Source organism: Taudactylus pleione, unplaced genomic scaffold (assembly GCF_031769625.1).
Source record: "Taudactylus pleione unplaced genomic scaffold, aTauple2 ptg000398l, whole genome shotgun sequence".
NCBI lineage: Eukaryota > Metazoa > Chordata > Amphibia > Anura > Myobatrachidae > Taudactylus > Taudactylus pleione.
The window spans coordinates 2575646-2839682 of record NW_028284800.1 but is presented as its reverse complement, the minus strand read 5'-3'; the positions used below and the strand labels follow the sequence as shown (position 1 = coordinate 2839682).

The window sequence follows — 264037 nt, the reverse complement described above, 5'->3', positions numbered from 1 at the left end:
TCTGAGGATGACCTCCAATGTGAGGGATAAGCGCAACCACTTCAGAAACACTGCACGACATAGCACGCCCATAAGGCAGACTATTTGTGGGCGTCTGAATAGCCACCTTCCTCTCACCACCCAGTAACGCCCAACTTATTCCCAATACATTTCTGATATCGTGCTTCTTAATTACAACTGAGGCTCTGCGCATAAACACAATGGAACGCATGTACCGTGCGAGTTTCTAGGCATTGTGACTCAGAATCAGGACCAAAGCTGTGATTTGAATGCAATTGTATGTGATGCACAGCAGAGTATTGTTCTGTATTCTAGAGCAACAAAACCAGTACCTGACTAATACAGTATAAACACATGCAGATATATGTAATAGCTTGTGAGTTGCAGGCACCCTTGAGATTTCATCAGGTAACAAATGGGATGAGGAGAAAGATGGGGGGATAATGTGACCGGGGCAGTGGCACACATGGGTAGTGGAGAGCGAGGCACATATAAAAGTTGAGGTGGAGGCATAGGCGCACATGTAGAGTAGTGAAGCATATACACTGATAATGAGGGAGGCAGAGGCACTAAGGGGGAGATTAGGGGTAAGAGAGACACATGGGAGTTAGAGAAGAGGCACACGTGGAAGGGAGAAGGAAGATGCATAGATTTGGAGTGGAGGTGGGCAATGGCAGACATGGAGTTAAGGGGGTCTCTACACCTACTGCATTCAATGGAGTTTTGAGGTAGAATCGCCCATGTGGATGGGAGTAGCAGAGGCACCCAACTGCAGACCTCCCACCTATTCCGATTTTGGTGGGACAGTCCTTGCTTTTTGGGCTCTGTGTCACCCACAGGCTGCAGTGTCTCGCGGACAGCAGGTGGGATGTCTCCCTCTCATTTGCTCACATCCAGGGCTCAATTCAATTAGGTGAGAGTTGGGTCCTGTGAGCCTGTCTCAAGGTGAACTCGCACTGCAAATTAAATTTTCTATTCAATTCCAAACTCGCATTGATTTTTCAGAGGAAATTTGCTTTTTATTTGTGCACAACCCCCTTAGCTGGAGAAAAGGTAGGGAAAAACTCTATTCTAAAGGGGGGTATCCATTAGGCGACTTTAGAAATCGCTTGCAAATCTGGCATGTTTTGGTCGGAAGCAACCAGCGATGCGAGTGCACGCTGGTCGCTTCAGACATCTATCATCGCCCGTACATGCTGGTCAACCTGACGAACAAGTCAGGTTCAGCATGAGCGGGGATGATGGATGTGCCTGGTCTGAACGAGTGAACGTACAGTTAGGCACATCACTAGATATACAAACGAGAGCATGATTGCAATGTCTTAATCGTGCTCTCGTTTATATATCTAGTAGTGGATACCCGCCTTAAGGTAAAAATGTTAGGACAGTGCAAAACCTGGTACAGCCCTTCCAATTAATAATCATGCATTTGGACGGGTTTAATTAGCATAATTTGGCCAATAAAGACATGTCAGTTTTCAAGTGAATGTTTCTAAAAAAAACAAAAACCCCTCAATAATGGGTTAAATGATACTACAGGTATGTGGAGGTGTAAATGATGAGGGACAGGTTATGTGGAGGTGTACATGATGTGGGACTGGTACGTGGAGATGTAAATAAGGTAGGACAGATATGTGAAGGTGTAAATGATGATGTGCGACTGGTACGTGGAGGTGTAAATAAGGTAGGACAGATATGTGGAGGTGTAAATGATGTGCGACTGGAACGTGGAGGTGTAAATGAGACTGGTACGTGGAGGTGTAAATAAGGTAGGACAGGTATGTGGAGCTGTAAATGAGACGGGTATATGAAGGTGTAAATGATGTGGGACAGGTATGTGGAGCTGTAAATGATGTGGGATAGGTAAGTGGAGCTGTAAATGAGACCGGTATGGGGAGGGGAGTTGTAAAAGATGTGGAGGTATAAATGATGTGGGACAGATGGGGAAGTGTAAATGATGTGGAGCTGTAAATGAGACAGGTACGTGGAGGTGTAAATGATGCGGGCCAGGTACATGGAGGTGTAAATGATGCGGGACCGCTACGTAGAGGTGTAATTTATGCTGGACCATTACGTAGAGGTTTAAATGATGCGGGGCTGTAAATGAGACAGGTATGTGGAGGTGTAAATGATGCGGGGCAGGTACGTGGAGGTGTAATTTATGCAGGACCGGTACGTAGAGGAGTAAATGATGCGGGCCAGGTACGTGGAGGTGTAAATGATGCGGGCCAGGTATGTAGAGGTGTTTTTTTTTTTTTTATGGGATAGGGGTTATTTGAACTTGCAGTTGAGAGGCAAAAGTGTTTATTCCACATTTTTACAAACTTGTATAAAAACACAGAAAATTACCATGCATACATTTTTCTGTACCCCATAATGTTGGAAATACTTTAATTTGATGAAAAACACTTGCTTGCTATCATTTATTTAACCATTAATAAAAAGTTCAAAAATGTCATGCCTTTTTAAGAACCTCCAGTATTTTCCTTATGGCCACTAACCGTCTTCTGCATGGTCCTGCTAGCTCATTTGTCACTTTTTTGGGGTCCAGGTTGGTTTCACCACTTTTTTCATGCACTTCTCCCAGGTCGCTATTTGTAGAAAAGTAGCACAAATACGCCGCGACTACCGCAAATTGCCATTTCTAATTGGATCTTGCATTTCTCGGGTTCACACAATGTATGTGAGTTTTGTGAAACGACCACGCACATGGGTATATGTACTGTATATGAACTGTACAATCTATTAAGTGCTTTTCACCACGCACATATGATCCCACCTGTACAGTCTAAAAAATAATTTCACTATGCACATAGGGATCCTGCTGTACAGTGTACTACTTTCCACCATCCACATGAGGAACCACAACTGTACAATCTCCTGAGTTATATCCACCATACACATGGGGAATTAGCTATACTATGTACAAAGTACTTTTTAACACGCGCATAGGTATCAAGCTGTCAATTACCTGAGTGCTTTCAACTGTGCACATCGGCATCCAGGTATGATAAATTGTGCAGTAAATGTTATTCTACCACCAAGCTCATATCTATCAAAAACCTGTATGCTATTTGTACACAATATACTAATATATAATTAAATCTTATGCACAAAAGACAGTCATAACTGTGTTATTAATATACAGCCATGGCCAAAAGTTTTGAGAATGACACAAGTATTGGATTACACAAAGTTTGTTGCTTCAGTGTTTTTAGACTTTTTGTCTGATGTTACTATGGTATACTGAAGTAAAATTACAAGCATTGCATAAGTGTCAAAGGCTTTTATTGACGATTACATTAAGTTTATGCAAAGAGTCAATATTTGCAGTGTTGACCCTTCTTTTTCAAGACCTCTGCCATTCGCCCTGGCATGCTGTCAATCAACTTCTGGGCCACACACTGACTGATGGCCGCCCATTCTTGCCTAATCAATGCTTGGAGTTTGTCAGAATTTGTGGGTTTTTGTTTGTCCACCCGCCTCTTGAGGATTGACCACAAGTTGGGATTAAAGTCTGGGGAGTTTCCTGGCCATGGACCCAAAATTTTGATGTATTGTTTCCCAAACCACTTAGTTTAACTTTTTCCTTATGGCAAGGTGCTCCATCATGCTCAGGAAAAGGCATTGTTCGTCACCAAACTGTGCTTCGATGGTTGGGAGAAGTTGCTCTTGGAGGATGCTTTGGTACCATTCTTTATTCATGTCTGTGTTCTTAGGCAAAATTGTGAGTGCGGTATAGAGAATCTTTGTGAGTGATCCCACTCCCTTGGCTGAGAAGCAACCCCACACATGAATGGTCTCAGGATGCTTTGCTGTTGGCATGACACAGGACTGATGGTAGCGCTCACCTTTCCTTCTCTGGATAAGCGGTTTTCCAGATGCCCCAAACAATCTGAAGGGGGATTCATCAGAGAAAATAACTTTACCCCAGTCCTCAGCAGTCCAATCCCTGTACCTTTTGCAGAATATCAGTCTGTCCCTGATGTCTTTCCTGGAGAGAAGTGACTTATTTGCTGCCCTTCTTGACACCAGGCCATCCTCCAAAAGTCTTCGTCATGTGTCACTTTTGACCATGGCTGTATGTAAAAGTCACATTTTCAAAATAAACAGTAAATATGCAAGCCGAACATAAATACAAATAAAATTACATTTATTTCTAGCATGTGGTGTTTATCCCTTTAAATATCAAATGGGAATCTTCTTTTCTGCAGCTGTCCTAGTAGAAATGTCAACTAAGGTAAATACATTATTGCAACTTAATTTAATGTAGCCGTGACGATAATGAATTAGGTGATATCAGCTGAAGATGCCAATAATCGGCCAATCAGAAGCGGGTAGACAGTTCTGCTAGCAGCTATCATTATCACTATGTAGAATGGACCTGCCCTCCAGATATGCCCAGGAGTATGGTGCTTCTTGTGAGGCTGCACTTCTTAATTGTCTCTGATCAGCACAATGTTCCTCTTTCAGGTTCTCTGCATTATAATTCAGGCGTAAAAGTAGTTTCTGCAAATCACTTCTGGGGGCCGATGTCCTTTGTTTTACGAATTCAACTTATTATATGTGAAACACACTCACAGTAGCTTACACACAAAAGCATCTAGGTGCAAGGGATCTGTCAGAAACAGGCTTCCCTTCCCTGTACACAAAGCTCAGAATTGCACTTAGCATTAGATACACTCTCACAGCCTTCTCATGACACTCTCACAGCCTTCTCATGACACTCTCACAGCCTTCTCAGGACACTCTCACAAGTCAGGGCGGTCCCATGTGATAGCACTGTCACCACCCAGGCCAGTTCCCACCCCGAAACACCCATATCTGAAACCCATATCCCGCTTGGAGGGGTCACTGGTGTGTAACACCTCCAGGCAGGTTACACTCCGCACCCTAGGCCAGGTCTCGCTAACATCCGATGCTTGTGGACGTGGAGACTGAACATCCAGGCCCCTCGCTTCTGACTCCTTCATTGACCCGGGACCACCACTTCCAGCCCCTCATTAGGGGACTTCAGGACGCTAAACGTGACACCTGGGTTGGATACCTGGGTTGGATTGCTGGGTCACTCGACCCGTGAATCCAACCCTGGCCCCTTTTACACCAAGGAGCTACCTGGGTTATTCCTGCAATAACCAGGGTTTTGGTTCTGGTGTAAAAGGGGTATTAGTCTCCTGTATTGACAGCATATTTCAACTCACTACTATAAGGCAGAAAATGTGATCTCAAGACCACGTCCTCCAGAGTTGTCAGTATACAGAACCCATGCAAGGATACACCTCTTGTGCACCATCCATACACCCATCTCACTCCTCAGCATTTATCTTGCGTTATTTGCAGAAATTCTGGCACAAGTTTGGGCGGATTTATTACTTTGCTTCACTTATGCTGGGTACACACTAAACAGATTAATCTACTGAGTAACTATCATCTGTGTTCAGTGTGTAGGAGGGGGCATGTCCGCCCCCCTCCCCGCGACTGCCACTGCAGACCACCCGTACACATTTGCCGATGGACAGATAGACATGTCTGCAGACATATCTGTCCATCGGCTGTGCAGGACAGCCAATGCGATATGTCTATGAAAGACGTCATTCACAGACATATTGCGGGTACACACTGACCGACGGGCAGCAGATATATTGGCCGATCAATTGAGTAAAAAATAGGTAGCGCTAATAGACAATAGATAAATATAAACAATTTAATAAACGCATAAAAAAAGTTAAAAACAAAAGAGTTAAAATGTTGCAATAATATGCACTTAGCTATAAAGTTGCCAATCTGAATATACAACAGTTGTCAGAAGGTGGAATAATCGGGTAACTTGTTTAGGTACAATCCCATAGTGCAAACAAATAACACACAATGAAATGTATCGGAAAGTAAAGAAGACCCTGCTCAGATAAGCTCCTGAGTCAGAGGTGTGGAGAACACTTGGTACATGAGGTAGCAGAGAAACAATTGTAGTTGCTGGTGGGAAAAAGTGCCATAGCTATTAGGCATCATAAATATCCAAATTCATATAGGATTTGAGGGTAATGTTTTTAAAAGTACTACCTATGAAATCATCCTCTATTCTTCACAGGTCTAAATTCCAAATCCAAAAAGTTTTCAATCTCTGTGAAAGCAGATGCTTAAATGAGCTCATGCTATTGGGGTATTATATATATTCCCCACTTTCTAGAATCCCCCTAACGGCCAATCTTTTTTATCAATTTGTGCATTAAGTCCGGATCGGCGATATTTTACCGCTGATGACGTCATTATCGCCTGTTTTGGTTTTACCCCGTATTCAATTTGAAAGACTTTCCGCCTAGGTGGAAAGTCAATGTATTGTAATAGGCGGTAAAGTATCGCCCATGAATGGCAGGCGGAAAAAGTGCAGAATTGGGGTTTTGGGGTACAACGTTGTGGGAACCCCCGTGCAGCCTTCAGACAGTCCCCCAAAGGTAATCTGTAAAAAAAAAAAAAAAAAAACACTTTTGGACACTCCAAAAAATGACTTTGAATTTGGGGGGTGAAAAAAATTAATTTGGCGGGACAAAGTTAAAAACTAGCGAACTTGACTCTGGGGGGGTCCCCAAGTATGCCCCAGGTGTTTTTTCTCATTGCAGATGCTTGCGGAAGGTGGGTTTTTCACGATTTTTTCAAGTCACTTTAGCAAGTTTAAAATATGCTGAACCCCATTTTAAAGTACCCCAAATTAGATGGGCATAGTTATTTTTCCACCAAAAAACTTCTAAATGCTCTTCTGCAACACCTTCTTCAAAGCCGCATTTATGCACCTGCCGCGGCTATTAGAAACCCCGACTTCCTTCAGGAGATAAAAATGGGGGTACCCTTAGTCATCCCCTATGTCTACACAACTTTAGGAGGGTCCCTAGAATATTTCACGAAAATTCCCGTTTTGTTTAACCTGAAAAAACACGGGATAAAAAAAATGTGGGTACTTTCAGATGGGCACTGTCACGTGCGAACTGTCAGTAGCCGGAGCCAATCAGCGGCCGCTGATTGGCTCACGGTATGTGCAAGCTCGGTGCATGTCCCGTCAGCTGGCATTCGGGAGCTATCAGTATGTGTGGCAACACACATACTGATAGCTGTTGCGTGGTTCGTGTAAAATCGTTTTTTTGTTTTGCCAAGTTCCTGGATTTTTGCGGAGACCAGCGGCAGGATATAGGTGAGTATGATTTTTTTTTTTTTTGCAGAGCCATTCATTAAGGATATTCTACTGGACAAGGGGGGGAAACCTATGTCTTTTTTTTTTATTTTTTTTTACCCCATTTTTTTACAGGTTAAGCAAATTGGGAATTTTCGGGAAATATTCTAGGGACCACCCTAAATATGTGTAGACATAGGGGATCACTATGGGTACCCCCATTTTTAACTCCTGAAGGATGTCAGGGTTTCAGCCGTGCCAGGTGCATTTTTGCAGAGTTTAAAAAAAATGCGTTTAGGGACTTAAAAATATGCTAGTACCCATTTTCATGTACCCCAAATTTGATGGGACCACTTTTAAAAACGAAAAAAAAAAAGCTAAGTGCTCTTCTGCATCACTTCTTCAAAGTCGGGAAAAAAAACACCTGCCGCGGCTATTTCAAAACCCGGCTTTCTTTTGCAGCCAAAAACGGGGGTATCCATAGTGATCCCCGATGTCTGGACATCTTTAGGGGGGTCCTAGGATTATTTCCCGAAAATTCCCATTTTTTTTTACGCCGATCCAAGTATCGCCGGATCCCATTTTCGCCTACTTTCAAATTGGATACGGGGATACGTAGGCACGCGCACAATACTTTAACGCCTACAAAACAGGCGAAGTCGGCATTAAGTCCGGGCCGCATTAAATTATCACGGCTCGGCTCAAATTGAATACGGGCCTAAAGGTGCATACACACACACAACAATAGCGATATCGTTCAATTGTTGAAAAAAATCGTTCACTTTCTGAGTTAAAACGATGAACAATCATCGTTCATGCGCGTTCACGTTTGTAGTTCAGTCAGACTGACCAACTGAACGATTTTGATTAAGTGAATATGCAAAAATCGTTTGTAGTTCAAAAAAATCGTTCATTACACTTTAAAAAATCTGACAGAAAATCGTTGTGTGTGTATGCAGCTTTAAGGTTCGCTCTGACCCATCAGCTCACAGTCTACATAGTCAGCCTTTTTCCTTCTACCTTCAAAGGGCTCATTTTGATCTCTGATGAAATTGGAGGTCACATGGGAACAGGAGATATTGGGGAAGATGTATGAAGCTCTGGAAAGTGATAAAGTGCAGAGTGACAAACGACCAGCCACTCAGCTCCCAACTTTCATGTTACAGGTTGTGTTTGAAAAATGACAGTTGGGAGCTGGTTGGTTGGTTGGTTTATCACTTCCCAGAGCTTCATACATCTGCCCCAGGGAGAGGTGACAGTGGTGTCTCCATTCACCAAAACATATGTAATAGCTGTAGAGTATTTGTATCCAGATTAAATTAAATAGATGCCAGTTATATTAAAGGTGTTACTTGGAACCCTTCATGAGACATGACTTTGTCCCATCTACTGCAGGATTATGTTGGTGCTAATGTGCTCAAATTGGCTTTGTGCCTGATGTCTTAAGGGGGGTATCCACTTGTAGATATACAAACGACAGCACGATTACGACATTGCAATCGTGCTGTCGTTTGTATAGCTAGTGATGTGCCTAGACTGAACGTTCAGTCCCGGCACATCCCTCATCCCCGCACATGCTGAACCTCACGAGATCGTCAGGTTGACCTGCATGTATGGGCGATGTCGGATGTCAGAAGTGACCAGCGGGCACGCGCATCGCTGGTCGCTTCTGACCAAAACATGCCCGATGCATGCGCGATTTGCAAGTGATTGCACGATAACGATGTCGTTATCGTGCAATCGCTTAGCTAAATCGCTGAGTGGATACCCCCCATTAGTACCTAAATATGTGCAATGTGTGAGATTACCCAATGACAAGATCATTTTCTTTTAAGATCTTCTAAAAATAATGAGGAGATATCTGATCTCATGTCTTCAGTTTTATTCATTTTACAGTAAAATATGATAATGCACTGAATTGGTTTAGCTTGTCTAGGACTGGTAGGAGTGAGATTTCTGGATATGAGATCATTATAAATGTTTCATGGCAGGCTTCTTATGATTGGTCAGCTATAGTGATCCCAGATACTTTTTAAATGTTATTGCGGTCGCTAGAGCCTCCGTTTAGTGTACAAATATTATTTATACAGGGGGAGATGTACTAAGCTTTGAAGAAAGAAAGCACCAACCAATCAGCTCCTAACTGTCAATTAGAACACTAAAGCTGGCCACACATCTAAAGATTATCTGTCCAACCAGCCAACTAGTTGATTGGTTGGAATGAAAATCTGGTAAGGTATACAATCAGCAATTTGCTCCCAAACGCTGGAAAAACAGGATTTTGGTACTTACCGATAAATCCCTTTCTCCGATTCCACAGGGGACACTGGAGTTCAAGACAGTGGGGTATAGACGGTGGTAGAGCAGAGCCTGGCACTTTAAATAATTCTGAAGTGTGACTGGCTCCTCCCCCTCTATGCCCCATCAGCCCCAGTTTTAAGAACTGAGCCCGAGAGGAGACGGTAGACAACAGGAAAATGAGGAGAAGGAGAAGACCACAGAACGGAACAATACCGACTGAAGGAGAACAGAGGAACCCACTGCAGGGAACACATGCAGTCACACAACTAGATAAGGACCCAACAAAACGGCAGGAACGCAGCGCTGGGCGGGCGTCCAGTGTCCCCTGTGGAATCGGAGAAAGGGATTTATCGGTAAGTACCAAAATCCTGTTTTCTCCTTCATCCACTAGGGGACACTGGAGTTCAAGACAGTGGGGACGTCCCAAAGCCAACCTCCCGGGTGGGAAGCGCGGAGAACCTGCCGACCTTTCGGCCAACCGAAACAGGGACAGCCCAAGACTGGAGGCATGTCGTAGAGCCAGGAGACAATCAGAGCTCCTTGCTGAACAGTCACAGACATTCCACAATTTACAGCGTAAATTCAATGGAATACGGCTAGAGAGTAGCCGCAGATGAGAAGCATCAGAACACCGTAAGCTCAGCCAAAAACAGACCTAGCAAGACCGCTGGGAGCAGAAAACCACAACTAGAATCCATAGAATGGCAATAACATGAGAACAAAACTCGAGAAAACCGTACCAGCGACAACTACAGGAAGCTGCAACAGTCTCAGACAGCAGAATCCCAGCACTGCGGGACATCAATCATATAGATAAAAGTATAATGATACCAATATACAGAGACGGAGCTGAACCCGTCCACAGACTCTTAACCAAGCAAACAAGGAGGCAAGAGTCACGACCTAACAGTCGCCCTGAACCATTCTCGAGGTCCAACTATAACTACTAAAGGGTTGGTAACCAGTGGAAGGTTTAGACCATAGAAGTTGTCAACGAGTGGCGATCCTACTGGGCATGAGACGGATACGAGAGGATTGAGACTACAATTCCTTCCAGTGGGTCAGACGGCAATACCACCCCTCTTGTCAAACAGCAGACAACTTCCTACATGATGGTAGAGTGTAATCAGTACCAACTACTGGCCTGAACATAGTATGAAAACACCCAGGATACCCTTAGCAGAAAAAGAGCACGGATGCCACCTCCACCCAGGGAGAGTTACCAATATAGGGAAGTATCCCATCCGCAAGGCTAAAGCACTAGGACAACTATGAAGGTACCATTCAGGTACCTGTCAGTGTGCTGAATTTATCAACAGATACTGAACAGGAAACTAACCAGGCCCCCTGTATGGAACATAGAGACTGTCACACTTTATAGTAAAGATGTGCATTAGCCCATAGATGCGCTTCAGTCCATAAACCCAACAGATTCCAGTAGAATAGGGTCACAAATCTCAATGTTACAACTATGCACCTACACACCAGGAAAGCTCTAAAGTGTACAGCCAACTGATTTAAAAGAACTGAAGGCTGCTAGGACAGCAGCTAGGGTGCGTAAGAGAGAATAACAGCTATGTCAGGATGCATGAAAAGGAAGCATCTTCCGAGGCATTAGTGGGGTAAGCCCGCTTACCTGTGAGCAACCAGAAGCCCTCTGGACGCTATGTAGAATGTCACTGACCTTATTCATCTCACAGCAACCCACCACGACAGGTACAGAGAGTAGCCTCAGTGGGCAAAGATCAATGCTCTACAGCACGGACTTCAGTCTGGAGATGCTGCAGAAGAAAATACTGTAGAAACTAGCAAATTGTTAGTGGAGACAAGAAGGCCGTACAACAGGACGCTATACCTGAGCCTGTTCCATTAGGGATATGTATCCATATAGAGATTACACATACCCCAAAAACGGTCTGCTAGTGTATCCTTACATTAACACTTATAATGGTGAAGTGTGTATTACGCCCACAATCTGATACAACCCAGGCCAGACCCTGCCTATATCGGCGGGTGGCCCTAGGCCTCATGTAAATTAACTAAATAAGCCATGAGGATGGAATAGATCCAGGATTCTCTATGTACTGATAGGAAATGTACCCAAGGGACCATCAGATACCCATTTTATTGAGATATGCGACAAGACAATAATATAAAGTACCAGAATCGATGCTGGGAAAGGTACCTGTACATAGACATAGAATGCGTTAATTATCCCAAGTAAGAAGAGATATATATATATGTAGTGATAACGCCAGTCAGGGCCAAAAACAGATTTCTCCAATTATTAGGAAAATTCATACAAGGAACGGGAATATATCAGTATATATACACATACACACACACATAAACATAGCTGCATGAAAAGACAAACTCTTTGAAAGGAAGAGTTAGTACCGACATAGTAAGTCACTTGTCAAACTCCTGCACCAGGAGATCAGCACGCTACATACATATACATATATACACACACACACATATATCCCACAATAGGAGATCAGCATGCTATATCTATATATACACACACTGCATTCCTAGTGTCTTACCAGTTGGTTACTAAGTGTGCCCTAGAGTGTAGTTGTAATGAATAGGTCCCCCGAAGTGGACGCCGTAGATATAGACTGATGGAAACAGGACTATAACCCGAGGCGGGTGTAAGTACATATCCTTATATACATGTGTGGACATACAGGAAGGCCCCAGGACATGTATAGAGTCCATACTAGAAGCAATGCCGTAGGAGCCTCTGACTATCCTATGTAAGCTGCAGAATATGACTCTAGTCTATAGAGCCACCATATAATATGTATGTATATAACAGACAGCTTCTGGTAAACCCTGGCAGCTTTCCAGATGTGGAATAATATGTACCTTAATGATTGTGGAAGTATAGGCATACCTACACATATCCATAATTATATACATATACACACACACCACCCAATCCCTAGGGAGAGATGGTGTAAGCGGAGTTATAGAACAAACTACCGGATCAGGAGAGTCCAGCCTCTCATCGCAGCATCCTCTTTAAATATGCTAGGTATCAGACATAAAACTGAGAAGAACATATCCTACCCCTGCTTTAATGGTAAGGATAAGAAGCAATATATATATATATATTACATACACATATATACATATATATATATATATAATATACATACCACATACACACACAAATCCCCACATGCCTACGCGTACCTACATACAAGATTAGTAGGTGACGATATAATTTGAAAAATATAACAAGGGCAATAATTAGAGCCATGGAAGGAACTGAGCCCCAGGTCTTAACGCCGGGTTTAGTATAAAATACAAGTATATACATACATGTGGCTTACCTCCACGCAGGGAGACTGCTCATGTGCCGCGTGTGGCCGTCATTCTGCTACGGCGTTGGGGCAGGAAATGTTAGCAACGTACTATCCCAGACTGATTGCGATCCTGGGACCCTTCCGTTACCGGTGTACTCGCCTTATCAGGTGTGCCCCAGATGATGGAAATCAAAAGATGACCTCAGTGATGCGAGACAGCAATGTCAACCACCACAACGGCCATATGTTACTACTTCGTGTTGTGTGTGCTGCCGAAGGGAATAAATAAGATATAAATCCATATAGATGCACAGATGCATACCTTCTAAGGTAAGCACCGAAGGCTGTTGAGATTTAACATATGTGCAGCCACATATATGCATGAGAACAGTACGGCTCATTCTTAAGGTGAGCCAATGTGAGGCATAAGCCTGAGGATGGGACACACCCTTTTTGTAACCTTGAGTTAAAGATATTCAATAACCGTAATTTCTGGCAGCAGCCAGAACAGTGGCCCCGACTATGCATACCATACACATTTAGGCAGAGTGATCTCTGGCAGCTATAGATGCAAGAAACACACTGCATTATTCTGTTACACATCAAGCATATTTGCCCCAGATGTTCAATGTAATAAGCCTGCCGCACCTGGTATACCCAGGCGGTCTCCCATCCAAGTACTACCCAGGCCTGGCGCTGTTTAGCGTCCAAGATCAGACGAGATCGGGCGTGTGGCCATAGGCGCTGATAGATATGTGGTGGGCAAAGTGGCATGGACACAACCTCTATGTTCCTCCCTGTGCTTCATTTTTTATTTTTTTATTTTATTTTTTTTTAAAATATAATATTAAACCAGTACACTGCCCAGTTCCGTAGGGGAACTACCGACGTGCAATATAACAGAGATGAGGCAGAGCCAGATCTATATAAAGACTGCAGGTTAAATTACAAACTCCACAGTTGTGTCGTTAAACCTAATAAGACCAGTGCTGTAGGTTTTAGTAAAGAAAAAAACAGGAGAGGCCATATGCAAGCACAGGGAGAACATACAAACTCCCAACAGCTAGGGCCGTTCTGGGAATAAAACCCACAACCCTTTTAAGGGTTGCACCCCCCACAGAACTCCAGAGTGAGGATGCAGGAGATGCTGGCAATAAGCCCCAGCTCCTTTTAAGGCAGGTGAATATTTTAAAATACTCGCTGAAGGTAATGGCGGCATCTGTGCACGCCAGCATGGACTAGACTCCGCCCCTTTTCAATAAGCGGGCGGGGCGCAAACAATGGCTGGTATAGCAGCACGAGTGGGGGAACGGGAACGTAATAGCCAGCGCCGGTGCATCTTCATACAAGCACCGGCGCCGCAACCAGCAGCCGAGAGCGCTGAATAACAGCCTCGCTCTCCGGCGGCTGTGTGCAGAAGCCAGCGCTTCTACAAGTACCAGCGCGGCAGGGAACAGCCGCTCTGAGCAGCTTCCTAAGCCCCGCCATGCGGCCAATTGTAGGCAGCGCCGGTGCAATCTTCATACAAGCACTGGCGCCGCAACCAGCAGCCGAGAGCGCTGTGAATAACAGTCACTCTCCGGCGGCTGTGCTCCTCCCCCTGCAGAAGCCAGCGCCAGTGCTTCTTCAAGCACCAGCGCGGCAGGGAACAGCCGCGCTGCTGCGCAATGTAGACTCCCTTATGGGAGTAGCGGGACGCGCAGGCTCCCTCCCCGTGGGGATAGAGAAGAGGGAGGATTCGGCTCTCGTGAGAGCTGACAAACAGAGCGCTGTCAGCTCTATTAAGTCAGACAGCGCTCAGTAGCAGGATATCAGGGCTCGCTGCTAGGCAGCAACATTACAGACTGTCTGAACAGTCTCCCTGTACATGAATCCGCGCTCTATGCGCGGTAGCTCTGCCCCTTGTAATAACGCTAGCGGCATCTTAACAGGATTCCAGGAGGGGTTATACTACAGTTTATACCACCTGAGCCTGGGAGGGGGCAGAGGGGCCGCAGATTAAACTCCGTTCCCCATAAGGGGAACAGAGCTATACTTACCAGCTGCTGGCATCAGGGCTGCGGCTAGGCATTCGGAAGCACGGACACAGCCTCTATATTAAGCTGTGGCGTGTCCTCCCTGAGCTACTGCCAGGGTGCCTTGGACTCCGACACACACTCTTATTTAGTGGTGGCGGGTCTCCTGATGCCTCCATGTAGCAGGCTGACAGACGCAGCACTCTGTCAGCCTGCCCTCAATGCTTTGTGAAAGCTAGAAATTAAAATAAAGTTGAAATAAAAGAAAAAATACTAAGTGTGGGCTGGAGCTCAGCCCTATGTGACCGGCTCTCTCGGGCACATTCTAAAAACTGGGGCTGATGGGGCATAGAGGGGGAGGAGCCAGTCACACTTCAGAATTATTTAAAGTGCCAGGCTCTGCTCTACCACCGTCTATACCCCACTGTCTTGAACTCCAGTGTCCCCTAGTGGATGAAGGAGAAATGGACCAAAACTGTTTTTTTTAACAAATAGTTTAGATCAAACATTTAACAAACTTGTCTGAACGACCATTTTCCTCTGTTTTCTGGCATTTAGGAGCAATTTGCTTGATTGGTTGGAATGAAAATCTGGTAAGGTATGGGAGTAGATGAAGATCAGCAATTTGCTCCTAAATGCCAGAAAACAGATAAAAATGGTCGTTCAGACAAGTTTGTTAAATGTTTGATCTAAACAATTTGTTCAAACAGTTTTTGTCATTTTCCGGCGTTTGGGAGCAAATTGCTGATTGTCATTTGCTTTCATACCTTACCAGATTTTCATTCCAACCAATCAAATAGTTGGCTGGTTGGACAGATAATCTTTAGATGTGTGGCCAGCTTTAGTTGGTCTAGTGCGTGGCCAGCTTTAGAACCTCAATTACTTATGACTTTAGAGCACGAGTTCCTAAACTCGGTCCTCAGGACCCCAAACAGTGCATGTTTACCAGGTCTCCTCACAGAATCGCAAGTGAAATAATTAGCTCCACCTGTGAATCTTTTGAAATGTGTCAGTGAGTAATGACTACACCTGTGCACCTGCCAGGAGACTTGGAAAACGTGAACTGTGTGGGGGTCCTGAGGACTGAGCTTGAGAACCACTTCTTTACAGATAGGGAAGTCATCAGGGCCGGATTAAGGGGGGGCGACAGGGGCGATCGTCCCTGGGCCCCACACCTGAAGGGCCCCCACACCCATCGGGGTTAATATGAACCGGAGGAGACGGAACCAGTTCCGCCTCCTTCGGCCAACCTAACCCCGGCGACACAGGGAGGCATAATTTGCCAGACGCCCGCTGATTATAACCAGCGGAAGCCCGGCTCCCTCCCCGCAGTGTCAGCAGGAGCCGGAGACTGGAGCTCATTCGTGAGCTCCGGCTTCCGGCTCACGCAGTGCACTATAGGAGATACGTCATGAAGTCTCTCCCATAGTGCAGAGGAGCAGCCAGGCAGAATGGACGTGGATGGCAGCGTGAGCATGGCTTAAGGTAAGTAATAGCTTTTTTTTTTAAATGCAATTGGCTTTTCTACGGGGAGCATTACTCGTGGGGGGGGTTACTACTGGGGGCATTTAAGGATACTGGATTTCAACCTCTATACGCACCTACCTATACCTTCTAAACCAGTGTTGGCTAACCTTGACACTCCAGCTGTTGTGGAACTATATATCCCAGCATGCCCTGCCACAGTTGTAGCATGCCCTAATAGCAAAACTGTAGCAGTGCATGCTGGGTTATGTAGTTCCATAACAGCTGGAGTGTCAAGGTTAGCCAACACTGTTCTAAACCCTGCCTATAAACCTCTAAAATTGACGCTATTTGCGTACACAGTCATACAGTAAAATAAAGACTTTAGACCTTGAACATGTGTTCCAAAGCACAAAGTATTATTCAAGTAAAGTACAGTCAGTTACACGCTGTGATCTAAGTACAATTTGGCGCAAAGAACTATACAGACCCAAGATACAGTCATACATACGCACGCGCTCTGGACCAGATACCGGCATCAGCAAGAAACCTCTGTCAATCAGCAAGAAGACTAGAAACCCAGGGTCAGAGCACACATATTTATACCCCCCCAGAAATAGACAACACAATAGAGGAGTTTGTTGCTGATCCCATTGGTTCCCAGTGCGGGTGCATTTGTTACAGGGCATTTAACAGGTTTATTCAAATGGCCACAGTCCAGCCTCCAACAGCGGCACCTTGACAAAGGGGCTACGGGCTCCGAAACGTTGGATTCATGTTGTGACATTTGTTAAATACACCAGTTTGATTTTTTCAAGACCCTGAGTGCCGCTGTTCTTTTCATCGTTTGGATTATTTTCACAGAGGCCACCTGGGCTTATCTGTTTCAATTACAGGAGTGCCGGACCATTTCCACTTTCTATATATATATATATATATATATATATATATATGTATATATGTTAAGTCCATCATAGATAGAGTCTCATGCATAAACACCGCACATTACGCACAGTTGCGCTGCTAACATGACGCTCAGTAGCGAATGCACAATAACCTGCATGCGAACGCTGTTTATTAGCTGCATCCGTCAATCAGCAATCAGCAGAAGACTGGAAACCCAGGGTCAGAGCACACATATTTATACCCCCCCAGAAATAGACAACACAATAGAGGAGTTTGTTGCTGATATCATTGGTTCCCAGTGCGGGTGCATTTGTTACAGGGCATTTAACAGGTTGATTCAAATGGCCACAGTCCAGCCTCCAACAGTTGGTTGCCTTCGTTTTCCCACCTCATGCAAATCTAGACTGTTGGTTTTACAAAGTACATTTTGGTTCTATATGTCTTTACGGTCCATAAGTTGCGAACGCATGTTCCGATCTTCACACCGATGATACCGGAAAGCTGTGGATCAGTATAATATCAAACACGGCTTACTTATCATGTATTAAACCTTAGATACCAAAATAGTCTTTATTTCACAGCATTTGTAATAAATGAATAAAACTTGGATCTTTTACTTTATAGCTATGGAACCTTTTGTGTAAGTGTGCATTATGTAAGTATTAGGGATATGGGAAAAGATGCTAGTTAGGTTTATCTGATTTGGGGCAGATGTGCACGCATGCAGGATATTGTGCATTTGCTACTGTGCGTAATGTGCAGTGTTTATGCATGAGATTCTATTTATGATGGATTTAACATTATACATATATATATATATATATATATACACACACATCTCATTCCTTACTAACAGTTTCAAACTGCAATGCAAATGTGTTATGGGCAGTGAGTTTCACTTCTCAAACAAGGTGGAGACCCCCAATGTCTGGGTTATATTACAATTGCCATAACTATACTTGTCTATATACAGGGATTCTCAATTTGTATGTAAAACACTCACAGTATTCTGGTGTATTGTCTATTCTATTTACTTTTCTCAGAAGGCTGTTTTTCTAGTAGTTTTGGTATTTCTCTATGCAAGGTTGTCCCCAGAATGGGCCTGTCATGGCTTCTAAAAAGATTATCAAAAACATTGCCATCTGTACTTAGCTTGTGAGTTGTAACTTAAAATAGCGCTGGTCGCAAAATGGCATCTTGCAGATTCTTGTTTCTAAAATGGAGTCTAGCTCCATTCGCAAGATGGCGTCGTGCACGCTAATTTTTATGCTGATTCCGTCTCAGCCACTAATCCAGCTTCGACAGTCCACCCTTTGATAGCGAACAACATGCTATCACATCCTGATGTTAAAATAAATTTTAGGCATACATACATATATTATTTAATGTTATTATGGGATGGCATAAGGTGGTTCTTAATCCATCAATAATGTGTCTCTAGGAGGGGACATAAAACTACCATTATACACACACCGCGGACCTTGGGAGATCATGTGAAAGATGTGGGGATGCACCAGTCCTACAAAGGAAGTTTTGATGGGGAATTAGGGACTTACATTATTTGAGGTGTTTTTAAAATAACATTTTGATAATACTTTTTATGCACATCTAAATATAATACATTATATGATGGTATTTCTAGTTCAGGGTCGTAATGCAGTTCTACATTTACCTCAGTATTCATATGGGTACTACTAACCACCATCATAATTTCGCTCTTCCGATTTACCTTATTTTTACATTTTCCACACTTCAACATATGCCAATTACTATGATGACAACCAATATAAGGATCAGGAGTTTACCTATGCTTGTGATCATTTCCTGGCCCCACTCCCCTAGACCTGAGAACCACTTCACGGGGTTCAACCATGACACCCATTCCTCTACTTCAGCCACTGAAGCGTTATGGTTCTTCCGAAATTCCCATTTTAGCTGCAGAATTTCATTCATCTTCCAGTCTATCACCTCCTTGGGGTCACTGGTGTTATTAGTAATATATGTGCAGCACTTTACTCCAAACTGGGTGGCCAAAGTTACACAATACCCTCCAGTGACAGCTGTTAAATAATTTAGCACTAGTCTGTGTTGCACCAGTTCTTCCTTGTACGCTTGCAATTCGCTACCTGTATACCTGAAGGTGTCATCATACATCTCGGTGATATTATCTATCAATTTAGCAAGATCTTGAATATATCTAAAATTTAGCGTACCCCAAGCGATTCTGGTGGGATCCAATGCGACTAAAACTTGAAAGCCAGTTGCCTCACTAATTAACTGAGTGGCTTTATGCACGTCACCAGGTATCATATTTCTTTGGTCTCTGTGTTCATACTGTGTGTGAAGATATGGTGATGGTGTGTTTTTATGAATACCAAGCATTTCACCATGTGTAAGGGTCATAATTTCTGGAAGGAGTCTTCCCAAATAACATAACAATTACGGTACTAAGATTGGTCAGACACTCCCCTGATTTGGCATAGCACTCCTCCTCCTGACTCCACTCCATCAGCACTGCCATCAGCTCATATCACCTCTATCGGTCCTCCATCACAGAATCTGGGTATCCCCAAACAGATCACCACGACAGAAACTCTGGAAGAAAGAACTACGATGACCGCAGCAAACCACTCCATTGCTGGAAGGACTGAACTACACATTTCTTTAGCTCTCACTGCACCTTTTAACCCTCCCGGAACAGGCTCGCAATCGACAGGCGCACGTTATCTGCCTCGATTCCGCCCCGTTTCACCACCAGTTATTTGACCTTTCTACAGTGAGTGGAATGACCCAGGTATCTCTCTCGGCCACCTTCAGCAACACCTGATTCGGACCTTCCCAACGATCAGTCAAACAACCTGAGGTTTGACATCATGACAGTTTGCATCAGACATGTTGGAAAATAACATTTTCAATTTCAGTTGTTCTTACTCATCTTCGTGAGACACTGCACAGTAACCTCATTATCATATTTTCACATGAGGCTGCCTGTTAAACAGTATCTCAAAGGGGGACAGGTAGACAGATGGTCTGGGATGATCTTGATATTAATACCCATCACCTTACACAGGTTATAAAAGACATTACTTGTGAAATGAGTATCCCTCCTATATTCAATTATTCTAGGGATACTGTATTTGTACACAAATTCCTGCAATTTAAATTCTGTTATCAATATCTACTGCTCTAAATATTGCCTGGGCCCCTGGGTTGGACAGTATTCCAAGTATTTGACCTTAGCTTGGCATGGCTGCCGTTTGTCCTTAGAGACCTTGTGTCCTGTGTGTGAGAGATAAAGCACAACAGTTTAATATCATTTAAACATGACCTAAATCCAACAATAAATTGTCCACATTTTACATTAGAACAGATCCATTGGCAGGTTGAAAAGATTGTAAACAGTCATATAAGGCCTGGGAGAAAATACTGGGGTTGTCTATGAACCCATGGGACACTCATGTCCATGTGTAGTGTACACCTCCCCCTAGGCGGGAAAAGAAAAATACTGACAGTTAGGGTGTTAGGGCACAGGGAAGAAAGCAGAACAGAGATTGGGTATCAGCTACATCAATTACCATTACCAGTTTTTCCCTAGTACTTCCCGTCAACCTGTCTATCTGCAGACCACAAGTATGAGTTGGCTCCCACTCTCCAATAAAGCATTAACGGCCACAATTGGAACTGGTGCCTGTTGGATATTTGCTGGTCTTTGTGCATATCCCTTATGGGGATATCCAGGTACTCCCTGGTTTGGGGGTCCTACCCTCTTTGCAGCTCTTACTTATGTGTCCTGGCTGGTTGCAATTAAAACACTTCCGTGGGAAGGATTGTTGTGTGGGTTGAGCAAGAGAGAAAGGTGGTGGGTATGGGTAAGGATATTGAGGAAAAGGATATTTTGGGAGGTATGGAGCTTGTGGGTAGTATGGGACTTGTGGTTGTGTAGGATAAGTGGGATAAGGCTGTGTTTGCTGTGGTGTAGGATTAGTGAGGGCATATAACTGTTCAAGTGCAGGTGTGGGTGTGGGTGCAGGTGTGTCTACTGGCTGTGATGTTACCATCATTCCTTCCAGAGCTTGAATACTGACAGCCATTAGTTTCTCGCTCTGTGTCTCTCTCTTCTTTGAGATGTTTTTATCATGTTTTATGGCGGATTCTATGAGGGTATCTATTGTGACTCCCCTCCAGCCAGGCTGTGAGGTCTGAACCCGGGTTTTTAGGTTCTCTTTAAGGCCACCCATGAGTATGGTGACAATCATTCCCCTGTGGTGAATGCTATCTTTAATATCCTCTAACCCAGTGTACTGGGTGATAGCCTGCAGAGGCCGGTCGCAATAATCTTCTGCAGATTCACTCTCCTTTTGCTTTATGGTGAAAATTTTGTTCCAGTTAACTACTACTGGAAAATATATACCCAGTTGAGTTATAATACGGGTAATGTTACCTTTGTTTACTTGGTCTGTTAAGGGAACATCACCATCCAATACACAATCCGTGATAAATTTTGTCACGTCGATATTGCGTGGTAGACAGGCCCTTAACACCACCCGCCAATCTTTATTGGTGGGCTCATAAGAACTACCCAAATTTCTCAAAAATCTTTGACATTTGGCTATTTCCTTTTTGGGATCGGGGAAATCATTTATGATGGAATTTAGCTCTGCTCTTGTCCAAGGACAATGCATTACCACATCCCTTGTAGGTACAACTCCGTTCGCGTCCACATTCCCATTCGGAACAGTGATTGTCCGAATGGGATGCAGACCGGCCGCAGTGCTACCTTTGACCTTATTACCTGGCTGGGGGTTGAGTCTGTTGCTGCAACGTATAGTATTAACAACTTCCTCCACGGGCGCAGAGGAGTTTAACACTTCCCGTGCTGTTACAGATGGAGATGGTGGCACCACTTGAGCTTGTCGTGGTGTCGCATCTAACATGTGCACAGCATGGGAAATGGCAGACATAACAATAGGCTCATCATCCACATCATAAACATTTTCTTTATGGTTACTTAAGAGAGGGTACAGGTTGCTTGTTACATTTTTATGAGTTTTTTTCATGACTGTATCTGCACCTCCATCCACATAAGGTGGCGGTGGTGCGCGTGAACTACTGGCAATACGTTCCGCAACGCTACCTTGCCGCACGTGCGCGCCATTTTGTGGCTCGCACGCATTGCAATCCAGCGCCATGGGTGTATTTGCTGGCAATGCGCTCGCAACGCTAATTCGTGTTGCTTGCACATTTTTAAGCCACGCATCCCCTTCATGCTGCCACAATTTTAAACATTCATAATATTTTACTTTTTTCTCTCGAGAACTCATCAGACTGATGTGATCCCGGACATTATTCAATACATCTTTATCAAAACTACCAATCCTGGGAAACGGTCTAACACATCGTTATTTTAAACCATATGTCACAATACCTTATTGCATAAGTACCGTACTTAGTATGCATAATACGACGGGCCGATCCAAACGGCGCTTCCATTAGCAGCACATCATTGTCTAACATTTCTATTGTTTGCGTGGCTCCCATCTTGGGATAACTCCTACGTTTTTCAATAAAAATTTAAACTGGTGAAAGACAATTAAGATACTTTCACTTACCTGCGGACGCCTTTAAAAAAGGATGTATCCGCAAACCCCATGGAGGACTTCTAGATGCTTCCACTCACCTACGGAAGTAAAGGCCGCTTCCGCTCAGCAATCCCATTTTGACTACCTTTCAACTGTTAGGGGGCAGCAAAGCACCCTTTGTGTTCCAGTTGATTTTGTCCACCCTCCCACTAGCTCACAATCATAATCTAACCAAAATTATGCGGTTCAATTATAGTGTTCAATAAGCCTAACAGATCACACACATTGATTACTGAATGCTATAATCACACTGGGAGCCGAACCTTAACAAAAATAACAACCCATACACCTGCTTTGTGTAAAGTAAACGGTAAGCTGCTACCGAGTCACTAGGCCAACTCCTGCACCTAGCACTTAAGGGTCCTACGATACCCTTAACATTTAGGTCCCGTGTTACACCCTAAACAAATACTCACTGATACACACTTTTTTCCTGTGCAGAAAAATACACGTTAACCCAGATATTAGCAACAATTGATAATGTAAACTCAATGGCTTTGTTTAAACATGTGGCAGCACTACCGGAAATACGTATACACTATTGTGCGACTAGTCGCATACACAATGATGCGACCACCACACAACCGTATGATGTACCCTTAGCTGCGTACACAAAAGTGCGTCCCTATTGCGCGCAAAAAATGGAACTTAGCTGCGTGCGCAATACTGCGACACCCCTTTTAAATGCAAAATACTATCAACAAAGGAAAACAAACTTCTTCCTCTCTTGTCCCTGGATTCTAGTCAGCGTCTCTTGGTCACACAATAATGGGTAGCGATCTCTCAGCATCGAATGGTTGCAGGTAAGACTGCTTGTGGCCACTATCCACCCTTTGCTGAGATATAGATATCCGTGTATATATCGTGTGATTAGGTACGTGACTTCACTATGAGCCCCCAACTAAGGATACTGGATTTCAACCTCTATATGCACCTACCTATACCTTCTAAACCCTGCCTATAAACCTCTAAAATTGACACTATTTGCGTACGCAGTCATACAGTAAAATAAAGACTTTAGACCTTGAACATGTGTTCCAAAGCAGAAAGTATTATTCAAGTAAAGTACAGTCAGTTACACGCTGTGATCTAAGTACAATTTAGCGCAAAGAATTATACAGACCCAAGATACAGTCATACATACGCAAGCGCTCTGGGACCAGATACCGGCATCAGCAAGAAACCTCCATCAGTCAGCAATCAGCAAGAAGACTAGAAACCCATTGTCAGAGCACACATATTTGTACCCAGGGCCGGATTAACAATGGGGCGGGTGGAGCTACAGCTCCAGGCCTCCCATTGTAAATAGGCCCACAGGATACACTGACTGCAGTGCAGACAGGAAAAAAAGTATTTTTTCCTGTCAAAACCGACAGCCCAGCTCACTCATCTCTCGTCCGCACGAAGCTGAGGCTGAGCCCATCTTAACCCTCACCACCCCCTTCTCGGTTGGTTGATATAAGCCCCGCCCACCGCTGGGCGCCAAAGCTCCGCCCCTACGTTCCTCAAGCTCCGCCTCCTGGGTCGTCCTGTCTCCTGCCCAGCTCACTCACCTCCCGGCAGCACGAAGCTGAGCCCATCGTAACCCCCCCTCCCCACTCTCGGATAGTCGACCTAAGCCCCGCCCACCACTGTCCGCCGAAGCTCCGCCCCTACATACCTTAAGCTCCGCCTACTGGGCCATCCTACTGCAAAGCTTCTGTGTCCTGTGCCTGTGTGCACCAGACCAATCAGGCTCAGCAGCTAGTTCAGGAGGGAAGGCACTGCAGCCCAGCATGTCACTTCAGCTTAACAGGTCAGTGTAAAGTTTGGCCTGTGTATTATTTATTTATGTATGTATGTATGTGTATATACAATATATATATATATATATATATATATATATATATGTGTCTGTGTTAAATTAGGTTGATACAGGAGCATATATTATACATACGAATATTTATATATACATACACACACATACAGTATGTATGTGTATGTATATATGTGATGGAATACAGACATATCATCCCTGTTGGCCCACTTACATGCTCCTGACGGCTGTGGCAGCTCCAGCGCTGCTTCCAGGTCCCAGCAGTCATGACCTCTGCTGCTCCTGCCTTCTGGTGAGTATTCCCCCCTATCCCTAAACCTAATCCATACCCCTCCCTGTAGTGCCTAACCCACTCCTCCTCCTGCAGCCTAACCCTAACCTTCCCCTAGTGCCTAACCAGGGCCAGCTCCTGGGGTGTTCAACCAGTGCAGTCGAACAGGGGAGCCACCCCATAGAGGGCGCACCCCTCCCCATTATACCAATTTCAGCAGGACAGCACTGTCCCGCTGTTCCACCTGTGCGGCTGTGCCGGACCCTGGAGTCTGAATGGATGCTGTGCGCATGCGCGCGACATCCATTCAGTGCTGGGAGAGGGCTGGGGGAAGCAAAGCTAGTGACAAAGTGCTGGACTTCCCCCAGCCTAGCGTTACACGGGAGGAGTGCCATGCGGGCACGCCTCAAATAACGCATACTTGCCTACTTTTGGAAACTAGTTTCAGGGAGATTCAAGATTGCATGAGAGTTCGCATGGCACACAGCTGAGGGCATGCTCCGTGTCTAGCTCCACCTGTGGGCGTGTCTATTGTCACTCAGTGGGGTGTCCTGCGGTGGCAGGTGGAAAAAAAATTAATAAGTGCAGCACGCTGTCAGGGTGGGTTTGTGTATGGGTGGCATGTGCAGTCACAAATTATCCCTAATTTATGTGATCATTGCCTCAACCAAAATGAGTCCTCCAACAAAGTTTTTTTTTTTTTTTTTATAACCTCCACTGTGCTCACACACAGGACACACACACGGGTCAGTGCCAGTCACCATCCCCCCCCCCCACACACACATACAAAGGGGTTAGTGCCAGCCCCCCTCACCCCACACACACACACATACACAGGGGTTAGTGCCAGCCCCCCTCACCCCACACACACACACACACACACACACATACACAGGGGTTAGTGCCAGCCCCCCTCACCCCACACACAGGGGTCAGTGCCAGCCCCCCTCACCCCACACACACACAGGGGTCAGTGCCAGCCCCCTTCACCCCACACACATACACAGGGGTCAGTGCCAGCCCCCCTCACCCCACACACACCCACACATACACAGGGGTCAGTGCCAGCCCCCCCTCACCCCACACACACACACACACACATGGGTTAGTGCCAAACCCCCTCACCACACACACATACACAGGGGTCAGTGCCAGCCCCCCTCACCCCACACACACCCACACATACACAGGGGTCAGTGCCAGCCCCCCTCACCCCACACACATACAGGACAGTGCCAGACCCCCTTACCCCACACACATACAGGACAATGCCAGCCCCCCTCACCCCACACACATACAGGACAGTGCCAGCCCCCCTCACCCCACACACATACAGGACAGTGCCAGCCCCCCTCACCCCACACACATACAGGACAGTGCCATGGAGCTGCTGGGGAAGAATCACAGACACTCACCTTGGGAACATGCACTTGTCCTCCTCCAGCCACTCCACTGAGCTCCAGGACCCAGCCGCCACTGAACAGGAATCTCCCCGTCAGACAAGAGCTTCTCTCTTCACCCGGCCAGCTCCCCCATCACTCCTCGTCGGGGGAGAGGGTGAGGGATCCGCCCACATGTCTCACTCCCCGCGGCTCCAAACGTGCAGCGGGGGTGGGGAGTGATCCGCCTGCATGTCTCACTCCCCCGCTGCTCCAAACGTGCAGTCGGTAGAGGGGAAGGGATATGCCACCGCCACTGCTGCCACAGGAGACACACTGCTGCCTTACTTGGGCCACCCACAGGTACAGCTGTGCTGGGCGGCCTGCAGGGTGTCTAACTGGGCAGCACGGCAGCAGTGATACTGGTTGCAGGGTGCAACACCCTGCTAGCCAGTAACAAGGGCCATGGGGTAGCGACGGTGCTGCAAACAGAGGGCCTGATTCAGAGCCGGAAGCTATTTGCGGTCGTTCGTTCACAAAAAAGGGGTGGCTATTCAAATGAACCGTTCGCTCTTTGCGGTCTGTTCACGCCTCTAAGTCTGAACGAGCGAACAAAACTTGCGGACGTAATTTTGAAAAAAACGCCCCTTGGCCGCTCGCACCATACGTCATTTCCACTATTTATTAGATTAATCGAGTACATCGAACAGCGTATGAACTGCTCGCTATTCTTGTGGCTGGTTTTTCCTACCGCTATTTTGCGAGCAGTTCTGACTATAAAACAACCAAGTGACGTGGTCAATGACGCTGCTGTATTAATTATGCACACCCTTAAAACCCGTTTTGACCTTTAAGTACGCCTGCGTTCTGATCTCCACTCCCCGTTTTCAAGCACCTTCCCGTGTTACCACCCACATACGCCTCCCTCTGTCACTCAAAATAGCAGTCATTCGCTTTAGCGAACAAACGATTTTTGGCTGCACTGACTGGTTCGCGCATGCGTATTACAAACCGTACGCATGCGCAGATGTGTGAACATCGCTCGGAATGAGCGAACGGCCGCTTACGAGCGGCTCTGAATCAGGCCCAGAGCCCTGCGCTCTGTGCAGCATCACCAGTCGCATACCTGTAGTTATGGCACTGTATACAGTCAAAACACACCCACAATACAGGCCACACCCCCAGTGGCGGAACTCGTGACTGGTGGGCCCATGTGCAGAAATATGTTTTGGGCCCCCCTCCTCTGCCCCACCCCAAGTTCATAGTGCCGTGGGTGGCAGGGAAAGGGAGATGGTGACAGGCAGTGGCTGACAAGGAAAGGGTGACAGGCAGTGTGTGACAGGGACTGGGTGAGAGGGTGACAGGCAGTGTGTGACAGGGAGAGGGTGACAGGCAGTGTGTGACAGGGAGAGGGTGACATGCAGTGTGTGACAGGGACTGGGGTGAGAGGGTGACAGGCAGTGTGTGACAGGGAGAGGGTGACAGGCAGTGTGTGACAGGGAAAGGGTGACAGGCAGTGTGTGACAGGGAGAAGGTGACAGGCAGTGTGTGACAGGGAGAGGGTGACAGGGAGAAGGTGACAGGCAGTGTGTGACAGGCAGTGTGTGACAGGAAGAGGGTGACAGGGAGAAGGTGACAGGCAGTGTGTGACAGGGAAAGGATGACAGGGAGAAGGTGACAGGCAGTGTGTGACAGGGAGAGGGTGACAGGGAGAAGGTGACAGGCAGTGTGTGACAGGGAAAGGGTGACAGGGAGAAGGTGACAGGCAGTGTGTGATAGGGAGAGGGTGACGGAGAGGGTGACTGAAAGGGTAATAGGCAGTGGGTGACAGGGAGAGGGTGACAAATATACTACTTATATTACTATTTACTTACGTGATCCCAGAACTGCAGCTCGTGGATCCTCCTCTCCTCCTTGGGTTTTAACATTGTGACGTCAGATCCCAGGCGCCAGTGGCAAGGACTACTTAAGAGAGGAAGAGCCAGGCCAGTCGGGGAAAAGCAGGACGGGACCGGGAGGAGCAGGTAGGAGAGAGGATATAAGGGGAGGAGAGGGGGGCCCAGCCAACTGCGGCCGAATCACATCCACGACCACAGACAGTGCGTCATTCCATGATGTTACCACTGGGACGGGTTGGCGTCACGCGGTGGTGTATAATGAGTCAATCTGACTCATTATAATGCAGCAGCCAGCTGCGGCCCCTTTATTTGCGGAGGGCCCCAGTGCAATGCACTGGCTGCAATGCTGGTAGTTCTGCCCCTGCACACCCATATGTAAATCACACCTACACCACATTGGTCATGACCCGACATCACCAGTCACACTGCTGCAGTGCTGGTCACACCCCCTGCAGCGGCACACAATAGGCCCTTCATAAATTTCAGCTCCAGGTCCATGTGGACATTAATCTGGCACTGTTTGTACCCCCCCAGAAATAGACAACACAATAGAGGAGTTTGTTGCTGATCCCATTGGTTCCCAGTGCGGGTGCATTTGTTACAGGGCATTTAACAGGTTGATTCAAATGGCCACAGTCCAGCCTCCAACAGCGGCACCTTGACAAAGGGGCTACGGGCTCCGAAACGTTGGATTCATGTTGTGACATTTGTTAAATACACGTTTGATTTTTTCAAGACCCTGAGTGCCGCTGTTCTTTTCGTCGTTTGGATTATTTTCACAGAGGGCACCTGGGCTTATCTGTTTCAATTACAGGAGTGCCGGACCGTTTCCACATATATATATATATATATATATATATATATATATATATAAGTCCATCATAGATAGAGTCTCATGCATAAACACTGCACATTACGCACAGTTGCGCTGCTAACATGACGCTCAGTAGCGAATGCACAATAACCTGCATGCGAACGCTGTTTATTAGCTGCATGCGTGCACATCTGCCCCAAATCAGATAAACCTAACTAGCGTCTTTTCCCATATCCCTAATACTTACATAATGCACACTTACACAAAAGGTTCCATAGCTATAAAGTAAAAGATCCAAGTTTTATTCATTTATTACAAATGCTGTGAAATAAAGACTATTTTGGTATCTAAGGTTTAATACGTGATAAGTAAGCCGTGTTTGATATTATACTGATCCGCACTTTATCCACAGCTTTCCGGTATCATCGGTGTGAAGATCGGAACATGCGTTCGCAACTTATGGACCGTAAAGACATAAAGAACCAAAATGTACTTTGTAAAACCAACAGTCTAGATTTGCATGAGGTGGGAAAACGAAGGCAACCAGCTGTTGGAGGCTGGACTGTGGCCATTTGAATCAACCTGTTAAATGCCCTGTAACAAATGCACCCGCACTGGGAACCAATGATATCAGCAACAAACTCCTCTATTGTGTTGTCTATTTCTGGGGGGGTATAAATATGTGTGCTCTGACCCTGGGTTTCTAGTCTTCTGCTGATTGCTGATTGACGGAGGTCTCTTGCTGATGCCGGAATCTGGTCCCAGAGCGCTTGCGTATGTATGACTGTATCTTGGGTCTGTATAATTCTTTGCGCTAAATTGTACTTAGATCACAGCGTGTAACTGACTGTACTTTACTTGAATAATACTTTGTGCTTTGGAAACATGTTCAAGTTCTAAAGTCTTTATTTTACTGTATGATTGCGTACGCAAATAGTGTCAATTTTAGAGGTTTCTAGGAAGGGTTTAGAAGGTATAGGTAGGTGCGTATAGAGGTTGAAATACAATATCCTTACCAGATTTACTAACCTATGCTAGTACAAGCGGGAAGCCGCACCGGCCACTGTTTCCATCCACAGCCGCCCGCAACTGTCATCATTAGTATCGGCACTTACACCTGCCCCAAGCTTGATGAGACTGCAAGCTCTCATGCCCTTTCCCTCATGTGCTTTTCCTTCCCTCACTTATACCATCATCTCCTCCCCACTGCCTACAATGGCATCAAACCTTTGGGTTCTGCTGCCCTGCTGCTTTTTTGGGAACTATGACTGCGCATGCATTAATTTATATAAACCTTGTCTATGTCCTGCAGTATTCTGTACTGTATGTCACTTTTTCCTTGTTTTGTTTATACGTTTATGTACTGTGTAAGGTGCTGCGGACCCCTTGTAGTGCCATATAAAGGATAATAATTAGAGATGTCAGACACAGACTTCCTTTTGCTGTACATGTGTGACTCAGAATAGCACAGAAGTATAGCTACACACCTATGACACTCCCATGAGACAGATCTCCTGCATGCGGCCACAGTGTTAAAGCCGCAGACATGCCCACTTCATGCCGAGCAGATGTATCAAACCTTTCAGAGAGAATATCGAGAAGCAACCAATTGGCTTCTGTCTTTTCATAGACTGTGCCAGATAAATGACAGAAGCTGATTGGTTGCTATGGACAACTTTCCCACTGTATTTCTCTCAAAGGCTTTATACATATCCCCTAAATAGATTACATCTGTTCTACATAAGGATATTATTCAGTCAATGCATATGAAAAATTGGATAAAACGCACTAGTATTGGCCGGTTTGGCATACTGTTCGTAACAAATGGAAACTAAACGCCTTTTACTCATTGTTTCTCCCACTATTGGGTAATGGAAACTTTCAGAATGGATTGGCTTCTTCTCCTTTTAATTTTTGGAATATTAATGGTTTAAACAATATTTGTCAACTGACAAATCTAGATACATCTAAAGTGTTTACTTTTTCTCAAGTAAATACTAAATTTCCTTTCATACAAGTCCATAATTTAGCCTTTTTGCAAGCACAACATTATGGATCAAAAGTAATTTCCTTTTTGTCGCCCATGGACTGGACGAATCAATTAGACATAGCCCTTCAAGCTCCAGAAAATACGAAAAGAGCAATATCCTTATTTTATAAAATATTGAAAACTCCTCATTACTGTCGTTAATATGAAACTGGTATAACACGCTGGCAGCGACTCTTCCCGGATCTTAGTGAATACAAAATTCTGAAGGCACTTTTATATTCCAATAAAGTTCTTACAGCAATTACATATCAAGAAATGTTCTTTAAATTATTTTACAGGGGATATGTATCACCTTCTCGTAGCCATTTAATTAGTTTATCTTTTTCCTCTAATTGCCCAAAATGCACTAGTCCTGATGCCTCTCTCTATCATTGTCTATGGGACTGTATCTTAATTAAAAAATTCTGGTACCAAATAAAACAATTGGCAATTTCTGAGTTAATACATTTTGTACCATTGACTCCTGAATGGGCTATCTTTGGAATCTTAACAACAGATTCAAAAGTTACATCAGGATGTCGTAAGTTACTTTTGGTGCTCTCGGCCGTAGCGAGGAAATGTATACTCCAACAGTGGATAAAATCTGCCCCCCATCCATACAAATGTTCAAAGACAAACTTTTTCACACTTTTAAGATGGACTGGCTGGAAACATCTCTGCACCAAGAACAACGAATAGAGAATTTGTTTGAAATTTGGGAATCCTTTATTAACACTTTAAATATATCACTTAAGCAACAAATCCACAATTGTTTTCAAACGACTCTATGGTATGAGACTTGAGTGTTTCAATTGGATCCTCCTGTTCAACTTGGTTGACGTATTCATTTGCAACCTGTAGAAAGAAAGCCGCAGACAACTTTTCCCCTTCCCCCAGCTTTTGTATTTTTGCTTTTTCCCTTCTCTTGATTTTTTTATTATTTACTTTTTTTTTTTAATATTTGAAAGATTGTTGAAGAAATAATAATGAATATAATGTAATATGTATCTCTTATATCAATATTGATATATGCTATTTGTATATCGATAAATGTATTTCGGTATTAATATCCAACAGTTGTAATATGTATAACTAAAATGTTTGAAAACCCAAATAAAAAAAAAAAAAGGACTAGTATGTATTTGTGATGTACTTACAATAGGATTAGAAATACACTGATAAATAAAGCAAGACTCTTTGGAGGCAATTCAATTCACAGTGAATGTAACTATTTTTCACCATCGCAGTAATGAGTAAAAGATGTTACATATGTTTTGTTTTCTGCTATGAATTTCATGTGCAATTATTAAGTTCACTTTGCACCTATTACATGAGCAGGATTAGTGCAAGGTCTGAAATAGTCACGCCAAGAAATATTTGTTCACACCTATAGCAAGTTGCCAAAACAACCATTGATAACATCTGGTCAGAGATCTGTAGTTAGTCGCTTCACGACACCTAATTAATCAGTGGCAACTGCAACCTACAACTGCACAAACCATCTACATAGGATTGTTGTCAATTAATATCATTAGTATAGTAATATGTAAATAGGTTACATATTGTTATTATATACTTCTAAGGCATCACAAAAATATGCAGTGCAGTGTTGAAGGTCAACATAGTACCAAAGCGGAATGTAATCATGATGCTGGCGGTCGAAATCCCAACAGTGAAAGCCTGGCATGGGACTAAAGATAAGCGTCTAAATACTGACTCCTATCATTAGCCCCACACCGAAATCCTAACGCCCAGCATACCGAACTAAGGTAAGCCAGGCGTCAGGAGCTCTTAGCCGCTGGGGGGGGGGGGGACGACTTACGGTGTTAGGCACCCCCCCCCCCGGGAGGGTTAGGCTAGGGAAAGGGGGTGTTAGGCACCACCGGGGAGAGGTTAGGGTTCGGCACCCACCACCGGGAGGGTTAGGTTTAGGGTGTGGGGAGGGGGGGTTAAGTTTAGCCACTCCTGGGGGGAGGTTAGGGTTAGGCACCACTTACCCTAGTCTGGATTTCATCCACCGGGCTTAGGTCCGGCGGTACATACAGATTCCTACAAAAGCAAATACATCATGCTGTGCATGACACAAAGTGCAGACTGGAGAGCTTACAATCCAATGTGGAGGAGACATATGTTTATATGTTATTTTTATATATATATATATATATATATACATGTGTTTATGAGAGGAGTTTGCAGGAGTGGGTTTTGAGTACTGGGGTAGGAAGGGGTGTGTGAGATGTTATCTAGGACTATGGTAAGAATGAGGACTGCCAGTGGCCATGGTGTAGCCGAGGGATATTTTCTGTACCTGAAACAAGACAGGCAGAGTGGCTGTCCAGTGACAAACGTCAATCCAGTCCAATATTTTCTGTGGACTTAAAAGGCTAACTATCAGCTGAGTTTAAAGGCAAACTCACTGAAATTGGTCTTCTATCCAGCAAATATTGACCTGTGCCAGGGTATTGCAGCATAAATACCGACACAATTAACTGATTTCAGTGAGAACAGATAGCCTCCCACAAACCCAATCTTGAACTAAGAAACATAAAATTAATACAAGAACCCAGCACAATCACATACATACTAATATTTATATACATACATATGACAGCTTCATCTCCAACTCCTTGAATCTCCTGGCTATCACCAAATCCTCAATTCTCCCATCTGACATCACTTCTCCTGCATGTATATCTCCTTTGGGAGCCTCACATTATCTCACACACCCTGGCCTGGAGGTTGCAATGGTGGTGGTGTTGGGGTCCTTCTATCCTCTGGTCACTCCTACCAACTCTTACTTTCTATACTCTCCATTCATTCTTTTCATTTGACGCTCAGGATATTCGCATCTTCCAACTTCTTTGAGTAACTGCCTATTTTTGACCCACTGTCCTTAGCTCAAAATTCCTCGATAACTTTGCTTCCTGGCTTCTAATCTTCAAATGGGCTCTCAAGACCCATTTCTTCCTCTAAGCTTTCCAGCGCTCATCCTAACCCACTAGTCCATGTTCTTTCCTCACAATCTAGACTAGTGATTCCCAACCTCGGTCCTCAAGGCACACTAACAGTACTGGTTTTAGTTATATCCATGATTGTGCAGATGGTTAAATCAAAATAACTGAGGTACTAATTAAGTCACTTGTGCTCAAGTATGGCTATCCCTAAAACCTGGACTGTTAGTGTGCCTTGAGGACCGTGGTTGGGAACCCCTGATCTAGACCATCTGTGTCGCCCCTGTCTGCCCCTCCCCTTTAGAATGTAAGCTCTCATGAGCAGGGCCCTCTTCCCTCACGTGCTGCTCCTTCCCTTACTTACACTGTCATTTACAACGGCACCTAATGGAGCATACACACGGTCAGATCTGTCAGATGAACGATTGAACAATTTTACCAAAGATTTAAACGATTTTTGACTGCATTAAAATGAATGGAATCGTCCAAGTCTGACTGCAAACACATCAGATGTCAGATATCGTTATCTGACTATTGGGAACGCGCATCGTTCATCTGACAGATATGTCAGATTTTCCTTCAGATATGAACGATTGAATGATTTTTTAAATCGTTATCGTTCAGATCTGAAGAAAAATCTGACTGTGTATATGCACCATAACACTTGGTTGCTGACACCCTGCTGCTTGTTATGCAGCAATGTTTATAAATCATGTCCTTGTCCTGCATTGTTTGTACTGCTAATAACTGTTTTTCTTGTGTGCTCATTGGTTTATGTACTGTGTAAGGCGCTGCGGAACCCTTGTGGCACCATATAAATAAGGATAATAATAATATAAGCAAACATATGTTATAACAACAGTCAGCCACACTGTTTGCAGACACACACCTGTGTGACCACTCACACTTAACGGAATTGGTTGTAATCCCGACAGCGGCAGCCCGTCGGAGGTTAAAACCCCGATCGTCCTTTTGGTAAGTATCGCTAACCTAATTTCCCCCCCTAACCCTCCTGTAGGGGTGCCTAACCCTAACCTCCCCCCCATGTGCCTAACCCCCCTCTAAATGCCTAAACCTAACCCACAACCTAACCCTGTCTTCCGGGGGGGTGCCTAACCCCCGTACCCCTAGCCTAACAATAACCCTCCCGGGGGGTGGGGCGGTGGTGTGCCTAACCCTAAGTCCCACCCGGGAGCTCCTAACCTAATCCTCCCCAACCCCCCCCCCCGTGCGGCTGTCCGCGCCTGGCACCCGGCTTACGCTCGATCGGTCTGCCGGGTGTTGGGCTCCTGGAATAGGTCTAATGACAGGCGTCGGGATTGCGACACCTGTCAGACACTTGCCGGGATTAGATAGTCGGGAAGCAGGCGGTCGGGATTTAGTCCGTCGGCTTCCCCACTTAACATGGATTAAACTATTTTTTATTTTTACACAAAAATACATTTGTAATATAATCTCTATTTTCCACATTAAAATGAACATTTATTTTTACATATCGTCACCTTAGGATGTGCACGCATGTACTGTATGTATGTATATTTTCACACCTGATAAATAAAATGACAACAATACACACATTTGGTATCAGAAATATTTCTTTTTATTGCAGGACATCAGTAATAAACTATTCCACAGATAGAAATCTATATAAAAAGGGGTCAGGAATACAGTAGGATGCATACTAGCAGCTCATGTCATGATGAATGCCTGACAGCAAATGTAATAGACAGAAAGCTGCACTAAGAGACACATAACCTTGCAGTGTCATCCAGCAACCCTGTTACATCTCTGCTCATCTTTACACTGAGAACGTCTATGTCTAGCACTGGTCAGTGTAGTAACCCCCACAAGAGAAGTGATGGGAGTCAAGAAAGAAAGATTAAGACTAGGACATATATACAATGCACTAGGGAATATTGATCTCTAATATAAATGTAAACCTACAGTACAAGTTCCTAATCATGTATGGACCCTCCCTGCAGTATAAAGACCAATGATCCCCTACGTCAAACCCTGTTCACTGTAGGGTGAAAGTAAGCAGAATGTAGACAGTACAAAGTCATTTACATGCACGAGTCCTAAAATGAAAAAAAATCCAAAATAATATAAAAGCTTGATGCTATAATATGCCATTTCCTACAAGACCAACTTTATTCCTTATAACAGTTTTAAAATATTATCTGCCCATTTGTTTAAACCACCATGGGAAAAAAGGGACATTATTAAGTATCCCCACCAAGCCCAAAATACAATAGTATAAAGATGTTGCTTTGTCACTATTCAACTACAAAGAGAAAAAACAGTAATCATACACTTGTGTTATTTTACTAAAAAAAATAAAATAAAAATATCGCCCTTTTGTCAAGGTAGTACATCAGCCACCTTGTCTTTAAGATAAGTTTTTGAATTTCTATTGTAACACGGTTTTAAAAATGATTTACCATGAAATTAAAAACATTAACTATTGGATACTAGTGACTGTAGTTCACTTTTAAGGATATCCAGATTGGTGGTGAACTGGAGTCGGGGGAAGAGAGCAATTAGAAAGGTGGAACGTGAGGGATTCCTGTCTAAAGACGGATTTATTGTTACGCTTAATATACAAGTGTACTTACGGTAAGGGTACTCACTCATTTCTAAAAAAATGTTCATTGTATTATCTGACAAGACCACACTATCAGGCGCTTGTCCCCTCTCCCTTCATATATATATATATATATATATATTCTGAAGTTCCCTACACCTGGGAGAAGATATGAAATGGATGCGATATGTAAATGCAGGGTTTCGGGAGTGAATGCGAGACGTCCTCTACAGCTTAAAATCAGTACTTGCATGTTTTATCCGTGCAGGACCATTCCTGGGTATAGGTGGCAAAGGGGAAATTTTTGTTTTTCTTTAAGGCCATAGAAAGTACAATAATCCTTTAGGTGAAGCACTGTCACACAAACATTTACTATGGGCTGTATGTGACCGATGTGATAAAACTATAGTTATACAGGAAGCCATTCTGCATACAGAATTATTTTATAGTGTATGAATAAATAAAACAAGTATATAACAATACTGTTATTATGATAAGATATTTCATTATATATAGCACTGGTTATCAAAATTAATGTAGTGCAATGATGGATTAAAACTGAGGCAAAGCAGAAAAAAGAACATTATAAAATTAACTGATCGTAAGACTTAAAATCATCAAAATACACATAAAAGCATTATCTAATATTTGCATTGAGAACTGCAAGCTGGAAACACCAATCATCTGTTACCACACTGACTCCACATTGTCCCTTATGTGGGGTACATACTTGGCCGACTGTCCGACGGACCTAGAGATCGATTGTGGTAAGCATACACAGTTATGCCTGCCCAGTTCTGATGTCATTGTCGCTGGTTCCTGTGGCCAGCATATGGGTCGGTTGGTTAGTCATCTGTACACACCTGCAGATGTGAACAATATATCGCATCTGCTGCGCTGCACGGCTGATGCGGTATATCTATCAACATCGTTGTTCACAGATGTATCGTGTGTACGCACGAGCAGGTGCACTAAAGGATACATCGTTTGTCGGCTGTACAAATGATATATAGCGCCTAGTGTGTACCTATCATTAGTTATAATCAATTAAGTCCAAACCCAAAACATGATAGAAGTATTTTTTAACTACTAAACAGAAATACACTTACACCTGGTCAGTTAAAGGTTATTACACACTAAGCGATATATTGGACGATATGTTGACGTGGATCAGAACGATATATTAGCCACTTCGCTCAGTGTGTACAGGTGATTGCACGCTCTCGTGTCGATTGGCACATATTCTGATCTGCTCTGCATGCACGGCCGATCAGAAGATCCAGTGGCCGACACCATGCTTCTGGATGCAACGGGGGAACGATATATCGGGCATTCATACATGTGATCGCGCAGTGTGTACGGACTGGCTGATATATCGTGCCTTCGCAATTGCCGTCGCTGAGTATACACATTGTCTAGTGTGTACCCAGCGTTATGGTCTGATTCAGAGATGGACACAGGGCCGATGTTTATGCAGTTGAGCGAAGTTTTGCTACTGCGAATGCACGAAAAGTTCAGACAACCCCTACAGCGCACGAGCAATCCCAAGTGTCCTATGCCATTCGCAATTGCGTTCGGCATTGTTAACACTTGAGAAGGGGTTTGCAAACCCAGGGCGTTTTAGGGTGGAGACTGGGAGGTGTCCTAAAGTGTTCTAACAAAAGGGGGCCATTTCATGGGCGTGTTATAGGAGTGTCACAGGTGTGTCCGGGAACTGCTGCTTTCCCAATCGTAAAACAGCTTTAGAGGCCATGTTTAGTTGGATTATACATAAAAGGATAGAGGAAATATATTCCGCACAGGTCAATTGTATATAGAAATTATTCCTATGAACCCCTAGTGTTACATATAGACTATTCTCATTTATTCTTAGTAGGGGGTGCTATCATTGACAACAGTTATAGCAAAGTCCAAACAGATAAAGAAATAGTCTAAAAAGACAACTCTTTCTTTATCTGTTTGGACTTAGTTGGATTATAGGAGAGTAGCCAGAGCAGACCCTAGGCTACCACAAATGTCACTGGTGCGACCGATGTTGTGTCAATGTTGGTGTGTTTATAATCTCCACACCGCGGAGCCCAATAGTGGGCACCTCATTGCTCGTACACTTCATTGCTCGGTTGAGCACAAGGGAAGGCCGAGATCAGCGCTTACATATTCCCGTAGTTTATACTATTGGGAGAGCAGCTGCATTACCAACCATCTCTCAGACAACACAGGTGTAACTAAGAACACCCATCAGAATATGGCACAATATTGGTCATATCTCAAAGTGCATATAATGGGGGTGCACCCACTCTCTCAGGATATTGCAGCTGCCACAGCGTTCTGATGGTTCAGGAATGAAGTTGGGGGTTCATTAGATGTTTCACACTACATGGGCAATTATTTATAATCATTCTTTACTGGAGAAAAACTCTGCTGTATAGGGAAATCTGGCATGGGAGAGAGTACACTGTGGTCTGAAGCCTGACTAAGAAACAGAGATAAGCAATGTGAATATAAAGAGTGCAACATGGCTAATGAGGGAACACAGGAATATCGTGCTGTGATAATGAATAGGGGTCGATTCACTTAGGAGCAAGGTGGTGATCCTTGTTAGTGTGTGCATATGTCGCACTTACTGTAGCCAAGCGGATATTCTTCACAGCTCCATAGAGGTGTACAACAATCCGCTATTTTGGGGCAATTTGATGCGCCGTTGCTGTTCCATGAAGCTGTAACAGCACATTACAGACATTGTCAGAGTAAAGGTCTCTGTGTAATACATAATACAGCCATCCCCAAACTAGCGGTATGTTTTCTCTAGCAGTTAAAAGATACAATGAAAATGCTCCGATAACAGAACTAGGCTACTGAAGACGGCTGAGAAGTACCATTGATAACAAAACTACGCTACTGTATATGCAGAGGGCTGAGAGGTACCATTGATAAGAAAACAACGCTACTATATAATATGCAGAGGGATGAGAGGTACCACCAATAACAGAACTACGCTACTATATAATATGCAGAGGGATGAGAGGTACCACCAATAACAGAACTACGCTACTATATAATATGCAGAGGACTGAGAGGTACCACCGATAAGAAAACTACGCTACTATATAATATGCAAGGGGCTGAGAGGTACCACCGATAACAGAACTACGCTACTATATAATATGCAGAGGACTGAGAGGTACCACCGATAAGAAAACTACGCTACTATATAATATGCAAGGGGCTGAGAGGTACCACCGATAACAAAAAGTAACGCTTACATAAATAGTACTATAATCTATTAGTAGAGTCAATAATATATCTGAAATTATGCGAGTATTTGAACCTAGTCTACTATACATCCTATCCCTTTGTGGACAGTTAACACCTTTACGAAGTTGCCTAGTACAGCAAAGTTTCTTTCTTTCTTGAAGTTCAGCAGTTTAGAAGTCCTAAATGCAGTGATGACATTACAGAACAGGCCTATACAGATTAGCGAATATACAGAGGAACATGGGCAATGGTGCCATAGATATGGGTCTCTGACTCATGCTACTGGCCTTCTGGTAATTCAATGGATAGATATTTTTCGGTTTTGCTAAAGAGGCAAGAAAATACTCATTACCTTACGTTTTATCAATTTTATCTAATGGAAAGTCAGAGTAAAACCAGCACCAACGTTTACGTATTTGGGTTTAGTAAATGCCACACAAATTATTATATTCTTCAAATACTATTAAAATATTAAAACTACTTGGAAATAGGACATATACTTCTTTTGAGTCCTTACTAGACTCTTTTTACAATAACACAAACAGGAGGCGATGTATCAAACCTTCAAAAGAGGTAAAGTGGAGAAGTTGCCCATAACAACCAATTAGTTTCTAATTGTAATTGTATAGCTCAAAGCTAATTGGTTGCTACGGGCAACTTCTCCACTTTATCTTCCTAAAAGGTTGATAGATGTCCCCTACAGCCTTTTATCTACGTAAATACTGGTATATCAACTGTAATGACAAGAATCTATAATAGCATCTCTCCCGGAAAATAAGTAGGAACAATAAAGATAAGTAAATAGTTTCTCAAAAGTTCCGGCAACAGTCATGTCTAGTTTACAGGCACTTTAATGCATTGTGCTATTGATATGATTTAGTGCAAATAATTGGCTAGTGTTGCACTATAAGGGTCTGCATGCATTTTCAGTTATAAAAACAATCTTAACTTAAATACTATAATTATTAATACAACAGTTTAAAAAAAATTACCCAACCAAACCCTGAATATTACTTTATAATGTTATTATTTAAAATTGAAAGAAATAAATCAAAACCCTACATAGTGTCTAGATTAAAGAGAATTAAATTTCCAACTCAGTTATCATTCCCTGACAGATTGCTGAGATATGGGTGCAGTAGTGCTACCCTCGAATATATGAGGCTTTTATCACCATTGTAAACAGAAAAAAAAGTTCATATATTTAACTAAAAACTACCAGGATTCGTGCTAATGCTAGTTCCCTGGTGTTATTAAATGCATAGTTTGGCAACATGTATAAAGATATGTAATGTTTTAACGTACGTACTTTGATGAATAGCTGCAGCATATAAAGCTTTAACATATTCAATGACCCCACTACACAGATCCGAGAAGCATAAATAGATCATTAATTAAAATCTATTCTTTGAATAAAAATGCTTAAAGTTCTCTTTAAAATTAAAAAAATAAAATAGAAATTTTAACCATTTTGTGGTAAGCTGTCATGCATTTTGCAATCACTTTGTAGTGGAAAATAGATGAATTCAGCTAAGACTCAAGTTCTCTTGGTTTCTGTTATTCGTTTGTTTCAACATCTTCTTTTGCAGAATCCTCTGTGATGTTTCCGTCTTCTACTGATGAGACAGTATTGTCCACTTCGGCCTGAGGCTCGCATTCTGGAGAGGCTTCAGAAGGGCTGCTCACTAGCTCCTCAAATGAGATTAAAGATTCGTGCCCGGCAAGACTATGATCCAGATCGGAGTGCGACAAGGGGATATCAAACGATGGGGCTTCAGACACTGTGACTTGTTCTGTTGCAAATAAAATACAGAGATGGTTAAATTATTTGAAACTCTTCAAATGACATTATACTAAAAAGTTAGATAAGATTACAGATGTATCCTCATACACTGCGGCTTCAGTCACACCAAATAGCCCCTTCCTGGGCACCAAGTCCTGCACGACTCAACTATAAAACAACTGGAAGCGACGAAACTGCTCTGCTAGATTACACTGATCAACATTTGTACATGTGTGCGGGTGAGTTTGAACCATTATACGAAGTGCTATGATGTGGTCGCATTTTTTTTCTCATGCCAAGTTCAATTCTGCGTGGGTAAAAATAATTCCAGGCTGTGAAAGCCACGGCCTAACTTTTCTGGTATACTGTGAGCGGGTTTTCGTTGCATCTTGTGTCGTGTGGCATATATACGCTAGGTGTACGAGGATACTGTGAATTCTTATCAGTGAGTTATGGTGTCATCACTTCATTGTTCAATAGGAAATCTTGCTTAATGTAAGAAATAAAACACCCCCTACTGGAAATTATTACAGATTTTAGAAGTCATATTGAAGATCCATGACCTACATGTTTAGGTTCAGAATGGATCAAAAGGAACCATAAGGTTTCTGGGACCAAAAAAAGATTTCAGTAAAAACCCAAACCTTTCTGCTTTTCCACGTCTGGAGTAATTACTCCTGCGGACAGAGGGGGCTGAATATCTTCCCTCTGGGCAATACATTTTGTATAAACAGGAATAAGCACCAGGATGGGGACTTCAGGAGATCTATAATGTATCCCGACTGACTAGGTCTATGATAAATTTGAACTACTGGTCCCGAAACAGAAGCAGATAGGGTCCTACCACAGGTGTACCCGGGTGAGCCGCCAACCTGTCATGCCGACTGCTTGACAGAAGTTCGTAGCTGTTCTTATAGTTGTCCAAGCCTGTCTACCTCTCTGCAATCCACCGATGGGAAACACTGGACTGACTCAGGGAGGTCTGAGTACTCGCCTTACCACAAGGACAGAAATAATAAAACTTAGGTTTCTTTGGTATAAGGGAGAAAGAACTCTTGCACTCAAGTGACCTCGGACATAATTGTTTTCAGTTTAGGATGGAACAGGATCTCCAAGACCAGCAAAGCCAAAACCCTGCCTTCTAGTCCCACAAACTGCAGAAAATCTGGTCTATAAGAACCCAACCCAGGCACTTAGCCAATAGTCAAATAAAATTATTTCCAGATAATCCATCACCGGTGATGGATTATCTGGAAATTGTTGTTTTTATAGTGATGTATAATTAAAGGCAATATTACACTATTTCCCGTTTCTTTTCGCCTTTATATGTTTTATACGCGGAGAACACCGGTTGGAAATTTAAACATCTGCCACATTCAAAGAAGGAAGGAGTGTTGAATTATTGAAAGTGGATGAAAACAAGCACTTTTTGACTCTGAGTTACGCCTCATGTTACTTTGAACTGTTTTTGCAAGTCAGTGACTTTTTTTTTTCCGATTTATCCTTGTTCCCTAGGAGGGTTTGCAAAAAAAACCAATTTTTTATGGTGTTTTATTTACAGCATCCATCAAGTTAGAGCACAGGATTTACACTGTTTATTATTTATACCTTAGCCCAGTGGTTCCCAAACTGTGCGCCGTGGCACCCTGGGGTGCCTTGGGACACTTGCAGGGGTGCCTCAGGTTGGTGGTCCAGCACTAAATCAATTTATTTATGGTCAATGTAATGTAAATATGTGTGCAGAAGCGTAAACCTGTCCACTACTACATAACAGAACCTAAGGATGACGGATAAGCACAATTTACTTCACTTTACTACTTTTAATTTTTTTTTCTGAATTTCTCAGTAACAACATTTTGGCTTAGGGGTGCTGTGAAAACAATGCTGATACTCTAGGGTGCCTTGGTTCAAAAAAGTTTGGAAACCACTGCCCTAGCCAATAGTGCCGTACATATCCCAGCAGCCTTATTGATCCAAGTGAAGCTAAGTTCTGGTGAAAACCGTTTAAGAGAAGCCTACATTTTCCTATATATGCTATCTCATAAGGTAGCAGTGTTCGGAATCAGAATGACAGTAGTGGCTTTCGAGAGTTGAGTTTCTCAATTTGCCTTAACCTTAATAGGGAGAGGATAAAGGGGTAATATGACCTGAGCTGTAGAAGGAAAATAAATCTCTTCATTTTTAAGTTAATTAGAAAGTGTCCAAAATATCCATTTCCTAGCTATCTCCGATTTCCCATGTGAGCCAATCGGTACAAACTTGATGGCCCACTCTCTACTTCCCACAGGAACACTCGCCAGGACATAAGGAAACCCCAAGATGCTCCCACCACCTTGCCTTCCTCTTGGGAGGACAAGTCAGAAGCGGACTCCTCCTGTTCTTGCAGAAGTACTGGAAAGGTGTCGTCAATCTTAACTCTATTAAAGGAAGTAGAAGTTTCAAGATACCCTGCACTGTCATCGAATGAAATCCAGTTGGGTCATCAGGTGCTTACAGAGTTCATGCCAAAAGGGAGATCAAGGTCTTGCTTGTATGTCCCATGATACCCAGGCCATCTCTTCCACTGGGCTTGTTGGGCAGTTGCCCAAGGGCCCGAAGCTTGTAGGGGCCCACCAACCGGCCCCCCGGCAGCCAGTTGGTAAATTTGTGATATTTTTATAAGCCGTCCGCCGGTGCACTGTATTCTGATCTAACCTCCTCCACCCCATCCTCCCCCGTTGACGAGTACTCACCTCAGTTCCACTTCATCCGCCGGCTTCAGACCAGTCAGACAGAGTCTCTCTGCATGTGTGGGAGGTCTAATGGGCATGCAGGAGGGTTTAATTTTATTGACCATTTACATTTTTTTCCCGTGAATGGGTGGGTAGGGGCCCCTGTGCATTGCTTTGCCCAGGGCCCACACTGCTCTTAAGACAACCCTGACCCCACCCGGGAGAAAAAAAGAAAGAATGCCAGCTTGACACCCATTAGCATTTGGTGAGTTGCTATAGCTCAATAATAGCCTGGAGCATAAGTATGCCTTCTCTTTGGGCAATACAATGTTGCTGGTCCTCCACCATGCAGACGGAATCTAGAGCAGGAAAAAAATGTCCCTTCTCCAGGCAGATCACCAGACGTACTAACCTTCCTAGACATTGAAATGAAGCAAGAGAAGAAAAGGATACATTCAGTTACAAAATCTAGGATGATGTGTAGCGCTATAAAAGATACAGGCAAAATGTGCCAGCAGAAAAAAAAACAGCATCCATAATCACTACTTCCCGGCAGATGAGACTGCAAACAATAGACTGCTGCTGGGTGCCTATTCTGGAACTTGGCAAATTGGAAGTGACACAAGTGAGGAAGTCTTAAAGGGATGGAACTTTGCCCAAAGTCCCAGAACAGTAGGGAGGAGGCCATCCAAAGGAGAGCCCCCTTATCCATTCTCAATGCTTGACCTTCCCCAGCACAGGATACCTTGCTTCTATCTCCCCTGTGCAGGATATGAAATCCAGCTGCAAACCCGCTCACCATTAAAGAAGGAACCACATAACTTGCCTAGAAACTTCAACCAGGCTTCTGGTGGACACTTCACAAAACGAGGGGGATCAGCATTTTTTTGTCAGTTTTAAAGTGCCCAGGCACTTTGCACCACAGACTATACACATGGTATTTTCTAGTGTTCCCCAATGACTGCTTGAGAAAACAAGTTATTACCCATTGGTGTCACAGCTAAAACTCTAATATGTTATCAAAACAACAAGTTTTTATTGAAATAAATTACAGAGCATGATCAGATTGAGTTCTACACATTGTCATATTTAATATTTAATAATGGAACTTAAAATTCACTGAAAGCTTAATATGAGAATACAAATATAGGGAGGTTCGAGATCACGGTTTGTCCTGACAGCACGACTGGTCTGGTTGTGGAAATGCTCAGCAGAGAATGTCCAAAAACACCCAGAAGGTCAGAATCCTGACAGTCACAATGCCGGCTTTGGAATCCCGACCCATGTTGTTGAGTATTCTAACCCTCTCCCTAACCCACCCTAACCGTCCCCCCCAGCAACTCACCCTAAACCCTCCCCCTAGTGCCTAAACCTAATCTTAATACTCACCGTCAGGATTCTAACTGAAGGGATCCGGACTACAACCCCTCAGCAATGTGCATGCACTATAGTGCAATATCAATTTCTTTGTATGTGTTAACACAACGCAAAGTTGTAAAGCCCAATGTTAACATGGTGGGCAGCACTTTCACTGGCTAATGGTCAAAGTATGGGTGACAGAGATAGAGCAAGGCATGCAGAATGGGATAACAGTACCCTGACTCTCCTATTGTTCTGTCATCTTTGTACAGTAACTACACTACATGACTAGTGATAGAACATTCAGTACGTACCAATGTAAGCATTCAGCTCTTCAGCGCTCAGAATCTTGTCTGTTCCTGTGGGAAGATCCGGTTTCACATGAGGAAAGGCTGGTGATGTCACATCAAGCAGCTTTGTTATGTCTGGAATCTCAGGCACTGGAAGGTCAGAATTGTTTGGAAACCCTAATGTGAAAAAAAAAAAACAAGTACATTTCAGTTTCGATTCCAGATCGATTATGAAGTAAATTTTGCACACATGAAGGACCAAAATGGGCAAATCTAGCCATCCAGGCATGAGATGCAAAATCAGGGGCAAGGGGGCACGTTCTCCCTAGGTCACACCCCTCAGAAGCTCTTGAAGTGGGTATTGGTATGGTCGGGTAATGACTATCACAGCCTCATTATTCACTATTACAACATTGGTTCTACGGGACTGTAATGCTGCAATAGTGAATGACTTGTCCGCATAGACCATGATCACAACTACCTGCCCGGCCTTTTTAGACATTAGCCCGCTAATGGGTGGCTGATCCCCTACTGCAATGATGAAGAAAAAAGATAGAATAGAGAAACACAAAAAGAATGAATTAACATTAACGCTGATCTAGCTAATCGCATGATCAGTATTTTATTTAATGAAAATTACAATTATAAATATATCTCTTTATTTTTGAGGGCTAAAAAATTCCCAGTAATGGATCAACTGCTATTGCAGGGGGAGGAGCAGCTACGGCCGGGCCGCAACTAGGGGGGAAGGGGAGACAATGCCCCGGATGCCGGATTTGAGGGGATGCCAAGAAGATGGTCGGAGACAAGGCCAGACTGGCCATCTGTCATTTCCTTCTTCCCAAGCCTCGTTCTAGGTCTCCACTCCCTGCCTTCCGAACACTGTCCCTCTGCCTCCCTACCCCGTTTATTCCCTCTGACCAAGCATTCTGCGTTCCACTAGAGCACCACTCACTGCCTTTCTCCCAATCACTCTGTCTCCGCCCCCTGCCTGCCTTCAGATCCCTGTCCTCTGCTCCCCCCGCCTTCCTCCTGAGGCCAGCCCCCTGCCTTCCTTTTGAGACCTGTCCTATGTCCCCACCCCCTGCCTTCCTCCTGAGACCTCCTCCTTTTCATGCAACCTGCCTTCTCTCTGTCCCCTCCCCCGCGTTGTGCATTTCACCAATCCCTGCCCCCTGCGTTCAAAGAAAGACACTTCCTATTTGCAGGCCGCACCTTCCCAGCGACTTTTGAGTGAGCTGGGCAAGTAACCAGCAGTAGCAGATGGAGGACATTGCTGTGTCTGGCAGCAGCAGGTAATGAGGTTAGTTTCCTTACTGTTCTGCTGGGGGACACCCCAGTGTCCCTTTACTGTACTGCTGGGGGGACCTTGATGTCACCTTACATGGGGCGCCATATTACTGCCTTGCCCCCGGGTAACAGAAATGCTTATTTCGGACCTGGCTATGGGCCCTGTATGTGAGGGGGGTGCTGTAGACACTGCGCACCCTGTAACAGAAGTAGTTCTGCCACTGCCTGTTAGACCATTGCTCAAGCGCAGAAAAGCTTAGCTGTGGCCGCAGGATAGACTTACAACTCCTATAAATGTTGTCATGAGGTTTGCTGATCTAGTTCCACCCCGCCCACCTTCAGGAAAAAAATAATTAAAATACAGCAAATATCATATAAAATATATTTAACATTTTTTTGTAACTCAAATTTAGTTATTTAAATGATTACTTGTATTTTCTTCTGGTGCTTGACTAAACAAATGCCACTTTGGCTTGCCATAGCTGTATCACTGCTTGACCTGCTATTTTCAAACCTTCGCTGTCTGACTGATATGATGGTTTATTCACTCACTCGAGTTCTAGCAGGGACTTGATCAAGTGGAAGCAGCAGCACAGTGCTGGAGAGATACAGTGGCACCAATGTCATTAGCAAGCAATGCATTACATGAAAAGCGCCCTCTAGTGTAGTAGACTATTTATTTTCTGACAAATTTATATTAATGTATCCTGAGTACAAAATAAAATAATCCAATAAGTCCAACAATTAAAGGAAAGCGATGGAATTGTTGCTCTCTCTAGAACATACTGTAAGACTCGTTCTTCCTGGACCAAGTGAAATATATGAATTTGGATTTTATAAATACATCCTGGATTGGCCACTTGTTTCCCCAAAGGAAGGGGAAGGGGAATAGGACACCGTATAACCTTTATAATTTTATGTTTTTTGTACGTGTGGATTTTTTTTATTTATTATTGGAAATATTTTGTTTACAAATGATTACACTGTGTTTAGCATCCAACTTTCTGTTATTTTATGATCAATGCTGGAGACATAAACCGAGGAGGACCGTATTGGATCCTAGAGAATTATACATATGTTATCTCATTTTCAGCAAGTGTTGCCGTCTACCCCTGCTTCTATTGGTGGGAATCAGTAATCGCAGATAAGCAAGTTTGTCATATTATTTTCTCACAAATACTCTAATTACTACACTAGAGGGCGCTTTTCATTTCAACCCTATAGATCTCTTTACCAAACAATCTTCTGGGAAACAAGGAACAAGCAGCCACCATTATATTAGTACAGAGGTTCCCAAACTTTCTTAAATCTCGACGCACAAGAGTATCAGCATTTTTATTCACGGCGCCCTAGGCCAAAAGTTTCTTTTTGAGAAATTCAGCAAAAATTCTTAAATCAAGTAAATTGTGCTTACCTGCCATCCTTAGGCTCAGTTATGTGGTGGTAGACAGGATTGCACTTATGTTTGTCCATATATTTTATGACTGGCAGCCACAAGCACTTGTTTTGTCAATCATATAGACCATAATTAATTGAATTTAGTCCTGGACCTCCAGCGCGCAGCACCCAGTTTGGGAACCACTGTATTAGGGACTGTGGCCCTGATTCAGAGCCGGACACTCTGACAGAGCACTCGCTCTGAATCAGGGCCATCCCTCTCTTTTATGAGAGCGGCCTCCTGGCCGCTCGCATAGCTGTGGGTGACCACCCACAGCTATAGCGAGCGGCCAAAATGATGGTCGCGATGGTTAAGACCATCACGACCATCGGGCTTGCGACGAGACCCTTGTGGTAGGGTCTCGTTGCCACAAGCCCTGGAGTGCTTTTGGCTCTAACAGAGCCAAAAGCACTCCCACTGACATCACTTGTGATGTCAGTGGGGCCGGCCCTAGACGGTAGGCGTTCCCATGGGAGTAATAGGGGGAGTAATAGAGAGTAATAGGGGGAATTGCAAAAGAGAGGGACTCAAACATAGGTTTGTGCAATATAACATGTACATACGCAGGTCATGAATAACAGGTAAGATTCCGGCAAGCAAGTGACCTTCTTTAGGACTTGGAATGAGCTGGCCAAATCATTGGTACAGAAGTGCTGGACACGTTTGTGGACTAAACATACCTATTCATGAGTATATACATTTACATACTGTGGAACATTTCTTATTCATTTTATTTTTATGATCACCCAAGCTTATGTAATACCTGGATCTACCAGTCTCTGCACAGGTGGTGGGAGAACAAGTGTGTGTTCACCGGGACTGACTTGTGCCTCTTGTGCCTGTGATTCCGCCTGTGCCAGAGCTTCATCCGCTGTGTCAGTTGGTGTTTCTGGCGCCTGCAGGGGAGCCTGATAGCAGAGAGAACAGAAAACATTTACAGCCATAAACTATCAACGTGTTTCCCAATAAACCTAGGACCCATTCACGTACCTCTAGGGTACAGACAGACAAGAACCACACTTGCTTACTACTTCTACTATACGTGACCCTCTTTACAACAAAAACCTCACTACAACACCTGGGCTGGTCTGAGTTTTAAGCTGGTAGATGAAAGAAGTTGCAATTAACTACTATGGTTACTACAGTGTTTTCCCTTTATCTCTGTAGGGGACTGTAATTCCCCTGTGCTAGTGCAGTTTAAAGTGGATAATAAAGATAGGTGTGTGTATAAAGATAATAAAGAAAAAATTAAACGTTGGTATTCTCATTTTATTCACTATAGATAAGAATATGCAAAACAGTCTATTCTTGGCTGCTTTATTGTTCTACTAAGCATCCTAGCATGCTGACTGGGACAGGATAATGGTGTGACTGGACTCTAGCAAGAAAGATCTAGTGAACACCAAGCGATGTACAAGGCACGGTATATTCTCACCGGTTCAAAAATAAAACCCTGATTACAGGACACCACTCGCTCACCAGGTAACAAAACATTTTACTTTTTATGATAATATTTAAGGCAGCCTCATACCTCGCTATATCCATTGGTTGGCGGTACAACTGGCTCTGGGTCAAGTGGCAGCGGTGAAGGGAGTTTAATTTCATTATCTTTCTTTGGCGTAACAGGCTGTAAAGGAATCCGGTGCAAGTAACCATATCCGATACCACAGCCCAAGCTACGAGAGAACACCAAAACATCATCATCATCTCCCATCCTAAGCCAGACAGAGTCACTTACATTGTATGATGTGTTTACAGATACAAGAGAAAGCCAAAAAATCTTCCTAAAATTATATTAAAGTGGAAATTACTTATTTCACACCCAGCATTTGGTAGTGTCAAGTAGTTTACTTTTTTATAGTGTCAACCGTTCAGATTGAACATTGATTAAAATGAAGTGATAAATATTCCTATATTACAAAGCTATATATACCAGTGCTTGATATACTTTATTTATCCTAAATTTGACATATACACATATAGAAACACACACAAGACAAGGTACCTTCCTTCACCGCCCCATGCTCCATTAGGGGTTACAAACACCTCCCTGCAAGAATCTGTATCAGTGTTATAAACCAGCAGCTTCAATGGTTTCCCCTCGTGAGATTCTATCAAGGCGTAGAAATCTTCAGACTAGAACAAGGTAGACAAACAAAACGTACAGGTGTGAGAAATGACAGGTTCTATGCATAGTATAAAATAAAGTCCCTAGTAGGCGTCCGTCTGTTTGTTTGGGCTAATCTCGAGAATCACTGCACGGATTTTGATGCAGTTTTCACTATTCTATAGAGCATTTGTCAAGGTAGGTTTAGGTGTATGAAACATTAATGTAGAGACAAAAGGGAGCCGAGCAGTGACGATCTGAGTAAAGCAAGTCAATGAAAAAAACTGTGCAACACGTGATGCACAATAATAGAGAATAAAGTGCTCAGAGAACCCTTTCCACTGTCCATGTTTATTCTAAACTCAGCCCACCAGCATGCTGACCCTTCGTACAGGCCTGTCCATCAGCCTGTACTTCCCTGTTCCTCTCCAGGCCACAACAATATTTGTGTGTATGTCTCACAATTATGTGTCTCTTTCATGACGCGGATACGCAGAATATTCTCCTTCTAAATACATATCTATACATTACATTCACAAGAGGCTGTAAAATTACTTACCGTATATACTCGAGTATAAGCCGAGTTTTTCAGCACATTTTTTGTGCTGAAAAAGCACCCCCTCGGCTTATACTCGAGTCATGCCCGCATGGTACGCACCCTCTGGGGGCACTACCAGAGGGGGAGTATTACTACTGGGGGCAGTACCAGGGGGGATATTACTACTGGGGGCAGTACCAGGGGGGATATTACTACTGGGGCAGTACCAGGGGGGGATTAATACTGGGGGCACTACCAGGGGGGATATTGCTACTGGGGGCACTACCGGGGGGGGGGGGGATTACTACCAGTAGCTGCTGCATTTCCCACCCTAGGCTTATACTCGAGTCAATAAGTTTTCCCAGTTTTTTGTGGTAAAATTTGGTACCTTGGCTTATATACGGGTCGACTTATACTAGAGTATATACGGTAATTATCCGTTGTTTTTATTAACAAACATATATAACTGTTCAGTTCTATCCTGACCTCAGAATTTAGATTGTAAACTATTAATTCAGTTAGTTCTCAAAATCTAAATTTAGTAAAACCAAATTTCTCTTATGTTGTACAATAAATTCTTATTCTATGTGAATTATAGAACGGCTTGGTATATGGTAAGACATCTCAGGTAAGCGCTATTTTTCAAAAGCTGTCAATTATTTGTATATATGTAAACACGTTCATTTCAAATAGTTATTAAAACTGAAAATAAATAACTAGTTAATAAGTTACGTTTTTATCGCACCGTGTGGCCTACTAATTAATTACCTTATTTTTATTGAATTGTGTTTATTTGGCGCAAGATAAGCACATGGTATGTGTTTATCATTCATGAGAACCCTGGTGAAGTTTCTATAAAGTTTGGCCATTTATAGTTACATCCCTGATGGTACTGCGGGGAGAGCTCTCTCTATCATTTCTACCTACAACTTTTAAAACAGACATATTACTTTTGATTTCACCATATATAAACGCATGCAGCAACTTCCAAATACTATACGTCCCCCCCCCCAAAAAAAAGCACAAACCTCTTGTAAAATCTGGTCTGCCCCTACAATATAATCCGTATGTGGCTGCAGACCGGCCAAAGCTGCAGGAGAATTTGGCTCCACATCCTAAAGAAACGATAATGTGAAATTAATTTAGATCAGCGCAAGTTTACTCAATAGGGGTTGTATGTTCACTTGTCCTATCAAACAATCCCGTAGGCTGAAGTAAATATCTCTATACCACTTACCAGCACGTGCCATACATGTTCATTGGCTCCTTGGAAGCTGCAGAATCGCACACTGGCCCCAAGAAGCCCCTGGCCGCCCCACATGTTACTGGGGGTGACTTCCAGCTCGCGCACTTTCATTGTCTTTGTGTTATACACCTCCAGCTTCACTGGCTTCTCCATGTTGGCTTTCAGGAGATCTTTAAACATACTATTTTCTTTATTCTGAAAATACAGACACACATCACATATTGACCAATGCAATTTGCTAATCACTTATTTCTATTCAAACAAACAATATGGGGAAAACAATACTTTATGTATGCTGCAGAAGAAAAATCAATAACAACAACAAGTTTACCTTCCATTTCAGGAGCAAGGTTACATTTTTATATCTATATCTGCTTAGGGGGATGTACTCTGGAAGCAGACGGTCTAAATGCTGACCGCCGGCTTCCAGACTTTCTAATCCCGGCGTGGTACTAATGACAGGCATACCGAACGAAGGTAAGCCGGACGCGGACAGCAGCGTGTGTGTGTGGGGGGGGGGTTAGGTTTAGGGCCCCAAGGGGGGGGACTTAGGGTTAGGCACCCCCCTGGGAGGGTTAGGTTTAGGCTAGGGGAAGGGGGGGTTAGGGTTAGGCACCCTGGGGGGGAGAGGATGGTTAGGTACCCCCCCAGGGGACTTAGGTTTAGGCTGCGGGGAAGGGGGGGGTTAGGCTTAGGCACTTGGGGGGGGAGGTTAGGGTTAGGCACCCCTACGGGAGGGTTATGTTTAGGGGTGGGAATTAGGTTAGCGATACTTACCTTAGGGACGATCGGGATCTTCACTCATGTCGGGCTGCCGCTGTCGGGATTTGAACCACCTGCCATGCGGCCGGCGGTAATACCTACTACACCCCTGCTTAGTCACTCTCCCCTCTTTGAGTTGTCTAGCACCTTCTTATAGCAGTCATTATACAATATTACTATACTGATAATTACAAAATTCAACAGTTGTGTATAATGAAACAAATAAGGTATACATTACTTCCCCTTTAAATACCTGACATCATTACTACTTATCATAACTCAACAACATTGTCTTATGGCAGGTTGTGCTTACTACCTGATGTTCTGTTCTATACCAATTACCACTGCATTGGCACTTATACTGACTTAGTTTGCTACTTTAAAATGAGAAAAATAAAAAATACTTAACAAGAAAAAAGAATATATACTGATGTGCCCTCATACATCTAGCCCTAATACGCCACGTGGCGCGACATGCCTGGCGTGAGTGAGCCGCCAGGTCCTGTGCTACTCTGCTGGCATTGGGCATCTTTTTTTTGCTGAAAATGCATCTGAGCCACAATGCGATGTGACTAGGACCCGCCCAGGGGCATTTTAAGGGATTAGGGGACCCATGTGCAGCCTCCGTTTGGACCCCCTCCTCTTTGGCAGCGCAGTAGATTCTGGCTTAATGACCAGAATTTACTGCGCATGTGCGGGTCTCCAGAAAAATGGTGCCCACGCTTTCTTCCCGGGGACATCTATTCTGTGCATGCGCGAGTCACTGGTAATATGTCCGCCGCCATTTTCCCTGTGATTTTTGCGGCTACAGCGTAGCACTCTGGAGACTGCAGAAAGGTAAGTATAACTAAATATGGGTGCAGGGTGTGCGGTGTGGATGCCCCTAGACCCAGGGGCCCGTGTGCACCACACACCCTGTACCCATTATAGATACATCCCCGGACTCACCAGCAGGCTGTGCTGATACATTTTATATGTGACACTTGTACATCTGTGTGCACCTGAGTCTGTATATGAAGCACAACGGAACTTGGAATGAAAAAAAGGTGCAGCCGCTACATTGTAGCACATCTTATACAGATTCAGAGACTCAGCCGCATAGAGAAGTGTTACATATCAAATGAATCAACACAGTTTGCTGGTGCGTCCTAATGACATCGCATTGCGACTTAGACACATTTTCGGGAAAAAAAAGATGTCTGGAGCTGCAGAGTCTCACGGGACCTGACGCGCCGAGAGGAGCTTTATAGCGCGACTGCAGCAAAGATGTATAAGGGCACATCTGTACCATGCTTATTTTTTATGTAGAAACAGGTCTGAGTATCTTGATTGAAATAGGAATATAAAAATATGAAAATAAAAATGTAAAAATGTAACATAGGATAGCCTACATTCCCTCTACAATGTAATAGTAACAGCACCATCATGTAATAAGGAAGTTAGGTAGAAGGAAATATAAGCTTCCATGCTCTGATAGGGTAGTGTATTTCATATTCTCTAATCTAGACAGAAGTAATCTGCTGGAACATTATAGACACAACATCAGAGATTGGACAATAACATGATGATAACATTTTAGCACATACTGTATTAATGAGATTCTTGTTTTTCATGGGGTTGTGTCTCTGTATCAGAGTAATACACATAGCACAGTAATGCTTATAAGACGCATAATCAGCAGCTGCCAGATTCAACACGACCAACTCAACAGGGTTTGATGTAAGCCTGCAGTGTGTGCCCAGCAATTAGTCTCTCGGGAGGATTACAGGGACTTTAAAATTAACCTAGCTTGATGTGTCCCTGAAAAAGAGCCTAGTGATGAAATACCACAGATCAGGAATAAATAGTGCTGGACACTACAGACTTCTCCTTTCAGAGATAGGATGCAGAACGTAACTAGGAGGTTTGTGGAGAAGACAAAAACATGAGTTCTTGAGGTACGAGATATTTTCGTGTCTCTGAAAGTGATACAGTCAGGTGCATAAATATTGGGACATTGACAGAATTTCCATATTTTGGCCTCTATTCACCACCACAATGGCTTTGAAATGAAACAAACAAGATGTGCTTTAACTGCAGACTTTCAGATTTAATTTGAGGGTAATTACATCCAAATCAGGTGAACGGTGTTGGAATTACAACGGTTTCTATATGTGCCTCCCACTTTTTAAGGCCAAAAGTAATGGGACAAACTAAACAATCCTAAATCTAATGCTGGGCATACACTCTACAATTATCTGTCAAATCTGTCTGGTGGGAAGGAAAATCTGGTCCATTGTCTAGTGTTTGGGAGCAAATTTCTATTGTCATTTGCTCCCATACATTACCAGATTTTCATTCCAACCAGCCAGATTGGACAGATATCTGACAGATTATTGCATAATGTATGCCCAACATAACTTTCACTTTTTAATACTTTGTTGCAAATCCTTTGCAGACAATTACAGCCTGAAGTCTGGAACGCATAGACATCACCAGACGCTGGGTTTCATCCCTGGTGATGCTCTGTCAGGCCTCTACTGCAATGTCTTCAGTTCCTGCTTGTTCTTGGGGCATTTTCCCTTCAGTTTTGTCTTCATCAAGTGAAATGCATGCTCAATCGGATTCAGGTCAGGGGATTGACTTGGCCATTGTATAACATTCCACTTGTTAGCCTTAAAAAACGCTTTGGTTGCTTTTGCAGTATGCTTTGGGTCATTGTCCATCTGCACTGTGAAGCGCCGTCCAATGAGCTCTGAAGCATTTGACTGAATATGAGCATATAATATTGCCCAAAACACTTCAGAATTCATTCTGCTGCTTTTGTCAGCAGTCACATCATCAATAAATACAAGGGAACCAGTTCCATTGGCAGCCATACATGTCCACGCCATGACACTACCACCACCATGCTTCACTGATGAGGTGGTATGTTTTGGATCATGAGCAGTTCCTTTCCTTCTCCATACTCTTCTCTTCCCATCACTCTGGTACAAGATGATCTTTGTCTCATCTGTCCATAGGATGTTGTTCCAGAACTGTAATGGCTTTTTTAGATGTTGTTTGGCAAACTCTAATCTGGTCTTCCTGTTTTTGAGGCTCACCAATGGTTTACATCTTGTGCTCAACCCTCTATATTCACTCTTGTGAAGTCTTCTCTTGATTGTTGACTTTGACACATATACACCTACCTCCTGGAGAGTATTCTTGATTTGGCCAACTGTTGTGAAGGGGTTTTTCTTCACCAGGGAAATAATTCTTCTGTTATCCACCACAGTTCTTTTCCATGGTCTTCCGGGTCTTTTGGTGTTGCTGAGCTCTCCGGTGCATCCTTTCTTTTTAAGAATGTTCCAAACAGTTGATTTGGCCACACCTAATGTTTTTCTGATGGGTCTGTTTTGATTTTTCAGCCTAATGATGACTTGCTTCACTGATAGTGACAGCTCTTTGGATCTCATATTAAGAGTCGACAGCAACTCATTCCAAATGCAAATGTCACACCTAGAATAAACTCCAGACCTTTTACCTGCTTAATTGATATGAAATAACGAGGGAATAGCCCACACCTGCCCATGAAATAGCTTTTGAGTTGATAGTCCCATTACTTTTGGCCCCTTAAAAAGTGGGAGGCACATATAGAAACCGTTGTAATTCCTACACCGTTCACCTGATTTGGATGTAATTACCCTCAAATTAAATCTGAAAGTCTGCAGTTAAAGCACATCTTGTTTGTTTCATTTCAAAGCCATTGTGGTGGTGAATAGAGGCCAAAATATGAAAATTCTGTCAATGTCCCAATATTTATGCACCTGACTGTATATGGGTAATGGATAATGTATCGCTTCTGTAGTCTGAGCCTTTGCTGCCTGGGAGTTGTCATAAAGGTCTCTTTTAAAGCAGAGAAACCTATACTACATTTTCCCAAGACAAAGACAATGATATGATAGCACTAACATAAAAAAAAAAAAAAAAAAAAAAAAATTATATATAAAGTGAAGTGATTATTGTATTAAACAATTGGCAGCAGCTGCCAAGAAAGCTATTCTATCACAGCAGATTTCCACTTCTACCATTCCTATAAATTTATTTTGCACCAAATTTTCTTTTCTATTTTTTATGGATTGGACAGAGACTTCCTTACGTAATAAAAAAAACTTGGCTTCCGTATTTTCACACGGTTTCAGATGTTTTAAAAGAAGCCTTAAGAAAATGTTTTATTTTAACAACTTGGTACAATTGGAAACCCTGAGTTCAGGAATACCCTTTTAAATGAGAGGATTGGTTGCATTACTAATTTTCTCTTTTGTGGGAAGTATATATACCTAACCTGTGTATTATTTTGTCAGTAACATTTCTGTCATTGTCCACATGTTAAATGTTAAAAGGTGTGTTCATACTTAATTTTATACATGACATTGTAACTTGCTTTTTGTTTTGCATGTTAGTCTATCAATAAAATTGTTTAAAAAAACAAACAAGCAAACAAAAAAAACAAAACACTGGGGTCAATCCAGTTAGGTGCAAATTGCGAGTTGCTATTTTCACTTCGAATTCGCATAGCGAATTCATTTTGCAATCCAATTAGCAGCTCTCGCTGAATCAGTCAGACTGAATTCGCAACTTTCTACTCGCATCTCCCTGAGGGTGAGTTGGGAAGGAAAAACTTTATTTTAAGGTTAAAATGTCGCGACACTGTGCTGAACCCCCTTGGACCCCCCCCCTAATGACTAAGTAGTCATTTGGAAGTTTCCAATTAGCTTAATTAGTCCAATAACAACGTAATTTTTTGGTGGGGTAAAAGAAAATGGTCTTCAAATTACCCCAAAATCAACTTTTTCATTAGGTTAGGCACCCCAAATTTAATTACAATAATGTTTTAGTTGAAATATAATTGTTTTTATGATTTTTCTTTTTCAAGGTGCCCTCAAAGTACCCCAAAATCAGCTTTTTTCCTATTTTTTTCTTTGCATTTTTCGTTTAATTCGTTTGAGATTAAACGAAAAAAGTTTTTTTTTTTTTTATAATTTTTTTGTATTTAAAAAACAAAAAAACACAAATAAGCCATTTGACACCATTTAAAAACCTACAGTACCTTCCTAATGGCCACAAACAGCCTTCTATATAGTCCTGCTAATGAAATTATCCATTTTGGGGGGTCCAGGATGGTCTCCCCATATTTTCATGCATTTCTCTCAAATCTCATTTATCAGTCAATTCGCACCCCTCCGCTGCAAGTAGTGGAAATAGGCATTTTTTATTGGATTGGAGAATTCTCTGAGAAGTCCCTAATAGGGACTGACTCCATTGTTGTTTCTGGTATGATGTCTATAGTCATGAAAGTGACATGGGATGTGAAAGGGACTGGGTCTGGAAGAGGACGGCCATGGAAAGAAGCCAGCATAATAACCCTTTCACAATTTATAATAGTTTTAGGCACAGCACATGGCTCCACGTTGGCACTATGTTCAACAGTGCTGCTTTTCTCAGTTTGAGAGGCAGGATTTTATTACACACACCGATCAGCCATTACATTATAACCCCCTACCTAATACTGTGTAGGTCCCCCCTCGTGCTGCTAAAACTGATCTGACTCATTGAGACATGGACGCCGCAAGCACCTGAAGGTGTCCTGTGATTATTGGCACCAAAATGTTTTCAGCAGATCCTTTAAGTCCTGTAAGTTGCAGGGTGGGGCCCCAATGACTCGGACTTGTTTTTCCAGCACAGCCCACAGATGCTCAATAGGATTTAGATGTGGGGAATTTGGAGGCCAAATCAGCACCTTGAACTCTGTCATGTTCCTCAAACCATTCCTGAGCAATTTTTGAAGTATGACAGGCCACATTATCCTGCTGAAAGAGCCCACTGCCATTAGGGTATACATTTGCCATAAAAGGGTGGACAGGGGTCTGCATGGGCACTCTGACTGGTATGCAGCCCCATAAGCAGCAAGCTGCGAAGCACAGTGTGTTCTGACACCTTTCTATTATAGCCAGCATTTACCTTTTCAGCAATTTGTGCTACAGCAGCTCTTCTGCGGGATAGGACCAGACGGGCTAGCCTTTGCACCCCACACGCATCAATGAGCCTTCGGCGCCCATTATCCTGTCACCGGTTTTCCGGTTGTCCTGCTTTGGACCTCTTTTGGTAGGTATTAACCACTGCATACCGGGAACACCCCACAAGACCTGCTGATTTGGAGATGCTCTGACCCAGTCGCCTAGCCATCACAATTTGGCCCTTGTCAACATTGCTCAGATCCTAATGGGGCCCATCCATCAGCGATGGATTGCCGCGATCCGGCAACCCGGCATCGCAGAAATCCAACATGTTGGATTTTCCCTATTTGATGATCATGAACAAAAAATGATCTCGATTGTCAAATCGCCGACATTCAACATGGAAAATGTCTGCGATCCGGCGACGGATCGCAGAACATCGATGGTGGGAGGTTGGCGTTTCCACCCGGAAACGCCGGCACTTCCCATCGCATCGCCGGATCGCAAACTCCGGTCTCTGATGTATGGCCAACTTAAGGCTGGGTACAAACGTAAAGATTTTCTGTCCAACCATCTAGTTGATTGGTTGGAATGAAAATCTGGTATGGTATGAAAGCAAATGACAATCAGCAATTTGCTCCCAAATGCGGGAAAATGGACAAAAACTGTTGTTTGAACAAATTGTTAGATCAAACATTTAACAAACTTGTCTGAACATCCATTCTCAACTGTTTTCTGGCATTTATGAGCAAATTGCTGATCATCAGTTACTCTCATACATTACCAGATTTTCATTCCAACCAATCAACTAGTTGGATGGTTGGACAGAAAATCTTTACGTGTGTACCCAGCTTTACACTTACATTTTTCCTGCTTCCAACTCATCAACTTCAAGAACTGACTGTTCACTTGCTGCTTAATATTTCCTACCCCTTGACAGGTGCCATTGTAATGAGATAATCAATGTTATTCACTTCACCTGTCAGTGGTTTTAATGTTATGGCTGATCGGTGTATTTGTTCTCCACGTGTGTGTTTGGGTTTGTCCATATTGTTCAGTTTTCTTCCCCAGTACAAATACATACTGATAAATTAAAGTGGCAACACATGTTACACTCTGACTATTCAATCACATTTTCTTTAAATAAAATTGTAATTGTCGAAGAATCAATGTTTTTGGGTGCTTACAGATCTTTCCAATTTTCTCTTCATTATGAGCCCACACTCCAGTGTACTCTAAGTAGGGATACTTGAATTTTAACAGCACTGTATAGCAAGATTCAATTCATCTCTGTTGATGTGTGATAAAAACCAGTGTCGCCCCTCTTATCACTGGCTAATCACATTGTGGGCAGCATGGGCAAATGTTTGTAATTAGCAAATGAAAGTCACGGTCAACAGATTGTTCTCTAGAGGTCCGTACACACGGTACGATTAAACTTGACGATTTGAACAATAACAATATTGTTCATATAGTTAAAATCTTCCAGTTTTTGGCCCCTTCAAATGACCATCGATGCACGGGCACAAATGGTCGATAACGACCATCGCCCGTGCATGCTGGTCAACTTGGTCGATATCGACCAGGTTAACCAGGTTACTATAGGGACCAGCGATCGTTATAGTCGTTTGGGGGTTGGTGCTGTGCTGGATGATCGATATCGATCATCCAGCACGATCAGACGACATCTTTCTCTTTGTCTGATCTGAATGTGTGTATGCACCATTACTCTGCAGCAAGACTGCCTTTACACAACTTTTACCATTTTTAAACTAAATATGTATAATGGACATGGTTCTCATGGACAACATTATACTGGGACCAGCTACAGCCTAGGGGTGTTGGGATAAGCCCCATTTCCACCTTATTCCTCCATAGGGGTTCAAACCCCACGCTGATCAGTCTTAGTCTGGTACCTGCTACAACAAGGGGACCTCGATATGCAGATTTCTCGGTTTATAGTCAGAAGCAGAGGAGGTTTAGCCTGCATTGGTCTCCACTCTAGTAGGATGGCCCCATGTTTGTTGTCCCCCTGCTTGACTGGGAGCCAACAGTCTGTCTAGCCCTAGGGCTGGATGAGGCACTTTTTTAATTTATATATTTACTCAAGATTGGAAATCCCATTGGAGTGACTGGGTTAGTGAAATGAACGGTAAAAACGCCATGCCCTTTAAATCTGTACACACACATCAGAACACATCTAGAGCACTTCAACCATGGGTATACGGTATACCACATATACACTCACTCAGAAACTCAGCGTTTCCATGCGTTTTCACAGTTTGCATTTGTCAGTGAATTACTTAGAGACGTAAACACACACTCCTACACCAGTTAACTGTTAGGGAAATTACAGCTCCGTTTCTGGGCAAGTTATCTGACTTAAAGCAAATGACTATGCTGGTGTTCTATAAACAGCGGTGTATCTAGGGATCCGAGCGCCCCTGGCAGTGTAATGGACAGGCGCCCCCTTCCCCCCATAATTTCTGTGTGTTTGCAACTGTGTAAGGCATACCGCTCTCAGTACGGTCTGCCGTACACTTGTTGGGCCCGGGGCACTAGCAGTGAGTGCGGTGCAAGGCCCGGCCTGATTCTACCCCTTGGCTGCTAGTGGCACTGCCGGATGGTGCCCCCCTTTGGATGGCGCCCCTGGCGAGTGCCATCCTGGCCAATGGATAGATACGCCCCTGTCTATAAATAATAAAAAAGAATTAAAATTATAACAACAATAATAATCTCGTGTAGCAAAAGTTATTTTCAAGATTGGTCTATGAACACATGATCATTGGTATAACATTTGTATTACTTTAACTCTATGAGTGTTACGTTATGATGAATCGCTTACCAGCCTTGCATGTCCAATTGCAATTATAAAATCAAAAAAGGGTTCCAGCCCTGCTTTTTGTGCTGGGGATTTCTCTTGCACCTAAAATGAAGGAAAAGAAAGTTAACTGGAGCATAACATATGTTAGTTATTTCATAATCAGTGTAATATTATTATTATTACCAGTTATTTATATAGCGCACACATATTCCGCAGCACTTTACAGAGAGAGTATTTGGCCATACACATCAGTCCCTGCCCCAGTGGAGCTTACAATCTATATTCCCTACCACATGCGCACACACACTAGGGTTAATTTTTGTGGGGAACCAATTAACCTACCAGTATATTTTTGGAATGTGGGAGGAAACCGGAGAACCCGGAGGAAACCCACGCAAGCACAGGGAGAATATACAAACTCCACACAGTTAGGGCCACGGTGGTAATTGAACCCATGACCTCATTGCTGTGAGGCAGTAACCATTACACCATCTGTACTGCCCCAGTAATATATATCACTTTCTCCCTCTGCTTCTAAAGCTGCTCTGACAACAAAATCTAATACAATGCAAATAGAACAAATATGCTGTAACAATAGTCAACAAGTCAGATAATTTGCTTTCATTAATCTAATTTAATAATGAGCTACAATCATACAGAATGTCCATCCAATTCTTGGGTTCAAAATATGTTATTTGTGATAACATGTGACTGTTGGATCACAAATACTCCACTGAAAAGCATTTGTCTGTATTTGGAGCTTATACTGATACTACAGGACAGGACTTCAATGTGAAGTTTGAACTATTTCAGAATATAATAATATTTTTTGAACCCTATAATTGGATGAGCATTATCTAGGTTTGTAAGTCACTGACACTGGAGTAAAGATATGCTTCTCTTTTTGGTTCTAACACAGATTATCGGTCAACTAAATAATTCCCATTTTAACAAAGATCAAACCATAATCGTGAAAGTTATGAAGGGTTTGTGATGCAAACAGGGCTGCCATCAGAAATTGTGGGGCCCAGGACTGATAAAATAGGAAGGGCCCCCCTGGAGGGGAAGCAGTGGATAATGTGGGTGGAGCTACATTGGAGGTGGAGCATCAATTGGTGCGTAAACCAGTTTTTAAAAAAATTGTCAAAGTTTGGGCTGTGGGGGTAGGTGTTATTATTACCTGTCATTCTATCATATAAATTATTAGGATACCCTTTAAATACACACACAGGGCTTCACTCAGAGCCGCTCGTAAGCGGCCGCTCGTTCGTTCCGAGTGATGTTCGCACATCTGCGCATGCGTACGGATTGTAATACGCATGCGCGAACCAGTCAGTGCGGCCGAAAATCGCGTGCTCGCTAAATAGCGAATGCCTGCTATTTTGAGTGACAGGAGGAGGCGTATGTGGGTGGTAACAGGGGAAGGTGCTTGAAAACGGGGAGTGGAGATCAGAACGCAGGCGTGCCAAAAGGTCAAAACGGGCGTTTTAAGGGTGTGCATAATTAATACAGCAGCGTCATTGACCACGTCACTTGGTTATTTTATAGTCAGAACTGCTCGCAAGATTGCGGTAGGAAAAACCAACCACAAGAATAGCGAGCAGTTCAGACGCCTTTCGATGTACTCGATTAATCTAATAAATAGCGGACATGACGTATGATGCGAGCGGCCAGGGGGCGTTTTTTCCAAAATTACGACAGCAAGTTTTGTTCGCTCGTTCAGACATAGAGGCGTCAACAGACCGCAAAGAGCGAACGGTTAATTTGAATAGCCACCCTGTTTCTGAACGAGCGAGGGCAAATAGCGTCCGGCTCTGAATCAGACCCACACTCCATACTGCATTTATCCTTGAAAAAGTCCAGAAATGCATAAAATGCATTGGTTAGACATTTTTGCTTCTCATCGTCCTGTGTCGTTCTGGGATGTCTATGTTCCATCAACACCATGGTGCGTTCCACCAGATGAAAGTCACGTAAGTGTGGAGGAAGAAAGTGGAGTACACAGATATTCACATGGGGACTAGCCAGGGCGAGAGTGTAGAATAAGAGTGAGTCCCTAAAAGACCATCTTGTTTTATCAGTAGTAACCCGCCTGTGCACATAACATTACCGCATTTCACTGTAAAACTTGTCCACACTTGACGCTTTTTACCAAATGTGATTACATACTTATTAGTTGCCTATTCATTGTGAGAATGATAACAGCACAAATAACAGTAACACCACAGATATTGATTTATTATTGTCATATATTAGCACACTGCAATAAAACTCTGGGCCCGATTCAGAGCCGGACGCTCTGAACGAGCGCCCGCTCTGAATCAGGGAGTGTTTTTTTTTTTTTTTCAAAGCGGCCTTCTGGACGCTCGCATAGCTGTGGGTTACCACCCACAGCTTATGCGAGCGTCCATGATGATGGTCGCGATGGTCAAGACCATCGCGACCATCGGGCTTGCGACAAGACCCTGCGGTAGGGTCTCGGTGACCGCAAGCCCTGGAGTGATTTTGGCTCTATCAGAGCCAAAATCACTCCCACTGACATCACTAGTGATGTCAGTGGGGCCGGACCCAGACGGTAGGCGTTCCCATGGGAACGCCTCCGTCTGGCAGCCACGCCCCTAGCACGGCCACCAAAGGGGGCGTGCTGTCACTCACCATCGACAGCACGCCCCCTTTGGTGCGAGACACCGAGCAACGGCTTCCCCGTCGCTCGCCGGGTCTCGCGCATGCGCACGACGGGGCACCATCGACCCGCTTGCGAGCGTTCAGTGCTCGTGAGCGGGTCAGAATCAGGCCCTCTATTCCCCCCCCCTTCCCACGAGGAGCACATATATTATTGTCCTTTAAAGTGCTGGTTTTGTTTGCTTAAGTGCAGCAGCAACACGAGGAGAGTCTTCGCTTCAGCAATACATTTACTTTCTGAGATTGTGGAAGATTCAGACAGTTCCGGCTTGTTATCAAGGTTAATACACCTGGCAAAGATTCAGCCATGCGCTTTGCAGGTTCCTATCTTATCTGTACCAGTGCTCAGGTCTTTTTCCCACTCTCATGACTTCCCTTATCTTCTTGAAGGTAGTTCCCCCTGGCTTATTCTTGCGGGTGCTGCTCCTCACGCGCAGAGGCTCCTCTGACCTCTCCCAGCGGCGTGACGTCACACGCGCAGACTCAAAAAAAAGACAACTTTATTGCACAAGGAGGCAGGGGGCTCTGTCATTCAATCAGTGTGGTGTGCCGTTTGGAGCAGGACCTTCTCCTTTCACTAAAGGGGGTAGCACGGGCCGACGGGCGTCAGCAGCGGGTCCCCCTTTCACTCAAGGGGGGGGTACTGCACGGGCTGTAGGAGCGGGCCCCCCCTTTCTACCAAGTGTCCGGGCTTGGTACTCCAGACCCGTCAATCCCCCCGATGGTGGCCATCATAACATGACAGTTGGGAGCCGAGTGGCTGGTGGTTTATCACTTTTCAGAGCTTAGTACATCTCTCTCATTATTCCATAAAGAAAGGGAGCACTGTTGCGCAGGAGAAATGCTCTCTCTCTCCCTCACAAGAGGAGCCTTGGTAAAATGGTCACAGGAAAGAAGTAGAGGTTGAAAAACCAACGTCACTGTCCACACACTTTGCAAAACACCATTTAATATATACAGCTGATACATGGCAGAAAATATTGCATTCTGAAAGCAGAGTGGTATGTATGGCAAAATACACCAGCCAAATAGCACTTTCCCTATGGTGGCAGCATAATGTAATGAGTTAACATTTGCAGTTCCTGGCATTGAAGCTGTCTATTCCCTACCTTGGGACCAGCCACCAATCTTCTGATGCCTTTCTGTCAATTCTCCTCCCCGAAGCTCTGCCCCCTCATTCTCCACTATCTGATTTCACCTGTCCCCAGCCAGCTGCTCTGTGAGGTGAACATGAAGAGACTACAGAACCTCCTGCAATATGTGGAGGGATGGGTACTTTATAGTGTTATATGGGGCTTGGGTATATATTAATAGTATTGGGGGTGTAATATTATATATATATATATATATATATATATATATATATTAAAGTTCCCGGTTCCGGGGACTGCCTGTTCGATCAGACTAATCTCTTGGGCCACTGGATAGATTGTCATAGGGTTTTCACTATGCTATACAGCATTGGTTGAGGAAGGTTTAGATGTATGAACCATTCATCGGTGTCAAAAGGAAGCCAAGCAGTGACTATTTTAGTGAAGCAGTCACTTTAAAAAAAATCTAATCGTACACCAAGCTGAAGCAGAGTAGCTGCCCATGGTGCTGAAACAGCAAAGTGAGAACCAATCAGAGATAGCAATGTGCCCTGTTGCTTAGCAGCCTAGAGTGGGGAGGAAGCCAGGAAGTGAGCAGGATCACATCTGAGGCAGACAGAGAGTGAAAGACAGCCTCCAACGAAACCATGAAGATGTCCTGGTGCAGATACATTAGCCAGGAAGGAGACAGGGGAGGAATAGATATCAGGAATTAAAAAAACAACCACGATCAGAACACCATCGAATGATTTCCATTTGATGGTGGCAAACATCGGACCACCACCATCAAATGGTATAAACACTACCATCAGAACAAAAACATTGATGGTTAGTAACCATCAGATTCCGATGTCCATCCCTACACTGAATCAGCAGGCAGACTCCGGCCACCACTCCTCCACCGTTAAGTACTACCTATCCAGTGTGATGTTCCTGCTCAGCCACACGCCCTTGGTGAACAGGAGGCGCCTCCCATAAAAGTCAGCGCTGTTCTCGGCAGGAGGAAGTCCAAAAAATATATGGTACATTGTGCAATGAGGACATTGCTCATCGCTATGTTTGGCAGCTGGGGAGGGGTGCGCATGTAGGCTGCGGAAATATGCACAGGTGCCCCAGCCCCAGGGACATGCTGCTGATAATGCTTACGGTAGCTGCAATACAAATCTCTCATCCATGATCCTTCTGCCATTCCCAGCACGTCCCAGTGGCCGGGTCTCAACCAGCTGGGCAGCAGCAATGGGGGTTGTGGTGACACTGGTGGGATGCAGGGGGCAGCAGTGAGAAGCTGGGTGTTGTGGTGTGATGCAGGGCGCAGGAGTAAGAATCAGGGGGCTGTGGTGAGATGCAGGGGACTGTGGTGACATGGGATAGGTTATGAGATGCGGGGGGCTGTGGCGAGATGAAGTTCCCATTATTACTACAGTCTAGTATGTTCATAATATTTTGTCCAGAAAGTTTTAAAATCCAGTGCTGCTCCCCTTCATAACCTTTCCTCAAAGGTCGAATCTATTTGTGCAAAAAGAGAAACAAGGAGGCGCACCATAGTGTAGTAATTTAAAAGTATAGTAAGGAATAAAAAAAAATAACATAGGTGTATGTGATATTGTATAAAATATCACAACATACGCTCAGTAACACAAAACCGGTCCACAGCAACCGCCGGAGCCCCTGGCGTCCTTTTGTGTTTCCAAGTTTCGTTCTGGACTATGTCGTCATCATGTCCACATCTCAGTTAGTTCCGCCCAAATGCGGCCAGGGCTCGGCCCTAACATACCCACTGACGAAGTCCACCTGTGATGAAACGTGTTAAGGTGCCCACACACATAGCGATCTGCACACAATCCCACGATGTGTGCGATTTCCCCTGAACTCTCCCCCGGCAGCCCCCTGGCAATCCTACACACGATTTGGAGTAAAAAATGTCCAATCTGACTTAAGATCTATCGTGCATCCAGTGCATTGCGTCCCAGATTGGCATGTCTGCCCTACAGCATGGCAGATCTGAAGATGCGATGTGCGACCAGCGGGGACGCGCATCGGCATCGTGAGTGGACACTCACGATTTGGGCATATTTTACACTATTTGTCGAAATCGGGCAAATCGTGTAAAATATCGCTATGTGTGTGGGCACCATTAGTTACTGAGCATTTGTTGTGATATTTTATACAATATCACATACACCTATGAGTTTTTATATTCCTTTGAGTAGAACATTATACTTTTAACTTACTACACTATGGTGTGCCTCGATTTCTCTTTTTCAATAACATTATATATATATATATATATATATACACATATACACACACATATACACACACACACACACACACACACACACACACACACAGCTCCAGGGTGCTTTCTGGGGCTGCCCAGAAAGCACCCTGCCCTCCTGAAACAGCCTGTGGGCTCTGTCCTCCACCCTCAGGCTGCAGTGTCCCACGGGTAGGGAAAACGGCAGAGCACCAGTCTCTGCTGGTGGCATCCATTCACAGTGACCGCAGGGCTTGGGGGCTGCCCGACATGTCCGTAAGTGCCCCAAAGAGTGACGAAAAGGGCACGTGTCATAAAGACATGCCCCCTTTCATTGGCCATGCCCCCTTTTTGGGTGTGCGCGCCTTAGTTGCACACAGAACTGCCCCTGCTCTGGTCCGGCGCCTGGCCTACCTAGAGTTAACACACACATATATATATATATATATATATATATATATAAATCGCCCTGGTGCCATCCGAGGTGTAGTGACCTTGCAAACAGGGGAAAGATAACAGCGGCACTCATGGGACTCTCAAATGAGACTCATGACACATTGGAACTACACTGCTGTGTCAGAAGTCTCATTTGAAAGTCCCGTGAGTGCCACTGTTGTAATTTCTAATTAATAAATAAATTATATATATATATATATATATATATTATATATACACACACACACACACACACACACACACATTATGGGGGGGATTCAATTGACTGCAGAGTTTATCCCGCAGCGACTGCAGAGTTTATCCCGCAGCTACCTGAACGCGCTGCCTGATTCAGTTATTAGCTGCGGGAACATCAAATACTAATTACCAGAGGCAGCATTTTTTCCTAACAGCCACAGGAAAAGCCCCTGTTGAAATGCAGATTGTGCATTTTAACGCACAGGGAAACCAATTGATTCTGTATTGTATGTGGAACCAATGGGTTAGCACGCATTAACCCAGTGTTTTCCATGCGGGGATAAGGCTAATTAATTGAATAACTATTCCTAGCACAGCGCAATCAATTAGCTACAGGGTATATCCTGCAGTTAATTTAATTCCCCCCTATGGACCGGTTCACCCGTTAGGTAACACTACCAAGAAGACTGGGCAAAAAAAAAAATCCTTTATTAAAAAAAAGTTTCATTTTTTTCTTCTTCTTTTCAAAAGAGTTAAATGTTTATTTTTTACATTTTATACAATTAAATCTGCACCTGGGGAAGCCCCAGTGCAGTATGTCTGTGTGACCCAGCTATTCCAGGTCATGCAGGTCAGCAACGTGGTAAGTCTCTTCTTACTGCTGCCTGTCACTTTATCCTATCATTTAGCCTCCCCTCCAAACCATCTAGAAATCTTGCAGCAGCAGCAGTGTATGGACCATCAGACATCAGTATATCTGGACTGCAGCCTCACCAGCCTGAAGCAGGGAAGAATCATTTTTTTCAAAAGTCACTTGTGAGAAGCTGGTAAGTGGGTATTTGAGATAGGAGGGGTGGCAGACTAAAGTTTTGCCTAGGGTGCCGTGACACCTTGTACCAGCCCTGGGTGACACACTTAAGAAACTTAGGGTATTAATTTATTCCTATTGCACAAGCTCTAGACAGAGAATATTTTAAACAACATCTGTGTATTAGTCATTGCTGGCATTGTGCAAAACGAATAGGAGAGGGCAGTCAAAATGTGAAAAAGCTGACGTCCTGGAAACTGCTTCTGCCAAGTCACAAGACCCGGACAGTGTTCACAAGAGAAGAGGGGAGAATGTATGACGAAGTAATAAAGAGAGATGCCCGTCGAGGATTGATGTCTGACCAGAAATGCATTATTCAGCGCAGTCAGATGGAAAAAGAGAAGGAAGAACTGTGTGTACATAATGTTGGGCCTGAAGAATGGCAAAAGGGTGGGGGGGGGGGGGCACAAAATCAAACCTGTCAACGGCTTGAGTAAAGGTCAGAGGTCGATCTAATAGAAGATAGTCCAGCAGTCGACCAGGACAGAAAGGGAAAGGTAGCACGACCTCTGAGTCAGGATTACCCAGCAGAGGGAGAAACAGCAAAGAGGAGGCATTCATCTGCCCATAATGTGTCATTTTAAACCACACTCTCCTAGTGGACATCAGTAAGGTATTACCCAAAAAAAAACAAGGGCGATGGCTCTTTTAGCCATATGCAGAAATGTAGTCAGATGACGGTCCGGAAACAATTTTAATGAAATATAAACACGTTTCCCGATTAGAACTCCTATGAACAATACAAAGAGATATTGTATTACAATAAAAAAAAAAAGAACAGGTTTTAGGGCCTGATTCAGAGCCGGACGCTCTGACCAGAGCGCTCGCTCTGAATCAGGGCCCTCCTCCATTAAAATGGAGCGTCCTCCTGGACGCTCGTATAGCTGTGGGTCACCACCCACAGCACATACGAGCGTCCAACAAGATGGTCGCGATGGTCTTGACCATCGCGACCATCGGACTTGCGAAGGAAACCCTGCGGTCGGGTTTCCCAGCCACAAACCCTGGAGTGATTTTGGCTCTATCAGAGCCAAAATCACTCCCACTGACATCACTAGTGATGTCAGTGGGGCCGGCTTCAGACGGTAGGCGTTCCCATGGGAACGCCTCCGTCTGGCAGGCACGCCCACCAAAGGGGGCGTGCTGTCAATCAACATCGACAGCACGCCCCCTTTGGTGCGAGACCCGGAGCGATGGGAAACCCGTCGCTTGCCGGGTCTCGCGCATGCGCACGACGGAGCTCCCTCCGTCGTGCGCATGCGCAGTGGGGAACACCGGCCCACTTGCGAGCGTACTGCCGCTCGCGAGTGGGTCTGAATGACCCCCTTAATTATAATAATCAAATATAAAATGTTTATATTTTATTATCATCATTAAATCGGTTATACCATACCATCTTATCATTAAAATTGCCAATGTTATAAAACTGTAATAACATTATATACCAAGAGGGTTGAACTAGAACATGTGAACTAATCCACTATCACCAAGATAAGTGGTTTATCACATTATATATTTTCTGGTTCAATTATATTATGTTCTTAGTTTTATCTGGCGCTGAGGGGGGTATCTCTTATTTGTATTTCATTGTGACTTTTCTAGGTGTGAGGGTAACACCCTAAGGCTGTTTCCTATCATAGCTGCCTGGCACAAGTCTTAAGGTGGGTACACACTATACAGATATATCTGTAGATGATGGTTGTTCGTACACACTGAACAACCATCATCTGTGCCTGCCCGCAGGTCCCGGCGACCAGGGGGCGTGTCCCGTCCCCCTACTCGCGGATGCCGCTCTGTGTGTACTGGCGGTCGCACCTGCCGATGGACAGATATGTCTGCAGACATATCTGTCCATCAGCTGTGCAGCACAGCCAATGCGATATGTCGGTGAACGCCGACGTTCACAGACATATCGCAGGTACATTGGCAGATCAATTGATCGGCCAATGTATCTGTCAGTGTGTACCCAGCATTAGGTACTGTACTACTTTGTGATTTTAATACTGTCAACAACAGAGGCAATACTTGTAACGGATACAAAAGCTTTGAGAAGGACACCATCTTTATATAATGAGTCCGACCCAAAAAAGTTTGGGCATAACGGAATCAATTGTCTTGGTTATACTCAATGAATATAACAAGTGGATATTTTTAGGAAGTTAGATACCCAGATAGGAGATACTAACAGGGGCCCAGCTCAAATTTAACGATTGTGCCCAATTGGGGCAAGTCACAGACTTATGAATGTTAACTGTAAATCCCAACAACTGTCCAAATTGGGAAATTCTATCCATAATCTTATTAAAACAATCTTGAGGATTGTAAATAAAGAGACGGTCATCCGTAAACGCCAGCAACTATAGGAAACAACGGGCAATAGGGATGCCTAGGAAGTCGCCAAAGGACTGCAGGATATGCAACAAGGGGTCCAGGGCTAAATTAAACAGAAGCGGGGACAACGGGAAACCCTGTTTTGTGCCCCAAGACATTTTAATAGGGTCACCCTTCAGCTCATTAATAATGACACTTGTAGTAGTGTGAAATAACCATATTAAATGGATGAATAGAGATCCGAAGTCCAGTTCCAGTTGCACCCAAGATATCTTATTGAATACCTTTTCGGCATCAAGGCTCAACAGGATATTATGAGGTGATCCAGATGCTCTGGATGTGGCAATAGCAGACCGAATGCCAAGGTCTGAGTGACGACCAGTAGTAAAACCAAGTTGATGATGAGTTTGGAACGTTTGCAGTTACTGATCGTTTCGGCTGTGAGATTCATAAGTAAGAGTTTTTTTGCTTTATGACATAACACAAACATGTATGTGATCCGTTATCTGGCATAAATGTAAAGGTTTTTCAGATATGTTTATTTTCATTGCTTGGAAAATTTATACTATCCCAAAATGCATATAAACATTGGCTGTTTTTCCCCACAGCCTACTGTACTTCTTGTTTAGCAATGCTCCTCATGGTGCTTGTAAGAGGAAACACGCAGTGATCATTTCTACATGTATGACATTATCATTGAACAGCTGTAGTGATTTACTATTTTCCTTTCTGGTTTTCCTAAGTGTCTGGGAATTGGATTTCTAGATAAGACATACCATAACAGTCTATCCCATGGCAACGGCAAGACACCTGTGACTGTATACACAGCTAGTCGACTCCTGTTATAGTGTGCAATGTATACTGGTGTGTCACATAGAGGTTATCTGTAGCTTTCTTTTACACCAGTCAGGAGGATCAGATAGCCAGGGTGTGGTGACGCCCAACCTGCACATACATGTAGGCTGAGGACTGGGAACAATTCCCTTGCTTCATGCTAGGCCTACTGGTTTATGCATTCAGAAACATAGCACAAACATTTCATGCTGAATGACAGGTGCAAGAAATAATTTTACTGCCATAAATCACACACGCAATGAAAATAAAAGCACCTTAATGTTACTGTTGTACCTGTGAACAGCAGAAGTGTGTAGTGCGGGTAACTGACACCTGCTATTTATGCCAAAGTTTTATAGTAATTAAGGGAACCGTGAGTCAGCAGCAATAAAAATACTACAACTGACCACTGGTTGCTCAATGATCCAATGCCAAAAAGACTTTGCATGTGCACTCATCCGACCATGAGCAGTGTTTAACAGAAGAGGCCGAATTACTACTTTAATTTCATATATGTAAAGTTAACATGTAATCTTCAGATCACTGAATGGCACTGGCCACGGGCGACTATAAGGGCCAATTTGGGTGATAGTTTGTGTTGACTATCTGCCCCCATTACCCCTAGCTATTGCCACACTTGTCATGGGGCGGCGTGGTGTGCACTGCTCACAGAGAGATGTGTGTATCTACTGCTCAGAGCTCTGACCTTGCACCCAGAGTATACCTACAAGGTAATGGCAAGTGGCACACCCTTCTCCATGGCACCATCTTCCTAGTGACATCTTTGGAGAGATGGTGCTGCGCAGAGTAAGCAAAAAGTGTGGAGAGCGATTCCATAGGTACCAGGTAGGAGGTGAAGCAGTGGAGGCAGCTGCTCAGAGGTTGTCGCCTGCTGCACTAGGCCCCCCTGGTGCTTTAATATGCCCCTGCCAACAGAATAATGTTCCCCCTGGCATTGGAGTTTACAGCTAATGCAATGCACATAGGGACTAAGCAGTCTATTCATTAATCGGAGAAAAGCCCTTTCTATAATGTTTTACCAGAGTAAAACTTGTCGCAAATTTATTAACAGATTACAGATTTCTCTAGTGCTCATTAGGTTTGCGTTTCTTAGCTTTATAGGGACAGAGTTACAATGGAGACACAGCGCTCAACCCTTACAGTTGTATAAATAATGTTATTAATGATTATGGTGTTTGAAGGAAAGGGAGATGTTGTACTTGTGTATAGTCAAACATTCAGGTTTACTCATTAAATATGCAAATACATGTATTATACTCAGTACACAAAATATAAAAATCAAATCAAGCTCTTGCTAGAATGAACACTACTAATATAACCCGAGCTAATCTTTCACCTTTCTTTGTTTTTATGGGCCAGCAAAAGGAGTATGTGGCTGTATTACTGGTCGAGTCTCCCATATCCAAAATGCTTGGGACCATGGATATTTTGGATAACGGAATATTCCGTATTTTGGAATAATTGCATATTATAATGAAATATCTTGGGAATGGGACCCAAATATACACACAGAATGCATTTATGTATTATATATACACCTTATAGACACAGCCTGCAAGGTGATTTTATACAATATTTTCAATATTTCTGTGGCTCAAGCAAAGTTTGTGTACATACATGAAATTAATTTATGTTTCATATACACCTTATATACACAGCCTATAGGTCATTTTATACTTTAATTTTAATAATTTGTGCTTTAGACAAAGTTTGTGTACATTGAACCATCAAAAATCAAAGGTTTCATTATCTCAGTCATGCCAAAATTATTCCGTATTTCGGAATATTCCGTATTTCGGAATATTTGGATATGGGAGACTCAACCTGTATTAGACTTTACTTTTCATGTAAAAAAGAGGTCTTGGTTTATTCAGCCCTATTCAAGTTTATATTGATGCTATAGAGCATTGTGGTATATGTTTTTTACAGCACAGTATAATGTATTGAGAAAAATAATCCCTATAAAGTCATAAAGCAGGGTAAGACTTAAAAAGGAACTATGACAACCACAATTTGTTCATGCAACATAGTGCCAGAACCAATGTTATAGCAAGAAAATGTCAAGATTGAGTGTGACTGCACAAAAACACACTGTATTCTGCCTTTGACAACAAGGAAGAGATTAAACTGAATATGAGCAATACAGCTCAGACAACAGCAGCAGGTCACACAGAGAGATAAGAGCAAGAAGAAGAGTTGCAGTATAGGGGCATGTTAGGTGATGTTACCATCTTTTAAGTTGTTCTCTTGTTATACTGCTTTAGGATCACTGTGTGTGCAGGCTGATTGTCTCCACAAGATAAACCCCTGTGCAGTAGTCAGACACAGCAGGGGAAGCTTAGAAACAAGGTGTGGCCGTCAGGGGTCAGAAGAAACAGGAAAAACAACAACTGGACCAAGCAAGGTGTAACTAGTAACTACAATATACATAAAGATAGACTGCAGTCTGAAAGGGTGGAGAGGATGGCAAAGCAAACAATTTGTTAAAGGAAGAATTCATTTTTAAGAAAAGCTGTTAAGTATAGATTACAAGATAACAAAATAAAGTGAACGCAAAACACTAATGTAGGCCTACAGTGCATCCGGAAAGTATTCACAGCGCTCCACTTTTTCCACATTTTGTTATGTTACAGCCTTATTCCAAAATGGAATTAATTCATTTTTGTCCTCAAAATTCTACACACAATACCCCATAATGACGTGTAAAAAGTTTTTTTTTATTTTTATTTTTTTTTAGATTTTTGCAAATTTAATAAAAAAAAAAAAACCAACTAAGAAATCACACGTACATTCACAGCCTTTGCTCAATACTTTGTTGATGCACCTTTGGCAGCAATTACATCCTCAAGTCTTTGTGAATATGATGCCACAAGCTTTGCACACCTATCTTTCGGCAGTTTCGCCCATTCTCTTTGCAGCACCTCTCAAGCTCCATCGGGTTGGATGGGAAGCGTCGGTGCATTTTCAGATATCTCCAGGCTGCCATGTAGGAGTGGCTTCAGTCTGGCCACTCTACCATACAGGCCTTTTTGGTGGATTGCTGCAGAGATGGTTGTCCTTCTGGAAGGTTCTCCTCTCTCCACAGAGGAATGCTGTAGCTCTGACAGAGTGACAATCGGGTTCTTGGTCACCTCCCTGACTAGGGCCCTTCTCCCTCGATTGCTCAGTTTAGACGGCGGGTCAACTCTAGGAAGAGTCCTGGTGGTTACGAACTTCTTCCATTTACGGATGATGGAGGCCACTGTGCTCATTGGGACCTTCAAAGCAGCAGATATTTTTCTGTACCCTTCCCCAGATTTGTGCCTCAAGACAATCCTGTCTCGGAGGTCTACAGACAATTCTTTGGACTTCAGGCTTGGTTTGTGCTCTGACATGCACTGTCAAGTGTGCGACCTTATATAGACAGGTGTATGCCTTTCAGAATCATGTCCAATCAACTGAATTTACCACAGGTGGACTCCAATTAAGCTGTAGGAACATCTCAAGGATGATCAGTGGAAACAGGATGCACCTGAGCTCAATTTTGAGCTTCATGGCAAAGGCTGTGAATACTTATGTACATGTGATTTCTTAGTTTTTGTTTTTTTAATTAAATTTGCAAAAATCGCAAAAAAACTTTTTACACGTTGTCATTATGGGGTATTGTGTGTAGAATTTTGAGGACAAAAATGAATTTATTCCATTTTGGAATAAGGCTGTAACATAACAAAATGTGGAAAAAGTGAAGTGCTGTGAATACTTTCCGGATGCATTGTATTTATGAATTTAGGGCTCATCCAACTAAATGGTTCTTCAACTAGTCTTCCAGGATGAAAGCAACTAGCGATGTAGTAAGGTATAAAGACCTGCTTAGACAGTAACTACAATATGTACAGTGCTATCAGTGTAACTGTTCTTTTATAATGCTTGTGCCCAGGGACGTGCAGTCAGGGTCCCCTGTTATTCTCCTGAGAATTGATATAAAAATGATTAGAATAATACAAAGATATTTATAACTTAAAAATATCTTCTTTGTTTATTGTAATAATTTTTATAGTTAACACTCACCAGCTTTGTGGAGCTCCCTGGGACTGCAGGGAGTCGAGCAGGGCTGCCAAGAGAAATCTTGGGCCCTGGTACAGCAACTTCCCGGGCCCCCCTGTGTAGAGGGTGTAGCAACAGCATGTTTGGAACCTTTCCAGATAATGCCGACTTGCTTTTTGGACACAGATAGCCAATCCCACTTGCTGGCTGGGCAAAAAGATGGCAGCGCTTCCCACATATCGCTCACTTGCTTTTTGGGCACATACAATTTTTAAAAGCGCTGAGATATTAACCAATTGCTCTTTTGGACACAAACACATTTTTTGACAACGCCCAGATACTGCACTGGCTGAAACGCAGAGAGTTTGTCCACTTATATTCCAGCTGCGTTATGTATCTTTCTTTAAGCCGTCTTGAGTGCCACCCGCGTGCTATATTATATATATATATATATATATATATACGGCAAGGGAAGCGGCACTTGAAGATTTAAATAGAATTATTTAATGTGTTCCTCACACATTATATATATACCTGTCTATTTTATATATATGTATCCAATACACTAATTAATGGATGGAATCATTTATTTAGAAATGATTCATATAGAATGTATACATTTGCAGCTTTGAGCAGCAGGCAGCACAACAGTGCCAAAGTAACTCACATTACAGAAGTCAGTGGCACGCACGGCTCTTCCCTGAATTACACCACTCCGAGCCCCGCCAGGTTGCCCCTGATTGCGACTGACAGAATGCATGCGGCGCGCTTGTGCGCTGCAAGACTTGCATACCCCACGACCATTGTCACCTGCTAGCCTGCCTTTTGTTGCCCATCCCAGTCCCCACGCTCAGCCTGGTGAAGTGAGTCTCGTGAGATGAAGACCATTCGCTCCGCAACGGCGCGGCAGCTGGGAGTGAGTCACAGTATGATGGTGATACACACACATTACATAGTCTGGTGACTGTGTAATCATATGGTTTTAAACACTGGAAAACGGACAAAAACAATTGTTCAAATTCGTTAAATTCACGTGTATTAACTAATTTGTCTGAACTACCATTTTTGTCTGTTTTCTATTGTTAGTGAGCAACTAGTCAATTGTCATTTGCTCCCATACATTACCAGATTTACATTCCAACCAGCCAGATTGGACAGATAACTGTATAGTGTATGCCCAGCATAAGCGATATATCTGCAGATGATGGTCGTTCATACACACTGAACAACCATCATCCGCATGCTGCAGCGGGTCCCGGCGGCCGGGGGGCGTGTCCCACCCCACTCCCTGCGGCTGCCGCTGTGACACACCTACCGATGGACAGTATGTCTACAGACATATCTGTCCATAGGCTGTGCAGCGCAGCCAATGCGATATGTATGTGAACGACACTGTTCACAGACAAATCGCTGGTATACACTGACCGACGTGCAGCAGATATATTGGCCGATCAATTGATCGGCCAATATATCTGTCAGTGTGTACCCAGCATTACTCTATTTCCTAATCTGAATCAGGCCCAAAGTTAGAAGTCAGCAAGCAAACATAAAAGCCTAATTCAGGCATGCAATGTTAGTGCCAAAAATGTCAATGTCAGTTTTCAAAGCTGACAGTGATTATTGGGAAACCTACAGTACTGCCAACAGAACGCTGTAACTGTGAACAGTACTTTAGAGGATACAGCAATGCCGGGCCTCCTGTGCAGTAACACGGTCTAGCTTTGTTGTTAAGGATAATGTTTTGCAGTCTCACTTCTTTCAGTGTTACCTTCTCTGCAGTTATCTCAGGGGAGGGCAACACGTGGATCTCCAAAGCCTTCACCAAGGTCCTTGGTCCTTTGTGTTCATGAATGTTTATAGTTTATACAATTATAGCATTTGAATAAAAGGCCTGCTGATATCTTATTATAGAAAAGTGCCTCTTTCATTGATAAAATTTATTAATTTAACTTACTACTAAGATTTAGAATAATGTGTGGCTCTTTTGAATGCCCAACATGGCCGCTGAAGTACATCAAGTTACCCTTACTGGCTTAGCTCTTTGCAGGCAGAATACAGCTACACTAACCGCATTGTGATTATATGTCACAGGCTAAAGGTGCGTACACATGTGACGACTGGACGAAGGTCAGATTACGATCGCTATCTGTTCATTCTGTATGTGTTGGATGATCGTTACCGAACATCCAACACATGCATTAACCTATAACGACCCGCGATTAACGATAGCAGGTCCCTATAGGAAACCGGCTAACATTGTCGATATCGACCATATCTGACGTTTTTTCCGGACGACGTTCGATGGTCGTTAACAACCATTCGTGCCCGCGCATCGACCATCATTACGTTGTTGCAGGGAGCATTAAAGTGAACGATTTGAACGATAACGATAAGATCCTTATCATTTAAATTGTTCACTTTATTTGAACGTGTGTATGCACCTTAAGACGGATACTGTACAGAGCTGAAATGTATCACGTTAGTGTAGTTTTCTACCACAATCTCTATCTATAGAATGGTTCTCTCTCAGCCTGTACTGCATTTTGAAGAAATAATAGACTAAAAACTGCCTCTGGGATCCAAACACGCTCCTATAAAATGTACTTTTGGGTCAAAATAACTAGTCAAGAAAATAGGCAAATTACTTAGCCAAATCTTAACTTTAATACAAATATTATTCCAAGATGGAATTACTCTATAAAGGGAACCTAAAGGAGTGCCCTGCGCCAGGATCTAAGGCCTGACTATTCAGTGAAACGTGTTTCTAGTCCCAGTGTGAGTGTTTAAATAACCTGCAAGTAGCTTATCTATGCAGACAAACAGGTCACAAATGTTTTATGCAATATTTGATTTACAAGAAACATTATGTTTTATATCCTCTACTGAAAATAACACAGCAACATGGCAATATCAAGAGGCCTGGCTCTTTATCTGAAGCCTCCTAAAACCAGGGTTGGCTGGTTTAAACCATGTAAAAGCAAATTTTGGATTCCTTGCGCAGACAAAATGGCGGCAAGAGAAAATTACCAGGAGTTACCTAACCTGGTGGATACACATATATAACATACAATATAATCCCTGCGCTCTGGTTAGGAAGATTAGACTGTACAATAGAAGATCAAACAATAAAATATAATAAAACTATATACAGTGCCTTGCAAACTTATTCAAACCCTTGGCTTTTTACCTTTTTTGTTACATTACAACCTGCAATTTTTTTTTTATCTGAATTTTATGTGATGGATCTGCACAAAATAGTCTAATTTGGTGAAGAGAATGTGCATATGTAATGTAATCACCCCCTTTGCTATGAAGCCCCTCAAAAGGTCTGGTGCAACCAATTACCTTCAGAAGTCACATAATTAGTGAAATCTAAGTGTCACATGATCTGTCAGTATAAGCACACCTTTTCTGAAAGGCCCCAGAGGCTGCAACACCACTAAGCAAGAGGCATCACACCACAAAGACCAAGGAGCTCTCCAAACAAGTCAGGGACAAAGTTGTTGAGAAGTACAATTCTGGGTTGGGTTATAAAAAAATATCCAAATCTTTGATGATCCCCCGGAGCACCACCAAATCCATCATCCTCAAATGGAAAGAACATGGTGCCACAACAAACCTGCCAAGAGAGGGCCACCCACCAAAACTCACAGACCGGGCAAGGAGGGCATTAATCAGAGAGTCAGCACAGAGACCAAAGGTAACCCTGAAGGAGCTGCAGAGTTCCACAGCAGAGACTGGTGTATCTGTGTATGTGACCACATTAAGCCATATACTCCATAAAGCTGTGCTTCATGGAAGAGTGGCCAGAAAAAAGCCATTACTTTGTGATAAAAATAAGAAGACACTATTTGAGTTTGCCAAAAGGCATGTGGGTGACTCCCCAAATGTATGGTTGAAGGTGCTCTGGTCAGATGAGACTAAAATGTAACTTTTCGTCCACCAAGGAAAACGCTATGTCTGGCGCAAACCCAACACATCCCATCACCCCAAGAACACCATCCCCACAGTGAAACATGGTGGTGGCAGCATCATGCTGTGGGGATGTTTTTCAGCAACAGGGACTGGGAAACTGATTTGAGTTGAGGGAAAGATGGATGGTGCTAAATACAGGGATATTCTTGAGCAAAACCTGTTTCAGTCTGCCTGTGATTTGAGACTGGGACGGAGGTTCACCTTCCAGCAGGACAATGACCCGAAGCATACTGCTAAAGCAACACTCGAGTGGTTTAAGGGGAAACATTTAAATGTGTTGGAATGGCCTAGTCAAAGCCCAGATCTCAATCCAATTGAGTATCTGTGGTCAGACTTGAAGATTGCTGTTCACAAGCGGAAACCATCCAACATGAAGGAGCTGGAGCAGTTTTGCCTTGGGCAAAAATCCCAGGGGCAAGATGTGGCAAGCTCATAGAGACTTATCCAATGCGACTTACAGCTGTAATTGCCACAAAAGGTGGCTCGACAAAGTACTGACTTTATGTTGTCCTAAATGTTGTTTGATTCACAGTATAAAAAAAACAAAACACAACTTCACAGTTGTAGGCATGTTCTGTGAATGAAATAATGCACACCTTCAAACAATCCATTTTAATTCCAGGTTGTGAGACAACAAAACATGAAACATGCAAAAAGGGGGGGGGGGGTGAATACTTTTGCAAGGTATTGTATATACAGACAAATCCTCTTCTAGTTCTTGTCTTGGAAAGTCAGTTCAGTTTTCCTTAAAGTTTCTCTCCAGGTGAATCATTCAAGGAGGAGAAAGAAACAAAAAGGGGAATCACCACTGGGATTCAAACAAATCTGCAAAGTGGAGTGAAAAAGTATCTCTGGGAGTACACATCACAAGGCATACAGAGAAACCGTGATGTGCATGAAAAAGCTTCACTTTATGTAAGCATAAATGTAAGCATTGTATTATTATTGCACAAGTGGTGTCTATGGGATCCAGAGGCTAACATGGACGATACTTAAAAGGAACCTATATACCGTTTCTACCTTGCTTCTATATGTAAGCACTTGCTTATATCTTACCTCATACATCACAGGGTGATCCGTCTTAATAATTAGAAGAAGCACCTTTCATTTAGTGGTGTTCTGTGCTCCCTGGACTTTGCAGATTTGGAGAGAAACTTTAAGGAAAACTGAACAGACTTTTCAAGAAAAGAACTAGAAGAGAATTTGTGTATATGTGTGTATATATATATATATATATATATATATATATATATATATGGTTTTATTATATTTTTTTGTTTGATCTTCTAGTGTACATTATAATCTTCCTAACAAGAGTGCAGAGATTATATTGTATGTTATATATGGTATAAACCACATATTTTTTTCTTTTTATTTTAAAGAAAACAACTGGTTTTTTTTTATTATGACTACAGACACAGCGCAGTGACTTCTTAAAAAAAAGCCTATGATAAGGGAATCCCTTGGTATTATTCAACATTCTTGTTTCTTGTAGTCTTCATTGGAGTGAGCTGAAACAATACAGTAAATTCACACACAACAGAGAAATGGGGAGGGGGAAACAGATCAGAGAGGTAGTAAATCTGCCTAGCATCAGCCAAGACTCCACAAACTCCTCCCCTAACAAACCTATAAGACCGGAGAAAACCACAACTAACATTCTCAATCTTAAAAGGTTAAACAACTCAAACACATTAAAGTGGCAATACACAGAGAAACAGCTCATGGTTTAATCCAGGGCTTGACAAATTTTTCTAAAACCTTGGAGTCAGGATGAAAGTGTAGGAGCCAGACCCCCCCTTCCCCCGGAGCAGCATTACTGAGCACCTACGCCCCTGACAACCAACCCCCATAGCCACACCACTAACGGGGTACCCTAGGTAAACCACCCTCCCACAGCCACATTACTGAGCAGCTAACCCCCTCTCCAGGCAACCAACCCCCAGAAAGACCACCCCTCTGCAGCCAAAAAACCCCGGGCAAGCAAAGCCACTGCCGGCAGTGGCCCGAACCATGGAGTGCTGGGCCCAGATGCAAGAATATGCTTTGGGCACCCCTATGCAGTGCCCCCAGTAGTGGTCCCCCTATGCAATGCCCCCTAGTAGTAGTCCCCCCTATGCAGTTCCCCCAGTAGTAATCTCCCTATGCAGTGCCCCCAGTAGTAGTCCCCCTATGCAGTGCCCACTATGCAATGCCCTTAGTAGCGCCCCCCTATACAGTGCCCTAGTAACACCCCCCCTTATACAGTGCCCCCAGTAGCGGTCACCACCCCTATGCATTGCCCCCAGTAGTGGCCACCCCCCCTATGCAGTGCCCCCAGTAGTGGTCCCTATATACAGTGCCCCAGTAGTGGTCCCACAATGTAGTGCCCCTTTAATAAGTGCCCCCAGAAGTGCCCCCCCATGCATTGCCCCCAGTAGGTGTCCCCCCAGTAGTAGCGGCTCCACCCTGTACAGTGCCCCTGTAGTGGCCCCCCCATACAGTGTCCCCAGTAGCGGCCACCCCCACCTATGCAGTGCCCCCACAGTAGTGGCCACCCAAACTATGCAGTGCCCCCACAGTGTCCCTAGTAGTGGCCACCCCCCCTATGCAGTGTCCCTAGTAATGGCCATCCCCCCCTATGCAGTGCCCCCAGTAATGGCCACCCCCCCTTATGCACTGCCCCTTAAAAAAACAAAACAAAAAAACGCAACTTACCTGATCCACACTCCTGCCGACGAACGCCGTTGTCCGCTCCTCCAGGCCAGCTCTATGGGAGGAGACGTCATGACGTCTCCCCCATCACCTGCTCCGGGGTGAGCCGGAAGGTGGAGGGTGAACTCCAGCTGGCTCACTCCGTGAACGATGCAGCAGCCATGAGAGTCTGTCTGTCTGTTACTCTGTAGTGTGGACCTCGCTCACGGTCTGCACTACAGGGGCCCGGGGGTTGCTGAAAATCTGGTCGCCAGACCTGGACCTGGCCCCCGGGTTTGTCGAGCCCTGGTTTAATCTCCTTCATGTTTTTTTCAATTCAAAATCTTTAGTCCTACTGAGGTGAGTGGAAGGAAGAAAGATTTAGCCTGGCTGTCCTTTGAGGAGATAAAAAAGGAGATTTATGTGCTTACCTGGTAAATCATTTTCTTCACATGAATGATCTCAGGATACTTTACTGTTGGCATGGCACAGGATGAAGACTTTTGGAGGATGGCCTGGTGTCAAGAAGGGCAGCAAAGAAGCCACTTCTCTCCAGGAAAAACATCAGGGACAAACTGATATTCTGCAAAAGGTACAGGGATTGGACTGCTGAGGACTGAGGTAAAGTTATTTTCTCTGATGAATCCCCTTTCAGATTGTTTGGGGCATCTGGAAAAACGTTTGTCCAGAGAAGGATAGGTGAGCGCTACCATCAGTCCTGTGTCATGCCAACAGTAAAGCACCCTGAGACCAATCAGGGAGTGGGCTCACTCACAATTTTGCATAAGAACACAGCTATGAATAAAGAATGGTACCAAAACATCCTCCAAGTACAACTTCTCCCAACCAACCAAGTGCAGTTTGGTGACGAACAATGCCTTTTCCAGCATGATGGAGCACCTTGCCATAGGGCAAAAGTAATAACTAAGTGGCTCGAGGAACAACAAAATTTTGATCTCCATGGCCACGAAACACCCCAGACCTTAATCCCATTGAGAGCTTGTGGTCAATCCTCAAGAGGCGAGTGGACAAACAAAAAACCACAAATTCTGATAAACTCCAAGCAGTGATTAGGCAAGAATGGTCATCCATCAGTCAGTATGTGGCCCAGAAGTTGATTGACAGCATAACAGGGGGCGAATTGCAGAGGTCTTGAAAAAGACTCTTTGCATAAACTAAATGTAATTGTCAATAAAAGCACTTAGGAAATGCTTGTAATTTTACTTCAGTATACCATAGTAACATCTGACAAAAAGGTCTAAAAACACTGAAGCAGCAAACTGTAAAAACCAATACTTGTGTCATTCTCAAAACTTTTGGCCATGGCTGTATATGAATAAAAAATTTTATTTTCAAATTGTCAAATGCCACACTGGGGGTTCTGTTTTGCCTTCCTATGTTATTGGGATACATACTCTCCTTGTTGGAACAGACACTATGAATTACTTTTTTGGATAAACTTCCGATTTGCCCAGACAGGTAGATTGCACTTATTTGTAATTAATGTTGAAGTTACCAATAGACTTGAAAGCGGGAAATCGATAATACCATAAAGTAGTAAATTTATGGGGGGAAAAAAAAACAACTTAATATACAGAAAAGCCTATTTATATAAGTAGTGATCCCATATAAAAATTAGGATTTTAAAAAAAATTCTTACATAAAATATGAGATATGGTAAGAACTTACCCTTATCTCTGTTTCTACGAAGTCCATAGGGTTCTACAAGATACCTTGGGGTATAGGCGATGGCGGCAGACATCTGGCACCAGAGTTAATGTTTTCAGCCTCCCAGGATGCACTGGGGTCCCTCTCCTATTCCCCGCCCCCGAGCCAAGGCAAATCAGTTACGTAACAAGCCATAGGCCGGAGGAGGAAAAGAAAGAGAGAGAAGAGAGTCTGGAACACACAAGAATCACATTCTCACCAGAAGGAGATGGAAAAACCGGTGACCAGATCAAAGCCCATCTGCAGTACAGGTGCGACAGGGCGGGAACCCTATGGACTTCATAGAAATAGAGATAACAAGGGTACGTTCTTACCATATCTCATATTTACTACTTCAGGGTCCATAGGGTATCCACAGGATACCTTGGGGATGTCCCAAAGCAGTATCCTTTAGGGGTGGAGACGCTGAAAGGAGAATCGGCCGCCCGAAGGAAGCGTCCCGAGAGGCGAAGGTGTCAAATGCATAATACCTCACAAAAGGTATGGACAGAAGACCACGTGGCTGCCTTGCAAAGTTGAACAGCAGAGGCACCACGGCGAGCTGCCCATGAAGGAATGAGCTTTAACAGAGGATGGTATAGGAAGGCCCTCATGAATGTAAGCCTCAGAAATCGTCATGCGAATCCATCCTGCCAAAGTTTGCTTAGTGGCAGGCCAACCCTTATTACGGAAACCATAGAGGACAAACAAGGAGTCCGACTTCCGAAATGAATGGGTACGGTCAACATAAATCCTTAGAGCCCGTACCACATCCAAGGAGGCCTCACCAGCTGAGAGGTCTGGGAAATTAAAGGCCGGTACTATAATTTCCTCATTAATGTGGAAACTAGATACCACCTTAGCTAGGAAACCAGTGCGAAGCACCGCCCTATCCCTATGAAAAATCAGAAAGGGAGGGCGACATGAGAGAGCCCCCAAATCTGACACCCTTCTGGTCGAAGCAATGGCCAGAAGAAAACACACGTCTTAGCTGTAAGCCATTTTAAATCCACTGAGCCCAGTGGTTCAAATGGCGGTCCTTGGAGAGCCCTCAGGACCACAGCCAAATCACAAGGAGCCACTGGTGGAACAAAGGGAGGCTGAAAGCGAAGTACACCTTGCATAAAGGTGCGGACATCAGGAAGAGTAGCAATCCTACGCTGAAACCACACTGAGAGGGCAGAAACCTGCACCTTCCGGGAAGCAAGGCGAAGACTGTGATCTAAGCCCACCTGTAGGAAAGCCAAAACCCTGGATATCCTAAACACCTGAGGATCATAGCCTCTAGGGTGACAATTCAAAGAAAGTATGCCACACCCTGTGGTAAATTCCTGCAGAGCAGGCTTCCGAGCTCTGAGCATGGTGTTAACTACAGAGCCGGAAAAACCCCTGAACCTTAAGAGGGCAGTCTCAACAGCCACGTCGTCAAAGACAGACGACCCAGGACCGGGTAATAGCAAGGACCTTGAGACAACAAGTCCGGAAGTTGAGGCAGCAGCATCGGAGTGTATATGGAGAGACTCCAAAGATCTGAGTACCAGTGACATTTGGGCCACACTGGAGCCATCAGCAGGAGCGTGCCGCCCTCTTGCTTGAATTTTTGCAGTACTCGAGGAAAAAGGGAGAACGGAGGGAAGAGGTACACAAACTGTTAGGTCCACCGGACCGAAAGAGTGTCTACCAGAAGAGCCTCCACGTCTCTCGTTCTTGACCCATACACCGGCAGTTTGTTGTTGTGTTGGGAGGCCATGAGGTCTATCTCTGGAAGGCCCCACTTGTTCACCAGTAGTTGAAACACCTCCTGGTGAAGAGACCATTCCCCTGGATGCACGTCTTGACGGCTGAGAAAGTCTGCTTCCCAGTTGAGGACTCCTGGTATGAACACTGCCGAGATGGCAGGGAGATTGCCTTCCGCCCAAGCCAGAATGCGGGACACCTTTGTCAGTGCCACCTGACTTCGGGTTCCTCCTTGGCGGTTTATGTAAGCCACCACGGTGGCGTCGTCCGACCGTACCTGCACGGGTTTTCCGTGGAGAACATGCCTTGCCTGCTGGAGCGCTTTGATTTCTGCCCGAAGTTCCAAGATGTTTATTGGAAGCGCAGATTCTGCTTGTGTCCACCTTCCCTGGAACAAGTGTGGGCCAGTCACTGCTCCCCAGCCTCGGAGACTGGCGTCCGTCGTCAGAAGGACCCAGTCCGCAATCCAAAGGGGGCACCCCTTGTTTAGGTGAGCCTTCTGCAGCCACCAGGCCAGAGACAGACGTACCTCCGGGGAAAGCACTATTGTCTGTGTCTTTATCCGATGGGGCAACCCATTCCATCTGGAGAGGATCAATTTCTGCAGAGTTCTGGAGTAAAACGGGGCGTACTCCACCATGTCGAACATCGACACCATGGAACCCAGTAACCCCATTGCCGAGTGAATAGACACTCTGTGACTCTGCAGGCAACTGCGTACCTTTACCTGTAATGCAGAGATCTTTTCTTCCGTCACAAAGACCCTCTGATGTTGGAAGTCCAACAGGACTCCGAGATGGAGCATCCTCTGTGAGGGAACCAGGGAGGACGTCTTCAAGTTTATCAGCCAGCCGTGATTTTGCAACACAGATATTGTCAGTTGCAGGCACTGAAGCATCTCTGGAGACCCTGCCAACAACAGGAGGTCGTCCAGATAGGTTAACAAGCGAACCCCCTGCATCCGCAGGTGGGCTGCCATGACTGCCATAACTTTGGTAAACACTCGAGGCGCTGGGGCCAGACCAAATGGCAGTGCCTGAAACTGGAAATGTTGATCGCCCACTGCAAACCTGAGGAAACGCCGGTGTGCTGATAAAATGGGGATATGCAAGTAAGCATCCTAAATATTATTATTATTACCAGTTATTTATATAGCGCACACATTTTCCACAGCGCTTTACAGAGAATATTTGGCCATTCACATCAGTCCCTGCCCAGTGGAGCTTACACTCTATATTCCCTATCACACACACATACATACTAGGGGTAATTTTGTTAGGAGCCAATTAACCTACTAGTATATTTTTGGAGTGTGGGAGGAAACCGGAGTACCCGGAGGAAACCCACGCAAGCACAGGGAGAATATACAAACTCCACACAGTTAGGGCCGTAGTGGGTATCGAACCAACGACCTCAGTACTGTGAGGCAGTAACGCTAAGCATTACACCGTCTGTGCTGCCCAAATATCCAGCGATACCATAAAATCCCCAGACTCCATTGCCAAAATGATGGAATGCAGGGTCTCCATCCTGAACCCAGGAACCCTCAAGGACTTGTTGAGGGACTTGAGGTTGAGGATGGGCCGGTAAGACCCATTGGGTTTCTGTACCAGAAAGAGATTGGAATGATACCCCGTTGCCCTCTGGGGCAACGGAGCAGCCACTATAACTCCAGCCTGGAGCATACAGTGCAACACTTTCCGGAATTCGAGGGCTTTGTCTTGATCTGACTTAAGGCCTGTGGTGAAAAACCGTCTGGGAGGCCTTCACCGGAAGGATAGGGCGTACCCCCGAGAAACCACTTCTCTTACCCAAGTGTCCGTGGTGGTCAGACACCAGCACTTGGTGAACTGAAGAAGTCGGCCTCCCACTCTGGGGTCCCCCAAGGGGAGGCCCGTCCAGTCTGGCTGATGGCTTATCGTCCGACTTGGGAGTAGGACGTCTTGTACTCCAAGCCTGCTTCTTTGGCTTGGCAGATTTCTTGGCCCCTGATTGTCTCAGAAAGGACTGTAATTTGGACTTACCCTGGGCCCTATAAGGCCGAAAGGACAAAGCCCCAGACCCTGATGGGACTGTAGCCGATGGCAGACACGCAGATTTAGCTGCTGCCAGCGTGGCCACAATTTTGTCCAGATCAGGGCCAAACAGGACCTGTCCATTAAAAGGAAAGCATTCCAAACCCTTTTTGGAATCAGCATCCGCTTTCCAAGAGCGCAACCACAGGGAGCGGCGAGCCGCTACTGCTGATGAGGAGATTCTGGAAGTGAGGAGACCTATATCTAAGGCTGCCTCATTAATGTACGTGGCTGAGTGTCTGAGATTGCCCACTAACTCCATCTGCTCAGCTGAAGAGTCAGTGTCCAGAGACGCCTCCAGATTATCTGCCCAGCGCTCCATGGCTCTGGCCACCCAGCACACGGCCATAGCCGGTCTGGAAGCCCCTCCAGCAAGGGGATAAATGGATTTCAGGCATATTTCCACCTCGCTATCCGTAACATCCTTCAAGGAGGACATAGAGGGCATGGGCAATGTTGTACTCCTCACTAGGCGTGTGACATGAGAATCCACCTGGTTCCCATTTAGAAAAATAATTATCTGCAAAGGGGTATGCAAAGGTCAAGCATTTTTGAGGCTGGAACAGTTTACCCGGATTTTTCCACGCCTCCTCTAAATGATCCACTAACTGACCAGATAGAGGAAATACAGTGGCATCTCCCTTAACATCCTTAAAGAAGGCGTATTTGGATTTGGCCACGGGGGGGGGGATCTTCATTTTCAATAACAAAGCCTGCACAGACTGCCCGTATAAGGCCAGGTATATAGACTTTAGACTTAGACTCCGCCTCCTTAGTACGAAGGGGCTCTTGGTCTGAAAAGTAAAAAATCTCAGAGTCATCAGACGTCATGTCATACTCATCATACTGAGCCGTCTGAGACACTAAAGGCCACAATGGTGACTCCCCTTGTAAAACATTCGTCAGGTGCTGTACCGTACTGGACAATTAATTCACCCACACCGGCTCCTGCAAGACCTGGGGGGCGAAAGCGGGAGAGACACTGGGGTACCTTCAACTGCCTGGGGAACCCCTGCATGAGTGATGAGACCACCGCCTGCTGAGATAACCCCATCTGGGGAAACGCAGGGGGCATCGCCAGCTGGCCCACAAGGGTTGTAAGTGCCATAGCAAAAAAGGGCCCAGGGCAGTTCCTGCACAGGCGCAGTGACAGAAATCGGGCGTGATATGAGATAACATGCCCTACATAATCCCTCAGCGTTCCCATCTTCCTCTGCTAATGGTACATTACATGTGGTACACTTTAGCTGAAGAGGAAAGTCACGTTCACTCTCAGACAAGATGAGTGTAAACAGAGTGTATGTGACTCCCCACACAGAAAAATACTTTTACTGTGAGGCAATAAACACCCTGCAACACCGAACCGCAATGGCTTTAGCAGAGGAAGAACAGGGATAGTAAAATGGCTGACAGTCAGAAGTGAAAGTACAGGCAGACAGCGCTTGCATATAGTCACATAATGTAGAAATAAATCCCTGCACTACCAGCACTATGATCAACTACACAGACAGAGAGCCTGGTAGGAAACAGTGCCACCTATATCAAGCGTACAGCAGCTTTTGCACACTCCTTAAAAATGGCCGCTGAAGAGCTGGGAGGAGGCGGGTCCGGGGAGGAGCCCTCACACAGGCAGCCAGACCTAAAAGGAGAGGCACTGTGCAGCGGGGGAGGCGCTGGCTGCTTAGACAGGGAAGGCGCGCTCCCCTGGCATGTTATTAACCCCTGGGACGCTGGAGTGGATCCTCACCGCTGCAGCCCGCTGTTCCTGGTGGTCTAGTGGAAGGCGCAGGATCAGTACCTGGACCCACGCGCAGCCTGTCCCCAAGGAGCCCCCTGCCTGAGAACAACATGGACTGTGAAACACCCGCCGCTTACCTGACATCCCCTTGCATCCGTTCACAGTCCGGGTATTCCTGGGTTCCCGCTAGCTGGGACCCCGGAGACCCACCAGCATCCCCGAATCAGTACCGGCGTTCTGGTCTGGCTGGGTGAAGGAGCGACAGCATAGATGTCTGTAATGACTGTCTATGCTGTGCAGCTCATCTTGTGCAGCCAAAGCGGCCTTGAAAAGAACTTCAGGGGCCATTACAGCCCCCCTCTGCATATGGTGATCCGACTCCAAGCCGGGCACCTACGAAACGGATTTGCCTTGGCTCGGGGGCGGGGTATAGGAGAGGGACTCCAGTGCATCCTGAGAGGCTGAAAACTTTAACTCTGTGGTGCCCGATGTCTGCCGCCATCGCCTATACCCGAAGGTTTCCTGTGGATACCCTATGGACCCTGAAGTAGAAATCACTGTTGCAGGCTATAAGAAGAATATTGACGTGTACCATTTCTCTCTCCTTGGTTTGTTTTTTTTATTTCATTATTAACAGTTATTTATAAAGCACACACATATTTCACAATGCTTAACAATTAGTCATTCCCTACACATACAGTAAAATATTTTTTTTTATTATTTTTTGTTGGATACCAATTAACCTACTAATATGTTTTTGGAGTGTGGATGCAAACTGGAGTACTCAGAGGAAACCTATTCAAAGCCTTGGAGAACATATAAGCTTCACACAGATAGGCTATAACCAGAAAATTTAACTCAGTGCTGACAAGTAGTAATGCTAACCATTATACCATCTGGTCTGCCCAAGAACTCGACTATTGACAATGCTTCATATTTTCCAGTGTTATTTGACTACCATGGCAACCACAATCAACTGATTTAGTGAGCAGATAAGCTTTGGAACACCTCTTAGAGCTCCGTTTTCACTGTGGCATTCCCCGCCTCCTTTTCAGCCCTTTGCCATCACATGGCATACAGAAAGCTGTGGGCGTGTATCTGTGTAGCAGACTTATTGCATCTGGCAGCCAGGCAAAGTGTTTTGTGTCTCAAGTTGCGACTAAACAGCGCAGCTAATTGAATTCGGCACTGGCTGTGTCTGGCATTCAGACAATGGGCCTGATTCAGACCCGGACACTAAGCTGCGCTCTCTCGGGGCCGGGTATGCAAAGTCCGCGATCGCACTGTGTGGTGTAAGGACGCCCTCTGTCTTAGAAAGCGACGGCAGAGCGAAAGCACGCCAGAGTATAAAGCCGCCCACCTTTCTGTCTTAGCACACGTCATCTCCAGGAAGTGTGTGATTAATCGGTAACATCGAGAGCCATCGACCCTACCCCACCACAAGCACTGCGATCACTGCTGGCTAAAAAACAACGCTTCTTTGCTAATTATGCACACCCATACAACTCCGTTTAGACGCCCAGACATGCCTGCGTTCGCACATCCACTCCCCGTTACCACACACAAGCGGCACATTCTGTCACTCAAATTAGTGTCCAGTCTGTGTACTACGAGCCACAATTCCAGAGCACAATGAGTGACTCGCGCATGCGCATATTAACGCATACGTGCGATTATTGGCCATAGCATGCATTCGCAGCTTAGCGTCCGGGTCTGAATCAGGCCCAATGTGTGTTAGAAAAAGGTCAAAATAAAAAACACATCTATGTGAGGACTGATACTTTATTACTGTTTAAGGAAATATAAATTCATGCATTTTCTCACAACAAAATAAATTAGATGCTTAACACACACATACAGACCAAAGAACCTAAAGTACGTATCCATATTAAAAAGGAGCCTGGTTTAAAAGTTTACAAAAAGTTGCAGGAGCGGTGCAGACTAGTTATAAAATGTATGTCTGGAATGCAGTATTGCACTGATCTGTCAGATCAAAAAGAGTTAAAAACACATCACACCCTGCCCAACCTTTCACAGACTCATTTACAAGGGAGGAAACACAATTTACTGGTCTGGCAAGAGCCACAACAGCAAAGGAGAAACGACACACCCAACATACTGTACTGTAACCTGACATCCCAACTTAGACAACTTCCAGCTCACAGTCTCTGTCCCCAAAGCACTCAAGTCATGAATTTCACCTTAAACATAACATAAGTGGCTATTTTTTCTTTAATGGAAATGCATTACACCACCAGTTTTAAAAGCATGTCCCTGAAACCAGTACTAAGCATTTACAGCAGTGGTAGGTTCTCCAACTCTTTTGGAACTACAAGTCCAGCATGCATGGCCAATTAAGGGCTAAGGCTTGATTTGCATGGAATCCCCAAAAGACTGAACCTATTATTCCGTGGGACCTGAAGCCATATTAAAGTAAAGAAATAAGAGTTTTTACATGTTGAATTTCCCCGATTGCGGGTCGAATTGCGAAACATCCACGGATCAGTGTTTTTGATCGAGGGGTCGTATCAGCAGAACGGGGGAATCGGGGCCGTATATGTATGGCCCACATAACATTTACGCACAGGAAGAATGATAGCACCGGTTAGTATCCAGATTCTAAAAATTATTCATTAACACTGTATTTAAGTGCAAATATGAACTAAACTACAGTAACGATCCAACAGTCCCTGCATTGTTTTACTTGTTCTAGACAGAAAAAAGCTAACTGCTGATTAGCTGGTATGTTTTAGTGCAGTGACGGGCAACAGTCGGCCCTGAGGCTGAATGCTGAGAAGCAAGTCCTCACTTGCGTCCCCCAACTCCACCCCACGTTTTTTGTCACGTTTGTTAAAGTTTTTAAAGTGTGTTTAAAAAGCCTACGGATAGGTTTGTTTAACTTACTACTGAGACTAAAAGTAATGAACGGCCCTGAAGATATGTGGCCCCTGAAGTGTAACAGGTTGTCTATCACTGATTTAGTGCATATTTATCTATAAGCACAGTGTTCGCAAATAACCCTCTCTGCCTCATCTTTTGTAGTACATTTTAGAAAATGAAAGCAGACAATTGGTTGTTAGGTGTTATAACACTTATATCCAGGGCAGTCGTTTTTATTAATATTCCCGCAAGGAGATACTACAGTATACGGCACACAGGACACTTTGTTCCACTTCCTTGGAAGTTTGTAGCATTTGGGAAGCACCAGCAGACAGAGCACGCTGAATACGGCTCTGCCGGAGAGGATAAAGCCACACACGGAGGTCTTAGCCTGCACAGACAGGGGGCCCATTTATTAATGATCGCATTTTGCAATGCGATCAGGGCATCCAGTACCGCCCATGATCGCATTGCAAAATGCGATCATAGCAGCTGAATGTATGTACCAGCACATGCAGGGTGACAGGCTCCGTTCCTGCAATGTGGCCGGAGTGCATGCGGGGCTGCTGCGGACTCCACATGAGCGGCACCCATTGCCGGCGGAGGGATCTGGGAGATCCCTCCGCCGGGTGAAATGCGGTAGGTCTCCATAGACTACAGCGGCTAACACTATCTTCAGATGGCATTAGCTGCTGGGGCCAATATCGGGAATGCTTCGCATTCCCGATATTGATACATTTGGCAGCATCGCATCCCTCATAGAAACCAATGGGGCTGCCGGCGGCAATGAAGGGATCCAAGCAGGTATCAGAGATAGCTGCTGTGGTCCCTCCTTCATACATCCGGGGGATACTTCATATTTGAGGTAAACCCTTGAAAACGTGTGCTTTCGGGGATTTTACCTCAAATTAACTTTGATAAATGGGCCCCAGAGAGAGTTCACCTCCAGCCACACGATAATCAAAAGCGGCTTCCGCTGCCTTGTATGGAATCAGCCACACCAGCGTGGTACGTCCGGTCCCTGTCTGGAACTGATCCCGGCGTATTTACCAGGTATCAGTCTGACCCATAATAAGCGTGACCATTGGCAAATCATACAGGTGACTTCTGTACTTCGATACATGCGGGCTATCAATACATGTTATAGCTGCTGCCCCAAAAGCTACATTATACTAACAGAGGAATATTTGAACATACAGTGGATTTTTACATAGCGTTATTTGTGGCATTTATAGGAAAATAGGTCCTGCGCTTTGTCCCCACATGTCCCTGATTTATTTCTCATATGCATTATATCTGTGTGCATTTATAGATATGCGGTTGTAATTTTATTGTTTTGTAAATACATTTATTTGTGTTAATTAGTGTGGCCACTTGATTGCACTAGCGCTCCGCTCTTTTCCTTAATGGTCTTGATTTTTAGCAGGTGCAGAACCTGTTGTGTGAGCTGCTTGTCGCTTCAAGGTGATATCTTCTGTTTTGTCAGCGCACCTGGTCCTGAGTATATTCCCGGATGAATCTAATACCCCATTTCCACCAAAATTCCGGGTCTGACCCAGAGTTGGAACAGAGTTCCTATCCAGATCATATCCGGAATTTAGCCGGTGCCGACTCGGAATGTTCCCGAGTCGGCGCCGCTCACAACGGAGTCGGGTCTGCATAGACCTGGCTTTCCCGGCGTGAAAGTGGACGCTTGGAGATGATGTCATCTCCAAGCGCCACTGAAGCCGGACCAATCGGCCGGCTTGCAGCGCATTCCAGGTCATCGTGACCCGAAGTGTGCTGTTCTCACAGCAGGGTTTCACGGGCTACGCCCGTGTTAAACCCTCCTATTTACCTGGGTTGGATTGCCAGGTGACTCGACCCGGCGATCCAATCCTCTTCCCTTTTACACCAGGGAGCTGCCCGGGTCAACCCTGCAATAACCCGGGTTTTAGCTCCGGTGTAAAAGGGGTATAACTGACAAGAGTTGTGTTCAGCTCCTAGCTTAAATGTTGGTCACATCATAAATGGTTGTCTATTTTTTATATTTTATACAATTCCACTAGATTAACTATTAGCATTAGAAACATGCCAGTGACACTACCCCATGCTGTTGCTTTCTCCAGCTGCACACGCAAGTTGTGTGGGGGTCATTAAGGTTTCATCCAGATATCTACTTACATGCTTTTCTGGGGCTCATAATAGCAATTCAATTCTAGTAATTACATATATTGGTGTGTTTTTGTTTTGTCATTTTAGCACAAGTGGGTCAGTTTGTTCCTAGATCTACATACATATAGGTCAGCTCCATCAGATACTGCAGAGTATATTGGAAATGTTGCACACTTTGAATAATTTATTATACTGAGTGCATTAATCTGTGAGCTTTATCACAGAAGACTTGTAATCAGGCATGCAGCAATAACACCAGGACTATACGGAAAACAGATGACTGCACTGTTTCACAGTACTTAAAATTAATTTGTTCTGAGGGATGAACAGCACAACAAAAATGTTCTGATGTCGTGCTCCAACACCCAAATAATAAATACAACCATATCTTATTTTCCATCATATTTTTAACAGTAGCCTTAATTAATAATGAGAAGCAGTTTATAGACTTCAGCTATATTTCTCAACTAGCGTTGCCCGCAGCTTTCGCTCATGTGGATGTCTGTTATTGCTCAACGCAACTAATTTTACTAAGACAGTAGTGGCATCTAATATTGTGATGTATATTTTATATTGTAGACATTGATTTGACAATATTTGCCATTTTTCCTTCAGGGTTTAACACAAAAAGATGCTTGGGGCTACTAAGTCGTGAGCAAGCCACGTATAGCTGCCCATGGGAGAAGCAGCTGGTACTGAGATCTACGCCTGAGCCCCGAGTGTTTGTCCCTGCGACTTGTAGATCGTCATAGCGAAGCAGGCGCTTACAGGAAAATACAGACGCGTGAATTAAAAAGGAAAATTGTTGGGGTAAGGGGTAAACGTGGTATAAACACAGTCTCACCTGTGCCAGATCCCGTTAGAATCTGTGCATCAATTAGGTTCCTCTGTAGAGCAGTGACTAAGTCGGGTTCAGTTGCATAACTTGGACGGAGTAGAGTTCTGCAGAAGCATGATCAGAACACCAACTTTCACTGCAATGTTGTATGCTGGAAGTCCAGCTGCACTATCTTGTAGAATCTTATATTTCTAAAGGGCAGAAAGCACCCTGCCCTCCGGCGCGACGCCCCGCTGAAACAGCCTGTTGGTTCTGTCCCCTCCCATGGGCCGCAGTGTCCCGCAGGTGGGTAAAACGGCGGTTCAGCTGTCACCGCCAGTGAATGGATGTTGGGCGTAAGTCCGTAAGTGCCGGGAACGCCCCCAAGCGTGATGAAAGGGGGCCGCGTCAGAAAGACATGTCCCCTTTTCATTGCCCACGTCTCCCTTTTTGGCGCACGCAGAAGTGCCCTTTCTCTAGGTCCTAGAGTGAACACACACATTATATATATATATATATATATATATATATATATATAGTGTTCACTCTGGGTCCGGCGGGAGGCAGGGGCGCGCCCGAAAAGGGGGCATGGCCAAAGAAAAGGGGGCGTGTCTGTATGACGCGTCGCCTTTTCGTCACTCCTGGGGGTGTGTCCGGCACTAACGGACATGCTGGGCAGCCCCCAAGAGCTGCGGTCACTGTGAATGGATGTCGGGCGCATGCGCCCAGCGTCCATTTACCGGCTGTGACTGCTGCGCCGCCGTTTTGACCACCCGTGGGACACAGCAACCCGCGGGTGAAGGCAGAACCCACAGGCTGTCTCAGCGGGCCGCAGCGCTGGAGGGCAGGGCGCGTTCTGCCCTTCAGAAATAGGGCAGGGCGCGTTCCACACTTCAGAAATCGGGCAGGGCGTGGCCCCCCGCTAAAACAGCCTAGCGGGAACACTAATTATATATGTGTATATATATATATATATTAGGGGTGAGCGGGTTCGGATTTCTGAAATCCGAACCCCCCCGATCCGAGTCCGATCCGAGTCAGGCTCGACTTTTCCCGCCTGACTCGGATCTGAAATCGAGGCAAAACGTCATCATCCCGCCTTCCGAGTCTCGCGGGTTTTGGATCCTATATAAGGTACCCGCGTCGGCGCCATTTTCTCACTCGACTGTGGACAGTGAAGAGGGAGGGTGGGAGTTAGGGCTGTGTAGTGTAGTGTAGTGTAGTGCTGCTGTTGTCCACTACTTCAAAGTCCATAGGGGCTGGCTGTGTTGTGCTGTGCTGCTGTTGTTAATAGGGGCTGTGTCCACTACTTCAAAGTCCATAGGGGCTGGCTGGACTGTGTTGTGCAGTCAGTTCTCCATAGGGGCTGTGTCCACTCCAAAGTCCTGTGCAGTGTCCCAGTCCTAAAGGAGTGCTGTAGTGTTGTCCAGGGGGTGCTCTGTCCATCAGGGGTGCTCCCCCCAAGTGCTAAAAAAATAATATATTTTCTGTGTTTGTGAATTGTGTGCGCAGTAGCCGCACGTGCATCAACAAAGTAGTGCCAAGCGTGCGCCTGTGTCATAAGTAAAGGGCCGGCTGGCTTGACCGTTAAAGGGTGCTGTAACCCCCGAAAGTACACTCCAGTCCAAACCAAAAAAAAATAATTTTCTGTGTTTGTGAATTGTGTGCGCAGTAGCCGCACGTGCATCAACAAAGTAGTCCCAAGCGTGCGCCTGTGTCATAAGTAAAGGGCCGGCTGGCTTGACCGTTAAGGGTGCTGTAACCCCCGAAAGTACACTCCAGTCCAAACCAAAAAAAAAATTATTTTCTGTGTTTGTGAATTGTGTGCGCAGTAGCCGCACGTGCATCAACAAAGTAGTGCCAAGCGTGCGCCTGTGTCATAAGTAAAGGGCCGGCTGGCTTGACCGTTAAGGGTGCTGTAACCCCCGAAAGTACACTCCAGTCCAAACCAAAAAAAAAATTATTTTCTGTGTTTGTGAATTGTGTGCGCAGTAGCCGCACGTGCATCAACAAAGTAGTGCCAAGCGTGCACCTGTGTCATAAGTAAAGGGCCGGCTGGCTTGACCGTTAAAGGGTGCTGTAACCCCCAAAGTACACTCCAGTCCAAACCAAAAAAAAAATTATTTTCTGTGTTTGTGAATTGTGTGCGCAGTAGCCGCACGTGCATCAACAAAGTAGTGCCAAGCGTGCGCCTGTGTCATAAGTAAAGGGCCGGCTGGCTTGACCGTTAAAGGGTGCTGTAACCCCCGAAAGTACACTCCAGTCCAAACCAAAAAAAAATTATTTTCTCTGTTTGTGAATTGTGTGCGCAGTAGCCGCACGTGCATCAACAAAGTAGTGCCAAGCGTGCGCCTGTGTCATAAGTAAAGGGCCGGCTGGCTTGACCGTTAAAGGGTGCTGTAACCCCCAAAGTACACTCCAGTCAAAACCAAAAAAAAAATTATTTTCTGTGTTTGTGAATTGTGTGCGCAGTAGCCGCACGTGCATCAACAAAGTAGTGCCAAGCGTGCGCCTGTGTCATAAGTAAAGGGCCGGCTGGCTTGACCGTTAAAGGGTGCTGTAACCCCCGAAAGTACACTCCAGTCCAAACCAAAAAAAAATAATTTTCTGTGTTTGTGAATTGTGTGCGCAGTAGCCGCACGTGCATCAACAAAGTAGTGCCAAGCGTGCGCCTGTGTCATAAGTTAAGGGCCGGCTGGCTTGACCGTTAAAGGGTGCTGTAACCCCCGAAAGTACACTCCAGTCCAAACAAAAAAAAAATTATTTTCTGTGTTTGTGAATTGTGTGCGCAGTAGCCGCACGTGCATCAACAAAGTAGTGCCAAGCGTGCGCCTGTGTCATAAGTAAAGGGCCGGCTGGCTTGACCGTTAAAGGGTGCTGTAACCCCCAAAGTACACTCCAGTCCAAACCAAAAAAAAAATTATTTTCTGTGTTTGTGAATTGTGTGCGCAGTAGCCGCACGTGCATCAACAAAGTAGTGCCAAGCGTGCGCCTGTGTCATAAGTAAAGGGCCGGCTGGCTTGACCGTTAAAGGGTGCTGTAACCCCCGAAAGTACACTCCAGTCCAAACCAAAAAAAAATTATTTTCTGTGTTTGTGAATTGTGTGCGCAGTAGCCGCACGTGCATCAACAAAGTAGTGCCAAGCGTGCGCCTGTGTCATAAGTAAAGGGCCGGCTGGCTTGACCGTTAAGGGTGCTGTAACCCCCGAAAGTACACTCCAGTCCAAACCAAAAAAAAAATTATTTTCTGTGTTTGTGAATTGTGTGCGCAGTAGCCGCACGTGCATCAACAAAGTAGTGCCAAGCGTGCGCCTGTGTCATAAGTAAAGGGCCGGCTGGCTTGACCGTTAAAGGGTGCTGTAACCCCCGAAAGTACACTCCAGTCCAAACCAAAAAAAAATTATTTTCTGTGTTTGTGAATTGTGTGCGCAGTAGCCGCACGTGCATCAACAAAGTAGTGCCAAGCGTGCGCCTGTGTCATAAGTAAAGGGCCGGCTGGCTTGACCGTTAAGGGTGCTGTAACCCCCGAAAGTACACTCCAGTCCAAACCAAAAAAAAATTATTTTCTGTGTTTGTGAATTGTGTGCGCAGTAGCCGCACGTGCATCAACAAAGTAGTGCCAAGAGTGCGCCTGTGTCATAAGTAAAGGGCCGGCTGGCTTGACCGTTAAAGGGTGCTGTAACCCACAAAGTACACTCCAGTCCAAACCAAAAAAAAAATTATTTTCTGTGTTTAGCCGCACGTATATATCAAATCGATATAACATAAATGGAGGACCAAACTTTCTCCGATAAAAATAAAATAGAGAAAGATCAAGAACCACTTCCTCCTAGTGCTGAAGCTGCTGCCACTAGTCATGACATAGACGATAACATGCCATCAACGTCGTCTGCCAAGGCCGATGCCCAATGTCATAGTAGAGGGCACATACAATCCCAAATGGCAAAGTTCAGGAAAATGACCTTGAAAAAGACATTTAAATCAGCTGAAGAGAAACGTAAACTTGCCAATATGCCATTTACGACACGGAGTGGCAAGGAACGGCTAAGGTCGATCCCTAGTATGTTCATGACTAGTGGTTCAGCTTCACATGACGATGGAAGCCCTCCTCCCACTAAAAAAATCAAAAGAGTTAAGCTGGCAAAAGCACAGCGAAGAACTGTGCTTTCTAAGAAGATATCACAAATCCCCAAGGAGAGTCCAAGTGTGGTGGTGGTTGCGATGCCTGACCTTCCCAGCACTGGACGGGAAGAGGTGGCTCTTTCCACCATTTGCACGCCCCCTGCAAGTGCTGAAAGGAGCACCCACAGTCCACTTGCTGATATGCAAATTGAAGATGTCACTGTTGAAGTACAACAGGATGAGGATACTGGTGTAGCTGGCGCTGAGGAGGAAGTTGGCGAGGAGGATTCTGATGGTGATGTGGTTTGTTTAAATCAGGCTCCGGGGGAGACAGTTGTTGTCCGTGGGATGAAAAAGCCCATCACGGTCATGCCTGGGCAGAAGACCAAACATTCCACCTCTTTGGTCTGGCAATATTTCTATCCAAATCCGGACAACAACTGTCTTGCCATATGTACCATATGTAAAGGTGAAATAAGTAGGGGTAGGGACGTCAACCACCTAGGAACATCCTCCCTTATACGGCACCTGCAGCGCGTTCATAAAAAGTTACTGTCAAGTTCAGAAACTTTGGCTAAGACCGTAAGCAGTCCAGGGACACCTAAATCCCGTTGTCCTGTTGTATCCAAGCGCCTGCAAACCACACCGTCAACTCCCTCCTCGTCAATTTCCTCCTTAGTCAGGATCGGAAGTAGTCCTGCAGGCCATGTCACTGGCATGACTGACTCTCCTATCCGGGATTCCTCTGGAGGATCCTGCATTGCTACGCCTACTGCTGCCGCTGCTGCTGTTGCTGCTGCTGGGAGTCGTTCATCATCCCAGAGAGGAAGTAGGAACACCACTACTTTTACTAAACAATTGACCCTCCAACAGTCCTTAGCGAGGAGGATGAAGTACGACATCAGTCATCCTGAAGCAAAACGTATAACTGAGGCCTTGACTGCTATGTTGGTGTTAGACGTGCGTCCGGTATCCGCCATTAGTGCAGTGGGATTTAGACAATTGATGGAGGTAGTGTGTCCCCGGTTCCAAATCCCGTCTAGATTCCACTTCACTAGGCAGGCGATACCGAGACTGTACAGAAACGTCAGAAAAAGTGTCCTCAGTGTCCTGAAAAATGCCGTTGTACACAATGTCCACTTAACCACGGACATGTGGACAAGTGGAACAGGGCAGACTAAGGACTATATGACTGTGACAGCCCACTGGGTAGATGTATCACCTTACGCAGCAACAGCAGCAGCGTCACCAGTAGCAGCATCTCAGAAACGCCAGCTCGTTACAAGGCAGGCTACGCTGTGTATCACCGGTTTCAGTAAGAGGCACACCGCCGACAACCTCTTAGAGAAACTGAGGGAAATCATCGCCCAGTGGCTTACCCCACTTAGACTCTCCTGGGGATTTGTGATATCTGACAACGCCACCAATATTGTGCGGGCATTACATCTGGGCAAATTCCAGCACGTCCCATGTTTTGCTCACACAATAAACTTGGTGGTGCAGAATTTTCTGAAAAGCGACAGGGGCGTGCAGGAGACGCTTTGGGTGGCCCGAAAAATTTCTGGCCACTTTCGCCATTCAGCGACTGCGTGCCGAAGACTGGAGCGCCAGCAAACACTCTTGAACCTGCCCCGCCATCACCTGAAGCAAGAGGTTGTGACGCGGTGGAACTCAACCCTCTATATGCTTCAGAGGATGGAGGAGCAGCAAAAGGCCATACAAGCCTATACATCCACCTATGACATAGGCAAAGGAGGGGGTATGCACCCGACTCAAGCGCAGTGGAGAATGATTTCCGTGTTGTGCAAGGTTCTCCAGCCCTTCGAACTTGCCACACGTGAAGTCAGTTCAGACACAGCCAGCTTGAGTCAGGTCATTCCCCTCATCAGGCTTTTGCAGAAGCAGCTGGAGAAAGTGAAGGAGGAGCTAAGACGGAGCGATTCCGCTCGGCATGTGGGACTTGTGGATGAAGCCCTTCATTCGCTTTGCCAGGATTCCAGGGTGGTCAATCTGTTGAAATCAGACCACTACATTTTGGCCACCGTGCTTGATCTTAGGTTTAAAGCCTATGTGGTGTCTCTCTTTCCGGCCGACACAAGCCTGCAGAGGTGCAAAGACCTGCTGGTGAACACACTGTCAGCTGAAGCGGAACGTGACACGTCAACGGCTCCTTCTTCATTTTCTCCCGCAACTGGGGCTGACAGGAAAAAACTTAGGTATCCTAAGCAACCCGCTGGCGGTGATGCAGGGCAGGCAGGACCAAGTTTGGACATCTGGTCCGGACTGAAGGACCTGGCAACAATTTCTGACATGTCTACTGTCACTGCATATGATACTGTCACCATTGACAGAATGGTGGAGGATTACATCGGTGACAGCATCCAAGTAGGCATGTCAGACAGTCCATACCTGTACTGGCAGGAAAAAGAGGCAATTTGGAGGCCCCTGTACAAGCTGGCTCTATTTTACCTGAGTTGCCGCCCCTCCAGTGTGTACTCCGAAAGAGTGTTTAGTGCAGCCGGGAACCTTGTCAGCGAAAGGCGTAGGAGGTTGCTTCCACAGAATGTGGAGAAGATGATGTTCATCAAAATGAATTATCAGCTCTTCCAGGGAGACCAGCCTCCAGAAGGTACAGAGGGACCTGTGGTGGTGGATTCAAGTGGGGACGAGTTAATACTTTGTGAGGATGAGGATGTACACACTGAAGAGGGTGAGGAATCGGTGGATGAGGAGGATGAGGATGACATCTTGCCTCCGTAGAGCCAGTTTGTGCAGGGACACATTAATTGCCAGCTTGTTTTGTGGGGGCCCAAACGAACCAATCATTTCAGCCACAGTTGTGTGGCAGACCCTGGCGCTGAAATGATTGGTTTGTTAAAGTGTGCATGTCCTGTTTATACAACATAAGGGTGGGTGGGAGGGCCCAAGGACAATTCCATCTTGCACTTCTTTTTTTTCTTTGCATTATGTACAGTTTGGGGCCTAGTTTTTCTAACTGCCATCCTGTCTGCCACTGCAGTGTCACTCCTAGATGGGTCACGTGTTTGTGCCGCCCACTCGTGTCGCTTAGCATAGTCATCCAGCTACCTCGGTGCAACCTTTTGGACATGAAAACACTATTGTGAGGTGTGAGGTGTTCAGAATAGACTGGAAATGAGTGGAAATTAAGGTTATTGAGGTTAATAATAGCATAGGAGCAGAGAAACCAACAAATTCTGTGATTTTAGCTGTTTTTATGCTTTTTAAAAAAAAAATACAGATCCAAAACACAAAACCCAGAACCCAAAACACGGAAGGGTGGTTTTGGCAAAACCAATCCAGATCCAGATCCAAAACCAAAACACGAAAAGTGGCCGGTGCACACCCCTAATATATATATATATATAAATATAAGAGCGGGAGATATACACACACATACTTAGTTTGTGTTTGGGGTGTGCAAAATATATATATATTATACATATAGTCATCAGTGATCGCAAAATACTCGCTACAGGGACTCACTTTTTAAAAAATGTGCGGGTCCTGCAGGACGCGCCATCCATTAACATCTTCAGCGTCCCCCTGCATCCCCAACCAATCACTGCAGCTAACAGCATATCCCCGTCCAATAACCACCCGAGACCTCTGCTCTCAGTCGCATGATGCTGCCGGGCTTGCTCTCATTTATCCCCGAGCCTGGAGACTGTCTGACTGCCCCAGGCTTTCTCTCCCAAGCACTACAACTGCTCCTCTGGGTGCCAGATCAGGGAGTGACTCCAGGATCCGGGCATTAGATCTGCATCCAGAACCAATGCAAGGATGCCGGTAATGAGGGAGATGGGTGTGTGACTTGGATTTGCTGCAGGTTACCAGGGCTTCCAGGTGTGGTGACCGCTCCCTCAGTCCGGCCTCCTCCTTTCAGCCTACATCCCTGTGCACCGGGCTCTGATAATAGCACAGCTGACGAAGCTGCTGTGTGCACAGAGAGGGGGGATGCTGGGCAATAAGTAAGCAGCTGGCACTGCCACAGATGTTAGGTTACACACATCATGGCAAACCTGCAGCACTGACCCCTTCTTCATATATGAGATCCCATGTAACTAGAATTATTATACATATATAATCTGGGGAGGTGTCTCCATGCCATTATACATATATTTTTCCTTGGGTCCGACCATTTAGAGAGTAACAACGGTCTTGGCCAAAGACAAGGAGTATGGTTGACTCCCACTTGCTTGAGGGAGCGTGAAAACCCAGGTGTAAGCGAGACCAAGAGGAAGGGGGAGGGGGAGGTGTGTGTGTTTGCAGGGGTGGGGGGCACTGTGCAGTTCCTGGGCATAGGGGCACTGTTCAGCACCTGAGTGCAGGGAAAGTGTGCAGCCCTGGGTGTAGTGGTACTATTACGGTCTGTTACAAGTCCCCAAGTAGGCCTCAGGTCCACTGCACACATACATACTGCACAGATGCCCACTGCACACATACATACTGACCACATACCCACTGCACACATACATACTGCACAGATGCCCACTGCACACATACATAATGACCACATACATTACTGACCACATACCCACTGCACACATACATACTGCACAGATGCCCACTGCACACATACATACTGACCACATACCCACTGCACACATACATACTGCACAGATGCCCACTGCACACATACATAATGACCACATACATTACTGACCACATACCCACTGCACACATACATACTGCACAGATGCCCACTGCACACATACATACTGACCACATACCCACTGCACACATACATACTGACCACATACCCACTGCACACATACATACTGCACAGATGCCCACTGCACACATACATAATGACCACATACATTACTGACCACATACCCACTGCACACATACATACTGCACAGATGCCCACTGCACACATACATACTGACCACATACCCACTGCACACATACATACTGACCACATACCCACTGCACACATACATACTGCACAGATGCCCACTGCACACATACATAATGACCACATACATTACTGACCACATACCCACTGCACACATACATACTGCACAGATGCCCACTGCACACATACATACTGACCACATACCCACTGCACACATACATACTGACCACATACCCACTGCACACATACATACTGCACAGATGCCCACTGCACACATACATAATGACCACATACATTACTGACCACATACCCACTGCACACATACATACTGCACAGATGCCCACTGCACACATACATACTGAACACATACCCACTGCACACATACATACTGACCACATACCCACTGCACACATACATACTGCACAGATGCCCACTGCACACATACATAATGACCACATACATTACTGACCACATACCCACTGCACACATACATACTGCACAGATGCCCACTGCACACATACATACTGCACAGATGCCCACTGCACACATACATAATGACCACATACATTACTGACCACATACCCACTGCACACATACATACTGCACACATACCCACTGCACACATACATACTGACCACATACCCACTGCACACATACATACTGCACACATACCCACTGCACACATACATACTGCACACATACATACTGCACACATGCCCACTGCACACATGCATAATGACAACATACATTACTGACCACATACCCACTGCACACATACATACTGCACAGATGCCCACTGCACACATACATACTGACCACATACCCACTGCACACATACATACTGCACAGATACCCACTGCACACATACATACTGCACAGATACCCACTGCACACATACATTACTGACCACATACCCACTACACACATACATACTGCCCAGATGCCCACATACCCACTGCATACATACATACACATACTGCATAGATGCCCACTGCACACATACTTGCATCTACCCTTGCCCTCTCTCTACCCCCAGAACTGTCGCAACTACTGTCTGCATTTACCCCGTCCCTACCCCCAGCACTACTTGCCCTTACTCCCATTAACCCAAGCTCTACTCCAAATTATTCCTGTTTTAACCCCCTGCTCTACCCCAACTGCTGCCTGACCTTAACCCCCGACGCTATTCAATTCGTGTTGAATTGAATCGAGACCATTAAGATAATACATACCTCAGTTTCTTTCTAGGCGAGTAAGCTATACAGTATTGAAAACACATTCCAAATTCATCCTGTACATCTTCTATGTACAGACACAACCATTACAACTTTATTGTAAGTATAGAAGATAGGTGTCCACTGTCAAAAATATGCATGATGCTAAATCCAGTAACTGTCGATCCTCAAGTCATTTCAATCATGTGCACAGTGCACCATAGCCAAAACAGCTCAGCAGTTCAAGGGCACTTGTGTCTTATCCATCCAGGGCATAAGAGCACCAGATCGGCTAATTATTACATTACTCACTATTCATTATTTCAAGGGAAGAACTAAACCAAACTGTAAATACAAAGTAAATAAGAGGCATCCAAGTGTGAACCAGCCTTGGATAGTGTTCCCGTGGATTCAAATAAATAAATGGAGCAAATGTGAACTTGCAATTGCCTGAGTTGTGACATCAGAGGTGAATGGTGGACAGTTCACTGTAACTCATCATAATGGAACAGGGGGAAGTAAAAATAGGTAATAGTAATAATCCCTAATGTGTACAGAATATAACAACAGCAGCATATCTGTAAGGAAATGTGGTGATGATAATAGTCCCCCTTTCCTAGGTAACGCTCTTCTATGGCATAAGACATAGGTTTCCAAACTCCGCCATTACAGACCAGGTTTTAAGGCTATCCATGCTTGAGTCCAGATGGTTAAATCAAATTGACTGAGGTACAGTACTGATTAAACACTGGGCGATTTTACTGAGCGACTGCACGATTACGACATCGTAATCGTGCACTATAATATCAGAAACGACCAGCGATGCGTGCTCCCGCTGGTCGTTCCCGACATTGGCCTGCATGTTCAGACGATGGATAGCGACAGATTGGCCATGTTCAGGAATGATGGAGTGTGCCTGCACTGAATGACTGATCGTTCTGTGTAGGCACTACAGGGGAACAGGAACGACGGTACGATGTCGTAATCGTACTGTCTTTCCTTATCGCCCAGTGTGTACGCACCTTTAGTCAACCGGGCTCAAACATGGATATCATTAAAACGTGGACTGTAATGGCGGTGTTTGAGAACCTCTGCCATAAGAGATACTCAGAGCTGCAGGAGGGTGGCTGTAGGTCTATTGCTATTACCTATGTTTACACCTATGTTCCATGGTGAGGAGTCACAGTGAACTCTTTATACACCATACACATTTCACGTTCCATACTGTATTCCAGACTAGGGGGGGAATTTACTAAAGTGCTGTTTTACAAAACTGGAGGTGTTTTAGATCGAATCTGATTGGATGCTAACTATGATTTATCCAATACATTACGAAAAATGATAGCTGGAATCTGATTGGTTGCCATGGATAACACCTCCATTTTTGTAAAACCAAATTTAATTAAATGTACTCCTAGAATGTGACAAACAACAGGTTAAAGAAGGTCTCAAAGGAGTAAAAACATTTATAGTTTATCCAGTATCAGAATTTAAAGTGGAAATATTAAATGCAAAACATGAATGATTTTACATTTATTATTATTGAAATTTTAAGTTCTGATTGCAAAACCTCTGGCAATTGGCGGCTTAGAAGAGTTAATATATTCTGGAGTCTCAAAACACAACACTAAATATCCAGGTAAATGACTTAAAGCTGGTGACATTATTATGATTATCCATACAACATACATAGTTATGTATTAACCAATTTATAACCAGGCAACAAGCATATTATTGCTATGTTCTGACTTTGCAGGAAGGAAGCTATTATTTTTTTGTCCAGTATACCTTCAATGGGTGAAATCTGGCTATTTGTGCAGAATTTAGGTCAGTCATTATAGTGAGCATTCAAATGTACAGGCGCCCGTAGCTTCCATGTAAAGGGATGGGAGTTATTCGATTGTTTGTGCAGTTAGGTGAGAGTGCCGAGGGCACGCATTACTTTTTGTGAGTTTCTGCTCACAGCCTTCTAAGGTACGAGCCTCAATAAAAAATTGAAATTCCCACGTATAATGAAGAAATGGTAATGTCTAAACATCAAAGCTCATTTAGTGTTGATGGAACGGTCATTTTTTTTTTTTGTAAACAGATTATTATTCTCCTTTATTTATATGGCGCCAGAAAATGTCTGCAGTGCATAAACTGTATGAGCAAAACCAGAAAAAGTGACTGACAGTACAGAATACTGGTTTATAAACATTGCTGCATCAGCAGTCATAATACCCATATAAGCATCAGGGCGGCAGAACCAAAGGGTTTGGTGCAGTTGTAGGCAATGGAGAGAAGATAATGGTTTAAGTGAGGAAAGGCAAAGCACTTGAGGAAAGAGGGCCCTGCTCGTGAGAACTTACAGTCTAAAGGGGAGTGGTAGCCAGATGGGTGTAACACAGAGGGAAACGCTAAGCAAGGAGCATGGAGCAATGAGTTACGATGAGATGCATCAATTCCACTTCATGTGGGTTACAAATGATCTCTACACAGTCCTTCCTTGTGATCCTCCTGCTGTCACCCTAATATGATCCCATATATCAACATATGCTTATATTTCTCGTTCTAGTTCAGACATAAGTGAATTGGCGTATCTATAATGGGTGTAGGGGCCCACACCGCACACGTATAATTTGTATACTTACCTCTCCTAAAGTTGCCCATACACGGTGCGATATAGCAGCCGATCCGACGGACTGGTACGATATTGCTGCTATATTGTACCGTGTGTGTGATATATCGGACAGAGTGCACTCCCGTGGGATTGTACGGCGCACCTCCAGACCTTACTGCAGGTTCATTGGATCTGGGGATGTGAAGTACGATCCCATGCAGCACTATGCGGGTGGGTGAGGGGGGTGCCAGCATATCAGGTGGTCAGCCACGTTATCGCACCATGTGTGGTGACAGCCCGATATGTCGGCCGTCGGATCCCCAGTCACGTCGCAAGGTGCATATCGCACCGTATATGGGCGGCTTAAGTCCAGCAGCGGCAGATTCTGCAGACTTTAATCACCGGAAAAATGGCACGGTGGCCATTTTTTCTGTGATTTGCATATACGCATTGATGTCCCCGGGAATAAGACGCGGGCGCCATGTTCCCAGAGACCTACACATACGCAGTAGACACTGCCACAAAGCCAGAGTTTGCTGCGCTGCCGGAGAGGAGGGGGCCCGCAGGGAGGCTGCACATGGCCCACACTTCTCTTAAAACGCTCCTGTGTAAGTATATGGTTACCTTTATTATTTGAGCACAGCTATTTTAGACATAACACCAAAAGATTGGTGCACTATAAGGCAACAGAACATTTCCCTTTACTGAAGTGTTTATGTGTAAATAACTGACAAATACTTATAGAAAGAACATTATGCAAAATATCAGTGAGACTCAATAGTTTCATAGACCTATCTCATTTTCTACATTTTATTCCTGAAAGAAGCCATATTGGCTAATAATTTACTCTTTATTTGCACCATACACTTCCAGTCTTGACATTATTGTGTATGACAATATAAACCTGGTTATAATTACTTTAATAAAACAATACTGTATATAAAATGAAAATATAACAGTGTTCTCTCCAGGCTGTTTTCTGCGGGCGCATCGCCTGACATTAACAGCCTCCCGCCCAGCACTTTCCCCCACCGACCCCTGCTGTGGAGCACTGGCCTCTGAAGTGACCGGAGGCTAAAGAAGCCTCCAATCACTTCAGAGGCAAGCGTTCCCAGTGATGCACTGCGCGGGTGACGTCATCCGCAACGTAAGGAGCCTGCCCCGCGCGCCTGCTGGATCTAGTTAGATCCAATCAAAGCGAGGCAACGGGAGTGGGAGCGCGAGCGGCAAGTAAAGTTAAGTTCTGGACCGGGACCAGGACCAGTCTGGGGGCACTGCCTACGGGGCACTATTTAAGCCTGGGGGCACTACATAAGGGACCAGTCTGGGGGTACTGCATAAGGGCAAAGCTAAACTACAGGGGGCACTGCATAAAGGGCACAAATACAGGGGGCACTGCATAAAGGGAACAAATACAGGGGGCACTGCATAAAGGGCACAAATACAGGGGGCACTGCATAAAGGGCACAAATACAGGGGACACTGCATAAAGGGCACAAATACAGGGGACACTGCATAAAGGGCACTTTTGACTGAGAGCCAGTGGGGGAGCAGCCTGAGACCTGTCGGGCTGGACTGGTAAGGGAGATACCCCTTTTCCCGGCGCGCCCATAATTGCGAAGGCCCCCACCCGGCTACTTTTTGATGCCACCCGGTGTGGCCGGAGGCCGGCCCCACGTGTACAATGGCGGCCGCGGCACTGAAGGGGTTAACCCCAGTGCTGCGGCGCCATTTTTAAATACCCAAATAGGCGCTAGGCGCACTGTATTTAATGTCACCGGCGCTAGGCGCCGAGTGTTTAATGTTTTATGTTGCCACGGCAACGTGTTAACCCCCCGACGTACTGCACCGGGGGTGGGGGCTTTATGTTGGTGCCGCAGCCCCGGATCATCTCCGCCGGCTGCGGCAGAGCGACAGGAGGGCCCAACGCTGGGGACCGGGAGCCTGGCTCCCGGCGCCCCAGCTCCACAGGGATGCCGCTGGTCCCTCTGTGCCGGCTGCTTATGGCGGCCAGGCAGCGGAGGGCAGGGCGGGATGCTGACCGCTGGGGACCGGGAGCAGAGCTCTCGGCGCCCCAGGGCAGCAGGAAGCCGCTGCAGCCAGGACAAGTGTCCAGGACTGCAGGGCTGAACACCGCACGGGGCCAGGTAGCCACACACTGGGAATCAGGAGCGCTTGCTCCCGATACACCGTGCGGAGGGAGAGGCTGTGCACGGGGCCACATGCTGGGATCCGGGCAAGCCGGTTCCCAGTGTAGCAATGCTGGGCTGTCCAGGGAAAAGGCAGCAGCCGCTGGGAGACCGGGGAAGCCGGCTCCCAGGCCGTGAACTAGGGCTGGATGCCGACTGCTGGGGGCTGGGAGCGCAGCTCCCACCGCTCCAGCTACCCGGCAAGGTGGTAGGCGCCGGGGGGGCTGTGTGTTGTGCTACAGCACCCGGGCCACCTCCGGAGATTGCAGGGCTAGGGGAGTCCAGCGCTAGGCAGTGTAAAGTATACAGACAAATCAAGAGTATTTATAAAATGTAATATAAAAGGTGTATGCAGCACTGAGCCAGGAAGAGCAGTCCTGAGCTGCAGTGCTGCTGTGTATAACAGTTAACTGTATTTCAAGTGTGATTGTATGTATTTTAAATGTATAATTTAAGAAAAGTGCACTTACCTGTGGTCTGTGGAGGTCTATGGGGATCCGGAGCTCTCTGTGGGCTGCTAGGTCCCCCAGCCTCCTCCCTAGGGAATAAAATGTTCTCCTGTGCAGCCTCATGCCTGGAAGTGGTATGAGGAGGTGCATAGGTAGCTGGCTAATGCAGCCAGCTAAGTGGGTTTAGGGAGCTTCAAATCGCTTCCCTTCCATGGTCAGGAAACCGTGCCCGGGGACCCTGCTTGCCCACCTCTGGAGCTCAGATTCAGGCAGAAGTAGGAAGCTTGGTCCCTTAGCAGATTCCTGGAAGTAGGGTTTTGGAGGGAAACCTTCCCCCGGCCCTACACGAGCCGACTCCAGGGTGGCGACCAAAACCCCAGGTAGTCTCAGGCTCAGGGGAGTGACTACTCCCCACTGTCCATAGGGGACAATGTTAAATGTGCATGTGGCCAGCACATGCACAGGTCATGCACTTATGATGATTGGTTGGAAACCACAGGGCGGGCTTACCCCCTGCGGAAATGTATTAGAATTACATAAAAAGAGGGCCTGTGAGCCCTGTATGTGGACATCTTTGAAAATCCTGTGTGGAGGAGACCTGCTGTATGATTCCTGTAACATCTTGTATGCTGATTATTCCCCTTCAATCCGAAGGGAGGGTCTTTTTTAAGACTGAGAGCAATAAACACCTTTGCCTTTAAATTCTACTACATCTGTATCCTGCGACCAACAGAATTGCGCAAGACGCTATTCCGTTCTCCAGCTGTTCTGGGTTAAGAGCTCCGTGTCTCCAAGTTCAAGCCCTCTGCCAAGCTACCGTGCAGACCTGGTCCATTGCGAGGGATCAGGTGGGAACAGCCGACACCAAACAGGAGGTGTGTCCGCAGTTAATCAAATGCATACGCAGCAGAAGCGGTTCCAGGTGCCGACGTAGGAGCCTGAGGGTACCTAATAAGCGGTTCCAAACGCCGATGGTAGAGTTTGGTGGTGACAGCATCGATAAACGCCCACGGCGCAGTGGGCGGAGTCAGTGACAGGCGGTCACTGACGGTGAGTGGGAGTCCAAAAGCGCTAACCCGTGACCAGTGACGGCTTAGGCGTCTGCACCAGAACAGCCCAGCCCAGAGGAAAAGACCACAGCGGCTAGACAACTGCCAGCGCAGCTTACCACAGCATCAACCAGCCCAGAGGAAAAGCTTACAGCGGCTAGATCAGCACATCTACCCGGCATGCCTTTTGCCTCTGGTATGCCTACGTCCGCTAGCAACGCAGAGGATGTTGGTTCCGGCTCGTTGGATCCTGTGAGGGTGCCCAGTGATGCTCCTGTCCCTAGTGGTTTGCCAACTCCGGCGGTGAGTATGAATGACTACACTGACTTCCCTTTGACTAACCTTATCCAGACTGAGCCTAGCCATCCCAACCCATATCCCCCTGTAGACTGTTCCTACTTAGAAGGAAGTGAAGGCCCCAGACAGGAGTTCAGGGAAGCTCAGCTTGCTGACCCATATCTGGAAGGCATATCGTGCCAAGCTGGCAGCGGCCTTTCAGGGATAGCGGCAGTGAGTGTTACCTGGCGGGGAGGGTTACAGGGAAGACAGGAAGATAGAAGGGTGATAGGCCAGTGAGGGAGCAAGGTCCCCTGCTTGTGCCAAGTAGATCGGGGAAGACACGCAGCTTACCCGTGGTGGATTCCACACGGAGCTCAGAGGCTGGTGATCTGTCCGCCATCACTACGGAACAGGTAGCGGACGAGGTGGTGAGAAAAGGCCTAGGTGACAGGGTAGGTTCCCCTAGTCATAGGTCGTTGGAGGAGGATGGTAGGGCAGGTCTGACAGGTAGCGCAGACAGATGCCAGGTGGAGATGACAGAGGTGCAGTGCCCAGGGTATAGAGTGGGGGGAGACCGTGGTAGGCCCAGACCAGTGGGGGTGGAGGCAACCAGAGACTGTCCCCATCCCACAGCCCCAAGACAGGTACTGACCTTAGAAACTGTAAGGCCCTACGGACGAGTTGTCCCTGACTGTAGTACTGTAGTGACACCCCTTACAGAGTTGACCAGGGAGGGACTTCCCAAGTCAGTGGACTGGATACCCGCTCATGAGTTGGCATTCCAGTCATTGAAGGAGGCTCTGATACCAGCTCCAGTGCAGTTGGCGCAATTTCAGGACCTGGACATTGCAGTACGAACTAATGCATCATTGCACGGACTGGGAGCAGTACAGAGCCAGGAGGAGCCATATGGGCAGGAGCACCCTTTGGCTTGTTTGAGCAGGATACTGCTACGGTGGGAGGTGGGGTATGCCACAATTGGGACACAGTGGTTGGCAATTGTTTGGGCATTGGACCACCTTCGGCACTATGTGTGCGACCGGCCCCCCAAAAGGGTAACTGACAGACTTTTGTGGTGGAGCCTTGGACCTCAGTGTGGCTATTTGGACATTGTGCACAGACAAGGAAAGGCCCACTGCAATATGGATGAACTGTCAAGGCTGGAGCCAAAGCCCCCCAGGTAGCTTCCCTGAACCCCCCAAGAGACTGCGGGACCAGGAGCCAAATCGTTGGGACATGGCCCTCTGGTGTCCCGCTTGAGGGGGGGGGGGGGGGAGAAGTGTGGCCGGAGGCCAGCCCCACGTGTACAATGGCGGCCGCGGCACTGAAGGGGTTAACCCCAGTGCTGCGGCGCCATTTTTAAATACCCAAATAGGCGCTAGGCGCCCTGTATTTAATGTCACCGGCGCTAGGCGCCGAGTGTTTAATGTTTTATGTTGCCACGGCAACGTGTTAACCCCCCAGCCTACTGCACCGGGGGTGGGGGCTTTATGTTGGTGCCGCAGCCCTGGATCATCTCCGCCGGCTGCGGCAGAGCGGAGGGCCCAACGCTGGGGACCGGGAGCCTGGCTCCCGGCGCCCCAGCTCCACAGGGATGCCGCTGGTCCCTCTTTGCCGGCTGCTTATGGCGGCCAGGCAGCGGAGGGCAGGGCGGGATGCTATTCCGTTCTCCAGCTGTTCTGGGTAAGAGCTCCATGTCTCCAAGTTCAAGCCCTCTGCTACCGTGCAGACCTGGTCCATTGCGAGGGATCAGGTGGGAACAGCCGACACCAAACAGGAGGTGTGTCCGCAGTTAATCAAACGCATACGCAGCAGAAGCGGTTCCAGGTGCCGACGTAGGAGCCTGAGGGTACCTAATAAGCGGTTCCAAACGCCGATGGTAGAGTTTGGTGGTGGCAGCATCGATAAACGCCCACGGCGCAGTGGGCGGAGTCAGTGACAGGCGGTCACTGACGGTGAGTGGGAGTCCAAAAGCGCTAACCCATGACCAGTGACGGCCTAGGCGAAAGGAGTCCGGTCACACCCGGCTGGAGAAAATTTCTGGGGAGAACACTGTATAACATTGCTAATGTCAATAATAAATACTTGTATCTAGACCAGCAGTCCTCAAACTGTGGGTCGCGACCCCAAAGTGGGTCGAGGCAATCTTAGCTCGGGGTCACAACTCACTTGGGTTTTAGGGTGATGACTCCTCGGATCTCTTAGCCAGTTATCCGAGGAGTCTGAAACCAGTTGAGCTGTCTGTTACTTCAGACTCCTTGGATCATTGGCTGAGAGATCCGAGGAGTTATCAGGCAGCTCCACCCCCACCCCAGCGCTCAGCGTCTCCTACCCTCCCTCCCAGCAGCAGTCAGCAGCTCCGCCCCCACCCAAGTGTACAGCATATTCCTGCCCAGCAGCAGTCAGCAGCCCTGCCCCCATCCCAGTGCTCAGCGTCTCCTGCTCTGCCATCCAGCAGCCCCGATCCCACCTCAGTGCTCAGCGTCTCCTGCCCGGCAGCAGCAGAAGCTGACACACAGGCAGCTGCACCCAGCACCAGCAGTGGACAGATTCAGAGGGAGCCAGACTCTCTCTTAAAGGCAGTTGTTCAGTGCAGCCTGGGGGGTGGAAGGGGAGGAGCACCGCGGCTGCCAGGTTGGGTGCGACAGATTGTACGATGATTGTTGTAGAGAGAGAAGAAACCGCAGCAGGGCAGCATGAGGAGGAAGGAGAGGAGCACTCAGTGTGGCATTTGGAGTGGGAGCAAAAAACCCAGATTATTTAGACACCCACTGGTGGTTCTTCTCACCTATTGCCACCACCCTTTCACCCACTGTCACCCCCGTCACCCACTGCTATCCTCTGCTTCTCCCTGCCACCCACAGCCTCTCCGTCACCCAGTGCCACCCTCTGAATCTCCCTGTCACCCTCTGCCTCTCTCTGTCAACTGCTGCCATCTATGTCACCCTTTGCCTCCGACTGCCTCCCTAGTCATTCACTCTCTATCCGGTCACCCCCTGCCTCTCCCTGTCACCCACTGCCTCCTAAGTCACTCTTTGCCTCTCCCTGTCACCCACTGCTTCCCCCGTCACCCTGTTTCTCCTTTCACCCACTGTTTCTCCATGTTACTACGTCACCCTATGCCTTCCCAGTCACTTTCTGTATCTCCTTGCTGGGACAGGGTTTTGAAAGCACCTCGACCCTGCGATGTGCAAGAAATTAAGTGATCCCATTAGCAATCACTTCACTTCTGTTTTGTGCTCCCTCAGTGCTACTGTGCATGCATGGTCTGCATGAATGTGTGGCGGCCATTCTGCAATAACTTGCTGGGGTCCTGTAATCATTTTTATTATTAGACTGGGTCCCAGAGCAAAAAAGTTTGAGAACCCCTGATCTAGACAATACAATATATTAGACTTCCTGACTGTGAAATAGAGGCTACACTAGGACTATAAATAAACTTCTTTATCTCATTATTAGTTTGCATATTGTGAAGCTGATAGGGAGTGAGTACTACACCAGTATACGTGTCCTGCATGGAGTCACTCTGTGCCCACCCTGAAAGTGTCCGTATACATATGCCCCTATCCAGACTTGCATCTTCCTGGCATTACACCGACTCGTCTGCGCCTGGAGAGGTGGAGCATTCTAACATAGGCAGAGTACAGTAAAGGCATGTTTTACCAGCTACAAACACATGCAAATTGGAACACAGGCACATATACATCATATTATTTGCAGGTGCAGATAGAAATTGCGGATTATTACGACCACAGCCCTACCGTAGCGCTTGTGATTGGCTGGTTGCGAATGCTCTGCTGACAGGCACTTTCTTTACTGCTCAAACATTTATTATACTTTGTGTGTGGATTATTCCAATTGGTTTTTCTACACATGAGACAGACAGTTGTTTATGCTGTATTAGAAGTTTTTTTTCTTTATTTTTTTTTTTATTGATGCCGAATAGCAAATAGGTATTCAGTAAGCAAACCAAATGTTTGCTAACTAAAAGTACAGTATGTGGCATAAAATAGGCACCTATGTTACAGATGCTGAGCTATACACATCTCAGTTTATGGGCGGAAATGTTATTTGTGTGTGCGCTTTTTTAACCTTAAGTTATGTTCGTTATGCGACCAATTCTAAATTAGGACCGATAACTCTATGCCAGTGCATGCTGCTCCGTCCCACTGTATGCAGCTATATGCCAAAATATGCCAGTGCATGCTGCTCTGTGCCACAGCTATATACCAGTGCATGCAGCTATATACCAGTATGCCACTCTCAGCTAATGCATGCCAGCCTATGCCAGTGCATGCTGCTCCATGCCACTGTATGCAGCTATATACCAGTATGCCACTCTCAGCCAATGCATGCTGCTATATACCTGTATGCCACTCTCTGCTGCTCTCAGCCAGTGCATGCCACTCTATACCAATGCATGCTGCTCCGTGCCACTGTATGCAGCTATATACCAGTATGTCACTCTCTGCTGCTCTCAGCCAGTGCATGCCACTCTAAACCAATGCATGTTGCCACATTACAGCACCACACTCCTAGATCACATAATTGCATCGGTAAGCAACATTTGTCTCTCCAGTTGTTTGTCAGACTACAAGTCCCAACGTGCCTTTGCCAGCAGGGTAATACAGGGATTTCTAGTCCCACAACAGACAGATAGCTGCTGTACCAGGGGTTCCAGCTGTAACTAAATGAATAGCCCGAGACGCCAGAAAAAGAATAACATGATAACATCTCACCCCGTGCACATGGTAACCCTCGTTGCCACCATCCGAGGGCTCGGAGCTCAGTGACAGTCCCATGTCTGATGTGTGGCAGTCGGAACGGACGCAGCAATGACGGAGCCGGTCAGACACTCGCCAGGATTAGCAATCCACCACCGATGGCAGCAGCCGCCTGCTGGGTGCATAGGTTATCTGGGATGAACTGCTCTGCCTGGCGGGTGGTGACGTCACGTGGAAACAGAGGAAGCGGAACGGTAACCAGGGACGCGGTTAGGAGGAGCGCGCACTGACACTAACATCAGCAGCCCTGGGAACAGAGACGGGATGGGGAATGGTGACATCCCAAAGAGAGAGTCATCTGAGTTGGAGAATAGTCTTATCTCAGTGGAAGAGACAGCTTATGTAGTAATGAGCGAGTGATAGAGACAGGCCGGGAAAGAGAGCTATCAGTAGGAGAGACAGCCTGAGGAATAGGGGAGACAGAGATCTCAGCGGTAGATACCAGGGAGATAGCCTGGGAATATACATTAGGCAAGGGATGCACATATATATGTACAGTGGTTACTTTGGGTGAATAGATTGATGACAAATATATAGACATAAGTAACATTTACAGTTCTAGGTACTTGCACTTTCTTGCTCATGTCCAGAGAGAAGTAAATCTACAGTAGATACATATAAGTATCAGGGAGTGTCTGGGGATCCTCTGTTATCCATATATATCAGACACAGCGGGGACATCATATCACAATGGCTGACACAGATCCTGAATTCATGGTGAGCAAAGTACTTCATTCATAGATGCGATATTATGTTCCTCCTTCTGTGGGGTATATTTACTAAAGGTAGAGTGTTTTTAGAAGTGAAGATGTTGCCCATAGCAACCAGATTCTACTTAACATTAACTAGCACCTTCTAGAAGATAATAGCTAGAATCTAATTGGTTGCTATGGGCAACATCTCCACTTCTAAAAACTCTCACTTTAGTAAAGATACCCTTTAGATCACTGGTGATTTAGCTAGGTAACAGAAAGCCCATGGATTTTAAAAGAAAACAAATAATGAACAAGTCCTTTAATTTGTTTATTTTTCCACAATGTACACCTGTTATTAAGGTGCCATGGCCTTGTATCGGTCTCCTGCGTTTTCTAATGGCATTAATGTATTAGTACAATGCGAATAAAATAACACATTAATGTTGTTGTCTGTTGACATCTTTCTTTCTGTAATAATAGCTGAAAGTTAAGATAACAACTTATAGCAGAGGCACCATAGGCATCCTGTTATTTATATTTACCAGCTGCTGTATAACTACAATTTTCAGTATCCCTACTTGTATATCCATAATAGCTGGGGAGTCACAGGATGTCTACCACCACTGCCTCATTGCCACGGCTAAAAGTAAATACTTATATCTAGTTCCCTGTAAGATAAATGTGTAGATTTAATATAATCCTTTTGTGAACATAAACATTATAAGCCATTGTGGACAGTGAGATAGCTGATACAACCATACTGACATAGCCAGGACAGGCATAGCATGATGGGAACTGTAGCTCATCACTATCCAACAAAACAGTATCGTACGTCACGTGATTAGATGCACCAAAATGTCTTTGAAAATAATTTTAAAGACTGTAATTATATTCTATCATTGTTACATTAAAAAAGGAAACATCTTTTTTATCTTCACTATTGCACATGACATGACTCAGGTTAAAACCCCTGTAACTAAAATATTTTTATTTTCCAGGCTTCTATTATTTTCTACTGTAAATTAAATTATCATCACCACATGCAAAATATAGCAAGAAAAGGACTGCAGAAGTATCATAATGATCCAGTGCTTATATTTTTCAAGGCTTATGGTATCCTTATGGAAGGTAATGTTAAACCATCATCTATTCTTTCAATAAACAATTTTTAATAATGATAAAAAATAAAATCTAAGATGATTAAACTAATATTCTGATATAACACATTTTAAAATACCCTAGCAACCAGTTCTATACTGGTGCTAGTTACCACCATTCTTTATAGCTGCCTGATTATTGCAGCCAATGTTTTCATATGTTGTCTTTGACTGATTGTGTGCCAACCAACTAATATTAATGTTTGCATATTTGTGTATCCATTTATTAAAAAAAAATGTTTTCTTCCTGCTAACAAAATAAATTACACAATAGAGTCATCATATAATAATAACAGGACAAAACATACACAAGTTTCAAAATAGCAAAGTCGTGGAAAGGGAGAGTGGGTTGGATGTGGACAAAAGTTAAAATCATTAGCATTATTATATATTTTTAATAAAAAATATTAGATATAAGCACTGATTTCATAACCTTTTACGTTTATCCTTGTTTCCATTAATTATACCCCTATAACCAGGGGTGGAAAATTCATGAGCCCCAGAGGCAAGCTAGTTCGAGGTACCCCCATTCTTTCTGCTCACATTCACTGTCAACACCCAGTCACACACTCTCATCCCGCTGCCAATACCCCAGTAAGCGCCCAGACACACTCTTTCTTGCATTCACTGCTCACAACCCTGCAGAACCCACCCAACCTCCCCCTGCCTTCACCACTAACACTCTAGCAGCACCCAGACACACTCTCTAGGAGAGGGAGGACCACTGAGCTCCCTGCTTATTCCTGTTCTGGGGCGCATAATGCAGATCCTGGAGCAATGGAGGTTGTCAGTGTGCCCCCTTCAGGGCTAACAGGGCGATCACCCTCCTAAGTCACACATATTTTCCGTACGGGCTGCAGTGAGGCAAACAGGCTAAGCTCTACTTGTTGTGTGCAGCTGCAGCCAGGACTCTGCACACCTACCGACAGGTTCCAGCCTGGCAGGAGCACAACTAGAGAGAGGGAGACGGGAGGGAGGGGGCACCAGCTGGAGAGCTGGGGCTGCAATCTGGCTCCCACATGATTGGAGTAGCCACTGGGGAGATCCCCGGACACTCTGCCTACCTCCTGGCCGCCAGATCGATTTCATGAAGCACACAGAGTGCGCTGCAGCTGTGCTGTTACAGGGTATGATGAGTCTGTCATAGCCAGTGAGTGACTGCTAGAATGCTGATTGGTGGATGTGCTGGCCATTCACCAATCACAGTGGGGGAGGCATTTATAGCATTAAAACACAATAAGTAGTCATACAATTTGTGTAGATGTGTATATATATATATATATATATATATATATGTATTCGTCGTCATGCCGACCACACTTGCTATTTGGATCTCAATTCTGGGATCCCCTATAGGGGAAACTTATGGGGGGCATCCACTAGACGATTTTATCCCTGTCCAACCTCTTAACGATTTTCCCTTGAAGTTTCCCTTGAAATATGATCTTCCACTCTGAACAGTTTGCAAAAGATTTGCAAAAGATCTAACAATAAACTATGTTGTTTTAATCTGTGATTGAGAGCTTTCAGCTATAGTGGGCACACAGTGGTTCATCGTTTGATCGTTCAGCGTGAACGATGTGTAAACGATGTGTAAACGATTTGTAAGCAATCAAGTAAATTGACCTGCATGTTCAGTCGATGGAGGAGACAATCAAATGACCAGTGGGAGCGCGCATCGTACATAGTTAGAAACAATTACTGCACGATTTGCAAACGATGTTTGAACGATTATCGAATGATTTTATCATTATGGTTCAATCGTTCAACTTTATCGTCTAGTGGATACCCCCCTTTACAACATAAGCAGGTATGATCTTGTGTTTTTATCTCACAATCCTAAATTGCCACCAAGTTCAAGAAATTGCGGTATTGATTCCTGAAAGCATTGCTTGTATCAGCGTGATATATGCTACATTTAAGGACAGTTTTGGGGAAGTTTATCAAACCTTCTAAATAGGACAAGTGGAGGTGTTGCCCTTAGCATCCAATCCGATTGTAGCTGTCATTTACTGAGTACATTTTATAAAAAGATAGCTAGAATGTGATTGATTGCTATGGTTACCTCTACATCCTCTTTAGAAGCTTTTATAAATCTCCAAAAAAATGTGTTATAATGAACATTACAACTTTAGGTCTAGGGTAAGTACTAGTAGTGAGTAGCCCATGAAATAGCAGCATCCTATCTAGATCTCACAATAATATCTGATTATGTGAAGGGACGCAGATGCAGCATTCCAGGAAGGGTCCACAGCGCTGTCTATGCTCAGATATAATTGTAATTAGTACTGTTTTCTCTTGTGAATATTTCAGAAAGCCACATATATTCTATATACAGTGATTACACTTACTGCAACAAAATAATAATTGGCTAGGAGGCAGATGCCCTCCTTTCTAGCTTGGCAGGTTTCCCTAAACCCAAATATGTAAACTGTCATTTTTTTTAGTAGACCTAATATTCTCTTAAATTGAACAACAACGATGGGGCCTGATTTAGAGAAGTCGCTAATATTACCGCAGCTGTGATATTGTAGGCAGAGGATTTGCAAAAATATGCTAATTTCGCAGATGCTGGGATTTGTATCGAGACGCCCACAGGCACCATTGCGAATCCAAGCAACACTGTACTAATACGCAGCCGCATATGCAGATCCTACGATAATAACCCTATGGTTGCACAGAATGGCCGACTAAAGTGAGATGCCGGAGCCATGTTTTGTGGGTACGGGATCGCAGACGCAAACAGGGACACACCCCAGAGAACAGTCACAACACGCCTGAGTTTTTTCGCAGCAGACCCCATTACTTCCCCCAAACGGCTCTTAACTGTCACTCTGCGGGTAAACATTCACTGCTTGCGACTATGGTAATGGACTGTGACACGTGTGCTGTGCGACGCAGACGCCTGTGGAGATAGGCAATAATCACTCAGCTGTGAGAACATCGGCATAGCGTACAACTATGAGTCAGGTCCATTGTCTGCAGGAAACATTTCTTTTACAGATATATTTACAAGCATGATCCTATCTTGTAGAAATGTAAACAAAGAGGAAGACACACAAGCGCAAAAACTAGAGTACTGGAAACTGAAAAAGTCCTCACATAGAAATAAATATAGAAAGAACGTCCAACAAAAAGTTCAAATCAGTAGTTCATAGTCAATATTACTGAAAAAAGGAGGGTATAATATGATTCCAGGGTTATTGATCGTGGATCAATCTTCAAATCTCCCATATGCCATATGCGAAAACATGGAAGATAAAGAGAGAAGACCCACTGTAGTGTATTGCCATTTATTAAGGAATCAAAAAATAATCACATGGATAATAACTTTTAAAAACCACCAAACATTAATAAAATAAAGGCTTACCAGATGATGTGGGTGTCCTTGAAAAAGACTAATTTGCCGCTGAAACGCGTTGGATGAGATCCAGAAAGTTTGGGACTGTGACTCTAAGCTGTGGAAGAACGGTGGACTCCTGATCCCAGGAAGTATTGGACTTCCTCACAAGCGTTATAGGTGTACAGTGTCTACACCCACATCATCTGGTACGCCTTTAATTTTATTAATGTTTGGTGGTTTCTAAAAGTTATTATCCATGTGATTATTTTTTGATTCCTTAATAAATGGTAATACACTACAGTGGGTCTTCTCTTTTTATCTTCCATGTTTTCGCATATGGCATATGGGAGATTTGAAGATTGACCTACGATCAATAACCCTGGAATCATATTACACCCTCCTTTTTTCAGTAATATTGACTATGAACTACTGATTTGAACTTTTTGTTGGACGTTCTTTCTATACTTATTTCTATGTGAGGACTTTTTCAGTTTCCAGTACTCTAGTTTTTGCGCTTGTGTGTCTTCCTCTTTGTTTACATTTCAATTTGGGGTATATATAGGGTATACCCTCCGAACAGTGATAGCAGCATACAGTGAAGCGCGGGTTCCTAAAACCTTTTTGTTACATACTATCTTGTAGAAAGTCTGACTAAGTTGTAGGGATCATACCGACATCAACAATTTGTGTCAACATCATTTACAAAAGATCCTTTACACAGAGGAAAAAGAAAGTGCAAAAGAAAATCTCCCTTTCACAAGTGATTGTCAATTTTAAGTATCTTCATTTCCGCCAATGATAAAAAGCATGTACACTTCAGAACATAAGTTATATTATATAGACCCTTTATCACTTGTTTCAGCTGGTAACATTGTGAGGTGATTATTGTATTAAAGTAAATGATTTTATTTTATAGGTGTGCTCACAATTAACGTAATAATTTTTCTTGTATAATGCTAACAGATCGTGTGCAGGAAGCCATTAGAGAGCTGGAGTCCATCAAGGATGTCCCAGAAGTCTCATTATGCGCCATTATGTTACTTATATATGCACAGAAAAAAACGGAAATTATTGGTAAGATCTCTATCTCTTTATAGTTTATAGTAATACCTTAAACAGATGCTTCCTAAGGGGCATATTTTTCACAGATCATATTTTTGATGCAGTTTTGATGTGACACATCGCCATAATTGCAATGCACTAATGTAAATTACCGCTTGCTAGTATCATCTGTCGGGTGCCGAGACAAAGCTGAGTCCTGTCCTGGCAAAAGGCAATAAGCAAAATAATATCTATTGCTATCACTTTGCCTCTAGGTGCAGACCCGGCGAGCGTACTGCATATGTGAGGCCGTAGGGCTGTGCATGGCATGCATCGGTGGGGGCCGGTGGGGAGGCGGAGGATACCTCTCCGAGCTGGAATATAGAAGAGTTGCGCAAAGGCTACTATGGGGCTATTGTCATCTGAAAATCTGAAGATGGCAGTAGCTACAGGGGATAAGATCTGGAATGCTTCACAGAACACCCGTTTTTGGGGGCTACCTGCAAGTTTTAAGGATTCCCCAGGATGTACTGTATGTATCTCTGATGCAGTCCCCCGTAAATACATCCAAAGGGGTTCTTCATACTTGCAGGTTGCCCTCAAAAACGGGAGCTTTCAGGGAATATCCCGCCAGGAATATTTAGTAAATATGAATTTTAGGGGTCTAGTTACTAAGCTTTGTTAGGAGATAAAGTGAACGCTGATAAGGTGCCAGCCAATTAGCTCCTAACTGCCATCTCACAGGCTGTGTTTGAAAAATTACAGTAAGGAAACTGATTGGCTGGTACCTTATCTCCGTTCACTGTATCTCCTAACACAGCTTAGTAAATAAACCCCTTAGTGACTTACGTATAAAACTTGAAGCACCAACTCTCAAATCCCTACCCGCAAAGAGTAGCATGCAATGTAATTTAACAATAATGTATGTAACTATAAGTCTTATCATGAATAAAGCAATTTTGGCAAGATCGGTGAAGGCACTCCGGTGAAACCATTAGTGGTATATGTTATTATTTCTCTCCCATTTGATATGGTTTATGGTATTTTCAGTAGGTTGAATATCTCATATTGGTGCAGTCCACATTTTGAGCAAATACATATTTATGTTAAGAATACATGTTTGTATGTCAGAGATCTGCACATGCGCAGTACAGATCATGCGCAGTACAGATCATGCGCAGTACAGATCATGCGCAGTACAGATCATGCACAGTACAGATCATGCGCAGTACAGATCATGCACTTGTGCAGATCGACAACCATCGGAGATGTATGTAAACAGAATTGGTTTCCTAAAGCTTACACATATTATCTATTTTTCTCTCTCTCTCGCTCACTCTTTGGTGATTTGTATATTATAGAATTTGACATTGTAACTGTCTGGGATGTAGAGATTTGGGACTCCTTAGAATTAAACAGTGATATAGAGGTTTTAACAGTCTCATCATTGTTATGCTAGAAATCTTTAATTGATACCGTATCTATTCTCATTTGCCATGTCTGGATTTACCCTGCCTGGAGCAATGGATCTGTATAGTTTGACAGTTGCCGCCCTGAGTTTCTATATCTGACATTGTAGAAATAATGTTTTGAGTATCTTGAATTATATGCTGTAACACATTGGAGTCCAAGTCCCCATTACCAGGTCTGGTGGTGTCTTCTCAGTCACACTCGCATCATCCTCTCGACTAATCAGTGCAGAGAGCCCTATTTAAACCCTGTCTAGCGATTTGCTCAATGCCAGAACAACACTTTTGTCATAGATATCAGTATCCTGGCTCATGTCCAGTCACCTGTATTGTCAAGTGCATCTTATATCATCCAGTCTGCTGCATTCACCAAACATTACTATTATCTTCCATCAGTACTAGTGTTCCTACACTCCACACCTATTCCAGTGGGTGTCCTACAGCACATAGGTCCATCATCATCATCTGCAGCCTGCTTCCGTTCGTGTGCAGCACTCAGGAGTATATTTACTAAAGTGAGAGTTTTTAGAAGTGCAGATGTTGCCAGTAGCAACTCTACTCTCCTATTAATTAAGAAATCCAAATCTACAAAACCCCAGTGACGTGACACATACAAATCAACATAAACATGTCAGACTGCAATTTTGCAGCTGAATTATTTTGTCTATGTTCGGGATATAAAGTACATAAAACTATATAAATCAGAGGCCTTGGTGTCTAAACCGACAGCTGTTATTATTGCTGAATGATTGAACAGGCTTTTTTCTTTTATATTTCTTACAGATCGTGATGCAATTTCTGAGTTAGAAAGTAAACTAAAAGAAAGTCGGAGATCAGCAGGACCTAAAGCCTTATACTATGCAGGCTTGCTCTTGTGGGTGCTTGGAAGAAGTGACAAGGCCCAGGAGTACATTGACAGGATGTTAAAAATGTCCAATAAATCAAGTGAGGTATGTATTGAAGCAGCTGCTCGCTATTCAGTTAAGCATTGATCCAGTAGTGGTGTCTAGGATCATTATTTCTTGAAGGGGATGAATAGCCCTGGTTGAGTTACATTATTTATGCTTCAGGGACAGTAGGATATACCTGTGCTGGAAAGGGCATCACATGTTTGAATGTGAGTGTAATTGGCTTACTTCCAATCATAAGACAGACATAGTTGAGCCGTGCATGCCCCACTGCTGCCTAGCCTCCTGGCCATTCATGTTCAATAATACAATTAAGCAGGTAGTATCCATCTCACGTAAGCTAGCTGCACAGTGTTCTATAGCAGGATCGATCCTGTTCTTCCATGTGCAGCTTCATCACCTGAGGCCCATTCAAAGCAAATAGATGATAAAAAAACAAATACTCACAATGCTTTAATATATGTTTATCTTTACAAATTAATTATACAGAAATGTAACATGAAGCTAATTACAAAAATACACAAATCTCCATGTAAGAGGCATCTGTTAATACATGTGAAAGCGCTTAGCTTCATGTTAAATTGCTGTATACAGTATCTCTCTATCAACCTATAGGGGAAAGCTGGAACCATGGGGTATAGGAGGCTCAGGCAGATGCTTGGGCACTAGACAAACAGCTACATTTCTCCCCCTCTATAGCCTGCTGTAATCAGTCTTTACTAAATGCCCATTGGAGCAGCATAAGTAATGTACTAATAATGAAATAATTCATTCATTAAAGGTGATAGTACCCTATTAAATAATGGAACATAGTAATAAAATAAGTGCACACACAAAAAAAAACTAACAAAAAAAGCATTTTTCATTACACTTTCCCTCTAAAAAAACCTTAAAGGCTGAATCTGCCTGTGTAAATATGGTGTTAATATTTTAGTCTTTGCTGCACTGACTGGTTGGTTTGCCCGAGGGCAACCTTTTGTATGGTCCACCTGTTATACTCTGGTATGTATGAACCTACCTAGATGAATAATGGGTAAAGCAAAAACATTTTATTGTTCAAGCACAAAATAATTACAGCACTTTACCGAATAATTACCGGTACCAAATAAACTGCACCAAACTTAGAGCCCGATTCATAGGTGGAAGCAGAAGCGCACGCAGCATCGTCTATTGGCGGTCTTCTGTCCGCGACTTTATGCAAATGCCATTCAAACCCCTTCTCTAATGTACTTCTCTGCGGCCAAATGTTCAAGTACTGAGCCCACTTTCAGCGCCTATAAACGCAGTAATAGCGATTGGTGCATTCTTATACGCCACTAGCAGGGGCAGTGTCTCCGCCTGACTATGGTTTCCTATGCCTGCGACTGTACGTCTGTGTATGCAGCCGCTTTCACAGACACGCCCACGACATTGCCGTAAATCCCCCACTGAACAGACCATGCATTCATTCCTATCCACCTCCCAGGAACGCCCATCACTTTTCCACAATATCTCTCATACCGTGTGTCTCCATTGCTACAGGATCTTTGTACAACGCACGCGCCACAGGGGTCTCTAGGAATTTTCGCACACGTGCAGTTGCAATTACTGAACTCCGTGAACATCGGCTTTGCGTGCGGCTCTTAATCAGGCCCTTAGCCGCCATATCTAAAGGAGCCTGCTGCTGAGGTACAGTCCTCACTCGTCTACCAGCAAGGTAGAGACCTGGGGGTAAATTTACTAAGAATCCTGTCTGTACGAGTATTAAACACGCTTGACATCACATAGATAAAAATTATTATTTTTTTAAAGAAACTTTCAAATTTACTAAGAATGCTGTTTGACTGAATCGTACTATCGATGGTGTATGCAATCGTGTTTTTAAGTGTGTGTGTTCACTCGTATTTGGACTGAACACAATACAACTGTCTTTGAGCAGTGTGTTTAGCAGAACCATGCACAGATCAGTGAGATCCATGCATGCTTCTGAGTGTAAATAAGCTATTAAAGTGTTAATTTAAAAAAAAAAAAATTATGTGGGGTCTCAGTGCCGGATTACCAAATAGTCATAGTAGGAACCGACCTGTGGGCCCCACACCTTTTAGGGGCCTCGCGACAACAGATCAAAATAATATTGATTTGATCTTGAAAGAAGATTACAGTCCAGCTTTCTTAAATCAACTCAAAGAAACAAAAACTTTACATTAAATACTCTATAGAGAAAATACCGTATTAATGTAATGTACCCATTAACAACTTAAAGTACATAAACCATAGACATCAGATTACAGTTTGTCTCTTAAAAACTCATCGTCTGTCAGCTGTCCGTTTGTAAAAAATGTCAGTGCAACCTGCATTTGTGTAATGTACAGTAGTGACGGCCATCGCCGCCTAGTGGCCGACATGCACACTACTTAGTTCAATGTTATCCCACTAGAACAGGATAACAGAATGAAAATAATATTGTCTTTTACATTAGGACTACAGGTACCAACAAGCCTCCCCAGCATGATGCCGGTACTTGGAGAACCACAAGTACCACCATGCGGGGCATTAAGGGCCCACTGGTGCCTATATTCCATGTGTAAAATAAATGATAAAATAATGAAAGTACACACACACCAAATGTTTTATACTTTTATTACACTTTTATGTACTCACTGTAGCACTCACACTTATCCCCACTCACACTTATCCCCACTCACACTACATACTTACCTTGTCCCTTGCGCCGGTCAGTCTTCTTTTCCAGTAGCAACTCAGGTGCAGATTAGTCCTCTTCTCCAGTAGCATCTTTGGGTAAGAAAATTACAAACTAAGGGCCTGATTCACTATGGAACTCAACTGCGAATGCAATAGCGATTACGCACACAGTTCAACTGCGATAGTATGCTAATCCATTGCGATAGCAATGCTGCCACTGCACTACATAAGGACACCCACTTTACCTTACACACATCCATAATGTTTAGCAAGACTGCAAAAACATTGGTGCAATCAAGTACCATCACAGCCTCACACACACTTGTTGAAGCCTTGACCTTACTCAGAAAATGCAACTTCAATGCACACTATCAGTCCTCAGGTACGTAGGGCATCGCAGTAGATAATTTATGTACGAGCCTGCAACAGCATTAAAATACACTGGCACACCTGCTTTAGGCCGACCACCCCCACCCGTTACCACTCACAAACGGCACTTTCTGCGATGGGTCTGGGTTCACGCACGCACACTGCGATGCATATGCATGCGCAGTGCGCAACCATCGGCCACTTGCGTACGCATTAGCAACTGCGCTCTTTGCTGAATCAGGCCCTGAATCCTGATCCAGATGGACATAGCAGTGCTATGTCTACATACAGTGCTGCTCCCGAAAGTGACAGGAGCCACGTATGTTCCTTCAGTTGGAGCCCCACCAGCCAATCAGTGGCCGTTATCATGGGAACAGGCCATTGCTTGGCTGTGCATGACTGTCTCTGTCAATCAGCGGCCAGCCCGCTGATTGGATAAGAGCTGGTCACTAGTACCTGCATGCGGGGGACATGTAGTCCTAATGTAAAAACAAATATAACTTTCAATCTATTCTTTACACGTCTGCTTGAGTGCTGTGGCTGGGGGCCCCGTCAAGTGTGTTTCCTGGCTGTGACATTATCCCCCCCACCTAGTGCAGCCCGATGCTGGTTCTAAAAATACCAGCTATCCCTACACAAATGTTTCCCCGTACTTTTAGAACCAGGGCCGGATCATTAAATAAGGGGGACGGCTCAAAGAGCCCGGGACTGGTTATGCTTGGAAGGAAGGACCTCACGTAATTTTTTTTTATTTTAACCATTTAATAACTTTATTACACTCAGAAGCATGCACAGAACACACTGATCTGTGCATAGTTCTGCTAAACACGCTGCTCAGGAGGTGGTCTATTTCAAACTTCTGTTTTGGGACGAATTTGCTTATGCGCATGTTTGCAATCACGATTCTTGGTAATCCCCGGGTTCTATTCCTGTCTATGGAAAGCGCTTGCGAGTTTGGCCAATGGCGTATATACTGCTGTTTGTGCATTCACCCAAGTTTTCCAGAGAGAATCATGATTTTACACCCGTTTAGTAAATCTCCGTGTTTGAAAAACAGGGAAAACACACCCTGAATGGCATCTCGGCCAGACACGATTCTTAGTAAATTTACCCCCTAGTCCAGTGGTTCTCAAACTCGGTCCTCAGGACCCCACAGAGGTCACGTTTTCCAGGTCACCCAGCAAGTGCACAGGTGTATCCATTACTCACTGACACATTTTAAAAGATTCACAAGTAGAGATAATCATTCCACTTGTGATTCTGTGAGGAGATCTGAAAAACATGCACTGGTTGGGGTCCTGAGGACCGAGTTTGAGAACCTGTGTCCTAGTCCAATGACCTAGAACAGGCATACAATAATAGCCCCCATACACCTACACGATTTCTGGATGATTACACGATTTTCCAGCAATCATAAGATGGATCTTGTGAAAATCGTGTCTTTTTTTAGTAACTTACGATCCGATGCGAGCTCCCTCTGTTCGTACAATCGTGTCTTCTGATCATATGTGCAGCACATCTTGCCTGTCGTATCCGTATGAGGATCGTGCCGTTTATTTTGTTCATGCTTTCCATCGTGTGGCATTTCAAGTCATTTCAGTGACTGTTTCCCTGATGAGCCCCTGATGAGCCTGTGAGACAAAGGATCGATCTTACGACAGGGACTGCCAGGGAGCTCCGGGAGAATCGTAGGGAAAACGTATCATTCATCTGATCCTGTGCTGGTCGTTTAGGTGTATGAGCCCTATAACAGTTTACACTTTGCAACATCCACTGTGTTATAACAGAAGCTGTAACCATTAATCAAAATTGTCCAAGCAGAATACTAGTATCAGTAACCTAGTTCCCGTAGTGGTGTGGCTATTGCAGAGCAGGTATTAGATAATCTGGACCAACTGGATTTGTAGCTTCTTATCAGAGGGGCTGTCATCTAGTCTCCCATGTTTCTCCCTTTGCAACAGGTACCCTGCGTTGGACTAGCTTTGAAACAATGGAAACTCATTTGGCCATCTTGAGCCATGCCACAAATTATTATTAGTATTATTATTATTATTTAATTTGTAACTTGCCACAAAATTTCCTGTTAGGAGTACTACAGTATACATAGTAACAGTGTAACCTGATATATCATAAGTACAATATAGTGTAAATTTACATAGCTAGGAACAACTTATGCTGGGTACACACTTAACGATGTGTTGTGCGGGGGTCCCGGCATTGGCAATTGCGTACACACTTACCGATGCCGGGAGCGACGGCACGACAGCGGGGCCATGCTGCATTCGGCTGCATGAAACCCGCTGACGATATCACTCATTGGACCGATGTAGACGATATGTCATCGGATCCACCAGATCGGACGCACAGATCGTCTAGTGTGTACCCGGCTTTACAGCAATAAAATAACAAACTAGGTAGGATGAAGACATGGGGCAAGGGTAGGGAAACCCATTATTGTGTATGGTAAGCTTGTAGGGTGGTTATTAGCAGGAAGGGAATGCAGTTCAGCAAGAGGAAAGACAGCCTTGCCTATGAGAGCTTACATACTTAGGGGAGGGGTGAACAGTTAAAGAGCAAACTGTGCTGACAGACAGGTCAAGGTCGAAGAGTTAAGTGGAGATTTAGGAGAAGGCCTGGTAGGCATTGATAAAAAGGTGTGTTTTGTGCACATTTAAAGCTGGCAAGACTGGCAGAAAGTGTGACTTGGTGAGGGAGGGAGTCTTACAGCAGGGGGTTGTAGTGGGAGAAGTCTTGGGGGCAGGAGAGAGAGAGGAGGTAACCAGGCTGGAGGTGAGGCAGCGATCAGTGGAAGAGCGGACAGTGGGCCTGATTTAGAGATGGACGCTAATGCAATCGCAGCTGTATTTTGTACGCAACGCAGCTGCAGAAATTTGCTAATGGTAGCAAAGATCACCCAAGTATAGGGACGCCCACTGCTGCCTTTTCACGTGCGTACTACATCGCTTACCTGCGTAAATCTCGGTAACATCGACATACATCAAGCTGCCATCTTGCACCTGTGGCAGGTCTGACCAGCTGCAAACTCCGCAGCTCTCCGCGCACACTGAGAGCTCTCACGCTGCGTATGTAATCGCAATGGCTAATTTAATTTATGAAATGGCGTTCAAACGGTCAGACATACCTGCGTTTTTCTGACCACCTCCGTTACCACCCCCAAACACTGACTAACTGTAACTCACTTTGCGAGTGGATCCTCTGTGCATACGTAAACGCAAAGCAATCGTGGCACGTGCGCATTGCGACTTATACGCATGCACACTGGCAAATAATCACTTGATCTGCGTAAATATCGCCAGATGCGTCCATCTCTGAATCAGGCACAGTGATAGGAGAGGTTATGAACAGTTTAAATGTTTCCAAGTGAATTCATGCTCTGGAGTCTTGGATTGTTGCTTCTTTACATGGACATATCAAAGAACTTAGCAGTGCTTAAAGAACACACCTGGCGATATTTAAAAACAGTGTAACCATAATACAAGCTGTAATCATTCCTTGTACATGTATACATGTAATCTATTCTTTCATAGCAACACGGCTACCATTTTTGTTGCGGTGTCCATAGCAGCCTATAATATGTCTCAAGCCAAACATGTTGTCTTTGACACTGAATGTACTCAGTATTATCCAATTAAACTTTTTTTCTTTCCTTGAGTCAAAACTAATATGCTGTAAAACGTAAGTGGCACAAGATTTTTTTTCCTACCATCAAATCCTTCTGAAGATGGGTGCAATCTGTGTTTTCTCTCAGGGATTGGTGCTGAAAGGATGGCTGCATTTATCTTCTGGGACCTCTCTTGCAAAATGTGTGAATTATTTTGATGAAGGAACACAAGACAATAAGAATTTAATTGGAGTTATTGGAAAGGTAAATAAATTACTTACTTCTGGTTTGTCATCTTTTCTAAATTGTCCTACTTGTTACTCTGCTTCTTATTCTCCTGTATCATCTATAGAAAGTAGATTTATTTAAAGAATTGATGAACTTGTAACTAGTATGCTCTGCTCAAAGGAAATTTACATAGAAGAATAATGCTCAACTGCGTCCAACATCGGCAGTGCGTTTGACTCCGAAACAGCCCATAAGTATTCTAGAAAACTAAGGGGCAGAGTTATCAAACCTTGAAGAGAGATAAAGAGGGAGATAAAGAGGGAGATGTATGACGGTGGCTAACACTCTCCGAAGAGGGAGAGTGTTAACTGTCTGGCGAAGCCCACTCTCCCTCTGGCGACTGTTTTGACCGCAGCTTGCAGTGAATCTGCGCATGTGCCGGTCAGTAACCCCCGGCTGCACCCGCGGCTAATTGAAGAAACAAAAATGTTAAATTTTTTTTGTAAACGCCAGTTCCTGGCTGTATATTCCGACAGCCAGGGACAGTGCTGTGTGGGGCATCAATGACAGCTGGAGCTGTCGAATTCGATAGCTGCAGTTGTTGGAACGGTCAGTGTCACTTACTGTTTATGCATTACCACACCAGATCGGCGACCTACTACATGCAGGGAAGTGGTAACTGCAGCACATAACTTCATACTTCTCCCCCAAAGTACCAACCAATCCGCTCCTAACTGTCATTTTTCAAACACAGACTATAAAGTGACAGGAGCTGATTGGTTGGTACTTTATCTATCTCCACTTTATCTATCTCCAAGCTTTGATGCATCTACTCGTAAGAACTTTATGATTTACCGATCCTAAGTACTTTATGATTTACCGATCCTAAGTACTTTATGATTTACCGATGCCTAGTGAACTGTTAGTCTGTATTCTTAAACACTGTGGGCCTGATTTTGATTTGCATACTGCTGTGGCCACTGTAGCGTCTTTTGCCGTAGTTGCGTCTGCAGCTGTATGCTAATGCTAGTGTCAGCCTTTCCCCTGGTGTATAAGATACTTTGAGCATCTGTAGATGCTGTAATACCATTTGGTGCATCTTTAGACTGACCATTTGCACCATCTAAACTTGCACCAACCCTATGGTAGGGGCAGATTTTTCGTCAGAGTATGGCCTCTTATGTGAGCTACGAAGCCTCTGTGTATGCAACCACTTCAGTGACATGCCAATGACTCTCCCATAACGCACCGATTAAGCTGGACCATCTCAGTGCGTCTGCATAGCCACCCCTCAGTCACCACCCAGGAACGCCCAGCACATTCCCAATACCCTTCTGAGACTGTGCGCCTCTGTGTGAACACAGTGTAACAAATGCGCCGTACCAGTTTTTAGTGATTTTCATGCACATGAAATGGCAAAACTAATCGCTCAACATCGACATCGCACACGCCTCAGAATCAGAATTTGTTTTTGATATATTCCTTATTTGTCTAGCTAATTAGGATTTTTTTTTCTTTGCAGGCTGAATGCTTTTTCATGCAAAAGAATTTTTCTGGAGCCCTGGATATAATTAATCAAATAATTGTAAGTTTTCCTAAATTTACAACAGCACTAACTTTAAAGATGAAGTATGTGCTAGCACAGCAAGACTGGGATCAAAGCATTGAAATAGCACAACGGTAAGAAAAACAATTGGCAATTTTATATTTAAAATATAAAATTATATATATATATATATATTAGATACAAAATGAACCCTTATATCGCGCGTACACTGGTTCAGCTGCACCAATTAGGTGGACCTCTGCTAGTAGAGGACCTAAAAATAGAAATGGAAGAGAAGGGGTACCTTTGGTGCGCTACAACTTTGAGTATTAACTGAACAGAAGAAATTTCCACCACTTAGGGGGATTTATTGCAATATTAGCTGTTGGTCAAACACAACCCTCTAGTTAGTCTTCAAATCACCATAAGTTTATACAAATCACCATATATATACAAACATTTATCTACATACATGCGCAGTGGGCCACCCCTCCAATGGCTCCCTCTGCTAGAGCTATGGTACAGTCCCTAGCTGGGGTGGGAAGGATCCAGTGGAAATGGAGGACAGAGCGGAGAACGGGATGGAGCAGAGCTGCGGACAGGGTGGGGGACGGGATGGAGCAGCGCAGTTACCGCAGAGTAGGCACCACACATGTGTGGCCAGCAGACCGCGCATGCACAGTAGCGCTGCGGAGGCACAAAACAGAAGTGAAATGACCGGTAATGCCATAATTTAATTTTTTAAACATTTCTGGGACGAGCTAGATTCAGAACCCCTGTCCCTGCATGTGTTTTTTGATACATTTATGTGAATGATAAGTATATACCCCCTGTGAAGGCTTTGTGGTTGGCAGGCAGAGGCTGACTAGGCAGACAGTGGTTGACTGGGGAGGCAGAGGGTGACAGGATGAGGCAGTGGGAGGCAGAGGTTGACAGGGGGAGGCAGTGGATGACTGGGGAGGCAGAGGCTGACTAGGGAGGCAGTGGATGACTGGGGAGGCAGAGGTTAACAGGATGAGGCAGTTGATGACTGGGGAGGCAGAGGTTTACAGGGGGAGGCAGTGGATGACTGGGGAGGCAGAGGCTGACTAGGGAGGCAGTGGATGACTGGGGAGGCAGAGGTTGACAGGGGGAGGCAGAGGGTGACGGGGAGGCAGTGGATGACTAGGGAGGCAGAGGCTGACTAGGGAGGCAGTGGATTACTGGGGAGGCAGAGGATGACAGGATGAAGCAGTTGATGACTGGGGAGGCAGTGGGAGGCAGAGGTTGACAGGGGAGGCAGTGGATGACTGGGGAGGCAGAGGCTGACTAGGGAGGCAGTGGATGACTGGGGAGGCAGAGGTTAACAGGATGAGGCAGTGGATGACTGGGGAGGCAGTGGGAGACAGAGGTTGACAGGGGGAGGCAGTGGATGACTGGGGAGGCAGACGCTGACTAGGGAGGCAGTGGATGACTGGGGAGGCAGAGGATGACAGGATGAGGCAGTTGATGACTGGGGAGGCAGTGGGAGGCAGAGGTTGACAGGGGGAGGCAGAGAGTGACGGGGAGGCAGTGGATGACTAGGGAGGCAGAGGCTGACTAGGGAGGCAGTGGATTACTGGGGAGGCAGAGGATGACAGGATGAGGCAGTTGATGACTGGGGAGGCAGTGGGAGGCAGAGGTTGACAGGGGGAGGCAGAGGGTGACGGGGAGGCACTGGATCACTAGAGATAAGCAGTTGGTGAGTAGGGAGAGGCAGAGGGTGGCAGGAAGAGGCAGTGGGTGACAGCGGGAGGCAGAGGGTAACAGGGAGAGGCAGAGTGTGGCAGCTTGAGGCAATGGGAAGCAGAGGGTGACGGGGGAGGTAGTGCGTGACAGGGAAAGGCAGAGGTTAGCAGGGAGAGGCAGAGGGTGACAGGGAGGCAAAGGGTGTCAGTGAGTGGCAGAGGATGGCATGGAGAGGCAGAGGGTTACAGGGAGGCAGAGGTTATTGAGGAGGCAGTGGGTGGCAGGGAGAGACAAAGGGTGGCAGTGAGAGGCAGAGGGTGACTGGGAGAGGCAGAGGTTGACAGGGGAGGCAGAGGGTGACAGGGGTAGGCAATGGGTGACAGTAAGAGGCAGAGGATGGCAGGGAGAGGTAGGGGGTGACGGGGAGGCAGAGAATGGCAGGGACAGGCAGAGGGTGATGGGGAGGCAGTGGGTTTCAGAGAGTCAGTGGGTGACTAGGAGAGAGGCAGTGGGTAACTAGCAAGAGGCAGAGGTTGACTAGGGAGAGGCAAAGGGTGGCAGTGAGGGGCAGTGGGTGGCAGGGAGAGGTATAGGTTGTTTAATGTGTGTCACCTGTCTCCTTTTATATTTAATTCATGTGTGCTTTAATTAATTTATGCCATATGCCGCCTTACATGTTTAATTAAACTGTGCCACCTGTCATCCCCTTACATATTTAATTATGTTGTGCCAGCTGCCGCCACATATATATTTGAGTTGTGCCCCATGACTCTCCTTATATATTTAAGAATTGTATAACAGGATATACTACTATGAGCATATGTCTATTATTTTGTAATATGTTCTCTCATGTGGCATTTAGTAACATTTGGCAGATTAAAGGACAAGATGATGTAGATAGATAGATAGATAGATAGATAGATAGATAGATAGATTACAAACTGTAAATCTGATTTTTTTTTTATTTAATTTCTGTAGAATCTTATCAATAGAAAGGAATAACCTTGACGCTCTGCAGATGCTGGTCATTTACTGCCTCACAAGAGAAGGAAATGTGCCCAAGGTTAGTGTGGTTCATTGGCTTGAATTCAATAAAGCCTAGTAAATGCTCTCTGACATGGAGACTATGTAAGTGAATGGACCTCTATACACATTTGTTTTAATCTTTAGTATCAATTTTGAGGTTGCTTGTAACATTGGCAAACCATTTGGTACAATATTATGTGAGCCTATGGAAATATTTACTAAGTGTATAATATGCTGCAGTTACTTCTAATGCAATGTTACAGTGAGGTTTTTCAACACTTTTAATTTGCATTGTTTTTAAGCATCCTTGACAAGACACCAATGTCCTAAATCCTTAAGTAAAATGTGTAGGCTGGCGCAGTGATCATTAGAGAAATATTCCGGTCACAGATGTTGGAGGTTATTGGGCCACCTGAGATACAGATGTAACCACAGACACCTATCTTTATATCGTTACAAATAGCCCCGTTTTGCGCAACCCAGACTTTGCTGCTCAGCCGCGCCAAAACACTAATCCTAAGTACCTAGTGCTCTATAAATGAACTTAGGGCCTGATTCAGAGACGGACGCAATGGCGAGGTTTATGCAGTTGGGCGATTATCGTGATCTGCGCATACATATGAGTCGCACTTCGCATGCGTCAAGTTTCATTACCATTATCGCTTGCAGTGAGGATTTATTTGCAAAGTGATTGACAGGCAGGGACCGATTGACGGCAGCAACAGGGAGGTGGTGACTCAAATGCAGGGGTGTCAGTTTTCAGGGCATCTCGGAGACGTATGCAGTAAAATTGGCTCTGGCGTCTCAGTACCAACGGCCATTTTGAATAACGATAAGGTTATTAAGAACTCCGATAATCGACTGATCTGTGACCTATGCTATATTTTTGTACGCAGTTGTTTGGATTTGTGAAGCCGCCGGTGGGCGTCTCAATACAAATGCCGGGTGGCCGCGACATTTGCGCACAGCCGCTGTGTACATATTCGCAACAGTGAATCTCTGAAACGTACATCTCTGAATCAGGCCCAAAGATGCAATATTGAGGAAAAAGTAGCAAAGTTGAGGAAAAAATAAACAATCTAGATTAAATAGGCAAAAGACAGGTGCGATACGAGTGATCTGCACCATGCGTCATTATACTTATCTGCGTCGTTATACTTTCTAGCAAAACAACGTAATCCTAAATACATAGGACACTATGGGGTTGATCTGAGTTGCTCGTGTCTCTTATCATGGACGCAAACAGCAAGTTTTTGTATACAGCACACAAAAGCGAACTTACGCAGTTTTGTCTATGTCTGATTTATTCTGAGCTGGACGCAACTTGGCCTGATCTGTCTTTCCATGAAATAGGCCGTTCCAGGGTTGGAACTGGGCAGTGGCAAAGCAATCGCACGGAACCGCCCTTACTTGTGGTAGTGTCTGTGGGCGTGTATCAAAAGCTCTGTGCGATTCTTAGTCGTGGGGCTGGTGCAAGTGCAGATACTAATGATGGCGGTCGCGTTGGCCAATGTAAAATCAATGGGCGCCACTGGTTTACGCTTCTACATGCACAATCCCACACATTAGTTGAATGGTTACTTTCATTTACATAAAGTAGTAAAACAGGCTAACATGGCTGCCTGCAGCTACAGCCACTTTGAGTGCGACTCAGAATCATCCCCTATATGCAAAGTAAGATGCAAAATTGAGGAAATAGTATGTAGTACAGGAATCATGCCAAAGGGATACATTTATGAGGTCACATCAGAATTTATTTTCAATCCACACTTTTCTCTGCAGTCACTCTGGAAGACCTGTGTACAAAAGTAGTGCTGGGTACAAATAATGTAGTCACAGTTGCGCCTAAAACCTGATCTGCTTCTTGTCATTGTATTTACTAACATGTGGCATCACCTGACCAATGTACCTAGATAGAAAGTAATCACAACACAACCACTTAAGCGTTGTGGGACCATTGTAAAAATAAAGTGGTTGGGATATCATAGGAGCTTCTCTCCTTGGCCTTACCTGTAGCAATGTGGAGCCAGGGTATAGTATACAAGGCTCCGCAGCAATTCCCTTCTTCTAACATGCTCTACTCCCCAAGGAGGCTAAAGCTGGGTACAGACTAAACGACGTGTGTACTCGGAAATGCGAGTGACAAACACTCCCTGCTGATGTATCAGGCGGCCACTGCATTGGGTCGTCGGCTGCATCATCAGGTTCAGCTGAATTTAGGGCCGACCTGACGATACGGCTGACAACCCCATGGGAGCGAGCACCTCCCGACATAGTGGGTACCCACTTAACGATTTTGAGTATTTGTCGTTCCAATCCATCGGAATTGGGCAATTTGTTCAAAATATCACTAAGTGTGTACTGTACTTTAGGAACAAATACTGTGAACCTCCAGGGTGACATATAATGCCACTGTTTCCTAGCTACATGCAATATTATTATCCTGATATCCCCTATACCAGGGCTTGACAAATCCCGGGGGCCAGGTCGCCATGGCTACCAGATTTTGCTACCTAGCTACTAGATTTTGCAGTGAGGGAGGAAGCAGATCCTCATCAGCTCCAGCGGAGATTTGTGCCTATAGTACTGCGGTGTTCATATCATGCACAGGAGTGCATGTGCTGAGTGCTGCCTGAGGTGACTGCTGTGCCTCTGTCCGTCCCAGCCTGCGCTCTCTATCCTTGCCTGCTCTGATCCCTGTCTGTCCCAGTCTACGCTGATCCTCCTGTATGTCCCGGCTGTCTACTGTCTCCTATCTCCGGCTGCATAGAGCTCTCCGGTAGTAGGATCTATGCGTGGCCAGGGATTGTGGAGTGGCTTCAGAGGGATAGTGGTGTGACCATGAGGGGAGCGGGGTTCTGTTGTACTTTCTGGCACATTATTTTATGTGAAATGTGGACAGTTATTACTGGAGGGTGGGGGGCGGAGCAGGGGAGCTGTGCAGAGCAGTGAGGGGCCTCCATTTTACTGTATCCATTCAACTGCGACCATTTTGTGGACTAGTATAATGTGTATAACAGTTGCATAACACACAGAGCTGTGCTCCTCAATAACTCCTGTAACTTTTTTGGGGGGACTGTGGTCTGGCTCTTACACTTTCATCCTGGTTCCTAGATTTTAGAAAAATTTGTCAAGCCCTGCCCTATACACCCTTGTGGAACCATATAAGAAAAATAGAATTGTAAAAAAAATTTGAAAATAAACCTCCTTTACTTGACTTTAGGGGTGTGCACCGGACACTTTTCGTGTTTTGTGTTTTGGTTTTGGATCTGGATCTTTCTTCGTGTTTTGGATCTGGATTGGTTTTGCCAAAACCACCCTTCCGTGTTTTGGGTTCTGGGTTTTGTGTTTTGGATCTGGATTTTTTCTTAAAAAATAAAAAAAACCCGCTAAAATCACATAAATGGGCCTTTTTTTGTTCCTACGCTATTAATAACCCCAATAACATTAATTTCCACTCATTTCCACTCTATTCTGAACACCTCACACCTCACAATATTGTTTTTAGGCCAAAAGGTTGTACCGAGGAAGCTGGATGACTATGCTAAGCGACACAAGGGGGCGGCACAAACACGTGGCCCATCTAGGAGTGGCACTGCAGTGGCAGACAGGAAGCCAATCAGCGTTATGGTGCCCATTTGCATGTAGCACGAACCCGGGGGATCCGTGCTACATGCATCTGTGTGATTGGCACAGAGCAATGACAGGTCCGTGAGACCCGTCTGTGCTGCTGTGGTAAAAAAAAAAAAAAAAACCTGTGTAAAAAAAGAAAAAAATGGCGTGCACCCCCCCAAAAAAGAGCAACCAGCCCCGGGCATTAGTAACCCAGTGCTGGGTGTGCTTAAATACAGGGGACAAACGACGTAGGGGTCCCCTGTACTTAAGCACAACCAGCACCGGGCTAGTCAGAACCAGCGCTGGTTGCCAAAATACGGGGGACAAACGACGTAGGGGTCCCCTGTATTCTGCGCAACCAGCTCTGGGCTCTGATCCGGTCCTGGTTCTGGAAATATAGGGGACAAAAAATGAGTAGGGTTCCCCTGTATGTTCCAGAACCAGCACTGGACTTTTTCTAGCGGGGGGCTGATGCCACAGCCAGGGGAGCCCTTTCACCGGGCCCCCCAGCCGCAGCATCAACCCTGACCGCTAGTCAGCCCAGGCCGGGGATCCCTGGAGAGCTGGGGACCCCCCCAATAAAGGGGTCACCCTCTCCAGGGCACCCCAGGCCCAGGCTGATAGCCCGGGGCTATCCCCGCCACCCCTGGTGGCGGTGGGTGGCGGGTTGATTGTGTGGTGTGGTGTAAATAAAGAATATCAAACATTGTCTTTACAAGTAGAACTGCAAGTCCCAGCTAGCCTGCCCCGCATGCTGGTACTTGGAGAACCACAAGTACCAGCATGCAGGGCATTAAGGGCCCACTAGTACCTGTAGTTCACCTGTAAAAAAAAATGTTTAAAAAAACACAGGACACACACACCGTGACAGTATAAGTTTATTAAACATACATACACACACACACATGTACACATACTCACCTATGTAACCTGTAGCATCGGTCCACTTGTCCGGTAAAGTATCCCTAGGGGACCTGTGAAAAAAAACATACTCACCATCTCCTATGCGAGGTTCTGTCCTCTTCGTTCCAAAGTAGGCATCCCCGGACTTGGCAAAAAAAAAAAAACGAAAACGCGATCCACGAACTTAGTACCGTTCTATAGAACGGTACTTCCCGAATGAGAGCTTAGCGGCGGGGTATCACCATGGAAACCCCGCTGCTAAGCGTTCATTGGCTGAGAGAGGTCATCTCCCGTGTACTATGCCGCTGCCTGTTAATTATGCACGCCTCTGAAATGGCATTGAAACACTCATGCACGCCTGCGTTCGCAACTCCACTCCCCCGTTACTACAGCCCTGCCCCTGTTACCACCCACAAACGGCCTCTCCTATCATTCATTCCACTGGGCTGTCTTTGCTGGGCGAGCGAATGCTTCCCAATCGCTCAAACTAGTTTGCGCATGGTCTCTGCAAAACATGCGCAAATGCATAACATCGGCCGCGTACGAGTGAACGGCTGCTTGTGAGCGGGTCTGAATGAGCTCCTTAATCAGAAGCTTCGAACAATGAGGAAACATTTTAAATCTTATCCTATATACTGACCTCTACAGCAATGAGCACTTCCTTCACCCTATCAAACTATTCACTCTGATTACTGTCAAAAGCAGCAGTTATTATTTAAATAGAATGCCTTATTCAGAAGTGCCACATCTCTATGTGGGCCTCATTTATCAATGAGTTTTATCACAATGGGGCAGATATATTAAGCTCTAGAAAGTGATACACTGGAGAGTGATAAACTGCCAACCAATCAGCTCCTAACTGTAATTTTTCAAATACAGGGCCGTATTCAATTAGCGGCGAAAACGGACGTTTTTTTTCGCCCAAAATCTGCGCTGTCTTTTTTCGCCAAAGTACGCAACTTACAATTTTTTTTTCTTCGGGTAATTTATCATTACGGGCGGTGTACAAAGGGTTCTGAAAGAAATTCACACATTTTTAGCTAAATATAGGGATTTTAAAAAATAATTTCTCCTGGTCTGGGACGGAGAAAACTTTTCTCCAGTTTTTTTTCGTCTGTTGCCGTTTTCGCCTGTTTTTGATGAAAATTTCGCTGTTTTTCTTTGCAAAAAATGTCAGTTTTCGACAATGGCGAAAAAAAACGTCTGTTTTCGACGCTAATTGAATACGGCCCACAGCCTGTAACATGAGTTAGGAGCTGAGGTCCTGATTCAGAGCCGGACGCTCTGACAGAGCACTCGCTCTGACTCAGGGTCGTCCCTGCTCCTTTTTGGAGCAGCCTCCTGGCCGCTCGCATAGCTGTGGGTGACCACCCACAGCTATAGCGAGCGGCCAAAATGATTGTCGCGATGGTCAAGACCATCGCGACCATCGGGCTTGCGACGAGACCCTGCGGTAGGGTCTCGCTGCCGCAAGCCCAGGAGTGCTTTTGGCTCTCAGAGCCAAAAGCACTCCCACAGACATCACTAGTGATGTCAGTGGGGCCGGCCCCAGACGGTAGGCGTTCCCATGGGAACGTCTCCGTCTGGGCAGCCACGCCCCCAGCACGCCCACCAAAGGGGACGTGCTGTCAATTACCATCGACAGCACGCCCCCTTTGCTGCGAGACCCATAACGACGGCTTGGCCGTCGTTATTTGGGTCTCGTGCATTCGCACGACGGAGTCGGCTCCCTCGTGCGCATGCGGGCAACATCGACCCGCTTGCGAGCGGTCAGCGCTCGCAAGCGGGTCTGAATCAGGCCCTGAGTCTCTGGTCGTTTATCACTTTCCAATTTATTACTTTCCAGAGCTTAATACATCTGCCCAATGAGTGATAAAACTCGTTGGGTATGATAAATGGTACTCCAGCCAAACAGCTCCCAACTTTCATTTTTCAAAGCACCATTATCAAATGCAACCAGTTTTATCACTCCTTGTGAATGATAAAACTTGTTGATAAATAAGTCTCTAATGCTGGGTACACACTGGCCGATATAATGGCCGATCAATTGATATATTGTGCCCCCGTCGGCCAGTGTGTACAGACGATATGTCGTTCAGACATGTCGCATTGGCTGTGCTGCACAGCCAATGAATAGATATGTCTGCAGACATATCTGTCCATTGACAGCCGATCGCCCATACACGGGGGCGCAGAGAGGGGGGGTGCCGCGATCGGGTACTAAGTACCCAGGTATGGCACCGATCCCCTTCCGTCTTAGGTCACAGCAGCCCAGCACATGCTGCTGTGTGCTGGGCTGCACTGGGAGACTGTCCGAGGCTGCTAAAGCAGCAGCCGGAGATTCTCCTATGCCAAAGGGGGGAGCGCGCCCCTCCCCAGTGCGCAGTGCAAATGTTTTTTTCTGTTTTTTGTTTCTCGAAGAGTGCGTGGCCAGGAGTTCTGCGTTTAGGCTATGCCCCCATCCGTCCCCAGGCCGACCAGTGTCCGACCCGCTCCAGCATGCAAATGATGGCTGTTCAGTGTGTACGAACGACCATCATCTGCAGATATATCGCTATAGTGTGTACCCACCTTAAGAAAGATTAATTATTTACCCTGAGGGTATTTCAATACCTATCAAGAGCATTTAAAGTGCACTGTGTCCTACCAGTGCTTACAGCAAATGTTGCTGCATGTGTCACCTGTTTTGGTTTTATTGCAAGTTTCATTTATCAAAGTTTAATTTATAAAAATTTCATTTTATTGCACGTTTCATTTATATCATAATATTATGTCACTATTGAGCATACTGTATTGTATTTTTCATTTGCAAATTAAAGAAGGATTAATATTTTAAAACACTAATATTTTACTTCACCAATTCTAAATAGGCACTTACACATGTGAAAGCATTGATCAGTGCTCTGGAGACTTTGGAACCGCAGAACCCTGTACTACATTTCCAGAAACTCCTTGTAGTTTCTAATTTGGTAAGAATAGTTCTTCTTCATAATATGGGGAATCTGGGATTAAACCTCAAGCAATGAATTTATGTTCACAGATGGTGACTGAAATGAGCTAAACACTGGGTGGCCATTAAGCAGAATATGGTCTACTGTTATTCCAGGCCAAAACTGATCGTGACCAAACAAATGTACTTTAGTTTACAGTGAAAGTTCACTTATTTATAACTTCCTCTTTCCTCCTTGGCCTTACTCACTCCACATGTAGAAAACAAGAGAACCTTAACTAAACATACATTAAAGCTATCTTACATCACACAGGCTAATGTGCACAGTAACATGGCTTTATGCTATTCCTCTTCTACACCAGCTCCCTTCGTCTTGGCTCCCTAGCCATGGAGCCATGGTATTTGGAGGTTATTGACAAACATGAATAATATTAATAGTTGTCCTTTAGGAGGATATAAATGATTATGGGACACAGGGCCTGATTCAGCAGCTGATGCAATGCCTTTGTTTTCGCAGATCAGCAATTGTTTGCTATTGCGCTTGTGTGAACGATGCACTGTGCACGTTCAGCCAGGGGTGTTCGACCAGTGTGGTCGAAGAGGGGCGCCACCCATAGAGGGCGCACCCCTCCCCAACATCCCGATTCCACCGGGACACTACTGTCCCGCTTTTCAACCCTTGGGCCGAAGTGGCCCACGGGTGGTCAAGTCGGGAGGTTGGGGACCCCCACCACCGCAGCTGTGCGGCGGTGCTGGACCCTGGATTCTGAATGGATGCTACGCGCATGCGGGAGAGAGGCTGGGGGAAGCCCAGCTAGTGAGGCCCCCCCTCCCAGCCTGACATTATTTGGAGGCGTGCCATGAGGACACGCCTCCAAATAACATCATGTAGGGGGCATGGCCTATGGTAATTAGACCACACACCCATTTTCAGCACAGGGTGCTCGAACCCCTGGAGCTGGCCCTGCGTGCAGCCATTGCATTGCGATTACGTTCATATCGAGGAGCCATTCGCAAAGTGAGTGACAGGTAGTCAGCGTTTGGGGGTGGTAACGGGGTGGTTAGAAAAACGTAGGCATGTTGGGCCATAAATGCCGTTTCATGGGTGTGCATAAATTAGCCATTGCGATCTATATCACAGAGCTAATTACGTATCAGGAGAGCTGCAGTGTTTGCGGCTGGTCAGACTTCACTTACATGCTGCGTGACTGCCCGATGTGTGTTGATTATACCGATGTATACACTGTTGAAATTTGTCGGACGGATAAGAGTAGGCATTGTGGGCGTCCCTATGCTCAGGTAGCATATTTTAGCAGCTGCGTTCCGTGTGGATTAGCAGCTGTGATTGAATCAGTATCCGCCTCTGAATCAGGCCCACAGACAAAAACAATGGTTATGTACCTTCTAAAGCTGTACTATAGTAACAGCTATAAAGTAGCTAGGACAATGGATTAGTGTACCTTCAATGTTTGTGGTGCATTTGATATGAAGTAACTATATTTGTGTTTAATCTTTATACAAGAAGTAATATTGCTTATTTAAACAAAGAGCCACAGAGTTGGCTGCAATCACAATTCTTTTGTTTTGCACACAAATTGCGCTATTTCCTACTGTGCATGCTCAGCAAAAATTCTTCCACAATGTAATATGCTGAAGCATTAAAGGTAAATCCTAAGAAATCCATCTCTATGGCGGCTGGGACAGATTAGGTGATTACTGCCTCTTGCACTTAGAGAGTCAGAATGGGAGTGTAGGAGGTGTGTAAGTACTAGCCAATGTATAGTAAGAGTGTGTTCACTGAAAATGCATCCCATGCTGACCACAGGAGAGACACCTTTGTGCCTGTTAGGTGGATTACTTGCTAAGTGTGTTCTGATGATGACTATCACCAGGGCCGAAACTAGGATATCCGTCACCCAGTGCAAGGCAGCAATTTTGCGCCCCCTCCCTTCCTGTACCTGGATTTTGTCCTTGCTCCTCCATAAGGCAGTGCACTACTCAGACGTCCCTGGTATAGTGACTTACATTATTCCACACACGATAATGCCCATTACACATTATTCCACACACTAATGCCTATTACCAAAGTGCTACTTACATATTTGCCCGACACCATTTTATATCCCACAATAAGGCTTCTAATTACTTTAAAATTACCTGCTCGTTGCAAGGGGGTTTATGCTCATTGCCAGGGGTTACATGCTTGTTGCCATGGGGGTTTCATGCTCGTTGCCAGGGGGTTTTATGCTCGTTGCCATGGGGTTGGATGCTCGTTGCCATGGGGTTTTATGCTCGTTGTCATGGGGTTTTATGCTCGTTGCCAGGGGTTTTCATGCTCGTTGCCAGGGGTTTTCATGCTCGTTGCCAGGGGATTTATGCTCGTTACCAGGGGTGCCATGCTCGTTGCCAGGGGTTTCATGCTCGTTGCCAGGGGTTACATGCTCGTTTCCAGGGGGGTTTATGCTCGTTTCCAGGGGGTTTATGCTCGTTGCCAGGGGATTTCACGGGAGAAGATGCAGCTTTCAGCATCTTCTCCCGGCAGCGCCAGCAATCCCGGCACTTCCGAGAATGCTGTGTGCATTGCGCTCTGCTAACAGACACTAGAGGTCCAGTAGGACCTCTAGCATCTGTCTCTTCCTTGGCGACGGCCATTTTTGGATGGCCATTTTCAGCAGAGTCCATGCGGACGGCTAGTCCTCATGGAATCTGCTGAAAACGGCCACCCAAAAATGGCCGCCGCCAAGGAGGAGACAGACACTAGAGGTCCAGTAAGGACCTCTAGCATTTGTCTCCTCTTTGGCGGCGGCCATTTTCGGATGGCCGCCGGATGGCTGAGTCAGCTTTTTTCACCCCCGCAATCCCCACCCGGTGCACATGCACCTCTAGCCCCCCCCCCCGAGTTGCGGCCCTGCTATCACCAGCTGTTCTGATTGGTTTAATTCATCTGAATCCCTCCCACTTATCCTATTGCTATTAATATGTGGCTGCTGTCATCTATTGGCTTTATTACAGTAATATTTTAGCAGATTCCTATATGATCTTTTAACCACTTACCTTTTCTTTCCGATTAAACATATTTTTAAAAAACATATTTTTAAAAGTAATTGAAATATTTTTAGATTCTAATGTATTCTGTTTCTGCAAATTCTGTCTAACTCAGCTTGCATCCCATATTCTTCTCCTTAGTGTGGAAGAAGCCAATCAATTCTACAAGAGATCTATGGATTCTGTGAGCGCACATACAGAATATCCCCAGAAAATGCAGAACTCGTCACAGAACTGGGCAATCAGCTGATGCATCAAGGCAATGTGACCCAAGCTGCCAGCTGGTATTCAACAGCTATGAAACTGGATGGGAGTAACATAGATGCTCTCATAGGTATGTAACTATATGCAGCAGGGCTGGCGCCATGCAGTCTGCGGTGTAAGCATTGCAGGGGGCACCGGGCTGGTGAGGTGCCCTCCCCGCTTCGTACTTTCTGAGTGCCTTTACAGCGGCACTTGTTGTGCTGCTGTGCCTGTGACAGGAAGACTGAGGCAGCCAGTGCAGCCGTTTCATGGGTATGCCTTTCACGGCTGAACTAAGGGGTGGTCCGGTGTGGCATGGCGGCCGCGGATGTAAATTGCATTTAATTTCAGCCGGATTGGCGATCTGACCAATACGCCTAGTGAGGAATTGATTTAATTGCCCGCCCCTGAGCGGTAGGCGCTAGTTCAATCCCATGCCTTGTTAAGTTGCTATAAGCAGCATGTAGACTGGCAGTTTACACCCGCAATGTACGCAATGACGGCACACCACACACACACACGCTCTCTCTGTGTGTGCTGTGCCCAAGAAGAGGAGCTGCCTCAGCTGCGAACCCCAATGCCTGGAGGCGGACCCACCGAATAGTGAGAGAGAGAGAGAGAGAGAAACAGCTGGCAGCTGCCAGTCACTGACGGAGGTGAGAAGGGCGCAAATTTATAGTTTGAAGGGGGTGCCGAACACCCTAGCACCTGTCCTGACTGTATGTAGTCTTATAATGAGCAGATGTCCAGGATTTCAAATACATATGTACAGGCTTACTAACTAAATTTAGTAAAGAAATTGCTGTTGATCTTGTTCCTGCCTATATACATATATATATATATATATATATATATATATATACATATATAAACTGTATGCACGTGCAATAGGCCACTCCTCCAATGGCTCCCACTGCTAGAGCTACGGCACAGACCTTAGCCAGGGTGGGGGAGGATCCGATCAAAACGGGGGACAGAGCAGAGGACTCATGGAGGTGAGCAGCAGAGACAGAGGGGAACAGGTGGTACAGGGGTGAAGCAGCGGGCATACCCAGCATTATTCAGAAATTTTGACGAAATATAAACAATTGTTACACAAAAGACATGTTGGTTCCACAGTATCATAGAATATCACATAACAAATTTAAATATTATTATTGATAAATATTTTTTTTATCAGTTTATTGAACTTTCTGAAGATGTAACGTACATCATTCCAGACTCCTGTTATATGATTTTAGATCATTTTTCTTATTACATTATCCTGTTATGATGGCTTTCTTTTTCTCCTCATGCAATTGTAGGAATTATATGGTGCCAGGTGCTGCAAGACAGCTATGAAGAGGCAGAGCAGCAACTAGATTTCCTGCGTGAAGTTCAGCAGTCACTTGGGAGATCAAAGGTAAAGCCTTGTACACTGAGTTTCCCCAACATACACAGAGCATAATATGATCCAAAGCCTCTAGAAATGCAAAGGATGCACATTATCACGACAACCTGAATTACATGCTCCATTGTATGACAGTGGAAGTGAGGTGTGGTTTTAAGGGAACAAGGTCATTGCCCATTGGGAATAACATTAGCACCTGAGTGAAGAAGTGGAGATTCCATGCGAGAGCCTGACTGCTGTTTCCATAGAAATATACTAGGCATCTGCTGGACTGACAGCAATGTAGAAACTTATTACCTTGGATCAGAGGTGTATGTTACAGTCCTGTCTTCTAGGATATAAGTATTTTATAGGAGATGTTTCTGTATCACTCTTAAGGCAGCAATCATTTAATTAGTGAGTTCTGTATGTTACTATAGCAGGTTCTGTATCTTTTTAGCATGCATCAGATCTGTCCTCCAACATTTCATTATATCTTTTTAAAAATCTTTATGGGGGGCAGAAAAGCTCTTGATATAGTTGACATCCTTCACTCTCTTGGTCTTCATAGCACTGTTCTCTCCTGGTTCGCCTCCTACGTTTCTACTATTAACAAAACATCTGATCCACTTCCTCTATCTGTTGGGGTTCCTCAATATTCTGTTCTTGGAACCTCTTCTGTCTGTTAATTCATATAGTCTTTCATCCTCCACTACCACCTCCATGCTAATGACAAATTAATCTACCTCTCCTCCCCTGATCTCTTTCCTTCTCCGTTGTCCCATGTGTCTTACTAGCTCTCTGCAATCTCTATCTGGAAGTCCCACTGCTACCTAAAGCTCAACTTATCCAAAACAGAGCTCATTGACTTCCCCCCCCTTTTAGTGTTACAATCCTTACTCGAGTCTACACACGGTTGATAATATCACTATCTGCTTCCGATGCCATACTGCCTTGGTGTTAACCTTGACGGTGCCCTCAGCTTCACTACACACATACAGTCCCTTGCTCTGTCTAGTGGCCTCCTCCTTCAAAATGTTAAAATATCCTTTTTCATTCTCTCATTGTCTCCCACCTGGACTACTGCAAACTCCTGTTTTCCCTCACCTGTCTTTTCCCTTTACAATACAATCTAAATGCGCAACGCTGTCTCACTACTAACTCACAATAGCCCCTGCTGCTACTCCATCCATATGTTCTGCCAGCTCATGTCCCATGCCCACTCATATCTCACCAACAACTATTGTCTATTGTAACCTCGTCTGTGCTTGTCCCCTATTTATGTGTTATGAAAAAAAGTTGATTTAGTATCAGCACAAGAGCAGTTCAGTTCTTTATATATTATTATATACTGCACCCATACATATGATCTACTTTATATATATTTAATTTCACGTGGGAGGTGCACCCTAGAATAAATATCACATGCAACAAAAAGGGGGTAGTATTCTAATGTAGGGCAGTCAATTTTATGTGGAATTGTATTTTAAACGATTTGTAACTCTGGCTGCCGGGTGCTGCAAAGTTTTGTGGCACCTATAATTACAGTAAATAATAATAATCATAATGATAGGAATGGCCGCATGTATGCTTCAAATGTACTACATGTACTAATTCGGATCTATTAAAATGTATGTTAAATGGTACATCTTAATAGGGAAAACACCAATACTTCTTTGCCCATTTGTCAGTAGCCTCGGCGTCACCGTTTTCTGGTACATATATGTGTATTCTACCTATTAATGTGATATTTTTGTGCTGCTGTTTGCAGGAGTTATTCTATGTGGAGGCAATCCTTGCCTCCAAGAAATTAAAGGAGGAGAAGATAGTGGTGGAGCATCTAAAAGAAGCTATGGAGATGCACTTTGCAGCAATAAATGGCCTGCCTCTCGGGGTGGACTATTTAGAAAAACTCAATCCCACTTTTGTTGTTGATGTTGTGAAAGAATATTTGGCTTTTTGCCCAAAGCAGGTGAGAAGCCGTGTTCTCTGGACTTCATTCACCATGTTACAGGATTACATACATACAATTAATGTTTGTGCTATTCATTCATTGCTGCTAAGGACTATTAGGGTTAATAATAACATTCACAAATATGTTATAAAAAGTCCACAAGCTTATCAGAATTCCGTACACGAGAGATAAGGTTGTTAATGTGAAGATGAGGATATTTTTATACGCAGACATCTTGTCAGTAATTCCATTAGATTCCAGTCTGCAACCAGCATCTTTTAGGCAGCTATTTTTTAGACGATAACTGGTAAATGAGAACAAATACAATGTTAAATATCTCTGTATCTTTTTTTATATGCAGTAGTGTCAGTGGCGTAACTAGGGTATTTGGAGACCAGGGCAAGTTGAAAAAAACCTCATGTAGAACTTATGGGTGTGGTCACATGGTGCAAGGGACGTGGCCACTGGAAAATGGGGGCATGTCAACAGTACACCACCGTTTCTCACCACTTTGGGAACATTCCTTTCCATTCCATATGCACCTTAATGCCCCCAGTAGTAGTGCCCCTCTTGCAATGCCCACTGTAGTAGTGCCCCTTATTCAATGTCCCCAGTAGCAGTGCCCCTTATGTAGTTCCCCCAAGAGTGCACCCTTATACAGTGCCCCCAGTAATGCACCCTTATACAGTGCCCCCAGTAATGCACCCTTATACAGTGCCCCCTGTAGTGCCCCTTATACAGTGCTGCTAGTAGTGGTCCCCGTATGCAGTGTCCCCACTAGTGCGCCTTATGCAGTGCCCCCAGTATTGGTCCTTCCTATGCAGTGCCCCCAGTAGTGGTCCCAAATATGCAGTGCTCCCAGTAGTGCGCCTTATACAGTGCTCGCAGTAGTGGTAGCCTCTATGCAGTTCCCCCAGTAGTAGTCGCCCCTATGCAGTGTCCCCAGTAGTGGTCCCCCCTATGCAGTGCCCCTTATGTAGTGCCCCCAGTAGTAGTCTTCCCTATTCAGTGCCCCAGTAGTAGTCCCCCCTATGCAGTGCCCCCAGTAGTGCCCCTTATATAGTGCCCCCAGTAGTAGCCCCTCCTATGCAGTCCCCCGAGTAGTGCCTCTTATATTGTGCCCCCAGTAGTGGTCCCCCCTATGCAGTGCCCCCAGTAGTGGTCCCCCCTATTCAGTGCCCCTTATATACTGCCCCAAGTAATAGTACCCCCTGTGCAGTGCCCCAGTAATGCCCCTTATATTGTGCCCCCCAGTAGAAGTCCCCCCTGTGCAGTGCCCCCAGTAGTGGTTCCCCCAGTAGTAGTCCCTCCTATGCAGTGCCCCCAGTAGTAGTCCCCCCTTTGCAGTGCTCCAGTAGTAGTCCTCCCTGTGCAATGCCCCCAGTAGTAGTCCCACCTATGCAGTGCCCCCAGTAGTGCCCCCCCCCATGCAGTGCCAGTGCCCCTTAGATATATAGGACACACACAAAAAAACCCCACACACAACACCAGAGCTAGCCAAATCCCGGTCGCCAGGTCGGTCGTCCCCTAACCCCTCCCACCGCAGGGAGGCTCCATTTTACCAGCGGGTGCCCGACTCTCCACAGCGGCAGCCAGAGCTCACTCCTGAGCTCCGGCGTCCGGCTCCCCCCACGGGCACTATGGGAGAGACATCATGACGTCTCTTCCATAGCTCCGAAGAGCGTCGGACGGCAGCGGACGCAGGATCAGGGCTTAAGGTACGTATTCTGGTTTTTTTTTGTGTGTTCGTGTGGCACTATTACAGGGGGCTTACTACTAAGAGCACTTTTACAAGGTGCTTACTACTGGGGGCACTTTTACAAGGGGCTTACTACTGGGGGCACTATTACAGGGGGCTTACTACTGGGGGCACTATTACAGGGGATTTACTATTACAAGGGGCTTACTACTGGGGGCACTTTTACAAGGGGCTTACTACTGGGGGCACTATTACAGCGGGCTTACTACTGGGGGCACTATTACAGGGGGCTTACTACTGGGGGCACTTTTACAAGGGGCTTACTACTGGGGGCACTAAAACAGGGGACTTACTGATGGAGGCACTTTTACAAGGGGCTTACTACTGGGGGCACATTTACAGGGGGCTTACTACTGGGGGCACTCTTACAGGGGGTTTCCTACTGGGGGCACATTTACAAGGGGCTTACTACTGGGGGCACTATTACAGGGGGCTTACTACTGGGGGCACATTTGCAAGGGGCTTACTACTGGGGGCACATTTACAGGGGGCTTACTACTGGGGGCACTATGACAGGGGGTTTACTACTGGGGGCACATTTACAGGGGGCTTACTACTGGGGGCACTCTTACAGGGGGTTTCCTACTGGGGGCACATTTACAAGGGGCTTACTGCTGGGGGCACTATTACAGGGGGCTTACTACTGGGGGCACATTTACAAGGGGCTTACTACTGGGGGCACTATTACAGAGGGCTTACTGCTGGAGGCACTTTTACAAGGGGCTTACTACTGGGGGCACTCTTACAGGGGGGCTTACTGCTGGGGGCACTTTTTCAAGGGGCTTACTACTGGGGGCACTATTACAGGGGGCTTACTACTGGGGGCACTATTACAGGGGGCTTAACCCTCCCCCTATCCCCAGTACTTTTGACAGGTGTCGGGATTTCGGCACCAGCATTGTTAGAACTGGCATCCCGACTGAGGAGACATGAAAAATGTGCACTGTTAGGTTGGTAAACACCTTTATAAGGAAATGTCTAATTTTTAGGTTTAGTGGTCTTTTAGTTACTATATGTTTGCAGTTAAGTGACTGAGGTTGAATCTTATGTTTTGTTTGTTTTAGTTAAACATTTTTATTAATCAAGTCTCCTATTTGTATTCACTTTTCCAGCCCGCCAATGCAGGCCAGTCTGTATCACCTCTTCTGGAAAAGGCTTCTGCCTTTTTGGCACCTGTAATTACAGTAGCACCATCTCTACCAGAACCTCTTTACTTCATGGCTCAAGTCATATATTTAGCAGGTATGTCTCTTTAAGCTGCCCGTACACAGTTCTGGCCAAGTGACCAAATCCCCTGCGGCTCAGTTACTGGGGTCAGCTAACGGTCACATACACTTTCATTATCAAACTATGTTGTGAGCCAGACTTGATTGACATGTGATGCTATTTGTTTTGTACCCACACACCCAGTGATTAGTTCCTACTTTTCTGTCCAAAACACTGTACGCATTAGTTGCCTTATATAAAATGCTGTTTGTATTCTATACCCTTCTAAATGTTGTTTATAGTCCATACAGATATTAGCAAGTAATCCTAAAGCCGGGTACACACTAGACAATATGTCACATATCGTCCACATCAGCCAGTGTGTACCTGCTAGGTTGCTGATGATGCGTGCTCCCGCCTGTCGTCAGCGACATCGCCGTCGGACCTGCATGCAGGACGGATGGGCGATATCATCAGTGGGGGCCATGCTCCCGAATGCAGCATGGTTCCTGCCGTCACTTCGTCGCTGCCGGCATCGGCAAGTGTGTACTTTGCAGCATTTTCTCCGCACCTGCCTAAAACTTTTGTACAGTATTGTGTGTGTGTGTGTGTGTGTGTATATACACATATATATATATATATATATATATATATATATATATATATAAATATACATAGTAAATTATATTGTGCGCACCAAAACCCCTTGTTGGTGTATTTTACAGGAAATTTGGATGGAGCACAGGGGACCTTACAGCGGTGTATACAACTGAACCCTGAGTGGGCTGATGCTCACCTTCTCATGGCGCAGATACATCTGTCACTAGGGCAGTATACTGAGTGCGTGCAGTCCCTGGAGACGGGAGTCAGCCACAATTTTAAGGTACATATGTGTGTAAAGAATTGTATACTATGGCAATATTAGACATAGGGCCTGATTCACTACAGATCACTATTACGATCGCAGCTGCGATTACACACAGAGGTCTGCTGCGAAAATATGCTAATGAATGCAATTGCAGAGACGTCGTACAACCAGCATAGAGATGCCCACTACCGCTATCTCACATCGCAATATCTTGCAGTCCTGCGTATACATCGGGAACATTGAGTAACATCATCCCCTAACGCACATTTACAGCAGGTCTGACCTGCCGCAGAAACTGCAAGTCTTGTTGCACACAGTGAGTACACAAGCTGCGTATGTCGTCTCAGTGACTAATTTATGCACGCCAATGCAACAGAGTTCAAACAGACAGGCACGCCTGCTTTTCTCTGACCTCTCCCACATCACCACCCCCAAACGCGGAGTTCCGTCATTCACTTTGGAATGGCAAATTTGCAATTTGCAGAATGGCAAAAGCTCGCTTGATCTTGATTTTCAGTATGAATTCAGACCATGAAAGCGGGGATTCACGATCCTTCTGACTTTTTGGGTTTTAAGCAGGAGGTGTCAGAAAAGTTACTCCTGCTTGAGTGATCGCAATCCTAACTCGCGCACGCACACTGAGCTGCATGCGCAGTGCACCATCAATCGATCTGCATACGCTGTTGTAATTGCGATCCGTGCTAAATCATGCCCATAGTACACTGTAACCTATTCATATTATAGAATGCATTATATCAGAGCCATAACTAGACTTTTTGGTGCCCTGTGCCAGAAAGAGCATTGGCGCCCCCATTTTTTAAATAGGGACATAAGATATTGCTCCTGAAAAAGGGCCGTGGCCTCATGGGAAAGGGCCAGGGAAGATGTAGGGGAAGCCAGGAGATGCTGGGGATAAAAGAAGAGGAAGCTACAAGTGAGAATGATAATAAACAGGAAAATTCACAGGCCCAAACAGCGCCCCCTGCCCTGCGGTGCCCTGTGCCATGGCACAGGTCGCACAACCCTAGTTTTGGCCCTGTATTATATACACAAATGCTGTACTTGGTTTTGCTCCATTATTTTGTACTTAATGGTAAGAATATTACTGTGGTTATCAGTTATCCTGGTCTATACATTAATATACTAAATGAATGTTGAGAAATACTGTATATAGGTATTTAGTTTTTTTTGGGAAGGTGCTGAAGTAAAGAGAATTTATAAGGATATTACATTGTATGCATTGGTAAATTCCTGTGATTATGGCAGCAGGGCTGAGGTGCTATGGTTAGAGCAGACTGGAGAGGACTTTGTTATACAGTAGAGCTGTGTGGTGGAGAGAGCACATTGAACAGTAGCTATGCAATGGTATCTTCATACACGCATTATACAATGACCTGCAGGCTCTGAAGAAGGCTATTAGAGCATAATGATGTTATTAGCAAATATTACCAGAGAAAATGATAATGAGAGACAATGCTATGTTACAGATGGTTTGTGTATTAAGCTAGGTACACACTGGAGCGATTAGCGATCAACCGTCTTTACTGACGATTTCTCTTGAGCCCAGAATAAGCTATATTGAGCATGCACACACTTCAATCTTGTGAATGACTGATTGATATATTGTATCGTTTGGTCACTAGCAATTTATCGTTCCTCCTGTACACACAAGAACAACCGTCATTAGGATAAAGGCATGAAGTTGACGTTAAATCGGTCCAACATATCATTTGCCATCCGGTTTGCCATACACACTGCAAGATAGGCACAAATTTGCTAGCGATATTGCCAGGTTTGATGTTCAGCACATCAAACCTGGCGACTGCAGGAGCACCCAATCATGCGTTCATACTGAGCGATGTAGGCGATATGTCGTTGCAAAACGGCAAATCGTCCCAATATCGCTCCAGTGTGTACCTAACTTAAGAGCTGATGGAAGACTGATTATGCTGGAGATGTGCGAGAGCAGTAGGGGGCATATTAGAGAAGTTTGGGGATGATAGTAGTGGGTGCTATGTTATACATGTAAATATATAGAAGAGAATATATAAAATAAAACTATAGAAGAGGATATCATATTGGTGACGATGATGATGGATATGGTGCTATGTTACATATGTTTGGACGAGGTATGTCATGTTATAGAGATACAGGAATTATAGAAGAGAATATCATATTAGAGATGTTTGGTGACGATGATGATGGATATGGCGCTATGTTACATATGTTTGGGGACCACAGATGGGTGTTATGTTAGAGAGGTATATGATTGATAGAGAAGGGATCATGTTAGACCTGTATGTGATTTATAGGGAAGGGAGTCATGGTCCATAGACTGTAGGCCCAGGAACTCTTGGCTCATGTTTATAATATTCTATGGGTTATGAGCCCACAGTCAGTACTCTTTTGCCTTATTGTTTATAATGTAACTTTCCATCCCTTCATCGTAATAGTAAATAACTGTATAGATATTATTTGATGTTTGCTTTTTTTTTTGCTCAGGTGCGAGAACATCCACTTTATCATTTGATTAAAGCAAGAGTTCTGAAAAATACAGGGGACCTAGCAGAAGCCACACAGATGCTGAGGATGTGTATGAGTCTCCCTGAAATGAAGAGAGGAGCAGCCATGAGAGGCAAAGCCGACACTCTGAGCATCAGTGACCGAGTCTCCGTATACCTGGAACTTGCAGAACTTCTCCGTCTAAATAAGGAGCAGGTAAAAGCACTACTTTTGTGCAAATGCAGTGCATGGATTTACTGGCCACAATTGCAGCATCTCAAAGGAGAATTCAGGCAGACCGAGGACAGTCCCTGCTTGGGATAGATTAGATGCTTCAATGCTTTGACTTTATTCCCGCCTTAAAAAATAATCTGGAAAAAAAAATGTCAAATACTATGCGTATTGCCGCAGCTGGCCTGGGCCCTTCCAACAGGCCCGGGTATTTACTACCCACTCGCCTCCCCCTGTCTGTTCCCCTGCTAGAGATAAAGGGAGCAGAGGAAGCATTTAGGAGGAAGTTCCCTGCTTTTGTGATGGCACAGAGCCTTTTTATCCCGACAAGGGAACTTTATTTTTCCACAACCACTCTACATTTACAGGAAATCACACCTGTGGGTGCACTTCAACTCATGTAATAAAAACATTCCATTATATAAAAGGGACATATAGTAAAACCATGTTGCGTCCCTCTCATTATTAAACTAAGATGTAAATGGATCTAGAAACAGCAGTATTGAAGTAGATTATGGTTTAAATGAATACAGGTTATGGTCTTAACTGGTAATAGACTGGACTTTAAACAGCATCAACATAATAAAACCATTATAGCAGGCTTAGGCAACCTGTGGCTCTCCAGTGGGGTCTAAGAACTGGCAGGGCATGCTGAGACTAGTGGTTCCACAGCAGCCGGGTAGCCACAGGTTGTTTACCTCTATTCTGAAAGTCATTTTTTAGACCAATCATATCGTTGATAACTGAAAAGTAATTCACATAGCAAGACAGCAAATAGGATGCAATGTTCTTTATTATAGAACATAAACTTCTTTAGTCTGACCATATTAATCAAACATTTGCTATTTTAGCACGAAGCTACAAAGTTAATACAAGACGCCATCTATACATTCCGTGGTACTCCGGAAGAGATTCGGATTATTGTGGCTAATGCAGATATGTCTCTCAGTAAAGGCGATGTCGAAATGGCACTAAGCATGCTGAGGGATGTGACGCCAAACCAGCCATATTACACTGAGGTAAAGAAAAAGATGGCCGACATCTATCTCAGATATCGAAAGGATAAGAAATTATACATTGCTTGTTATAGGTAAGTTTCTAGTAACAATGACTTTACTAACCCTTAACAAATGTATTAAGCACTTTATTGTGGGTGAGACACCTTCGTTCCACAATGCAGATGTCTTCTGTTTGCTGGAGTGTATGACTTTGCTGCCACTCGACAAAAATACATTTCCTTATTGTAAAACTATTAAAGTGCACCTGTTACCATCATGGCCTCAGAATCACTGGGCGGGCCTAGGTACTGGGAGATCATGGAATGCTGGGAAGTGTACATCACTATGTAATGCAATGTGGGCATTGTTATTCCTTCTCTGCACTCCTGGGAACCTATTGTGGTTTGGGTCATTTGTACCCACTACATTGCTCTTGGTGCTACTGGGTAACACAAGATAATAAATGTTACTTTCAGTTTCAATAATAATTTCTCCAGGATTGACTCTTGTGTGGCCTGTAACTTCAATGAGTTCAGCTCTTGTTAGCCATTATGGCTGATTGGCTGTCTATGACAAACTTGGTCTGGCATTGCACAATGTATGGCCTTTCTCAGTGTTTTTCTTGTATGAAAAAAGATACCAGTACTCAGAGGTGCAGGTACGCAACTAAAGTTGTATACCCCTAAAATATAACTTTTAATATTAATTCTAAAAGATTGGGTCACATACAGTATTTCCATATATCACCCAATTAACACGCGTTTCACAATATGTATAGGCATATAAAACACAACAGAAATAATTTTAAAGATGTTGTTTAGCAGAAAGCAATATAAAACGTAATCCGCGCTGTCTCTATATTAATTCAAGGGAACCAATCTAATATTGTAAGAATGGATGGAAGGTACGTGAGTTCACAATAAAAAAGATTTATTTACCACTATGAATAACACATATAATTATATATACTATAACATGAATTTATATAACAATAAAAACACTGACAAAAAATAATAAAATGTTGAATCAAACTGTTACACTATTATACAGTACCAGTCAAAAGTTTGGACACACCTTCTCAATCAATGGTTATTGTTTATTTAAATTATTTTCAACATGGTAGATTAATACTGAAGACATCAAAACTATGAAAGAATATATAGGGAATTATGGTGTAAACAATACTATATTTTAATATATTAAAATATATTATATTATATAATCTAATATATTTTAGATTCCTCAAAGTAGCCCCCTTTTGCTTTGATGATAGCTTTGCACACTCTTGGCATTCTCTCAATCAGCTTCATGAGGTAGTCTCCTGGAATGGTTCTGAATTAACAGGTGTGCCTTGTTAAGAGTCAATCTGTGGAATTACTTGCCTTCTTAATGTGTTTGAGACCATCAGTTGTGTTGTGCAGAGGTATTGTTAGTACACAGTGGACACCACTATTTGACTACTGTTGTAATCCATATTATGGCACCAACCACTCAACTCAGTAAAGAGAAACGACAGTCCATCATTACTTTAAGACATGAAGGTCAGTCGATACGGAAAATTTCAAGAACTTTGAATGTATCCTCAAGTGCAGTTGCAAAAACCATCAAACGCTATGATGAAACTGGCTCTCATGAGGACCGCCCCAGGAAAGGAAGACCAATAGTTACCTCTGCTGCAGAGGATAAGTTCATTACAGTTACCAGCCTCAGAAACCGCTACTTAACAGCACCTCAGATTAGAGACCACATAAAGTCTTCACAGAGTTCAAGTAGCAGACAAATCTCAACATCAACTGTTCAGAGGAGACTGCGTGAATCAGGCCTTCATGGTCGTATTGCTGCGAAGAAACCACTACTGAGGATGAACAACAAGAAGAAGAGAATTGTTTGGGCCAAGAAACACAAGGAATGGACATTAGACCAGTGGAAATCTGTACTTTGGTCTGATGAGTCCAAATTGAGAATTTTGGTTCCAATCGCCATGTCTTTGTGAGACGCAGAGAAGGTGAGCGGATGGTTTCTGCATGTGTGGTTCCCACTGTGATGCATGGAGGAGGAGGTGTGATGGTGTGGGGGTGCTTTGCTAGTGACACTGTTGGTGATTTATTCAAAATTCAAGGCACACTTAACCAGCATATCTACCACAGCATTCTGCAGCGCCAATGCCATCCCATCTGGTTTGCGCTTACTGGGACCATCATTTATTTTTCAACAAGACAATGCCCCAAACACACCGCCAAGCTATGTAAGGACTACTTGACCAACTAAAGTTTATCCTGCGGCTCCAACCATTGAGTTCAATGGAGGAGCCGTTCATTGGCTGAGAGGCGGGGCCTGACCTCTCTCAGCCAATGAACGCACAGACACGGAGCTTCAAAGGAGGAAGCCGCGTCTGTGAGCTTCATTCGGGAAGGAATAATCATTGTGGTTAGAATGATTATTCCTTAATGCGATGGTCGGGTTTCTCGTTTTCTTATTTTAACCCATGGATGGAGTATGTGTGAGTGTGTATGTATGTATGCATTAAATTTATGCTGTGTAAGGTGTGTGTGTTCCTTGCAACATTTCTTTACCGGTGAACTACAGGTCCCAGTGGGCCCTTAATGCCCCGCATGCTGGTACTTGTGGTTCTCCAAGTACCAGCATGCGGGGGAGGCTTGCTGGGACCTGCAGTTCTACTGGAAAGACAATGTTTTATTACTTCTATTTTCTCCTTCATCCACTAGGGGACACTGGAGTTCAAGACAGTGGGGTATAGACGGTGGTAGAGCAGAGCCTGGCACTTTAAATAATCTAGAAGTGTGACTGGCTCCTCCCCCTCTATGCCCCATCAGCCCCAGTTTTTAGAATGTGCCCGAGAGAGCCGGTCGCACATCAGGCTGTCTCCAGCCTTTCTCATTTAATTATATTTAAGCTTTTATTACAAGCACTGAGGACAGGCAGGCTGCTTACTGTGGCAGTCTGCCTGCTACGTGGGAGCCGCCGGGAAGGGCACCACACGGCTACTGCAGCCTGTGTCCGGTGACCCTAAGGAGGGGGCACACATAATGGAGTCATCCGACCCTGCGAGGACCCGACACTGCTCACACCGGCATGTGTCCGGGTTCCACGCCGCCCCCTCAGCCCAGCATCCCGGCCGCAGCAGTCCGTAAGTATGACCACTGCTCCTGATTAGCAGGAGCAGTGGAAGTTAGCTGGGCTCAGTGACATGCCGCTAGCGGTCACTGTTAATGCCCGCCATTTCAGCGGTGCCATTTGTTACTGAGCTCTGTGGCTCAGTGTTGAGGCGGGCTCTCCCCCCTGCAAGGCAGTGCAGCGCCGACAGTCCGCAGTCCGGGTCCTCCTCCCCAGATGGGGAACAGGAGGTGTAGCCGCGGTAGGCGCGCTAAACGCCCGCCATTAGCGGAGCAGGAAGCTAATAATTGAGCCGCGCCGGGGTTTGTAATGTAGAAGCTCCGGCGACGGCTTTGATGGGGGCACTTGGAGCCGCTTAGCGGCTGTCTGTAATACACCGCGCCAGTGCTCACAAATAACAACGGCGCCGAGTTGATCTCCCGCGCGCCCGTTAGACGCCGCTACTGTGGGCTTGTCTGTACCTGCAATGTCTCTCCTCTTGTTACAGGAGGAGACGCTGCACCGCTGAGAAGTGGTGCGATGATAGTGGGAGAGTCTCCGTTGCACCGCGCACCCTCTTGCCTGTATTAGTACAGCCTATGTGCCCCAAGCAGCAAGTGCTAAGAATGCGCGGAGGACCGCCATTCTCCATAACAGGAGCGCTGCGTCTTCCCTTTTCAGAAGGCGAGCTAGTGTATGCAGCTGAGGCACAGTCAAGCTACAACAGACCTGCTGGACATAGAGCAGCGTGGTTCTGCTATCATTGCGCTATAACATGGCTGCCTTTCAGCGCTGACGTTGTGGGCTCGGATCCCACCGCGGCCCTTGCTGTGTGGAGTTTGTGTGTACTCTCTGTGCTTGCAGCACTGCCTTAGCTATTAGCAGCTCTCATCTAAACTCAGGAGGAGACGCTTCATCCCGCAGCTCCTGGCGGGGCTGAGCAGGCTTCTCTTTTGGCTAGTCTGTAGCATAGGGCTAATAGCCTTAACGTTATACCAAATGCAGCTCCCCAATGTAGCGCTGTATGACCGACACACGCCCTGCCATAGCAGCTTACGGCCACACCACCCTGAACACGCCCGATCTTGTCTGATCTCGGAAGCTAAGCAGGGTCAGGCCTGGTTAGTACTTGGATAGAGACCGCCTGGGAATACCGGGAGCTGTAGGCCTAGAACAACATCAGTGCTCCCATGAATCCTCTCCGGCCTAGCAGGAGAGATGTTTAGTTAATGAGGGGTTTTGCATCAGGAGCCTTGAATGCTCCCCCGTTTTCCTGGCACAAACCGGATTTACAACTACTCCGCTTTATGCAGTTCTATTAACGGGGCTAGCAGTGCTGACTGGAGTGTAACACTCTGCACACTCAGAGCGGTATTCCAGCGCCCCCTGCTTCCCTTCTAAGGACAGTAATTATAGAACATACATTTCATATCTCTTAATTATTGCTCATGTTCTTTTTTAGAAAATGTTACTGTCATCTCCTGCACGCAGGTAGTATAGTTTAGTGCACTACCTGCAGCAGGGAGTGCTTTAGCATGGGTCTCCTATGCCCTCCCCCTCCCACGCTGGGAGTGCTTCAGCGCAAACGGTAGGGATGCCTGTCACTGGGTGACAGGAGTATAGTGATGGCTGGTTTGCTAGCAGAATGGGAACTAGCCCAATCCCCTTTTAATGTTGAACTATAACACCGCGTTATGAGGTTCTGAGAGGGGCCAGTTATTCAGTTGGTGCACATCCCGGCTAGTAGCGCTGTGCTGACGAGACACAGTCCCGCCAATTGCAGCGCCTGCTATTACCCCCTGTCAGACTTCCCCTTGGAACTGCCTCACCGCATCTATCACAAAGGGTGCCTTGCTTCATCTAAAGTCTGAGCTACCTCATGGTATACTAACTACCTTGCCTAAATGTATAGTATTAGCCGCTGTTCTGGCGCCGCGTTAGCACTTATGGTTATAGCATACCCTTCACTCAGGGTTAGCTCTTTTTTGCGTCCCTTCCCCAGGCTTATGCCTCACATTGGCTCGCCTTTGAGAGGGGCAGTACTCTTCCCATGTATATATGTGGAAACCCATATACTACATTTAAGGCTGATCTTAAAACCTTTTTCACCAGCTTTCTCTGCTTACCTTAGAGGGTATTGCATCTATATAGATTTATATCTTCTGTGCTCCATTCGGTGGCACATACAAGAAGAAGTTAGTGATGCACGGCTAGTGCGGTGGCATTACTGCCTCACAGCATTGAGGTCGTCTTTTTGATTCCCACTTCAAAAACGGGTTCATCTGGAGATAAAATGGCCCACCTGATAAGGCGAGTACACCAGTAACAGAAGGGTCCCAGGATCGAAAAACCAGTCTGGGACAGCACGCTGCTAAAATATCCTGCCCCTACGCAGTAGCAGAATGACGGCCACACGCGGCACATGAGCAGCCTCTCTGAGTGGAGGCAAGCCGCGTGCGTGTATGTATATGTATGTGTATGTATATATGTATATGTGTATATATATATATATATATATATATATATATGTGTGTGTATAATATATGATTGTATGAGGTACGCGTATCCATATGTAGATATCGCTTCTTAACCTTACCATAAGAGCAGAGGTAAGATCTGTTCTTATCTGTTTTGTCTGATACCTAGCATATTGATAGAAGGAGGCTGCGATTGGAGGCTGACTCTCCTGATGCGGTTGTTGGTACAATAACTCCGCTTTACACACTCTCTCCCTGGGGTTTGAGTTGTGTGTGTGTGTGTGTGTGTGTGTACATATTCATATATATATATATATATATATATTTATATATAAAATATATATTTATGTATGTGTGTAGGTATGCCTATAATTCCACAATCATTAGGTTTACCTATAATTACACGCATGCGAATGCCGCCTGGGCTTCCCAGAAGCTGTAGGCTAGATCCATACATATTATATGGTGCTCTATAAACTAGTCATGTGATGCGGCTTACATAGTGATAGTCTTAGGCATTGCTTCCAGTATGGACCCTATACATGTCCTGGGGCCTTCGTGTATGTCCACACATGTATATAAAGATACGTACTTACACCCTCCTGGGGTTATAGTTCGGTTCCCGTTAGTCTATATCTACAGCGCCCCGTTCGGAGGACCCATTATTATTTACAATGATGCACTTGGTAGAAGACTTATTAGACACCCATTCCTTGTATGAATACTTGGGATGACAAATGCGTTCCTTGTATGAATACTTGGGATGACAAACGCGTTCTATGTCTAAGTACAGGTACCCTTAAGTACAGGTACACTTCTCAATATCAATTCTGGTACTCCATATTATTGTCACATATCTCAATAAAATTAGACTCTAAGGGGCCCTTGTGTACACTTCATATCATGAAGGCCTAGAGCCACCTGCCGATATAAGAGTGTCATGCCTGGGTGGTATTAGATTGGTGGGCTAAATACGCACTTCACCATTATAAATATTTATGTAAGGGTACTTACACTAGCAGATCGTTTTAGGGGTATATGTATAGTCTAAACACGACTATACAGATACACATCTCTTATGGAACAGGCTCAAGTATAGAGTCCTGTTCATCCAGATGGATGTCCGTGCTGTAGAGCATTGGTCTTGGTCCACTGAAGCTACTCTCTCTTCCTAACGTGGCAGGTTGCTGTGTGATGGTAAAGGTCAGTGACATTCTACATAGCGTCCAGAGGGCTTTTGGTCGCTCACAGGTAAGAGCATACCACACTAATGCCTAGGAAGATGCTCCTATTTCATGCAACCTGACATACATAGTGTTATTCACCCTTATGCACCCTAGCTGCTGTCCTAGCAGCCATCCACTCTTTTAATCAGTTGGCTCTACACTTTAGAGTTTTCCTGGTGTGTGGGTGCATCGTTACAACATTGGATTAGTGACACTATCTACTAGAATCTGTTGGGGTTATGGACCGAAGCGCACCTATGGGCTGGTGCACGTCTTTACATAGATGTGTAACAGTCACTATGTTCCACGCAGGGGGCCTGGTTGGGTTTTCTGTTCTATAGCTGTTGATATTTGATCACACTGACATGTACCTGATGGGTACCTTCATGGTTGTCCTAGTGCTCTAGCCTTGCTGACTGGATGCTTCCCTATATTGGTAGCTCTTCCTGGTTGACTGTTGCATTCGTGCTCTTTTACTGGTAGGGTTTGGGCCAGCAGTTGGTACTGACTAGGCACTTCCATCATGCTGGAAGTTGTTTTTCTTTTTAGCGGCAGCGTTTCAGTTGCTGTTTTATCCCTGTTTTCAGAATGGGATGTACTGCTGTCTGACCCTCTGAAGGGTCTTGTGGTCTCAATCCTCTCTATTTCGCCTAGGGCTCATGCCCAGTGGGATCTCCACTCTTTGGAGACTTCTATGGCCTAACCTTTCAGCTGGTTAACAACTTTGTTGTAGTTGGACCTCAAGGATGGTTCAGGGCGACTGTTCGGTCTAGTCTTTTGACTCCCTGCATACTCTGTTAGGAGTCTGTGGACAAGTTTAGCTCTGTATATTGATATTGTTATACTTCTGTGTATACGATTATGTCCAGCTGTGCTGGGATTCTGCTGTCTGCACCTGTTGCAGCTTACTGTTTAGCCTCTAATACGGTTCTCAAGTTTGTTCTCGTTTACGGCCCTTCTATGGATTCTTGTTGGTGCTCTCGGCTACCAACGGTCCGGTTTGGTCTATTTCAGTTGAGATAACTGGTTCTGACGTTTCTCAACTGTCTTTGTTCTCTCGCCAGCCATGCTGTTCCTTTTGACTTAACCTGTACGTTATGGAAGTTTCTATGACTGTTTAGCGAGGAGTGGTATTTGTCTCCTGTGTTCTACGACACTTAATCCTCAGCTTCCGCTGGGCCTATGGTTCTTGGCGGTCCCTGTTTTGGTTTGGCCGAGGGGTCAGCAAGTTCTCCGCGCTTCCCACCCGGGAGGTTGGCTTTGGGACGTCCCCACTGTCTTGAACTCCAGTGTCCCCTAGTGGATGAAGGAGAAAACAGGATTTTGGTACTTACCAATAAATCCCTTTCTCCGATTCCACAGGGGACACTGGACGCCAGCCCAGCGCTGCGTACCTGCCGTTTTGTTTGGTTTCTATAGTTGTGTGACTGCATGGGTTCCCTGCAATGGGTTCCTTTGTTCTCCTTCAGTCGGTCTTGTTCCGTTCTGTGGTCTTCTCCTTTTCCTAATATTTCTGTTGTCCTCCGTCTCCTCTCGGGCTCAGTTCTTAAACTGGGGCTGATGGGGCATAGAGGGGGAGGAGCCAGTCACACTTCTAGATTATTTAAAGTGCCAGGCTCTGCTCTACCACCGTCTATACCCCACTGTCTTGAACTCCAGTGTCCCCTGTGGAATCGGAGAAAGGGATTTATCGGTAAGTACCAAAATCCTGTTTTTAGACATCACTCACACAATCAACCCGCCACCCACCGCCCAGGGGTGGCAGAGATAGCCCCGGGCTATCAGCCTAGGGTAGGGGTGCCCTGGAGAGGGAGACCCCTTTTTTTGAAGGGGTCTCCAACTCCCCAGGGATCCCTGGCCTGGGCTGACTAGCGGCCAGGGATGATGCTGAGGCTGGGGGGCCCGGTGATAGGGCTCCACTGGCTGTGGCATCAGTCCCCCGTTAGAAAGGGTCCAGGGCTGGTTCTTTGATTTACAGGGTGACCCTACACATATTTTTCCCTGTAAATCCAGAACCAGCCCTGCTTCCCATAGCTCAGTGGCTGGTTGTACTGAGGGCCTGATTCAGAGCCGGACGCTCTGACCAGAGCGCTTCAGCAGTTTTAGCAGTCCGGGCTGGTTCTGTTTTGGGGGGGGACCTCACTTTTTTTGTTTGAATTTTAACTCTTTAGTTACTTTTTCAGGCAGATACATGCAGGCATCTCACTGATGTCTGCATGTATCTGTGTGAGAACGAACTGCTCATGCTGAAAGTGAAAGCATGAAGCAGTTCTAACGTGTCGGGGATTTGCAGTTCGTTTTGAAGTGTGATTTGCCGTTCGATTTGGACATGAACATGCCAAATCTAAAAGCAAATCACTGTTCAAAGCCGACTCAACTCGAATTTGTTTTGCATATCGCAAAACAAATCAAATAATAGTAAATGCAGTGAAAAAACGGTTTTCACTGCTTCGATTTGAGTCGATTTGAGAAGTGCTAAATCACTCCTCAAATCGACCTGCAAATCTACCTTTAGTAAATTTACCCCCAAGTCTGCTAATACTGTGCAAATTCAAATGATATATTTTTTTACTGTTTCTTTCACTCTATTAACTGCGGCCAATCTCCTATGAGTAGTTCTCTCATTAAGTGTCCTATGCATCTAGTATGCCACTCAACAGCAGAAACGAAATGTGAGCAACGTCCCTGTTACACTTTTGTTTCTACGGGTAAGCTGCTGTCCGGTAATCCCTCACTCCTCATAGATAGCACTTAGCAGATGTGAGGAGCAGTAGAATGAGGATAAGCAGCTCTATACCCTGACCTTCCTTATTATTATTCACACCCACTATTTATATGAAATGATGGGTACAAACTGTTGTAAATTTATGATATTATTAAAAGTCTTATTGTAATATACATATGACTCAATATTTCGTCAAATAAAGGAGGATATAATTTGTTCTCCATTTGTATGAACATAGCGATGTTAGTCTATGTGATCACGAGTGAGATTTAGAGATTATATTCTGGTAAATGACATCTTTAAAATTATTTCTGTTGTGTTTTATATGCCTATACATATTGTGAAACGTGTGTTATTTTGGTGATATATGTGACCAAATCTTTTAGAATTAATATTAAAAGTTATATTTTAGGGGTATACATATTTTTTCCTGCCCCCCTTTTTCTCTGACCGTAAGAGTGGTCACCAAACAGAGTTTCTTTTTCTTTTTTTCCTTTTATTACATGGTATATAACTCTTGTGAGCACCGCTACTGCTCTTTATACGAATACTTTTGTTTCATCATACGTATTACCTTATAGTGGGAATAGTGGCTTGAAAACACATGATATATATCCTTTTGTCTGTGCGACGATTTCCCCTTCTCTCAACCCTTGATTTGTACTCAACTAAAGTTACAAGGTGACACAAGATCTTTGGTAGTTTCTATACTCTAGACTAGACCCAACTTCAGATACATATTTTACTTATTTCTGAAATAATTTCACTAATTTGCCTGTTTCCAGAACTAGTTATAAGAATTCTAAATTATACAAAAAAAAAAGGTACTGGTACTGTGTAGTGTTGAGTACCACCAGACAAAGGAGCACTGGCGTTTTAATCATCGTTTTTAACCATCAAGCTTGAGTCACATCAGAGTGAAAATATTTAGCCTGCCCATGACCTTCATCAGTGCTTCTTTGAAGGCTTTTAATGACCTAGAATAGGTGTCAGCAATCTTAGCGTGTTTTCAGTGGTACTTATAGCTATGACCCTAGGGCTCTGCTGCTCCTCCTCTCCTGCTCCACCTCCTTACCTATGTGTGCAGCCCTCTAATAAAAATGCATCTCACTCTGAGTCACTCGGACTAGGCTGGCATCCCACTGGGGGAGATGGGAGTCACTCGTAATCATACAGAGTGATCATCCTGACATTGGGGTCATTGCTGAGAGACTTTGGTGAATCACATGAGACAAATAGATAAAGCGGTGTGGTTGGGAGGCACAACAGAGAGTAATTGTGTAGACAACATATACAGAAAGGCCAGCTAAGGGGGAGTCAGTGATATGAGGTGACACATAGGGCCGTATTCAATTAGAGGCGAAAACCCTTTTTGGCCTGTTTTTTTGTGAAAATATCGCCTAAAAACTTGTCACCTAATTCAATTCCATGAGGATTTTGCCTATGCGGAAACTTGATGCGTTGAATTCGGCAAAAAAGATTCTCCACTGAATAGCAGGTGAAAATAAGTGCAAAATCTTTATTTTGGGGTGACAACGTGGGGAAATGACTCAGAACCCTTGGGACAGCCCCCCAAAGGACAAATCTGCAAAAAAACAAACAAACCTAAGAACACCCCAAAAAATACATGTCATTTTTTTGGGTGAAAATGTAAAAAGTGGGGGGAAAAGCATAAAAACTAGCGAAATAGGCTTCTTGGGGGGGTTGCAAGGATGGGTCAGGTGTTTTTAGGATTGCAGATGCATGCAGCAGGTGGATTTTTCACGTTTTTAAAAACTTCCCTTTAGAGACATAAAAATATGCTAGCACCCATTTTCAAGTACACTAAATTTGATGGGACTACTTATTTTCACCAAACAGTGCTGCTTTATGCCATTCTTCACCACTTTAACAAGGACGCAAATAGCAAACAATGGGCCTGATTCAGAGCCGGACGCTCTGACCAGAGCGCTCGCTCTGAATCAGGGCCCTCCTCCATGAAAATGGAGCGGCCTCCTGGCCGCTCGCATAGCTGTGGGTGACCACCCACAGCATATGCGAGCATCCATGATGATGGTCGCGATGGTCTTGACCATCGCGACCATCGGGCTTGCGACGGAGATCCTGCGGTAGGGTCTCGCTGCCGCAAGCCCAGAGCCAAAATCACTCCCACTGACATCACTAGTGATGTCAGTGGGGCCGGCTTCAGACGGTAGGCGTTCCCATGGGAACGCCTCCGTCTGGCAGGCACGCCCCCGGCACGCCCACCAAAGGGGGCGTGCTGTCAATCAACATCGACAGCACGCCCCCTTTGGTGCGAGACCCGGAGCGATGGAGAGCCCGTCGCTCTCCGGGTCTCGCGCATGCGCACGACGAAGCTCCCTCCGTCGTGCGCATGCGCAGTGGGGGAACATCGACCCGCTTGCGAGCGTCCTTTGCTCGCGAACGGGTCTGAATGACCCCCAATGTACACAACTTAAGTACCCAAAATAGCATTATTAGGGCTATTAGTACACATCTATATTGATTTCCTATGTTAGTGCATGTTTTTCTGGGGTACAGACTGATTTCCCCAATTCTTTCAGTACTATTCGCCTATTTCCGTTTTCGTCTGCTTGCAATTGAATTAGGCGAAAAGCGGTGACGCGCACAGAATGAATTCGCCTATGAAACAGGCGAATGAGGCGAAAAGCCGGGCAGGTAACAACTTTCCGACTTTTCTCCTCATGATGTGATAATGTACCTCCTCTCACACTGCAGCTAGATCTCTACATGTGGTAGCAGTGACACTGTGCTGCTGATAAAGTATCACACATTTGCTAATACATTTTGAATAATGCATCCCTTGGTAACAGTAGTACCTTTGTTTTCATTAATTAATATAGCTCTAAAGCAATTTTACGTCTATTACTTTTGTAAATGATCTAATGATGGTGGTAATATGGTATATTTGACACCTAAAGGTATATAAAATGTTGCCTATATCTGACTTAGAAGTAGTAGATGCAGCTTTTTCTATAGGTGCATACACACGTAACGATTTTTTGAATGATTTAACTATAACGACGTCGTTATCGTTCAAAAAATCGTTCAGTTTCTGAGTTATAAAGATGAATGATAATCGTTCATGCGTGTTCCCGTTTGTAGTTTGTAGTTAATCGTCCATTTCTGACTGACCAACTTAACGATTTTCATTAAGGGGAGGAACATTTTTCATTCATCGTTGAAAAAATCGTTCAAAAAATCGTTCATTACACTTCAAAAAATCGCTAACGAAAATCATTTACTAACAAAATCGTTATGTGTGTATGCAGCTTTAGACTGACTAACCAATGTTCAACTACTGCTTACATGGAGCCCGTCTATACTTCTATACTTCACCTTTCAAAGTTCTCCTTTGAATACTTCCTGCCAGGTGCAGCTTTTTGCAATCTTGTCATCCTGTCTGGCACTTAACCCTATCTGTGCCTCTGGTCCTGCAATGTTTCTACAGATGAATAGCTCAATATATACCTGCCATCTACACACAGTGTGATGTAGGCATTTGGTGGGGTGAACCAATATTTGAGAATGTAGCCTATAATACAGTAGACACTAGTGATATTTCTAAGAATGAAGCACATTATACCTATAATATATGTAAACAATGGCTATACTTTCAGATTTACACCATTTAGAAAGCACTGTACACTTACCTTTGTTTAAGATATGCACCCACAAACAGTCCTATTTCTTTATGTATTTCTATAAACCGCACACATAAGTGGAATGGCCCGAAGGATTGGGGGCATAGCCACATATGAGGTCATGGTCTAAGGCAGCAGACCTAGGGCCTGATTCTGAGCAGGGCACAAATGGGCCCTGTGCTAGCCCCGCCCCCTGAGTGCATCGCACGCACGACATCATTAAGTCGTGCAGAAGGGGGCGTGACCAGCAGCTCAGGTAAGTTCAGCGCTGACAGAGTGTGCTCAGGATGCCCGATTGGCTGCATTTACTGTGCAGGGTGCCTGTCTGAAGCGTCCTTCAGATGCTCCAGGCACCCTGCTAGCCAGGAGCAAGGGCTGGTATGGGCAACGGGGGCGCCCACAGAGCCTCTGCACTCTGGGCCTGATTCAGAGCTGCTCGTAATCGGCCGCTCGTTCGCTCCGAGCGATGTTCGCACATCTGCGCATGCGTATGGGTCGTAATGCGCATGCGTGAACCAGTCAGTGCGGTCGGAAATCGTGTGTTCGCACAATAGCGAATGCCTGCTAATTTGAGTGACAGGATGAGGCGTTTGTGGGTGGTAACGGGAATGTGCTTGAAAACGGGGAGTGGAGATCCGAACGCAGGCGTACCAAACGGTTAAAACGGGCGTTTAATGGGAGTGCATAATTAGTAAGGGAGTGTCATCGACCACGTCACTTGGTTGCCTTTTAGCCTGAACTGCTGGCATGATTGCGGTAGGTAATGCTACCACAAGAATAGCGAGCAGTTCATACGCCTTTCGATGTACTCGATTAATCTAATAAATAGTGGAGATGACGTATGATGCAAGCGGCCAAGGGGCGTCTTTACAAAATAGCGAGCGCATGTTTCGTTCGCTTGCTCAGACATAGAGGCGTCAACAGATCGCAAAGAGCGAGCGCTCAATTTAAATAGCCAGCCCCTTTTTCTGAACGAGCGAGTGCAAATAGCGTCCGGCTCTGAATCAGGCCCTCTGTGCGATGACACTGGTCGCCGACAGCTCGTTATGGCCCTGATTCTGAGCTGCACGCTACTGCGACCGCTGTAGTTGCGTCTGCGACTATATGCTAATGCTGGTATCAGCCTTTCCCCGGTGTACAAGCGTACGCCTGACTGTGCAAGGACTGAGACGCCCACTTTGAGCTCCTTTAGATGCTGTAGTACCACTTGATGCGTTTTCAGACACAACCATCAGTCGCACCATCAAAACTTGCACTAGCCCTACGGTAGGTGCAGATTCTCCGATGCACCTATCAATGTGAGTGATTAAGCTTCTGAGCTCAGAATCAGATCAGCGACACATCGGTAACACTCCCATAACACGCCCATAAGTCGGACCATCTATGTGTGTCTGAATAGCCAGCTCCCAGTTACTGACCAGGAAACGCCTAGCGCATTTCCAATACTTTTCTAAGACCGTGTGTCTGAATCGCATCTGTGCGTATACGCCGTAGGACACATACACTGTGTGAGTTTTAAGTGATATTCATGCTCATGCAGCAGCAAAACAATCACTCTGTGAACACCGGCATTTCATGCGCCTTTGAATTAGGCTTGTAGGGTAGGGTCATTGTGCGCCCTGATTTTTTTTTTTCTAATTTATGATTGCTGTGTGGTGTATGTTGCCTAGCAACCATTTTTCTGTAACCAATGTGATTCCTATTCCTCCTGACAGAGAGTTGAGTGAATATCTGCCGGGTGCTCACACAAGTCTTCTTCTGGGAGATGCCTACCTGCACATTCAAGAGGTATTTTCTAATCATTTAGCAGTTTTGAAGAATAAAATATTAGTTCCACTTGCCAATGTAATTCTAAAGGTGCATACACACACAACGATTTTTTTAACGATTATCGTTAACGATATAGTTTATCGTTCAATCGTAAATATTGTTCACTTTCTGAGTTAAAACAATGAACGATTATCGTTCATGCGCGTTCACGTTTGTAGTTCAGTCAGACTGACTACCTGAACGATTTTCATTAAGGGAATATGCAAAAATCATTTGTAGTTCAAAAAAATCGTTCATTACACTTTAAAAAATCTGACAGATAATCGTTCATAAAATCGTTGGTAACAAAATCGTTGTGTGTGTGCATGCAGCTTAAGCATTTACTTATGCTGGGCATACATGGCCAGATAAAATGCCTGTCAGACCGACAGACATTTTATCTGGCCGGCTGCCAGCCGCAGATGTCGCCGGCATACACTGTGAGATTTCTCTCACAGTGTATTCGGCAGACATCTGCACTCCGCCCCCGGGGGAGGAGACATTTCCCTGTTCCTTCTGTAGGAAGGAACACAGGAAATGTCTGTCTGTTGGCCTCGGCTGGGCATACACTGCCCGATGCGGCAGACAGTTTAACGGGAAATATCGCAAATGTCCAGCATGCCCGACCAAGCAATATTTAACCCTCGGTCGCCCCCCCCCACGTGCTACAATTATCGGGGTGATCCGCCGATATCAGGCGGATCGCCCCGATAATTGTAGCGTGTATGGCAAGCATTACAAATATGAAAGACGCAATAAGCACTGATCTAAAAATTAGAGTTGAGATCAAAGAAGAAAATGGTGTAGTTTCCAGCTATTGTTGGCGTTTGTGAAAAGAGACAAGCCATTGAAAGGGGGAGCGAAAGATCACATAGATAACTAACGTTCATAAATATTCAATAGAATAGAAATAAGATGATATTTGTCTGTCATGTTAAATTAATAAAGTGTTACCTTCTCTCCCAGACAAACATAACCTAATAATTGTGTGTTTCTGTAACAGCCAGAGAAGGCTCTGGTGTATGATCAAGCGCAACGAAAGAAGCCCAAAGACGCAGCACTGACGAGCAGGGTTGGCTTATCGCTTGTGAAAACTCATCAATATAAAAAGGTTGTGCTACTGTGATAACTTGGGGAAATTAGCTGGTAGATGAGTGTCAGTGGTGCAATGTCTAAGGTGCTCAATCAGGGTCCATACATCTTTTCAGGTATACATAAAAGAAAAGTGCTTTACTGTCAGCATACTGTAGAAAGAAAATATGAAACACCTAACCCCCTTTCAGGGCACTGACTCACTTCTTCGCCCCTGACTACCTTTGGGCAGCTAGTCTGCAAATAAAGTTTCTGTCTGCTTCTCTGCAGGTCTATCACTGGCTTGGCTTGGCTGCCACAGCTACACAAAGCACAGCTCAGTCCTGGTGGCCTTCCCTGTCTCCTACAGATATAGGCCCTGGCTTCCCAGCTGCTTCAATGTCACAAAATATGAAATTTGCGGTCCTCTCTGCTCCTGTAGGTCTGGATTCAGGTCCCCAATGGCTTGGCCTCACTGGGCTCTCTGGCTGCCACAGTCCCACTTAGACTGTCTCCAATGGCAGCCTGACTGGTCTGCCTTCTCATCAGCCCACACCTGGACTTTCTCCACAAGGCAGCCCCTAGGTGTGGCAAAACTTAGTTTAACTACCCTGTGTGGGCGGATCCCTCAAGCCCCACACAGAATCCTTGGCTCACTATCACCTACTCTGGTGATCCCGTCAAAGATACATTTATACAACACCCACTAAACAGTTGTACAGATTATACTGTTCCAAAGTGTTAGGCCTCTGTGATGCACTCATTTCATCTAATGCTGCTTTGTATGACTACACTTATTTTCACTACTTATAGCTATAGCTAATCATAAAATCACCCAGGCCAGTACTGCCTGGCTGTCTATCCATCCATAGGAGCAGAATGGTACGATGTGATTAACCACTTAGTGACTACTTCCATTACACCTCTATGAGAGCTTTACTGCGATCTTCCCACCTGTTAGGAGACGGGAAATTGAAAAAGCTTTAAAGCCCCTCACTCTCCCCTATATCGCAGTGTATTCCGTTCCATTCTTTCAGGAGAGCAGGAGTATATACTGTTCTCTATTTAGGGTTTAAAGAGCATTGGTGTATCTATAGTGGGTGCACAACCTGCATCCATTAAATGTACTTACCTTGCAGCCGGCACTGTATTTGTAGAGAAATAGCCGATCTCTGCACCATTGCCCCAGTGACCTGCACATGTGTACAAGTCTTCAGCGCATGCGTTGGCGCTAGGTGGGGTCCACATGCAGTGTGCACATGGATCCCAGGAGACCTGCGAGTCGCAGGTTGTTTCTTCTGGTGTGATTTTCAAGATCATCCCCGTGATTCAGTAACTGCTGGTTGGTTTTAGTCACTTGGGTGAGTTGTTGTTTAAGTTGAAGAACATCATGAGTCACTACACCAATCTGCTGCTTATTGACTTGAGAGGAGGTTTGGAGTACTTGCTCCTTCAGTTCTTGTATGGCTGTGATAAACTTGCATGTTTTGGTTTGGAGCTTTAACCATGTCAGCATATGACACTTGTTGTAACGCAGGGTCAGCTGCATCTAGTGAGGAATTAGCTGGTTATAGTCGGCACCGGGACCTCTGCAGTGAGTGATGCTAGATAGGCACTTTAAAGTGATCATGTCATCTACACACAACAGCACATTAAACATATATATGAAAACACAACATATAACTAAACAAATGCTACAATTACAGTGTAGTTCAGCTGTATGTTTTTTTTTTTTTTAATTCACCTTTTTTATCTGTCTGCATGAGGTGTGCCATCATCTGGGCAGGTGTAACTATGTATAAGCATGAATGAGTATCCCATGAACTGACAGGAGCATGCTCACTCCTGAGAATCTTTCTCATCAAGCAGTAGTTGTGCAGTCTCCTGGTTGGCTGTGAAGGACAGTATATTATGAGTATCATTGGAATTATAACCCTGTGTTTCCCAACCCCCGACCTCAGGAACCTAACAGGTCTCATTCTCCAGACCTCCCAGCATGGGCACAGGTGTATGACCAGCTGTCACATTGTAGAGATCTGAGAGCACATGAATTGTTTGGAATCCTGAGGAAAGAGTTTGAGAACCACTGTCATTTATGTGATCAAATAGGTTCATCCCCCACATCATGAAGGAACTACAGTGACCTCTGATGAACTGTTTATGAACCACTGCATGATATCTCACATCAACAGCTAATAAATAATGCCTAAGGCATTATAGCAGGAAGTACACAACAGAGAGGCAGGGAAGGTGGGGAAGTTTTCTACACAATGTTATCAATGTTATGTTTGTTAGTATCCGTTAACCTTTTATTCATATTGTAATATTATTGTTTGAGCTTTCAAAAAGGCTTATCTGTAAAAATATATGTTTTCACATTTGTAAATATGCAAATAACCCATTCAGTTTCTTACCCAGCTACAAACGCCAACAAACGTTAAATAAGTGTAAATGTCATTATATTTAATAGATCTAAACAGTCACTTTACTTGCCAACTTTTAAAGTCTCCTCTCCGGGCTTCTCCACTTTCCGATTCCAAACACAGTGGAGCGCTAATTCCACTTGGTGATCTAATTGTTCACACAGCAGCTGACATATAGAGGAAACTGCCAGATTCCTCTCAACAAATGGAAATATACAAAAGGGATATGTCTGCGCTGATGTTCACAAAGACAATGTTAAAAATATTATTGAATATCAATTTATTGCACATATAACTAGAACTGCAGTTCCTAAAAGCATTGGATTCAGCAACTAATTTACATATACCCAGATCATATCTGTATAATTACCAATGTGGCAATAGTGAAATAATTACACATGAAATTAGCTGGTTAAAAAACAGTTAGACAAACAAATGTGGAATTAATATCCCACCAATTGATGGGAAAAGACAAGCAGCAATTATCTAAATTAATAAAGTAATGCTATTAATCCCAGGATATACTAAAGGGATTCCCAATTAAACTCCTTATGGAGAATGGAAACAAATAGCCCAATAATGAAAGTTCCAATGTTATTAGATCCGCGGTGTCCGTTAAGTTCAAGGGACACAGTAAGGTACATATAATGTATGTGATGATTATCCAAGCCGCTCACCATCAGCTGACCCAGCCCAAGATGGTCCGTCTGCTCCGGCAGAACACTAGTTTCCAATGCTGCAGACACACTGGATGCTATACTGTGGAATGTGTGCTGACCACAGTGATGTCTGGCTGTAAGCGCAATACTCACAGGGGGGCCGTCTGCTCCGGCAAGTTCCTGACTCCCGCTTGTGAGATGCAATAGGTGGTGACTGATACCAGCTGATAGCGGCTGAAGGGGGGTCCGTCTGCTCCGGCAGGCTCCTGACTCCCACTAGTGAGAAGCAATGGGTGGTAATAGGTGACCAGCTGATAGCGGCTGAAAGGGGGTCCGTCTGCTCCGGCAGGCTCCTGACTCCCGCTGATAGATTTGCAGTGGGTGGTGACTGCTAACAGCTGAAAGCGGCTGAAAAGACAGGAGCCTGCAGGAGCAGACGGACCCCCTTTCAGCCGCTATCAGCTGGTCACCTATTACCACCCATTGCTTCTCACTAGCGGGAGTCAGGAGCCTGCCGGAGCAGACGGACCCCCCTTCAGCCGCTATCAGCTGGTATCAGTCACCACCTATTGCATCTCACAAGCGGGAGTCAGGAACGTGCCGGAGCAGACGGCCCCCCTGTGAGTATTGCGCTTACAGCCAGACATCACTGTGGTCAGCACACATTCCACAGTATAGCATCCAGTGTGTCTGCAGCATTGGAAACTAGTGTTCTGCCGGAGCAGACGGACCATCTTGGGCTGGGTCAGCTGATGGTGAGCGGCTTGGATAATCATCACATACATTATATGTACCTTACTGTGTCCCTTGAACTTAACGGACACCGCGGATCTAATAACATTGGAACTTTCATTATTGGGATTTGTTTCCATTCTCCATTAGGAGTTTAATTGGGAATCCCTTTAGTATATCCTGGGATTAATAGCATTACTTTATTAATTTAGATAATTGCTGCTTGTCTTTTCCCATCAATTGGTGGGATATTAATTCCACATTTGTTTGTCTAACTGTTTTTTAACCAGCTAATTTCATGTGTAATTATTTCATTATTGCCACATTGGTAATTATACAGATATGATCTGGGTATATGTAAATTAGTTGCTGAATCCAATGCTTTTAGGAACTGCAGTTCTAGTTATATGTGCAATAAATTGATATTCAATAATATTTTTAACTTTCTCCACTTTCCGGCATGGTGCCGGACTTCCATCTCATTAGGCCCCGCACCTTCATGTATAATGCAGTGAATCTTATGTCCGTAGGGAGGGGTGGAACTAAAATGTTGCAATTCTAATCATTTTGGCCCTGCCCCCTCCATACGGACTGGCGATTCCCTGTATTAACTCCCCATCCTGCCCACTTCACTAGGAACCAACCACTCTTCCGGGGTTGCGGGGGACTACCTGAATAATTGGGAGTCTCCTGCACCTTGCGGGAGAGTAGACAAGTACTTATTACTTATTATAGCCAATATTTGTCCAAAAAAGGGACTTTTTTACAGTATGCAAATGAGTTATAGATTTGACTTTAATACTTGTTTTTAGTTGTCTTACAGTTATGTTTATTATTAATTCTAGGCAGTAAATTACTATGAAGCTGCTCTGAAGATGAGTATGGAGGAATTTCTGTGTTGCGAGCTTGCCGACCTTTTCCTTAAACTCAAACATTATAGCAAAGCAGAAAATGTTGTTAAACAAGCCCTAGCTCATGATCCTGGTATGTTTCCCACAAGCTCTTCTCTTCTAGTCATAAGAAATGCCATAGAGCAGTGTTTAAAGTTATATGAAAATCAATTCCAAACTCCCAGCAAACAGGAAAAGAGCTCCTACAATGGCTTTATAACTCCCTATCAATGTTGCTTTGTCACAACTGTAGATAGAACTAACCCTTAACAGTGTTACGGTTTTAATAGGTCTGTGAGTGGGAAAACCAGTACCTAGCCCAGTGGTTCCCAACATTTTTGGAATCACGACACCCTAGAGTAACAGCATTGTTTTCATGGCACCCCTAAGTTTAAGTTTGTTATTAAGAGATTCAGAAAAAATCATCCTTAGCAGTTTGGGAACCACTGACCTAGCCCCTTAAGCAGCCGAGACTTGACCACTTTATCTGTGAACCCTGGTCACCCGCTGGCCACACGTAGCCAGAAGCCAGTGGGCCCTTTGGAAATACAACTGGCTTTTGGTGTATCCAACAACTCTACAAAGCTAACCAATAGGCTCAAGTCTTATGAACAATATTAATCTGTCCAACTCAGAAATATAAAATATTATACAGTTGTGTCCTCATACATTGTGGCTTCATTTACGCCAAGTAGCTCCTCCTGGTGAGCCAGGTTTTGGGCAACTATTCAAACAAATAAAACAACTGTAGGTGACAAACTACTTCACTGATCGATTTCTTATGCGACAGTAATACATCTGTGTGCGTCTGAGCCTGAATCTGCAACAATGCAACGGGTGCAGCTTTTTGTCACTCCAAGTTCTATTGTGCCTCATCTGCGACTTTGTAAGTGTTTAACACTAATTCCTGTAGGTTAAAGTCGTAGCCCAGTGTCTCTAGTACACTTTGAGTTATGTTTTGCTGCGTCTGCATCTACACTAGACCTCCTAGGTGTATGAAGACATGTCTGTACTTAGAATATTGTTAATCAAGTGAACAGGACATGGGCTGGCTATGTTTGGTTAAATTCTATATTATTAGCTGAAGTAATCTAATCATAATATAATGTCTCTAATTTCATTGTAGCGTCTGACTTGCCTTCAATGGTCAGTGATGTTAAGTTTCTTATGTTACTTGGACAAACATACAAGCACTATAAAAAGGAAGAGTTGGTTGGAACTTTAAACAAGGTAATGTTACTGCCAAATTTAACAGAATCATTTCCAGAGTGCCCCTCAGATATATCAGGCAAGTCTACTTTTCTGGTCTTACAAACAGATATTTGGTCTTTCAAAATGTAATTTTTCTTATTGAGCCACAAAAGCTGTCTACTTCTGAGAATGTCAAATTTGGCAAATTCTGACATTAGCCATAACATGTACTATCAGACATCATTCAGAAGTGATGTATTTGTCCTTCGCACACATGTAGGAAAATAAAACATTTATCTCAAGATGCATTCAGATCTAAAACAGAAGCATTTACACCATACATACTGGTGTGTATACTTACATTCTACAATAACAAACATATGAGATATGGCTTGACAATTAGCAATACATTCTATAGTCACATTGCCATATATGTACGCAATCTATAATTAACGGTAATCTGTCCTGTAACCGCCATACGCAATGAGAATGGGAGCACGCCTCCCCTGCCCACAGCTCCCACCGCAGCGATGGAGACAGGACAGACCACCGGGAAAGTAGAGTAGGACCTACTGTGTCGGCCAGGTCCATATTATATACTAGTAATATACTAGTAATATAGGTGCAAATGCTCCTTTTTTGATACATTTTGCATTTTTTTATACTGCAATAAGCACCCTAAATCAGAGCAGAAGTAAATGTGATTGTGGGTCATACTTAGAAAGGTATGCCCTTGTGTCACCAACTCCTCACCTCGGAGAGTCCAAACTTTGCACTGCTGAAGAAAACACCAACTTGGCCTGTATTAACATAAAATTGGGTGCTCTTGATGCCACAAAAAGAGGATTTGCTCTTTTACAGGGTTATAATTGAGTCATAATAGTTCTGTGCATGCTTCTTGTTATTCTTTGTTACATAATAAGTTCTGACTATTGCAGGCTCTGGATATCCAGACCAGAATACTAAAGCGAGTCCATCTTGAACACCCAGAAATGATCACAGCACAGTTGCAGATGACCACTAATATCTTTGTGCAACTTGCTGAACATTACTTAGATGAAAAGGATTACACAAATGCTCTAAAATACTACACTGAAGCATTGCCTTACTCTGACACAGATAACAAAGTAAGTCTGTGTGATATGAGCATACAACGCGTTTCTCTTTCTCTACAGTACCCATATCTGATGTTATAGGCTCAGTAGTTGATATCAATCATTTAGTTACGGAAACATGTTGTTCTGTGATGGTTATAACTCCTCTAGAAGTGTTATCAGGAATGTAGCAGCTGTATATACAGTATAATGTCAAGTACTATAATTTTGTGTTGAAACCACTTGACCCTTGAACCCCAATGCTCACTGTACGTCTACTGTTTGTACTGCCTGTGAACACAAGTGTATACTTCCCATTATACTAAGCCTCAATCACTTTTGGCATAGTTGAATTTCTTCTTCACTGTTTAAAAAAATAGTTTTTACTGTTTCTCTTTAATAACGCACTTTTACACAGTGTAGGCAGCCATTTTGTGGGCCGGACAAATACTTATGTTATCCAGTCATTAGGAACCAGTGACATCACTGAGGCACTTCATGACCAATAGTCATGAGTCACTGCTTCATAATAAATTGAGAGGCTGAATTCTTATTGTTTTGTCCGGGTCCATAAAATAAATGGCTCCTCTGCATCTAGACAGGGACTCCAACAGTCCAGCCATATATCTTCTCTTCTGCCACTGCTTGCCAGTTTCAATAAATGCAGCGGTGTTGGCGATGCCTCTCTTCTGTGAACTTTACATTCATTTGATTTGGAATTTTGAGGAGGAGGAAAATCATTGACAACACCAAACTGTGTGACAGAGGCCTTGAGTTGGAGAGAGTAGAGTGTTGCTGGATGATTGGAGATCTCTGGAGGTTCATTGTTTCAGCCCCAGGTAAGTAGCAATTTGTTATTGTATAAGCTCGTTTACAGCTTTGGGTGGATTTATTTTTCTATAGTGCAGTCTAGTTTTCTAAGAGAAAGGTATAGATCTCTCTTCCTTATATTTGCAGGTAGCGCTGAAGTTGTCACGTCTTTTCCTAGTAATGGATGACTTGGATTCCTGCGAAACGCAGTGTAATATCCTCATTAAGGATTTAAGATATAAAGATGAAGCTACAATGGTAAATATATTGTTGAATGCTTTTAGCATCATTTTACGACAAATGTCTTATGGAATGCTAGACATTATAATACACATACATGCTAAGATATTAGTCTTAGTCCCTAATACTTATGGTATACCCGGCACTCACCAGCAATTATATGTTGTTGCATGTTCTATGGGACAGTGTCTGGCATAGGAGACCGCATCATACCGGATACATTTTGAATTAATTTTATGTTATCCGTGTGGTTGTCTTTGATCATCGTTATTGTCTAACAGCAAAGTATCACATATACATACATCCACACATCACAGTAATTACATGCAACAACATATAACCAATGGTGAGTACTGGGTATACCAATTACCAATTTACAACCTATTGATAGTGGATACCCCCACCATAGCAGTCCCCACAAAGATAGGTGATATAGGATACAGATTGTACAATATCACCACAATATATAATTATTTGGAAGATTCAGACACTATCTCAGTATACTGTACCAAACTGACAACTGTAGTGTGATATGGAACACCCCTCCCCCTCTGAATGTGTTTGTCTCCAACTAAGAGACACCAAGAGAAATATTGGGTCCTGGTACTTAGGGGGTGTGTGCACGACATGCGTGAATATGAAGATCTTTCGTCGCTAGAGGGTGTATGACCACAAAACCTTGACGGTGTGGCTGTGTCGTCCTAGCGGACTAGACTCCTGTACAGGTCCAGGTACTTTGTGCACTCACCTGCCCATCTTGGCACCACTGCTCCAACCCACTGATATTCAGTTTTCTATTTTATAGAGCTGAAAGACTGGGCTTACAATAAGAGGCATGAGATGGTGCATGTCTTTGTTATTCTGATAGCTGTTTAATCTTTGTATTGCGAATAATGCTGGTATTACATTTACATAAAGGTACACTGCATTTTATAGCCAGAAAAATGTATTATTTTGAAGACTCTGTAGTGTCAACGAAAATTACTGTTCCTCTGTCGCACTAAAGATTTAATTAATTACAATGATATAACTCTCTGACATTCAAGGAGCAGAGAGCACCAACCTTTCCGTTTGCCAAAGACTTTTCTTCACGTCCTCAGAACTTGCAAAAATCAGTCATCGGCCTTTAATTTAAGTGAGCACTAGTTTTTGTACCAGAAAATGTATTTGTAGGTATATTTTAAGCAATGTAATAAAACCATTAACCAAAAGTACGCAGTAGATGTTCCCTAACTCATGATTAATGTAATAAATAAATAAAGTTGGAGCAAACAGTATTTCAGGAGAAAAATGTAAAAGTAGAAATGAATGGAGGTGGGGTTGTGGTATCAAAAGTAGGTATAGCGTATTTCTACATGTAATTGTCATCTTTTTTTTGCCATGAACACTTGCTCTTATGTTCTTTACAATGTTTAAAAAAATAGTAGTTATAGTATTCTGTTCTAAAATGTGGGCATGTTCCTTTCATTGTGGATTAGATGGGTGGATTAGTAGTTGCAATCAGCCTGATCAAGGCTCCCAAGGCAACGGGCTACCCTGATACTAGGGGTGTATGGCAAAGTTTGGGGGTATGGCCAGGGTCGTTTTAAGAGAGGAGGGAGCCTGTGTGTGGGCTCCCTCCTCTCTCTGGCGGTGCTGCGGCAGCCGCGGGTGCAGTAGATTCTGGCCATAATCTACAGCGCATGCACAGGTCTCTGGGAAAATGGCGCCTGCGCTGTTTTCCCGGGGGCAGCAGCACTTTGCTAGCGCAAATCACCACCATTTTCCCGGTGGTTTTTGCTGTTCTGCGGCGCTGCAGAGCTGCACTCTGGAGACAACGGACAGATAAGTATAAAGAGTCTATAATGGGTGCAGGGTGTGCGGTGAGGGCCCCCCTGGACACACCCTGCACCCATTATAGATATGCCCCTGGGTATGGCCACACCTTGTAGTGAATACAGCCCTCTGTTTAGGGGCGCCATTACACATCACTTATATTAGTAGAAATTATACCTCCTGGCTGTCAACAAAGCCTCAAAACTCTGCATTAAATACTGTTCATTAGCATTCATGTGATGCTAATCTTAAGCTCGTCAATATTATTATTATTATTATTATTTTGTATATATTTAATGTGCTATATTGATAATGCATTGAATAATGAACATATTGTGTTAATTTACTGCACACATGGACACTTACAATTAAGTAAGGGAGCAAATGCAGAGTGAGAATTATGCCGCAAATTATGCAAAACTTTGAAGATGCATATGTGTGCGGCCAGTTTTCTGGGCATGCACAGAGCAACTTTACGCAGGTTACTGTATGCCATACAGTAAATTACTGCATACATGCATAAATGACTGCATGCATGTAACTATGGTTGCAAGTTCACATATGCATGCAATTGTGCACTTTACACATGTAAGTTGGGGAGCAATTGTGATCAGTTCAGCATCAAGCCTCACTCAGACTTTTATTCTTCAAATGATAGTTTATTCTGATTTGTGTTCTGCTAGATGATGGCAGACATCATGTTTCGTAAACAGGAATATGAGAAAGCGATAGAACATTTTCAACAGGTTCTCAAAAAAACACCAGGTGAGACTACATATTTAATTATATATTGTTTTTTTATTACGTAAACAATGAAATTCGTAAAAGTGTATATATTGTATTTTACATGTTTTATACAACCACTACATTTCAGTGCGAATCATTAAAGCTACATGCTTCTCCACCAATTAACTAACAAAATTATTTGCAAATCATTTGCAAAATAACAAAGATTCCTATGGTTCTTCAGGGGTTTGCGTCAAGCATGTGTAGTGTATGTTGTTAAAGCATCATGTATGTGTCATGTATGCCATTTTATTATAGTCTATTTATGTAGTGCTAATCATATTACAAAGCCGTGTACAGAGATATGTGGTCATTCATATTAGTCACATTGGAGCATACTGTCTAAATTCCCTAACACAAGCACATTATACTATGGTTCAATTTGTCAGCAGCCAGTTAACCCAAGATATGCTATAGAAGACCTTTCCTCTTAAGCCTCAACCAAATCATGGGTAGAGCAGACCTGACGCAAGAATCTGGCACAAATATTTGTGGCGGCTTTTTTGCTGATCTTAAGGACATATATAACCTAGCATCCACAAGACAATTCCCAAATTTCAAATTGACAATTTTTATAATTCGATCATTGAATCTAGAACTTCTAGGCAACAGACAACTTTACAATCTTTATATTGGCCTCTCTGCTCAACTAGAGGCCTACTCTCCACCATATATAGTCTCTTACTCTGGAAAATACATTCATTCTAAGGCGATAAATGAGTTACTATGGGAATGGGATGCGGGAGATCTGTAAATGTATTCTTGTAATTGTTGTAGCTTCAGCTTCCTCTGTTTACATCAGAGAAAATTCTCTGAAAATTTTCCAGCGATGGTGCTAAAGCTGGGTACACACTAGATGATGAATTTGACGATTTTAGACAAATTGGAATGACATATCGTCCACATCGTCTAGTGTGTATGCACCATTGCACAATCCAGTGGCGTAACAACAGCCTCCGCAGACCCTGTAGTGGCTTGGCGGTGATTAAGGGGGGGAGGCGCAGGGCCCGTTGCTACATCAGTGGAGTGTATATTCTACATAGCACAGGCCGATTCATATGTCAGCCAGTGCCAGCCACCTTGCTTCGGGGATTTGCGTTCCCCTGTGGAACACAACCTGGAAGCTGTCATAAGAGGTGTCCCCCTCACTCAGCCTCCTCTGCCTGCCCACCCCCTTGTCTCTATGTAATGGGTCGCGCTGTACCCTGGAGCTGCTCCCTGCAGGTCTGCTGAACCACGCAGGGAGCAGAGGGGAGGAGACTCAGGAGAGGGGTAGGTGCTGGTGTGCTGCGGTGTGGTTGTAAGTAGGAGCAGGACACGCCAGGTGCTGCTTTCCAGTCACACTACACTGTCTGTTCTGTGTGCGGCTGCTGCAGCCAGCGCTGTTCATGGATGGAGAGACAGCGGCTGGGACCTGGGAGCAGCAGGGATGAGGTGACCCCCATAGATTCTCCTTCAGCTTACTGTGACCTTCCCAGCAAGTCCTTCCATTCCAATGCTGTCCTCTGCTTCCCACCACCACTCCCATCCGACCCCCTGCCTTTCACTACTACTCCCATCCTGCCTCCCTGCCTTCCACTGCTACTCTCATCCTGTCCCTTGTTTCCCACTACTACTCCCATTCTGTCCCATAGTCCCCTGCTTTCCACTATTACTACCATCCTGCACCCTGCTCCATACTACTACTCCCATGCTGCCCCCTACTCTGCACTACTACTACTAATCTCATCCTGACCCTTGCCCTGCACTACTACACGTTTTTAACTATAAAAAATGTATCATCTTTGTAGGTCTCTTTTTGTTGTTTGGGGTGTTTTTTTGGGAGGTTTTTTTAGGGGGGGGGTCGCCAGACATTTTTTTGCAGGGGAGAGCAACATTTTTAGTTACACCACTGGCACAATTCCGTGTGGCGGTCATCACATCTTCTGATCTGCCTGCAGTGCAGATCTGAAGATATTGCATGCGGTGCAGTGCATAATACACATCGTTCCATCATTCATTAAATCTTCTAATGTGTACCGCCAATTTTGCATGGTCCAGGGCAAGGGTAAATCGCCCCGACCATTGGCAAGATTGGCGGGTCATCTAATGTGTACCCAGCCTTAGTCCCATGACGGCTTAATAAAATATACCCTTGCTCTGCAGAGCTATGTTGGAGGGGCTGGAGGCAAGAGGGTACTCAGTCCTACATGCTAGGATTGTCCAAAAATATTTCCCTCTTGGGGAGACATTCACCATCTCATCTATCTCATACCAATATCCAAATCACTCTACACAGTCCCTTCTATATTCATTTCTCCCTAGGCCCATACCCAATGTTTTCCGAAGACCACACAGAAATTGATTTGGCTTTTGTTAAATACCACAAAATGACAGGTTACTTGATTCTTGTAAAACATATCTATGCCTCCCCTCTCCTTGATTAAGGAAGCCATCTGTATGGGGCACATTTTGAGCAGATCAGTTCATGGATATTTGGTTGTCATGGTGGAACTGTCATAATGCGTCCTGTCCTCTAACTTTTGGATTTAGGACCTCATTCAGACCTGCTCGCAAGCCACGGAGCGAGTGACAAATTCACTCGCTCCGGGGCACGCTACAAAAGGGGCAGCTGTTGATGTTGATCGACAGCTCGCCCCGTTTGTAGGCGTGGTGGGTGAGTGGCCGGACAAACGGAGGTGTTCCTGATGGAACGCCTCCCGTTTGTAGGCAGCTCTACTGACATCACCAGTGATGTCAGTAGGGAGCTTCCTGCTCTGTTAGAACAGTAAGCTGCCTGGGGCTTGCGGCAGACGAGACCCTACCGCAAGGGTCTCGTCGCAAGCCGCGATGGTCGAGACCATCGCGACCATCACCTGGTCACTCGCTAAAGCTGTTGGTGGTCACGTACAGCTTAGCGAGCGGCCAGAAGGCCGGCTCTTAAAAAAGAAGCGGCTGCCCTCATTCAAAGCGAGCGCTCGCTTTTTGCGAGCGGCTCTGAATGAGGTCCTTAGTCTAATTCCGGGAGTTGGGCAATATCCAGGGTCTCACAGGTAATAGTTATGTCGCCCATTTGACTAAAATTAACCAGTCTTGTTTTATTACTGTTTCATTTACAGTTTTGTTCCCAATGGTAAAGTGCAACGGAATTTGTTGGCGCTACCTAAGTAATTGTTAATAAATAAATTACATCTTTCTTAATTGTATGTTTCATTTACACTCTAGATTTAGGCCACAGATGTTGGATTCCACTGTTCTGCCCACTCACCTCCTGTGTTTCCTTTTTCTACCTTCCGCATCCCTCTCCCTTTTTTGGCAAAAATGTAAAAAAATAGTAAAAAAAATAAATGCTGTGGCTGGACATTGGCATATGGAGCAGTGAATATGTGAAACAAAGGGCCTGATTCAGAGCTGAACGCTCTGACTAGAGCGCTCGCTCTGAATCAGGGCCCTCCTACCTGTTTTAGGAGCGTCCTCATGCACGCTCACATAGCTGTGGGTTACCACCCACAGCTTATGCGAGCGTCCATGATGATGGTTGCGATGGTCAAGACCATCGCGACCATCGGGCTTGCGACGGAGACCCTGCGGTAGGGTCTCGCTGCCGCAAGCCCTGGAGTGATTTTGGCTCTATCAGAACCAAAAAAATCACTCCCACTGACATCACTAGTGATGTCAGTGGGGCCGGCTTCAGACGGTAGGCGTTCCCATGGGAACGCCTCCGTCTGGCCACCACGCCCCCGGCACGCCCACCAAAGGGGGCGTGCTATCAATCAACATCGACATCACGCCCCTTTTGGTGCGAGACCCGGAGTGACAGCTTGGCTGTCGCAGTCCGGGTCTCGCGCATGCGCACGACGGAGCTCCCTCAGTCGTGCGCATGTGCAGTGGGGCAACATCGACCCGTTTGCGAGCGTCCTTTGCTCGCGAACGGGTCTGAATGACCCCCAAAGGTTTGGAGACCATCTCTTTAAAATAATTTCTATGTGCACTACTCTTCCTTCTGTACATGAAGCTTAATACATGCATAACATAATTACAAACTCATCGCCAATCTCCTCCTGCATAACTCATAACGGTTTCAGGCACTCCTTAACCTCTCTAATCCAGGATTTTAGCAGATGTTACTTTGCTCAAAAATACATAGGTGTCTTTGTACTACGCCTTGGAGAGAGATAAAGTGGATGGAGATAAAGTACCAACCAATCAGCTCTTAACTGTTAGTTTACAGGCTGTGTTTGAAAAATGACAGTTAGGAGCTGATTGGTTGGTACTTTGGGCCTGATTGAGCAAGGATCACAACTGCGATTACGCACGCAAACTGCTGATTGTTGCGTTCGGCACATGAGTATGCTTCGCAGTGCACATGCGCGAACTAGCCACTGCGATCGCAGAGAATACACAGACCCATCACAGAGAGATTGACAGGAAGTGCCGTGTGCGTGGTGACGGGGGGTGGTTGGCGAAACGCAGGCATGCCAGAGCATTTGAACGCTGTTGCATGGGCGTGCATAAATTATCCACTGTGATGCCATATGCAGCTGAGCACTCTTAGCATGCGATGAAGTTAGCAATTCCTGAGTAAGGTCAGAGCTTGTGCAAGTGTGCATAAGGCTGCGATTGTACTCGATGTTACCGATGGTTTCGCAGTTTTGCAAAGTATTATGGATGTGTGTAAGGTGGGCTTCTTTATGTTGTGCTGTGACGGCATAGCAATCTTCGTAGTGATACTGCTTGCATAATTGCTATTGCAATCGCAGTTGCGAACCGTACTGAATGAGGCCCTTTATCTCCATCCACTTTATCTCGCTTCAAGGTTTAGTACAAGGTCTGATTGAAAAGTAATGAGACTGCCTCTGTTTTTCTATCCCATAGGTAGACGTGGCAACACTATGCTGGTTATTGTGAGGCTCATACATCGATGTCTCTGAACCTGCGGTTGCACTGCCGTAGTCTACTTTGTTTGGTCACGGCAAGTGGAAGATCTTTATACGTTTCATCGTGGCGGATGAGTAAAGCTGCATACACACACAACAATTTTGTTACCAACAATTTTCTGAACGATTTTCTGAACTACAAACGATTTTTGCATATTCCCTTAATGAAAATCGCTGAGTTGACAAGTCTGACTAAACTACAAACTACAAATGTGAACGCGCATGAGCAATTATAGTTCATCGTTTGACTCAGAAAGGGAACGATTTTTTCAAACGATAATCGCTCAAAAAATTGTTGTGTGTGTATGCAGCTTAAGACTTGTCTGTGAGATTACATCAGAGATGTGTGATTGAATTTTGTGTTAAACTTCGAAAAAGCGGAAATGAAACTCAAGAAATGTTATGGCAAGGACACGGTGGAGAAACAATTAGCCGTGTTGCAGTATTTCGGTGGTTGAAGCACTTCAAAGAGGATAATACACGAGTGACTGATGAAGCACATTCTGGGAGACCATCCACCGCCGTTACAGATGTCAACATTGCCAAAGCTGTGGAGATGTTGCAAAATGACAGAAGATTAACTTTATGCAAACTTTCAGCTTCACTTGGCATCTCATTCAAACGGGTTCAGTATATTGTGACAAAGGAACTGAAAATGCATCGCGTGTGTGCCAGGTGGGTACCCGGAAATCTCACAGAAGAGCAGATGTGACGACGAATTGAATTGTGCAAGAACACCGTTCGAATGTCGGAGAGGATACCTGATTACCTGACATCGACTGTGACGTGACGAATTGTGGATTCGTCATTACGATCTGAAATCCAAACAACAGTCCAGTGTATGGAAACACGCAAATTTGCCTCCGCCCAAAGAATTCTGCGTGATTCCTTCGGCGTATAAAGTCATGCTTCTGCTGTTCTTTATTGATGCACAATATAAGATCCTACAGCACTGGGTTCCCCGTGTACAGACAATTAATGGTGACTACTATGCAAACGTCCTGAAAACCCATTTGCGTGGAGCCATGAGGAAGAAAGGACCCCATTTGCTGAAGAAACAGTGGTTTTTGCTCAAAGACAATGCCCAACTATATGTTGCTGCTTTTGCATTGGCAGCTCTGACTGAAATTAATGGTACAGCACTGGAACACCATCCATATAGCCCGGACTTAGCGCCTGTGATTTCTGGGCATTCCCAACCCTGAAAAAACAACTGTGCAGAAAGAAGTTCTCAACAGATGATGAAGTGAAAATGCCGCAGCTGCAACAATAAAAGTGATGTCACAGAACAGTCTACTGCACGTCTTTGAATCGTTGTTAAAACACTGCAAAAAATGTATTGAATGTGAAGGACGCTACTTTGAAAATGAAAAATGTTTAGATCCTGTGGATTCATCTAATTCTGAATAAAAAAATCAGTCTCATTACTCTCATTTTCAATCAGCCCTCGTACATAGGACCTGATTCAGAGCCGTTTGTAAGCAACCGCTCGTTTGCTCTGAGCGATGTTCGCACAACTGCACATGCGTATGGTTCGCAATGCGCATGCGCAAACCAGTCATTGCAGTCAGAAATCGCGCACTCGTAAAACAACGAGGGGCTGCTAATTTGATTGACAGAATGTACCGTATGTGTGTGGTAACGGGGAGGTGCTTGAAAATGGGGGAGTGGAGATCCGAACGCAGGCGTGCCTAACGGTCAAAAGGGCGTTTAATGGGAGTGCATAATTAGTAAAGGAGCGTCATCGACCACGTCACTTGGTTGTCTTTTAGCCTGAACTGCTCTCAGTGATAGCGGGAAGTAAATCCTACCACAAGCACTGCGAGCAGTTCAGATGCCTTTCGATGTTCCCGATTAATCGAATAAAATAACGGAGATAACGTGTGAGCGTCCGCCATTTGCCGTCCGGGTCTGAATCAGGCCCATAGACCCCATGGTTTCCTCACTCCACCAGCACAGTTCTTAATCACAGCAATGCTAGTAGGTTACATATAGATTTTGCTGAGATCAGTTGTGCCAGTCACACAAGATAATAACTTTCACATTACCATCCCCTACACCTTGTAGCTCACATCTATTTTCTCAGTTAGGAACTGACACTGTAGCCAGGCTGTCTAATCAAAGCCCTGGCCCCCTCATGTTAGGGAGCACTTTACAACGGGCATCCCATCTGTCTTGGCTGCACAGCCCTACAGTTACAGTATAGGGACTGTTACGTGCTGGTAACATTGCTGCTGGAACTCTACCTCTATGAAATAGAGGCTCTCTCCATCCGGCTAAGGGACTCCTTCCCTCCTGAGCAGCCACGCTGTCTGATGCCTCAGCCTTGCCCTCATTGTATTCCGGTGCTTTACAAGGGTCACTCACACTGGTGGGATCCCTTTCTACTGCGTTAGACTCTCCTCTTTCAGCCAAATTGCAGCAACCCCCCTTCTCGGTATGGGTGACTTTTACACGGGGAATCTTACCTATAACGTGTGTATGAGCCTCCAAAGCAGCTTCTCCACTTCAGCCACGCTGTGTTTGGCAAAAATCTTGCCCGTATGGTCCTCTGCTTGGGAAAACAGTACGGGGACTTTTCCCTATCCTTTACTTCTTTCCTTTGTTGGTAACTAGGGGTTTCTTCAGGGAGCCACTTAATGGTGGGCATCTTCAACCCTCTCAAGAATATTTTTGGGACTCTTCACAGGGGATCTCCTTTTACTGGTTAAGGCCATTGATCTGCTCTCTCAGTGTCAGGTGTTCCAGGGACTTTCTGCCACTCATTCCGCGTCCTTCAGAGAGAACATGAGAAACCTGTATTTATTTTTCTTTTAAGCATTTCATTGAGGCATTTCAAAAATACAAGACATTAGAACAAGGTACAATTACAGGCTATCAAAAGATAATATGGGGCAAATCTGACAGATAAGCGTATGAGTGTCATTAGTAAGCGCAATCACAGTGTAACAAAAGTACCTGTCAAACAGAATAAAATGCCAAGTTTGTAAAGGGTAAATGGGACAAGCAAAGGGGGAGAGAGAAGGGAAAGGAAGAGTAGGGAGTGAGAGTATTGTTATATCGAGGTCTTCTAATGAAGCAGGTATAAATGAAGTAACAGGCATAAAATATTAAATATGAATAAGATTGATATGATAAGAGTAGTACTATATGAGAATTGTAAAAGTAAGTGAAAACAGGATGTATGAAATCGGAGTTAGGTATAGAGAGTGGACAGGCATTAAGTAAGTAGCTGTAATAAGGACCAGGTAGTAGACTCAAACACTTATCCAATATTCGTCTGACCAGCAGTCAAAAGTGTTAGGATGTATGGTTCCCACTTTTTATAAAAACGTTCTACCCCTTTATCTATATCAGAAAAGGTACTCCTGTCAAAATATATAAGATCTAAAGGGTATATTTACTAAAGTGCGGGTTTATAAAAGTGAAGATGTTGCCCATAGCAACCAATCAGATCCTAGCTATTATATTCTAGAAGGTGCTAGATAAATGATAAGTAGAATCTGACTGGTTGCTATGGGCAACATCTCCACTTCTATAAACCTGCAGATTAGTAAATATACTCCTAAGAGTTTAATTCTAATTTCACTTATAGAGGGGGCAGATTTGGGCGTCCAATTGTTAGGAGCACTTCTGGAAATCGTATCCTGACCTGCGGCAGGGCAGTACTCGTATTCATGCCCTAGCTCTAACTCAGCCATGCCTACTGACAGTGACACCGCTATCCCATATCACTGCCCTCTCTACCCGAGGCCTGCGTCTCCACTCTCTCTATGCCCTTCCTGTGACTTTGGCCTACGTCATTGGGCTCAGACCAGCATATTGCCGGGAGTCGCAGGGGGAAATACAATACTTGTCAGAATAGAATTTATGACACCATGCAGTGAGGCCACAATGTTGACAACTGTACCCATTCTGTGTGTGTGTGTATGTGTGTGTGCGCCATACAATCTTATAACCCATTGTGTTTTTTCCATTCCAGATAATTTTACAGTGCTGAGTAAATTTATTGATTTACTAAGAAGAAGTGGGAAACTTGCTGAAGCTCCACAGTTCTTTGACTTGGCGCTAGCAAATTCTTCAAAGAATACACTGGAACCTGGATATAATTACTGTAAAGGCCTTTATAGCTGGTAAATAAACTGTATTATGCTAATGTAATCATTTTCCATTAATATGTTTTTAACATTATAAGATAGATACAGTAGTGTCCTCATTCACTTATCCGCAAATCGTGCCAAAAAGCCGTCCTTGGCGCAGTACAAAACCTGCATCGAAGCCCAGCTAAGACGCTCCTTGCCTCACGCCATGCGGTAGGTAAACAGTCGTAACTGTGCTGTGGACATAATCTGAAGAGCAGTACAATAGTGCGCACGGCAACAAAAACTTGCAGATGTAATATGTAGATGTTACAAAATCCAAACAGACAATTACACTGTAGAGTTGGACAAATATGCTTATTTCTATAACATACTTATTTCTTTACGGCAATGCACATAAAAAAGATTCTTGTGTCCGTATTAGATTGGGATTACATGTTATGCTTATGACTCCCTACGCTTAAAGAAGTGGAACGGGGTTTGAATGGTGGCTGGGGGAGCTGTAACAAGGGCTCTGAGCACCCTGTGCCGGGACCGCCCCCATTGCTCATGATGTAATTGCGTTGCGCATAGGGGGGCGAGGCCGCTGGCATCTGGAACTGCAGCTTTGCCAAGAGAGTCTTGAAGACGCTCCGGGCAGCTGTAATTACGCAAGGTGCCTGCCTTTAGCTTCCAAACAATGCTGCAGAGAAACTGGCTGCACGGTGCCATTCCAGGCACCCTGCTAACCAGAAGTAAGGGCGGTGGGACGGCGACTGTACCACCCACAGAGCACTGTGCCCTGTGCGTCCGCACCTGTTGCACACCCCTATTTACAGCTCTGGGAGCGGGCAATGTAGGCTGAGCACTGTAAGGATGTGTTAATCATGGGAATGCAACAGATGTACTGTATACCTGGACACAGATGCGTGATAATGACAATATGCATATGCATGATGATTGATTAATATCATCTAAGACCCTCCCACATATTCAATGACGTTGCAGACATCTATTCGCATTACTTAATTTATATCGACATTCAGACCATGGTAGTTAACAATGTTCCCATTTGATTTTCAAGAGGGAAGACAATGGATATTTGTATTTAATTAAATTTAAGTTTAACTATTATTTTATTGTTCGTGCCTGTATTTAATCATATTTTAAATGGTAAATGTGAGTGTGACTTTAATATTTATTAGTAACACTGCCCAGGCACTTATTTACAGTATTTTAGTGTGTACAAATTGGGTACTGTGACTAGCATTTACTACATTACACACCTATACAATAGGAATGGCTTCTAACACCTTTCCGCAAGCCTGCTTTGCCCTGGAATAATTTGTGTGACTAAATCATCAACTGAAAAGAGTTAGTTTATTTAGATACTCCTTATTCAAAATATACCTTTTGTACAAGAGAGAAGCAACTGGACATAGCAATAGCCAAATTAAATTAGATTGTTCATGAATTCTATTATAACTTCTGGATCACAAACAGAGTTGGGAAAACAGAAGAATAAAAAACTGCTTGATCGTCTCTCATCATCAAATGCAATTCATGCTCTCTCATCATCAAATGCAATTCATGCTCTCTCATCGATGACCCAATGTATTTTTACACCTCCAGCTTTATGCTTTCACTCCGCCCACCACGAGCAGCAGTTCCTATTGATCCAGCACAGGCTTCCATTCTTAAATCCCTTGGCATTTAAAAAAAAAACGGGGCAGTTGTGGGAATCGAGGACAAAAATCTCCTATCTGCTGTAACCACCTAAGTTCCTTGCCTTCAGGTTCACCAGTTTCATATAGGAGACAAATAGAAGTGGTACCTTCAAACCGCCCTGTGCTTGGAAGAATAGATCATTAAACTCTCGCTCTGTGACTGACATCCCCAGAGCCCCTACACTCAATATAAAGAAAACTATAGGCCCTCTGGTATGCCCAATCAGGTCTGTCCTTTGTAATGCCATATCTGTAAGAAACAAGACTGCCACAATTGCTGACCTTACTGAATCTGCAGATCTTGCCTGTATTACAGAGACTTGGCTAGACGAAAATGCAGCACCTATCTTGGAAGCTGTAGTTCCAACAAATTATTCTGTCATTCACAACCCAAGACTTAACCGCAGGGGAGGGGGAGTAGCCATCTGCTTTAAAAAAGCACTTAAACTTAGAGTCCACCCAATGGAAATTACTCACTCATTTGAGTGCATCGCTGCTCAGAGTTCTATAGAATTAGGATTCAGAGTACTTCTCTATTACCGCTCCCCTGGTGATGGAAAGATATTTCTCCAAGAATTTGCAGATATTGTTGCTGGACTAGTTATGGAGCATCAAAGATGGCTGATCCTTGGGGATTTCAATGCATGGGTTGATGATGAGCTCTCACACCTTGGCCAGGATCTCCTGTGCACAATGAATGCTCTGGGCCTCACACAAGTCATTCCTTCGGCTACTCATATAAGTGGTCACACTCTTGATCTTATCTTCCAGATTGGATTAGATGTCTCTGACCTAAATATAAACCCAGTCACATGGTCAGACCACCACTCAATTCACTTCTCAGTCTCAACCCCTCAAAATAGAACTTTACCCATGGAGTTGACAAGGTATCGTCCAAGGAGGGGCATGACTCCCCAGGCTCTTGCAGCAAACCTGGATCTTTCTGTGGTAATGGGGCCCTGTGAAGATCCTTGTTCCCTTGTCCATTACTATAACAGGGATGTGACAGCTGCAATGGATATTATTGCCCCTGTGCATATACAACCCCTCATACCACACTGTCAAGCCCCTTGGTTTGACAATAGTGTTAGTGAACTCAAGAAAAGGGTGCGTAGACTTGAAAGACGATGGAGGAAGACGAACCTGGTAGATGATAAGTTAACACTAATCAAACATATTAGAGAATATCAATCAACAATCACCTGTAAGAAAACAGAGTTCCTTTCAAATGAGATCAAGGCAGCAAACAGCTTTTCCATACAGTGGAGATGCTTTGCAAACCAGCATGCCTGCAGCATGATGAATCCCTCTCCCAGTTAAGATGCAATGAGTTTGCAAAATTCTTTGCAGATAAAGTATCCTCCATCCGGGCTGGAATCCCCACAGTGCCATCAAAGGAGTGCCAAACTACCAAGCCTGCCAAGGTAAGCCACCTGTCTCCCTGGAACAGCTTTGACATAATGGGTGTAAAAGACATTGCTAAAATTATCAGAATGTTGCGACCCACCACCCCTGATCTGGACCCTGCCTCAACCAAGCTTCTCATAGGGTGTATAGACATTATTGGCCCTGTAATTGCAAAAATAGTTCAATGCTCTTTGCAAACAGCCATTTTTCTAGAACCACTAAAGGAAGCAATTGTTAGACCACTTCTTAAAAAACCTAATTTAGACCCCAATTGCATGACCAACTATAGACCAGTATCTAACCTTTCTTTTCTAGGAAAGGTCATTGAGAAAGTGGTGGCAATGCAACTGGAAACCCACCTGTCTACCCATGATACTTATGATCCATTCCAGTTAGGATTCAGGAGAAGACATAGCACTGAAACAGCCCTGGTATGTGTGCTTAATGATCTTCTGATGGCAAGAGACAGAGGTGATTGTTCAATCTTAATCCTTCTGGATCTCTCTCAGCATTTGATACTGTGTACCATGGGATTCTAATTGAGCGCCTGAAAAATTTCTGTGGACTGGATGGCACAGTCCTTAGCTGGTTCAAATAATTTCTCAAAGGCAGGTTACAGAGAGTTTCTTCAGGAGTAAACTCTTCATCACCAGTGCCACTTCCATGCAGTGTCCCACAGGGTTCTATACTATCTCCCATGCTGTTTGCAGTATACATGCTACCATTGGGTGAAATATTCAGACGTCACGGCCTGGTCTACCACTGCTATTCAGATGATACACAACTATACCTGTCCTTTGCTCCAGGTACAAAGGAGCCCATAACAACCCTAGCTGAGCTTCAGGAGAGGATGAGTGCCAGTTGGCTGCGACTGAACCCTGATAAAACAGAGGTTCTTATGATAGGTCACAGGACAGGGCTACAGCATACCCAACCAACAGGACTTACGCTTGGGGGTTCAGAATTAGAAAACACTAAACATGTGCGGAATCTTGGTGTTGTCCTGGATAGTGGCTTGACCCTTAAACATCAGGTATCAGCCACAATCAAATCCTCATTCTTTCATCTGAGGAACATAACCAGCAGCAAGCACTTTATTCCCTCAGAAGATCTGCCTAAAGTCATACATACATTTATATCATCACGCCTAGACTACTGCAACGCCCTCTACCACGGTCTCCCAGCAAAAGAATTGCACCGCTTGCAGATGGTACAAAACACAGCTGCCAGGCTATTAACCAACCAGTCATGTTCCAGCCACTTAACACCCATTCTCTACTCCCTTCACTGGCTGCCTGTCAGATGGCGAATTGTTTTCAAGATTGGCTTACTAACTTACAAAGCCCTACATGACCATGGCCCAGAGTACCTGAAGCAGCTTCTGATTCCTTACCGTCCCTCTCGATTACTGCAATCCGTTGACGAAGGACTATTAACAGTACCTAGAATCTCACGGAATTCGTCTGGGGGGTCGAGCTTTCAGTTTTATGGCTCCATCCTTTTGGAACTCACTTCCCCGCACAGTTCAAGAGGCCTCCAATCTAGAATCCTTCAAAAATAGACTCAAAACTCACCTATTCACCCAAGCATTTCACTAATGTTCCTTGTTTAAACTTATTTTGTATTTTGTACTGTAAATGTAAAGCACTTTGAGTCCTTTAGGAGAAAAGCGCTATATAAATCAAATTATTATTATTACTGATGCAGACAAGTCACATCTCTATGGCTTGTTATCCTTGGTGTACAACAAATTAATGTGCTTCTGTTTCTACTCTATATAGCAGCTTTCACTTAGCTGAATTGCAAATATAAAGACAATGGCAAACATCTCCATCTGTACTTTATTATTTACAGGGCTTGTTTTTATGTTTATTGGCTCTACTTTATCCTTTATCAGGATACATAATCATCGGCACTTCCTGTACTATATACACATGAGGAACCTTCAGCCACATGGAAGCTTTGCATTAGCTAAAAGATCATTGATAACTGTGGGGAATGACTGGACACCAACAAGCACATCGAAAGCAAACATATAAAAGTATAGAAATAATACTTGTACTATTATATTTATGAATGTGTATGTTTTATGCTTTTATAGTCTGCTGTGCATTCAGCAGTCTCTTCTTCATAGGGACCAGTGATCCTTACTTGGTGGAGCTTTTTAGCTGCCCATGATGCTGGACACAATGTAGAGCAATAGGACCATAAATAGGTACCCCATGTGTACTTACCCTAAAATTAACAATACTTTTGTTGCCCGCTATAAAAGGCAAATAATTAAGAGATAAACTTTCCTCTTAAAACCAACATATACGATGCATACTGCAATTAAATAAATAGTGCGTATTCAATGCTTTTCTATTTCAGGCACATAGGTGAGCCTAACGAGGCACTGAAATACTTTAATAAGGCTCGTAAAGACAGTGACTGGGGACAAAGGGCAATCACTAATATGATCCAGATCTGTCTAAACCCAGACAATGAGATTGTGGGTGGGGAGGTGTTTGACAGCCTGGATGACAGGTAAGATATATTCTGTATTACTGCATTACCTCTATCCACATGTAATATAATGTATGAGAGTGGTGCTCACCAGTACTTTAGAACATGCTGAGGAAATTGTAATAGAACATGCTTACTCTACACATGCTGCTGCTATGCATGACCAACTCTAGAACAATGTTGGTCATTATGCCAGTGTTCACATTAACTATAGTGCCACAGAAATTAAAGCGTTCAAAACATTCTGTTATGGAAAACCCCAGTTTCAGGGGTGTAACTGAAAAATTTAAGTGCTAGTTGTCTTTGCATATTAGAAGTGGCCATTTTGTGTGGTGAGTGACGATTAACGAGATAGCACACAGGGCGTGAGTCAGGGATGTACGCTAATAACAATCACAGCTGCGATTTTTCACGGACCGCATCTGCGAAAATATGCTAATAGCTCCAAAGCTTACCCGAGCATAGAGATGGCCACCGCTGCTTTCTCATATCCATCTAACGTCACGCCCCAGCTTAAACATCGGTAACATTGATGCAAATCGGGCAGACCTGCAGCATATGCAGCTGACACACAGAGAGTTCTCATGCTGCATAGGAGATTGCAATGGCTTATTTGTGCCCGCCCATGGACCAACATTTAAACGGTCTCGACACGCCTGCGTTTGCCTAATCACCCCTCCCCCTTATGCTGACTACCTGTCACTCACTTTGCGAATTAAACCTCTGTGCGACCATATTCGCAAAACAATCGCTGCGCGTGAGCAGTGTGTGGCTTACATGCTTACGCAATGGAAAACAATCACTTGATCTGCGTAAATATCAGCATTGTGTACATCTCCGAATCAGGCCCCAAATCCACTAGAAATCAGTAACCTCAGTCTCTGACCAGTGTTGTGAAGTGCTGGTTTCTATAGAGTTGATAGGCTGCACTCTTATTTATATATGGCTCCAGCCCTTGTTTTCCTGAAAACCAAACACACGAATTTTGGGGTTCAGAGTCAAACAAAGTCCCGGTTCAGATTACCTTTGGGGTTCCGAGAAGATTCCAGTCCAGGCTCGGGTCTACCTGTAGGTTTAGATCCAAAAACATGATCTTGGGTTTTGGATTGCATGAAACCTGGTCCAAATTGCATGATTTTAGCTGTTTTTATCAAAACGAACCAAAGCACTTGAGGGTGGTTTAGCCATAACCAAAACACTGGGATCCAAGCACATCTCTAGTGACGGGTGCTCATTTTTATTTTTTTAAACAAAAGATTTTTATTGGGAGAAACCTAGTAAAGTACAAAATTCAAATTAGTATACAAAACATATTATGCATCACAACAAAAAGAAATCAGATATATTGATAGACGTAAATAGATAATGATAATACAAATACTTTTATGAAAAGCCATCATAATAGCGGAATACATTATCTTTAAACAACCCACAAATATAGATCTCAAGCACATCTCTAGTGACGGGTGCTCATTTGTAACTATACCACTATGTGAAACATTAGGGCACCAGCCCTCAAGTGAGCACCAAGTGACAGATGTATACAGCTAGAACCTGCACTGTTATGTGACCATGCACGTCTTTTCACACTGCACGTCTTTATTCAGCCATACACGTGACTTGCAAATGTGTATGACTAGTGGGACGGCATGGGCATGTAGACATGACCATGGTACAATAAAGGGCATGGTGTGGCTGTTGTCACGAATTGTGACTAAAATGGCCACTGAACAGACAGGGTCGTGTTAGCCTGGAGGGATCTGACTTGTGGGTGTTAAGACCCTGGTGTAAGTTGCAGACTAATGATGATAAATGACACTGCCTGTGTTTGATTGGACGAAAACGTCTCAAGCGCACCTATTTATGCAAGTACCATACAACTGCTACTAAATGGTTTAAAAGTGAAAATACAAAGCACTGAAGATTTGTGTTATACAGATAAAGTAAATGTATAATACATACTCTGCTGGGGAAGGTGTAGGATCCACACATGTTTGTGTGTAACCATAGGAGAAAAAATTCTATTTGCATCAGGTTTGCTTAGCAACTCAGATGCCTCAAGCCACTTGGGTCCTTATTTTCTGAACTGCTAAATGAAATGTGCATGCATTGTGTCCTGGGATGTTTAGCTTTTTCTTGTACCCACGGTGAAGCCACGTCTCCAGTCATATTTTGTGTGCACCGGCACCAGGTACAGGTACAGTGGAGGGATCAGTAACTGGTGTATGTATCTAACTCTGAGTAAGTTGCAAAAATGTGCAGTTTGCGACTCCATTGGTCAGCTCTGAATAAGGCCCTGAGTACAGAGAGCTGTGAGGAGAAATGGAGAAATAAGAGTGCTGACTCTGGATCCATGTGTGATTTAGTCTCTCCGAGGACAGGAAGGATTGGGAGAAGGCAGGTGTTCGGACAGCTCAGAAATTGCTGAAGGAGTTCCACCCCCGCTCCGTACAGGGACAGAACCAGCTGACAATATTGCAGAGCTACTGCTTGATGGCTACCAGAGACAAAGCCAATGTGGAAACTGCCCTCAGTACGTTTACTGAAATGGCTAACACTGAGGTAATATGTGTTTTATGACTTTGCAATATGTATAATTCAAATTCTCTTCCAAAAATAACTGGCATATTGGTAAATATGATTATTCACTGAATGGTTTTCCTTTACCTAAACTTGTATGTATTTAATGGGTGTCTCTCTGTAAATACTCCTCTTCCCCCTTATCACATTTGTTCCACTTGCATTACATATGTATGTATATATATATATATATATATATATATATATATATATATAGTGCATGCTACTATAAAACTGAAGGTACATCCTGTAGTACATACATTGCTTTTGTTAGATGAGTGATATCGTGTCTGCTTTCTACAATCTAGACTCTATATAGACACATATAGGCCCTGATTCAGACCCACTCGCAAGCGGCTGTCCGCTCGCAAGTGGGTCGATGGTCTGCACTGAGCATGCGCACGACGGAGGGAGCTCCGTCGTGCGCATGCGCCAGACGCGACGAGCGAAGGAAAGTCCTTCGCTCGTTGTGTCTGATCAAAGGGGGCGTGCTGTCGATGTTGATTGACAGCACGCCCCCTTTGGTGGGCATGCCGGGGGCGTGCCTCCCTGACGGGGGCGTTCCCAAGGGAACGCCTACCGTCAGAAGCCGGCCCACTGACATCACTAGTGATGTCAGTGGGAGTGATTTTGGCTCTGATAGAGCCAAAATCACTCCGGGCCTTGCGGTTGAAAACCTCAACCGCAGGCTCCGGCTCGCAGTTTCGATGGTCGTGACCATTGTGTCGTGACCATCGCGGCCATCAAACTGCACGCTCGTATAGGCTGTGGGTGGTGACCCACAGCTATACGAGCGTCCAGGAGGACGCTCCAGAATTATGGAGGGTGGCCCTCATTCAGAGCGTGCGCTCTGCTCAGAGCGTACGGCTCTGAATGAGGGCCATAGTACATTATATACGATATTATATAGAGAGAGTCTGCATTCTGGTTATCCCCACTATTCTGTTAGCTGATACAGGGTAGTACTACATCCTAAGGCTGATGCGTATTATATAACTTTTGCTTGTAGAAAGAGAACGTCTCGGCTCTCCTGGCAATCTCCCAAGCTTTCATGATTCTCAAGCAAACGCCCCGAGCAAGAAACCAGCTAAAGCGGTTGTCCAAAGCTCAATGGACCTTGGAAGATGCTGATGATCTTGAGAAGAGCTGGCTGCTGCTCGCCGATGTGTATATTAAATCAGGAAAATATGACATTGCAACAGACCTGCTAAAACGCTGCCTTAGATACAATAAGGTAGGAAAGAAGAAAGATACAATATAAAGTAATGTAAGAGTGAAGCTCATGGCACACACATCATAATATTCATCAGGCCAATCCCTACGGTTTCACAACACAGTAATCCCCATCCATGTTTCTTCTAATGCAGGGTTTTCCAAACTTGGCCCTCAAGGCATTCTAACAGTTCAGATATTAAAGCAGGGTTATTGGCCCTCCAGCTTTTCAAAATATACATCCCAGCATACCCTGCCGCAGTTTTAGCATGTTCTAGTTGCAAAACAGTGGCAAGGCATGCTGGGAATGTGCAGCTGGAGGACTGCTTGTTGAATACCCCTGTTTTAAGGATATTCATGCTTGTGCACAGATAGTATAATTAAACTGACTGAGGTACTAATAAGTCACCTGTGATTAAGCATGGATATTCCAAAAACCTGGGCTGTTAATAAATAGGCAGCCATGGCTGTGCAAAGTAATCTTTACCTGTTTTTATTACTCAGATATACATTCATTGCATATCATACCCAGGCAGGGGCTGGCTGGCAACTTTTAGCCTGGGGGGCAAATGCATGCAGGCAGCCCTGGCAGAGGAGTAGCGTGTAGCCAGGGTGCCCGGAGCACGTGCGTGCTATGGCGCTCCCCCCCTCAAGTGTTCCAGGGAGGAGGCGGATCCATATGGGATTAATGTAAAGTAAAGATTAGGGGCAGCCCTCTGTAGTGGTTCCCATATGCAGTGCCCCCCTGTGCCAAGGGAGAGGACCCCCTTATGCAGGCCTCCAGTAGTGCCCCCAGTAGTGATCCCCCCTATGCAGTGCCCCTTATACAGTACCCCCAGTAGTGGTCCCCCCCTGTGCAGTGCCCCCAGTAGTAAGCCCCTTATATAGTGCCCCCAGTAGTGGTCCCTCCTGTGCAGTGCCCCTTGTGCCCCCAGTAGTAAGACCTATAGTGCCCCCGGTAGTGGTACCCCCTATGCAGTGCCCCTTATACAGTGCTCCCAGTAGCAGTCCACCCCCCATGCAGTGCCCCCAATTGCGGTAACCCTTATGCAGTGCCCCTTAAATAGTGGCCCCAGTTGTAGTCTCCCCCCTATGCAGCACCCCCAGTATTGCCCTTTATATAGAGCCCCCAGCAGTAGTCCTCTGATCCAGTGCCCCCAGTGGTAGTCCCCTCCCCCCTATGCAGTGCCCCCAGTGGTAGTCCCCTCCCCCCTAAGCAGTGCCCCTAGTAGTAGTCCCCTCCCCCCTAAGCAGTGCCCCTAGTAGTAGTCCCCTCCCCCCTATGCAGTGCCCCTAGTAGTAGTCCCCCCTTGTAGTGCCCTTAGTAGTAGTCCCCCCTTGTAGTGCCCCCAGTAGTAGTAGTCCCCCCTTGTAGTGCCCCCAGTAGTAGTCCCCCCAGTTGTAGCCCCCCCCCTTGAAGTGCCCCCAGTAGTGGTCTTCCCCTTGTAGGGCCCCCAGTAGACACATGTAATAGTAATAATAATTAAAAAAAAGTAACAGAAGTTTTGGTGTAGGGCAAAATGTGAACTTCCCTGATCTAACAATTGTATATTATTAAATTGTATTTGCTCATTTGTATCAGAAATGTTTCCTTAGAATGAAGATTATTGTCCCTAAGCATTTTCCTTCTAATCCTGCCTGTTGTGGATAATCTCCAGCCACTTCACCTAAATTATCTTCAGCCTCATTCTCCCATGTCTCTCTGAGGCCCCCAATTGTCTCTCTAGCTTCATTCCCCTGTGTCTCACCAGCTACCTTCTGTCTCTCAAGCCCTAGCCCTTTTCTGTCTCTCCATTCCCAGACCTTCTGTCTGTTCATCCACACAGTGTTCCCCTCAGCCCCAACACAGTGTTCCCTCCAGCCCCCATGCACAGTCCCCCCCAGCCCCCATGCACAGTGTCCCTTCAGCTCCCACAGTGTCCCACCAGCCCCTACAGTACTCTCTCCAGCCCGTACAGCAGGGCCGTAGCTAGGGTAGTGCGGCCGGTACCATCGCACAGGGCACCACAGGTCAGGGGGCGCTGTTTGGGCTTGTCAAATTTCTGTTTATTATCATTCTTGCTTGTAGTTTCCTCTTATTTCATCCCCAGAATCTCCTAGATCTCCTATCTCTTCCCTGGCCCTTCCCCAAGAAGCCATGGCCCTTTTTTGGGTGCATTATGTTCCTTTGAAAAATGAGGGGAGCGAAAATACTCTTTCTGGCACAGGGCACCAAAAAGTCTAGTTACGGCTTTGCCGTACAGTGTCTCTCTAGTGCCAGCACATGGAATCTCTCCAACCCCAGCCCACAGTGATTCTCCAGCCCCCACACTTGTCTTCTTGCTGCCTGCTGTGGCTCCTCTGCTGTTTCAGTGGTGCGGTGCTGCTTTACGTCATGCATGCTCCAATAAGCAGTGGCGCCCCGGATGGATTCCATACTTGCCTGTGTCTTGCTGATCACTGCCGCGTTGCAGGCAGAGGTTTAAAGAAGGGCGTGGGAAGAGAATGAAGAACACTAGGAGAGATGTACAATGGGACTGATATATACCATATACACAGTGTGTGTATATATATATATATATATATATATAAATATATATGTGTATATATATATATATATATTATATATATTACTGTATATATTTACAGTACTGTGCAAAAGTGTTAGGCAGGTGTGGAAAAAGTGCTGCAAAGTAAAATAATGAGTGTCTGCAGGCAATAGTGAAGCATGGTGGAGGCTCCTTGCAAGTTTGGGGCTGCTTTCAGCAAATGGAGTTGGGGATTTGGTCAGGATTAATGGTGTCCTCAATGCTGAGAAATACAGGCAGGTACTTATCCATCATGTAATACCATCAAGGAGGCGTCTGATTGGTTCCAAAACTATTCTGCAGCAGGACAACGACCCCAAACATACAGCCAATGTCATTAAAAACTCTCTTTAGCTAAAGAAGAACAAGGAGTCCTGAAAGTGATAATATGGCCCCTACAGAGCCCTGATCTCAACATCATCGAGTCTGTCTGGGATTACTTGAAGAGACAGAAGGATTTGAGCAAGCATCCATCCACAGAAGACCTGTAGTTGGTTCTCCAATATGTTTGGAACAACCTCCCTGTCGAGTTCCTTCAAAAACTGTGTGCAAGAGTACCTAGAAGAATTGATGCTGTTTTGAAGGCAAAAGGTGGTCACACCATATATTGATTTGGATTAGATTTCTCTACTGTCCATTCACTTAGCATTTTGTTCATTGATAAAAATAAACTATTAACACTTCTATTTTTTAAAGCATTCTTACTTTGCAGCATTTTTTCCACACCTGGCTAAAACTTTTGCACAGTACTGTGTGTGTGTGTGTGTATATGTATGTATGTATGTATATATATATTTTTTATATATAATATGTAAGTCCATCAACCGGCACTCCACAAACATCAAAGAATATTACCTTGCCTTTGTGCCCTCCCAGGGGATTTCTCACCGTATGTAGAATCCACATGCAAATCGGCTGCACTCTTAGGACTTTGATTCATGTTATGAAAAGAATCAAATCTAGGCCATGGTATATGCCAACGTTTCAACCTCCTTTATTGGAGATACTTACCCTCCTCCCTTCTCCTCCAAACCCTAACCCTCCATTCTTATAGCCTGACCCTCCCCGTTAGTGCCTAAACCTAAGTTTACCACCCTTTGTAGCTAACCCTAACCCCCCCCCAGTGGTGCCTAACCCCCCCTAAAACCTAACGCTAACCCGACTGTGCTATCTAAACCTAACACCCCCCCCCCCCGCGGCTAACACCAAGGGTGCCCCGGACTTACCTTGTTCGGGCTGGCGTTCCTCCAGTGTTCTGATGTCAGGATTAAGATAGGCGTTGGTATTTCGACACTTATCTAAAATTCTGTGTCTGACTTTTAGCGTCGGAATTAAGACCGGCAACATTGCATCTGCCGGTCTCATAACTGCATCCTACACTGTGTGTGTGTGTGTGTGTGTGTGTATATATATATATATATATATATATATATATATATATACGAACTCAAAGGACATCTAGTTCACACATTCGAAACACTAGTCATGGACGACATAAAATACCCACACCAAACAAGAACAACATCAAGAACCTAACTAAGAACAGACAGGCAGCACTAAAGCTACAAAAAAAAACATTATCAAACCGGCAGACAAGGGAGGAGGACTAGTCATTCTCAACATGACAGACTACATTGCAGAAGCACAACAATTGCTGCTAGACACACATACATATGAAACACTAAAACAAGACCCAACCCAAACCTTCAACCACAAACTACTCAGTATTCTTAAAACAGGACTGTCCACGGGTATTCTGACTAAAAAAGAGTTCGATTTCATGCACAATCCACATCCCGTTATCCCGGTGTTTTACTACCTCCCAAAAATACATGAGTACTAGCAATCCCCCAGGCAGACCCATAATATCCGGCATCAATTCCATGACAGCAAACCTCTCCCAGTACATAGACCATTTCTTACACCCATATGTCAAGCAGCAACAGTCATATTTACAGGACACAACACAAATACTCAAAATCCTTGAAGGGATCGTTTGGGGTGATAACTACTGGCTACTGACAAGTGACGTCATATCAGAAGACAGGGACCACCATCGGAATTAGATTTGCCCCCAGTTACGCCAACCTCTTCATGAGCAGATGGGAGGAGACTCATATCTGGTCAGGGCATAACTGGGGGGCGAATTTGGTCCTATGGACGAGGTTTATTTACAGCGTATTCTGCATTTGGAAAGGACCCCACAACACTCTCATAGACTTCCTGGCCCACATTAACAACAATGACAGACATCTCAGTTTCACTACACACTACAGTAAAACGGACGTCAAATTTCTTTACTTACACATCTTTATTGAGAATCAACAGATACATACCAAGGCTTTCCACAAACCAGTTGACATCAACAGCTTTATACTCTCTGACAGTGGTCATCACCCCAACTGGCTCAGGAACATACCAACAGGTCAATTTAAATGAATCCAACGTAACTGCACCAAACTGACCAACTATTACGAACAAGGGGACAGAATGAAACAAGAATTCATATCCAAAAAATACGACAGCACATTATTACAGACCACACTGACCAAGATAGGCACGGAAGAACGTACACCACTACTACAATACAGAGTCAATAAGGGGAACCACACGGAGAACGTACCATTCATAACACAATACAACACCAGTGCAACCAGGATCAAACAAATAATGAGAAAACACTGGAACCTGCTCCTAAAGGATGAGACACTAGCAACAATTCTCCCGACACACCCCAAGGTGATCTACCGGAAGGCACTTAACATCAAAGATAAATTAGCCCTCAATCATATACCTCCACAATCACTAAGACAAACCACCGTAGACAACCAACCCCTCCAAAAAGGATTTTACCATTGCGGCACGTGCAGCAACTGCCGCACTTTAGGTCACAGGAGCACCAAACCCACCACCACATTCTCCTCTACACACACAGGCACCACCTAAAACATCCAAGAACATATAGCATGCAACACCAGCCACGTGATATACCTAATACAATGTCCCTGCAACCACCAGTATATAGGACGCACCCTCAGACCTCTCAAAGCAAGAATTACAGAACACATCAGGGGTATGAACAACAAGGCAGATACCCACAATGTCCCATTACACTTCCAGGAAAAACACAACAGCAGCACCAAGGGCATCAAAACACTTAGCACAAACTGGAGGGGGGTGACCTACTGAAGAGACTCAACAAAGAAGAACTCAAATGGATTTTCACAATGCAAACATTCACACCACATGGCCTCAACATTGATAATGAAATAAAATCTGTCATTTCCAAGTAAGACCCCCCCAGCCAACTCACATCAGTTAATACGACCCACCACCCACTACCATACACAACATCCGCATGCAACACTGGTACCGACTCACTGACCCATAGGAGACTATAGCACCCCCGCACACCATATTGTATATTACATTAACCAATAGACATTACACCACCACACCGCACACCACACACCCACCCCAAACGCACACCCGTCTTCTCCCACACACCCAATACAGACCAACCTGAACCAGAATCACATGTACATGCCACATTAATCCCCATCCCGCATCAAACCCCTCCCACAAGTCATGTCCCCTTAACTCCCCACAACCCATAACTGTTTGCCACCCACCCCACATCCCAGACATGATCACACAACAGGCACAAGTACACCTCATCACCATTCGCACACACCATCGCCCACCCCATCAACCCCCCCCTCCCTGCCAGTATACACACATGCACCTAGCAACAACAACACCCCACCTATTTCAGCCCTCTACCAATTATACACTCATTTAACATGGCCCCGGACACCACGCACAGGATCAGAGGCACACTAATAAACATCACTACATCAGTTACATCCAGCATACATAGACAGGCACACGCACCGATTCCACAGCATCGGTAAGCCCTAGCGCACTTAACACCCAGTGACACACACCACATTTCCAGGTCAGTCACATTAACATCCGTCCCACCAATATCAACACCATAATGCACTTCAGGATAGACCGCTACATGAATCCAGATCCTCTTCCACACGCATTACCATAGCAACGCCAACAATGCACCAGCCCACTTACGCCCCACTTCCATTGGATACCACCACCACCACCATGTGACCAATAACGTCACAGGGTAATCCCGACCCCACCGAACATGACGCGCGTATCCATGGATACGCAGGAATCCCACACAGCCCGACCTCGCACCACCTCATTGGCCACCACAACCCCCATGTGACTCATACATCACCAGTTAACACCGATCTCACCCCCTCCAATATTGTCATAGACCACCCTCACACACACACATGATTGGTCAGTCACCCGCACGTGACCTCTGACACACCAGGTAACCCCCTTTAAAACACGTCATTCCCAGCACTTCAGTAACTCCTTGAGAAAGGCCTCGTGGCCGAAACGCGTTGGAGACCAACACAGCACACCTACCACCTTGCTGGGCATACAGTCCGTCGCTGCACTTACTCCAGGCAGCAGGCAGTCCAGCAAGTAACACCCGGCAGACCCTGCCCACCCCTGCAGTGACTCCAGGACTGTGGAGTCGAACCACATCGCAGCCCTCCGCATCAACCCACCACTAAGTTACCACTACCCAGCGACTTCAACAGCTGCACACCAACGGGCGCCCGCCCGCCAGGCACTCCGCGGGACCGCGGAGGTATCACACACCACCTGGCCATTATCTTGGATCAGAGCAAGTACTTTTTCCAACCGTGGACCACACTTCACCTACCGGTAGGTAAGCTTATCCTGTATACAGTGCGGGATGCCGCCAACTGATTGAACTCCTGGACATAATCACCACTGAATACATCCCGGTTTCCTAAAGTCTGGAGACCATAGGGCCAGCAGGGGAACGTGCAGGAGTAAGGACCACATGTAAAGGAGCCCCCTGAAAGGGTCTACCACTTCCCAACCGAGGCTTATACAGAGACAATATCCTCATCTCCATTATGGAACAGATCCACTATCTACGGAACCACCTAGGGAAGCATTGTGCCTTGCCCAGTAAAATAGGTTTGGATTCCACACCCATTGTCTGCCTCTTCATTCATTCACTCACACATACCCACTGCCCAGGAATGGGGGGGTTAGGTTTAGGCACCCCCGGGGGAAGAGTAGGGTTAGGAACCCCCTGGGAGGGTTAAGCTACAGGGAGGGGGGTTAGGCACCACCGGGGGGAGGTTAGGGTTAGGCACCACTAAAGGAGGGTTAGGGGGGGGGGGAGAGGGGAACATTAGCATACTTTCCAGCCCCAGTCGGGATTGTAGATCATCTGGCTTCCGGCGTCGGTATATGAACCGGTGGCTATTCAGCCGTCAGTATTTCATACCCATTCCCTTGACATATCTAGGTACAACATAGAGCAATAATATGACAGATCAGGTTGGACAAGTACACGTGGCAATTGTTTGGCAAATCACAATTTGTAGGGCCAGTATAGGTAAGCCGCAGGGAAGGGAGTGAGTTTGGCTCTTACAGACCTCCCACATTCAGCCTGATTGTCAGCTAGGCGTGTGAGAGGAATGGAGTAGTCCTGAAAAACATATGCACTGGATATCCCCTGAGATTTATTTTCTATCCCTATATATAGTAACCATATGGGCTTACACTCAGTATTGTTCTGCGACTCTCCCGGACGTTTGGGTAGAGTAGGCAAGTATGATAGAAGCTAATGCAGATTATTAGAACAAACTGAACTTTGTAACTCTTTGTGTTTAGCTAGGGGTTTGATTGATTGGTGTTAGATTGCCTAGGATATACAGGCTGTCTCTCGGGTACTGTTGATTAGACATTAGTGGTAGGCTCAAATTCAGACTCCACTCATGGGTTACCCACCATTTAAATAGCATCCTTGCCATTTCTCTTGTGCTGGTTATATTCTCCAGTTTAGTAGATTTCAGTTCTCTGGTGGTTCCTGGTGATTAAATTAGAGTTTGTGGGACGTCCCTGGATCCCCAAAAGAGTAGGTGGTGCTCTGGCATTACACACACTTACTGCCACTTCCAAGTGTATAGGCAGGATGGGGGCGTGAGGCATAATGTTGTAGATCGCGGGTCTATGGGGATAGGTGGGGACCTATATGACGCAATTTTAAGAGAATGCTTCATTTTGGCCCCGCCTCCTCTTCATTGCATTATGCTGCAAGGGGCGGTGCCTAATGAAGTGAAACCCCCATCCCTGTCCCCTGCATATCCCCTTTGGGAGAAATGAAATGTAAGTACGTATGCTTCTATGTGTGCAATAGCACTTTAAATTGATGAAGCCATTTGTTGTTATGAGAGGAGAGCTTGCCATTATAATAATAACAAAGCAGGCCGCCAGTTGCATATCTCTATATATCATATTGTACATTATTATTGGTTAATATGGTAAAGAATGGTCATTGCAGTACCCAGTATATGATGTGTGATTACAGTATTATGATTATTGAACAATGAATGTAAAATGTCATAGTTATTGTATTTCTTGTTTTCAGTCTTGTTGTAAAGCTTATGAATATCTCGGCTTCATTATGGAAAAGGAACAGGCATATAAAGATGCTGCAGAGAACTACAAACTGGCTTGGAATTACAGCAATCAGTCCAGTTCGGTTGTAGGTATGTTCCCCTCCCCTCTAAAGGGTCCTGTCTGGGAATTTCAATTCTGAATAATCCAACGCAAGGGGCCTGATTCTGAGTCACACTGTCTATTGGCGATCACCCATCTGCGAGTCTATGTAACAAACACCTTCCCTTGTGCAAGGACTGAGACGCCCACTTTTAGCGTCCTTGCCTGCTATAATAACGTTGGTGTGTCCTAATACGCCAGCATTAGGCGCACCAGCCCTATGGCAGCTGCAGCTACTCTGTCTGATCATGATCTCCTGTGAATGCAGCCACTTGCATTATATAGCCAGCAACACTCCCATAACATCGCCCACTGAACAGATCAGTATCCGGTCATTAGGTCTACAGTAAAAAGGTAGCCAATACTAGTTAGACAGGCAATAGGTCGAGAGGGTCTGAAGGTCGACACACTAAAGGTCGACTGGTAAAAAGGTCGACAGGGACAGAAGGTCGACAGGGTCATTAGGTCGACACAAATGGACATCACAGAAATGGTCAACATATGTTTGTGTTAGTTAGGGTTTGGCACTTACCGGTGGGTTAGGCACTTACTCCAACGGTTAGGGTTAGGCCGTGACCCCGACGGTTAGGGTTAGGCACTTACCGGTGGGTTAGGGTTAGGCAATAGAAGGGACAGTTAGGGTCAGACACCTACCCCGATGGTTAGGCACTTACCGGGGGGTTAAACGTGTCGACCATTTGTGTGTCGACCTAATGACCATGTCAACCATCTGTCACTGTCAACCTTTTTACCAGTTGACATTTAGTGTGTCGACCTTCAGACCCTGTCGACCTTTAGACCCTGTCGACCTATTGCCTGTCTAACTAGTATTGTCTACCTTTTTATTGTAGACCTAATGATCCACACCCGAACGGACCATTGTTGCCTGTATATAGGGCTGGTGCGACAGCTTTCTGCATCTTCTCCCGGCGGCTTCAGCGTTCCATGCACTTCCGGGTAACACAGAGCTGTGTTCCCTGACAGACACTAGAGGTCAAGTAGCACCTGTAGCGTCTGTCTCCTCCTGGGTGGCGGACATTTTTGGAGGGCATTTTCAGTAGATTCCATGCGGACAGCTAATCCGCATGGAATGCTGCCCAGGGTCCCTTACCTGTTGGAGAAACCGGCAGCTTGGCAATTGAGCAGCCTGGGGGGGCACAAGGCACCCTGCCCCCCCGGCCAAGTCCGCCACTGAGCCAGGGGGGTTTCCAGGTATTCGGATACCCCCCCTGTGTGCGCGCCTGGATGAGAAGGCAGAGGTGGGCATCCTTATGCTCAGGTATGCTTTGGAACTATTGGCATATTTTCCCAGCTGCGGTCCGTACGAATGCGCAGCTGCGATCGCATTAGCATCCATCTCTGAATCAGGCTCTTTGTTTGTTTGAAGGACACCTAGGTCAGTGGAGATTTGGCTGGAGGAGTGCCGGTTATTTGAAATATATATATTGTAAGAAATGGGAACTCAGGAGCTCATTCAGACCCGCTCGCTAGATGCTTTCGCTCGCACGATGTGTATGCAAATTTATGAAGGCAGGCGATCGCACGGCAAGGCATTAGCACGCCCATTATGTCTTGGCGTGCGATCGCATTGTGTATGCAGACGCCCACCAGCCAGTCTTAAGACGCCCACTTGCGCACGTCATCTCCATGACGTATATGCAACCATCGGTACATCGGGTAGCATCAGATGCGATCACAGCGCTTGTGGTTGACCATACCCTGCTACAAGCACTGTGAGCACTTCAGTGTAAAGACCAGCCAGGTGACGTGTACTATGACGCTGTCTCTTAATTATGCACACCTCTGACACGGCGTTGAGATGCTCAGGCAGGAATGGGTATGAAATACCACCGGCCGCATCAGCGGCAGGCCGACATCAGCAGAGTTCCTAGCAGCGGAAGCCCGACAGCGCTGGAAATCCCGATCGTGGATAGGTGAGTATCTACTAACCTAACCTAACCACCCTAACTTCCCCCCAAGTGCCTAACCCTAACCACCCGCTGCCTAAACCTAAGTCCCCCGGGCGGGTGCCTAACCCTAAGTCCCCCCCGGGGGTGCCTAACCCTAACCCTCCCTCCCCCTAGTTAACCCAACCCTCCCGGGGGGGTGCCTAACCCTAAGTCCCCCCCGGGAGCCCTAAACCTAACCCTCCCCCCCACGGCTGTCCGCTCGCGGCGTATGGCATCACTACGATCGGGATGCCGGGCGTCGGTCTACCGGCGTAGGGGAAATGCGGGCGTCTACATCTAGACGCCCGGCATTTCACCCTTGCTGGGCTATGACAGTCGGGAAGCCGGCTGCCGGTATTTAGGCTTTCGGCTTCCTGATTGCTTCCCCTCAGGCACGCCTGCATTCACACCTCCATTCCCTGTTATTAATGGCCAGCCCCTGTTACCACCCACAAACGGCTTCACCTGCCACTCACTGTGCTGGGCTGTCTATGCTCAGGGAGCGAACGCTTCCCGATCCTTCGCACTGGTTCGCGCATGCGCACTGCGATGCTTATGAATGCGCACAATGCAAAAATCATCTGCCTACGAGCGAACGCTTCGTAGTGAGCGATTCTGAATCAGGTCCTCAGTTCATTGATCAGGGCTATGAACTTAAAGAGATTAATCAAGGAATCTTTCATTGCAAGACCACTGATTCACCTCAGTTTAAAGAGGTGAATGAACAACACATTACAGGTATAATTTATAATTACACTTTTAATGCTGTAATTCAGGTATGTTCCACAAATGTTTAATTATGTTTGTTGTCTGTACAAGATGTTTGTGACATGTATTAAGTAATTTATATGGTAACCCTTGTCAAAGGTGCTGGTGATTTGCACCGAAACAACTGTTGGGTCTGACATCATTATCCACTGTTTGTAGATTAGTATTATGTTGCCTCGCTGATTTTTCATATCCATAATGTTGGATGAAAAAAATGAAAAAAATTTTGTAGTCTTTCAAGTTATTGTGGTGTGCTGGATAACAACGTTATTATATATTTATTTATTTTTTATGATTCCACAAGGGTTCATAAAAAATAAAGTACCCTACAAATGAGCAAAACCAGAAAACAATGACATATTATATATAAAACATTTGAATCTTTATGTTTCTAGGCTTCAGGCTTGCATTTAATTATCTAAAAGCCAAGAGGTTTCTGGATGCCATCGAGGTTTGTCATAAGGTAAGTGCTACACTGCTCTTGTTATAAATATCCCCTCTTCTGCAATAGATTTGTCCTCACGGGTTCTTCTTGTTTTTATAGGTTCTTAAAGATCATCCCACATATCCCAAAATTAGAAAAGAGATTTTGGAAAGGGCTCAAGCCTGTCTCAAGCCATAGCTTTTCCTTCCATCTGATGAAATGTCATTATCCTTCCGTTTACCAGAGTTGTTTGTATCGTTAATAATGCCAAAATTCTTTCAGATTTTTTTAATTTACATTTGTTTTTTTGTAATGTTTTATTGTTAGATGTTAATACTGCGTGAAAGTAATGTATTCATTGAGTTTGAATAAATGTATTATATTTATAATATATTTCCTAAAAGAAGTTCTTTAAGTAATTTATATTCCATACTGAGGTTTTGTGATATCATGTGTACATTTGCACAAATGCTGGAAAATTCATTTAAATTCTCATAAAGATGGCGGCAACTACAAATGTGCAAAACATTGCATCTTTTGATTAGAGGAACGGGGGCGGATCAGGGCATTACTAGACAGAGACAAGCTGAATTGTGCCTACAAAGAGATTACAGGGATATATTCTGTTCTGCAGGTGGCTGCAGGGACTTATCGGGGGCCACTGTCCAGGAGCTATTCAATTAATTCCCGCGACAAGCCCCGTGGCTGCATTTATCGCAGATTTCAGCTCGCACCCTCCTGAGTTAAGTAGAGCTTGGTGCGCTGTAACTGCATCATGTCTGCCACTTAGCACATAAGAAGATGCGAGAATTGATTGAATAGCTCCCAGTCACTTAGCCCGGAAGGTAAATTTCTGTGTAAGAATTAAAAGTCCTACTTTGGCTGCGTAATGATCCTCCTGCTTGATGGTCACGGGCAGTAGGTTCATATGCACCAACGCGTTAGGAGTAGGTATTCTTTTTCAAAGCAGTATGGTCCTTAGCCCATGTGGTAGTCCTGAGGACAATACTGCATTGAATAAGAATACCTACTTGAAACAGCGGATATGGGCCCTCATTCAGAGCCGTACGCTCTGAGCAGAGCGCACACTCTGAATGAGGGCCGGCCTCCATGAAAATGGAGCGTCCTTCTGGACGCTCGTATAGCTGTGGGTCACCACCCATAGGCTATACGAGCGTGCATTTTGATGGCCGCGATGGTCGAGACCATCGCGACCATCTAAATTGCGAGCCGGAGCCTGCGGTTGAGGTTTTCAACCGCAAGCTCCGGAGTGATTTTGGCTCTATCAGAGCCAAAATCACTCCCACTGACATCACTAGTGATGTCAGTGGGCCGGCTTTTGACGGGAGGCGTTCCCGTGGGAACGCCCCAGTCAGGGAGGCACGCCCCCGGCATGCCTACCAAAGGGGGCGTGCTATCAATCAACATTGACAGCACGCCCCCTTTGATCGGCCACAACGAGCGAAGGACTTTCGTTCGCTCGTCGCGTCTGGCGCATGACGATTTTCATTAAGGGAAGGAACATTATTCGTTCATCGTTCAAAAAATCGTTCATTACACTTCAAAAAATTGTTCACTTTTTCAAGGGAAAATCTGACAGAAAATTGTTGGTTACAAAATCGTTACGTGTGTATACACCTTAAGAATTGCATTATAAAAGTGGATTATTAAATTGATTTATGTACAGTGAATAAAGGAAACAAGTATTATATTTGGAGCATAGGGCCTGATTCAGAGCCGTTCGTTAACAGCAGTACGCTCGTTGCGTTCCGATGTTGACTAACCGCGCATGCGTCGGTGTTACACTGCGCATGTGCGTACGGCAGATTGCGTGTTTTTTTTGTCTCGTTCGTCAAATAGCGTACAGGAAGTGACATGTCAAATGTGATTGACAGAACAGGGCGTTTTTGGGTGTTGACGGGGGAGGAGATGGAAAAACGCAGGCGTGGCGAGGCGTTTTTGGGGCGTACATACATTAACAAATGCGAACGTCAAATGTGTTCGTACCAACTCATACGTCACTGGCTGATCCTCTTTCCCTTCAAAATGCTCGCACAGCTTAGGGTCTGGATAACTTGACCACATTGGCGATGGCCTTCTCCTCCGTCCCGGCACTCCACGATGTAGCATCGATTAATCACGGCTTGTCAGAAAATCAATTAGTGTTGGATTGAAAACCGGCTTGGTATGTGTTTGGAAAGCAGTTTTTTTGGATAGCACAAAACCGAACGCAGGTGGAAATCATAGCTGCTAATGTCTGGATTACACAATCAATTAGCGTACATTTGTGGGGGTTTATTTTGCCCTCAATTTGTGATTTTTGGACTATTGTAACAATAATGTCATCATGTTTAGGTTTTTTGGCTCATTTTGTTTTTGCAAGGTGAATTTGCATCCTTAGGTAATGTTTTAAACGTTCCTTAAAGAGCCCTTTTTTTCAAATGTAAAATGTTTTTTTTGAACGTTGTTGCCTTGTGGGCCCGGTTTAAATGTAACCCATTTTGACAATAATGTCAGAATACAAAGTCGTACATTTGATGTAAATTTATTGCTATCCCAATAAAAATTAATGCACATATTTTACACAAACATTTTTGGCAGTGTTCATTCCACAATATTTATTAATTATGCAAACAAAAATTTTTGGTAAACGTAAATCAAAAAATTAAAAACAATTCACAAGAAAGGAGAGGGAAGTTTTGGCCAGAAAGGAATATGAGGCAAGCACAGAAGGAGTGTGGGAAAAGTAGCCAATGCTGTCAACGTTTTTTCGCCCGTTTGGCTGGGGGAGGGAGGGCGCCAGACCGGGTCCGGGATGTCATCGGGCTGGCCTGTCCAGAGGCAGATGTTGTGGCCTCTGGACTAGGCACAGGGCTAGACACATTTGGAGGATTGGCTGATGTTGTGCCAGAGGTGGAGGATTCTGATGTTCCGGCAGGAAGGGAGGTCGGCTCCACCATGTGCTGGCGAACGAGCTGCTCCAGGGCATTGGCGATGCGGATGTTGGCCCTGGTATTTTCCGCCAGGGCCTGACCAATGGTCACGTTGGCCGCAGCATTTTGCTCCAGGGCCTCAGCCACCCGTACCAGACTGGCGTCCATCCTCTGCAGAATCTCTGTATGGAAATCCGATTTAAAATTGAGTTCTGTGAGGAGGGACACTGCCTGCGAGGGGGATTGCCCTGGACTGGCTTCTGCAGGGTCCTCAGCCGGATGTACTGGTTCCTCCCCTGCAGAGCCAGCAGAAATTCTGCGCCCAAGGCTCCCCTCTGGAGCAGACTCATCCGCCTGTGTCTATGTTGGGAAAATGAGAAAAGAGGAACATTACAATCTACATATTGGCACAATAACATTTCAGAGTTGGTTACATCACAATATTTACCTGGGACAACATGAGGAGCCGCAAAGTTTGGCATGTCCGTATCCATGTTGGACACACCAAACACCTCCACAGCCTGCACACACCCCTGTGCCAGCTCTTCTAAATCATTTAACTGCAATGACACAGGGGTGGGACCCCCACCTGTCCCCCTTGCATGCCTAGCCCTGTCCACCATTTTTTGTTTCATGCGATATTTGAAGTCTTGCCATCTGTGGGTGAAAAAGGAACCATTATTTTTTATTTTATTTTGGTTTTAGGGTGGTCAAGTTTTTACTTACCGCCGTTTGACATCCCGGGCTAGACGGACATAATCACCCACCGTATTGACAGCAACGGCTACCTCTTCCCACATTCTCCACTTCTGGCTTGCACTCATATTCCTGTCTGCCTGTGGCAGGATGTCCACCCACTTCTGAATCAAAACCTCCATCTCCTTTCTTGTGAATTGTGGCTGCCTTTTCTTTTTGGCAGCTTTGCCCGGAATACTGGGCCCGGCAGCCTCTTCCATGTCATCCTCCTCACCTATTTGTGTAAATTTGGAGAATTGGCAACTTCACAACTTGCACAATATTATGTTTCTAATTAATCATTGAGTCTAAATGCCTGAAATACTTACTGCCAGACTGTTGTCCATTGTTTCCCTGGTCTGTAGCCATGTCTGAGCTCAAAACAAGAAATACACCAGAATGTTTGGTTTGGCTCGTGACGTATTTATACATGCGTCCTTATTTTTCGGCCGCATCATTGATTGTGCGTTCCTATGATCCCTCCTTAATTTGTGCGGGAAACTAAACACTATTTATGGCTTGGGGCGTCTCGAGTCGAGGTGGCATTTTTTGATTGTTGGAGGTTATGTTGGTTGGAGTTGATTGTTGGCGGGTTTTGGAGTTTGCGTTGGTGGAAGTAGTTTATCTTTTATATATTTGCTTTTTTTATTTCCGTTCGCATTTTTTCTTTTGGATTTCTTTTTGGTGTTTCTTGTTTTGGTAAGTTTTTGGAAGTCTAACTTTGGTTCAATTTGTGTCTCCTTCTGTTTTTGAATTTTCTAACTTTTTTTGGCGTCATTTCATCTCTCTTAGGTTTTTTTTTGGCTCTGCCCCAAAGACCTCTTGATCCGGAATCTTATATATTATCTCTTGGTAAGTTCATTTGTTTAATTGTTTTGTAAATGTTCATGTTTGTCTTTACGCAACTTTGGGGGGCCTTACACTTGTACCCTTTGTTTTTCGAACTCAGAAATGTTTTATTTTTTTTATTTTTTTGTAGCTGCGTATTTTTTAACTTGTATTTACGAACTAACTAGTGCATTTTTATTAGTTTCTATTGTGACTTGTATTTGCGAACTAATTAGCGCAATTTTATTAGTTTCTACTGTGACTTGTATTTGCGAACTAATTAGCGCATTTTTATTAGTTTCTATTGTGACTTGTATTTGCAAACTAATTAGCGCATTTTTATTAGTTTCTATTGTGACTTGTATTTGCAAACTAATTAGCGCATTTTTATTAGTTTCTATTGTGACTTGTATTTGCGAACTAATTAGCGCATTTTGAAATGCTTATTCATCCCGTAAAATTGTTTGTGTTTTCTCTTTAGCATTTGTTGCTTACATTGGCCACAATTTGATGTAGTGTGCGCAATGTCGTTTTGCTCTTTGGCCAAATGTGTGTTTCTCCCCTTTTATGTTTTGTCTTGCACAAAATTTGGAAACAGAAATGCTCAGCATAAAATGATGTATATTTATGTTGTGATTATTTCCAGTTAGCACGTATCATGACAATACCCCGGCATGTAAGCATCAATGGATGGTATCATCAAGCTAAGTTATATTTATTTTTTTGGGGGGGGGTTAAAAAGCCTTACATTCAAATCTTGCCATTTCAGGTTGATCTGGGTCGGATTGTTCTGGCCATGCTCCCGGAAGCCGACCAACCTCAATCTCGTCCCAGGCGTAGGCATTGTAGGCGTGCAAGGCCCCAGATATATAGAACACGTGTCACCCTTTTTGGAATGCCCGATGATGAGGTTTTAAGATGCTACCGTCTTCATCCCAAAATCATCATAGACACTCTCTCATTAATAGAGAGTGATCTTGAGCGGCAAATTGACAGTCCTACAGCAATACCACCACTTACGCAATTTATGGCGGTGTTACATTTCTGTGCCTCAGGATCATTTCAAACAACGGTGGGAATAGTGGCGGGCATCTCACAATCCTCCTTTTCCCGGATCCTGAGGGCAGTGATGGAGGCACTTTTCAAGCACCTCCATCATTTTATTCAAATGCCTTTGGATATGGGTGCCCTTAGTGTGGCCAAGGCCAATTTTTACCAAATAGCTGGCTTCCCACACATCATAGGGGTTGTGGATGGTACTCACATACCACTTCAGCCTCCAGCACGGCTGGAGGCAATATTTAGAAACCGGAAACACTTTCACTCCCTGAATGTAATGGTGGTATGTGATGCCTCCCTCCAGATCCTGTCCCTGAATGCAAAATTACCAGGAAGTGCACATGACTCCTTCGTCATCCGGCAATCAGGGATATGGCACAAATTAAACAACCTACAAGCTGGTGATGCGTGGCTTCTGGGTAAGTGGAGACCTTTAGTACATAACAATGTTAAGCTTCATACAGAGTGATCCTGATGTTGTCTATTCTTTTTCACAGGAGACAGGGGCTACCCTTGCACGCCCTGGCTGCTCACTCCTTATTTGGCTCCCACACCAGGGCCACAAAGTGAGTTTAATGCCACACTTACAGCCACCAGGCAAGTGGTGGAGCGCTGTATCGGCCTTTTAAAAGGCCGATTCAGATGCCTCCACCGCTCTGGTGGCGAGCTCATGTATTTGCCGGATATGGTTTCAAAAATTGTGGTCCTGTGTGGGATATTTCACAACATCGCCATAAGGAGTGGTGTCCCAATGCAGCCAGAGGATGCCTTACCTGAGGATGCCCCCCCCGAGGTTGGTCGGAGGTCAGTATGTGGGGGGGCCATACGCGATGATGTGGTGGCCAGATATTTTAGGTAATTATTGTCAAAACAACAGTGTTTATACCCAATGTGGTACGGTTTGTTTGAGAACATCTAATTAATTGTTTTTATTTTCTCCATCTTCTGTTTTTTTCCATAATCTTTGGCACTCCAATGATGACTACTTCCTGCTACCCTTAAAAAACCTGTATGTGGAAATTTTGGGGATATATTATGGAACCCATATTGCAACGCCATATTTGTGGAATCATGTTGGCTTGGTCCTTCGTCAACCAGTTCTTGATTTGTTGTGTTTTTTTTTTGTTTTTTTGGTATGTGTTGTATTTGTGATTATCACTGTGTGTTTTGTTTGTGAGTGACCACTTTGATTTTGGAGTTATGTTGTGAATAAATGTCTTGAGAGTGAAATTTTGTACCTTTTTTTGAACGTTACAAGCAAGTGTAACCAGGTTCACACACGTTACATTTGCCTAAGGGGTAATCCAGTAATGACGCAAGTTGAGCTAAAATGTAATATGTTTTCAGGGTCCAAACCAACACCCAAAGGAATCCTGTACAATCAGTTGGCTTCGTAATATCGGCCTAAGCAGCTTGCACCCCAACTAGGAACCTGTAAAATGTAGTAATATCTAATTGTGACTACACCAAAAAAGGGAAATGAGATTGTTACTGTTAGGTGTTTCTTGTGCCTGTTTTACATAAAAATACAACACACAATCTTAGTGACAAAAATTGCAAATCCTTGCAGGAAGAGTCTACTTATGTCAGGGTAAACAATCTCTGATTTTGAAATAACGAATGAGACAGAACGTTAATTTGAAAATATTAATTTATTTACATATAGCAAAAAAAAAAAAAAAAACTAGTCCCTAAGGAGGACCGACATATGGTCAAGGACCACCAGCAGACCGATTATATTGTCCCGCATCCGGGCCACACAGGCGGCTAATTCAGCCCTACGCCTCTGTTCCTCTGTGGGTGAGAAAAGTCTGGGGATTAATACAACAATAATGAAACCACATTAAAAAACAAGCCAAAACAAACAAACCAACAATACAAATATTTTGAAACAAAGCATAATTACACCATTAAAACCCATCCCCCCAAAATGGTGTAGCACAAAAATACAGGGCCAATAAACAAATTCCGACAGGTGTGATATGTGTATGGTGAAATCAGCAGTAACAGGTAAAGGCAATCTGCAAAATCACCAAAAGTCTACCCAAAAACTCAAAAAAAGGGAACGACACATGATTACATACAAACAGTTTGTGGCGAAAAAGAAACAAAAACATACCCGTAGAAAAAACGGCAGCTCCAGAAGGCCCTCCCTCGTCCTCCTCGGAGGTGCCTCCATTCCCCAACGATCTGGGCGGGGTAATTTCAGAATCCGGGGAGGGGGTAATTCGAAGAGGGGTGGTTGGAGGAGAGGTGGAATTGGGACGGAGGGGAAGGAGCCCCGAAATTTCCGCCAGAGGGTCTTGGAAGGCTGGGGAGGAGTGGGAAATAGGGGAATTTGGGGTTGTGGAGGGTTGGCTGGGGGTTGGGGAGAGTGGGCGTGAACGCCGTCTGGGATGACGATGACGCCGTAGTCTTCGCTGTGCCCCTAAAAGATGTGAAACAAATTGTGTTTAGTTTCAACCCAAATCCGAGAAAAACACTATTTTCTGACCCCCCCCCAAAAAAAACATGGCCATGCAGATATGAGTACAATGAATAAATATGACATACATGAAAACATGGCCATGCAGATATGAGTACAATGAATAAATAGGACATACATGAAAACATGCACACGCAGTTAGGGCCACAAAGATAAACATGAAAACCACAGTCCCTAAAACTTACTTTCTGCGATCTGCATGCGAAAGCATGCCAGCAAGCGGGGCGTCCGCCGTTGCAGGTCCGACCACCTGCGCTCCAGCTGCCCGATCTGGCGGCGTGAGCCGAAGGAGCGCAGGCGGCCCCGTACCTCCGCATATGCGGAACGCTTTTCGCGATTGGTGATGGGTGGAGGCTGGCTGGTGATCCGCCTATCCATCACCTCCGTTAGCACCAGCAGCATTGGTGAATGCGGAGGCTCTCATGATGGCAATGGTGTATTTGTTAAAATTAGTTTTTAATAAAGTGTCAAAAATAATTTTGATTGGCTAATGTATTTGGGTAATTAACAGGACCAATTCTATTGGTTAGTGTATGAGTCATGTGTTCGACAGGGCCAGAAATCTCTTGAGAGTTATGATAGGCTTGATGTAGTGACATGCGTAAGCAAATTTAAATAAAGAAATGAACCCCGGGAAATATGCGGGTAGAAAAACAAATAGAACAATTGTTTAATTGGGGCTAACATGTATTTTGACAAATAAAAGCGAATGTTTAAGCCGTACGTATTCTGCGGGTAAACACAAACACAGACAATATTAAAGTTTTTTGCACTGTGTTAAAAAAAAAAAAACAATTAAGCTAATTGATATATTGATTGCCATGATACGATTGAGGGAGGTAGGCAGAATAAACGAGCAGTTAATCGAAATCTGACAGTCCCACTTCCGGGTTGTACCTGTGCGTGCGTTCCCTTCAAGCCATTTCGGGGATGTACGCTCGCTATTTGGCACGCTCGTTAGTTAGAGGAGGGGTCGCTTGAGTTCGGGGAGGATGTTTGGCTGCGTTCGAAAATACGAGCGAGTGCTTGAATTTACATATTTTTTTACGTACGCCGAACGTACGAACGGCCACTTGCGTCCGGGTCTGAATGAGGGCCATAATGTGCACTAGCTGGGACTGTTCCCATGGGTGTACATAGTCACTCTGCTTATTAAGCTGGAAAGAAGTTAGCAAAGTGTTTTTTTTTTCCAGTGAACATATTTCTTTGGGGAGCTGGTAAATTCTGGTTTCTGGCCATGGGATCAAAGGTGACTGGGGGGTTGGGTCGGCCAGAAAGTCCCAGATTGGCAGATCCCTCAATCAGCCCAGCTGGGCTTTACTAGTTACTGGCCTATAAGGTAACTGTAGCAGTCAGTGCAGCTCAGGGTCACAGCACAGAGCAAACGTCTGTCGGTGTAATGATTTGTGTTCCAGGAAGGTCCCAGATACTCTGCATATAGGCAAGGTTCACCTGTTCTAAGTTTCATTTATTTCCAGACAGGGAGGTTAATTTATGGCTATTTAAGTCTATTATCAAAATCGTACTTAATAAATATCTTTTTGACTTTTACAAGTGCCCTTGTTTGTTATATTTACATTGAATGACCACAGTTACTAATATATGACGGAGAAGTTGGTGTGCTGCTGCACATTTAAAAACATTTTGTACACACAAAAATTGGATAAACAACATATAAAGACTCAATAGCCATTGGGATCTAAATACACACGTTTAATATTATTGTTTAACATAGCAGATTACATGTGAATGGGGGCGACAATGGAACACGCTTCTGTATTTCACCACTTTATTTTTTACATTAGATTTTCCTGTACTATAATTACACATTCACATTACCAGACACCAGTGCTAATTTTTCAGCAGGAACAAGCAGTAACGCAGTTCCTGAACCTCTCATTAACTATGATGTAATGTCCTGGGCCAAAATGTATTCTCCATAAGATCATTTTATATTAAAGGCCCTTTTGAGTGCCTTCTTTTCTAAATACTATATATATGTATTTGTTATATATAATATGTGTGTGTGTGTATATATATATATATAAAATAAATGACAAAGGTGTCTCCTAGTGCAATAAAGTGCAGATGCTACCAATGTGAACTGAATACAACTAATAAGTGGACCCGTACCAAATAAAAAAGTAGATAGGCTTATCTCAATGTTTTCCCACAGGTTCACACAAATTCATCCACCGTATGGTTTTTCATAGATTTTAATGGAACTCCAAAAACATATACAAGATAACAACAAAAATATATAGTGCAAGATGGCTTATACACAAATATATATATATATATATATATATATATATATATATATTAGGGATGTGCAGGCTCGGTTTTACTCGGATTTACTTGGTTCTTATCGCCACTTTACCGCAAATTCGGATTTATTATATTGGCTACCCAAAACACATGATAGGCGATAGCCAATAAAATGCCGTTTAAAGATCTGAGTAAATCCGAGTAAAACCGAACCCGCTCACCCCTAACATATATATATATATATATATATATATATATATATATATATATATACAAAATGCCCGTACATCAAATAATTAAAAAAATGGCTTATCTGAGTGTGATCATCTAGAAATACTGTAAACTGTAAACCATCTTGCACTATATGTGTTTGTTTTTATCTTGTGTAAATCTATGAAAAACCATACGGTGGATGAATTCGTGTGAACCTGTGGGAAAACATTGAGATAAGCCTATTTACTTTTGCATTTGGTACGGGTCCACTAATTGGTTGTATTCAGTTCAGGATCGGTATGAAATACCGCTGGACATACGTTCCAAAACCGACGCCGCAAGCCCGGCACCAGTGAAGATCCCAATTGCACTAAAGGTAAGTACTAACTAACCTAACCCCCCCTAACCCTCCTTTAGGGGTGCCTAACCCTAACCTCCCTCCCTAGTGTCTAACCCTAATCCCCCCTTCCCTGCTACCTAAACATAACCCTCCCGGGGGGTGAATAACCCTAGCCTCCCCCCAGGGGGTGCCTAACCCCCCCTTCCCCTAGCTAACCCTCCCCGGGGGTGCCTAACCCTCAGTCCCCCCAGGAGCCCCTAACCTAACCCTCCCCCCCGCGGCTGTCCACACCCTGGCTTACCTTCGATCGGTATGCCGGGCTCCCGGCATAGGTAAAATGACAGGCGTCGGGATCTCGATACCTGTCATTAGACCCCTGCCGGGATTAGACAGTCGGGAAGCCGGCGGTCAGCATTTCGACCATCGGCTTCCTGACTGCATCCCTACAGTTCACATTGGTGGCATTTGCACTTTATTGCACTAGGAGGCGCCTTTGTAATTTATTTTATTTAAGATCGGAAGAGGTGGTGTGGATCCAGATAAGGAGCTTTTTGTTGTCTTTCATATGGATTTTCCTATGCACTTTTATGAATAACTGTTGAATTTATTTCCCTTGGACTGAGTTGGACTTTTTTTATATAGTGTTTCTTTTATATATACGCGTTTCGTCACTTGGCCTTCACGTTTCGTCATGAAGTCCATGTGGCACCCCCTTTGTTTGCTTCATTTGTAGAAATTTATGTGCCTGACAGGAACAGGTTACGATTGGGTAAGATGCTGACCTTTATAGTGGTCTTGATGCAGGTGGAATGTTGACATTGATTTCTGTTGAAAATACTCCATCTAGAGGAACTGACTGGACTTTGTATGTGTATATATTCTATTGTGGATCTAATTGATGATCAGCGCACTAACAGATCACATTTTATATATATATATATATATATATATATATAGCAATCTTAATGGGCGGCACACTCGTTATACTGCCAGTAAAATTTCCCGGTGCCTTCCGTAGGTAGCCCCAGCACGGTGCTCCAACATAAATCTCCACTGGTGAGTTCAGGCGTGTGCTTTTGACTCATTTATCCAAGGCTGTTGATGAGGGTTTCATAACACAAGCTTTGTGTGATGCATTAGTACCCAAATACCCGATTGTGGTATAACTGTCTACGCTGCCCAAAATCTGCAAAGGGTTGGTTAATCCAGCTGGAAGTCCAATTATCGCTGCCCGTGGGTCTTTATTTCAGCTGTGTTCTGTATTTTTGGACAGTATTTTGCAGAGATGTGTTATGGGTCATCATAGGTTTCTCCTAGATACCATCTCTTTTCTCAATAAATTAACTGGGCTGAGCGACATTCCTCCGATGCTTTTCTTTGTATCATCAATGTTTCTAATTTATACACTGTGATTCCCAACCAATTGGCACTTGAGGCGGTACGGAGATTAATAGTTGATAACCCTGATTATTCTGGCTTGGATATAGATTTGTTTTTGGACCTATTGGAGATGACCTTGACCAAAAATTAGTTTTTATACGATGGTAGATTTTATTTGCAAGTGTCTGGGTGTGCGATAGGGTCCAATGTGGCCCTATCATACGCAAATTCATTTATGTTTCAAATGGAACAGGATATTATTTTCGATAATACCAGTTTTTCTAGCAAAGTTATTTTTTACACATGTTATATTGATGATTTATTTATAATTTGGTCAGGCACTAAAAATGAATTTGGATTTTTTTGAGGCACGCAATAGCTCTGACACTTCGGTCAAATTTACATATATCATTTATTCTATTAAATTTTTGGATGTAAAGGTCACGTTGATATAGGGTGTGTTGGGTACCACTCTGTTTAAAAAATCTACCGATAGGAGCACAGTGCTACACTGTTCTAGTTTCCATCCCAAACCCATGAAATTTGGGTTACCCTACTCACAATTCATTCACGTACAATGCATTTGTAATAGGATAGAGGATGCTGTGCTTCATATTGACAGCATGATTACCAATTTCTTAGAGAAAGGGTATAATTTCAAATGTTGATAAAAGCCAAAGATAAAGCACTATCACTTTCTAGAGAGAATCTGTTGGCTAGTAAAAGAGTGAAACCATCAAGGAAGCGTATGCCATGGGTTAATCACTTCAGTGTATCCAGTGATATGATCCGAGGCATAGTCAAACGCAGATGGTCTGTGGTTTCATCTGACAATGATCTCAATCTACATGATACCGACATCCTGCCGTGTTATACCAGAGGCAAGAATGTGAGGGATTGGGTCATGAAAACAGATGTGACAGGCCTGAATAAACCTGTTTGTGATAATTTTTTTACCAAAAAGAGTGGATGTTACAAATGTTTGAATTATTTAACATGCCATTATTTGATGGTCGGCGACTCTTTTTGTCATCCCTATAGTGGAAAAAAATTTCAGATCAGACATGTGGTGGGTTGTACTACTAGATTTATTGTGTATCTTATACTTTGCCCTTGTGGCTTAGGGTATGTTGGCAAAACAGACCGCACTTTGCGGGAACGCATGGCGGTTTACCGATCCTCGATTAAAGCTGCGATTGATACAGGGAAGAGTGACCAGCCTGTAGCACGACATTTTGTACAGGCTGGCCACGATCTGTCCACCCTCAGATATATGATCATTGATCATATCCCTGAGTCCATCAGAGGTGGTGACAGATCCTTGAAACTTTTGTGATGTGAGACCTGGTGGATATACCGATTGGTATATTGTTGGTTCTAATACGAACTTATAAATTATACTTTCTGATTTTTGGTAAGTCCCTGTGCAGGATACCTTTGTCTTTGTTCAGGTTTTAAGCACATAAGATCCTTTATGTCAATGAAGTTCCTCTAAAGTTAGACTTACCATACTATCTCTTTAAAACCGGGACAATGAATTACACAGGTTCTGTGGCTGATTAAACCAGGCTTGAAGTCAGCCAGCCAGCCACAGAATCTGTGTAATTCATGATTGTCCCAGCTTGGTAAGCCTACAGTACCTAAAATACATGTGTGGGTTTGATTATTTCTAACTTACTTTTTTCGGAACCCTTGGTCCTTTATGTTCACTGTCTACACCATTTGTGTCACCTCTGTCTGTTTGTGCCTCCCTTTTAGAATATAAACTGTCATGAGCAGGGCTCTTTTTCCAATGTGCTTTTCCTTCCCTTACTTAAACGATCATCTAATCTACAGGTTCTCAAACTTGGTTCTCAGGATCCCAAACAGTGTATGTTCTCCAGGTCCCCTCACAGAATCACAAGTGAAATAATTAGCTCCACCTGTGGATCTTTTAAAATGTGTGTGCACCTGCTGGGTGACCTGGAAAACATGGACTGTTTGGGGTTCTGATGACCAATTTTGAGAACCACTGATCTACTCCATACTCCCTACAATAGCACCTAACCCTTGATTTCGGCAACCCTACTACTTATTTGAGTGTTATGATCGCTGATGCAGTAATGTTTATAAACCATGTACTTGCATCGTCTGCAGTCCCTAGGAGCCGGTTAGGGCTGGCGGAAAGGCAGAGCAGCAGGTTCCTCCTGGAAACCGCTCTCTGCTAATAGCAGCCCGGACTGGCAGTTCCAGGGAAAGGAGACACCTCCCCCTGCTGCTTGTTGTGTATGTGACTGGCAGGTAGCGCTTCCAATAGGAAGCCACTGTCATTCACACAGTGTAGCCAGTGCAGTCACGGACTGCACTGACTACACTGAGGTGGTGGATTTCACTAGGCAAAATCCACAACTGGTTGTGAGCGATATTGAAGAAAGATTTCCCTTGAACTTGCTGGAGTGCAGGACAAATGATATCATTAATGATATCGTTCAGTGACTTCATCCTGCCACATCCCTGAACCGGCACTTTTTTTGACGATATCGTCAGATTGGCCTGCATGTTTGCATGACAGCAAACATCGTTAATGACCACGGGAGCACGCATCGTTGGTCGTTTGGTGCATACACACTGGACGCTATGAACAATATATCGTTGAACAATATAGTTATCGATCACATCGTTCACTTTTATCATCTAGTGTGTATGCCTCATTAGTCACTGTTCTGCTCATTTGTACTTTGTTGTGAGTTGCGGAACTCTTGTGGCACGATATAAATAAAGGATAATAATTATATAGGGGTCACATTGGATTGCATTCTCCTAATGTCACATTCATTACCCAGACCCATGTAGCACAGGGGGTTCTGGAGTAGCCCCAATGTATAGGCATCTATAGTAACCTCATTGATTTCTCCCCCTCCTTTAATAGAGATACCAGCCCTGATAGTTATCACTATAATGCAAGATAGATCACCTTGGTTTATTTTGTACTTTTCATCAGTAAATAAAAGTCTATAAGGGTACATTTATATAAATTATATGCTACTTAATAGGCATCTTCTGTTCCATACAATTTAGCACAACACATATTTCTTTCAGCAAGAATCATCAATGTCCAAAGAGTAGACAGTGACCTCTTGTGGTCATATTCTATACTGTCGAGGAAGCTAAGAATATTTGCTCAACTGAAAGGATGATTATTTTGTTTGCATTTTGTAATAATAAAAAAAAACAGACTTCATTAAAGAGCACGCAGGTCAGTAGTGTGAGATGGTAGCATTTGCAGAAGAGTTGAATTAAGAGAGTGATTTTTCAATTTCACAAGACGCACCCAGACAAGCCCTTTTTGTTTTGAGCTTAGCTCTGTCTTACCAAGTCTGGCTGTGTGGGGTCTATCCATGCCATGTGCTTCACTGTCTGCAATATGCAAACTTTTTCAATTGCAACAGGAGCTGTCCATCTCCGCTAAAAGTCTCCTACTCCGTGGTCATGAACCGGTAATTATCTACCTCTGCTGGACATATCTTTTGATTTACTTTATTATATTTCATACAATCATATGCCAGACACTGTTTTTAGATCTGAATTTTGTAATCATTCCATAAATCTGAGCTGGACACTCCTGAATTGCTTTATATATATAAAGTTGTACACCTAAATTGTGATTTTTAATAGGGCCTTATTTTTTAGAGTATGTTTTTTTGTATATTGCTACTATGGCTTTGTTTTAACCATTATTAACTTATTATATATTTTAACATTTCCATCCATTTCTGATTACTAATTGTGACCAATACTTATGATTATTGCATTTCTGTAGCACTGTATTTTTTTGCTTTCTTTATACGGGGAAAATTGATGTCTGGACAAACTGACCTGAAGTACTGAGGATGTCCTGTTTTCCCAGGAAGGGGTATCCAGTGTTATCTATGTATTAAGGGTTATATGTCTTCAGTATCACTATCTGGTACGTTTTCTCACCAGCCATTGGTGGATTTCATTATTTTTATGAAGATATTTTAATTTGTAATAAACTGTATTTCACTACGAGGAGCCAGATTGCTTGTGTTTTATTTGAGGATTATTTATTCACTGAAGAATAAAGCAGATTTTCTACAGAGAGATTTTATTACACGCAATAATGTCCCTTTGTGAATAGTTCCAGTATTTTTCTGCGGGAAAAAGTGTTTGCTCTCTACACATTGAATGTCTATTGTTTCTGAAGGTTTTCGTGGAAAAAATTTGTGAATCTCCATTGAAGCAGGGGCAGAATTTATGGGAGACAATGGAGGCGACAGTATTGAAGGGGCACCTCCTCCATTGCCCACAATATATTCACCCCACTTAGGGCTGTAAATATGTACCTGGGGTGTACTGTCACGGCCGCCCAATACATGGTACCTCTTCCCGTACACCTGAAAAGCTACTATTGGGGTAATGAGGCTTCCAACCCCTGGATCACGGTATGAGAAACACTGCTCCTCAGTTTTATTAATTTTCCTTCCAGACGGCTAGGGAGATAAAGAAAACTCAACACACACTCTGTGATGAATTCCACTCAGCTCTCAGAGGTACATCCCCTTTGAGCCGTCTTTTATAAATTCAGAAAACTGCTGTTACAAACATTTGCCAAAAATGGTTTGACAGAAAAGAATACATATGATTGGTTTAACAAGTACATAGGATGTGCCAATGCATCTTCACTTTGGGCCTCATTCAGAGGCGGTCGTAGGATGCAAGCAGTCAGAAACAGGGCGGCCACTTGCATCCTGAACGGCCACCTCCATGTCGGTCGTTAGGCTGTGGATTAACACCCACAGGGAGATGGTCGCGATGGTGAAGACCATCGCGACCATCGGGGCTTACGACGAGACCCTACCCTAGGGTCTCGTCGTAAGCCCCGATGGTCGCTATGGTCAGTGGGGCCGCCCCCAAACGGCTAGCGTTCCGGTGGGAACGCCTCCATTTGAGCAGTCACGCCCCCTGCCCGCCCAGCAAACGGAGCGAGCTGTCAATCAACATCGACAGCTCGCTCCGTCTGCTTCGAGCACGCTAACGACGGATCACCTATCGTTAGCGGGGGTTCGCGCATGCGCACGACAGAGGTGTCTCCATTGTGCGCATGCCCTGTGGACCAACATCGAGTTGGTTGCGAGCGCTCAGCGCTCGCGACCGACTCTGAATAAGGTCCATTGTCTTGTCTCCTTGAAATCCAACCTTAGTATCCTATTTTGAGAGCTGTGACCTGTTCCTATCTGTCAGCAGCTGGTGCGATCTCATGATATTTGTGTCAAGGAAAATGGCTTTTTCTCATAAGTACTGATGAATCTTACAGTATGTTTTAAATAAACACTATAAATTATTATAAACTCTCATAATCCCCTCTTTTTATTAAAACATACTATCTTTCCCTTATTGGAGTCATGGCTTTCATAGTAACTATATTACTTCCATAGTCACCCTATGCAAGTAGATGCAAGCATCATTCATCACTAGAATACCAAGAATCCCGGCACATCTTTCCCTAGAAAGAGGGGTTTCTTCCAACATCAGTTCTGCAGAAAACACATTTCTTCTCAGGTGTGATCAATGTAATTCTTTCACACGCTAAACACTTTTCCCACTCGGAAGCACTCTTATGTGTGACAAACCGGTGCAGATGATTTATTTACCATTTTCCTCAAATTATAAGATAGATAGCAATTCCACAGAATGAGCAAAATTAATACAATGATTATAACGATTACTGGGTGAATGAGACCACTAAACATCCTTTTGACTGAAGGTGAGTTACCTGTGAACACAGCCCACCAATGGTGCTGTAAATTATCTTTTAATTGTGTGGCTACTTCCACCAATTTCTCTGCTTCTACAACTGTCTGCATTTGTGCATGATGGGCAGAATAGTTGACTTTCTGTAAATGATGAGCACGTTTTTCTGTATTATTAATGGTATTAATGATACTTTGGAGATTAACTGTAAGGTTATAGGAAGGTATCTCAGTCACCTGATATTCAAACTGTACATCTTCTTGTCACTTCGCATAGAACACATAAGTAGTGTTCTTCCACCTGAGGTGTGTAACGTTAAATAAGCATCCAGAAAAAGGACTTGGTAAATTATAGAGGGAAGTTGTATTCGTATCATATGTGACTAGGCATACAACCTGAGGCTCTACCTCTAAAAACATATCCACCTCTTTATCATGCAATTCCCAGTTGTATACACTGGTTGGGTGTTCTAACTTACAAGGATCACATAGCTGTGTTTGTTGAGGACATACTAATCAATTATTGGTATCAGTACATAGGGATAAGTTATGTGTCCTATTACTGGTGTCTATGGGCCAAATGTAATAGGGTGAGAGTTTAGAAAATGTGAGAGTTTAGCAGTAACCTCTCACATTGGTTGAGTTTTATCTTCAAAATGGGAAAACATCTGAATGAGATTTTAAATCGTGAGAGTTTTTTCAGTCTAAAAAAACATGCAAGTTCACTGTGTTACTTTGTTTTTGGACTCTATTACATTGGTAAAGTTTAAAAAGTGTCAGAAACTCTCACTTTTCTAAACTCTCACCCTATTACATTTGGCCCCTATGTGTATATCTCTCATCTGGGGAGTCCACAACTGAGTGCCTCCAGTAGTTGTCCACAAGGGGACTGGTAAGATGAAGTACTTACACATCACCTGTTTCTGTGTGACATTATACACATGAACTTCACCCATTCAAAAGTTGTCAGTACACAACATCTTTTTTCCCTGAATTTGTATCCATAACAAGGAAGATATATTAAACATCCTTCTGTATACTTGTTCGTTACCTGTCATTAACTGTGTTTGTGCTTTGTCCTTTTGCATATTTTGATGCATGGTTCTGAGAGAATATTCAGTCCAATGAAACGGTTCAGAAACATTTGTTGACAGGTAAAGTGTGTTAAACAATGTGCTATTGAACACCTGTAAATATTCATTATCCCAAGATATACTGGCCTGTAATGGGGTAAATACCTTAGGCATTAATGTAGCTTGCATTGTAACTAATCTCCTGCATTACTCATTTTGCTGGCTAAAGTTTCTTTATCTATACTATTAAGTAACCCTATACCTGTACCTGATGCTCCTAGCAATGTATTAGGGATGCAATTGGGAAGCCGGCTGACATTATACCGACAGCCGGCTTCCCGACTGTCATATCCCGGTGAGGGTGAAATGCCCGGCATCTAGATGTAGACGCCGCTCATTTCACGATGCCGGGAGACCGGTGTCCGGCATCCCAATCGAAGGGATGCCGCAAGCGGACAGCCGCGGGGGGAGGGTTTAGGGCACCCGGGGGGGGACTTAGGGTTAGGCACCCCCCCAGGAGGGTTAGGGTTAGGCTAGGGGGAGGGAGGGTTATGGTTAGGCACCCCCCGGGGGGACTTAGGGTTAGGCACCCCCCCGGGGGACTTAGGTTTAGGTAGCGGGGAAGGGGGGGATTAGGGTTAGGCATGTATAGGGAGGATTAGGGTTAGGCACTTGGGGGGGAGGTTAGGGTTAGGCACCCCTAAGGAGGGTTAGGGGGGTTAGGTTAGTCATTATTTACCTTACGACGATCAGGATTTCCAGTGCTGTCGGGCTGCCGGGATCTGTTCCAGTGTCAGGCTGCCGCTGCCATGTGGCCGGCGGTATTTCATACTGATTCCATGTATTATACCATTCTCTCTTTTGTCTGATATAGCATTTTGGATCTGGAGAGAAAGAAATATTAAATCTTAATATAGTGGTTTGTCTTTGGGTACCCACATTTACACAAGTGGAGGGAACTTTAACTAGAGAGTCATTCCTTATAGTGGGCTTGCTATTTAGGATGTACATCCTTGTCATTATTACTGAATTATTTGGTAATTGTGTGGTATCAGTGCAAACTATCACTATACCTCTTTCTATAGTTGTTGGGCTTCCTATGGGTATACCAGGGTCCGTACTATTGACACATGGAATACCCTGTGCCCACGTTTTCTTAATTCCTTTATAGGCCGTAAACTTATCAGTACAACACTTAATTTTTATTCCACTTATGATAGTAATATTATCATGCTCCCTTGGTGCCCAGTAAAGATGCCTTATATTATATTGTTCCAAACTTTTTACATATATCGAACCTCCTGACCAGGTTACATTAAATCTGTGTAACTGGTAAGTCTGGTTACCATAGACTACCCTAGAGTACTCTATTTGTCCTCTTGTTGTCCCCTGGTGTGTGTGCAATACCCTTAGACTAAGTATAGCCAACATTATCACACAAAAAGGATTCATGATGGTGGTTCAATCTTGACCGTCAACTTCTTGCAATGTGAGGCATGTATCCACATGCTCTTTCCTCCAATTTGGTGTAGTCAGCAGAACCTGATATGGACCATCAAATCTTGGTTCCAGAGACTTTCTGACGAGTCTCTTAGTGTATACCCAATCGCCCGTTTCCAATGAATGTACACCAGGTACCGCTTTTGGGGCTGGAAGGGAGGAGAAAACTAAAGAATGGATGTTATTTACTTGACTACAAAGAGTAGCTACATAGTCTGTTAAATCTGCATGATTGTGCTGCAACTGTTGGGGGAAATAACACCCTGTCTTAGGAGGTCCTAAGAATAGTATCTCATAAGGTGACAACTTCTTTTTCTTACTGGGGGTGGTTTTTACTGAATATAAATCTATGAGCAGACAGTCCACCCTTGTCTTGCTTGTTTGTGCAATCATTGGGCACGATTCAAATCAGTGCGATGTAAATAGCGCCGGGAGATAGCTCCCGGAGCTATTCAATTCATCGCGCTGTTAGGTCGGGGAAGGCTCGTTATCGCGCCTTAAACAGGGTGTTTAGGCGCGATAACGGGCATTCCCCGACCTAACTTTCCGGCGCGAGGCTGTTTTCCCGGCGCTAAGGGCAGAAAACAGCCTCGCGCCGGACTTTTGTCGGATTTCTTCTCTCATCCCCGGAGGGATGAGAGAAGAAATCATTAGTCGGACTTTTCAGCGCGGTGTATTGAATAGCTCCGGGAGCTCACTCCCGGAGCTATTTACATCGCGCTGAATAGAATCGAGCCCATTGTTTGTATCTTTAGTTTGAGGGTACCATTTAGTCTCTCTAAATGCCCACTGGCCTGAGGCCTATAAGGGGTGTGAAAGGCTTGTTCAATGCCCATATCCTTCATGATATGCTGCATAACTTCTCCTGTAAAGTGTGACCCTCTATCAGACTATAGTTTCTGGTATACCATATCTGCAAATTACTTCACTTATTAATTTCTTGGCTGTTGTTTTTGCAGTGGCTTTAGCAACTGGCCAAGCCTCTGGCCAATTAGAGAAGAGGTCTGTACAAACAAGGGTGTACTCATATGTTCCCACACTAGGCAACTGAATATAGTCTATCTGCAGTCTCTGAAACAGGTATAATGGCTTTGGTGTATGTCTCTGTGGTACTTTTACTGTCTGTCCTGGATTGTGTTTCCCACACACCTGGCATGATGCTTAGTATGCTGTAGCTGCTGCATTAAAGCCTGGTGCTATCAAGTGCTGGAGCACCATGTTTACCATGGCCTCCTTTGAATTATGCACTGGACCGTGGGCCAGCTGGGTCATCAGGAGATATAAGGCCCTTCGGAAGCACCACCTGGTGGCTTTAGCCCATTGCATATTAACACAGGTGGCTCCCTCTTTTTCCCAGCCTCTCTTTTCGCCTTCTGTGGCTTGTTCTTGAAACTGGTGTAATGCCTGTATGTCCAAGGGGTCTTTCTTTGTGTCTGTTTCTATACCACAGAGGGCTGGGATAGGTAACAGGGCAGCTTGCTTAGCCGCAGCATCTGCTTTGGCATTCCCCTTGGCCTCAGCTGTTTTCTCCTTGGCATGTGCTTGGACCTTTAAAATGGCTACTCTACTTGGAAGCTGTAAGGCTGCAAACAACGATCTAATGAGCTCAGCATGCTTAATGGTTTTACCAGCCTAGCCCATAAAATCCCTACTCCTCCAAATAGACCCGAAATCATGGGCCACACCCCAGGCCTTCTTGGAGTCAGTGTAAATGTTTGCTGTCTGATTTTCAGCCATTATACATGCTTCAGCAAGTGCCCTCAACTCTACTTCCTGTGCTGAGCAGGAAGGTGAGAGCGGTTGCTGAATCAATACCTCATCTAAGGTGGTGACTGCATACCCTGTTTTTGGGGACCCTTCATGATAATATCTAGGGCCATCTACAAACAATTCCCAGTCTGGATTGGATAAGGGAACATCTGTCACATTTTCTAGTTCCTTTATTTCCATTTTCATAAATTCAAGACAATCATGGTCAGAAAAATTTTGATTTGTATTTTTATGTGACTGTATTTGCAGTACATTATCCCCCACATCATCCTCACTGTTGTACTCCTTATTGCCATTACCTGGTATGTTGTCAACAGGTGTATGTATGCTTCCCTCACTATTCCCCTCGTTTGAATCCTGCATTGGAAGCAATGTAGCAGTATTCAACAATGTGCACCTCTTAATGGTCACATTGGTAGGGCTTAGTAGGGCTACCTCATACTTGGTTAACCTGACTGCAGAAAGATGCTTAGTTCTGGCCTGGTTAAGTATTTCTGTTACTGAGTGGGGAACCTGTATTATCAATGAGTGGTCCAGCACTAAATCTGCTGCCTTGTCTTTAAGCATAGCTGCAGCTGCTACTGCTCTTATACAAGAGGGTGCTCCTTTGATTATACTATCAAGCTGCAATGAATAATATGCCAGGGGCCTTTGTTTACCACCATGTTCCTGCACTACACCTTGAGCATGTCCTTGTGTTTCATGACAGAATAGCATAAAAGGTCTGTCATATCTGGGTAATCCTAGTGCTGGTGCTTGGGTAACTGCAGTTTTTATCTGCATAAAAGCTTTCTTCTGTTCTGCTGTTAATGTTACTGTTTTGTCTTTTGTATCTGTCAATGCATCATAGAGGGGCTGCATTATGAGGGATGCATTTGCAATCCATTCCCTGCAATACCCTATTAGTCCTAGAAATGATCTGAGTTGCCTGGTGGTAGTGGGCTCTGGCACTTTCTGTATAGCTGATATCCTATCTTGTGTCAAATGTCTTGTACCTTGAGAAATACAATGTCCTAAAAAGTGTGAATTTTGTTCACACAGAAAAATAAGTAATGATTTAGTTTCACTTTGACACTGTCCCTCTGTATCTGCACATAGAAGCAAATCATCCACATACTGCAACAACTGGGTGGTCTCAAACTGTGGTCTCCACCCTTGCAGTATGATGGACATAGCCTCTGTAAATGCAGATGGAGAGGTTGCCCCTCCTTGGGGTAATCTAGTCCAGCAATACTGTTTGCCCATACTTGTAGAAGCTAAATAGAGCTGACGCTCTGATGTAAGAGGAAAAGAAAAAAATGCATTAGCTAAGTCAGTTACTGTGAAATGAGTTGCTGTTGCTGGCATTTGGTTTAGCAAGGTGTGTGGATTAGGCACTATAGGTACGTCCACCACCAACCATTTGTTTACCTCTCTTAGATAATGCACCATCTGGTATTCTTGTTTACCATCTGCCCCCACCTTCTTTTTCACTGGAAATAAAGGGGTGCTCTATGGGGACCTGCATTCTCTTATAACCCCTGTTTTCTGATATGCAGCAATCTGCTGCCTTATGGCCTTTTCCTGATCTCTGGTCAATGGGTATTGTTTAATCTTTACTGGCACTACACCTGGTTTTAAGGTGAGTGTAACCTGTTGTACATCCAGTAATCCCACATCTGTTTTACCCTTAGGCCATAATTTTCCAGGGGCTCCTGAAAGCCAGTCAGGGATCATCACTTCTATCTGTGTCGGGTGTTGCAGCAAATATATTGTTGCTGCTAGCTGATATTGAAGATCCTGCCCTGTACTTCCTTTCAGTATTACATTACCATCCCTGTACTCAATGGTAGCTTGTAATTCATTAAGGATATCTGCTCCTAACAAGTTAAGTGGACAGGATATGGAGGTCAGGAATACTACAGGCACTTTAATTTCTTCTAACCCCACTGCAACTTTTATGGGCTTGCTAACATGTAAGGATACGGTATGTCCGGTTAGTCCTGTTCCAGGAATTGTCTGATTTGTTACATATTTCTTGGGAACATCTTCTGCCCTTAAAACGGTACAGCTTGCGCCAGTGTTTATTATACAGTCAATTTGTTCCCCCCCAGCTAGAGTCAATTGTATTATTCCCTTGGGACCTGAGGTGTTGATAATGGATTGTGGGGAGCCTGACACTAGACAGCCTATTTCCTATGGGCTGTGCGCTGTTTGAACCCTTACTCCAAATTGCTCCCTTTTCTCTGCCCATTCCTTATATCTCTGACAATCCCTTTTCATGTGACCTGTTTTATGACAGAAGAAACATATAACCCTTTCCTTTTTGCTTCTTCTGGTGATACTCTCCTATTATCTCTGGTCTGTCTAGGCTTTGGTTCATTATAGGGACCATCCTACATCAAATGAACTGTCACTCTTGGAACCTGACCTCTCTCTCTTACTTTCCTCTTTTTTTCTTCTTCCTGATCTTCTATAGCTCTTAATACATCCAGTACAGCTGGAAGTGTCATGGTGCCTGCTTCTGGTCTCTTTTGATATAGTTCCACTTTCAAATTTTCAGTAGCCCTCCCAAGAAACCAGTTCTAAGCAACCACTCATGGGTAGGATTATTATCTTGGAATCCCCTATCTGTGACTGGTGTGTTTGATCATAATAATCCTTTACTGACTGTCCCATTCTCTGCCTGCCTTTAGGTACAGCAGGCATACTCTGCTGTTGCTGCTCACACCACCTCCTTAACCTAGTAACAAAGAGTGTTCCTGACTCAGGAGTTTTTCTGTTATCTACAGCTGGAACTGCCACTACTCCTGCTTCACCTATTGGCAGAGCTAGTATTTCTGTCAGGCTGCCTGCTCCCACTGTCATCCTACATATTTCCTCCAAATCTGCCCAAGTCGCTACTAATCTCTCCACATATCTGTGGAGGGCCATTGGATTCTTTCTCGTGTCTGGGGCTTTATTTAAAATATCATTCATCTCTGCTGCTGTCCAGGGTCTATACTGATTCTGGGTTCTTACTCTTATAACTGCTGCATTCTGGGGATTTGGTTCAAACACCTCATTTGTAGTTACAGGATAAGCCTCTACAGATGTGTTTTGGTATGGGGGTGGACCTGTCCCTTTCTGAAAGTACATCTGTTCACCCCCACAGTGTTCACAGCCACAAGGCTCATCATTATTGTCTGTGGCTTGTTTCTTGCACACCCGTGTCCTGTGTCTGTTTTTATTAAACATCCAAGGCATTAAGGTGCCTCACCACCCTTGTATGGGAATAGGGCTGAAATTTCTTCCTGCATAAGGCAGTGGAGGAGCTGGTGGTGTAACTGGTGATAAGTGTGGAGGTGATGGATACTGAGGTGATCTGGTTAAGCCTTGTTGATCACAGGGTTCCCCTGGCCAGGGCACTTGATTCCCACAAAATTGGAAATTAGTGTTAGCATTAGGTACACATTTACCACATCCTGGGCACTTCCTGCCATCCCTTACTGGTGTGGTAAATGGAGCCAAACTTGGGTACTTTGGGCTTAAATCAGGGGCTGTTAGGGATGCCTGTTGATTTAGAAAAGGGATCACTGGGACAGGCCTCACAGTATTTGGACCACAATCTTCCATAAACTCAGTGTCTTGTGTTACCTCCTGTTCTTTATGTATTTCTTTGGCTACCTTTAACCAAGCCTGTACTTGCTTGCCTACTTTCTTATACTCTATCCAAGCCTTATTTTCTTTTGCAAAGGTTTCCCATCTTACAGGATCTAGGGAACCCACACTGGGCATCCCTGCTTTCTGTAGTATCTTTTGAATATCTTTAAGTGCACTTTTCCCCTCCCTGGATTCAACTAGATCCACAGGAGCACATTGTAATACTTTTACCATGCCTGTACTGCCCTGAGCCCCCATTATGGGTTACCGGCTCCTAGTTTTACCTGAATCCTCTGAGGAATCTTTATTTTATTCAAAAGAACACTTGCTACTTATTTCTTAATTCTGCATACTGGGTAACTATACAACAATACCTGTCTTATCAGCTTCAAATGCCTATCAGCTAGCAACCTCCTAATAACTGGACAGGCTACTACTGAACTATCCCTGCACAAATTACTGGCTAGCTAAATTATTAGTCCAGCCCAGTCCTCCACTATTCTGGTAGCCAAATATGTTGACACCCTATGAGGCACATATATACCACAGGGATCCTCTGATTTATTACAGCTAAATATCAGGACTTATAAATGATCTGGTTTTCTGTAATATCACTACACAAGTACACCCCTCACACTTTAGTTATATGTGGTTCATATATCAGACTCTGGAGACCTGTTATCCCTGTCCTTAATTTCCAGAGACAATACAGTATTCCTAATGTCACTATAACACTCCCACAGATTATGACCCTAATAGAAACTTACTTAACTGTAACTCTCATACTTTTACTTTACCTTAGTATCTCTCTGATACAAAGGGCTCTATTTATTAACATTATTTTTACTAAAATAAAGTGAAAAAGGGTGTTTTCACAGCCTTTTCACATTATTTTAGTTTCACCTGTAGTTATTACAGGGCAATTGGAGTAGAATTAGTAAAATTCTACTCCAACCCCTAGTATCACTTATTTTTAGTAAAGCAGATCGCATTTCCCATAATTGTAATGGGAAATGTGATCCGACCAGAGTTACTAAAAATAAATTGTAAAAAAATACCGGGGGAAGCCCTGTGATAATAACGCCAACTGGAGGTGCCGTTATCCAGGGTCTCCCCCGGTTACTGGGCTCCCACTCTGCTCTAACGGGGAGAGCAGAGGCGGGAGCCGGTACCAGTAATCAGCTATGTGGTCTAAGCGGACCGCAAGCTGATTGCTGTAAAAAAAATAAAACATTTATTTTTACTTACCTGAATCCAGGGACCGGTGATCGGGCCTCTGGTGATGGCTCTTCTCCAGTCAGCTGGTCTCCCACAGTGCACTGGGGCCCGGTCATCAGGTGATCGGGCCCCAATGCAGTATGGGAGATCACCTGATCGGGAAGCCCGGGGAAGATCACCGGAGGCCAGGAGGATGCAGGTAAGTGTAATGACGGGAGGGGGGGTCGCGGGGGTCCGCGATCGCGGGGGCGGGGCTTAGCGCCGGGGGGCGGGACTTAGCATCGGTGGGGGGGTAGTATCGGTGGTCGGTCGGCGCATGAGCGGGCTCTTAGTCGCGGTATTTTTCCCGAAAATACCGTGACTAGAGTGCGGATGGGATCCGCAGGGACAGAGCTTTATCGCAAGCTCTGTCCCTGCAAGGGATTTATAGTAAATCCCTGTGATATTGCCTGAATTCGCAATGCGAATTCACTCTGTAATATCACACTACAATCCGCATTCAATATGCGGATTGTAGTAAATAGAGCCCCTATCAATTTGATTGCTCTAAATGTTTTGGTTTTTTCTGGATGGTATTAGTCATTGGAATGTAACATATTTGGTATGTATACAGTATGTCTTTAATTGTATGTGAAGAATTAAATGTGCATTGTAATTCAAGTGAGCTATTCTGGGTTGCGCGTGAATGTCCCCACACAACTGGCAGCACTATTATGTGCTCTGCATGGTGGGTTCCTTGCCACACATTCCTTGCCAAGGCATGCACATTGGAGTTGGTACACCAGTACCTAAAAAACGTATATGTGAGTGGGAGGTACTGTATGGAAAAATACACAGCCTATATTTTTACCCTGCCTGTAAAGTATTCTTATACGAATTGTCAAGTCCATCGATTCAAAGGTTTGGCCGTGATTAAGCAACAAACATACGTTTAATTTTTATATATTAGTAGGGATATATTACACTCAGTGGTCCTAAAGTAGCAGTAGTAGCCCACAGCAGGTTATATGGTGTCCTTCAGTAGCCATGTTCAGACACACGCACTTCAGTGCAGAGTGGACATCACCACCAGGAGGAGGAGAACTAGTCACTAGAATGAACAGCAGTAGGGCTAGGGTAGGAGACTCTCAGAAGACAGCCAGCAATTCCACTCCGGAGTGACTCCAGGCACACACACATGCTCAGCACAGGCCACAAGTGAGTCAAGTGACAGTGACACACTGACAGCAGCCACCAGCCAGCAGTCACACTGTGCCGGCCGGCCATGGTACACAACACACAGAGGTGGTGTGTGATTTGGAAACCCGTAGAGAGCAGAGTGAGAGTACATTGCATGCCATAGTCCCGCAGATGCACTGGAACTATAAATCAGCAATCATAAAAAAATATTGACAGTCTGTATTTTTTTCATTGATTTAATAATTCTCCAATCCCATACATGCGCCCATACATGGGCAATATTTTCCAGTGATTTGCAGATCTTTTTCATCCAAAGATCAGATTTGCGAATCATGAAAGTACCCGTTTTACTAGTAACATACTTGTAACAGTTGGGAAATCGGCTGATTGTTACCATACACTAGCAACCTACAGCCCCGATTGGTTGGTCTAATCCACCATGTTGGACTACATGATTCACGGATTCAGATCACTTTTTGGTCGGAACTGGCAATCAGTGAACCCCATTCATCACTGATTTGTTTTACACAATCATCTGCAGAATGCCCAATAAGATGCAGCACATTGGATGGGGGAATTGTAGTACAGGCAGCAATGGCGGCCTGTCGTACGCTGCTTACTGTCAGGGGCTGGCTGGTGAATTTTAGCCTTGGGGGCAAGCACACAGCACCAGCCTATGAGCAGTGACTCAACCTTCCACCTCTCCCTACCCTAACACTAACCCACCCTCCCCGGTGCCTAAACCTAACCTCACCCCTAGTTACTAAACCTAACCTCCCCTTCCCCTCCCTGCGCTCGAAAAAGCATCAGTTACACACTCCCCCCTTATCTACACCACAGCACCAGTTACACACTCCCCCCTTACCAACATCCCAGCACCAGTTATACACTCCCCCCTTCCCAACACCCCGGCATCAGTTACACACTCCCCCCCTGCCCCCTTACCAAGACCTCAGCACCAGTTATACACTCCCCCCTCCCCAACACCCCAGCATCAGTTACACACTCCCCCCTGCCCCCTTACCAAGACCCGAGCACCATTTACACACTCCTTCCTTTACCAACACCCCAGCACCAATTACACACTCCCCCCTGCCCCCTTACCACACCCAAGCACCAGTTACACACTCCTTCCCTTACCAACACCCCAGCATCAGTTACACACTCCCCCCTGCCCGCTTACCAAGACCCGAGCACCATTTACACACTCCTTCCTTTACCAACACCCCAGCACCAATTACACACTCCCCCCTGCCCCCTTACCACACCCAAGCACCAGTTACACACTCCTTCCCTTACCAACACCCCAGCATCAGTTACACACTCCTTCCCTTACCAACACCCCAGCACCAGTTACACACTCCTTCCCTTACCAACACCCCAGCACCAGTTACACACTCCCCCCTTACTAACACCCCAGCACCAGTGATACACTCCCCCCCACTTACCAACACCCCAGCACTAGTTACATACTCCCCCCTTACTAACACCCCAGCACCAGTTATACATTCCCCCCTCTGCAACACCCCAGCACCAGTTACACACTCCACCCTCCCCAACACCCCAGCACCAGTTACACACTCCCCCCTCCCCAACAACCCAGCACCAGTTACACACCCCCCCACTTACCAGCACCAGTTACACACTTCCCCCTCCCCGGCACCAGTTACACACTCCCCCTTCCTCCTTACCAACACCCCAGCACCAGTTACACAATTCCCCTTCCCCAACACCCCAGCACCAGTTACACACTCCCCCCTCTCCAACACCACAGCACCTGTTACACACTCCCCTCCCACTTACCAACACCCCAGCACAGTTACACACTCCCCCCTCTCCCCTTACCAACACCCAGCACCAGTTACACACTCCCCCCTCTCCAACACTCCAGCACCAGTTACACACTCCCCCCTCCCCAACACCCCAGCACCAGTTACACTCTCCCCCCTCTCCAACACTACATCACCAGTTACACACTCCACCCTCCCCAACACCCCAGCACCAGTTACACACTCCCCCTACTCCAACACCCCAGCACCAGTTACACACTCCCCCCACCCCAACACCCCAGCACCAGTTACACACTCCTTCCCTTACCAACACCAGTTACACACTCCTTCCCTTACCAACACCCCAGCATCAGTTACACACTCCTTCCCTTACCAACACCCCAGCACCAGTTACACACTTCCCCCTTACTAACACCCCAGCACCAGTTATACACTCCCCCCTCTGCAACACCCCAGCACCAGTAACACACTCCCCCCTCCCCAATAACCCAGCACCAGTTACACACTGCCCCCTCCCCAACACCCAGCACCAGTTACACACTCCCCCCTCCCCAACACCCCAGCACCAGTTACACACTCCCCCCTCTCCAACACCCCAGCACCAGTTACACACTCCCCTCCCACTTACCAACATCCCAGTACCAGTTACACAATCCCCCCTCCCCCTTACCAACACCCCAGCAACAGTTACACCCCCCCCTCCCCAACACTCCAGTACCAGTTACACACTCCCCCCTCCCCAACACCCCAGCACCAATTACACACTCCCCCCTCCGCAACACCACAGCACCAGTTACACACTCCCCCCTCCCCAACACCCCAGCACCAGTTACACACTCCCCCTACCCCAACACCCCAGCACCAGTTACACACTCCCCCCACCCCAACACCCCAGCACCAGTTACACACTCCCCCTACTCCAACACCCCAGCACCAGTACACACTCCCTCCTCCCCAATACCCCAGCACCAGTTACACACTCCCCCCTCCCCAACACCCCAGCACCAGTTACACACTCCCCCCTCCCCAATAACCCAGTACCAGTTACACACTGCCCCCTCCCCAGCACCAGTTACACACTCCCCCTCCCCCCTTACCAACACCCCAGCACCAGTTACACACTCCCCCCTCCCCAACACTCCAGCACCAGTTACACACTCCCCCCTCCCCAACACTCCAGCACCAGTTACACGCTCCCCCCTCTCCAACACCACAGCACAAGTTACACACTCCCCCCCACTTACCTACATCCCAGTACCAGTTACACACTCCCCCCTCTCCAACACCACAGCACAAGTTACACAATCCCCCCTCTCCAACACCACAGCACCTGTTACACACTCCCATCCCACTTACCAACACCCCAGCACCAGTTACACACTCCCCCCTCCACAACACTCCAGCACCAGTTACACACTCCCCCCTCCCCAACACCCCAGCACCAGTTACACTCTCCCCCCTCTCCAACACTACATCACCAGTTACACACTCCACCCTCCCCAACACCCCAGCACTAGTTACACACTCCCCCCAGCCCAACACCCCAGCACCAGTTACACACTCCCCCCTGCCTCCTTACCACACCCAAACACCAGTTACACACTCCTTCCCTTACCAACACCCCAGCATCAGTTACACACTCCTTCCCTTTCCAACACCCCAGCACCAGTTACACACTCCTTCCCTTACCAACACCCCAGCACCAGTTACACACTCCCCCCTTACTAACACCCCAGCACCAGTTATACACTCCCCCCCACTTACCAACACCCCAGCACTAGTTACACACTCCCCCCTTACTAACACCCCAGCACCAGTTATACATTCCCTCCTCTGAAACACCCCAGCACCAGTTACACACTCCACCCTCCCCAACACCCCAGCACCAGTTACACACTCCCACCTCCCCAAAAACCCAGCACCAGTTACACAGCCCCCCACTTACCAGCACCAGTTACACACTTCCCCCTCCCCGGCACCAGTTACACACTCCCCCTTCCTCCTTACCAACACCCCAGCACCAGTTACACACTCCCCCCTCCCCAACACCCCAGCACCAGTTACACACTCCCCCCTCCCCAACACCACAGCACCTGTTACACACTCCCCTCCCACTTACCAACACCCCAGCACCAGTTACACACTCCCCCCTCTCCCCTTACCAACACCCAGCACCAGTTACACACTCCCCCCTCCCCAACACTCCAGCACCAGTTACACACTCCCCCCTCCCCAACACCCCAACACCAGTTACACTCTCCACCCTCTCCAACACTACATCACCAGTTACACACTCCACCCTCCCCAACACCCCAGCACCAGTTACACACTCCCCCCAGCCCAAAACCCCAGCACCAGTTACACACTCCCCCCACCCCAACACCCCAGTACCAGTTAAACACTCCTTCCCTTACCAACACCAGATACACACTCCTTCCCTTACCAACACCCCAGCATCAGTTACACACTCCTTCCCTTACCAACACCCCAGCATCAGTTACACACTCCTTCCCTTACTAACACCCCAGCACCAGTTACACACTTCCCCCTTACTAACACCCCAGCACCAGTTATACACTCCCCCCTCTGCAACACCCCAGCACCAGTTACACACTCCCCCCTCCCCAATAACCCAGCACCAGTTACACACTGCCCCCTCCCCAGCACCAGTTACACACTCCCCCCTCCCCAACACCCCAGCACCAGTTACACACTCCCCCCTCTCCAACACCCCAGCACCAGTTACACACTCCCCTCCCACTTACCAACATCCCAGTACCAGTTACACACTCCCCCCTCCCCCTTACCAACACCCCAGCAACAGTTACACACCCCCCCTCCCCAACACTCCAGTACCAGTTACACACTCCCCCCTCCCCAACACCCCAGCACCAGTTACACACTCCCCCATCTCCAACACCCCAGCACCAGTTACACACTCCCCTCCCACTTACCAACATCCCAGTACCAGTTACACACTCCCCCCTCCCCCTTACCAACACCCCAGCAACAGTTACACACCCCCCCTCCCCAACACTCCAGTACCAGTTACACACTCCCCCCTCCCCAACACCCCAGCACCAGTTACACACTCCCCCCTCCACAACACCACAGCACCAGTTACACACTCCCCCCTCCCCAACACCCCAGCACCAGTTACACACTCCCCCTACCCCAACACCCCAGCACCAGTTACACACTCCCCCCACCCCAACACCCCAGCACCAGTTACACACTCCCCCTACTCCAACACCCCAGCACCAGTACACACTCCCTCCTCCCCAATACCCCAGCACCAGTTACACACTCCCCCCTCCCCAACACCCCAGCACCAGTTACACACTCCCCCCTCCCCAATAACCCAGTACCAGTTACACACTGCCCCCTCCCCAGCACCAGTTACACACTCCCCCTCCCCCCTTACCAACACCCCAGCACCAGTTACACACTCCCCCCTCCCCAACACTCCAGCACCAGTTATACACTCCCCCCTCCCCAACAATCCAGCACCAGTTACACACTCCCCCCTCTCCAACACCACAGCACAAGTTACACACTCCCCCCCACTTACCAACATCCCAGTACCTGTTACACTCTCCCCCCTCTCCAACACTACATCACCAGTTACACACTCCACCCTCCCCAACACCCCAGCACCAGTTACACACTCCCCCCTCCCCAACAACCCAGCACCAGTTACACACCCCCCCACTTACTAGCACCAGTTACACACTTCCCCCTCCCCGGCACCAGTTACACACTCCCCCTTCCTCCTTACCAACACCCCAGCACCAGTTACACACTCCCCCCTCCCCAACACACCAGCACCAGTTACACACTCCCCCCTCTCCAACACCACAGCACCTGTTACACACTCCCCTCCCACTTACCAACATCCCATCACCAGTTACACACTCCCCCCTCTCCCCTTACCAACACCCAGCACCAGTTACACACTCCCCCCTCCCCAACACTCCAGCACCAGTTACACACTCCCCCCTCCCCAACACCAGTTACACTCTCCCCCCTCTCCAACACTACATCACCAGTTACACACTCCACCCTCCCCAACACCGCAGCACCAGTTACACACTCCCCCCAGCCCAACACCCCAGCACCAGTTACACACTCCCAACACCCCAGCACCAGTTACACACTCCTTCCCTTACCAACACCAGATACACACTCCTTCCCTTACCAACACCCCAGCATCAGTTACACACTCCTTCCCTTACTAACACCCCAGCACCAGTTACACACTTCCCCCTTACTAACACCCCAGCACCAGTTATACACTCCCCCCTCTGCAACACCCCAGCACCAGTTACACACTCCCCCCTCCCCAATAACCCAGCACCAGTTACACACTGCCCCCTCCCCAGCACCAGTTACACACTCCCCCTCCTCCCTTACCAACACCCCAGCACCAGTTACACACTCCCCCTTCCCCAACACTCCAGCACCAGTTACACACTCCCCCCTCCCCAACACCCCAGCACCAGTTACACACTCCCCCATCTCCAACACCCCAGCACCAGTTACACACTCCCCTCCCACTTACCAACATCCCTGTACCAGTTACACACTCCCCCCTCCCCCTTACCAACACCCCAGCAACAGTTACACACCCCCGCTCCCCAACACTCCAGTACCAGTTACACACTCCCCCCTCCACAACACCAGAGCACCAGTTACACACTCCCCCCTCCCCAACACTCCAGCACGAGTTACACACTCCCCCTACCCCAACACCCCAGCACCAGTTACACACTCTCCCCACCCCAACACCCCAGCACCAGTTACACACTCCCCCTACTCCAACACCCCAGCACCAGTACACACTCCCTCCTCCCCAATACCCCAGCACCAGTTACACACTTCCCCCTCCCCAAAACCCCAGCACCAGTTACACACTCCCCCCTCCCCAATAACCCAGTACCAGTTACACACTGCCCCCTCCCCAGCACCAGTTACACACTCCCCCTCCCCCTTACCAACACCCCAGCACCAGTTACACACTCCCCCCTCCCCAACACTCCAGCACCAGTTATACACTCCCCCCTCCCCAACACTCCAGCACCAGTTACACACTCCCCCCTCTCCAACACCACAGCACAAGTTACACACTCCCCCCCACTTACCAACATCCCAGTACCAGTTACACACTCCCGCCTCTCCAACACCACAGCACAAGTTACACAATCCCCCCTCTCCAACACCACAGCACCTGTTACACACTCCCATCCCACTTACCAACACCCCAGCACCAGTTACACACTCCCCCCTCTCCCCTTACCAACACCGAGCACCAGTTACACACTCCCCCCTCCCCAACACTCCAGCACCAGTTACACACTCCACCCTCCCCAACACCCCAGCACCAGTTACACTCTCCCCCCTCTCCAACACTACATCACCAGTTACACACTCCACCCTCCCCAACACCCCAGCACCAGTTACACACTCCCCCCAGCCCAACACCCCAGCACCAGTTACACACTCCCCCCTGCCCCCTTACCACACCCAAGCACCAGTTACACACTCCTTCCCTTACCAACACCCCAGCATCAGTTACACACTCCTTCCCTTACCAACACCCCAGCACCAGTTACACACTCCATCCCTTACCAACACCCCAGCACCAGTTACACACTCCCCCCTTACTAACACCCCAGCACCATTTATACACTCCCCCCTCTGAAACACCACAGCACCAGTTACACACTCCACCCTCCCCAACACCCCAGCACCAGTTACACACTCCCCCCTCCCCAACAACCCAGCACCAGTTACACCCCCCCCCTCGTACCAGCACCAGTTACACACTTCCCCCTCCCTGGCACCAGTTACACACTCCCCCTTCCTCCTTACCAACACCCCAGCACCAGTTACACACTCCCCCCTCCCCAACACCCCAGCACCAGTTACACACTCCCCCCTCTCCAACACCACAGCACCTGTTACACACTCCCCTCCCACTTACCAACACCCCAGCACCAGTTACACACTCCCCCCTCTCCCCTTACCAACACCCAGCACCAGTTACACACTCCCCCCTCCCCAACACTCCAGCACCAGTTACACACTCCCCCCTCCCCAACACCCCAACACCAGTTACACACTCCCCCCAGCCCAGCACCCCAGCACCATTACACAATCCCCCCACCCCAACACCCCAGCACCAGTTACACACTCCTTCCCTTACCAACACCAGATACACACTCCTTCCCTTACCAATACCCCAGCATCAGTTACACACTCCTTCCCTTACTAACACCCCAGCACCAGTTACACACTTCCCCCTTACTAACACCCCAGCACCAGTTATACACTCCCCCCTCTGCAACACCCCAGCACCAGTTACACACTCCCCCCTCCCCAATAACCCAGCACCAGTTACACACTGCCCCCTCCCCAGCACCAGTTACACACTCGCCCTCCTCCCTTACCAACACCCCAGCACCAGTTACACACTGCCCCCTCCCCAGCACCAGTTACACACTCCCCCTCCTCCCTTACCAACACCCCAGCACCAGTTACACACTCCCCCCTCCCCAACACTCCAGCACCAGTTACACACTCCCCCCTCCCCAACACCCCAGCACCAGTTACACACTCCCCCATCTCCAACACCCCAGCACCAGTTACACACTCCCCTCCCACTTACCAACATCTCAGTACCAGTTACACACTCCCCCCTCCCCCTTACCAACACCCCAGCAACAGTTACACACCCCCCCTCCCCAGCACTCCAGTACCAGTTACTCACTCCCCCCTCCCCAACACCCCAGCACCAGTTACACACTCCCCCCTCCACAACACCACAGCACCAGTTACACACTCCCTCCTCCCCAACACTCCAGCACGAGTTACACACTCCCCCTACCCCAACACCCCAGCACCAGTTACACACTCCCCCCACCCCAACACCCCAGCACCAGTTACACACTCCCCCTACTCCAACACCCCAGCACCAGTACACACTCCCTCCTCCCCAGTACCACAGCACCAGTTACACACTCCCCCCTCCCCAACACCCCAGCACCAGTTACACACTCCCCCCTCCCCAATAACCCTGTACCAGTTACACACTGCCCCCTCCCCAGCACCAGTTACACACTCCCCCTCCCCCTTACCAACAACCCAGCACCAGTTACACACTCCCCCCTCCCCAACACTCCAGCACCAGTTATACACTCCCCCCTCCCCAACACTCCAGCAACAGTTACACACTCCCCCCTCTCCAACACCACAGCACAAGTTACACACTCCCCCCCGCTTACCAACATCCCAGTACCTGTTACACACTCCCGCCTCTCCAACACCACAGCACAAGTTACACAATCCCCCCTCTCCAACACCACAGCACCTGTTACACACTCCCATCCCACTTACCAACACCCCAGCACCAGTTACACACTCCCCCCTCTCCCCTTACCAACACCGAGCACCAGTTACACACTCCCCCCTCCCCAACACTCCAGCACCAGTTACACACTCCCCCCTCCCCAACACCCCAGCACCAGTTACACTCTCCCCCCTCTCCAACACTACATCACCAGTTACACACTCCACCCTCCCCAACACCCCAGCACCAGTTACACACTCCCCCCAGCCCAACACCCCAGCACCAGTTACACACTCCCCCCTGCCCCCTTACCACACCCAAGCACCAGTTACACACTCCTTCCCTTACCAACACCCCAGCATCAGTTACACACTCCTTCCCTTACCAAAACCCCAGCACCAGTTACACACTCCATCCCTTACCAACACCCCAGCACCAGTTACACACTCCCCCCTTACTAACACCCCAGCACCAGTTATACACTCCCCCCTCTGAAACACCACAGCACCAGTTACACACTCCACCCTCCCCAACACCCCAGCACCAGTTACACACTCCCCCCTCCCCAACAACCCAGCACCAGTTACACCCCCCCCTCTTACCAGCACCAGTTACACACTTCCCCCTCCCCGGCACCAGTTACACACTCCCCCTTCCTCCTTACGAACACCCCAGCACCAGTTACACACTCCCCCCTCCCCAACACCCCAGCACCAGTTACACACTCCCCCCTCTCCAACACCATAGCACCTGTTACACACTCCCCTCCCACTTACCAACACCCCAGCACCAGTTACACACTCCCCCCTCTCCCCTTACCAACACCCAGCACCAGTTACACACTCCCCCCTCCCCAACACTCCAGCACCAGTTACACACTCCCCCCTCCCCAACACCCCAACACCAGTTACACTCTCCCCCCTCTCCAACACTACATCACCAGTTACACACTCCACCCTCCCCAACACCCCAGCACCAGTTACACACTCCCCCCTCCCCAACAACCCAGCACCAGTTACACACCCCCCCACTTACCAGCACCAGTTACACACTTCCCCCTCCCCGGCACCAGTTACACACTCCCCCTTCCTCCTTACCAACACCCCAGCACCAGTTACACACTCCCCCCTCCCCAACACACCAGCACCAGTTACACACTCCCCCCTCTCCAACACCACAGCACCTGTTACACACTCCCCTCCCACTTACCAACATCCCAGCACCAGTTACACACTCCCCCCTCTCCCCTTACCAACACCCAGCACCAGTTACACACTCCCCCCTCCCCAACACTCCAGCACCAGTTACACACTCCCCCCTCCCCAACACCCCAACACCAGTTACACTCTCCCCCCTCTCCAACACTACATCACCAGTTACACACTCCACCCTCCCCAACACCCCAGCACCAGTTACACACTCCCCCCAGCCCAACACCCCAGCACCAGTTACACACTCCCCCCACCCCAACACCCCAGCACCAGTTTCACACTCCTTCCCTTACCAACACCAGATACACACTCCTTCCCTTACCAACACCCCAGCATCAGTTACACACTCCTTCCCTTACTAACACCCCAGCACCAGTTACACACTTCCCCCTTACTAACACCCCAGCACCAGTTATACACTCCCCCCTCTGCAACACCCCAGCACCAGTTACACACTCCCCCCTCCCCAATAACCCAGCACCAGTTACACACTGCCCCCTCTCCAGCACCAGTTACAAACTCCCCCTCCTCCCTTACCAACACCCCAGCACCAGTTACACACTCCCCCCTCCCCAACACTCCAGCACCAGTTACACACTCCTCCCTCCCCAACACCCCAGCACCAGTTACACACTCCCCCCTCCCCAACACTCCAGCACCAGTTACACACTCCCCCCTCCTCAACACCAATTACACTCTCCCCCCTCTCCAACACTACATCACCAGTTACACACTCCACCCTCCCCAACACCCCAGCACCAGTTACACACTCCCCCCAGCCCAACACCCCAGCACCAGTTACACACTCCCCCCACCCCAACACCCCAGCACCTGTTACACACTCCCATCCCACTTACCAACACCCCAGCACCAGTTACACACTCCCCCCTCTCCCTTTACCAACACCGAGCACCAGTTACACACTCCCCCCTCCCCAACACTCCAGCACCAGTTACACACTCCCCCCTCCCCAACACCCCAGCACCAGTTATACTCTCCCCCCTCTCCAACACTACATCACCAGTTACACACTCCACCCTCCCCAACACCCCAGCACCAGTTACACACTCCCCCCAGCCCAACACCCCAGCACCAGTTACACACTCCCCCCTGCCCCCTTACCACACCCAAGCACCAGTTACACACTCCTTCCCTTACCAACACCCCAGCATCAGTTACACACTCCTTCCCTTACCAACACCCCAGCACCAGTTACACACTCCATCCCTTACCAACACCCCAGCACCAGTTACACACTCCCCCCTTACTAACACCCCAGCACCAGTTATACACTCCCCCCTCTGAAACACCACAGCACCAGTTACAAACTCCACCCTCCCCAACACCCCAGCACCAGTTACACACTCCCCCCTCCCCAACAACCCAGCACCAGTTACACACCCCCCCTCTTACCAGCACCAGTTACACACTTCCCCCTCCCCGGCACCAGTTACACACTCCCCCTTCCTCCTTACCAACACCCCAGCACCAGTTACACACTCCCCCCTCCCCAACACCCCAGCACCAGTTACACACTCCCCCCTCTCCAACACCATAGCACCTGTTACACACTCCCCTCCCACTTACCAACACCCCAGCACCAGTTACACACTCCCCCCTCTCCCCTTACCAACACCCAGCACCAGTTCCACACTCCCCCCTCCCCAACACTCCAGCACCAGTTACACACTCCCCCCTCCCCAACACCCCAACACCAGTTACACTCTCCCCCCTCTCCAACACTACATCACCAGTTACACACTCCACCCTCCCCAACACCCCAGCACCAGTTACACACTCCCCCCTCCCCAACAACCCAGCAGCAGTTACACACCCCCCCACTTACCAGCACCAGTTACACACTTCCCCCTCCCCGGCACCAGTTACACACTCCCCCTTCCTCCTTACCAACACCCCAGCACCAGTTACACACTCCCCCCTCCCCAACACACCAGCACCAGTTACACACTCCCCCCTCTCCAACACCACAGCACCTGTTACACACTCCCCTCCCACTTACCAACATCCCAGCACCAGTTACACACTCCCCCCTCTCCCCTTACCAACACCCAGCACCAGTTACACACTCCCCCCTCCCCAACACTCCAGCACCAGTTACACACTCCCCCCTCCCCAACACCCCAACACCAGTTACACTCTCCCCCCTCTCCAACACTACATCACCAGTTACACACTCCACCCTCCCCAACACCCCAGCACCAGTTACACACTCCCCCCAGCCCAACACCCCAGCACCAGTTACACACTCCCCCCACCCCAACACCCCAGCACCAGTTACACACTCCTTCCCTTACCAACACCAGATACACACTCCTTCCCTTACCAACACCCCAGCATCAGTTACACACTCCTTCCCTTACTAACACCCCAGCACCAGTTACACACTTCCCCCTTACTAACACCCCAGCACCAGTTATACACTCCCCCCTCTGCAACACCCCAGCACCAGTTACACACTCCCCCCTCCCCAATAACCCAGCACCAGTTACACACTGCCCCCTCTCCAGCACCAGTTACAAACTCCCCCTCCTCCCTTACCAACACCCCAGCACCAGTTACACACTCCCCCCTCCCCAACACTCCAGCACCAGTTACACACTCCTCCCTCCCCAACACCCCAGCACCAGTTACACACTCCCCCCTCCCCAACACTCCAGCACCAGTTACACACTCCCCCCTCCCCAACACCAGTTACACTCTCCCCCCTCTCCAACACTACATCACCAGTTACACACTCCACCCTCCCCAACACCCCAGCACCAGTTACACACTCCCCCCAGCCCAACACCCCAGCACCAGTTACACACTCCCCCCACCCCAACACCCCAGCACCAGTTACACACTCCTTCCCTTACCAACACCAGATACACACTCCTTCCCTTACCAACACCCCAGCATCAGTTACACACTCCTTCCCTTACTAACACCCCAGCACCAGTTACACACTTCCCCCTTACTAACACCCCAGCACCAGTTATACACTCCCCCCTCTGCAACACCCCAGCACCAGTTACACACTCCCCCCTCCCCAATAACCCAGCACCAGTTACACACTGCCCCCTCCCCAGCACCAGTTACACACTCCCCCTCCTCCCTTACCAACACCCCAGCACCAGTTACACACTCCCCCCTCCCCAACACTCCAGTACCAGTTACACACTCCCCCCTCCCCAACACCCCAGCACCAGTTACACACTCCCCCATCTCCAACACCCCAGCACCAGTTACACACTCCCCTCCCACTTACCAACATCCCAGTACCAGTTACACACTCCCCCCTCCCCCTTACCAACACCCCAGCAACAGTTACACACCCCCCCTCCCCAACACTCCAGTACCAGTTACACACTCCCCCCTCCCCAACACCCCAGCACCAGTTACACACTCCCCCCTCCACAACACCACAGCACCAGTTACACACTCCCCCCTCCCCAACACCCCAGCACCAGTTACACACTCCCCCTACCCCAACACCCCAGCACCAGTTACACACTCCCCCCACCCCAACACCCCAGCACCAGTTACACACTCCCCCTACTCCAACACCCCAGCACCAGTACACACTCCATCCTCCCCAATACCCCAGCACCAGTTACACACTCCCCCCTCCCCAACACCCCAGCACCAGTTACACACTCCCCCCTCCCCAATAACCCAGTACCAGTTACACACTGCCCCCTCCCCAGCACCAGTTACACACTCCCCCTCCCCCCTTACCAACACCCCAGCACCAGTTACACACTCCCCCCTCCCCAACACTCCAGCACCAGTTATACACTCCCCCCTCCCCAACACTCCAGCACCAGTTACACACTCCCCCCTCTCCAACACCACAGCACAAGTTACACACTCCCCCCCACTTACCAACATCCCAGTACCTGTTACACACTCCCCCCTCTCCAACACCACAGCACAAGTTACACAATCCCCCCTCTCCAACACCACAGCACCTGTTACACACTCCCATCCCACTTACCTACATCCCAGTACCAGTTACACACTCCCCCCTCTCCAACACCACAGCACAAGTTACACAATCCCCCCTCTCCAACACCACAGCACCTGTTACACACTCCCATCCCACTTACCAACACCCCAGCACCAGTTACACACTCCCCCCTCCACAACACTCCAGCACCAGTTACACACTCCCCCCTCCCCAACACCCCAGCACCAGTTACACTCTCCCCCCTCTCCAACACTACATCACCAGTTACACACTCCACCCTCCCCAACACCCCAGCACTAGTTACACACTCCCCCCAGCCCAACACCCCAGCACCAGTTACACACTCCCCCCTGCCTCCTTACCACACCCAAACACCAGTTACACACTCCTTCCCTTACCAACACCCCAGCATCAGTTACACACTCCTTCCCTTACCAACACCCCAGCACCAGTTACACACTCCTTCCCTTACCAACACCCCAGCACCAGTTACACACTCCCCCCTTACTAACACCCCAGCACCAGTTATACACTCCCCCCCACTTACCAACACCCCAGCACTAGTTACACACTCCCCCCTTACTAACACCCCAGCACCAGTTATACATTCCCTCCTCTGAAACACCCCAGCACCAGTTACACACTCCACCCTCCCCAACACCCCAGCACCAGTTACACACTCCCCCCTCCCCAACAACCCAGCACCAGTTACACAGCCCCCCACTTACCAGCACCAGTTACACACTTCCCCCTCCCCGGCACCAGTTACACACTCCCCCTTCCTCCTTACCAACACCCCAGCACCAGTTACACACTCCCCCCTCCCCAACACCCCAGCACCAGTTACACACTCCCCCCTCTCCAACACCACAGCACCTGTTACACACTCCCCTCCCACTTACCAACACCCCAGCACCAGTTACACACTCCCCCCTCTCCCCTTACCAACACCCAGCACCAGTTACACACTCCCCCCTCCCCAACACTCCAGCACCAGTTACACACTCCCCCCTCCCCAACACCCCAACACCAGTTACACTCTCCACCCTCTCCAACACTACATCACCAGTTACACACTCCACCCTCCCCAACACCCCAGCACCAGTTACACACTCCCCCCAGCCCAACACCCCAGCACCAGTTACACACTCCCCCCACCCCAACACCCCAGTACCAGTTAAACACTCCTTCCCTTACCAACACCAGATACACACTCCTTCCCTTACCAACACCCCAGCATCATTTACACACTCATTCCCTTACTAACACCCCAGCACCAGTTACACACTTCCCACTTACTAACACCCCAGCACCAGTTATACACTCCCCCCTCTGCAACACCCCAGCACCAGTTACACACTCCCCCCTCCCCAATAACCCAGCACCAGTTACACACTGCCCCCTCCCCAGCACCAGTTACACACTCCCCCCTCCCCAACACCCCAGCACCAGTTACACACTCCCCCCTCTCCAACACCCCAGCACCAGTTACACACTCCCCTCCCACTTAGTAACATCCCACTACCAGTTACACACTCCCCCCTCCCCCTTACCAACACCCCAGCAACAGTTACACCCCCCCCCTCCCCAACACTCCAGTACCAGTTACACACTCCCCCCTCCCCAACACCCCAGCACCAGTTACACACTCCCCCATCTCCAACACCCCAGCACCAGTTACACACTCCCCTCCCACTTACCAACATCCCAGTACCAGTTACACACTCCCCCCTCCCCCTTACCAACACCCCAGCAACAGTTACACCCCCCCCCCTCCCCAACACTCCAGTACCAGTTACACACTCCCCCCTCCCCAACACCCCAGCACCAGTTACACACTCCCCCCTCCACAACACCACAGCACCAGTTACACACTCCCCCCTCCCCAACACCCCAGCACCAGTTACACACTCCCCCTACCCCAACACCCCAGCACCAGTTACACACTCCCCCCACCCCAACACCCCAGCACCAGTTACACACTCCCCCTACTCCAACACCCCAGCACCAGTACACACTTCCTTCCTCCCCAATACCCCAGCACCAGTTACACACTCCCCCCTCCCCAACACCCCAGCACCAGTTACACACTCCCCCCTCCCCAATAACCCAGTACCAGTTACACACTGCCCCCTCCCCAGCACCAGTTACACACTCCCCCTCCCCCCTTACCAACACCCCAGCACCAGTTACACACTCCCCCCTCCCCAACACTCCAGCACCAGTTATACACTCCCCCCTCCCCAACACTCCAGCACCAGTTACACACTCCCCCCTCTCCAACACCACAGCACAAGTTACACACTCCCCCCCACTTACCAACATCCCAGTACCTGTTACACTCTCCCCCCTCTCCAACACTACATCACCAGTTACACACTCCACCCTCCCCAACACCCCAGCACCAGTTACACACTCCCCCCTCCCCAACAACCCAGCACCAGTTACACACCCCCCCACTTACCAGCACCAGTTACACACTTCCCCCTCCCCGGCACCAGTTACACACTCCCCCTTCCTCCTTACCAACACCCCAGCACCAGTTACACACTCCCCCCTCCCCAACACACCAGCACCAGTTACACACTCCCCCCTCTCCAACACCACAGCACCTGTTACACACTCCCCTCCCACTTACCAACATCCCATCACCAGTTACACACTCCCCCCTCTCCCCTTACCAACACCCAGCACCAGTTACACACTCCCCCCTCCCCAACACTCCAGCACCAGTTACACACTCCCCCCTCCCCAACACCAGTTACACTCTCCCCCCTCTCCAACACTACATCACCAGTTACACACTCCACCCTCCCCAACACCGCAGCACCAGTTACACACTCCCCCCAGCCCAACACCCCAGCACCAGTTACACACTCCCAACACCCCAGCACCAGTTACACACTCCTTCCCTTACCAACACCAGATACACACTTCTTCCCTTACCAACACCCCAGCATCAGTTACACACTCCTTCCCTTACTAACACCCCAGCACCAGTTACACACTTCCCCCTTACTAACACCCCAGCACCAGTTATACACTCCCCCCTCTGCAACACCCCAGCACCAGTTACACACTCCCCCCTCCCCAATAACCCAGCACCAGTTACACACTGCCCCCTCCCCAGCACCAGTTACACACTCCCCCTCCTCCCTTACCAACACCCCAGCACCAGTTACACACTCCCCCTTCACCAACACCCCAGCACCAGTTACACACTCCCCCCTCTCCCCTTACCAACACCGAGCACCAGTTACACACTCCTTCCCTTACCAACACCCCAGCATCAGTTACACACTCCTTCCCTTACCAACACCCCAGCACCAGTTACACACTCCATCCCTTACCAACACCCCAGCACCAGTTACACACTCCCCCCTTACTAACACCCCAGCACCAGTTATACACTCCCCCCTCTGAAACACCACAGCACCAGTTACACACTCCACCCTCCCCAACACCCCAGCACCAGTTACACACTCCCCCCTCCCCAACAACCCAGCACCAGTTACACACCCCCCCTCTTACCAGCACCAGTTACACACTTCCCCCTCCCCGGCACCAGTTACACACTCCCCCTTCCTCCTTACCAACACCCCAGCACCAGTTACACACTCCCCCCTCCCCAACACCCCAGCACCAGTTACACACTCCCCCCTCTCCAACACCATAGCACCTGTTACACACTCCCCTCCCACTTACCAACACCCCAGCACCAGTTACACACTCCCCCCTCTCCCCTTACCAACACCCAGCACCAGTTACACACTCCCCCCTCCCCAACACTCCAGCACCAGTTACACACTCCCCCCTCCCCAACACCCCACCACCAGTTACACACTCCCCCCTCCCCAACAACCCAGCACCAGTTACACACCCCCCCACTTACCAGCACCAGTTACACACTTCCCCCTTCCCGGCACCAGTTACACACTCCCCCTCCCTCCTTACCAACACCCCAGCACCAGTTACACACTCCCCCCTCCCCAACACACCAGCACCAGTTACACACTCCCCCCTCTCCAACACCACAGCACCTGTTACACACTCCCCTCCCACTTACCAACATCCCATCACCAGTTACACACTCCCCCCTCTCCCCTTACCAACACCCAGCACCAGTTACACACTCCCCCCTCCCCAACACTCCAGCACCAGTTACACACTCCCCCCTCCCCAACACCCCAACACCAGTTACACTCTCCCCCCTCTCCAACACTACATCACCAGTTACACACTC

The 264037-nt window shown here is 45.5% G+C and overlaps 2 protein-coding genes and 1 pseudogene across 3 annotated transcripts; 2 read left to right on the top strand and 1 right to left on the bottom strand.

The window, feature by feature from the left end:
* Window positions 1–40450: 40450 nt before the first annotated feature.
* Window positions 40451–118256, bottom strand: GORASP1 (golgi reassembly stacking protein 1). The gene is made up of 9 exons (XM_088446433.1): window positions 118143–118256; window positions 62146–62226; window positions 52552–52755; window positions 52343–52429; window positions 50675–50805; window positions 50201–50345; window positions 49433–49577; window positions 45966–46118; window positions 40451–41591 (listed from the first exon to the last, which is right to left on the bottom strand). The coding sequence occupies exons 1-9, from the start codon at window positions 118203–118205 to the stop codon at window positions 41356–41358; spliced, it is 1245 nt and encodes a 414-aa protein (XP_088302559.1). The 5' UTR covers window positions 118206–118256; the 3' UTR covers window positions 40451–41355.
* Window positions 118257–118395: 139 nt separating this feature from the next.
* Window positions 118396–217464, top strand: TTC21A (tetratricopeptide repeat domain 21A). Of its 2 annotated transcripts, XM_088446431.1 has the most exons (29): window positions 118396–118904; window positions 119881–120010; window positions 124346–124456; window positions 126676–126842; window positions 133621–133737; window positions 135224–135381; window positions 137933–138017; window positions 145369–145467; window positions 148635–148827; window positions 150041–150138; window positions 151877–152077; window positions 154931–155060; window positions 155750–155907; window positions 158395–158610; window positions 159477–159715; window positions 174546–174618; window positions 175643–175750; window positions 180370–180508; window positions 181541–181644; window positions 182544–182732; window positions 183657–183767; window positions 186248–186329; window positions 195249–195399; window positions 200850–201005; window positions 203351–203546; window positions 204574–204798; window positions 213852–213972; window positions 217095–217162; window positions 217244–217464. In XM_088446431.1, the coding sequence occupies exons 1-29, from the start codon at window positions 118878–118880 to the stop codon at window positions 217319–217321; spliced, it is 3930 nt and encodes a 1309-aa protein (XP_088302557.1). In that variant the 5' UTR covers window positions 118396–118877; the 3' UTR covers window positions 217322–217464. The 2 variants fall into 2 exon arrangements, with proteins under 2 accessions (XP_088302557.1, XP_088302558.1); XM_088446432.1 differs by lacking the exon at window positions 145369–145467.
* On the top strand, window positions 163789–163906 carry LOC148506674 (5S ribosomal RNA; annotated as a pseudogene).
* Window positions 217465–264037: the final 46573 nt, after the last annotated feature.

Excerpts from the sequence above, each read along its gene's own strand:
- GORASP1 (XM_088446433.1), bottom strand. The coding sequence starts at position 118,205 with ATGGGACTGTCACTGAGCTCCGAGCCCTCGGATGGTGGCAACGAGGGT. Across the intron at positions 62,227-118,142 it reads AGGGTTACCATGTGCACGGG|GTGCAAGAGAAATCCCCAGC; the intron begins GTGAGATGTTAT and ends CCTTCATTTTAG. Across the intron at positions 49,578-50,200 it reads CAACCAATGGATATAGCGAG|GCTCCCCTGCAGGCGCCAGA; the intron begins GTATGAGGCTGC and ends CTCTGCTATCAG.
- TTC21A (XM_088446431.1), top strand. The coding sequence starts at position 118,878 with ATGGCTGACACAGATCCTGAATTCATG. Across the intron at positions 126,843-133,620 it reads TGTCCAATAAATCAAGTGAG|GGATTGGTGCTGAAAGGATG; the intron begins GTATGTATTGAA and ends GTTTTCTCTCAG. Across the intron at positions 133,738-135,223 it reads TAATTGGAGTTATTGGAAAG|GCTGAATGCTTTTTCATGCA; the intron begins GTAAATAAATTA and ends TTTTCTTTGCAG.